The sequence below is a fragment of the Paroedura picta genome, chromosome 1, assembly GCF_049243985.1.
Source record: "Paroedura picta isolate Pp20150507F chromosome 1, Ppicta_v3.0, whole genome shotgun sequence".
NCBI classification, from domain to species: domain Eukaryota; kingdom Metazoa; phylum Chordata; class Lepidosauria; order Squamata; family Gekkonidae; genus Paroedura; species Paroedura picta.
This window is the reverse complement of record NC_135369.1, coordinates 72,565,415-72,853,772: the sequence shown is the minus strand read 5'-3', so window position 1 is coordinate 72,853,772 and position 288,358 is coordinate 72,565,415. Positions and strand designations below refer to the sequence as shown.

At 44.7% G+C, this 288,358-nt stretch overlaps 3 protein-coding genes and 2 long non-coding RNA genes across 9 annotated transcripts; 3 read left to right on the top strand and 2 right to left on the bottom strand.

The window, feature by feature from the left end:
- Positions 1-63,980: 63,980 nt before the first annotated feature.
- On the bottom strand, positions 63,981-112,623 carry LOC143838583 (uncharacterized). Its single transcript, XR_013231430.1, has 3 exons — positions 112,546-112,623; positions 77,483-77,573; positions 63,981-64,086 (listed from the first exon to the last, which is right to left on the bottom strand). It is a non-coding gene; the product is annotated as an uncharacterized LOC143838583 (long non-coding RNA).
- A 2,032-nt stretch (positions 112,624-114,655) lies between these two features.
- On the top strand, positions 114,656-117,482 carry LOC143838609 (uncharacterized). Its single transcript, XR_013231433.1, has 3 exons — positions 114,656-114,801; positions 114,899-114,965; positions 117,228-117,482. It is a non-coding gene; the product is annotated as an uncharacterized LOC143838609 (long non-coding RNA).
- A 14,187-nt stretch (positions 117,483-131,669) lies between these two features.
- MRPL14 (mitochondrial ribosomal protein L14) lies at positions 131,670-145,591 on the bottom strand. Of its 2 annotated transcripts, XM_077342586.1 has the most exons (3): positions 144,342-144,550; positions 137,275-137,368; positions 131,670-132,186 (listed from the first exon to the last, which is right to left on the bottom strand). In XM_077342586.1, exons 1-3 carry the CDS (start codon positions 144,394-144,396, stop codon positions 131,823-131,825), a joined length of 513 nt encoding a protein of 170 aa, XP_077198701.1. In that variant the 5' UTR covers positions 144,397-144,550; the 3' UTR covers positions 131,670-131,822. The 2 variants fall into 2 exon arrangements, with proteins under 2 accessions (XP_077198701.1, XP_077198712.1); XM_077342597.1 differs by lacking the exons at positions 137,275-137,368; positions 144,342-144,550 and adding an exon at positions 145,459-145,591.
- A 105-nt stretch (positions 145,592-145,696) lies between these two features.
- TMEM63B (transmembrane protein 63B) lies at positions 145,697-245,023 on the top strand. Of its 2 annotated transcripts, XM_077342413.1 has the most exons (24): positions 145,697-145,867; positions 200,059-200,257; positions 202,107-202,190; positions 207,668-207,702; positions 216,829-216,919; positions 217,832-217,869; positions 220,779-220,921; positions 224,060-224,111; positions 224,288-224,396; positions 226,304-226,374; positions 226,808-226,888; positions 227,681-227,804; positions 228,895-229,028; positions 229,416-229,553; positions 229,894-230,047; positions 232,684-232,790; positions 233,359-233,445; positions 233,638-233,703; positions 234,568-234,730; positions 237,896-238,001; positions 238,375-238,542; positions 238,841-238,956; positions 239,858-239,938; positions 242,076-245,023. In XM_077342413.1, exons 2-24 carry the CDS (start codon positions 200,081-200,083, stop codon positions 242,238-242,240), a joined length of 2,490 nt encoding a protein of 829 aa, XP_077198528.1. In that variant the 5' UTR covers positions 145,697-145,867; positions 200,059-200,080; the 3' UTR covers positions 242,241-245,023. The 2 variants fall into 2 exon arrangements, with proteins under 2 accessions (XP_077198528.1, XP_077198536.1); XM_077342421.1 differs by lacking the exon at positions 207,668-207,702 and having other exon boundaries at positions 202,107-202,186.
- A 3,652-nt stretch (positions 245,024-248,675) lies between these two features.
- CAPN11 (calpain 11) lies at positions 248,676-287,644 on the top strand. 3 transcript variants are annotated; one of them, XM_077342438.1, is made up of 22 exons: positions 248,676-248,829; positions 265,096-265,386; positions 268,190-268,259; positions 271,552-271,670; positions 271,917-272,050; positions 272,270-272,438; positions 273,592-273,675; positions 273,767-273,852; positions 274,020-274,094; positions 277,652-277,812; positions 278,100-278,269; positions 278,364-278,375; positions 278,908-279,119; positions 279,464-279,503; positions 280,063-280,128; positions 280,676-280,733; positions 280,876-280,940; positions 282,397-282,465; positions 282,592-282,670; positions 283,243-283,359; positions 283,841-283,899; positions 284,924-287,644. In XM_077342438.1, the coding sequence occupies exons 2-22, from the start codon at positions 265,141-265,143 to the stop codon at positions 284,948-284,950; spliced, it is 2,118 nt and encodes a 705-aa protein (XP_077198553.1). In that variant the 5' UTR covers positions 248,676-248,829; positions 265,096-265,140; the 3' UTR covers positions 284,951-287,644. The 3 variants fall into 3 exon arrangements, with proteins under 3 accessions (XP_077198553.1, XP_077198543.1, XP_077198562.1); XM_077342428.1 differs by lacking the exon at positions 248,676-248,829 and adding an exon at positions 255,014-255,199; XM_077342447.1 differs by lacking the exon at positions 248,676-248,829 and adding an exon at positions 255,532-255,670.
- Positions 287,645-288,358: the final 714 nt, after the last annotated feature.

The window sequence follows — 288,358 nt, the reverse complement described above, 5'->3', positions numbered from 1 at the left end:
GCTTTAACAGATTGGAATCTACATACCTTCTCTCCTCAGGAACCAGTGTTGGCTTGGAACTATGGAACAGGTTCACAGTGGGTTCCATCTAAAATGGTGGGAGTTCTCTCTCATATAAATTGCAGACTGCAGTTGGACAGTTACGGAAACATCATGTGGACCAGTTTCATGATCACACTGACACTTAATTCTTCAGCTGAAACTTTTAACAAAAGCATCCCACAAACATTGGACTGAATCAACTGAAGGATGATGCTCTGATCATAACAATAGGGAGTCCTCTCCATCACTGGGTAGTGATGACATGCCTCTGAGGTACTGCAGAAGAGGGCTCCTCTACCGAGGCTACCATTGATGCAGGCACTAAGAGAGGACCACAGTGGCAGTAAAGATCTCCAATCTGGATGGCTGACTATTCTTTTTTTATATATAATTTTATTATTTATTATTATATGAAGCATTTACAGAAAAATTAAGAAAAAAGCGACCAGCTGATATGGTTTGCCATCCTCTTTTAACATACATATTCAGTTCCCATCACATATTATTCCTAATCTAGAAGTTTTTACCATTTTTCTTAGCAAAGTGATTGTTAATACATATGAGAATATGATCTATTATAAGAATATATTCTGTTATTATCTTAAATGATATAAGGTCAGTCCCCTTCATAAATTGGCCCTGACCTAAGAGTTACTGCTGCCGTCTTGTTAATACCTATGAGGTATAGTTTGTCATCCTCTTTTAGCATACATTTTGGCATACATATTCAGTTCCCATCACATATTGATCCTGATCTAGAAGTTATTACCATCTTTCTTAGCAGAGTAGTTGTTGATACATATGAGAGTATAATCTATTATAAGGATATATTCTATTATTGCCTTAGATGATATAAAGTCAGTTCCCTTCATATATTGGTCCTGTCCTAAAAGTTACTGCTGCTGTCTTCCCCACAGGAAATCAGGAGAATACTCCACTGTTGTACTCATCCTTCAGGTGGTCGCATAAAATGAAATTGTGTTTTTTTCCATAGTAGAGTGTTTCTGATTGTCCTTCTGTCAGGGCCAAAGAAGTCTCTTACTTGATTCTTGCTTGCAGTCGCCTTTGAGTAGGCTCTGTATACTTTATCTATCTGGATCTCTTCCTCTGGTCACTCAGAAATATCTCCTGATAGCTTCCTGGATGCTGTCGCTTTTGAATAGACTCTTTTTATTTTGCTGATCCAAATCACTTCCTGCTCTAAATAGACTTCCAGGTTTTCGGTGCTTTCCTTCCTTAAATCTGTTTTCCCAAGTTCTTCAAAGGTACTTTGAGTTTTTACATCTCTAGCTCTCTCCCCCTCCTGTTGATTAACTTCCAAACATTGAAGTTTCGTTTGATTTATTGTTGGCTGAGTTGCGTCATCAGCTGGTCTCTCCAGACCATGGGCTCCGTCCAAAAGCTCCCCCTTAATCCCACGGATTTCCTTTTCCAGCTTATTGACTGCTTTCAGTATCTTTGAGTTTCCTTCGCATAACAAATGGAAAAGCTGTGCCTTAGTTAATTCTTCCATAGTTCTAGGCAGTCACAAACTATAAACAGAAAGTCTTGTGAGGTCTCGCGGGAGCACGAGCGATCCCAAATTATCAGTTTGTCGATCTCCGTATCAAGTCAGTTTCCCCCACTGAACTTTCACCAACAAATCTTCAAAGCTCTCTCTTTGTTTGGTTAGTGGGTATAATTAGCTGGGAGTCTCTCACTCGACGAAAGAGGGAATTCACTTGTAAATTGGTTGAGGAGGGGGGGGAAGAGGTTGTGGGAAAAGGAAAGGAAAAGCCAGAAAGCTTTCAATCCTTACTGTTGTAAACTTCAGCTCCTGTCAGTCTGGTAAAAGATGGTCTGGGAAGAATGTAGGGTCAGCTGGTCGTTTCAAGCTTAGAGAGTTGTTTGCGACAAGGGCGCCATCGTGACCTTGAGCACACGCCGCTGTTGATCTGGAGAGTTCGGTCTCCCTACCTCCCCACGGATCTGTAGGACCCTCAGGATGCCGTTCCCGGTTCCTGGGGCGACCGGCGAGCAGATTTGCGTATCTGCTCAGGTCTGCCAGGTGCAGATGCTCCTAACCCTCGGCATGGCTTAAGAGCTGGATAGAAGTCCAGCAATTACGGCGCCATCTTCAGTTGACTCTGGATGGCTGACTATTCTATCTAGGTGGAGGATGCTATGTGTAGAGGCTAATTCAGAAAACCTCAGTGCAATCAACAGAGACACAGTTTAATGCCCTGCTAGTAAACCACAGACATACTATCCAGACTGTTCAAGAATCGGCCAGGATGATCCTCGATCTAATGGATAAGAAACCCTATAGCTGGGTGTTTGTTGTTATTCTACTATGCAATATTTGGCAACAAGGATGGGATACACACACTGCATTCCACTGTGGCACTTGTTAATGTCTTTAATTGAGTGTTGCTGTTGCTTTACTATACAATACTGTGGCAGAGCTGCCAGGCTCCCTCTGGGCATTGGTGGGGGATGGGAGGCAGGGTTGTCAGATCCAGAACAAGAAGCTCCTGGAGATTTGGAGAAGGAACCTGGTGAGTGGAGTCCAATGCCAGAGCCCATGTTCCAAAGCCTCCATGCTCTCCAGGGGAACTGATCTCTATATTCTGGAGATGAGCTGTTATGCAAAGGATTCCCAGGGATCTGTAGACTGGCCAGGGATTCTGGTTGGGGGGGGAGCATCATCTGGGCATGGAATTGAAGTCACTGTGGGTGGGAAGGTAGTTGTGAATTTCCTGCACTGTGGACTAGATTACCCTGGAGGTACCTTCCAGCTCTATGATTCTATGATCTCTACCCCCAAATACCTCCTGAAATGCTGCTCGCGGGGTCCCTTGTTCCCTTGCTTTGGGGACTGCAGTGTGGGGAGGAGGCATTCTGCAGATAGAAATCTTCCCATCTGTAGAAATGCCCTGTGCTATACAAGCCATTGTCGAGTGTGGGCCATTTCACTCAATATGGTTTGTCAGGGACCATCAAACCAGGATCAGAAATAATACTTTAAAGATAGTTTATTAACAGCCATTAGTCTTCACTATTGTTTTGTGAGCAGAACAAATGCAGACAACCAGAGGTAGCCTTGCAAATTCCCCAGCCTGACTGGACTGAAGGTGCTGACACTAGCGACTATCAAGCCAAACCAGGATTTCAACCATCATTGAAACCAACTTCAAGCCCTAGTTTCCAGCCCTGGCTTGATAAAGCCTAAGTAAACATAGCGTTCTAGGATTACCCTAACCAAAATTAGCTTACTTAAACCGTGGCTTTGCATTATGTCTGAATGGAGACCTGGGCAGAGTCTGCACTTACTTTGTTTATTCCATTGTCAATCCTGTTGAATTCAGATCGCTTTGAACTCGGGTCTTCCTCTCCCCCCCTCCTCCCCATTGAAACAGGAAAGTCTTCTGCACATGGTTAGGGAAGCTCAGAAGGTGGGGGGGCTCTTTCTTTCTTTTCTTGAAGGAGGGAGGAGAGGAGCCAGGCAGGGAGCCTCTTTCTTTTCTTGGAGGGGAGGGGGAGAGGATCGAAAAAGGACCGACAGAAGTTGAGAGAAGTTAGGGGCCTCTCCTTTAAGGCAAACGTGTCACATGACCAGGGGTAGCCTATCAGAGGTTCTCTACCACAGAGCTTTCTTTATTCAGGATTTTCAGCACTCTAAGATATTGCACAATAAAGGTAGGGTCACTCCGGATCAATCCTTCTTGCTGCAGAAGGAAAATTTAAATCGCCCAAAATCCAAACAGAAATTGCATTCTGTGTAGAGGGCAGGGACTGTGTAGAGGGCAGGGACTGAATCAATCTGGGGTTGGAATAAAAGCTCCGTGCAGTTTACACCCTGGTGTATATCACCCTGCCTATCCCAGAATCCTTTGTTTTGAAATTTTGGGTAAGAATCCTTTGTTTTGAAAATTTTGATACACGTGTGGGAACAGCAAAATAGGAGACATAGTTGTAATTAATTGGGAAGCATCAATTAGCTCCCACAACTTTCTCAAAGGGCTTTATAGTTCATGCTTTTAATTAGCAAGCACTTAGTTAAGGCTGCTAGGCTTAGCTGGCTGAATGACGGCAAAGTTTCTCTTGCGCTCAGACTATCTGGCAAATCTCCCATATCCAGCACTCTGTCCTCTACACCATGTTAGTTCTCAAGGTCAGGAGAAGGGATGTTTCTCAGACATCATGTCACTGTTCAGAAATACCTTGCCTGGAGTTCATATATTTCACCATAAAGCCAGTTCTCCTATAAAAGATAGTAAGACGCAAGAGAGACGTGCTTCTCTACAACTCTCTGTATTCTTACATAACATCCCACACACTAAGCCACTGGATGCCCTCAGGCCAAGGGCTGACCTCTCTCAAATCTGTTTTATTTCTCTGATTGCTGCATGGTCAATGTCACATGACATACATCCTCCTTATTATCAGACTTCAAAGGCATCAACCTTAGTAACTCAGAGTCACATGCTACCAACTGCATTCCACAGCAGCACCTTGCAAGAACGTCAAGGGACAAGGGGCCCTTGGCACTTATCCCAGCCAAGGCACTCTAGAAAAAACAGCCCAACAGCTCCTCCATTTGTCCTTGAACGTTACCAAATGCCACTGTCTTTTCCTTACACTTAAATCCATCCTTCCTTCTTAGGGATACCGGTGAAATAATTGTGTCATTCTGTGTTCTGCTTTTGTTCTCCATGTTCTTGGGGAATTTTTGACAGCCCATGAACTGTGACTATAATATATACATATTTAAAACCACAGATTAGGGCCATTTGCACCAAATTAATCAACATATTTAGAGGAACACCCTCCCAGGTTTCCAGAAAAATCTGGAATTTTAAAAGCCTGGGGGCAGGTGTTAAATCCCTCCCCAAAGAAAAGAGCTTTGTCTTCACAGCTGCACAGGAGGTGGTGAGCTCTGCCTCACTGGCAGTTTTCAAGCAACAGCTGAGAGAAACATATCTTGATGCTTAGGGTTGATCCTGCGTAGAGCAGAGGGTTGGACTAAATGGCCTGCATGGCCCTTTCCAACTCTATGATTCTATTATTCTGACTGCTGCAAGTGATCAGGAAAGGACTTGCTGTGTTGGCTTTTCAGTGGTAGAATGAGCAGAGGAAAAGGTTAGAGGTGCTCAGCTGATCCTGCTGATGGAAGAAGCCTGGAGGCCAGGCACGTCAAGTATTCGTAGTGGGGTTGTTTTCTGTTGCCCCAGAAGGTTGAACCAAGGCCAACAGGGTCAAATTAAACCAATAATCAGCTATACATTAGGAGGTATGTCCTAACATTTAAAGTAGCCCCTCAGTGGAACAGCATGATGTAGTGCAGTCATTTTCAACCAGGGTTAATCCAGAGCTCTGGAGGGATTACTCCAGTTGGGGAGGGATTTAATTTTTTTTTAATATATGTGTTTTTTTTAATTAACTAATCTTGGGAGTAGTCAGGAGGACACAGTGAATTTCTGCTCATTTGTCTGCAGTAGCCTTGTTGAATTTCCACACAATGGAAAAAGAGTGGGAGGGAGATCTTCCAAAGTTACAAATGATCTCCCTATCACATAGATCATTTCCCCGAGAAGAAATGCTGCTTTGTATAGTGGGCTTTATAACAGCTGAGATTAATGCTCCCTTGTTTTGATCAGGCAAGGTGTACTCACAAAAATGAAATGCACTTCTTATTTAACAAGTCTTTCGTTGGTGATGCCATGAACCCTGTAAACATGTGACTTTTGAGGGCATGGCAGGGAGGTGTACTCAGCTGACATCATTTTCAGGGTTACTCAAAGCCTGAAAAATATTGCAGGGGTTACTCCATGATCAAAAGGCTGAGAAAGACTGTAGTGGTTGTGAGTAGCCGCCTCTAATCTGGAGAACCTGGCTGAATCCCCCCACCCCTCCACAGCTGGGTGGCCTTGGGCCAGTCACAGTCCTCTCAGAGCACTCTCAGCCTCACCTACCTTACAAGGTATCTGTTGTGGAGAGAAGGATAGGTGATTGTAAACCACTTTGAGACTCCTTTGGGTAGTGAAAAAACCAACTCTTTTTCAGGAGGAAAGGAGGTTCTTAAGCAGAGGCTAGATGGCCATCTGACCACAATGCGGATTCTATGACACACTATGAATATAGGCAGATTGTGAGGGGCAGCGCAGGAGGGATGCGCCACTGCTCAGCTCTTGTGACCCTTTCTCGTATGCCCAGGGTACTGTTGATCACATTGAAAGTCAGGAAAGAATTTTGCACCAGACCAGATTGGCCCAGGGATCCTGGAGTTGTTTTGCCTTGTTCTGGGCATAGAACAAGGATGACTGGAGAAGTGGCAAAGGGACATAGTTGTGAATTTCCTGCAGTGCGCAGAGGGTTGGACTACATGAGCCTTTGGGGGTCAAACGACCCTTTCACAGGGGTCACAGCAAGGCAAGCAGCTTGACTGGGGGGGAGGGTGCCACCAATTTATATACAATTTATATACAATCATGATCTTCACGCCATTGGTCAGTTTCAGTTTAATTTCTGTGAAAGAACACTTGCATAACTTTATGATTGGGGGTCACCACAACATGAGGAACTGTATTAAAGGGTTGCAGCATTAGGAAGGCTGAGAATCACTAATATGTATACTAATAGAGAAGTTGGCCAAATCTGAGGATACTTAATTCCTGTGACTGGAGCTGTTAAAGGGCAAGTCAGATCTTTCTACAGACCTGAAAAGTTCCCCAAGTTTGCAGAAAACGTAAATTCTTTTAAAAAGTACATGGGAGTTTTCAAATACCTCAAAATTATAAAAGAAACCAGTGGTTGTTGCTAGTCAGGTTCCAGCTTAGTTCTGTCAGTCAAAGGCAGAAGGAGAGTGCAGGACCTTTTTAGGCCTATTTTTGGCCTTTGTGGAAAGACTCATTGGGGCCAGATCTAGGGTTGCCACCTTCAGGTTTGGAAATTCCTGGAAATTTTGTGGTGAAAAGGGGTGGGTTTTTGGAGGGAAGAGAGAGGCCTTAGCCAAATAGAACTCCATAGAGTCTACCCTCCAAAGCAGTCCTTTTCTCCAGGGAGACAGATCTCTGTCATCTGGAGTTCTATTAAAATTCTGGAAACCCTCCATGTCCCACCTGGAGGTTGGCAGCTTAGGCCTGGCAACAACCTCTAAGTGACTTGATACTATTTGACTTGTATGCCTCTACTAGGCCTGGGTGCTTGCTTCAGTAGAAGCTGTGAAAGCCTGTGTAGTGTGGCAGTTAGAGTTTTAGAATAGGGTCAGGGAGATACAAGTTCAAATCTCCATCTTGCTGTGGAAGCTCATAGGGGGTATTTGGGCTCAGTCACATATTTTCACCCTAAGCTACATCACAGAGGTTTTGTGTAAATTATAAATGGACGATTTGGCTTGGATAAGTAGAAAAATACCCAAATCAATGCTGATTTGGGTACTTTTTCAGCTCATCAGAGTCAAACTGTCTATTACCTGCATTCAGTCAGTCTGAATCAGGGTGACTGAATCACAATTTGATTCCAATTCAGTTGTTCAAATGCATCCCACCCTGCCCCCCCCCCTTAAGCAGCATCTGAGAAGGTGGCAGGAAGGAGAGTGTGTGCCAATCAGCTGATGTTGACAGGCTGATGACAGGTTCCCAAAGGGGAGGCATTTAAATGGAGTGGATGGACACCTGTCATCAACAGGTAATGGGCAAACTGGCCACAATTAAAAGGAACCAGCCATGCACTGATCAGCTAATGATGAAACCCTGAAAGTGTTTGAATTTGCCCAAACTGATTCAGCAGAATCTGAAAAGATAACTATATATTTGTGCCTTTTGTATTTGGCCAAATTGTTTTAAGTCAAATCCAAAACGGTACAATTTTTAAAAAAACTGCACATACCTGGATGAGTGATGTGACCTGCTTTGGTCTCCACTGTGGAGAAAGGTGGGGTCATAAGTAATAAATATAGCTGAAAGTGAGAGGTAGATAACAGGTTGGTGAATCGTTGAGAAGGAATGAACAAGGCATGGAAAGGAGAGAGAATGTGGGGGTTGCCAGGAGGAAAGAAAAACCTAAAGTGTGGCCAGTTCATGGTTCATGAAGCAATGTTTGTGAAATGAAGAACCATCATGAATTTCCACAATTTTTTGGCACAGTTTGTGTCAGTTTGTGAAGAGCATGCTCTTCATGAATATTAGTTGTGTGGTGGAGAGCTCCTATCACTCAGCTGTTCAGAAATCCCTTTTTTTTTCTCCCTGCGAAAAGCTGCAGGGAACAGAAAGCAGAGGTTTAAACTTTGAATAGCCTGAAAATTGATATGACCTGTTTTGGTTCATGAACCAGCATATCAGTTCATGGTTCAGTTTGTGGTTTGTGCCCATCCCTGTTTAGCAGCAGTCATACAGCCAGGGAGGAAGGAAGCGAATGATGGGTGGGGAGAAGCTACTTTGTAAAGGTCCTGAGAGGTATGGAGGCAGCTGTGCTGCAGATTGGGGAGGAAGATCTGGTGGTGTGGCAAGGAAGATGAATCACCAACAGCTATCTTGTCAGGAAAAAAAGAGTCATGGGTGAGGGGGAGAGCAGCAGTTTTGCCAGCAGGTGGGATCAAAGCAAGTAAGGGGGTGGGGACAGAGAAAGAGAGATGCTGGTGAAATGGAAAAAAGACAGACACATATAGGCCCATTATGCACGGCCGCTGAAACGGCGATTTCGGGTCACATGGAAAACGCGGAGGGGGAAGACGCGACGCACACCGGTTATGCACGGGGCGGGGCGCGGCGGGGCGGCGGCAAAACCCAGAGTAACCGATTATGCACGCGGCGATCCGGGCGCCACTTCTGGTTGCGCCCCCGGTCACCCGGAAGCTGCGCTTTCTTCCGCGTTTCACTGACGCGGCTTTTTCGGCGGCATGCACCAACGCTGCGTCCAGTTGCAGTCGGCTCCGTGCGTTATCGGTGATTTTAGTCACCGCCATTCCACCCCGAATGTGCGTTATTTCCCCCATGCATAATGGGTCATAGAAAGCAAGATAAAGGCTGCAGTAGGAGAAAGAGAGACTGAGAGAAGAGGTGTTGGAAGAAGTAAAGTAAAATAGGAGGGAACAAAATGGCTGCCCCTACATTTTCCTCATGAGTCCCTGAATGTTCCCATCCCTAAATTGTCCTCTGGCAAAATTGTATACAACATTTGCTGTTTTTCAAGCTAAATATTGTCATTTCATATGTGTGCAGTGTTCTATGGCCATGTTGGTATGATAAGGCCAAATCTTCAATATATATGCTGGCCAGCATGATGTCAGTAGATCATAGTATTTACTTCAAACATGGGGTACCCTGCAGGATCAAGTTAGTGGTCCATTTAGTTCAGCATCCTGGTTCATACAGTGGCTACTCATTTGCCCCAGAAGGCCAACAAACAAAATACAAAGGCAGAGGCATCCCCATGATGCTGTCTCCTGGGAAACAGGATAGATCTATTACCTAACAGTCAAAAGTTTGTGTTTGTTTGAATGTAAGCAGTAAAATGGATGCCTCAACAGTCTAATGGCAATACACATGCCTCTGAGAGATCATTTAACAGGGCTTTGTCCATCCAACATTGTTTGTCCTGTTACTCAAAAGAAGAATATTTCAGAAATGTGTCCTTTAATGGCCCTGTTGTCTATATGGCCACCTTATCCTTTTATAAATCCATTTCAGCATTTTGTCACAGAACACCTTATTGAGGTGTGTACCCTTGGTTGATCATATGTTTATGAAAAAGCTATGTGTGCTTTTTAAAAATTTCAGATGTGTCCTGTTTATCAGTTTTCAGATGACTGGGAGTTTTCACATTTTGTGAGGATACAAATATAGTCTCCTTTTTCTGTCTCTTTACAACACTCAGGGCCTTTTCGCACGGGGATCTTTGTTGCAAATTGTTTGCGGAATGAAAAATCGCCATTTAAAATAGTGGAATTCGTCGTTATGCATACCTGCCTTTGTAGTGGAATCAGTTGCGTTTTTTAGCGTTTCCCACAGGCTTCCGGTCTCGGCAGAAATCACTAGAAAGGAAGCGCTATTGCCGAGCTCATCCCGCCCCTGGCCGTCAAGCAGCCAATGGGCAGCCGTTAGCATGCTCCCAAACAGCCCCTTTCCCTTTAAGAAAGGTTTAAAAAAAAAAACAGACCCATAGCAACGAATCTAGGTAGATTCGTTGCTACGGAGAGACCCATCCAGCTGCCTAATGTGAGCTGTCGTTTGATTGTATGATCGTTGGCACGCTGCCTCGATTGATAAAAAAAAAATCCCCCCCCCCTCTCACGGGCCCGATTTTCGGCTGAATTTATGTGTAAAAAATAAAGGGACTTTATTTCAGCAAACAGGCTTTTATGTGGTTTGTGCTTAGTGACTAAAGGTGAAGGACTGAAGCCAGGGAAGCCTCTAAACAGAAAGAGGCTCGCTGGTGCGTTTATCCCCGCTCGCTCGGAGAAAAAAAAATGGCGATCGCTTCGCCGGAAGTTTGGAGGAGAGAGCCAGGGGGAGGGACTTTGAAGAACCAGCAACAATGGTAACGCACAGGTCTTTAGCGCTACTGTTGCAGATTGGTTGCAGGAGTGTATCGCTATCCGGAGGGTGAATCCACTTTTCTGGATTCCCCTGAAAGCGCTACAATGAAGCGCTTTTTGCGGGTCGGTTTCAGGATTGTTGCAGATTGTCTACGACGTCGTGGGTTATGGCAAATTAGTAGCGTTTCCAATTAGCAACCATTGTGCTATTTTGAAGCCGTGCGAAATGGCCCTCATAATTTGAGAAACATCTGCCATGTGTTGCTTCAATAATCATTTTTGTCTGAGATAAAAGCTCTAAAAGCTCTAAAAGCCTTTCTTCCTGAGGAAGATGATTCATCCCATGGATCTTGTCAATTGTATATCTTTTAATACACTCATGTGGAAAAGATGTCACTGAATAACATTATATAAAAACAATTCTCTAATCCAATCAGGAAAATATGTCTTCTGGTTGCAGAATCCAGAATTTTCTTAATGCATAAATTAAGACCCACCAACATCTGGGTGGCACAGAATCTGGTTATTGCTTCATTTCTAAGGAAACCTTAGAATCTAATCTAGCAGCTAAAGATTGAGAGTTAGCTCTGCCTGGTTGAGGATTATCATCTTGTCCTGCCTATTTGAGGATTGCGCTGTAAATACCAGCCAACATTTTGTAACAAGCCTTGCTTTGTCAGGGCATTCTTTTGGTTGCAATTACTTCCCAGCAAGACACCAGTTATGGAAAATGCCATCACACCAACAGGTAGGAAAAATACTCCCTGTTACTTAAGGAAGACACTGTGCATTTATGAATCTTTAACTAGTCTGCCATTATTTTAAGTGCAAACAGATGCAAATATGATCTTTTCTTCTCACTGGTTTTTCAGTACAGTGTATAATTTTCTTTTTCCAATCCAAACTTAGCTACATTCACTCACATATTTTTATGGTCCAGTAAGCCATTTCTAATGAGAAAGGGAGAATCTGAAGTAAGCAAGAGCAGAAACATACAGATTACAAACAGATTACAAGACTGAAAGCGAGCTGAATGATTTAAACTGTGCAGTAACTAGAAGAGCAGCACGGCATAGCCCATTCTTGTCAGATCTCAAAAGTTAAGCGGGGTTAGTACTTGGATGGGAGACCACCAAGGAGGATTCTGCAGAGGAAGGGCATGGAAAACTACCTCTCCTTCTTACTTGCCTCATATAGTGGCCATAAATCAGCTGCAATTGGATGGCACTTTACACACACCCACATATAGTAACTGGTGATTTTGATATATGCAATTTTCCTATGGAAGGACTTCTGCTCAACACAAATGCATCTTTAAATTCTTTTATCAATATGCATTTAAGTTGAGACAGTTTTCTACCAAGTTGAAAAGAAGACATTCTCTCATGGCAATTGCGGATATAGATGGTGGTATCACAGCAAAATTTTAGAAATTCTCCATTGGATATAATGGAGGAATTGGGGCACCCTCTCTGGGAGCATCTAGAAGTGGACCTATAGTACCAATAATTTTGAAATTTGAAGGGGAGCCAAAGAAGAGCCTCCTGGAGGTACCCTGAAAGTTTGAAGGCTGTACTTAAAAGAAAAAACCCAGGCCCCAGGAAAGGCGGGAATGCCAAAATTCCCATTATAGTCTATGGCACCCTTGACTTTCATGGGTCTCAAAGCCAAGGTGGCTGATTTCATAATATATCAGAACCTGAGACAATGTCCTGTTGGCACATTGATTGCAGCAGCAGCATAGCAGATACAAAATGAGTGATGATGGCCTTACAGGTACATAGTGGGAACTAAGGGTGTTTCCGCACAAGGACCAATGTTGCCAATTGGTTCCACAAAGCAGAAACACTATTTTTAAAAGTGCAATCTCGGCGTAACGCATACCTGCCTTTGTAGTGGAATCCAGTAGCGTTTCAATAGTTTCCCACAGGTTTCTGGTCTCGCAAAAATCGCTAGAAAGGAAGCGATTTTTTCTGTGCTTTGTCCCGCCCCTGGCTGTCAATCAAATGAATAGCCAACGGGCGGTTGTTATCATGCTCCCGAAAAGCCCTTTAAGAACAGGTTTAAAAAAAAAGAAAAACACACGTTGCAACGAATATGCCTTGATTCCTCCTAACGGAGAGACCCATCTAGCTGGCATGTGAGGTGGCGAGTCTTCATTAGCATGCTCCCCCGAGTGAAAAAAAAATCCCCCCCCTGCACAGGTGCGATTTTCAGCTGAAAATAAAGGGAACTTGCAAACGGGGCTGTGTTGTGCTTGGAGACTTAGGGGAGCTTTAAAGCACTTTTGTGGAGGGACTGTAGCCGGAGAAGCCTTGCTGGGTTAATGAAGGCTTGCTGGTTCGTTGCTTTCTGCTCGCTCCGAGAAAAAAAAATGGCAATCGCTTCGCCGGAAGTTCAGAGGAGAGAGCCAGGGGGAGGGACTTTGTTGGAACCGCAACAATGGGAACGCACAGGTCTTTTTCACTAGTGTTGCAGATTGTTTGCAAGAGTGTAGCGCTTTTCAGAGGGTGAATCCATTTTTCCCGATTTCCCTTTAAGCGCTACAACTAATCGCTTTTTTGCGGGACTGTTTCAGGAGTGTTGCAGATTGTGTGCAACGTCTTGCGGAACTGCAAATTAGTAGCGTTTACAATTTGCAAGCCTTCTACATTAAAGTCGTGTGGAATGGACCACAGTGTTTGGCAGGAAGAAAATGTATCAGAGCAAGAACAACAGCCAGAATAGGCCCATCTAGCACTGTGAGTTGCAGAATTGGACACAAGTCATCATGGAGTGGCCTGCTGAGTATGAGCCATACATTAACTTGTGCAGCCTCTGCTCCGTTCTCTCTGTGTGTTTAAAAATTAGCCTTGAGGTGGATGCTTTTTTAATTCAGGGGAACTCTGAACTTTCAGTACTATCAACTACCTATTTATCTATGGATTGTTTAAATAAGACCTACCTTTTTATTTACATCTGGTATGGATTAAAATTGCCTTCACTACGCACAGTGCAAATATGATTCAACAAGAGGAAAAAAGCCCTATTCTGGATTTCTATGCAGGACATTCTCTGCCCTGGTTAATATTGTTGCCGGCAATGACAGTCCGATTTACACCTGGAGGAAATTAAATCTTGCTGTTTTAAGCTCAAGAGAACAAAACATACCAGCTATAATTCAAAACTATCAATATGCCTTTATCCCCTAATCTAAAACATCCTTTAAGAAGCTTCTTCGGGAATTTCCTATGTTTTTAAAACTAAACTGTTATAATTAAAATCCTTAGATCAAGGATCCAGAACGAGAAGAGCAGGATTTGGCACATGGAAGGACACGCATTCAAATTGCAGTGGTGAAAATATACTCCCTAGTCAGACCCTGAGGCTACCCATGGCTCATCTACAGCCCCTTGCATCATTAATGAGTAGCATTGAAAGAAATATAGTCAATGGACCACTATAACAAATGAGTTTTATTCAGGTCACTTGAGAAAAGGACACGAAAAACCTCCACTTTTAAAATTAAGCCAAATTTCTGTACATGCAGAGATTCAACAATGTTTTATAGCAATTGGATGTGTGCATGAAAGAGAAAGAGTTCGAACTATGATGATTATATCCCACTTTCCCAAGACAAGGTGTCCAATCTCACCTAGTATGCAGATTAACTGATACTTATTTCAGTTAAGCACATTGATATGATTCTATGATTCTATGATATGCATGTTTTCTACGCCCATTGCTCTGCATCATCTTCTAGCAAGAACCTCAAGAAGTTGGGGATGAAGTCAGAATGATCCTGCCTTGTCACTTGCTTACATCAGGACGCAGTGGTCTTTTCCATTTGTTTTGTCCTTTTGAGAATATGGCCAAGAATTTCACTGCACCTATTACATCCTGCTCTTTCTGGCACACATGGCTTTTTGTATCTATCTATCTCTCTCTGGATGTGTGTGTATGTGTCTGTCTGTCTGTCTCTCTCTCTCTTTATGTTTGCAGGTATGTATGTAAAATAAGCAAAATGCCCAACATTGCAGAGGTCTCTCAGGCAATTGTTCTTGCTAGTCCACTGCAAAGAATCACAGAGGGACATAAATCCAACCTTGTGATCTCACCAAATCCCCACAATATCCATTGCACCTATAGACATACACCAGGGCAACCGATTTTCTATCCAGATCCAGTCACTGCCTAGTGTTTGGAACATAGAACTGGAAAAAGAATGCTTTTTTAATGAGCTTAAGAACTCATACTTAAGAACTACCCTAGAATAAGTGATCTTTCTTAAGAGTTAACTTCAGCACAAACCATACCAGCTCAAATAGATTGTGGTCCCATGGACTTCAAGGGCATTTAGCATGCATAATCCCTGGCTGGACAGCAGTCATCATCTGCATAGGGCATGTCCTTGGAGCACGGCTGATGTCTGGGACATGGGGGACCACAGCCTTTTTTCTAATGTCACATTTCGTATTAAAATGCCACCACTGAATGGTTGGTTACAAAAAGGAGTGACAGCAGGACTCAAATGCTCCTCCTTGGAAATGTGACCAACTATAAATAACATGCAGAATAAACAGACAACTGTCAATTACAGGCTGCAATCCCAGCCATAGCATGTAGACAACACCTGTTAGTAGGCAACATTTACCAACTTATTTATTTCCTTTCAAAACACACTGTGTTTACAAAGATTAACCCCAGAACGACAGATTAATTACTTTCAGTGAAAATGTTATCCCTTAATGATCACTTGTGTATATTTTCATAACCTACTACTCTGTACTTAGTGCTATTTCTTTCATTCCAGTGGTTCTCTTTAAGACACAGCAATGTAACAAAGATGCACAGTGACATTGCTTCATATTTGGGAAATAATAAATATCCATGACATCAGTACATTGTATTATTTTAACCAGCTCTTGTAGAAGGGATCCAGGGATGGGATGCTCAGGAATGTCATAAACAAACTTTTCAGGGATTTGGGTTTAACTGCAGCCAAAGGCTTATGCTCCAAAGAAAGTAATGCTTCTTCCAATGCCCCTAGCTTTATAAAGCAATTACTTCTTACTTTTGACCAGTCCCTTCTCTGCAGTGATCAATTAAAATTGTACTCAGCTCTTAATTTAATTTTTATTTATTTAAAAACTTTTTATCCTGCTTTTCTGCCCAATTTGGACCCTCAAGCCAGTGAACAGTTAAAGTACACTAAAAAAACAAATTTAAAATAATATGGTGAAAAGTCACAGCTAATTGATGGCAAACCCTCAGAGCTTTCAAGGCAAAAGGAGGTGATTTGCCAGTGCCTGAGTAGCAATCCAGGCTGTCTTGGTGGTCTCCTGCCCAAGCACTACCCAGGACCAACCTGCTTCGCTTCCAAGATCTGACAAGATTAGGCTAACTTGGGCTGCCTAAGTCAAGACTTTAAAATCATAATTTAAAGCAAAACATAGATTCAGTTAAAATAGGAAGGAGAATGGACAAGATAATGAAAACAAAAGAAAACGGTCATTGCCACCAGGAGAAAATGATATCAGCACTAAGAGGCTCCTTTCTTAGAGTGTTAGGGAGGGTGGGGTTTGAGGAGGGGATGGGCCTCTGCTGAGTATAATGCCCTCCAGTGCAATCATTTTCTGCAGAGAAACTGATTTCTGTCATCTGGATGTTATCTGTAATCCCAGGAGAACTCCAAGCCCCACCTGAAGACAGGCAACCCTTCCTGTTTTCAGGTTGCTACCAGTCTTGACTCAGTTGATCTCATTTGTAGGAACATGGGGGCAAAATGATAATTAAGCGTATCTACTTATAATCACCAGAGAACTCATTCTTCAGCATATTTACCTGCTGTTAACAAAACAAAGTCTGTCCTTTGAACTAAATTTTCCCACATGCATCCTTCTTCCTTGCCATGCATGCCAAGGAGTAAGTTATAGCCATTTCCATAGTTGACGTGATATAAAGATACCACCAGTGCAAAGTAGCCATGAGCATCCTGTTTTGTGGAAGGCATGAAGGCAAAGCCCATGAGAGGCAATTGTAATTGAATAATCTCCAGTGTACATCAAATATCTTTGTCAGCAGAAGGTACTCAACAGTTACACAGGGATACCATTTTGGTGGTGGGACAAGAACTTCCCTCCATGCAGCAAAAGTTCTTAGCCACCCCTTCTACGGTAACCCTCAATGGCCCTTGAAATCTTGTTCCTGTTGGTTCCTTCTCTGCCAAGATCAGGATGTTTGGGGCTGCTGTAGACATCTAGGAGCTGCAAAAGTAGTGGGTGGAAGTCACTGTATCTATGGAAACACAGCACTGGATCCTTCCCAAAGGTTGCTTCCACCAGACTACGGAGAACAGTTCCCCCTTGAGGAAATGGCAGCTTCAGGGATAGAAACTAGGGAATCACATCCTCCCTGAACCACCCCAAAACCTACCATGCCTCAGCACTGCCCCCAAAAGCTCCAGGAACTTTCCAAGCTGAGCTGGCAACTTTGACCATTCTGCATGCACTCTTTCTTGCAATCAGCTGCCGTCAGAATTAAAATTGGGGGCCCACATGGCACCTAACAGAATACTGCTTTCCTAAGAAGCTGCTCTTAAATGTAAGCTCTTATTATATGTTTACTAGGAAGAAAGTCCTGTTCAGCAATGGTATTGCTTCTCCCTTTGAGTTTTATTACTTCCCCTTCTGTTGCATAGCATGGCTGTGAGCACTGCTGTTTCTCTGTGTTTCACTGATTACTCTCCTTGGCTATAGCATCCTTGAGCTGACTTTCCCAGAGTGAAGTGGAGGAGGCTTTCATGTTGCTTTACTCTTTGCAGCCAAAGCGATTGCTCACTGATGGGCTTTCATTTTTCATAATGAGATTAATTTCTTAAATGCACAAAGAAAATGATTGAAAAGTCACTTTTACTGCCTCAGAGAATGAGTATCCATTTAAGAATACCATAGAGAGTGAGCAGGAAATAATTACTAGGTTGAGGGGGAAAGCAGCTTAGAAACAAGAGGAAATTAGAATAAACTAGTTCTGGAACTTCTCAATAGTGCCGAGTCCACAGGCACTAAAAGTTGCAAAACATCATATACTGAGTCATTTAAAAGATGAAGAATCAATGGAAAATGCAAGGGTGCAACATTGCCTAGATTCTCTGCAAAACCTGATGACCAAATTATGTCAAATGGGATTTGAGGCTATATCAAAAGGAGTACAGTGTCCAGATCACACAAGGTGATTGTACCGCTCTAGTTGGACCACACTTAGAGTACAATGTTCAGTTTTGGGCACCACAATTGAAGAATAATGTAGACAAACCGGAGCACATCCAGAGGAGGGCAACAAAAACAGTGAGGGGTTTGGAGACCAAGACATATGAGAAAAGGTTGAAGGAGCTTGGAGTATTTAGCCTGGAGAGAAGACGACTAAGAAGTGTTAAAGCCATCTTCAAGTATTTGAAGGGCTGTCATGTAGAGGATGGAGCAGAGTTGTTTTCTGTTGTCCCAGAGGGTTGGACTAGAACCAATAGGATTAAATTAATTTAAAAGAATTTTCAGCTAAACATCGGGAAGAAGTTCCTTACAGCTAGAGTGGTTCCTTAGTGGAATGGCTTCCTCGGGAGGTAGCGGGTTCTCCTTCTTGAGACGTTTTTAAGCAGAGGCTAGATATCCATCTGACAGAAATGCTAATTCTGTGAATTTAGGCAGATTGTAAGGAGGTGGGCAGAAGGGATTGTGTCTGAGCTTGGCTCTTGTGGTCATTGCCTGCATTCTGCAGTGGGGTGGAGTAGATGTCCCTGTAATCCCTTGCAACTCTATGGTTCTATGTCCATGGTATGCTAAATCGCTCATATGCAAGCCACCTCAAAAGGAAAGCTGGATCTCCTTCCAGTGTCCCTTTGCCAGAAGAGCTGTGGCTCTAGGCATGACACAGCTGCTCTAATCAAAGCAACGAATCAAGTCTATATACACAGACAGTTTGCATTCACTTTCAAAAGTTATGCTGAATGCCTGAAGGAAGAAGGATGGAACTAGCAGGTGAGATCAGGTTCTGTTCCTTGCTTAATTCTTCCTACTCACATATAATAAGTTTAATATTCTTCTGTAACTAGTTGAATAGTTTCTGCTGGCAAGAGCATTCAACGTGCATTGGGAACCAGTCATGACATTACATTTCCACCTCATTGGCAGATGTGCATTTCCTGCTGCCAGGGCGGCCCTTTTTTATTTGCATCCTATTTCACAGCATTTCCACACGGAGGGAAACTAGAACTGGTGCCATACGTTTGCGTGAAACTTTTAATTATTTTATTTACACTCTTTCTTCTTCCCCAGTGGGGACCCCAAAAAAGTTTGTATCGTTCTCAGCCCCTCCCGTTTCCCCTCACAACAGCCATGTGAGGTCAGCTAGGCTGAGAAAGTGTGACTGGCCTAAGGTCACCCAGCAATCTTGAGTGGGCATGAGTGGGGATTCAAATCTGGGTCTCCTGGATTCTAGTTCAACACTCTTCATCCTTACACAATCCTGGCCCATGGAAAACAATATACATATAGCCTGATTGCATTTTAACCAAACAGAAGTCTTCTGTATGTTAAAGTGACCTTATGGTGCCAGTTCTGGATAACGCAAGGCGTTTCCTTCTTTTAGTTTTACATTTCTTCCTTGCAATTCCTTGGGGCTTTTTGCACGCCTTCAAAATCGCACAATGGTTGCTAATTGAAAACGCTATTGATTTGCCATAACGCACGACGTCGTCGACAATCTGCCACACACCTGAAACCAATCTGCAAAAAGTGCTTCCTTGTAGCGCTTTCAGGGAAATCCCCAAAAGTGGATTCACCCTCCGGAAAGCGATACACTCCTGCAACCAATCTGCAACACTAGCGAAAAAGACCTGTGCGTTAACATTGTTGCGGTTTCTACAAAGTCCCTCCCCCTGGCTCTCTTCTCTGATCTTCCGGCGAAGCGATCGCCATTTTTTTTTCTCCGAGCGAGCGGGGATAAACGCACTAGCGAGCCTCTTTCTGTTTAGAGGCTTCCCTGGCTTCAGTCCTTCCCCTTTAGTCACTAAGCACAAATCACAGAAAAGCCCGTTTGCTGATATATTTTCCCATTAATTTTTACACATTTATTCAGCCGAAAATCGGGCCCGTGAGAGGGGGGGGGGATTTTTTTTTTCACTCGGAGGCAGCGTGGCAACGATCAAACGATCAAACGACAGCTCAAACACACCAGGCAGCTGGATGGGTCTCTCCGTTGCAACGAATCTACCCAGATTCGTTGCTATGGGTCTGTTTTTTTTTTTAACCTTTCTTAAAGGGAAAGGGGCTGTTTGGGAGCATGCTAACGGCTGCCCATTGGCTGCTTGACGGCCAGGGGCGGGACAGCTCGGCAATAGCGCTTCCTTTCTAGCGATTTCTGCCGAGACCGGAAGCCTGTGGGAAACGCTACAAAACGCAACTGGATTCCACCACAAAGGCAGGTATGCATAACGACGAATTCCACTACTTTAAATGGCGATTTTTCATTCAGTGACCAATTTGCAACAAAGATCCCGGTGCGTAAAGCCCCCTTATATTTGCATTGATAATCCAACAGCACATTTGTTGTGTGATTATGAATATTATTGTTTGGCCTAGGGATGCCAGCCTCCAGGCAAGAACTGGGGATCCCCCAGAATTACAGCTGATCTCCAGTCTACAGAGGAAATGGAGAAAATTTATGCTTTGGAGGTGAACTCAGTGTTGTTGTACCCCACTGAGATCCCTGTCCTCCCCAGCCTCCATCCCCATCCCCAAATTTCCAGGAGTTTCCCAACCTGGATCTATCAACCCTAGACAGCCTGACTGATAGAAGGATGCGGATATTAATTGATGTGTCAGGGTTGGCCGCACCAACAATGAATCCCCTACTTTTTGTGAGGTTCATTATTGCGAGCATTTCAAAATGCAGGCTGTTGATAATGCCAACCTAAGCACAGCTATCCCTTTCTAGTTCTAGTCTGACCTGGATAGTCAAGACATGCCCAATCCCATTAGATCTTGGTGGTTAAGCAGGGATGGGTTGACCTCCAAGGTTTTGGATGGGAGACCTCCAAGGATTTCAATGGAGTTCCTCCAAGGAACATTAGGGGTCATGATGTGGAGACAGGAAATGGTGAACTACTTCTGAACATCCCTTGTCTGGCTGCCAGGCAATCCTTGGATATCCTGGCTACACAAGACACGTGCCATACAATACATAAATATCCCTTTCTAAGTCCATTACATCAATGGGTTTAGCAGAGTGTGTCTCTGTAACTCTACTTAGCATTATGGGGGAGGGGTGTTTATGGAACTATTCTACACAGCAGTGTTGTTGCCCCTCATTCCTGATCAAAACTCTCTCCCAGTTCAGCCTTGTCTCCTGTTAGCCCAGCTCAACCCATCTCCTTGGATCATGCCCTGCGGTCTCTACATTGTTCTTCTCAGTTACTCTTGACTTTCATTGTGCTGCACCTCCTGCTAGTCTAGATCCTGTGCCCAGCCTTCCCCTCCATTTGTCCATCTTTACCAGTCCCTTTACATTCATCACATTAAAAAGAAAGTTTTCTTTTATGTCCTTCAGCCAAGCGCAATCAGCAAAAAATGCTTTCAAGTTGCTATATCAGGGCCAGTGGGCAAAGCTGGGCTGACAAGAGACATCTCTCTCTCTGTCATTAGTCTGGCCTAAATAGTATTAATTACATGGGCTGCCCTTTGATTGTTGGAGTGTGGAAAGCACTGGGGCTGGTGGCAAGACTACAGCTTCTCCTCCACCCCCACCTTCGCAAGCAACTTGCTCGCATCATATTCGGACTGTGGAATCCACCCACTTGTCCCCTATATCTTCTTGACTTGATGAGCACTTATTTGTTTGTTTGTTTATTGCCCCACACCCTCCCCTCACAGTGGACTCGGAGCAGCTGACAACATTTAAAAATTCAATAAAAATTCAACAAGACAAACACAAATAAGTGCCATAAATAAAGAACGATAAGACCAATAAAGCCATTAACAACAAACCAGTCTGAAGAATTAAAACAACTGCCCAGCTACCTGGCTCATATCAGTAACCAAAGGCTGTACAAAACAAAGAATATAAACAACTAGCCAGCCCCCCAGTTCATAATGGTAACCAAAGGCTGCATTAAAAAAAGCAGGCATCCTTGACCAACAGGATGCTGGGAGATCCCACTGGATAGGAGTTCCCCCAGGGAGCTGTTTCCAGAAAGACAAGTCCATCATTGGAAATGCTCTTGTCCTGTTGGTTGACAAGCAACCAGTCTGAGGGTAAAAGGGGAGTCATCACGGAAGAGGCAGGACAGTCAAAAACAGTACTTTGAATTGGCACCAGAAGCTAGTGCAGGTGGCAAAGTATTGATGTTCTGTAAGCAGACCAGAGAGACCAGTCAGCAATTGAGCACCTATGCATCTCACACGTTGCCTTAAAATTCTACTTGTATTACCCAGTGTTAGTGTGTGTTTTTCTTGTGTTCAGACAACTTGGTAAACATAGAATCATAGAACCATAGAATCATAGAGTTGGAAGGGGCCATGCAGGCCATCTAGTCCAACCCCCTGCTCAACCCAGGATCAGCCCTAAGCATCCTAAAGCATGCAAGAAAATTGTGTATCCAAGCTTTGCTTGAAGACTGCCAGTGAGGGGGAGCTCACCACTTCCTTAGGCAGCCTATTCCACTGCTGAACTACTCTGACTGTGAAAAAATTTTTCCTGATATCTAGCCTATATCGTTGTACTTGAAGTTTAAACCCATTACTGCGTGTCCTCTCCTCTGCAGCCAACAGAAACAGCATCCTGCCCTCCTCCAAGTGACAACCTTTCAAATACTTAAAGAGGGCTATCATGTCCCCTCTAAACCTCCTTTTCTCCAGGCTGAGCATTCCCAAGTCCCTCAACCTATTTTCATAGGGCTTGGTCCCTTGGCCCCAGATCATCCTTGTCACTTTCCTCTGTACCCTTTCAATTTTATCTACGTCCTTCTTGAAGTGAGGCCTCCAGAAGCTTATCCCCCATCCAGTAGGCATGCTTTTCATTTTTCTGACCCAGATGCAGAACTTTACATTTATCTTTATTAAATTGCATCTTGTTCTCATTTGCCCATTTTTCCATTGTGTTCAGATTTCGTTGAACTCTGTCTCTATCTTCTGGAATATTTGCCAGTCCTCCCAATTTGGTGTCATCTGCAAACTTGATGAGTAGTCCCTCCACCCCCTCATATAAATCATTAATAAATGTTAAAAAGTACCGGACCGAGCTCATGTTTAAGCTTACAATCCGCAAGTACCCCAAGGTCTCGTTCACACACAGTGTTACTTAGAAGTGTATAAATATGTTACCTAGAAGTGTATAAATATGCTAAAAAGTACCAGACTGAGCCCTGAGCCCTGAGGTACCCCGCTACTCACCTCCCTCCTGTCTGATGAAACACCATTGACAACAACTCTTTGAGTGCGGTTCTCTAACCAATTCCCTATCCACCTAACTATCTGAAAATCCAGATTGCAGTCCTTCAATTTATCCATCAGAACATCACGGGGAACCTTATCAAAAGCTTTACTAAAATCTAAGTAAATGACATCAACCTAATTTCCACGATCCAGCAAACCTGTTACTTGGTCAAAAAAGTAAGCCAGGTTGGTCTGACAGGACCTGTTGGAGACAAATCCATGCTGACTTCCTTGGATCACCAAATTGTCCTCCAGATGTTTGCAGATCACTCCCTTTAATATCTGCTCCATTATCTTCCCCACAACAGAGGTCAGACTCACTGGTCTGTAGTTTCCCGGGTCATCCTTCCTCCCTTTTTTGAAGAACATCCCACCTGCTGTCTCATAACCTCCCTGTTTAATTCCCATTCCCAAGAAAACCCTTCTCACACAATTTTCCCGGCCCCCAAAACAAAACGTATTCACAACAAAGCCTCTGCTTATAATCTGAACTAAATTTTTCACATCAGTTACTTCCAGCACAACCCAGCCACCAAAACTTGTCCAAAAAGGTCAGGCACGTTTGTATGTTTTTTTTTTCTCTTTTGCATCCCAGAGGAGAAACATTTCAGTGATCGAAGGTGCCTGCATTGAAACAAGCAGTCATTTTCATTCTGGGCACCTTCATCTTTGCTCTTGTGACTCTGTATATGTGTGTCTGGTCCTCTGTCTCTCTGTCTCTCTGTCACTCTGTCTCTGTCTCTCTGTCTCTGTCTCTACCTCTCTGTCTCTCTTTCTCTCTCCCCCCTCTTCCAACCTGTGAAAGCCAAGACCATGTCTCTGTCTTGCTTTACATGAGAGCAGACAGACCAAGTCCATTGTGAATTGCTCTAGCATTCTCTTTGCATCCCTCAGTTCTTCCATGTATACCATGGAGAAAGGGAGGTTTAACAATACATATAGTGTCGGGGAGTAATTTGGTCAGTGACTTCCTGCAGGCTTGAGTTCCAGGTCTTGGTTAGTTCATCAAGAGAACTGCTGAGACAGCAGGTCCAGACCAATCCCAATGTAAATGTCATAAAGGTGGCAAAACTATTATCTGCACTTCATACTACAAGTGGGGACTGAATGTTCCTCAGAGGGGGGACAGCAACTATTGTGGGAGGGGAGAGTTTGCCTGATGGACTGGCATAGCTTAAGGAGGGGCCTTTGATCTTACTGCCCTGGCCTCATCCAAAGACCTGGCAGGAGAGCTCCGAGTTGCAGGCCATGTGGAATTGTGATAGCTCCATCAGGGCCCTCAGCTCTCCCAGGAGCTCATTCCACCAGGTCAGGGCCAGGACTGAAAAGGCCCTAGCCTGGGTCGAGACCAAGCAAGCTTCTCTTGGGCCAGGGATCACCAGTAGACAAGTGGGGCCCAAGCCACAGATGTTGGTACCAAAACCTTGAACCTGATCTGGGCCACAACTGGTAACCAATGCAGCTGCCTCAGCACAGGATAGATTTGAGCCCTCCAGGGTATACCAATGAGGACACTAGCAGCTGCATTCTGCACTAACTGCAATTTCAGCATCAGGAACAAGGGTAGGCCCGCACAATGCAAGTTACAGAAATCTAATTTGGAGGTGACTGTTGCATGAATCACTGTAGCCAAGCAGTCCGTAGACAGGGCACTAGTAGCCTTGCTTGGCGAAAATGGAAGAATGCTGACCAAGCTACTCCCCTGACCTGAGCCTCCATTGACATGGAGGAATCCAGGGTCAGCCCCAAATGTTAAGTCAAACTCCAGCCAACGTGGGGAGGCGTGCTCCCCAATCTGCCTCCGGCCCACCCAGCCACAGGACCTCCATCTTGGAGGGGTTGAGTCTCAGGCAACTCTGCTCTAACCACCCAGCTATGGCTTCTAAACATCTGACAAACGTATTCAGAGGAGAGTCCAGAACAACACACATCAGGAGAAAGAGCTGGGTGTAATCCGTATATTGGTGACTACCCAACCCATAACTCCGAACCAGCTGGGCCAGAGGGCACATGAAGATGTTAAACAATGTAGGAGAAAGTATCGCCCCCTATGGCACCTTGGGAGTTGATAGGGGCACAACTGCTCTTCCCCCACTGCAGTCCTCTGCGTCCGGCTCCAGAGAAAGGAGTACAGCCATTGAAGGGCTGTTCCCCGAATTCAAGCCCTGGCAAGGCAATGGGCCAATGTCTCATGGTCAACCATGTATTATCTGAAATATCAGATACTTAGGGGATTCCTTTGACTGGTTCCAGAAAGCTAATGCTCCATGACTGCATGGGATGCTTTCATTTCTGTAGCTGTTCATAAGAAAGCTCTAGTTGCACATGAAGATTTGATCGTTTCAACTGAAGCCAATATTTTAAATTTTACAACTATCTACTCCTAAACAATTATATGGATTTCAAAGGAGTGATGCCAAAGTTTGAGGACTGCAGCCTTTCATTCTTCCAGCACTGAATGGTTCAGATAACATGTGTTTGGATGAAGAAAAAAGCTTCTTGTGCGGGTTTCTATTCCAGCAAGATCTGGAAGATGGCAGAAGAAAATAACTAAACTGGCTTGAACCTAGCAAAGGGAAATGAGAATAAACCAAATATGTAAATCATTTTTTGTCTGGATGAAGGACATCTGCCCATACAAAAAAAACTATGGCATTACTACTTAGCTTGTATTTCTGAAGCATGCCAGAATCTCCATTAAGGAGTTGCAAGCCTGAAATACAATAGGCAGCATGGACATCAAGCCATTCTATTCTCAACATGGTTGTCTTACACCGAGAAATGTGCTTTGCTTCTCAAAGGCCCATTATGCACGGCCGCCGAAACGGCGAATTTGGGTCACATCGAAAAAGCGGAGGGGGAAGACGCGACGCATACCGGTTATACACGGGGCGGGGCGCGACGGCGGCAAAACCCAGAGTAACCGATTATGCACGCGCCGATCCGGGCGCCGCTTCTGGTTGCGCCCCGCTCACCCGGAAGCTGCGCTTTCTTCCGCGTTTCACTGACGCGGCTTTTTCGGCGGCATGCACCGAAGCTGCAGCCGGTTGCAGCCGGCTCCGTGCGTTATCCGTGATTTTAGTTGCCGCCATTCCACCCCGAATGTGCGCTAAAACCCCCGTGCATAATGGGTCATACTGAGCTTTTCCTAACTGACCAGACTCCCTGGTGGAGATGCTGCCATCTGGTGTGAAGTCATATCCAGAGTAAATGTGGTCAAATGTAGCATTTACATACAGATAAGGAGATTAAAATATTCAATGAATGCAAAATCAGAACAGGAATAGTAATATTTAAGTGTGCAATATACCTTTACCTATATTGTGAAGATGCTTTCTCCTTATGAGTGACAACATGGAAGGACTTCCAGAGGCCAGATGAAATAGTCCTATATTGGATCAGGCCCCATGTCTACTGCTTGACCCTCCTTGGCTGTAACACTGAGATACTGCACTTGCTTTGAGGAAATAGTTTCCATTCCTGCGTCGGTCTCTGACCTTCCATTTAAGCTTGGGCATGTCTTTGCATTCAGTCCATTAAATACCAATGTAAAAGGCAGGATACAGAGAAGCAAATGCTTTCTCCAGTAAATTAGCAATAAACCTGCTGTTGGATCCAACTTGCAGTAAGTGGTCTGGAGAGAATAAACACCTAATCATTTCCTTTTTCTCATTCTGTCTCCCAGGGAGGAGACATGGGACAATAAATTCAGGATGCCCTGGCAATTGGCTGCTTAGAATAAGTGTAGAAATGACTGACCACATATTAACAAAACAATAACAAAGCCAGCCCTCAGATGAGTGAATCATCCCATGTGGGTGAAGGATGGACCCTGTTTAGACTTTGTGCGGCACATCAGGCTCCCGTGCACCTGCTGAGGCTGCCTTGAGGGTTTGTGAGGGAACCACAGCTCAAATGTCAACAACAGCCATTCTCCACTTCCCAGGCTACTCACTGAGGTCACAGCTGGGGATGGGATTGAAAGGTAGAAAAGAACTCTGAAGACCAGGCCAGACTAGAGGTGTGTGTAGTGTCCACAACAGCAGGGATCTCTCCAGCTAACTCCTCTAGTGATGACATGTCCATATAGACAGCTGGAACCTGGACTTCTTGAACAAGGAATTACATGAAGGTCAAAGCACTGGGCCATCTTGCCGAGTATTATATAGCTTGACCACCAGCAGCTGCCCAGGGTCTCAGGAACAGTAGGGTCTTTCCCAATACTGATTAGGTCAGATCCTGAAACTAGAGTTACCAGGAACTCTGGATAGTGCTGGATAGTTCTGGATAGTTCTGGATAAAATCTCGACACTCCGCCATGACCTCCCTCCAACCTTAGATACAGAAAGTGAACTAGAGGCCCCTTGGCCGTCTTTGGAGAATACCTTGAGTAACTTCAGACGACTCACGCTGACCGAAGTGGACAGGATACTAGCAACAGCGAGGCCAACCACATGCCCACTAGACCCTTGCCCATCCTGGCTCCTAAGAACAGCGGACATAAGGATAAAGGGCCCCCTCCGGGAGATAATCAATCTATCTCTCACAACGGGAGAATTCCCGGAGGGACTGAAAGAGGCTGTGGTACGCCCACTGCTGAAAAAAACATCCTTAGACCCGCGAGAGCCCAACAACTATCGACCCGTCTCGCATTTAGCGTTTCTGGGGAAGATGATTGAAAGGGCTGTCGCAAACCAACTAACAGAGTACCTGGAAGAAGCTTCGGTCCTAGACCCATCCCAGTCAGGCTTCCGGCCTGGCCATGGGGTAGAGACAGCGCTAGTCGCCCTGACGGATGACCTCCGTCGCCAGTTGGACCGAGGCGGGTCGGCACTGCTGATATTACTAGACCTCTCAGCAGCGTTCGACACAGTCGATCATGAGCTTCTAGCTCGCCGCCTCACCGATGCCGGAATACGAGAGACAGCCCTCCAATGGCTGATCTCCTTCCTCCGGGATCGTGGACAGAGGGTTGCAATTGGAGACAAAACATCAGACCGTCGTCAACTTACTTGTGGAGTCCCACAAGGAGCGGTCCTCTCTCCTATCCTATTCAATATCTTTATGCGCCCTCTCGCACAACTGGTACGGAGGTTTGGGCTGGGTTGTCATCAATATGCCGATGACACCCAGCTCTTCCTCCTGATGGATGGCCGCCCTGACTCCCCCCCAGAAGCATTAGCCAGCTGCCTGGAAGCAGTGACGAGATGGCTGAAGCAGAGTCATCTGAAGCTCAATCCTTCAAAGACGGAGGTCCTGTGGCTGGGTAGGAAGGGCCCATGCGAGGAAGCGTGCCTGCCTGCCCTGGATGGAGTACAGCTCTCTACGGCTCACTCCGCCAGGAACCTAGGCGTGATTCTGGATACTTCCCTTACAATGGAAGCCCAGATCACAAAGGTAGCGCGGCTGGCATTTTACCATCTCCGCCAAGCCAAACTACTAGCGCCCTACCTGGCCCCGGAACACCTAGCCACAGTGATCCATGCGACGGTCACCTCTAGACTGGACTTCTGTAACTCGCTCTACGCAGGCCTGCCCTTAGCCTTGACCCGGAAACTACAGCTGGTCCAAAACGCAGCGGCCAGGATCCTCACAGCAACACCGTGGAGGTCCCACATCCGGCCCATTCTCCACCAACTGCAGTGGTTGCCAGTTGAATTCCGGATCAGACTAAAGGTTCTGGTAATTACCTTCAAGGCCATTCACGGTCAGGGCCCAGTGTACCTGAGGGACCGCCTCCCTGCCTATGCCCCTAAAAGAGAAAAGAGCTCTGCGCTCCACCGCCACCAACCGGCTAATGGTCCCTGGCCCTAAAGAAGTCCGCCTGGTCTCGACCAGGGCCAGAGCATTCTCTGTACTGGCCCCCACCTGGTGGAATGAGCTCCCGGAGGAGATCAGGGCCCTGACGGAGCTTAAACAGTTCCGCAGGGCCTGCAAAAAGGAGCTCCTCCGCCAGGCATTTGGTTGAGACCAGGCACAACCAACAGCGAATGAAGGGCCCCCGCTCCCCCCCTCCCCCCATCTCCCCCCTTCCTCCCAGAACTCCACCAGAGCGCTCTGGACCTGTTGTGGTATTGCACCGTTCCATCGTTATATTATTTTATTATACTGTTATACTGTTACATTATTCTGTTATATGGTTACAACCACTGTTATTATTTACTGTATATTTTAACGAAGACTGTTTTATGTATTGTTGATTAGTTTTAATGTAAACCGCCCTGAGCCTTCGGGGAGGGCGGTATATAAATCTAAATAAATAAATAAATAAATAAATAAATAAATATTGGTTCTCCCATTATAGTTTCCCATAATCTTGTGAGGAAGAGTCAGCTGAATGAGAGTGATCTCCCAATGAGCTTTATGGATGAAGAGGAATTTAACCTGCATTTATCTGGCATACCAGGTCCTATACCACACTGGCTGTAACTGGCATGAGAAAGGCTACAGCTGATGCCACCACCATCCCTTGTGGCCATTGTTGTTTCAAATATCCCACATTAGCCTGATACTAATACTTCCTAGTTTTTTATACTCGTGCCTTCTCTTCACTCATTTCTCTGAAATAAATAATGCTGGATTTGCCCAACTGCTGTACTGCTCTACACAGAGAGTTATTTAAATGTGGAATTCACTGCCAGAGGATGTAGTGATAGCCAAAGGAATAAAGAGCTTTAAAAGGAGATTCAATAGATTCATGGAGGATAAATCTCTATGTCCTGTTGTTGGCCCTCCAGAACGGAATCAGTTGGTGTGAGATAGGATGCTGGATTATATGCACCATCGGTCTGATCCAGCAGGGTACTTTATATGCTATTACGTTTGATACCCACACACAAACTGACACCCTCGTCTTGGGGAATGCCAAAAAGAAAGGGAACCAGTGACTCTGGAACCAAGATCATGACACTTTTTGAGTTGTGCCAGTTCAGGAACAAGACCCATTTCCCCTAAAAAGGAATCGAGGGGAGGGAGTGGGCAGGGTCAAGAAATTATTTGTGCTAGAGGTAGGAAAGGACGATGGCCAGGAAGGTGGACATTTGTTGAGATTACACATGGAAATACCGTCTGAGTCTGAGATGCACTGGTACAGCTTACTGGACATGCACCAGTGTCTGTCTGCCTCTGTTTCTCTCAGTTACTCACTCATTCACACACAGTGCCAATCCTAATATTGACTCCCAATAGAATGTGTGGAAAACTGGAAAGCAGAAAGACCACAGCCAGTGTTATTTCAAAATTCGGCAATAGTTGATATTGGCGGAAGCAAACAGTCACTCAAACTGAATCTCACTTTCAGTTAATCCCAGATTAGGTACCCTTATATCTCTGTCCCTCCACCTTCATCTCTATTCATTCAATCTGCAAGCAGCTCTTTTTTAGTGCTAAATTATATGTGACATTGGGTGAAAGAAGATGGCAGGTAGGTTTTTATACCTGGCTTTTCTCCACCTTAAGGGGTCTCAAAGCAGCTTACAACTGTTTTGCCTTCCCCTTTGCACAACAAATACCTTGTGAGGCAGTTGGAACTGAGAGAGTTTTGAGAGAACTGTGACTGGCCCAAGGCCACCCAGCCACCTTCCTGTGGAGGGCCGGGAAATCAAACCTGGTTCTCCAGATGAGAATTTGGCATTCTCAATCACTAGAAGAAGAAGAGGAAGAAGAAGAAGAAGAAGAAGAAGAAGAAGAAGAAGAAGAAGAAGAAGAAGAAGAAGAAGAAGAAGAAGAAGAAGAAGAGACACACATGCACCCCTTCTCATTAAATCAGGCTTTCTCAACCCGGGGTTTCATGAAACCCTGAGGGTTCTTGATGGCCCTGGAAGGGTTTCCCAAATTGGTGGGAGTTAATTAATTTTGTATATATTTTTTACATTTGTTCAACATTTATTGGGCCAAAATGGCCAAAATGGCCAGTGAAAAGCCTGGAGGGGGTGAGAAGAGAAGGGGGCCCTAGGGGTGAGTGTACACAGCTGTGCTTCCCAACCATATTCTGCATGATCATGCCATTCCTGGGGTTCCTCAAAGCCTGAATGTTTCAGAGGTTTCTCAATAGTAAAAAAAAAAATGAGAAAGGCAGCATTAAATACTGCACCACTCAGTTGAACATCTACAGATCTGTACTACCTGTTGTATGAAGAAGCAATGCAGGAAGCAGAGGACTATTCAGCCACAATATGGGCTGCTTCAAGCTGGTTCCTTTCTCTGCATGAAGACTGCTGAAAAGCTCTCTCCTACAATGCACAAGTATAGAGATCTGGTGTTTGCTTACCACCATATAGATCCGTGATGCTGTCTACGGCATCTGCATACCAGCAGTAGACTTCTCTAGGGGCTGTTAGGACTGTTGTGCAGATGCTGCACATGTTTGGATGGACATACACAGGAATCATTTTTAGATGTTACCATAGCCACATGTCAAAGGGAACAACATTTTGGTGGTGATGGAACAGAAAGGGGAAAATTGTGCTTGAACAAACGTTTGGTGACAATTCCATATGGAGTGACAAGGACAACATTGGTTTCCAACTTATTTCCAAAATCAGATTTCACAAAAAGAAATGAGCATGGATACACATACAAGAACTTGGCAGAAAGCACCAATATGTCACGCTAGTGCCAGCACACATCTCACTTTTGCTGATAGTTTTCAGGGACTCAGGCTTTCTTATCTGAACCCCATCAGTGCTTCTTAGCTCTTCTATCTGTATTTTCCTGTACAGGGTGGTAACTCTTCTTTTTTCATTTGTAAAACATCTATCACCTGCCACAAAGAGTTAATAAAACTGCAAGAAGCCCTTTCCTGAGTAACACTCCAAGCATGACCCACTTCTGAGCTTCTAGGAGTCCTTCCAAGAGCATTTTCCGGTTTGGAGAAGCACAAAAGCTCCAAAAGATCATTGGCCAAATCTCAAAAACCTGTCATCAGGTAATTGAGGATCAGTGAATAAGTTTTGAAAATACAGGGCCTTTGCAAAATTTAATACACTGTATATTTCCATTAATTTCCTAAGAGTTTGAATGGATGGGGGAGGGGTATTTCATTTTTGAAAATGAGGAACATGTCAGAAATGGAGATGAAAGCATTGGGACAATGTTTCTTTAGTCCACATGACTAAAAGATATGCAACAACAAAGCAGACTGTATTGGAAAGATATATATATTGATGTTAATTATAATCTGGCATTCTCACTGAGACTCAAGGAAGAATTTACAGTCTAAGTCAATACAGTCAACAGAATGGGACATACAGTAAACAATGCAGGATGATATGGATTGCTGATATAGAAAAACATGCAGAAATCTGAAAACAGAGCTGAAAGAAAGCATAAGCTTTAATATGACATGCAAAACTATGCAGTACAACCCTATTACCTGTGCAAAAAAGCCCCCCTGTCTAATTCAGTTTTATATAGCTTGCAAAATGCTGGAATAGGAGGTGACTTCTGACCTCATCAGGCAGGCCGTTCCATAAAGTGGAGGCCACAATCACAGGTGCCAGGCCATACATGTGATGGGTCCCTGAGTCCAGGGGCAGGGATGTGGGAGTGCCATTGGTGACATCAAACCGCTCTAGGAATAGACTGAAATTATGTGGTAAAACTAGACATTTTGTGGAGATTCCTTGAGAGGACTTATGTTACTTCTGAGCCTTCTCCAGAAGTGAGGTCTTACTATCAGCCTGACAGGGGATTTTATGTTTCTCCTGTCACCATCACAGAAGAGACCTGGCGACTCTAGCCACATCAGAGAATGGACATGCATGTTAAGTCATTATAATAGACTGATTAAGTACTGCCTGCAGCCTGCTTAAGCATGTTACTGTTTTTCTTACCTATGCTCACATAATAGAGCATGTTTCACTTCCATTGTATGTTAAGCCTAGATTACTCTGCTATTTACATGCATTTGCCCACATGCATCTTCCATCAGATTTTGCCCATTTGCAGGACAGCACCTGCAGATGAGTGAACATAGGAGAAGAGGCTGTGTCAGAAACCCCCATCTCTTTCTGCCATGAATTATTATTGCCTTCATGATTTTAATGATGTATCTGGTTTGTGTTCCCAGGAGTGGGGCCATCCTCCCTGACCCTATATCTCTTGTCTTGTGTTCTTTGTCAGTTCTAAATATGTTACTGGTATAGCAGTTTTCTTTTCTAATAAAGAAACTTTTCTTCATGAAGGTTTACTTATTTAAAATAGATGAATCTCACAATGCCATCGAGACGGAGGGCCAGTCTGAGACACCACACTACTCCACTGCAATGAGAGAAATGGGTATCCTGGTATGGAGGGAGTTCCAGCTATCCTGGTATGTCATGGAACTGTGTGTGAGTCATCCCCCAATGGTGTACGATGTCAAACCTGGTGCCTGGTCAACCACAGGGGTGTGGAACCATTCAGATGTGGAGAACATCGTCAATCAAGATGTGATTGGGATGCAAGGGAAGCTAGAAGCAGTAACAGAGTTGTTGGCTGCAATGTACACTGGAGAGGACAAGGCTGTGGAAGAGGCTGGCTGCCATTTTTTTTGCTGGGATCAGTAGAGAGATCCCAAAACCAAGCCCTCCATCTTGGGATCCAGCCAGACAACATCCCAGCCCATGACCTCCAGGGCAGCACAGAGAGAGTCAACTGGTGGATCAGGTCTGACCACCCTGGGACATCGACAGCTGGATCAGGTCAAGCCATGGCCAGCAGTGGCAGAGAGGGAACAGGAAAGAGCAGCTGCACCCCCGAAACCCCTGATCACGGCCCAAGAACTGAGGAAACTTCGATCTCTGTTTGACAGCTCACTGGACAATCTGCCATATTTCCTGATTCAAGTACATGCCTACATGGAGGATTGTGGCCATCTCTTTGTTGATGGGGTATCAAAGGTTAGCCTGGTGGGTACTTTCCTGGAGAAAGCTGCCACCTACTGGTACGTGGGACTATTTGACATGGAAGCCCCTGAGCTACTGGATTACAACCTTTGCATGCAAGCCCTCCATGCTAAATTTGAAGACCCGCTGCAGGATGACGTCTCTCAGGAGCAGCTTCAAAGCCTACAACAAGGGATGAAAACGGTCTCCCAATACACAAACAAGTTCAGGTACCTGGCTGCAAAGGTGTACAAAAGGAATGAGGCCTCCAAAGTCCAATTCTTCCAGGTGGGCCTCTTCAAAGAGCTACTATGGCAATGCCTGGGCCAGGCAAACCCAACGACTCTGTTGAGGTTGATGTGCCTCATAAGGGAAGTCAAGTCGCAGATCCGCATCTTGTAAATGGTGGAAGCCTGGGATGCCAGTGAGAAGACAGCTAAATTCCCCAGCTTCCCAGGGAAAAGTGACCCTCAGAAGACCCCAGTGCCCGATGCTGCTGCCAGGACTCATCAGCAGGAGAAGGGCCTGTTGCTGGGGTGTGGCAGAGCTGGTCACTTCTGGGCAGAATGCCCATCCAAAAAGGAGAAGAAACAGCTCCAGGAGGAATTTGAACTCATCCAGTGCAGCTAAATGCCTCTCAACAACCTCTCTGTCCATGTCAACCTGCCACCCAGACACTATCTCTTGGCTACTGCCATCTCTAGATGTGCCTAAAACCTTTGACCTGTGGGAATAAACAGATGTAAAATAGGCACTGAGCCTTTCTGCTTTCTCTGCTTCCTCCGTTAGAGTTTGTCCATCCGCACCCAACAGTGGGCATATTGCGTCCTTTACTTTACGTTTGCTCCTCACATAATTGAAAAATCTTTTCTTGTTACAGTGGGCTTCCCTGGCCAATCTTAGCTCACTCTCAGCTTTGGCCTTTCTTATGATTGATCTACAGTGCCTAGTAACCTGTAGGTACTCTTCTCCAGAACTCTGTCCTTCCCTCCATTTCCTGAACATTTCCCTTTTCTTTCTTAGTTCCTCTTGAAGTTCTCTGTTCCTCCAAATAGGCTTCTTAGAGCTCCTGCAGTGTTTTCGTCTTTCTAGGATAGTCATTGATTGAGCATGCAATAGCTCTTGTTTGAGTAGTGCCCACCCTTCACATGCTCCCTTCCCTTCCAGCATTCTCGTCCATGGTATGACACTCATCATGTCTCTGAGTTTATTAAAGTTTGCCCTACAAAAATCCAACATCCGCATCTGGCTACAAGCTTCTTTGGCTCCCCATCTCAAAAGGAATTCTATGAGGACATGGTCACTTCCCCCTAGGGTCCCCACCTCCTTCACCTCATCCACCAACTCTTGCCTCTTGGTCAGTATTAAGTCCAGTATGGCTGAACCTCTTGTGGGTTCATCTACCATTTGATAAATGAAATTGTCAGCCAGGCAGGTCAGAAAGTTGCATGACTGAGGATGTCAGCCAGGCAGGTCAGAAAGTTGCATGACTGTCCAGGTAATCCTTCCCCTCACTGACTGATTAAAAACAAAGGGAGAGGGGGCAAGTTCCCAGTCACCAATGGGAACCCAATACAGTGAATACAAGATGTAATATACATACTCTGCCTAGCTCCTGCTAATAACTGAGCTGTGGTACTCTGCACTAACTGGAGTCTCCAAGCTGACATTGAGGGAAGACCAATCTAGAGTGCACTGCTGTAGTCTAGTCTCAGTGTAAGTGTGGTGTGAATATATATGGCCAGAGGGGCAGTGTCATGGTAGGTGGCCATCTTCCAGGCTAGACTGCAGCTGCATTAACTTGCTTTGTCAGTAATAATGAGCAGCATGGTGGAATGGGAACCTGAAGCCATTTCTCCCCAATTTGAGTCTAACCACTGTACTATGCTCGCTCAATTATTGTCAGTATTTTTCAACCCTGTAAGCTAAATGGAGCTTCCATATGCAGCAGCAGTGTCCTTCCAACTGCCAGCTGCTATAGACAAAACAGGAGAGGTTTACTCCCTTTATGGCCCTTATAAAAGACTTCGACTGGAACCTGACTGAATGCTGGACAAACTGAATCTTTGGTTAGATCTAGCAGGGTTCATCTTATGTTGTTCCAGCACAATGGGGAAACAGATTTTATCGTAATCATTTTATCAATACTGTGTGGGATTCTGCAGATGGCAGCATGGATGAGTTGACATTCTTGGGTATCTCAAGAAGAAGCCATGAGAGCCAGCACAGGAATAAGGTGACAGTGTTGAGAGCCGAGACTTAGGACTGCTTAGACTGGAATGTGTGAAAGAGGCCCCCTTGCTTTGCCAAGGGGACTGGGAGATCTTTTTCAGCTCCCAAATAAAGTGAAACAATCTACACTACAGGCTACTTTTGTCCTTCATAAAATCAAATTTAATTATAGCAGACAATAAATCTCACCCATCTTGGGGGTTGCCATGGAAAAAATTCAAACTATTGAAATAAAGAAAAGGAAAAAGCATAAACTTTTTTCATAAAGGATGAAATGTGTGTTTTCATTCCAATAAATATGGCGTATTTGAGATCATAAAAATTCATAAGGCATTTAGGCCTGATACCGACATTTTCATGGAACCCAACAAAAACCTCTTCTCTTGTGGTCATTGCTACTCCGATCCAAAGGGGAACAAACACTTATAAAGATTATAGTTCATCCAGACTAAGATGGTCCAGGCTAGCCCAATCTCATCCGATCTCAGAAGCTAAGCAAGGTTAGCTCTGTTTACTATTTTCAGTGGGAGACTACCAAGAAACTCCAGGGTTGCTACAAAGAGGCAGGCAATAACAACCACCACTGGTAATCTCTTGCCTGGAAAACTATATGACGCTCTTCACGCACATACAGATCCGATGACTGAGGGAAGAATCTGAGCAGCTGACCATCTAACTTTCTGTAGAATGTAGAACCCAAATTGACCCAGATTTTGCCACTATCTATAAGGGAAGGCAGGGACGATTTTGCAGCATTCTTGATTTCCTACCCCAAATTCTTATCCTACATATTGACCTTCCAGTATCAAGACAGTTTATAATAATTTAAATCTATATTTAAAAAAATTAAAAGCAAAATTAAAGAAGCAGCAAAGCAGAGTACAAAAAATATATCCTGCATCAAATAACAGAATGCATATAATGAAAATTTCCCCCTCCGGAATGTTGGTTGAAAGCTCAGAACATAATTTGAATTTAGCCTATGCTTGATATAATTTCATGATCAAAGCCTGGAACTAGAAGATATCTGACTGGAAATACATGAGCCTAGTGTTCGTTGAAACTTTTTTCACTACAGACCTCTTTGGATTAGTGTGAATGAATTAACACCTTCTTTGATCAACTGAGGATTGATTCACCAACATTAACCTGGATGATTTGATTTGATTTGATTTTTTTTAGAATTGGTGCTGGATACATTAATTAATTATTAATTTGATCTCTACCGGAGTTGGATCATATTTAGGAATTTGTTGAGTTAATGAATGCTTGGTTAACACTGCTACCTTCAACCGAGTTACACCTTTCTAAACCCTTTGAAGTCAGTGGACTCAGAAAGGCTTAACATTGTTTAGGATGGCATTGTAAATTGATCTGAATTGCATTCTAATAATGATATGTAAATGAGCCTCTTGTGGCGCAGAGTGGTAAGGCAGCTGTCTGACAGCTTTGCCCATGAGGCTGGGAGTTCAATCCCAGCAGCTGGCTCAAGGTTGACTCAGCCTTCCATCCTTCTGAGGTCGGTAAAATGAGTACCCAGCTTGCTGGGGGGTAAACGGTAATGACTGGGGAAGGCACTGGCAAACCCCACCCGGTATTGAGTCTGCCAAGAAAACGCTAGAGGGCGTCACCCCAAGGGTCAGACATGACTCGGTGCTTGCACAGGGGATACCTTTACCTTTACTTTTAATGATATGTAATTCTATTGTTTAGAATATTTCGTTTGTCTGAACTCTTGTATGAAGAAATTGAATTTAGTATATTTTCCTTCAGAGTATAGGTTGATGTCCCCACTGGTGACAACCACCAATTCAATTGCTGTGGTCTGAAATGAAAGGAACATTCTCTGTTAAAGGAAGAGAATAGAAGATAAGAGAGAAAACTTTAATGTTCAGATGTTTTAGGATGTTTTATGAGCTTTTCATTGAAAAGTGGTATAGAAACACTGTAAATAAATACATTAAAATTTTTGGTAAGAAAATCATGGAACTGTACAAATGATTGATCTATTTGTTTGTCTGTTTGTTTGTTTATGTTGGGGTTTAGAGTCTACCCTGTCTTCAGAAATTTGACATACAAATGGTATTACTATACTTAAGACTGAATAGCTGAGAGAAACAAGAATTCAAGATGGATCCATTGTCAGAGAAAAATCAGTTACTAGACTTAAAGCTGGGAAGAGATCTTCCAATTATCTCTTATTTTCCAGAGAAGAATGATAGTGATAATGTATTGCATTTGGGATGGTTCCACACTAGTAAAAAAAGCACAGTTTCCAACATTTGTATACACAGTTATAATTGAGGTTCAAGACACCAATACTGTTCTCCTGTTCCTTCCCTATTCCAATCCCATCTTATCTAAGAACTGCTTTGCTGTACTTTTATTGCTTTTCTACAAAATAAAAGTGAATCTCTGTAATGTGTAGCACTACTTTGCACTACTATTTTTACATGTTTACATCAAATCATAGAATCATAGTACTCTTGTGATTATTCTGTTCCAAGCATCCATTTGCAGAATAGATGGCTCCTTGATGTTGAGGATCAGCAATGCAAAGATGCTCATTATGTTTGTATGCCCTTGTAGGAAAGATCTACTCATCCTCTGGGGTCCACTGAGTCATATTTGATGAGCATTCAGTATAATATCCCACAGGCCCTAAGAACCACCTAAATATGAATGCATCATAGTTCCTAATATGCCCTGCAGTTGTGAACCTTGTAGATAAAACTCAGCTCCTTCTTGTATTACCAGCAGATACCAGGGAGGTTGTGGAAACATGAACTGGTGTATGGAGGCAACTTTGCAATATGTGAGAGTTAAGAAGCTGAAATTTAATCCTGACAAAACAAGGTGCTACTGGTAGGGAGAGGTTCTGACTCAGGAAGTGGATTATTATCTGTTTTGGATGGAAATACACTCCCCCAATGGAGAAGGTTAATAGTTTTGTAGTGTTTCTGGACCATCAACCCTTGTTAGATAAATAGCTGGTAGTTGTGGTCAGGGGTGCCATTCACAAGCTTTTCACCAAACTCATAGGGGATCACCAGCTGATTCTCCTCTACCTGCTCTCCAAGTTTGGTGAGGATTGGATTTATGGGCCCAAGTTACAGCCCCCCAAAGAATGTGCCTTATCCTCCATTGTTTCCAATGAAGGAGGAGAAGCAGGCAAAACAACTAAGGGCAATAGAAGCCCACTAGAAAAGAATCAAAGTCCCAGATAATCTCTGCAGTAGAAACTGAAGGTGGGGGACATATTTGTAAGCCCAGCAGTACCAATGCTACTGTGGTAGTGCAAACGCCACAGGACTAAGGTTGAACCAGGAGATCTCCACAGTCAAAACTGAAGGGGGGGGGGGGGTTGCAACCCCATCAGAACCTGTGAAATATACTGGTACTCAGCAAAACTCAGGTCAATAGTAGCAATGCCAGCTCAACAGGAATGACGTCTAAAACAGAATCACACTCCAAGCAAGGTGGAGGGTCACAAGCCCAGCAGAATCAGTGCAATGTACTAGTGCCCAGCAGAACCCAGTACCAAGGTGGCAATACCAGCTCAATCACAATGGGGGGCAGTTTTTCAAGGCCAGCAGAACCAGTACAATGTATAGATTGCTCAGCAATACCAGTGCAATCACAGAGTGCCCAGCAGCAGCAGAAGAGTTGGTTCTTATATGCCACTTATCTCTACCCAAAGGAGTCTCAAAGTGGCTTACATTTGCCTTCTCTTTCTTCTCCCCACAACAGACACCCTGTGAGGTAGGTGAGACTGAGGGGCTTTCCGCACCGGGATCCTTGTAGCAAATTGTTTGCTGAACGAAAAATCGCCATTTAAAATAGTGGAATTCGTCATTATGCATACCTGCCTTTGTAGTGGAATTCAGTTGCGTTTTGTATAGTTTCCCACAGGCTTCCGGTCTCGGCAAAAATCGCTAGAAAGGAAGCGCTATTGCCAAGCTCGTCCCGCCTCTGGCTGTCAAGCAGCCAATGGGCGGCCGTTAGCATGCTCCCAAACCAGCCCCTTTCCCTTTAAGAAAGTTTTTTAAAAAAAACACACACACGTTGCAACGAATTTGTGTTGATTCGTTGCAACGGAGAGACCCATCCAGCTTGCAGGTGTGTTTGAGCTGCCATTTCATCGTTGCCACGCTCCTCCCGAGTGAAAAAAAAAATCCCCCCCCCTCACGGGTGCAATTTTCGGCTGAAAACAGTGTGAAAAATAAAGGGAAAATACATCAGCAAATGGGCTTCTCTGTTGTTTGTGCTTAGTGACTAAACAGCTCTGGGGAGGGACTGAAGCCGGGGAAGCCTCTAAACGGAGGCTCGCTGGTGCGTTGATCCCCGCTCGCTCGGAGAAAAAAAAATGGTGATCGCTTCGCCGGAAGATCAGAGGAGAGAGCCAGGGGGAGGGACTTTGTAGAAGCCACAACAATGGTAACGCACAGAACTTTCCCACTAGTGTTGCAGATTGGTTGCAGGAGTGTATCGCTTTCCGGAGGGTGAATCCACTTTTGGGGATTTCCCTGAAAGCGCTACAACGAAGCGCTTTTTGCGGATCGGTTTCAGGTGTGTGGCAGATTGTCAACGACGTTGTGCATAATGGCAAATCAGTAGCGTTTTCAATTGGCAACCATTGCGCGATTTTGAAGGGGTGCGGAAAGCCCCTGAGAAAGCCCTGATATTACTGCTCGGTCAGAAGAGCTTTATTAGTGCTGTAGTGAGCCCAAGGTCACCCAGCTGGCTGCATGTGGGGAGCACAGAATCAAACCCGGCTCTCCAGAATAGAAGTCCGCACTCCTAACTACTATGCCAAGCTGGCTCTCAGTGCCACGACCACGGGCAATGAGAGCTTAAAAGGGCTGGTGTCAAAGCACAATGTCACAAATCCAAATGAGGGGGTGGAATTTTACATGAAAATGGGAAGTAAACACAAAAGAAGGCTGGCATAGTGGGGAAGGGAACCCTCTTGAAACTGACATGGCCAGCTTGAAACTGACAACAGTATTTTCAAAGTTGGGGAATTCTCCCCCCCCCCCCCTGTTTTGATGGTAAACATTTTGTTTGAGCAGTCTGTCTGGAAATGTATCCATTCAGTAACCAGAAGAAATTTCCAGGACCTGCTTAAGAGTTTGCATGAAGTTTGTGCCGGTTGACCCACCATGAACTTCAGCTTACGAGCTATGAACTGCCCAAAATACATTACAAACTTCCGTTTGTGAGCTGGTTCATGCCCATCCCTAATGATGCACTTTCAATAAGATAGCCCACACTACCAAATACAATAAAATGCAAAACACATTTCAGCACAGAGCCTTGATCTATGGCTTATAAATGTAATTAACACTGTCATATCTAACTCATACCATAAAAGATATAAGAAATCAAAAGAACTAATAAGAAAACCAAATTAATTACCTGGAGAAAAATAATAAAGAAATTTATAACCATGAATTAAAAACTATCAGAACGGTTTTTTAAAAACACGTACATAATTAGTGTGAATTATATACTCATAAAATCAGGCTTTAAATATTTGCACATCTCTAAAAAATGAATAAATCAAATCACAATTACAAATAAACATACTCATCTATATAATTACACCGATATACATAAATATATATATACCTCTCTCATCTGGTCCAATTAATACATGTATGAGTATCTCGCCATGCAAATATCCAATAGGTTAAGATGCCACAAGATAAACATTTCTCAAAATCCAAAATGATACAGAAACTGCTAAACAAATTCTCCCTCCATGATTTATTAACAAGCCCTTAAAGCAAATCACACAGTCAAAAACACCACATTTAAACATATAAATGCATGTAAAACAAAATTTCAAACTGCTGACAGCCAATCAATTTCCTCATTCAAGCACAAGAGTTTGTAAGGTAAAGATCCAAAATGTTGCCCTTTTACATAGACTCTGGAGCATGGGACAGCTGGAGCATGGGAATTGTTATTGTTGTTAGGTGCGAAGTCGTGTCCGACCCATCGCGACCCCATGGACAATGATCCTCCAGGCCTTCCTGTCCTCTACCATTCCCCGGAGTCCATTTAAGTTTGCAAGTATGGGAGTAGGCATCTTCTTTTTATCACCCATAATTGTTTGTCCAAATGCTTTAGGGCCAAGAAACATTTCAGTAGAGGAGCATGGATTCTTCCCAGTCAAATGTTGCTCTTATGTTTCAAGATTCTTGTTTTGACAGCCCAGTGCTGAGGTCCAATTAGATCATAGTCCCCTTCCTTTATTAGGACTTCTAGTTCTTCCTGCTTGTTTCTCATACTCTGCATATCAGTATAGGTTCCACATGATATTCTTGTTGACAAGTTGTTAAAATGCAGTATGGATCTTAATTCTGTCAGGTGGATCAATAACTGGTTGACAAATCATACCTAGAGGGTACTTGTTAATGGTTCGGCATCTTCTTGGAAGAGAGTGACAAGTGGAGTACCCCAAGGATCTGTCCTAGGGCCTGTGTTGTTCAACATATTTATAAATGATTTGGATGAGGGATTAGAGGGGATACTTATTAAATTGGCAGATGATACTAAACTGGGAAGGGTAGCAAACACAACTGAAGACAGCAACAGAATACAGGGTGATCTTGATAGGCTCAAGAAGTGAGCTAAACTGAATAAAATGAAATTCAATAGGGACAAATGTAAAGTTCTGCATTTAGGTAGGAAAAACCAAATACACCAATATAAGATGGGGGAGACTTGTCTTGGCAGTAGCATGTGCGAAAATGATCTAGGAGTCTTAGTAGACGATACATTGAATATGAGTCAGCAGTGTGACTCAGTGGCTAAAAAGGCAAATGGGATTTGGGGCTGTATCAAATGGAGTATCGTGTCCAGATCAAGGGAAATGATGGTACCACTTGACTCTGCTCTGGTTCGGCCTCACTTGGAGTACTGTGTTCAGTTTTGGACACCCCAATTGAAGAGGGATATAGACAAACTGGAGCATGTTCAGAGGAGGGCAACAAAGATGGTGAGGGGTTTGGAGACCAAGATTTATGAAGAAAGACTGGGGGAGCTTGGTCTGTTTAGTCGAGAGAGGAGACAAGAGGGGATCTGATAACCATCTTCAAGTATTTAAAAGGGTGCCATATGGAGGATGGAGCAGAATTGTTCTCTCTTGCCCTGGACAGGCAGACTAGAACCAATGGGATGAAATTAATTCAAAAGAAATTCCATCTAAACATCTGGAAGAAGTTCCTGGCAGAGCAGTTTCTCAGTGGAACAGGCTTCCTCAGGAGGTGGTGGGTTCTGCATCTTTGGAAATTTTTTAACAGAGGCTAGATAGCCATCTGACAAGAGAGGCTGATTTTGTGAAGGCAAAGGGGTGGCAGATTACAGCAGATGAGCGACTGGGATGTGAGTGTCCTACATAGTGCAGGGGGTTGGACTAGATGACCCAGGAGGTCCCTTCCAACTCTATGATTCTATGATTCTATGACATTGCAATCCTTCATATGAGTACCCCAGGCATTTAGTTTTTGAACTTTCCTGTAAATTAATAGTTCCCTGTATATGTGCTATCCCCTGTAAATCTGCAGGGTTCCCATCTACATTTATCTTCATCAAACTTGGCTTTGAATGTATGTCTCACTCCCCCATTGGATTTAGTTGCAGACCCTTACCAGGTCTGCAAGACTCTTTGCAAAGATGGTTTTCCCCACATTCATGAGATGAAAACCATCTCCCAGTAGAAGAATCACAGAATCACAAAATCACAGAATCATAGAGTTGGAAGGGGCCATACAGGCCATCTAGTCCAACCCACTGCTCAACGCAGGATCAGCCCTAAGCATCCTAAAGCATCCAAGAATAGTGTGTATCCAACCTTTGCTTGAAGACTGCCAGTGAGGGGGAGCTCACCACCTCCTTAGGCAGCCTATTCCACTGCTGAACTACTCTGACTGTGAAAAACTTTTTCCTGATATCTAGCCTATATCGTTGTACTTGAAGTTTAAACCCATTACTGCGTGTCCTCTCCTCTGCAGCCAACGGAAACAGCATCCTGCCCTCCTCCAAGTGACAACCTTTCAAATACTTAAAAAGGTAAATGAATGATTAATGGATAATGTTGGATTTAAAACTAGTCAGATAATCAAATCAGTATTTATTTTCATTGGTTTAAATGGGAAATTAAGGAAATGAAATCAAAACATTATTAGTCAAGCTGCAACCTGAACTACACCCATTCATTATTGTAAAACAATATGGGAGGGAGTTGCAAGATATTGGAGGGAAGTTCTATGCATCTCAGGGCTTCAGCAGAAATTCCTCAGACCTCCCCCCCCCCCTTCCTCTTTCAACTGATGCAAAGCTCCTCTCAATATTCTGCTCTTTCCATGGCTTTTTCGGGCCAATTTTTCAGCATCTCCCCCACTTTGGTTGATTTAGGAGGCTATCTTTTTCTGCATATCTGGGGAATCCCACAAGGAAGTAGTCACATGTCTTGTCTGTAAATGACTTGGTAAGTGGCTTAGGTCAATGGTAAATGGCCAGCCACTTCCCTATAAGACATAGCCATGCTCCGGATGCCTGACAGGGATATTGTTAAGCCAATCTTTGCCACGAAACAGAGTCATCTTGACTGGCATCACTTCAAGCAGCGATTTCACTGTCTACCAAGCATTGCCAAGCATTGCTTGTAAAGCCAGGTGTCTAACTGTTAATTCTGGAGCATATAGGCAAGGACATTAAAACTACTGGTTTTCTTACAACAAATAGGATCCAATTTTACCTAGGATCTCCTAATGTCTCAGTTAGTAAAAAGACGAGTGGAAAACGTGTTGTGCCCATATAGGCAAATAGTGACAATCCTGTTTGGCAGGAAGATGTTCTGGTTGGACAGTGTTCCTGTCAAGCACATTTCTCTTGAGGAATTCTCTCACTTTGCTGCCTCTCCTGTTGCCTGGGAAAAAGAAAGCAGACAGTGAGGCGCCAGAATAATGATCAGATTGGAAGGTCTCCAACTGCTAATGAATATTGGAAATTTTGTTTGGGATTTGAAGCATTTACAGTACTGAAGAGTAAGTATGGCTCCAGCTGGATCTACATTAGTAAAGTTCAGATTGCAGAGCTCTACTTTTCATCCAACTTCCAAGCCAAGGAAAGTAACCAAGTCCACCTACGGGCTGTGTCTACCAGGCATGGTATTGAAACACGGACTAATCTGATGCTCCGTGCTTGGAGCCCACACCAGTTCCCTGATCTTTTTCCTCCTTTTGTCTCGCTTCACTTCTTGTATTCAATTTTATATCAGATAAGAGCCTATTTTATACTTGTGCAGCCTTCGTTTAGGGTCTCATTAGGGTCTCAATGACACTTGTCATTTGGGTTTTGGATTAATTAACAGGAGCATGAGGCACTAGTGATGTGCAAAGCATTAATATATCTTCAGCAGTGGAAACTTTTTACAACCAAGATCAAAGGGTTCCTCCTGTGCTCTGCACAGATGGCTTTAAAGAATCCATTCCAAGGACAATACAAAGAAGAACTCTAATAACCTTTCTCCTGTGGAGACTCGCCAGCTCCTAAGAGCAGTCAGTCTGGTGACCATTAAAGGGGATGTCTCCTTTGTTTGGTTTCCTTTTCCATCTAATTACCTTTAACTGGCTGCCACACCTGGAAGCAGAACATCAAGTGCTCTCCAAGGATCACTGTGTCAGAGCGGCTTGCACTGAAAGAAGGACTGCTGCTTCAGCCTTTTCCCATTTCCCAGCACTGAAATACAATAGCCTTGTTGATCAAGAGATAATGTGCAGAAACCATGCACTGCTGGTCCTGAGATTTCTTGGCACACGTGCACATCTCACCCTCTAGAATCTCCTGCCAATTCCCTGTGCAGCATTAACGTCCCTCTCTTCCAGCTCCTCATAGAACTTTTTCTCCATCCTCCCATCAGCTGTCACCAGCAGGGATAGCTTTGCTCTAATTTAATTCTCGACTTAGAGCAATCATTTCAAGCACAAATTCCAAAAGAGGTGTCATTTTCCAGCTTCTACCTTTGTGTGCCATTTAAGAAAATGTGCAAAAGAGGAGTGTCATTTTTTTACTATTCAAGTTAGCACTGATCTTCAAACCTGTGAACACATGAAGCTGCATTATACTGCAATTCTCCAAGGTCTTTGGTAGAGGTTTTTCACATCACCTACTACCTGGTCCTTTTCACTGGAGATGCTAGTGATTGAAACACCTGGGACCTTCTGCATGTCAGTCAGGGGCTCTACAATGAGATACAGCTTCTCCCCTACCATAATTCAAATTCACCATCTCTGGTTACCAACATCAAGGTGGGACATCACGTTCTTCCAGAATTACAACTGATTGATGGACTATAGAAGTCAGTTTCCCTGGAGTCCATGAGAAACAGAAGTCCTGGACTGATTATACACGATGGATGGTCCAGGACTTTCATTTCTCCTGTGGTATATCATAGAGGCTTGAAGAAACTGATTGTCACCTGTAAAAATACCAGAGGCTGTTTGGAGACTGAGACTAGGGTGAGACAGTTGATGGCTGGTGCCCTTCTATTGGACTTCACAGTCCATTTTTTTTTAAGCTGAGAGAAATTTGAAGATAATTTTAGGCATTTCCACACATTGTTTTTGCTCCAGCTTGGCTCTTAACTACAACTTCTCTTCCCCCCTCCCCACCACGCACTTTCTAACCTTACACACAGTATCGTTTGCCCTTTGTTGCCTTGCCAATTTCCTCCCAACTTTTCCTTGTGCATTTTCAGATCACCTTCGCACTGATGTTTCTGGTTTGAACACACCTGCAATATTTTTTTGCAGTGTCGCTACAGTTTGCTGCACATTTAAAAGTCCTGTCTGTATCCAACCACCTCCATGCCCCACTTCCTAGCTACCTCCTGTTTCCCCGTGGCGGTACCGACCATCTGCAAAATACCCTCCAAGAAGTGTTGATACAGTTCTGTAGTAGATTACCATAAACTGACTTTCTTGTGGGGAGCGGGTCTTGTCTTAAAGTAGAATGATATGCCTAGTTATCAAAGTTTCCTTATACATGCTGACTGCTAAGAGGCAGCTCTGAGCTAAGAGGATCTGACCGAGATGGACAAGGGAGTTATCAAGCATAGGCCAGGAGGGCAAGGAACCAAGTTCCATACTTTCTGTCCCTGTCGCTCTCCCACAAACACAGTTTCCAATTCTCTGGCTGGAAAAGCTGGGAAGGGGGTAAAACCTGGACAGGGGGGCATGTGGTGGTGGCAGCTACTGGAACACTGAGTTTCAGGGAAAGGGGCTGGTGGGAAAGGGGTGCTCCACAGGTCCCACATTTAGGGATTCAGAAGGTGAAATAGGAGGGAAGGTACATGACGTGGTGTTTGGGTGTGCGTGACAGAGAGACAGAAGTATGAATCTGGGCCCTCCTTCTTTTAATAGTGAGCCTGCAGGAGTTTGATTGTTTGGGGGGGGAGCTGGGCTGTTTATAAATACTGCCTCTGAGCTAGAAGAGATGGAACTCACAATGTCCCGCTGTGTCAGGACAGCACATCTGCAAAGGAAAAAGGAAAGAAAAAGAGGGCGGCACATTGCCACTTGTGCCGAGACAAAAACACCAGCAGAACTAAAATGCAAAACTAAAATGCAGAACTAAATTCACCAATTCACATACAAAGGGAAAGCCTGGCTGGCCAACTTGGGAAAAGTGGAGAAACAGCAGGGGATATCAGCCCATATGTGAGAGGGCTTCGTCTGCAGCAACAGAGACTATGCAGAGCAAACATTTCATGCCTTGGAATGGTTTTTGAGGTTGAGTGAAACTTAACTGGAGAGTGCTGCCCTTACATCAGATAAGAGACGTGTGAGTAAAAAAATAATAATAATTCTGAGCCCAAACATGTTTTCTAGTTTACTGCAGGATGAGCATGTGCAGCAGCCATTATTTTTATTTATTGGTTATGTTTTAAGACATCATCCTGTGTGTGAGAAAAGGGGAAATACTTCTGACATTGCCATAGGCATACATGTTGTAACTCAGGAGACAAAGCCAGGGAGAAGTGATACATAATGGAAAATGGAAATGTCAGATTTGGAACTATAGTGGGAGGCAGTTGCGACAGAAATCCCAAAACATGCGAAGGCTCAAGAGTGCCACCTAGAGTGTCTGGGATCTTGGACCCCTTGAGATTCCATCTCTATGACCCCATTCACTTCCATTCTCCATTGGGCTGTCCTGGCAAACTTCATCCCTTGTGGACAAAGGACAATTTGGTTTGGATGAGGCCATCTACTTGTCAGGGAATTTCAGAGACAATATCAGGCCCTTGATGGAGGTGGTACTCTATTGCATGTGGCTATGATTGGAGAAAGTGGCCTCTGACATCAGAGATGGGGATTTGCATGGGATTGGATAATTCACTTGTCGTTCTTAGACAGAAGGCAGGCTTAGGTTCAACTCCACTTAGCATAAATATCTGGACACTTGGGATTTTCCTTTGTCTTCAGTTGTCAGGCTTCGGTAGAAGCTGGGTGCACAGGAAACGGGGTAGGGGTTAAAGACTCCTTTGACTTCTTGTAACCACAAGGACCTCTGTACATGTTCGGAGGAATCTACTACAGTGTAGGTAAGGTGTGCTTGGCTTAGTTAGTTCAACTGCATTGCTTTTCATTTGAATAACTCTGTGCTATTGTTGCTGTGTGCTTTCTCCTGTATTTAGTTTCGCCTTTTCCAGCGCTTTATGAAACCAACCACCTTTCTTTTCCTTCTCTCATTTTACAATAAAATTTTTTGTAAAGTCTTTTTTTTTGTTTAAATTACCACAATATATTTCTCTGTTTCTTATAATTGCTTCCCCACATACTAGACTGCACAGATGCTACCAGGTTGACTAAAAGTTATTTTGTTATTGCTCTAGTACTGTGCAGGAAGGCTATCTTCTCAGCAGGTCACTCTGCTGAGTGGCAGCTGGAGATCAGTATACTTTCCAGAGAAAGCCTTGGTCTATGGGAGTTTGCCAGCAAGGAAAGACACCATTTCCCATTCCTGTCCTAGCAGAAGTAACCTCACCAGAAGCGGGCACTGGAGGAGCTGGTTTTTTAATCAAACCATGTCATCACAGGAACCCTACTGAGTTCCCTCCCTGCCCAAACTCTCCCCTTCACAGGCACTTTCCTAAATCTCTATTTATTTTATTTTTAGGAGTTTCCCAGGCTGGACTGGCTACTTCTGGTATATAAAGCTGCAAATAACCATGATAAAATTATTGCGGGTGAATTGTCAAACTCTTACCAAAACAGTTGTTTGAACATATGAAAACATGAAGCTGCTTTATACCGGATAAAACCATTGGTCCATGAAGGTCAGTACTGCCTATGCAGACTGGCAGCAGCTCTCCAGGGGCTCAGGTGGCAATCTTTCTTATCACTGACCACCTGATCCTTTAACTGAGATGCCAGGAAGAGAACTTGAGACTTTCTGCATGCCAAGCAGATGCTCTGTCACTGAGCCGGAGTTTCTCCTCTGCTTATTATATTTATTACCTGACTTTTTCCCCATTGTAAATCTCAAAGCACTATGCACGGAGGTCTTCCCTCCAGACAATGAACAAACGCAGACCTAATTAGTTACATCAGTATTTGAGTACTTCAAGGCAGGTACTAACCATGGTATCACTGAATGAGAACCAAATATTGTAGGTAACACTAAGCCACAAAAAAAAATGAATATGCATGTCTTACACAATCTGTAAACTGCATTCCGCAGTATAAATAAAAGACTAAGGGATGTGGGCTCAGTCCATGATGGGGAGGCACCAATTGGCCCCTTGGCCCCAGACTGACAAGCGGAGGGGCCAATCAGAAGGTGCTTTGCCTCACAGGTTGTCTATTGTGGGGAGACAAAGGGAAAAGGTGTTTGTATTCAGAGTACCTTTATTGGCATTAAAAAAGGTGTTTGTGAACCACTTTGAGACTCCTTTGGGTAGTAAACAGCAGGGTACAAAAAGCTCTTCCTCTTCTAAGGAGCGGCTGTGAAAGAAGCACTTGGCCACATAACATTTTATCAACAGTAAAAAAATGGAGACAGAAGAAGCAGGGTAGACACCTGTGTACTGTGACTACCCCATGTGTATTAGGGCAGGGGGACAAAAAGGGAAATGATATTGAATGCAGAACTGGGAGGAAATGGTTGCCATGTAATTTCCCCCTAAGAAGAGTCTCCAGTCTGATTTCCCTTTCACATATCTGAGGACATGGCTCTGGAAAGCTCATCTGTAACTACTATGCCACAATTCCCAAAGGTCAGTCCTCTCCCATACTCAATGAACATTCCACAACACAGGTTCTTGACACCCACATCTCCACACCATGCCCTTATTTGTCACCATGCCACCACAACCTCCCACACAACACACATTCAACCCTATGCCCTTAAAGACTGGACAACTCCTCCCCTTCCTCTTCCCACTGCCAAGCTCTAGCGCCCATTGTATTCCTGGATACAACGGACTTTGCCTCTAGTATATTTATAATAACAATATGAAGTTAAATGTTGATGCATCTTCTAAAATATTATTAGTCCACCAGGTAGTATAAGGTATTCAAGAATCCAGCATGAAAATAATGTGAAAGTCCTTGAGATGTGCTAATTATTGTGTTGTCAGATGTGATTCTCCAACGGGCACCAGTTATACTGTTTCAAATAGCCTTTTTCAGGGAATATTTTATAATCTATAAATATTGTCCCATAATTTCAATATACTATGAGAGAGAGAGAGAGAGAGAGAGACCGACCGTATCATGCTTAAGAAACAGATGATGCTGAAGAAGCACGTTTTTTTCAGCAAGTCATCAGAAATTCAGCAGCTGCTTATGTACTAGTTTCCAAAGTGACTTAAGGGCACCCTCATGCATTACGTGCTGCATTTCTCTAGTGTTAATGTACATATGCAGCAGTGGCCAGGTCAACTTTTTCCAGGAACAGGCACAGTTGCCAAACCAGTCTAACCTAGTAGAAGGTGCTTAACAATATCCAGAATCTGCATCTCCAAAGACAGGTACATTCACAATCTTCACACCTAATCCATCAGGGGAGTGCAGAGAGTAACCCCACACAGGACAAGTTGTCCATCTATTCCCAATCATTGCTACTTTCAAACCACAGCACTTACCACTCACTCTTATCTAGTCCTTTGCTACCTCCAGGCCCTGCTTAAGTATTTCTACCACCTCCTTGGCTTTAGAGGAAAAGGAGGCCAAATCTCATCAGAACCCAAAGGCAAAGTCGCAAATTCAGCAGTACCAACAGGCTTGCTTCACTGGTGTTCTTGTTCCATCCAACTGCTGTAAAGAAAAAAATAGAACAGCAATGTAGTATGCATTAACTTCATTTTAACTGCTTTTGTGAGATTTTGGTGCTTGTTTTAAATCTTGTCCATTCTCCTAACATCTCTTATTTTAATATTTATTCATGAGAGTGGCAAGAACAATATTTTTTGCTATAAGACATTTGCTGCACATAAGTGCTCCTCCCAAAATCTGATCTCATTGCCCAGGAGAGCTGCTTCTTTCCCATTGCCTTGAAAATTTGTAAAATTGTGAGGGAGAAACAGGCCTAGGAACCTTAAAATCCCAGCCCAACTATTTTTCAATATTCTCAAATATTTCTGGAATTCTTCAGGAATCACCCATGTACCCAAATATACTGATAAAGTATTTTTCAGATACATATTTAGTCTGTAAATATCTGAATGCACATCCGTGCATGGTAGTTGTATCATGTAGACCAGGATGAAGAAACACTGGAATTTGAGGCTATATTGTTCGCTTTCACATACCCTAGCAATTAAACAGTCTGTGCCCCTTCACCTTCCCATGACTGATGGATAACATTTGCTTGTGTCAACAGGAGTACGAATGGCTAAATGCATCCTATGTGCATCCACTTGATGTGTTCCAGCTTGGCATACTCCCCAGACCTATTCTTACCCATGCCAAAATCGTGCTTTGCACAGCAGCAGCAAAATAACCTGGTATCTCATCCCCCCACCCTCAGAATTCTGACTTCTGGAAATGGCAGTGAGAATCACATGAGTGATAGCCTAGCTGGAAAGCTGGCAGGGGCACTGGAAGACAAACACTGCCTCCAGCAACAAAAACAAGATCATCAAGGAGGCAGAAGTGACATCTTTCACTCTGGGGTTATTTTTAAACTGTTTATCAAAGACAGTTGGTATTTGAGGCCAGAGGCTATTTGGGGCAGATGTTTTAGCAACTGTCTCTAGAGGTGAGCTGGCATTGGTCCACCCCCTTTGCTCTTCCTGACCACTGACCAATCAAGTATTGTGAGAGATTGGGATGTTACTTTCCTGCTGCTGTATTTATTTTTGTATATTTACACACGGAGACAGTGGGAAAGCAATGTCTGCATCCCAGGGCATTTTGCTGATGGGTAAACTCCCTTGGCCTTCGGTTAAACCTGAGGAAGTGGGGGCAGCACTGGAAGATGACTTGCTATTTACAAGAATGGATTTGGACATGTCAAAGAGAGACAGGCTGCCATCCTTGGCATCCTTGTCTAGGAATGAACCTCAGATTTGGGTTTACTTCTGATAAAGCAATCCTAAAATCAAGTGTAATCCATGCAAGAAAATCTTTCCAGGTAACCTTTACAAATTAAAGTCAATAGCCGAACTGGACCCATTTATGGAGAGCCATGGTATCATTCTATCATCAAATAATTTTAATTTTGAATCCCACTAAGGAGCTTAGAGCATTGTCCCATTTTAATCTTTAGTGAACAGGTACAGGAACACTGTCTTAGTAGGTAAGGCTGGTTGTGGAATGTCCAAGATGTTACCTGATAGCTTCACAGGAATATGAACTCAAGTCCCCCTCATCCACCATTCTTTCTATTCTCCCATACTGGCTGTATCAGCTGTAGGTGACATGGCTCATATGCCAGTCCTGTGGCTCAGTTAACCAGCCACAGAGCCAATGGTGAGGCATGCAGCTGTAGTTGAAATGCCACTCTCTATGGGGCAATCAAAGCAAAATTTGCAGCTCACAACCCAGAAGGATAAACTTATTCCATTCTTTTCTACTGCTTTTGGTGGCTGAACAGCTTTGTTTCTGCTGGACAGTCTCTGTAAGCTAAGCAGGTGAGATAGGAACATCTTCCTATCCCTAAACAACTGATTTCCACAATGACCTTTGCTCACTTTTCACTATGAATTGTATGACACAAAAAGTGCAGCTGTAAGGTTAACTGCGGTAATGTTAAAGGCAGCTTCTGAATTAGTGCAGGAACCTTCCTAAATTCTGTGAATGGGCAATAGGGTCCATCGTTTGAAGACATATTCCTATTTTGACTAGGCACAGAAGTTGGGACAAAATAAATATGATTTAAAAGTTCCTTGATCTGGTTTAAGACTGCCATGTGGAACACCAACGGATCACAGCAAAAGTACATGTGTGGAGAGAGATCTATATAACTATTTCCCATCACCATTTTCCCCAAAGAACTGCTATTCCCCCCACAGAGGAAACAGTTGTGGGGTAGTAGTAGATAAGGCAACTAAGATAAGGAAAGAAAGCAGGCAAAGGGAAACATCCCCGTCCCCAACACCACGGATCCAATCAAAACTGGAGATTCCTGCAACTGCTTTAAAGGTTATTTTTGAAAGTTGGCAGACCTAATCACTGACTTCCCGCTTCACATCTCTTTTGGTCCTGAAACAAACCATTGATTAGGTCTAACACAAGGTCCTCACTCAGACACATCTCCCTTTTTCTCTCTCAGCCATCCTGAAAAAGAGCCTTGCTAATTTAAAAGTCTACATTTTGAGCAATGATTTGCCACACAAATATTTCAATTTAAATAAGATGTTATAAAGTTATTGAATCCTGTGCTCATAGGACTGGTCGAAAATGTAGTCTGATACCTCCAGGGGCAAAGGGGTGTGGGTGGTTTTGTGGCCATGCAACACACTTGGCCATGGTAAGCATCACTGCCTCCCACTGAAGAATCTCTCATTCAAGGGGAAAAGCTGCCCCTGTTCTCATCCTCTCTGCCGTATCAGGCAGACCAAGGCATTTGGAGCTCCTATACTTGGCAGAGATTCCAGAGTCGTGATGGCCAGAACATCTCTCTCCAGACAGACAGCTGACTCCCTTCACTGCACTTTCTTTATGTTTCAGCCTTGGCAGCCGTGAGATCTCTGGGGGTAAAGCGGGGGAGGGGTGCAGGGAAGCTGTGCAGTGGCTTTTACTCAGATAAGAAGAGGAAGAGCGACGTGGTTGGCAGGGCTGGGATGCCAACCATCGCCAAGGCCTTCGTGGGGTAGGGGGCATGTACGTGCAGTCAGTAGCGTGTGCCGCTGTTGAATGACACACATCTCTTTCTCAGAATGAGTTCCTCTGGCAGGGCGAGGGAAAGTCAGCTGAACCGCCTGTGTGCTAGCCAGATCAGCTGGCGGGGAGTGAAGCAGACGGTGGTGACTGCTTATCCCCTGCCCTCCCTCCATCAGGACTGCACCTGGCCTTGATGCCTTTGTGCTTGGAAACCAACGAGAGGGGTGCGTGCCTCCCAGCACACTGGCCTTGGCCAGTCCCTCAATGCTCTCTTCCGCCTGCGTCTGTGCTGATGCCACATGCTTTGAATCGGCAAGTATCACTTCCAGTGGGAATCAGGGCTGTTGCCTCTCCCAGATATGTTTTTGGTTACTTGAACAAAGCTGTTCTCAAGTGATACTGGATCTTATTCACCAGTGTGGATGGGCCTCTGGGCTGCTCTTGGGAGGAAACCTTTGGAGTGACAAGTAGGGCGAGTTCTATTTGAAGAGCCCCTGAATTAAATAGGCCTGTGGCACTTCTATCCCCAACTGACCTTTCTCTATTCATTTATTTTTAACATTTCTGTGTCATTTTCCCACCCAATTCTGGCTCCCCAAGATGATGAACTTTAAAACATGAACACATTAAAATATTAAACTATTTCAGACGTTAAAAGGCATTTAAAACACAAAGTATTTAAAACAAAACATGGTATAAACATAAATACATACACAAAGGGAGAGGGGCTAATAAGAGTTAGTGAGGAAATGCCAAATAAAAAAAAAGTCTTCCTTTCTTGCCATAAGACAACAATAAAAGGAGATTGATTAATCTCCCCGGGGAGAAATTCTAAAGTTTTGGCATTACCACTGACTCTTTTGGGGCGTTGCCACCCATGTAGCCTCCTGCCCAGAACAGGTGATTCTGTCCTCAATGAATCATGCTATTACTGCTGAATTCAGTCTGGTTCCATATTGTCTGAAGGTCCTGAATTAAGGAATGGAAGAATATCTGATGAAAAGAGTTGGGTGGATGCAGCTGTGCTAAATCATATCCATGGACAACAGTGCTGCATATTACTATTCAAACCATGTGTAGAGGGGCTTCTGGTAGTAAGAACAACTAGCCAACAGACTGCCACAAAAAGGAAGGCATCACAGTCAGGGATAAAAATTGGGCACAAATTCTCCTTTCCACCCACCAGCCAGTCTACTCTTATCTGCTCCTGGTCTTCAGCGTTCCCTCCTTCCCTCTCCCTATTTCTTCTTTTCCCCATCGTGCCAGCCCCCAGTTCAAGATTTAAGTATCCCCAAATTTGGCCTGGTTAAGAATTAGATATATTGATGTCTGCATCGCAACCACCAGACTAACTGTGACACAAGCAAACTTCTAACAGTCAGAATGTAGGGTTCCACTACTCATGCTAAACGAAAGTTTAACTGCTCAACATCAGCACAGGAACCTGGCACCAGAGTACCTAGGGTGTGGCAGTCCAGGAACATGCCCTGGGTGCCACTTAAGGGGGGTACAGGAGGGAGTCACAGAGGTTGTGGCCTGTGCCTGCCACTGTCTGGGAACTGCCCCATGTGCTTAAGGCTCACTAGAGCTCTTGGGTGCCCCTGCCCATGCCCCCATGCCCATCCCTGATGCTTGCCACTGCTCAGAGGAGTTCATGAGGGTCACCCCCACTCACCCCCACAGCAACAGCAGCAGCCTCACAGTGGCTCACAATACCCAGCACTCCATGGCAACAACAGGGAAGGTTTAGGCAGGTGTTACCCTGTGGCAGCTATGCTGTGGGCATCAAATAAGCTAGATATGCCACTGTCGATCATTAAGCTTTGGTGGGTATATGGATATCTGCCTTCACCATCTGCCTGCACCATATCTGCCTGCACGATAGCCTAACTGAAATGCAAAATATCAGGAAAACTAGTTGTGCAACACAGTTTTGCCACTGTGCAGTGTTATTTTCAAAGCAGGGCAGGAATAGATGGGGACTCATATGGTAGAGTACATGTTTTGAATGCGAGGGCCCATGTCAACACTTAGTGTCTCCAGCTGAAGGAACTCAAGTAGCACTAAGAAAAGATCAGATGTCCAGATCCTTGAGATGTAAGCTCTGAAGGTTGAAGAAAACCTTTCTGCTGGTGAAAAAAAGAGGAGGAGGTTACCTATTCCCACCCAAAATAGCTATGGTGAGGATTGTGGGATTTGCAAGGACTAATGCCATGTGAGTCAGGACAAAAAAAAATGTAATCTGAGTAAGATTGAGCAACAAGGTGCCTGGATCCAACTCTATATATCCTTATGGGAAAGGAAGTCAAATTGGGAAAGATCAGAAGGACCAGATCCCTATGGCATTGCAGAGCTGCAGTGGGAATTTATGAGAGGAAAGAAAAGTAAGTGTGCTTAATAGTTTTTAATAGCGAACAGAGCAGAACTGGATTGCTCAGCTAAATTTGCTCCACTTGCTCCTTTCTTCAGATACTGTATTAACTGCAGGGATGCTCCACAAGCCTGAATTTGTCAGACATAAACTTCTCAGTGAATGCTTATTTCAGTTTGATTCAACACACATTAGTCCTGAATTAGAACTCTCCAGTTATTTATTTCAGACCTGGATTTCCTTCAGCCCTGGGTTTCCTACAGACTATTCAGCCAGTGCCTTGCTAGTGACCTAAAACAACCTCTGCTACTCCAGATCTCCCCTGTGCCATGAATGAATTGCACTTTGTATACAACATGATCCATGGCATTTGTTCTCTTTCAGGATGCCAGATTTTAATCCATATGATGCCAGGAGGAATGAATTTTGGTCATTTGGGAGGTTTGCAAAAAAATTAAGATACTCCCAAAATCATATGAGACACATGAGTGTTTATTTGGGTGTCAGACCACTTATTCATTCTGTAGACTTTAAAGAATAAGCATTTACCCTTTCTTTGGTTTATTCTGATTAAGAAAAGATTAGATGTCCAGATCCAGAGACTTTGGTTTATTCAGGAGAGGAGACGACTGAGCGGGGAATCTGATAACCATCTTCAAGTATTTAAAAGGGTGCCATATAGAGGATGGAGCAGAGTTGTTCTCTCTTGCCCCAAAGGGACAGACCAGAACCAATGGGATGAAATTAATTCAAAAGAAATTCCATCTAAACATCTGGAAGAAATTCCTGACAGAGCGGTTTCTCGGTGGAACAGGCTTCATCGGGAAGTGGTGGGTTCTGCATCTTTGGGAATTTTTAAACAGAGGCTAGATAGCCATCTGACGGAGAGGCTGATTCTGTGAAGGCTCAAGGGGGTGGCAGGTTACAGTGGATGAGCGATAGGGTTGGAAATGTCCTGCATAGTGTGGGGGTTTGGACTAGATGACTCAGGAGGTCCCTTCCAACTCTATGATTCTATGATTCTATGAAATGCAGCCTAAGACCCAGGCCTTTCAAGGTCTGCTAGAAACATTCACTACAGATTACCTAGGGCCATTCCGCACAATGACCAATGTTGCTAAATGTTTGCAGTATGTAGAAACACTATATTTAATTGTGGAATTTCATCATTCTGCACACCTTCAATTCTAGTGGAATATTGAAGTCCCAGTAGCGGTCTATTTATTCCCCACAGGTTTCCAGTCTCGCTGGAATCGCATCAAAGGAAGTGATATTTTTCTGCGCTTCTTCCCGCCCCTGGCCGTCAATCAAACAGAACAGCCAATGAACTGTTGTGTTCGTGCTCCTGAAAAGCCCCTTTCCCTTTAAAAACTTTTAAAACAAAACCCAAAAACACCAGTCACAATTAATATTTGTTCAATCATTGTCTCAGGGCCATTTCGCACGGGGATCTTTGTTGCAAATTGGTCACTGAATGAAAAATCGCCATTTAAAATAGTGGAATTCGTCGTTTTGCATACCTGGCTTTGTAGTGGAATCAGTTGCGTTTTTTAGCGTTTACCACAAGCTTCCGGTCTCGGCAGAAATCGCTAGAAAGGAAGCGCTATTGCCAAGCTCGTCCCGCCCCTGGCCGTCAAGCAGCCAATGGGCAGCCGTTAGCATGCTCCCAAACAGCCCCTTTCCCTTTAAGAAAGGTTTTTAAAAAAAAAAAACACACCCATTGTAACGAATCTGAGTAGATTCGTTGCAATGGAGAGACCCATCCAGCTGCCTGGGGTGTTTGAGCTGTCGTTTGTTTGATCGTTAACACGCTGGCTCCGTTTGATTGTTTGATCGTTAACACGCTGGCTCCGAGTGAAAAAAAAAAATCCCCCCCCTCTCACGGCCCGATTTTCGGCTGAATGGAATGTGTGAAACTGAAGGTCACTTAGTGACTGAAGGGGAGGGACTGAAGCCGGGGAAGCCTCTGTTTGAGCTGTCATTTGATCGTGGCCATGCTGCCTCCGAGTGGGAAAAAAAAATCCCCCCTCCCCCCCCCCCCCACGGGCGCGATTTTCAGCCGAAACAGTGTGAAAAATAAAGGGAAAATACATCAGCAAACGGGCTTCTGCGGGCTTCTTGTGCTTAGTGACTAAACTGCTCTGAGGAGGGACTGCAGCCTGGGAAGCCTCACTGGCTAAACGGAGGCTCGCCGGTGAGTTGATCTCCACTCGCTCGGGGGAAAAAAAATGGCGATCGCTTCGCCGGAAGTTTGGAGGACAGGCTCAGGAGGAGGGACTTTGAAGAACCCACAACAATGGTAACGCACAGGTCTTTATCACTATTGTTGCAGATTGGTTGCAGGAGTGTATCGCTATCCGGAGGGTGAATCCACTTTTCTGGATTCCCCTGAAAGCGCCACAACGAAGCGCTTTTTGCTGATTGGTTTCAGGATTGTTGCAGATTGTCTACGACGTCGTGGGTTATGGCAAATTAGTAGCGTTTCCAATTAGCAACCATTGTGCTATTTTGAAGCCGTGCGAAATGGCCCTCAGAATGACCATTTTTTGCTGGCGTAGGAGCTGGCGCTTAATCGTTTCCATGCTCTTCAAGTAAATCCCCCCCATGGGCGCGATTTGTGACCGAAATTACGGGCAGTGTTGAACAGGGGGCTGTATTGTGCTTGGAAACTTTAAAGACAATTGCAGAAGGGAGCTTTGTTTTACTGTTAAACACTTCTGTGGAGAGACTTCAGCCGGAGAAGCCTCACTTATTTGTTGCTTTCTCTGGTTTAAGGGGGGGAAATGGCGATTTTGTCTCTGGAAGCTCGGGGGTGAGAGCGAGGGAGGGACATTCTTTCTACTGCTATTTTGAGAATGCACATGTCTTTTGCTGATGTGTTTCAGCTTGTGCTCAGAAGTGTAGCAGTTTTTTCAGGCGGAATCCACTTTTCTGGATTTCCCCCTAAGCACTATAAAATTCCGATTGTTGCTGGAGTTCGTTGGGAGTTTTGTGGTTTGTTTACGATGTCATGCGGAACATTGAATTAATAGCGTTAACAACCGGTAAGACTTTGGCTACATTTAAGTCATGCGGAATGGCCCCTAGAATCACAGAGAATCACAGAGTTGCCTCCAGGGTCAACTAGTCCAACCCAATGTAGAATACAGGATGAGTCAACTCACCTACAGCAGCTAGATTACTTTGACATGATTCTCAAGACCAGCATAAAGCATCCCTCACAGCATTTCCCCACCCCACCCCAAAACTATTCTGGCAACATAAGGGGCTTAATTAGTGTCATGACAAGTCTTATCCCTATAATATATCAAGTAAGAATAGTCAAAAGTATTCCTGATCAGGTTCCAAGTGCCTTTCCTTAACTACTAAGTAACTAAACAAGAGTTTACATATGTTGATGTTTAGTGGGAAGAGCTTCTAAATTGGCTGTTTCCAGGGAGTCTGAGGTTCAGCATCTCCTTTGTTTTTCTAAAAATTAAACATGTCTGTGGCTCCTCCTCTCCAGAAGTATGTTGCTGTCATTTCTCATTGTCTTGAAACACCAAGGTTGCTTCCATAAAGGGGAGTGAGGTCCCATTGTGCTCTCATTGCAGAGGCATCCTCAATAGCAACAGAGACAGGATTCTCTGCGGTATCCTCTTGAACCCACCATTTCCCCCCACCATCAGCTATAGAGACACTACAGTGGTAGACTTACTACTATTTTTTTAAAGCCAGCCAAAAACCGATCAGGGGTGGGACGACGAATGACAGGTGCAGGGGGATCAGGAGATGCTGGATATGGACTGGGAGTTCCAAAATTCTGCACTTTCCCCTCCACATTGTGATGAAACCCACTTTCAGTACAAATTTTAGGAAACATTAAAGCAGATGAGAGGGAACAGGGATGCAGCAAACTCAAGGAAAACTTGGGAAGTAGACAATTGCACAATGTCATGTGGAAGCAAAAGGAGGTTGGGGCTCAGAGCAAAGGTTCCAGTGTGGAGCAACCCAAGACAATCATAACACTCCTCTCCCTTTTAGCATGAAGGCATTCATTGCACCTGTCTCTGTTGGGCTGAAAGGCCAAGCCCACTGTGGTGGTCAGAGATCTGGGAATAGATCTGTTCCCCCCCTCTTTTTAAATAGCAGCCATGTCAGAGCCATGGCATGAGGGGAGATCTCAATCCCTGGGGTTGTAGGGTTTTATGTGCTGTCTGTATAATCTCCTCCCTCCCAGAAAATGGTTGGTCTAAGGAGGAGGGTAACTCAGATTAGGAAAATAGCAGGGGACAGGAGGTTAATCCCTCCTCCCCTACACTGTGTCTTGGATCCAAATGAGATCACCAGCACAATTATCTGCTTTTTTAAAAACATGGAATATTTCAAATGGTGGAGCAGTGTTTCAGGAGACAGGAGCTGTCTGAGCTGAACTACACATTCTGTGGGAGAGCATGACTGGTTCTTCGAACATGGGAGTAATGTTTAAAATAGCAGTTCCAAGGTGTAAACTGCACGGAGCTTTTATTCCAACCCCAGATCGATTCAGTCCCTGCCCTCTACACAGAATGCGATTTCTGTTTGGATTTGGGGCGATTTTAAATTTCCTTCTGCAGCAAGAAGGATTGATCCAGAGTGACCCTACCTTTATTGTGCAATATCTCAGAGTGCTTTTAATCCTGAATATATTCAGAAAATCGCCTTGTTTTGAATCTGGGCTCTCCTCTGTGGTAGAGGACCCATGATTGGCTACAGGTGGTCATGTGACAAGGAGAAGCCTTAAAGGAGAAGCCCCTAATTTCTCTCAACTTCTGTCGGCCTTGGATTTTTTTTTGTGCCTTCTTCGTTCCCCACCCCACCTTCAAGAAAAGAAAGGATTTTTTCCTCCCTCCTCTGACTTCTTGGATCCTCTCCCCCCTTCAAGAAAACAAAGAAAGAGTCTCCATTTGCCTCCCCCCCCCTCTTCTGAGCCTCCCTAACCACGTGCAGAAGACTTTCCTCTTTCAATGGGGGGGGGGGGGGAGAGAGGAAGACTCGAGTTCAAAGCGATCTGAATTCAACAGGATTGACAATGGAATAAAGAAAGTAAGTGCAGACTCTGCCCTGGTTTGGACATGGGAATCTGAAACTATAAAGAAAAAGGACTCTAAATGGGGAAGTCTGAAAATATATCCTTTCAATTGTCCATTATATTATAATCCTCATAGACAATGCATGCAGGTTTCCTAGAAGACCTGCTCCTGTTTCTTTTCTATTTTTTTATTATAGAATTTATGTCATTGGGCAGTGCTATCTGCCCAGGGCCTGTGACTCTCGCTTAATAACGGCCCACAAATTACTCCCTAACAGAGCAGAAGTATTTCCTGGAGGAGGAGAAGGGAAGGAAGTCAGAGACATATTCTTCCAATGACTAAATATGTTGGTTTAAATGTCAGGAAAATACATTTTTGTCCTGCCATTGCAGAAGAAGCATCTACTTTGATAGACCAGTACTTTGATAGACCAGTATTTCTAACAGTAGAACTCATAACAATTGAATATTTAACATTTAATATTAAAACATTAAAATTTTACAGTTCACAATTGTATACTGTATACTGTATTGTGATTTGACACACACATCTGTGACACATACTTGGTGGTGTGAAGGGCCTCTGGACTCTGATTGGTGGTGGAATTGCTTCACTGGCCTCAACTGAAAGCGTGGTGAAAGAGCTCCATTTTGCAGGCCGTGTGGAATTGCTTTAGCTCTGGCAGGTCCCTGATCTCTTCTGAAAGCCAGAGACACAGAGAAAGCCCGGGCTCTGGTCAAGGCCAGGCAAGCCTTCCTGGGGCCAGGGATCACCAGCTTGTTGGTTCTTGCAGAGCACAATGCTCTTTGGGGGCATAGGTAGAGAGGCAGTCCCTCAGGCACTCAGGGCCCAGACCACATAGGACCTTGAAGGTGATTACCAGAATCTTAAGTATTCAACTGTTGGAGTGTGGGTCGGGTGTGGGTCCTCCAATGTGTTCCCTTAAGAACTCTGGCTGCCCCATTCTGGACCAGTTCAGATCAGGGCAGGCCTGCGTAGAGCAAGTTGCAGAAATCCAGCCTAGAGGTGACCATCGCCTGGATCACTGTGGCTAGGTGTTCTGCATCCAGGTAGGAAGCTAGTAGCTTAGCTTGGTGCAGGTGGAAGAACGCTAGTCTTGCTACTCTTGTGATCTTTTCCTCCATGGATAGGGAGATGTTGAAGATCATGCCCAGGTTCCTGGCTGAGTGTGCAACTGATAGCTGCACCCCATCCAGGTAGGGAAGTCATGCTTCCTCGCCTGGACCTTTCCTACCAAACCACACGACCTCCATCTTTGAAGTATTAAGCTTCAGATGGGCCTGCATGAGTCAGCCCGTCTCTGCTTCCAAACACCTGGCTAATGAGTTTGGGGGTGAGTCAGGATGGCCATCCACCATGAGGGAAAGCTGTGTGTCTTTGGTGTATTGATGACCTCCCAGTCCAAACCTCTGTACCAGCTGGGTGAGAGGGCACATAAAGATATTGACTAGGATCAGGGAGATAACTGCTTCTTATTGCACCTCATATGAGAGTTGCCAGCAATGTGATTGGTTCTCTCCAATTGTCCGTGACTAAGGAGCATGTGGTTGGCCTCATCAAGCTATTGTCCACTTCGGACAGCAAGAGTTGTCTAAACCTGTCTAGTCTATCCTTCAAAGGCAGCCAAGGGGCCTCTAGTTCCTTTTGTATGTCTAAAGTTGGTGGAAGGTCATGGTGGAGTGTCAAGAATTCATCCGATATGCATTGGACTGTGAAGTTCATACCACTATGCTTGTAAACTTTTTCTCCAGGAAACAATCCAGGTGGCACATCCTTATCCAGGTGTAACAGAGGAGAAAAAACATCCTGCAGGGTGCAAAGGTACAGGTCATTGTGACTCATGCTCTGGGAATCTCTGTGCAGTTGGCATGGCAGCCTACACTTCTCAACGTGTTTCTGTGACCTTTCCACTCATGACAGCAATGACATAATTGTCAACAGGAATAGCAGCATTTATTGAGTTGATGAAATGCATCTTACTATTGGTCTGGTTTGTTTGCTAGCTGGGATTTCCCCCTGCCTTTTGCACATGCTGCCAAATCATGCCAGGAAGGGCTATCTCTCCAGCAGCAACCAGTCACTGTATCACTATGACCCATTTGTACTGAAGAAGTGCTTCACAGCAGGTGAAATCAAGTCGAGTTCCACATATAGGGGATGAGGGAAAGTCTTTCACAAAGACCCTGTAAGTTGAAAAAGACAATAAGCAACATATAAAGGAGGGGGTCATCTTCTGTTGCAGGAGCAATCCTCATAAAACACGGTCCAAATACTGAAAGCATTCCCTTTTTTACCATCCCGTTTAAATAATAATCTCAATGCATTGCTTGATAGCTATTCTCCAAGTGGGAGAATACTAAGAATGGAGTTGATTTATTTTATTTATTAGTTTTACTGCTCCCTTGACGGCGGGCCAGCACTTGGAGAGACCAATCGGCAGGCGCGATGGTCTGTCCGGAGGAAGGGGCTAATCGGCACCCTTCCTCATCCCGGATAGAGCCCACCCTAACTCCTCCCCCCAAGCCCTTACGGCTTTATTTAGTCCACGGCGCCCATGGCGCCGCGGGCGGGGTTAAGATAGACTCCCTCTCCCTGCAAGCAGGTTCAGGATGGTTTACATCATAATTCATACATATATAATACATTGTACTAATAAAATTACAGTTAAACCAATGAATAAAACCTTGTAGTGCTCTGTTTTTCTGCCAATCACTCCAGTCATAATATGATTTTCTCCATTGTGATCATCTTTGAGTTTAGTGGTAGATTTTATTAGATATAGTAGTTTGTTCTGGCCTCAAACATAAGCCTGGTGGAAGAGCACCATTTTGCAGGCCCTGCAGAACTTGGTAGTTCCAGCAGGGACCAGATCTCAATTGGCAGCTCATTCTACCAGGTTGATGAACTTCTTTCAGATGAACTTCTTTCAGGCCAGATACCACCAACATGTTGGTATTTGAAGATTTTAAGACTCTTCTGGGGTCATACTGGGGAAGGTGGTCGCTGCTTAGATACACAGGGCCCAGACCACATATGGCCTTGAAGGTTAAAACCAGGTCCTCTTACTAGATCTGAAATTCAACTAGCAACCAACACAGCTGCTATAGGGCAGGTCATATGTCCACAGTGTTCTGCTAGAGACCCAAGCAGCTGCATTCTGTGCCAGCTGCAGTTTCCATGTCAAAGCTACAGGTAGATCGGTATAGATCAAGTTTCAGTTACAGTAATCTATCTTGGAGGTGACCATTGCATGAATGTGGTTAGGTTTTACAGAGTCAGGTAGAGGGCTAGTAGCTTCATCTGCCAAAGATGGAAAAATGTCTTGTATGCTATTTTCATGATTGGAGCCTCCATTGTAAGGGAGATATCAAAGATCACCCCCAAATTCCTGACAGAGTAGATGTCCAATTACAGCAGCTCAGTCTGATCCCCCTTCTATTATTTAGAGAAGTAGACAATGGTGGGCAGGGTAGACATTTAAAATCATTGCAAAAAGTGCAAACATCTCATGCCATGGCAGTTGTCAGCAGCTGAGCATACTGTAGACATCATTCTTCTGCTGATAATCCACTTGCTGAGAAACAATATTCTCCCAATTTCCAGGCCAGTTTCTGGAGCACCAGACCCAACAGTTGCTACCACAATGAGCAGGCCCCTACGACCTTTCCTACCTTCCCACTGGTTAGTGACAACCTGCCTGCTGTCTGGCCATGTCTGGGCTATCAGCTAGCTGACTGGCAATAGCCAGTGCAAAGAGCAAGCCCCACCCACAGATTGAATGGCCAGTGGCACCTCAGTCACTGCCCAGGTGATTTAAAGCAGTTTGCTCGCCATTCAGATGATGGGTAGCAGTCAGCTCAAGGCAGGGGAGTGACACCCAGGCAGGCCAATGCACTGGGCTGGCCCCTTCTGGGAGCTGGGGAATTCCAGCAGGAACAGTGCCAAATGCAATACAGACTTTACAAGAAAAGAGGGAGGTGGCCAAGGATGACATGCTAGCTTCTGTTTCAGGCAGTGGAGGAACAGAAACAAAAAAGAGAAGGGGTGACCCAGAACCCCCTCCCTTCCATACCCTGAATCCAGGAGGTGGGCAAGAAACCTGAGGTAAGGAGACCATAGTAGGGCCTATAACATGCAGTCCTCATTCCAAATTAATTACTGCATGATTGATAAAATACCAGGCCTACTACTGGATGTGTGTATGGCCTTACTAGAATACGTAACACGAGCCCCTCAAAATCCCAGTAGGATAGCTGTGCTTGTCTGTTCCACCTAAAACAAAAAGCAGTCAGAATTATCTGATAACATGGCCTAGGACCTACTTTATTTGAAGCATGAAGTATCTGATAAACTTGGCCTTAGCCCATAAGGGCCAGGGCTTTTTCAGTCTTGGGAGAGCTGAGGGCCCTGTCAGAGCTTTCATAGTTCCACAGGGCCTGCACAACAGAGGCCTTTACCAGGCATTCAGTTGAGGCTGGGTGGTAGAACATCAAATGCCCCCCCCTCTGAACACCCCCCCCCCGAGGCATGAGGTGGCATATGTAGTCCATTGCACTACACGAGGGCGTTGGTGAAGGTGGGTTGGGTGGGCTGTTTTTCTGTTGTTTTAAATTTTATTTTTCTTTTGGTGTACACCACCTCAAGCCAGCTGGCCAGGAGTGGTAGTTTTTAAGCCAGAGAGACAGATGGACGGACAGACAGACAGATCATAATCGAAATTAGTCAATTTGGACTAAATGTGACAACCAGCTGCAAATTAAAGAACAAATCCAAAAGTGCAGACCGCAATGGTTTGGCCATGTCTGCAGAATGACCACCAGCAGACTGCCTCTTAACCTCCTCTGGCAAGAACAACCAACTGAATGGAAGATCCAACGACTGGCGCCAAAGAAAACATGGCTTAAATAAATGGAGGAAGACCTTAGAAACCAGTGATTGACTAACCACATGGCCAAAACTACTGCCACCAATTGCCAAGAGTGGAAACATATTTTTTAAAAGGCAAAAAATCCAGCAGCACCTACTGCAGCATATTGGCTGAGAGGACAACCTGTGTCACCAATCGCCAGCTAAAGGATAAAAAGAAGTCTGGACGTGACATGAAGTTGCCTTACTCTGAATCAGACTCTTGGCCCATCCAAGTCAGTACTGTCTACTCAGACCATCAATCTCTCTCCAGGGCAGGCATTCCCAACCAGGGGTCCATGGACCCCTGGGAGTCTATGGGAGCTCCAGAGGGGGTACGCGACCTTTCCCCTCCTACCTTAATGGACTTGTCCACAAGCTAAGGAACTGGCTGCCTCTGCCCAGAGGGCTCAGTGGGTAGGCTGTGGGTATAAAAATCAAAAGGAGGGGGAGTCAGTTGTAGCATGGTATGGGGGATCCAGGCTGTCTTCTCAGCTTCATGAGGCAGAGCTTCTGTAGAAGTAGTAAAGGTGGGGGAAGAGAGTGAGAGAAGGCCAAAGGGTGCGGGTGGTGATACCACTTCCAGTGAAATGGCACTTATAGGGATGTGACCATCTGACATCACTTCCAGGGGTCCTCAAAGCCTAGAAATTTATTTCAGGGTCTCCTTCACAGTCAAAATGTTGAAAAAGGCTGCTCCAGGGTCTCAGACAGAAGTCTTTCACATTACCTGCTGCCTGGTCCTTCCTAACATGAGATGGAGGGAAATAAACATGGAACCTTCCACTCTTCCACTGAACTACAGCACCTCCCTGAATTTATGACACAATAAATCTTTAAGGAGCCAAGCTTCCTCCAAAAGTGGCCACAAATCTGTGTGACAGGATGTGAAACTGAGGCAAATCTCTAGAAATAGTGAGTAGTGCTTCATCTCACCACACCCTCAGCACCTTCACACTGTACAGTCAGTTGCCTCCCAGCATTATTCCATAGGGAGCAGGCCCAGTTCAAGAAGAAGTCGCAGCCCTTGAGCACAGCATGCACTTCATGCATTTATGAGGTGCATCCAATCCCTGAGATAAGCACTTTCTGTACTCCAAAACTTATTTGTTTATCCTGAGTAGCTACTATTATCATTCGGACTGTGTCCTAAGGCCACACAGTGCTTAATGCATTGTGAAATATACTCACCCTGAAGCTCTTCTGACACGGAAAAAAACTCTTTAGAGATGAAGGGTGTGCCTGTTATTGCCAGAAAGCATAGTCCATCGGGTGATTTTTCTGGTTGCTAAACCATGTGGGAGAGTGAAGTGTCTTTTCAGCTCATGAAATCAGGAGTGGGGAGAAACTAAGGCAAAGAGCACAGCCGCCTCAAGTGAAACTTTGGAGGAACAAAGTCTAGAGGTGATGGAGGCATCAAAGCTCAACTCAGAAGGGAAGGCTGTTCTGAAAACCGTCTGCTGGACTTTATGCCCTTGCAAATGGCCCATCATTTTCAGCCCAAGGGAGAAACAGAAAATATGAGCATTCTTCAGCCAACCAGAATAAACAACCTGTTCCCTTTTTTATGCCTTTAATAGCAGTAGAGGAAGTTTATTCCATAACATGGAAACAAACCAGAGCCTGGTCTAGACATGCAGCAGAAGGAGGAGGCAGAAAGAGTTGACACGGGAGAACGGCATGAACCACTTCTGTCTGCAGGTGGGGGGTGGAGGTGGGGGGACACACACACAATCATGAATGCTCCTTTATGTTCTTATAGAGAGAAAAGCAGCACACCAAGCAAAGGGTGGGGCCATGACCTTTCTCCCCAGAACAGTATTTTTAAAAATTTCCAGAGTTATTTACATGACTGAATATTCATCTGCAGAATGGAGGGGTGCAATCCAGATGGCCACATTCTGGCCATGCTACTAACCTTTTCCACACAAGTTATTGGCACTGAGCTGAAAAGCAAGTGCCCCCCCCCCCCGCTGCTTCCCATAGAACTGTAGTGCATTTGTGCACTTCGGGCTTCCCTGACTTTTCTCTGGTCTTTCCATCCTGCATCGCCACAAAGGTTTTTGAATGATGACAGCAAAGCCTAGCTGGCTACTGTTATGTAGTGCGTCCAGTCTCCAGGGGCCTCCTACACATCTCCTGCTATTACAAGTGATCTCCAGACTCTGGAGCCTTTGGATTTATTATTACTACTAGCAAGAAAGCCCTTTGCAAGCAGGAATGCAATGAGCGCTAGGACCCAGGGAACACCAGGAGGTCCAGATCTCTGTGTGTGTGTCTCTCTCTCCCTCTCGCTGTGTCTCGGTGTGCCTCGCAGCAGGAGGCATAGCAGGTAATTAGGGCTCGTTTGTAGGAGGGAAGGAGGGCTGGTGTGCAGTTTGGGGCAGCTCTCTCTGTCTGTCTCTCTCTGCCTCTGTCACAGCAGGGGCAGCTCTCTTTGTATCTCTGTCAGCAGCTTGGGGCAGCTCTCTCTGTGTCTCTCTCTGCCTCCCTTGCAGCAGGAGCGATAGGAGGGAATGAGAGCTCGTGTTCAGTTTGGCAGGGCTCTGTGTGTTTCTGTCTGTCTCTGGCGCGTCTGAGAGGAACGTGGCTAGTGCCCAGGGAGGGAAGGTGGGAGCTGTAGGGGCAGGGCTGATCAGAGTGCAGCCAGCATTGTTGGCTGCACCCTGATTGGCCCTATTCCAACTCGGACAGCCGGACATGTTCCACCTCCCAGGCTGTTTCACAAATATATAGAGGAACCATGGATTACTATTACTACTACTACTGTTTAAAATTGACATACTGTATATAAATTGCTAGTTTTTTTAATCCTAAAAAATCTTCTCCCCCCCCCCCCTCACCACCACACCATGGAAGGAAAATTCAGATAAACTGGTCTTCTGGAAACTCAGACCATTTCTGCACGGAGAGGTAAAATATGACTGGCCTCCTGGCAGATGCAGGATGGTAAATCTCATGTTTGCAGCCCTCCTCATAGGAGACCCCTCCCACATCTTCCCTCTACCCTGTCTTGGCTTTTTGCCTCCTAACAAGACTGCAAGGAAAAACAAGCCAAACTTCTCCACACACACACACACACACACACACTCACTCACTCACTCACTCACTCACTCACTCACTCACTCCTTGGATTGTCAATCACAGTAAGCCACCAGTCACAACAAATTATTGCATGTTTCCCCCTCCGTACAGTCTTATCCCTAGACACGTGATTTAGGGTGGTAAATCCAGTTCTGCTGTTCCCTGAAATCACTTGTTAAAAATGGCCAAATTTCAATTCGGCTACTGGACTGCCTCGAGATGCAGGCAACATCACGTGGAGGGGGCTCTATATGCAGCCAACATTCTAAGGCTGTCCAGGAATATATTCCTCATGTGAAAATGGTCTCAGTTTCTACTCAGTACCCTGCCTTGGCGGGCTGCAGCAACAATGAGGCTCCCAAAGGGAAGTGTTACTATGTGGAATAGTACTATGACTTAAAGGCCCAGGTGAAGCAGGGCCAACTTCAAATAGTCTCTGGCTCTCCATTCAACGCTCTACCTTTTTTCATTCAAGGAATGCAGAAGACAGCTGGGACTAATAGAACATTTCTGGATTTTAATTTTCTGCAGATTAATAATAATCCCTACTAAATTGTCTCCATTGCTCCCCAAATACCTGCAAGATCTGTAGTATGTGTGATTCAAAATTATTTTATTATTTTAAGCAGCTAGGTGTCTTGCCCCTCTTTGCATATTTAAACTCTGCCAATAATCAGATCCCTTTGTCCTCAGTATAGTTTATTTTTTTTAAACTTCCTTCTTTTTATTATAGAGTGGTTTCTTTCATCTTTGTTTACCATTTCCTCTTTTCTCCACCCTTTTGCCATTGGATTGTTTCAGAAACAGTTTTGCAAAAATGTAAAAACGTATCATAAATTGACAGTTGCCAGTTGTTTATATTGGCACTGCTTCTGTACTTTTAACAAAAGCCTTGCATAAAGAAATACAGTAGGCGAAGGTTTCTTTCCTGGTACTGATGGGAAACCTTGGGCTTTTCCACATGGGGGTGGGGGTTCCCCACTGGTTTGGGCCCCATACAGTTTCAGTTTATTCTCTGATTTGCACATATACTTTTGTGCCTTTAGTTTTTGCTTCATCCCTTCCATCCCCCCCCCCCCCAAATTCTGGAAGCTGATTTTGAGCCACCCCTTTCTTGTGTGTAATATTTCTGTCTGTTTTCTTTGTCCTCCATGCTCCCCCACCTCAGCAGCTTGGGGCAACTCCCCCAGACTACTTTTTGATAAGTGGATTATCATCATTATCATCAAACAACTCCTTTTCCCTGCCCCTGCCTGAAGACAAGTGATTTTGTTTTCAGTTTTTTAAAAGGCACTGAATATTGATATAGCATTGTAATAATAGGTTTAGCGGGGTCTCTGAATTCCTGGTCTTCATTTTTTTAAGTCTCTAGCTCTTTGTGATGCCACCAATGATAACAACTCCCACCTTTGAAAATCCTGATTAAGGAAAGTGCAGAAGAAAATAAACTGATACCACAACTGTGAAAATGTACAGATAGGGCAAAGGTGCAGTAGAATCATGGCCAAACTGCTCCCAGTGCTTGTCGATGGACTGCCAAGAGTAAGTCAAATACAGGGAAAATACCAGAAAGATATCAAAAGAAAAACCTTTGTTGCTTGATTTCTGCATGTAAGGCTGCTGGCAAAGGGGCAGCAACAGCCTTACAGCTTTGAACAACTGCCAATATAGGTTTCCTCTTGAAGGAACCTTCTATTAAAAACAGAGAAAGATCAAGCAGAAAACAATACTATGTAGGTTACCTTTCAGAAGCATTCCCAGAAAGCGGGCACTATCATTATTGCAAATTCTCATTGTAATGGGATCAAGTTCAATGTTTAAAAATAATACAGTGGGGAGAAGGGGGTGGACAGGAGGAGAAGTGAATAGTAGATACGTATCTATAACAACACCACTGGAGGCAGTAAGGGAGAAGGAATCTGACTTGAATCCCAAGCTTCCTCATTGGACAACCGCAAATGGCCTTCCAAGGGGATCTGCTCCTTAAGAGGCAGATTCTTATGTAAAAGCTTCGTTATTCCACAGAACTTTAGGAGGGCTGGAGCAGCATTTTTCTCAACTGCAAGGAGCTTGGGATGCAAGTTTGAAGAGAGTTAAAAGCACTGGGATGCTGTGATTTGGCAAACTAAATAACAGGATGAGATGAGTAGTAGCAGTATTTTAGAAAAAGAGAACATTTTGCATAAATGTAGGCTTGACCCTCCATTTATTTTCAATCAAGGCTGCACTTACCTGGAGAGTAAACCCGAGTAATCACAAGGCAACTTGCTTCTAAGTAGGACTGCCAACTCCAGGTTCAGAAATACCTGAAGATTTAAGTGTGAAGCCTGGGACAGTGGGCTTTAGGGAAGGGGAGGACCTGGGTAGGGCATAATGCCGTGCAGACCATTTTCCATAGCAGCCATTTTCTCCAGGAGAAGTGGAATACAAGTCTAAAATCAATCAATCAATCAAACATGTAGAGTGGAGATAAATGATCATTCCAGGAGATTTTCAGCCCCCACTTCGAGTTTGGCAGCTGTATTTCTGAGTAAGCATGCACAGTAATATGTTGCAATAATCCCAACAAAACCTTCAATTTTCAATCATTTATCCTTGCAAAGTATACATAGAACAGGGATTTAGAAGACTGGAAATACTTTGCATGCTGGGAAGACAGATGATTTTTCCCTGGTAAGGCCCCTGCCAATACAAATTTCTATACACAGCTGAGGAAACCAGGAGCATTTCCGCTAGGTTCCCACAAGAGCCATGCTTGGAATCACGTCTGCCCACACACAACAGTGTTTGTATGAGGCTGGAATAATGGATATTCAGTGGTAACTGAAACTGCTAGTGTCTTGCTCTTCCTTCTGCAGATGTGTGCGGCTGTAGATGTTGGGTACACAGAGCTCTAGCAGCTGTAGGAAACATGCAAGCTAGAAGTGATGCATATTAGAAGAGCTATAGTTACACATATCCTATATTACTAATCATCTGCAAGGCAGTTAATCTGTTGTAAATTACAGTCCAGGTATTGCCCTGTGTGTGGATATTTCATTAGTAGGTCTGGGGGGGGGGTAATTTATTTTAAATGATGTACTGGAGTTCAAATCTACTGGAAATTACACCCCACTGCTTTGGAGACCTTTCCCGTGATCGTTTTCCCCCTCTCTCCAGTTGCTACTCCAGTCATTCATTAGTGAAAAGGATGAGTTTCTTCCCTGGAAGGACAATGGGCTTATGTCTAGAAGCTCTCTTCAGTTACAGCCTGTAGCTGATCCCAGAAAATAGTGCCAGTTTCAGCCTTGGCTTGCACCAGGCCCCACAGACTGATACTGGTAGAACAAAGTAGATTGCACCTGCATCTGGAAAGGTAAAGACATGGCTCATAACTCCTTGCTTGGAAAGAGGAAACATGGGAAGTGGGAGATTAATGGACAACACTGGGTCAATGCCACCTGAGCCTCTAAGTGGGTTCTTTGAAAAGTTGAGGCCACTGCTCTTGGCTGATTGAACCTGCAGTTCTCACTTTATCCTACTTGTGGCAACACAGGAAGAAGCCGATTGAAAGAAATGTATCAGGTTCAACCCATATTAAACCCTATTCCTTTCCCTACTTCAGACCAAAAGTCTTGTTAATTATGCAAAGAAAGAGAATGAGCAAGAGGCAGGATTTAGGCCAATGCACATCTTCCCTTCCAGACGTTATCCATTGCAAAGGTTTTGTACTTTTTTGTACTTATAACCTAAACAGCTGCTCCTCCATATACATTTCAATCTCATTCTTCCTTTTAGGAGCTTAAGGCATCCAAACAAGGCTGCTTCCATATGATGAGTATTCTCCACATTGCTTTCATGGTTGCTGTGAATGTAGAAGCATACGTGTTGGCATTAAAACTTCCGCAAAGGGAGCATTCTGTGTGCTTGACTCCCCCATTTCTACGCATTCTCCACCACAACTCTACATGGCTGCTCAGTAGACTAAGGGGCTTTACGCACCGGGATCTTTGTAGCAAATTGGTCACTGAAGGAAAAATCGCCATTTAAAATAGTGGAATTCGTCGTTATGCATACCTGCCTTTGTAGTGGAATCCAGTTGCGTTTTGTAGCGTTTCCCACAGGCTTCCGGTCTCGGCAGAAATCGCTAGAAAGGAAGCGCTATTGCCGAGCTCGTCCCGCCCCTGGCCGTCAAGCAGCCAATGGGCAGCCGTTAGCATGCTCCCAAACAGCCCCTTTCCCTTTAAGAAAGGGTTTTTTTAAAAAAAAACAGACCCATTGCAACGAATCTGTGTTAATTCGTTGCAACGGAGAGACCCATCCAGCTGCCTGGTGTGTTTGAGCTGTCGTTTGATCGTTGCCACGCTCCTTCCGAGTGAAAAAAAAAATCCCCCCCCCCTCTCACGGGCCCGATTTTCGGCTGAATGAATGTGTAAAAAATAAAGTGACTGCTTAGTAGTGTGCTTAGTGACTGAAGTGTGCTTAGTGACTGAAGGGGAGGGACTGAAGCCGGGGAAGCCTCTAAACTGAAAGAGGCTTGCTGGTGCGTTTATCCCCGCTTGCTCGGAGAAAAAAAAAATGGCGATCGCTTCGCCGGAAGATCAGAGAAGAGAGCCAGGGGGAGGGACTTTGTAGAAACCGCAACAATGTTAACGCACAGGTCTTTTTCGCTAGTGTTGCAGATTGGTTGCAGGAGTGTATCGCTTTCCGGAGGGTGAATCCACTTTTGGGGATTTCCCTGAAAGCGCTACAAGGAAGCGCTTTTTGCAGATTGGTTTCAGGTGTGTGGCAGATTGTCGACGACGTTGTGCAAAACAGCAAATCAGTAGCGTTTTCAATTGGCAACCATTGTGCTATTTTGAAGGCATGCAAAAAGCCCCTAATTTTCACAGCTGCTATGGTGACTCACCATTCCTTTGTTTTCCTTGTTTGCCAATGTGGTATAGCCACACTCCAGCCATCTTGCAGCTCTGCATCCTTGTTTCTTTCAAAGTGATTAGAACAAAACTACCTGCACCTCCTATCTCTACATGAAAAAGGACTGAAAAAAACAGTCTTGCAAACACTCTACTGTCACCTACGACTATAAGAGTATCTCCTGCGAAACAGAGAGCTTGTACTCTGGTATCCATCTACTGCTTGGTGCCTGTGCTGACATTTAGAGGCTCCACTTAGTTGTTGTGACTCCTGATTCTTTCCAAAGAAGAATAAAGCAGAATTTGGAAAGTGTCCAATGAAGATGGGGGAAATCTGAAATGAGGATTATTACAGTATGATGTCATGTAGAAGCTCTAAAAAAGGAAATCCTGTTTCAAAACTCAGGTGAACACCTGCATAGAAGCAGCCTGAGAGAAAATTACTAGGCCAAGGTCGCCAGGGAGTGGGGATTTGAGCCCAGCTTTCCCTGGTTTTGGTCTAACATCCAGACCACCATGCCAGCTGCTGGCTGGCTGCCTGTCTGCCTAACCAGGGTTTTCAACGCAAAAGATGTTCAGAGGTTGTTTGCCATTGCCTGCCTCTGTATCATGACTTGAGTATTCCTTGCAGCTCTCCCATGCCAATATTAGCCAGGGCCAGCTATTCTTAGCTTCCGAGATCTGATGAGATTGGGCTAGCCTGGACCATCCAGGTAAGGGAATAAAGTCTTATTGGAGTGTCACACTTTTGCAGAGATCAGCCCAGACTGCTCCTTAGAAGGCCAGATCCTGAAGATGAAACTCAAATACTTTGGCCACCTCATGAGAAGGAAGGACTCCCTGGAGAAGAGCCTAATGCTGGGAGCGATTGAGGGCAAAAGAAGAAGGGGACGACAGAGAATGAGGTGGCTGGATGGAGTCACTGAAGCAGTAGGTGCAAACTTAAATGGATTCCGGGAAATGGTAGAGGACAGGAAGGCCTGGAGGATCATTGTCCATGGGGTCGCGATAGGTCAGACACGACTTCGCACCTAACAACAACAACACATATGGTGAGTTTGTGCAAGAGGATGAGATCAATGATCAGACCTATGATCCAATCTACCCCATCACGAAAGCTTTAATTTACCAGACCCTGGAGGGCATGGTCTTCAGTTGGTTCTTATTATGAATACAGCTGACCCCAGAGGATGGCTAAACGTATTTTCCAGCGCTGATCTGAAGATTCACAACTTTGTGCCCTGAAGTTAGGGGACTAGGCTGAAATGTTTTGTTTATTCCCTTCTGTGAGAAAGGAAAGAGTTCACATGCACAGGGCTATTTTCTCTACCAAGGCAAAATGGGCCTGGTGAGCAGATCTTGGCAAAGAGGAGCTTGTTTGTTTATTTCTTTGAGGCAAGGAAACCATCTGATTACCTCCCTGAGTCTTTGGTTTGCGTAGTCTGATGAACACAAAGGGGGACCCTTAGTTTAGACTTTTCCCAATCCCTGGGGATCAGTGGGAATTATTGTTTTGTAAATCCTCAAGGGTGGAGGGAGGTTCATGTGAGTATTTTTCTTCAAGTTCTAGCACAATTTTTGTTTTCTGCCCACTGTAGGTGTTTGCTGCCAGACACACTAATCTGTAGCAATACAAGCTGATTATGTCCTTTCTTGGACAAACAAATATTCAGCAGCAAAATACATGGATTGATATTAGGTGGTTTCAAACAGCAGACAAGGGAGGGGATTTCTTTAATCCCACTAGTTTCTAGGCTTCTGTTTTATGTCCTTAAACCAGGAATACTACCTGTCTTCTGGACAGAGTCTGTGTGGCCTGAAAAATCTGTGCAGTTTTGCCTTCACTCTATGCTGGAGTAACTTTCAGCTGCTGATTTCTCCTTGCTGTGCAGCTGCTGAGGGCAGAGAACCTCTGTTTATGAAAAACGTAGTTGTGGCAATCCTACCTAAACACAAGGTCCAAATCTCTCTCAATCACTCTGAGTGCTTTATAATGTAAAAAAAAAATACATCTGGAAAATTGCTCACAGATCTTTCATGTTCATCTTCCATTTTCGATGGAGCCCTACAATGGGACTGTGCCGGTGCAAGCCAGCTGTGGACAAGATTATTTTCAGCTAATAGCTATCTGAGGGGGGCGCCTCTCCCCCTCCAGAGCTAATACACAACAGTTTTTCCTGCTCACACTGTCACATGGTCTGGAGGCAGGCATTCCCTTTTCCCTCCGTTCCTTTTTTGAAGATAGGGGCTTTCCAGCTTAGTTGTACTTTTTTTTTTTTGGGGGGGGGGTCTTCATTCTTACCCTACTGATGTTTTTTTCTGCCACTTATGGTGTCTCGCATGGCATTCAAGGCACTTTTCAAGAAATGCACAAAATGTGCAACCAAAATGACCCATAGTAATGAGTATGAGCTTTGCCTCATATGTTTGGGAAAAACATAATGTGATCACTTGCAAAATCTGCCTACGGTGCATTTGGACAGGGCATCCCAAATAAAGGCTGTGCTAAGGGGAAAGGCTCCAAGTCACTTCCTTGTCCAAGTCACTTCCAAGTCAATTCCCAGTTCGGAACCTGTGAAACCATCTTCCTTGAGACAGTCAGCCTCATTGGTCATAGAACCAGAGCCCTATTTCAGCCCATCCTCCATTCAATTGGTTCCCATGGCTCTGATATCCAAGAAGGCTTCACACCCACCTAGGAGAGCCACTTAGTTACTCCTGCCTCAGAAGCAAGTCATCCTCAGTCTCCATCCTTCTCTGTTCCAATCCATTCCTCCTGAGAACCCCTGTCCAAAAGACAAAAGAAAGTGAATTTTAAGGAGAAATCTGGCTCTGCTTCCAAACATCGCAAACATTCATTGTCCTCCTCAGCACATTTCTCCAAAGAGCAGAATATCATTCTCATGCCCTTGCACACCCCATCTCCTCACTTGGGGTCTCCCATCAGGTCACTGTCAGGATTTGAGGAAGGGCAATCCAGACTGCTTGAAGGGCAGCTGGCATGACCCGCACTGGCCATGCTTTCATCATGGCAATAATATTGTCATTCTCAATGATCCTCACAATATATGTCTCCACCACAATTTTGCTTGGAGTCTTCCTGCCAGATTCAATGGATTGGGGACATCCCTAGATTCTCTGCAGGAGAGAACCTTCCTGCCCCCGGATGGGGGCAAGCTTATTAAGATGCATGCCTTTTTTTGAAAGAGTTGGCAGTCAGCCTATACAAGTCGATTAAGCCTTGTGGCATCTATCATGACTGTCATTCCCTTGGCTAGATTGCACGTGCATAGTTTTCAGCTACTTGGAGGCTGTGTACAAAAGTATCAGAATCTCCTTGAGGGCTATTTGTATAGCAAGAGTCCTGAATACTACAGCCAGCAGCCTAAACAGAGCCTGTCTTACCAATCAAGGGTCACTGATTCAGCCCAAATATCTTTAGAGAGTGTTTGAGATGGGCGATGCCCCTCTTTGACATGTATGAGACAAGAAAGGCACCACAAATTTGTTCCCTGGCAGGTAGGGCGATGCATTCTAAATCTCTTAGTTAGGAAGCTGTGCTTCTTTCTTCCTTCCTTACCCTCTTGATCAGGATTATTAGGAAGCTGATAACAAAGGGTTTGGGTTGTATTCTGATAGCACCTTTTTGGCTATGCCAAATTTAGTTTTCCAAGCTCCTCCATCTTGTACGGTCAGAATAAATCACCCTTCCCCCTGCCCCAGATTTGTTGATGAGGGGCCATATTCTGTACCATGTGTCCCACTTACACCTCACAGCATGAGAATATGCCTATAAAACTGCAGTTTTCACCTGAGGTGCATGATATACTAGTCCAGGCTAGAAAGTCTTCTACCGTGTACTCATACTCCAGGAGACAGATTTGGTTTGAGTCCGGGACAATGGGTTGTCATTTTCATCTTGGCATACCTGCTTTCCCTACATTCTAAGGGATTGTCTGTATCTTCTATAAAGGTCCACCTAGCAACCATTTCAACATATCCTAAGAGTGTAAGGATTTTTCTCCATTTACCCATAAACTATCCCAGTGATTTCTCTGATGGAATATGCATGCTGGCAAACTCCTTGCATGTAGATAGCAGAGTACTCAAGGCTAAGCACAATGAGAGCAAAACCTGCTCTATTGTGATTGCAGGTAAGAAAATAACAAACACAATTAAGCAGGCTCCAGGGAGTACTGCTTAGTCTGATACAGCTATTTAATTATAAGAAATCCAGCACTGATAAGATAGGTAGAAATAGTGAACTATTCTAGACTAAGCAGTATAAGATGGACAGAGATACAAACCCCATGATTGCATTTCTTTCTCAACGATGTAGTCTTCTATGAGAAAGACAAAGAGTTGTAAAAGGAGGAGGAAGGGACCAGAATTCTCCGAGAGCTATCAGTCTACTTCAAAGGAGACACTAAGGGCCATTCCGCACCAAGATCTATGTTGCAAATTGGTTTCGGAACGAAAAAAAGGCATTTTAAATAGTGGAATTCGTCATTATGCATACCTGCCTTTGTAGTGGAATCCAGTTGCGTTTCTATCGTTTCCCACAGGTTTCTGGTCTCGGCAAAAATCGCTATCCAGGAAGCGATATTTGCCGAGCTTTGTCCCGCCCCTGGCCGTCAATCAAACGAGCAGCCAATGAGTGGCCGTTATCATGCTTCTGAAAAGCCCCTTTCCCTTTAAGGCAGGTTTAAAAAAAAAAACAACACACGTTGCAACGAATCTGCGTTGATTTGTTGCAACAAAGAGACCAATCTAGCTAGCAGGTGGCATGTGAGCTGCCGTTGCCACGCTCCCCCCGAGTGAAAAAAAATCCACCCAGCACGAGCGTGATTTTCGGCCGAAAATAAAGGGAAAAATAAAGGGAAAATAAACCAGCAAACGGGGCTGTGTGGTGCTTGGTGACTTAAAACAGCTCTGGGGAGGGACTGCAGCCAGGGAAGCCTCGCTGGGTGAATGAAGGCTCGCCAGTTCGTTGATCTCCACTCACTCCGAGAAAAAAAAATGGCGATCGCTTCGCAGGAAGATCAGAGGACAGAGCCAGGGGGAGGGACTTTGCAGAAACCGCAACAATGGTAATGCACAGAACTTTTCCGCTAGTGTTGCAGATTGGTTGCAAGAGTGTAGCGCTTTTCGGAGGGTGAATCCACTTTTTGGGATTTCCCTGAAAGCACTACAACGAAGCGCATAACTTGTGCATAACTGCATTTTTGTAGCGATTACAATTTGCCACACTCCTGCTACAAAGAATCTGTGCGGAATGGCCCTAATAAAAGATCAGTGAGTAAGCAGGAAGTTTAGGGGCCTGGCTTATATTACCCTAAACTAAGCATAGTCCTCACTGAAGGCTGAAACTCAGAGACGGTACAATTTGCTTCTCTTCTAACATTCTCAAGGGCTTGCTCAGTGTGTTTTCCCCACTCCTCACATTGTTCTGCAGTGGTCTCTCTTGTTGGCTGAGTTAATGAAGGCCCCTCTGAGCCTTTGCTTTGCACCCCATGGCATGCTCTCCTGAAAAGTGGCTTACTGGCAGTTACCTTGGCAAGAGAAATGAGCAGATTAGCAGCTCTGAGAATAGAACCCCCATTCCTGAAGGGTTTTAACTAAAAGGCTGTGCTTAACCCCAGTTCAGAGTTCCTTCCAAAAGTGGTTTCTAAGTTTCACTTGGCACAGGAGTTAGTGTTACTAGTGTTCTTTCTATCCCCAGATTCTAAGGCCAAGAAAGCCCTTTGTACTCTGGATATCCAGAAGGCTCTGTTGTACTATAGTGAGAACAAGACCATTTCAAGTAGATAAGGCCTTGTTCATTAGCTGTTGGGGCCCACAGAAGGGAAAGGCTCCTTCTTCTCAGTCTCTTTCTAGGTGGGTCTTAGCTGCCATCTGTTCCTGTTATTTAGCAGCTGGAAAAACCTAGTGGTTAAGGCACATTCTATGAGGGCACAAGGTTCCTTGGCTGCTTTCTATAAGAGCGCCCTACTTCTGGATATCTGCAAAGCTGCAATGTTATTGGCAGAAGACACATTTGTGAAACATTATATGTTAGAGCTGTAAGCAAGAGATGATGTGAGCAAAGAAATTCTCCAGTTGCTTTTCCAGTGAAACCTTCACATCACTTCCTTCAGTGAGTATCTTGCTAATGTCTCCATATGGAGCTGCATTATAAATGGAAGATGAAAACAGTTACGCTTACTGTAATTATTGTTCATCAGCATCTTCTGGGCAGGCGCACATTCCCTCCTTCCGGCCTAGGATTCCCAGATCAACCCATTCTGCCAGTGGATGATGGGAGGAGCTTTCCAGGAGCTCCCTGACATGCTGACATCAGCTGGAAGTGACATAGGAATATCAGAGGCATTGGGAGGCAATGCTCTCACTTTGGGGCAAAACTTTATGATAGAATTTATTTCAAATCATAGAATTTGCCCCAAACCCAAAGCATCACCCCACCCCCCGATCTCAGCATACCAATTTCATTTCTTGGTAATGTCAGTATGTCACAATGTTCTTCCAGGTTTGGGGGAGTTGGGGGGAGTTTGGGGTCAAGGTGCATCCAGAAAACAGAGAACTCCTGCTTGGACCATTAGGCCTGGCAATCCTAATCCTGCCCTGCTGTGAATTCTCACATGGTCATACCTTAGTAAGGTGATGTGTTTGTGGTGGTCTGGTAAGATTTGCCTACCTCCAGAGTATGTGACAATTTGGGCAAGAAAAGCCATTGCTCATTGGCTGTGGAGAGGGAGGGGTGCCCCCTCAGATAGCTTTTAGTTGAAAATGTTTTGTCCACAGTTGGCCTCTGCATGCATAGTCTCAATTTGTGTCTGCACAGAAGTCATCAAAGAACAAGTTACAGGTAAGCAAACTCAAATAGTACATCTCACACTTGAAAAACCTCCCCATTACCTTATTATCCCTTTCAATCTGGACTGATGGGGGCAGGATCATAGCATCAGGCCTCTTGTCCTATCTCTATGCATTGAGTCTATGGTCTGAGAGGCACACGTATTCTGCACACATGTAGGCTCTATACTTGTGGCTGAAAATCCTATATTATTTTCATTTCAAAATCAAAAACATTTCAAAATCAGAAATTTGCCCAACTTGCAGAATATATCCCCGTCACCCAAACTGGATTTTCTGGTTGTGTCAGATGAAAGGAATAAAGGATTAGTGTTGAATTCTAGATCACTGTTCTACTAGTGTCTGCTTATAGTGCTGGGCAGTCTAAATTATACCATGTATTTCCTGTCCAGTTTTGACTGGCAACTTGATGTCAGCCTTCCTGCTGAGTAGACCTCATCTTTAGTCACCATTTCTTATAATTCCATTACTCGGCATCTACTAGCTATTGAGCAAGAGTTCTGTAGCAGAAACAGTGCTTGAGGGGAAAAGTTGATGCACAGGTCATTGAGTTGTTTCCTGGTCTGCACAAATTTTACAAATTTTACAGAATGGAAAAATGGGCAAATGAGAACAAGATGCAATTTAATAAAGATAAGTGTAAAGTTCTGCATCTGGGTCAGAAAAATGAAAAGCATGCCTACTGGATGGGGGATACGCTTCTAGGTAGCACTGTGTGTGAACGAGACCTTGGGGTACTTGTGGATTGTAAACTAAACATGAGCAGGCAGTGTGATGCAGCGGTAAAAAAGGCAAATGCCATTTTGGGCTGTATCAACAGAGGCATCACATCAAAATCACAAGATGTCATAGTCCCATTGTATACGGCACTGGTCAGACCACACCTGGAGTACTGTGTGCAGTTCTGGAGGCCTCACTTCAAGAAGGACATCGATAAAATTGAAAGGGTACAGAGGAGAACGACGAAGATGATCTGGGGCCAAGGGACCAAGCCCTATGAAGATAGGTTGAGGGACTTGGGAATGTTCAGCCTGGAGAAAAGGAGGTTGAGAGGGGACATGATAGCCCTCTTTAAGTATTTGAAAGGTTGTCACTTGGAGGAGGGCAGGATGCTGTTTCTGCTGGCTGCAGAGGAAAGGACACGCAGTAATGGGTTTAAACTTCAAGTACAACGATATAGGCTAGATATCAGGAAAAAGTTTTTCACAGTCAGAGTAGTTCAGCAGTGGAATAGGCTGCCTAGGGAGGTGGTGAGCTCCCCCTCACTGGCAGTCTTCAAGCAAAGGTTGGATACACACTTTTCTTGGATGCTTTAGGATGCTTAGGGCTAATCCTGCGTTGAGCAGGGGGTTGGACTAGATGGCCTGTATGGCCCCTTCCAACTCTATGATTCTATGATTCTATGATTCTATGATTCTATGATTCACTTAGTCCCCCCCCCCCCATGTACTTTGTTAAAACTAGGAAATCTGAGAATGTGTTCAAAGAATGTTGTTGTTATGTGCGAAGTCGTGTCCGACCCATCGCGACCCCATGGACAATGATCCTCCAGGCCTTCCTGTCCTCTACCATTCCCTGGAGTCCATTTAAGTTTGCACCGACTGCTTCAGTGACTCCATCCAGCCACCTCATTCTCTGTCGTCCCCTTCTTCTTTTGCCTCGATCGCTCCCAGCATTAGGCTCTTCTCCAGGGAGTCCTTCCTTCTCATGAGGTGGCCAAAGTATTTGAGTTTCATCTTCAGGATCTGGCCTTCTAAAGAGCAGTCAGGGCTGATCTCCTCTAGGACTGACCGGTTTGTTCGCCTTGCAGTCCAAGGGACTCGCAAGAGTCTTCTCCAGCACCAGAGTTCAAAATCCTCAATTCTTTGTCGCTCGGCCTTCCTTATGGTCCAACTTTCGCAGCCATACATTGCAACTGGGAAGACCATAGCCTTGACTAAACGCACTTTTGTTGGCAGGGTGATGTCTCTGCTTTTTAGGATGCTGTCTAGATTTGCCATAGCTTTCCTCCCCAGGAGCAAGCGTCTTTTAATTTCTTTGCTGCAGTCCCCATCTGCAGTGATCTTGGAGCTCAGGAAAATAAAATCTGTCACTATCTCCATTTCTTCCCCATCTATTTGCCAGGAATTGAGAGGGCCGGCTGCCATGATCTTTGTTTTCTTGATGTTGAGTTTCAAGCCAACTTTTGCACTCTCCTCCTTCACCCGCATCAACAGGCTCTTTAGTTCCTCTTCACTTTCTGCCATTAGAGTGGTATCATCTGCATATCTGAGGTTGTTGATATTTCTCCCTGCAATCTTGATCCCAATTTGTGACTCCTCTAATCCCGCATTTCTCATGATGTGCTCTGCATACAAGTTAAATAGGCAAGGCGACAGTATACAGCCTTGCCGAACTCCTTTCTCAATTTTGAACCAGTCAGTGATTCCATGTTCAGTTCTCACTGTTGCTTCTTGACCTGCATATAAATTTCTCAAGAGACAAATAAGATGCTCTGGTATTCCCATCTCTTTAAGAACTTGCCACAATTTGTTGTGTTCCACACAATCAAAGGCTTTAGCATAGTCAATGAAGCAGAAGTAGACGTTCTTCTGGTACTCCCTAGCTTTCTCCATGATCCAGCGTATGTTGGCAATTTGATCTCTAGTTCCTCTGCCTCTTCGAAATCCTGCCTGTACTTCTGGAAGTTCTCGGTCCACATATTGCTGGAGCCTAGCTTGTAGGATTTTGAGCATAACTTTGCTAGCATGAGAAATTAGTGCAATGGTGCGGTAGTTTGAACATTCTTTGGCATTGCCCTTCTTTGGGATTGGAATGTAAACTGACCTTTTCCAATCCTGTGGCCATTGTTGAGTTTTCCAAATTTGCTGGCATATTGAGTGTAGCAAAGAGTGTTCAAAGAATATACCTTTTAAAACAGGAGTTCATTACAGAACAAAGGTGGTATACCTTTACATTATCATAACAAAACGAACATTGACTCTCAGAAGCTTACACCCTGGAAATCTTGTTGGTCATTAAGATGCTACGGTTCTCAAATCTAGCATTACCACAAATTGTACCTGTACTGTTAATTGAAAAAGGTTTTCTTGCAGGCCAGCTGTAATAAAGTCTCTCTTTGTGTTCCTGGCATTAAATGCATGACTCTAGACAGTGGCATACCTACCCTACTTGGCACCCAGGGCAGCTGGGTGGACAGGGCTTGGGGACACAGGGGCAGGCAGAGGGCTGTGGTCACTGGACAGAAGAAGGCAAGCAACAGTGGATACAATGAGTGAAAGGCCCTGACCAGGGAGGGTCAGCTCCAGTTGGGCACATCCTTGGAGCAGGTGGCATGCTTCCTTACCTTGGCTGTGGCATGCAGGTCATCAGGCTGGCTTTGCTCTGGGCAGAAAGTTTATCTGAGCAAGAGCTCCAAAGGGTAGGTGAGAAGGATAACCTCAGTTTTACATGTTATGATTTTTAATGAGAAAAATGTTCATAATTGTGGCTCAGGATGCTTGTTTGTGTGGATGGCCAATATATTAGAACAGGTAATACATCTCTATAAGTTTCAAAGATTTGTTTGTCCATGTGTATCATACAGGTGCATACATTGCACAGCCAGGATTGAGTAAGGCTGTCTGCCATGTCTAGTGCCTGCTACTGTGTAATGTTTAAAATAGCTGCACCACCACTGGTGATAGATTAACCATAGCTCTGGATGGCACCTGCTGGGAGTTTACTCTGGTGACTCATCACTCAGCCTTCTATATACAAACCTTTTTATCAGATTGACCTGTATCGTCTGTCAACAAGGAGCTGAGGGACTTGTAGGACAAAGAATCAATTTACAAAAAAACTCAAACCTACATGACTGAAGTAAATGAGCCATGCCACATATCTCAAGAGAAGGATAAAAATGGGGGGCTCACCACCACCCAAGGTCACAAGTCTTTTGACCTAGAAGAAAAATTGCCCCCAGCCTTAAACAGGCACAGAGGAAAGCATGTCTGCTGAGCTTTTTGTGAATCACAAATGCTCACAGATCTTAACAGGCCAGCTGTTAAAACAATAGCAGGGCTAGTGGTAGGGTTGATGCTGACTAGACAGCAACAAAAAATGATTGTGGTTATTATGATGGCCCCATCCACTTCCCTCCTTGAAAGGCAGGTTTTCCCTCCATTTTTCTTTCCCTTCTGCTACTGAGCCACCCTAATTATGTATTTCCTTCTTTCCTGAAGAATTTTAGCTGTCCCACTGTCACAGTATAATATTTGGGCTGTTAATTCAGCCCAAGAACCCACGGGAAAGAGTGGGAGTCCCCTTTGACTTATATCACTTAAATGGCACTCAAAAACTTTTCTATTCCAAACTACAATAGAACTATTCCAAAATATTTTATTCAACATAGAAGGGAAAGGTCAGGTGAAATCAGAGGTAAAGTTTTGAGGTAACTCAATATAGATAACTATGAGGTAAAATCAATACATGTATAGACTTCAGTTCTTATATTTCAGGCTAATGAGAGTTTAAGCTATTCATTTTACTTAAAATCTCTATGTTGAGAGGCTTTTGTTCCAGTGTTTCCCCAAACACTCTAGTAGACTGTCTTTGAATACTCTCTGGCCCTTTTGGTTTCCATGAGGCTGAAAGACTCTTTCCAGTATTCAAATCTCCTTCTCTTGAAACACCAATAATTGATTTGAGTTCTTAACTGATTTTTAAAGTCTCCGAAGGCAGTTTCTAACCACACCAAACCAGGGATCTCTACACTCTTCAGAACGCACTCACTGTTTGACAGGGTAGGCATTTTTCTTCTCTCTCTAGATCTTTCCCCTTTTCTTGGCCTAAATGGGAATCTCTGTCTAACTACCCGTTTGTCCTTGCCAAATTTCCCAGTTCTCCTATTTGTATTAGACAGCTCTCAGTCTGAATGAATTCTCCTCAGCATACAGTTCAGCAATCTTTTCTCTACTCGACTGATGCTAACCAATCCAATTGTTCGGAGCAGCCTGTCACTCAAAGCTATGTTTCTGTGAAGTAACCCTTTACAGTCCTTTATTTGTTTGTCTAGCACTTATTGTCTAGCTATTTTGATAAAAAGTATAGTTGGAAAAGGTGTGTGTATGTATGAGAGAGGGGGGGAGAGAGTCTATAGTAACATTCTGTTCTAATATATAATTCATCCAGAACATCTAAAAGAGGTGCAAACTGAATTGGTATACATATTTTAATAATAATGTATAGTAATTAAAAATAAAAATTATCTGATTTGATATGTTTATTTAAAACTCACCCAAATTGCTCAAAATGCTAGAATCACAACAATCAAAATGCTAATTAAAACATTAGTATACAACCCACATGAGTATTAAGTAATATCATGAACAAAATGTCACTTGTGAGAGGGGAAAACAAAGCTAGGAGGAGGGGAAAATGAGGAATTCAACTGCTAAAAACTTTTAAAAAGCAGAAAAAATATGCTGGCTGCTAAAAGAACAGACATAGTGCCAGGTGAATACCTTTCAGGTTATTGTTCCACGTGAAGCCACTGCTTCCCCAAAGGATCTGTCTGTAGTAGATTTAGAACACAGGAACCTACAGAAGGGCCTCTGACTGTGATCTCAATGGCTGAGCAGATTTGTATGGGTGGAAGCAGTACTTTAAGTACTCTTGTCTCAGACAGTTTGGCACTCAGAATTGTAACCAGAAGCAATCTGGAAGATGGAGATTAGTGCTCACTCAGGCCGATTCTGCAAGGGGAAGACACCCCAACATACTGCTCAACCAGTGTTGGGAGAAAATCCTGACTCCACATGACATCAACACTGTCCAGGGACTGGACCGGCACTGGCCTGACCCAGGCTCTGAGAAGCCGCAGGGCGAGGGAATGTGCATATCTTCAGAGTTCTGGTAGGCAGCCAGGGCACCAACTAGGCCTCTGCCAATGGATGGCCGAGTTCCGTGGCAGTAACTGTAACAGGCCCTCCTGACTTACTGCCGCCCGGCACCCTCATGCGACTATAGTGCTTCAGGCCACATCAGCGGGATGGTACAATGTGTGATGCCTTGCAGACTGGCACACTGTCTTCCACAACCAGTAGCACTATTCATAGTCTAGGCTTATGCCAAAGCCAGACACTGTTAAAAACCTGACAAGACACTGCTGAAAACCCCCCTCCTCAGCTTGTCCTTCACTACAAGTTAGGAATGACAGAAACCGCCTGAAACATGTATTGCTCTCCTCCTTCTCCTCCACTCCATTGTATTGCTGATTCAGTGGCCTGGCAGAAATCTGTTTGTCCAGGGACTCCTGGGAGAACTCCTTTGTCTCACACCCATGACTCATGCTTAGCCCCTCTGCCAAGGGAAATCTCTTCCCCAACCTCAGCAACTAGACCTATTGAGACATGATGGTTCCCTTTCTTAGACCCATTAACTCCTTTGTCTGAGCCCATCAACACCGATCTCTGGACCTGGCCAGGGCATTGCCCAACATCCTGTTCCATGGAAAATTCCATCATGTGCTTACCTGGGTTACATCACGTAGCCCCCTCCCCAAAATATATATATAAACAGTGGCTTCACAATGATTTGGATCCATTCAGAACACCCTGCATGCTGGTCATGTTGCTGCTTCCTCTGCCTTCCTGCTCATTAAGACCGGTAATTATACTGAAACCTCTTTTCCCACTCTATTTTTCCCTATCCAACTTATTGCTAGTGTGCTAGATATATTTTTGCCTATTTTGTTATTTTCCTTCTAATAAAGATTGTTACTACTTTTACTATAACTATTTGTGTCTCCCTTGAGTTCTTAAGGGTGTAATCACCTCGCTAAGCAAATTCCCCAAAGCTGAATATACACGTGTGTGTAAGTGCATTTCTGGTAACATCCCGGCAAAACACCAGGAGGTAGTCCGATGCTACACCTGCTGTGTGGAATCAGCTTCAAGGACTCCAGGAAAACAGCCTCAAGGAAGATGGCTTCAAGATCTTGCAGAAGTCTAGGTCAGGCATCCTTAGCCTGTTGGCAGACCTTCAATATGCAAGAGAACAGAGCACCAAGCTGCTTAAAGAATAATATAGTTTTATTTAGAAGAGAAATTGTATAGAAACAGTAGAGAAAAGAGTCCTTAGCAGTCTAACCTGCTTGTTCTGTTTTCAGCCACACAAGACTCACAGGTTCCTACAGATTGCTTACTGGAACCTCTTTTGGCTTATTCACTTCATCTGTGGCTGCCTGACTAAGATTCCCCCACCTCCAGATTGCTCTTTATGTAACAGTATTTCCCTCAAACAAGCATGGAAAATCTCTGGCCCTTGGGTGCTGTTCCAACATCTTTAATCTGTGGCTAGCAGTGACAATGAGATGAAGCTGCTGGTGGCTTTCATTTATTACCATATGGTTTGCACACATACCAGTGACCTTTTTTAACCTCAGAAGCTAGACTGTGAGGGAGAATTCACAACTGCTCCCCTCAGTTCAGCTAAATGGAAAAGGAAAGCGTCATGCCGTTAGTCAGTCACTCCTGCCACTCTCACAATGAGGCACTTTACTTGTAATGTTGCCTGGGATTTCCTAAAGTCTGAGCAGATGAATATGGATGACCTACCAGAGTGCAGAGGCACTACCTTAATAACAAGGCAATTGAAGATTGGAAAACAAATGACGGTTATAAAGGAACATAAAGATGTGCACCATTTCAGGCTGATCTCACTGTGGAAATGTATTCTAAAGTATGTTGAAATGTGAACAATTAACATGTGCTCAGTAGTTTGAGGATGTTTCTTTGAGGCCAGTTCACAGTGAGAGTTTAAGGTCATTACTGTGGTCTCACCCAGGAAACAACATTTGTTGAACTAATGCCTCTTCCAAGGTCATCGTGTTCCATTTTCCATTCCAGCACCATTTTCATCCTCACAGCATGTTAATAACTAGAAAGGGGAGGAATGCATGATCCAAAGTTGATTGGTCTGTCACTTCCTCATTAAATCTATGGAACAGCCATTTCTTCTTTTGCTTCTACCTGAGTAACTTCTTTTACTTAATGGACATCATTCTTGAATTACATGAGGCACCATTAAATGTCAAATAAAAGTGTTTATGCACCACTCTGTTTCTTATAGCCATGTTTCACTTCTCTTTTGACTTTATTATCTTCCTCATAAATGCCACACAACGTATTAAACGCCTGGAGCAACATGGCACTTTGCAACATGCCTTTAGTATCCTGTGTGTATCTCAGTGAAATGGAAAGTGTCATCCCTGCTGCATCCCAGTACAAAAACTGAGTAATATAAATGCTAGTACTTTGTGCCTAGAGCATGCAGTTGTTTTTGTTTATAAGATTGTGATTAGCCATTTCCTTACCAAATGCTGCAAGGATTGTGTATTCATTTCTATCAGGACTTAACAGTGGGTCCTGATCTCATGATGTTGGGGTTTTATACATGCTAGGGTTTTTTCTTCATAAAGCATCATGAAATCATTTTTCACTAACCTGGCCTTGAAGTGAAAGTAAGGGTCATCTTTTTTTTTTTTAATTCAGGTCTGGACAACACTAGAGTAGATTGACTTGGAGTCCCCCAGAAACAGTGTTCCATAGTAAGTTACTATGGGGTGATTAACATTATTGCCTAGGGCTGCCAGAATGCCTAGGGCTGCCACAGTAGTTTCATGATGATATGTGAGAATTCGTTTTGAAATTTGCCTCTTAACCCTTTGTGGCTTTGCTGGCCTTTAAGTCATCACTAGATTATTTAACTTGCCATTTCAGATTGTCATCAGACAATTTTAAACTAGGCAGGCCCACAGGGTACTTCCAGCTTGTGCTTGTGGGATGAGACTTCTGGATTAGAAGAGTCATGCCTCTACACCCGTGTTCCCCAAACCCTGGTGCGGCCTGGTACCGGGCCGTGGAGCCATCGGTACCGGGCCCCAGGGGGGGAGGCGTGGTGCACCAGTGGGCGGAGGCAGTGTGGCGCTCGCTGGCAGGCGTAAACGCGCAGGCACGGAGCTGCCATGTCTGCGTGTTTGCGCCTGCGCGTTTGCGCCTGCACCTCCCCACACACAGCATGGCTAGGCTTGAGTGCCACGCCACAGGGGGGAGGGAGGCACGCCCGCCGGCCTGCCGGTGCCATGTTTTATACCAGATGTAACTTCCAAATCAAAGACAAGGGCAGGCCCACGTAGAGCGAGTTACAGAGGTCTAGTCTGGAAGTAACCGTTGCATGGATCACTGTGGCCAAGTGATCCGAGGACAGGTAGAGCGCTAATAGCCTGGCTTGGTGAAGATGGAAAAATGATACAGGTAATCTCAATACACTAAATTCAGCAGGATTGCATTCTCTTCTTTGTGGTCCCTGACTTTCTGCCAGAGACTTTCCCTGTAAATGAGTAGCATGCAAGAAGCAGAGAAGGCCTATCGAGAATTCTCTCACATTGGCACCAGCCTTCTTGGGTGCCTCCTTGCAAAATGAAAATGGTAGCACTGCTTGCCAGTTTTAGGGCCCCTGTAGCTGCCTGCCCAGTATACAAGTAGTGACCATGTAAATCCCCAATACAGCATGCATTATTTAGTTATTTGGGCACTTAATCAAGTTTAGGGGTTTGGACTGTACATGGAGTGAGCCATCAGTATCAAGTCAGTTCTGGCCACAATTTCTAGATACTGAAGGGGATTACTTATGTTGAAGTTTCCTCTGTCTGAGATCGAAACAGTTTTGCCGGAAGCTATTAGAATCCTGACATGTCAGCTCATTCTCATGGTCACAAAGTTATTAAGGGGAAAGAGATTAGTAAAATGGGCCACTTATAGGATATTATGTAGCCAAGCTCTCTGCACATTCACAGCACCTCCCACAGCCTAACAGAGTGTGTGGGGCTGCCAGGATAGGGTCAGGGCTTTAGGGCACTCCTCCTTCTTCTCATGGCTTTGTCTGAGATCACTCCACATTTCTCTGGTACGTCATTGGCTACTGAGAGCTGATACCATTGCAGCGTCATTCAAATCTTTCCCATACAGGTTATTAGAGTATAATGTATAATTCTGTGCCTGACTGCTTGGGCTGGTCATAATTTATGCTGCTTTTTCCTTTCAATTGCTGTCCAAGCTTGCCAGAAGGTCTTGGATCACACGGCCAAACAAGCTGTTTCACAGAGGACTGTGCTATACTGTCTTCTACAAGAGCCTTTCCTGATGTTACAAAATATATGGATTTTTTAAATGCTACCTGTACATTATCTCATTCTTCTTCAGTGGATTGGCAGGGATTGCCAATCTGCAGAGAGAAATTCTCTTGTGGAATAACCTTCTATCACGATGTGTATGTACTCCATCATCTAAACAGGGAAACGAAACAACCGACAACTAAAGAAGTGTTGTTGTGGTTTTTTTGGGGGGGGTAGGAGGTCCACAAAACAACGTTTTGCTTCAAGAAAGGGGTAGTGAGACTAGTTCCTGTTTTTAAAGATAACATTCTGCCATCATCATTTAAAGCATCTCAGCAGGTGCTGAGAAAGATCTTTCTCTGCCTCAAGCAGCTGCTAGGCAGACAATACCAGCCTAGATGTATTAGTGGATGCATCTGATATAAGGGATTTTTACATGTCCATGGGCATTTGCTAATGCCAGTGAGACTCATAAACCTTTTTTCTGCACAGGTAACTACTGGGGTGGGTAGGTATTTTCTCAATGACAAAATATGCCTTCCTTGCAGAAAAGTGCCCAGATCCCTGCAGAAACTAAGCTGAAACTGACTGGTAGTAGGTGATGTGAAAACCCTGAGACCCTGGAGAGCTGCTAGTAGTCTGCATAGACTGGAGAGCTGCTAGTAGTCTGCATAGACTGGACCACTGCATAGACTGGACCACTGGTCTGAATCGAGATAAGGCGGTTTCATGTGCATTCACGTGTGTGTATACAGCTGTACATTTATAGTAGTGGCTAAGGGCCAAACTACAGGCACAATAGGGAGGTTAGGGAATGAGTCTCCTAAGAATATTTACCCCATAAATACACCAGAGAGGAATAAATACAGATCAGGGGTACAGCACAAGGGGATAGGTGGGAGTTATCATTTACTTCACCAAAATGTTTCCAGCTTCAAACAGAGCTGATTTGCTTCTCTGGAAGAAACAAGTAGGCTATTCCATGAACCAGGAAGTTCTTGATCCAAAGTTCAAATTAGCCAGACTCTCTAGTTCAGGGAGGCAACTCCCCTCCACAGCACATTGGCCATACAGTGGCATGTCAGACCATGTTGCTCAGCACATGGGCAGCACTGTTTGCTACTGTTATGTCTGATCAAGTACAACCCTTGCCTAACCCCTTGGTTTGCCTCACATCCAAATCTACACAGACGCTGAGAGTTTTATGGAGCAGGGGCAAAGAAAGTTGCCTAACCCTTCTATGGTCTTAGGATGGTCATTCTTCCCCCTGCCACATTTCTCTATCTACACTCTGGAATTCAATTAACACACCTGGCAGGACTATTATAAGAAGAACAAAAGGGCTAAAGGGCTAGTCATGCTCTAAGCCTAACCTACCTTACAGGATTGTTGAGAGGATAAAATGGAGGAGTTAATGCTGTAAACCAGTGGTCCCCAACCGTTTTATCACCAGGGACCACTCAACGCTTGACAATTTTACTGAGGCCCGTGGGGGGGGGGTAGTTTACTCCTCTACTCTCAACCACTGCCCTAACGCTCTCTGGTCACTATGGTAATGTTTAAACATCCCTTCCAAATAAGATACAGACACGCCACAACAATGAACATAAGGGACATTTTATTTTCATGGAAATTTTAACTCATGACAATGACAAATCAATGGGAACCCTGAGCTTGTTTCTCTGCAATGAGATGGTACCATCTGGGAGTGATGGGAGACAATGACACCCGAAGTGTGTTGTAAAGGGCCGGAGGGGGTGGAGAAGGCGTCCTTTGTGGCCCACCTCCAATTAGTCGACAGACCACATGTGGTCCGCGGCCCACAGGTTGGAGATCGCTACTGTAAACCACTCTGAATCCACATTGGGGAACAAGGTAGAGCACAAATTAAGTAAATGAAAGAGATGGTTATGTTTTCTAACTTTATTGCTATGTGTTAACTTTTTTTTTCTTGGTCAAATTTTTGTCTTGTGTGTGTTTTTTTTTAATCTGCTCTTTCAAAACGATGATAAATAGTAACTGGTAGTGAGATATTAGGATGGAAGTCACAAATCAATTTGTGAGCTATGTAAACAAAAGGATCATTTTGCTGAAAGCCACAGCAGTACATTTTTCGAGATGCAACATTGTTTTTACTAGTGTGGTATGATAGTTAGGATCCCCTCTACACAACTACATCAAGCATACTGAAAAGGCAGCCTTCCTTATAAGCAGTATAATCACATACAGCTGCTCTGCTATCTCATCACCCCCAAAGATACACTCACTATATCAGTGTATAAACTGTGCCTTGCCCTAGATGGAACATTTGACCACAATGATCTACCAGTGGGTCTCCTAAATTGCATGTTTCTGATTAACAGTAGACAATATACATTTTATAACCATGCAAATGCAAACAAAGATGAAAAAGAACTGGCAGGATCATGGGATACGTTCTATAGCCTTATTGAGTTGTGTGGCTGAGATTTACCCTTTAATCCAGTGTGGTTCTCTGTGCCTTGCATTTCCTAGCTATTGCATAAACTGCCTTGCTAGAGAGAACAAATCCGTGAGGTCATAAAGATTTTTCAGAGCGGAAATATTTTTTTTGGCACAGATCGGATCACACCAGGTATCAAGTGTTTCAAAGACAGAAGTCCAAAAATTCCCCAGGGAAGTCTCCATTCCCATCTCAAATAGCAATGGATTACACCATCTCACTCCAGTTCAGTAACAAACTCAAATGCCCTTTAAAACAATTTATTAATATGCAGCGTAGCTCTTCAACTTTAGAGAAAGCCCTCCCCATGAGTGGAAAAATATTTTAAATTCACTTCCATAAAGGTTTCTCAGTTACTCTATAACACTATAACTCTGTTTGTCTGGAACACATAACAAAGACTCAAACAGAAAATCATAGTTGGACTATTTTACTAATGTGCAGTTCCCCTCATAAAAATTTAGTTTATAAATTTATTCAAATGAAAGATTTAAAAAAATGACTCCACTTGTCATCTGTACCAAAAGTGCCCAATTAGTGTAGTTTCAGGGGAATAATATTAATCTAGCATAGACTGGAGAGGCACCATTAATTTAGGTTCATATATACTGAATGCAATTTTCATGTCACATTGAAACACGGATGGACATCTTAACTATTCTTGTGTAATGGACTGATATGAAACATGACTCGGAAAAAAATCAATAATCATGTGTTACACTCAGAACCACCAAAGCCAGAGAGTCTTAAAACTGATTTAATTGGAGTATATGAGTCAGCAGTACACAGGGTTGGGGCCAAAATGTCACCTGGTCCCCCAGTTTCCAGCCAAGGGATGAATGAGAAGTAAAGAAGGAATCCGCTTGAAAGATGACAAATCCTACTCCCCTCTTCTCAGAATGTCTAGCCGAAGGTCTGAACTGGGGACTCCTACTGCCAAAATCAGCATTCTAACCATTGCACCATACAATGGCAGTACGTCCTCAAATATCCCAGTACTTATCAGGTATGAAAAAATAAAAAGTTGCAATTACCAGAATTCTTAACCGAAATGTCCTATCCATTCAAAAATATTGCCAAGCTGTAAATTGCACCCTTCCCATTTGCCTCACATAGATTTGGTTGCTAAGCAGCTTTCCACAAACATTTCCAAACTCAAAAAAACTGCTACTGAATACATTATTAAGCTACCCCCTCTTTTTTTGTTCTTTGAATTAGACCTAATATTGTCTTCCAGAATTATTTAAAGAGCCCCTCCTAACATTCCCAAAGCAAAAATCTCAAAAATATGTTTTATTGTGGAGCACAGTATATATGTGTTGTCTGAACAGTGGTACTTTACATACACTGGGATAACATTGGCTGGCCAAGCACATTTTCAGATAGAAGCCATCTAGTAACTCTGGTCCCCAGGAGACTTCCAGGTCCCCCAACCTGAATGCCACAGAACCATTTTGCAAAATCATCTGATTTGCATCTTTGTTAAAACAATTGTAGAAGAAGAGTTGGTTCTTTTATGCACTTTTCTCTACCTGAAGGAGTCTCAAAGCAGCTTACAATCACCTTCCCTCTCCCCACAATAGACACCCTATGAGGGAGGGGGGCTGAGAGAACCCTGATATTACTGCTCAGTCAGAACAGCTTTATCAGTGAGAACCCAAGGTCACCCAGCTGGTTACATGTGGAGGAGCGCATAATCAAACCCGGCTTGCCAGATTAGAAGTCAGCATTCCTAACCACTACACCAAACTGGCAGAACTGTCCATGTCCCACTCATACACTGACCAGCAGTATAAAAATCATTATTCTTAATAGAAGCACTTCCTGTAATAACAAATTCCAGTTAGTTTCATTTGCAATGGGCATGGTACAATCCTGTACAGGAGTCCAAACAGCACATTTCTATGGGGTTCTCATATTTCAAGGACTGTTTGTGTGTTGTTGGAAAGAAATGTTATTTGGATAGCATCTGAAAATTTGTTTAGGTGGAACACAATCTTGCTGACAGGCAAGTGAATTCCCTTTCATGTGATAGGCAAAGGTTAATGTGGGCCAGTGCAAAGTCCCAACTAGGTTTGCCAGCATCCAGGCAGGGACTGAAAATTTGGGATTAAGATTGATCTCCAGATGACAGAGTTCAGCTCTGCTGAAGAAAATAGTTGATCTGGAAAGTGGACTCTGTGGCAATTAGACCTTCCTCTGATCCTTCCTCTCCTTTGGGGTTCAGCACCAAATCCTGGCAACCCTAGTCCCAACAATTATTTTAACACCGGAAAATACAGGTCTAAATATATTCATAATAAAGAAGCAAGCACATCGGAACATGTGCAGATTTTCGTCCACTACTAACTCAAACCAGTGGTGCCCGGAGGCTCCCTAACCTACCAATGCCTGCGCACAGATTTCACAGGCACTTTTGACCGGCAAGGAGCCATTACACCCAGGCATGTATACACGTGTAAAGGGTAGGCGTCGTCTCCAGACGGGGACGTTAACGAAACCGCATTCAAGGAAAGGTTTTGACTTTGAGCGACTCCCCGGAAGCCCGTTTCGTTTTGTCCTTTCTTCACCGCAGGGCCGGTTTCTCTTCTGCCTCGTTACAAGACCGATTAAGAGACTGCAGCGAGACACCTCCCCCCCCCCCGACCAAGCCCTGCCTGTGGTCATACCCCGCCCCCCCCCCCCAGTCGAGCGCCGCCAGACTGCAAAACCACTCAGGCAACACGCTGCCCAGAAGTGAGCAAAAATGTATTTGCGGCGGGAGGAGGAGAAGGCTCCGCGCTTGGGGAGCCGCTCCATGCCGCGCCCGGAAAGTGAATTAAAGGGGGGAGGGGGAGGCGAGGCACCGCACGAGGCGTCGCAGTTTCCATGCGCGGTAAGAGGGGAGGGGGAGCGGCCACCGCCTCCATTCGCTACGTGCGGAGCTGAGAGTCTGCACGGGCAGCCGGCGGAGGCGAGCGGCAGAGTGAATCGTTGTCAGGGCGGGCGGGCGGGCGGGCAAGGGGAGGGGCGGCCTGTGCGCGCGCGGGAAGCAGCTGCTCGGGCGAAGGTGCCGCTCGCGCAGTGAAGCCGAGTCGATGAGGGCGAAAAGCAGGTGGCGAACGCCTCAGCCCGCGCCAGGAAGATAACGCAGCTTTTCGGCTGCTGCCAGACCGCCTGCGTGTTCATAGACGTCCTGTTATGATCGTCTCATAAACACGCCGTTTCCGCAGGATCGGGGGGGGGGGGGGGAGGAGAGAGAGAGAAGCCCTTCCTTGGTGATTCTTTGCAGTGGCATGCAACGCCGTCCGCAGACGAGAGAAGGGCTCTCGCCTGCCAGACAGCATTTCGGGTCTAGACACAGACAGGTAGCGCACTCTCTTGTATACGGGAAGGTAGAAAATACCGGCTTTGTCCTTGGAAATCACTGTTACTGATTTACGCCTACCGTCTCCAGGGCCATCCCCACTGTGTAGATATCCGCTTTCCCCTAAAGTTGTTTTGAGAGTGCAAATTAACTACCAGTAGCTACACCTTTTTCACAGTTTTTCTTTTGTGAAAAGCAACTATTGAGTATATATGGCCATTCCACATTAACATGACACGTACCGTTTTCTTCCCAAATGGTCATACATTTCATTAGCTCAGGGGCGTGGGGGGAGGGGGTTCAATGAAATCAAGCTGCCAATGGAAGCAGAAAAAAATTATGTATACACATTTCCTCCCCTTAAAGGGTGGCAGAGTTTCTTGACTTCAAAGAGAGGAATAAATGGGATCTCAGTTTGCAGAGCATATTTGCTGTTCATACATTTCCCAAATATTTGTAGCTGTAATATATAAAGGGTCTAATTCCCCCCTCAAAAAATCGTAAATGCTTCTCCAGCAGTGAACTGGCACAGAAAATGTCTTGGAAGCACATCACTTTCGTCTGACTTGTAAAAGCTATGTAGGAAGAGAAATTTTTGGTGCTATTAGAGAGCAAAACATTGTGATTACTCCCCCCCCCCCCCATAAGTGGCCACCATTTGGATATTTTGCCTTGTTCTGGTCTGCTGAAATATAGCATTGTGCCCATATAGCCTTTTGTCTTTGCAGCTCACAGCTGTTGAGATACTGATCTGTATACAGCCACTTCCTGGGAATGTGTGGAATTGTCCTGATATAACCTTGGCCTTTGGAGGAAAATGCTGATTGTGCTTGCACTTTAGATTTTTTTTCATGATATCATTGGACACAGACTGTTGTCATTCAAAGCAAACCTAGTCTTGGATTATAATGTTTGCTATAAAAAACTTAAGTTCATATATGTCCGTACAATCTGCATTCATAATGGTTCCTTAAATAGGTAGAAAAACAGTATTAGGGACTAGTTTATGGGTTTTGAAATATGTTGGAAAGAAAAGGTCAAATATAAGAATAGAATCAGTCAGACAACCCACTATTATGTCTCCTAACAGTAGCCAAATTCAGGGACTTCAATAAATTTTAAGAATGACTCAGTTCCTTGTTGCTCACTCTCACAGTCTGAATTACTAAAGTAATAGATATAATTGTTTAAGTATTAGGAACAATGTCCTAAACATCCTGCAAAATAGTTGTTGATAAATATTTTAAAATCTTCCTACCTCTCTAGAGCCATTGCAGAGACATGTTCAAATTCTTAAAAGGTGACTAAAGTCTTGTGGTTGAGCAAAATACTTTAGTCCGACTTTCTAAACCGGTGTTTTGTGATCCCTGGGGCTCTGCAACGGCCCCAGAAAGGTGTTGCCAATTGGATGGGAATTAATTAATTTTAAAATATATATTTTAATTTAAAGGTGTATCAAGTGATATGCTCATATATATGTTGACCTACTTCCCCTCCCCCAGATCTACAGACCTTGCCTTGACTCTACATACCAGATCTACAGGCCTTACCTTGACTCTTTAGTGAGATGGCAGAGGCTGACTCACTAATGTACTCCTCTTCTTACTCAAAACAGGCATGCATATCTTGGACCGTTTATGCACTGGGAACTTCACTGCCCCAGCTCCCATGCAGGAGCACAAATTGGGGGCGGATGAGGTGCACCAGTCCAAATGCTCCCCCATGTGGTTTCAGGAAGAGGTGGGGCAACCTGCCACGACTAAAACTCCAGCCTGCAGCCCGGTATGAAACCTCCAGTGCATAAATGGTCTTGGGGAGAACAGGACCTCCAGTAAGGTGCTATTAATTTCATCAACTCCTTTTCCTTCACATGCACAGAACTGTTAGGCATTACTAACAGCCCCCCCCCCCCAGCCATCTACAGTCCTGAAATATAGGGTCTTCAAGACACATTAATATCCCCGACTCTACCCTGTTAGAGCAATCCCAGTTATTTTTTGGTTCCTAGGAAATTTTTGAGGTTCCATCCTAGGTATTGCTTTCACTCTGGACAGACCCATCACATGCATCTTAATTTCCTAATCATATAAAACACATTGCTTTAGGGGCTATCATGTCAGCCATAGCACAAGGATACAATTATTCTATAAATCAGAACACTTAGTATTGCTCCCTTTCTCTGCCGCAATAGTACCTCTGTCTTCCTAATACTTCCCCTAACTGTCCAAGAAAGGCTCTTGGTACATCCTGCAGTACCTGTTTTATAAGGATTTGATTATGCATTGGTACTGAATGCCTTCTTTAAGATTTCATGTCTCTGAAGGAGTGACCAGTAATTAACCGGGAATATGCTGATACTTTTATCATATTAGTGACCTAATATTTTTATGAGAAAATCTATTAAGAAACTTTTAAAAGGCTGCAAAGTTCTGGACAATCGCCTAGAGCAAGCTTTCTCAACCAGGGTTTTGTGAAATATGACCATATACGGTCATGTTGACCCACCCACCCCTTCCAAACTGGCCAATGATGGGCATGGAGGGGTGGGAAGGGGAGGGGCTCTGGGTGGGTGTGTACACATATTCTGCACGATTGTGCCACTTCTGGGGTTTCTTGAATCCTGAAGAATGTTTCAGGGGTTTCTCAATGGTGAAAAAGTTGAGAAAGGCTGATTTAGAGTCTAGATAAGCCAATATTCATTGATGGTGCAAAGAAGAAGAAGAAGAAGAGTTGGTTCTTATATGCCGCTTTTCTCTACCCGAAGGAGGCTCAAAGCGGCTTACAGTCGCCTTCCCGTTCCTCTCCCCACAACAGACACCCTGTGGGGTGGGTGAGGCTGAGAGAGCCCTGATATCACTGCCCGGTCAGAACAGTTTTATCAGTGCCGTGGCGAGCCCAAGGTCACCCAGCTGGCTGCATGTGGGGGAGCGCAGAATTGAACCCGGCATGCCAGATTAGAAGACCGCACTCCTAACCACTATACCAAACTGGCTCTAGGAAAGGTTTCCTAGAGCAGTGGTCCCCAACCTTTTTATCACCGGGGACCACTCAACGCTTGACAATTTTACTGAGGCCCGGGGGGGGGGGGGGTAGTTTACTCCTCTACTCTCAACCACTGTCCTAACACTCTCTGATCGCTATGGTAATGTTTAAACATCCCTTCCAAATAAGATACAGACACGCCACAACAATGAACATAAGGAACATTTTATTTTCATGGAAATTTTAACTCATGACAATGACAAATCAATGGGAACCCTGAGCTTGTTTCTCTGCAACGATATAGTCCATCTGGGAGTGATGGGAGACAATGACACCCGAAGTGTGTTGTAAAGGGCCAGGGGGGGGGATGAAGTAAAGGGCCGGGGGGGGAGAAGGCGTCCTTCACAGCCCACCTCCAATTAGTCGATGGACCTCATGTGGTCCGCGGCCCACAGGTTGGGGATCGCTATCCTAGAGAATCCTTTTGTCTTCAGCTACATTTTGCCAAATACCAGTTGAGAAAAATTGTGCAAAAATGCAGAAGAGGAAAATAATAACCCTTAGGCTAGAATGCTCTTATCATTCTGCAAAAACAATACTAAGCAAGCCTACTCAGAAGTAATTCATGTCTATTCAGGGGGTCTTAATCTTTGGAAAATGTTCTTAGGTTAACGTTGCACAAAAATCGGAGCTTATTCTTGACTTCAACAGTCAGGCAGAGACTCCAACCAAACAATTCCTCTTTTCAACTATTTAAAGACACTGGTATGCCTTTAAATAGTTGAATATTAAATGTATTATTTAATAAATAAATAATAAATGTAAGTGGACTCAGATATAAGCTGTTCCTCTATTTCAGTATCATTGTGTGGCCATCAGGAACATTACTACTGTTGCAGAAGTATGTTTCCCATGTAGCTTCTCCAGTTAATCAATCATGGAAGTATTAGAAGTTTTACATTCCTGGTTCGCTGTGAGTTCCCTAACATGACCAGATAAAAATCTCATTCAATGATGAGGGAAAAACCAAGAGAAACATGCATCCTTTTTGTTATGGAGGAAAATGTAAAATATGGAATAAAACTCCTTGTCTCCACTTGCTTGAGTTCAAGTACCCAAATGAGGGAAGATATCACAAATAATTTTTCTTCTTCCTGCATCCTTAACCCTTGCAAAAAGGAAATCATCCATTTGGCAGCATTTTGAACAATGAACTTTTCTTCATATCAGAACCTCAGATCCATTGACTTTCCACACAATCTTAAGTTAATTTGATGCTTTGGGAAATTTTTTATCCTAGATGGCTAGAGATTAGGGGCCAGATCCTTAGACAGTGCAAATCAGTGCAGCTCCACTAACTTCAAAGACATCAACATTCCAAGTTCTGAATTCCATACAAATCTTCTATTAAGAGATCAAACTGTAACTGAAAATGTTACCACCAATGAGGATCCAACTATTCTGATGTGGTAAAAAACAAAAATCTTTGGAAATCTGATAGGCCTTGGCCTATTGTATGAGAGAGGGGTTGCTTATGTTCTGTATGGGATTGGGGGGGGGGGGCGGTCTTCTGAATAAAAATAACACTGGCTATGTCTGCATTTTAATATGCAGACCAAGAAGCTATAGGAGATTAGAATTTCCTAAAAATCATCATCTCATGACCCTCTCTACTTACAGACCAAAAATTCTATTTTGTTGTGATGCTTAATTATACTTCAGCACATATTATTTTGGCTAAGGAGAATAGTTAATCATTCTTAGTACTCATGTTCTCTAAAGATGTATAAAGAAATAATCACTAGTCTCTATATGCTGTTTTCTTATATGATTTTTTTGCACTGATTCCAGTCTACATAGTATAAAACAGCCAAATTTCTATCCCACCCAAATGTGTGAGAAACCATGCAAAAATGTAAGCAAGCTATACGAAACAGGTGTTACAGTCTGTCTTTCACCTAATGCACCAGAGCATGGCTCCATTGAAGGGGAATGTAGAGAAGAATGAAAACTGTAAATACATGTTCATTTTTAATACATTAGTCAGCTTGAATGTACTGCTGCTATGTGTCATTTATGCTATCAGCAGCCAGGGAGATGGAAGTCAAGTTGTAAAGAAATCAAGTTTGTGGGACTTTCATAAAGTCACAAGAGGGAGAGTAAATATTTGTTGTTCCTACAAGGTCATGAAGGTTTCCTTGCTACAGTTCTCTATTAGAAGTCATGAAATAGTTCTGGAGATAATAACCATTAAAGTAATTTATATAACTAACAGGTTGTATGTAGTGATACTCTGAAGGGTAAGATAATTGGTAGACATGGTTCTTCAAAGAGCATGTGTATGTTCCTCTGTTTGCTTTGCTTACTGAATCATTCAAGAATAATCAAAGATGGTGAGAACACTACCAATAAAAGTTATACGGCAATCTAGCAATTAACTCTTCAAGATACAGTTCAAAGAGTGACACTAGTGAACACTAGTTGCAGGAGGTTCAGCTCTTCAGTACAGATTGGCTTGAGCAAGGACAAAGCATTTCATTCTCAATTATCTCCATTCTCTTTGCGTATTTAAACTCTACCAACATGTTGTTCGGTCTTTTTCATTTTTTATTGCAATTCATTGTCATTTCGTTCCTACCATAGGCTTAAGCTGCTTTCATGTGATTTGAAAGAATTCATCCAAGTTATGCCACATATGCATCCATGTTATGGTACTGATTTATGTTAATTGCTTTGTATCAGCAATTACAATGTGTCTACAATGAGATAATTGAGATGAAATATAGTACACATCTCCTTTGATGCCCCATGTATGATATTTTTCATATGCTTTTGCGTCATGCAGACTAAAGATCTTGCATATTACAACAGGTGAAATGATAATTCCTATGATTTTAAAGCATGTCAGGTTCTATACCAGCAATCCAAAAGAGACTATTCCCCTGCAATGGAATGTTCAAAACTAAACAGACTCAGAGCTTCTGTCTAATTCTTGCCAACCACTTCCTTATCAGTATGAAGTCATGCTTCATGGTCAGTCCAATGTGTAGACACATTGTAATTACTGATACAAAGCAATTAAGATAAACAGTGCCATAACGTGGATGCATAAGTGGCATCACTGGGATGAATTTTTTCATATCACAGGAAGGCAGACAAGGGATTGCCACTTGACTGGAGGCGAAGCTTCCTTAATTCTCCTTGGCCACATGTCTCTATCAATTTTACTTATACCCCACCAGGTCAAGCTCTCAGTAAACACCTTGGACCTCTCAGCCTTCTCTCTCCGGGATGACATTCACCCAGCTCCCACTCCTGTCTTGCTCCTGTTGCTAGTCTTTGAGTCCTCTTGCAGTCACATGGCTGTGCAGGACTCCTGTCCTTTGGGTCCTCAGTCCTCCCTGCCACAGCTTCCTTTGAGTCCCAAGGACGTATGTCTCCTTGCCCCGAGTCCCTCGATCCCTACTGTGGCTGCAACGGACAGCAATAAGCTTCCTACTTTCCTGGACCCTCACAGCTCTATATTCCAGCTGTTTCTGCCACCACTCCCTTGGGTGCTACCTCCCCTCCACCCCAGCAGTCCCTTTGTCCTCTCTCAGGTCTACATTTTCTGGAGCTGTTGTGGCAGCCATAAGGTCCTCTAAGGTTGCTGCAACGCTCCTCCACTGCAGGGTGCCCTTGTGGGCTCAAGGCTGCTTCCATGGAGGGTCTGATGCTGGCTTTTGCCCCCACTTCTCTGACCCCTCACTTTCCCAGCTGTCACCCCTTCCTCCTTGCTACCTTTAATTCTCCCTTGGCTGACCTCCCTGATACCATGCTGGGCTAGATTACGTACTCTATCATCATCAGTGTTCTGCTTCAACCCCAGTCATTTGAACTCTCAAATTGGATCATAAAAGGCCTCTGGCTACCAACTAGGTGCCATGGGGCCATGTGGTTGGCCAGGCCAACTTTTCTTTCAGCTCAAGGTGGATCACAATAATTAAAACATCCCCTTTCTTGGGTTGCTAATATTCAGCCTGAGATGGCACATTACCCAAAGTAGGGCATATGGGAATAGGCACTCCTTCAAGTATGGTAGCCCCATACTTTAAAGGCCAACCCCATCAACGTGAATTGGCCCGAAAGTAAACTCAGAGCCAGTGTAGGGAGAACAAGACTGGAATTAGATGGTTCCTATAGCCAACTCTAATGAAAAATATTGTTTATTTTGTTTGTTGGATTTTTTTATAGTCTGCCTATCTTTAAACGTCCTGCGGCGTAAGGCCTTGTGGGGAGGAGTTAGGGCGGGACCCGTCCGGGATAAAAACTCGGAGAGGGCCACTCGGGAGCCAAGTGGCCAATTGGGAAGCGCGCGTAGCGTGCCTCCCTATAGGCCACTTCGCCCACTCCGGATTCCCTGCCCGCGCTCCGTCCCCATATGGTTCGCTGCCGGCAAAGCCCTGCTCCTTTGCCGGCAGCGAACCATCGCCTTGCCCAGACGTGCCCCCACCGCCCTGCTGCCTCCACGGATGACAGGCACTCCACCTGCTTGCCACGCCGCTTCCCCCCATCTCCGCTACCTCCACCGCTACAGCTGATGCCACGCCGGTCGCTCCCGCCACCTGCCAAACCGTTGCCACCAGCTGCCACGCCTGCCCAGAGCCACCACCGCCCTCAGCCGACGGCCGACTGCTGCCGTCCGCCCTGCTGCCGCCCTACAACAGGTCTGCCGCGACCCGACACGCCATCGCTGCCCCGCAAACGCTCCAACACGCGCCCGCGACTCCCCACACTCACAAAGCCCCGCGCCTCCACGGACCCACAACGCCCTGCCGGTCTTCTCTCCAGCACTCGCCCTCCTCCGCCTGCTGCCTCGCCCCAGTGCAGTCGCCGGTGGGAGGGGGGCAGAAGGCCCCGCTATCAGCCCACCGGAGCCCTTCAGCCTCCGAAGCCTTCCCGCCCAGACTTGCTTCTCTAGCGCCCATTTTATTTCAAGATAAAATGGGGTTTCTTTCTAGTACATAGATAAAAGTGGGACATTCAACAACATTCATTACAATTTTGAAGTCTAGAACCACCAGAAGAAACTGAAGCATATTAACATGAGACGTTAAAGAGTACCCAAAAAATAATTGGATCTTACCTACAATAAACTATACAAAGCAGTATGGACCACAATCCCTAATCATTTATCTAAGTTGAATTGATGTTCTCACCATTGTTCTACTGTTCTATTATACTGTTCTGTTATCACTGTATTGTTACTGTTTAGAACTACTGAGTTTTCTGTATTTTTTCCCGTTTTATGTAAGCTGCCCTGAGCCTCAGGGGAGGGTGGTATATAAATATAATTAAAAATAAGTAAGTTTGTGAACCAGTTTGTATAATACCATCCCATTACCTGTGCAGAAAAGCCCTATTGAACTAAGCCCAAATTTTGTATCGTTTACAGAATGTCTGGAGAATATGTGCTTTCCCGGTCTCCTAGAGAAGGGCATGTGGTAAAGTGGGAGCCACCACAGAGAAAGCATGTATGGACAGTTTTTGATTTTATTCATTTTCTGGTTGGCATCTACAGAAGGTCCTACTAACATGAACTGTTGTCATGGCAGAGCATAGAGGGAGAAAACTGGCATTTTTTAAAAAAATCTTCTGAATTTTCTATATAAACACAGCCAAAACTTACCTGAAAGGGCGGAATTGCCTCATTCAGCGGTGGTTTTGCACTCCTGGGGGATCTTTTGAGGGAGATGGGCCTATGTGTTCACCATCCCCCCTTTGGGGAGTCTAGGGGGGTTGAACCACAGCATCATATGGGCTGTCCCCAGCCCCTGCCCAGGTGTCAAATGGCACCACTGAGATCAGCCGCCTTGTGATACCACTAATATTGCCACTCCTGGGTTTTCCTCAGGAGCTGGGCTGTAGGACTTCTATCAAGCGATAGGCAGGCCTCTCCATAAGACCCCTTTTTACTGAGCCCTGGGTCTGCAATCCCTAACATGGGAAAAAATCCCTCTGACAGTTATCGTCAAGAAGAGCCCAATCTCTTTAAATGGATGATGTGCTTTCTATAGGAATAAACATCAGAAATGCAAGAAGTGAATGCCTAACTTTCCTCGCTCAGTTAAAACAGGGGGTTGTACACTGAATGGAGCCATGCAGAGGTTCATATGCAGTGTAAAAAGACTTCTTGTCCTGTGCACACACTCTTTGTTCAATCTAACTCTGCTTAAAAGGCCATTCTTTTGCATTGGCATCACCTCCTCTCTTTTTTTTCCTCTGAATGAAAAGGGGGATGAAATAATGATATAATTATTTATTTATTTTAAAACTCAGAACCAGCTGCGGCATGGAAAAGCCTGAAGGGAAACGTGAGAGCACACAGTTCTTTGTTAATGTTGCCTTGGCTCTAGAATATGGTAAATGAAACATTTAGCTTTGAGTGCCTCACATCTGGTCATATGGACTGCCGAAAGCTTTTTTAAGGTGGCTCCCTACATATGTCTGGCTCGTGCATGGAGCAAAGATTCCACCTGATGGAACCTCCTCCTATGCCTTCTTTGCTAATACTAATTCATAAATGCAGACTTAGAACCCTGTTTAGCTTTGGTGTTCACAGTCTGTCAAACTAAACCAGTTCACAGGAAGACTGCAAGGATAAATGCAATAACTTTCATAAAGCACATCATAGGATCCTGTCCCATCAGGATTAGATGGGAGTTTCTACACGTTTACCACTCTAGGCTCATGAGTCAGCAGAACTATTTCCACTGGGCAGGATGTGGTCCAAGATGACTTATACCCCATATCCAATTCAGGTGTGTTGAACACAGTCACGTGCTTTAGAAAGATTCTCTTCTTGTTAGAATATAGGCAGTTATTAAGCAGGTGAGGCTATTACAGCTAGGAGCAGCTTTGGTTCTCAAGTGCTGTCACGCAAAGGGCAAAACCTGCTATCTTTTTAAAAAGTAGTGACACCCAAGCTCTTACAGGTATGTGGAACTATGGAGCTCTTTGATCCATCCCCCCTCCCCCTTTTCCAAACACACACATGCAGACCCCTTCCCTCCTTACTTCCCTGCCCCCTCTCACTTCCCCAACCTACTCCCCAGTTGCTCCCCCCCCCTGACACACGCACAAACAGGAACACAGAGCCCACCACCCTCTCTCCTTACCTGTACTCCCAGGAGGCCCCAGCCTCCTCCAACCTGGAGGTCAGCACCTGTGTTGTGGCCTGTGTCCCAGCCCCTGGAGGCCTGGCCCCTGGGAGCTGTGCAGCCTCTGCCCCGTCCCCCAGAGGTCTCCAGGGCAGCACCTTGACTTTGGGCTGCTGCATGGCCTCTGCCTGTACTGGCCATCTCATTCCCTCCCTCATGGCTGGTATCCCAGCCTCCACCTCAAGCGGCTTCCTCCCTGCCTCCCTCCCTCCCAGTGCCCCAGCTTTTGCCTTCACCAGCTGCCTCTCTTTCTCCCTCCCTGTCTCTTCTGGCATGCTCCCTGGGGCAGGACTATGGATATCATGTCCGTACCCATTTCCGTCCCAGGAGGCACACCAGGAGATGCATTCCACATCAAAAACTGGGCTCATTCAAGGCCAAAATGCAGATTTAGTTTCCTACCTGAACAGCTTTACCTTTACCTTCTCCCCTTTAGGTGTCACTCACTGTTAAGAGGGAAGATGCTGCATTTGGGTAACAGAACTGTGGTGTCAGCAGTACTATTTGTCAGAAATGAGAGATTCCTAATAATTATATTTGCCCCATTTCTGCCCCAAATTGTTTCCAAAGGGTCTACAACAGTAACTCTGGAGCTATCTTTTTATTTTCTATCACAGCTATCATGCAAGATAGATTAGGCTAAGAGACAAAGTAATTGGCCCAAGAATACCTGATGGGCAATGACCAAAACACAGTGCTCTATCCACTGATGCCTGTCTCTTACGGATGTAATGCCAATTTGCAGACTCCCTGGATTCGTACATGAAATCACATAGAACTACTAAACGAAACAGAAACCACTGCCCAGAAAACAGTGTGCTTAAGGGACCGAAGAAGAAACAAAGTAGATGATGAGTTGTTCTGATGCTCCTATATTGATAACTGCAGGTTCTAATTCAGTAGTCAACATAGGTGATTTTCCCTCTTAGACTTGGCCATCAATGCCCACTTTCACCACAGTTTGAGAAAAGTAAATTTTGGATTTTGGGACAAATCAAAGTGGAACTTTACCTTTTTCTTCTGTGGAAGCATCATCTTTGGGCCTTGAAAGATATTTTTGAAACAAATGGGTACCTGATTTTTCTCTGGTGGGGCTTACTGCAGTTTCATGGCAGTTTGTAGCAAAAACACCCCCCTGCCTTAGCACCATTGCTCTAATCTACATTAGTCTCCCCCCCCCCACACACACACACACTGGTTTAAAGTACAAAACAAACAGGGAATCCAGCCACAGATTTCAGCAGCCCTGCAATTTTAGCCTGAGCATCACAGGATGATGTTGGGTTGTCTTGCAGAAGTTCCTTTTGTGATTTGGGGACATCACTGTTGAAACTTGATCTGTTATCTGAGGTCAAAGAAGGGAGAGCTGCTGATCTCAGTCCAAGAGCTGCCCCTTAGAATACCATGAGGGAGAACAAACAGATCTGCCAGGTGTGGTAGAAGTGGTTTGCATATACCTTCCCTGTACTTGAAGAAAACACTTCCCACTGTAATTAATGCCCTCTAAAACGATTTGCACCACACTCCTAATCGCCTCCAGGAAGATTCCTATCTATGACACCGAGCCAGCTCAGAAGTATCGTACTTAGCTACTGCTGTATTCTGCTACCCCTGCAGCACAAGTCATATAGCTGGACCACTGTGTATAGATTAGAAGCTGTTCCACCCTGAAACAAACTGCTAGTGCTGGGTGTAAACTGCACGGAGCTTTTATTCCAATCCCAGGTCGATTCAGTCCCTGCCCTCTACACAGAATGCGATTTCCGTTTGGATTTGGGGTGATTTAAATTTTCCTTCTGCAGCAAGGATTGATCCGGAGTGACCCTATATTGTGCGATATCTCAGAGTGCTTTTAACGCTCAATATTTTTCAAATCCGGATTGGGAATGCAAGCTCCGTGGTAGAGAACCTCTGATAGGTCACACCTGGTCATGTGACAAGCTTGCCTTAAAGGAGAAGCCCCTAATTTCTCTCAACTTCTGTCAGTCCTGGATTTTTTCTCCCTTTTCGATCCTCTCCCCCCCTCCAAGAAAAGAAAGTGGCTCCCTGCTTGGCTTCTCTCCCCCCCTTCAAGAAACGAAAGAGGCTTGGCTCCCCCCCCCCTTCTGAACTACCCTAACCACGTGCAGAAGACTTTCCTGTTTCAATGGGGGGGGGGAAGACCTGAGTTCAAAGCGATCTGGATTCAACAGGATTGACAATGGAATAAACAGTGCAGACTCTGCCCTGGTTCAAGAACAGTCTTCCTGGCCATGGGACCACCCACTAGATAAAGCTCAGTTTGAAACTGCCACGCCAGCCGGACATCTTCCATGCAAGTTTGATTGCTCCATCATGATACGATTTGAATTTGAGGGGAAAACCAGTGACTGAAAATGTGCAGTTTGTTTGGGAAAAGCAACAACTGATCTGTTTAGTATTGAAAGGCCAGGATAGTTGTGTGCAAAGCCTGACAATCACTTTTCTAGAGCAAATAGAGTAACTCTGGAGAAGTTTGGCTCAAATTTCACCTCTGCCATGAAGTCTTCACCCTCAGCCACCCATCTACAAAGGGCAACACTACTAACCTATTCCCCAGAGTCCATACAAGCATGAAAACAATAAAGTCTGTTGAGCATTTATGTTGCAAAGCACCCCTGATTCCTCCCAATGGTTAATGTGTATAGTAATGGTGTCCTTCCATCTTGTAGGTGTACTAATTGGGCCTCTCAGCCCACATGGCTCTTATCATCCAAGGTAAGGGATGGGAGAATTGGCTCATCATCAGAACCTGTGAGCCACAGAGTGGGAAGGGGAGTCAGCAGTGGTGAGGTAATCTTTTAACAAGAGCACATCCTGTTGGTTGGCCACCATCACCTGATCTCACTTAACCAAAAACTGGAATAGGGACTGGGAAAGAGAGACTAAGAGAGGAAGATGCACTAAAGGGCCTCTGCTTATTTGCACATGGGCAGCACTGCAGAAAGTGCTTGAACTGTGGCCATTGATTTGATGACTGTACGATTGTGCCAACTGATACAGATCTTGATTTGTGTTAAGATAAGCTAGTTTTTCTTCTTTCTGTGTTGCATGACTTTAGAGATACATTGTTGCTAACAGAAACATAACCTGAGAATTCTTTCAATAAACTTTATGTGCACACCTGCTCTGGGAACCCATGGAGTCAGTCCCAGACTCCTTGTCAGCATTCTATACATTTTAAAAGGATCAGATACACATTTTAGTATAATAACAACATAATCCCTTCTAAAAGAGCTGACAATGGCAGCATGAACAGGCCTGTGCACCACTTAGGGAGTCAGACCCAACTCCAGGATGAGGCACATCCGGTCCAATTATGTGGTGTGTGTAAAATGCATCAAGTCACAGCCAACGTATGAGGAATCAAGGAAGGAGCTTCCAAGGCAAGTGAGAACCAAAGGTGGCTTGCCATTGCCTTCCTCTGCAGAGTGCTGGCGGTCTCCCCTCCAAGTACCGACCCTGTTTAGATTCTGAGACTGGGCTATACCATGTCACCTTCCCTCCGATGATTTGATTATAGGAGAAAGGAAACAATACATTTGCCCCAGAATACTGAACTCTCCTCTGCCCTTTAACAGATGTCACATTCCCCTAGTTTTAAACTCAGCAGAGCAACCTTCCAGTCTTTTATGATGGAAGATTCCCAAAAGGACATGAAGGCTTCTAAAGATTTAAAGGAAATGTATACATATAGGATGAAATGACCCTACAGTTGTCACCATAAGTGGGAAATAGTAGTAGCCTCACAACATAGCAGAAGATGGGCCAGTGATTGAGGGAAATTGTGATAGTTCTCCAGGATCTCTAGGGTAAGACACAACCAATTGAAGTTGCACAGCACAGAACCAGGTAAGTGATGGCTGGTGTCTAAAGCAGGAAATCCAAATGGTACCCACATCTGCAGTATAGAAAGTAAATGAAACGGAAGGGGGGTAGCAACAGTCCAGTGGTGAAACACAAGCTCCGCACCGAGGAGGCCTCAAGTTCAATCCCAGGTCTCTCTAAAAAAGGCTCTCAGGAGCAGGAAGAATGTGCCTGCCTAAGACCCAGAACTGCAGACCACAGTGAGCTAGGTGGATCAGTTGTGTGATTGTCCACTGAACAATATTTGGATGGCACTTTGAATCTTTTGTCGAAGGAGGCCATTTCACTGCATAAGTCCCGGGTCCATCATACATTGTTGTTTCAGGGGAAGGGTTGGGTGCTGACCCTACGTTTTCTTCTGCTCATGCTGCTATACTTCCCCCTGGGAAGTCATGCAGAGAAAGGAAAACTTAGGGCCATTCCTGTAACTACCAGACACACCTGCTGCTCTTTTGCCCAGAACAAGCTACCTATCAACTGTTACGTGCTGGAAGGAGGAATCATTGATTCCAAGCCCCTAGCCTCTCAGTGGGGGAGCTGGAGATGCGGCCAGGTCCAGGTCCAGCAACTCCGAGCCGAGCCATTATTAACTCCCAGCCATTTCTTGGGCTCCTCTAAAGAACATTTCGCTTCCTGCCCCCTCCCCCAGTTCACTAAAGAATAATCACGATCCTGAAAAAACCTCCCTAAATTAGAGGGAATTGTGCGGGGGAGGACGGCACCAGCCGACATTTGTTTCAGCTAGATTTTCCTGTCTTAACAAGACGCTTTCAATGGAAGCTGTCGTGTCACAGGACTTAAGTCTTTTCTTTTAAAAAAGAATAATAATTCTTACGTGGAACAAATCCGTGCTCCTGGTGGGGCATTTGCAAGCACCGTGGCTACGACGCTTAAGGAAGCACACGCGCTCCCGTCACTGCAGGAAGGCGCAGATCCGGGAAAGGGAAAGGGCAAGGGGGGCCGGGTCTGCAAAGTACCGGGGCAGGGGGGTTCCAACGCAACCCTCTGCTCCCGGGCTCCCTGTGCAGGCGTCCTCCTCGCGCACGGTCCCCTCCCCGCCAGGGCGCCGTCCGAGCCGCTGGGGAAAGGCAACTCGGAGGGGACACCTTAAAACCGGCGGCTGCGGCTCCGCTCGGCCCGCGCCCGGCCTCCTTCGACGCTCCGGAGCAGCTGACTCGCTGGGCGGCTGCCAAGGCCGGTAACTGCCTGGATCACTGAGAGGCAACGTGCAGAATGACATGTAAACCTCCGCCGCCCTATGCTAATAGCCGTGGGAGGGGCCGCCTTTCCCCTCGCAGACCGGGAGGGGGGGGGAGGACGCGCGCTCCGGCGCCGCCGCCGGACGCTTCATTCATAAAAAAACGAGACGCCACTGCCCCCTAGTGGACGCGAGCCGCACTTGCCCGCCTCTCGCGGCGCCAGAGCTCGGCTGGGGCCTGATGGCCGGGCCGGAGGGAAGGCTCGCTCAGGAGGCAGGAAGCGGGGAGGCCGAGGAGGAAGAAGGGACCGCGCACTGCATTTAGTTATGGTTCAGTTGCAGACCGCCCCTCCCCGGTGACGGGGAGTTGGGTACATTTAAAACTATAAAAAACCTCATCATAATCATAAAATAACAATAAATTCCATGGCCCCCACAGTTTAGCTGGCGAGTCCAGTGCTTATGATGGTAAAATGTGCCCTAAACTAGTAGACATGGAGAAGAGGTATTAAACATATACTCGGGTTTGTGCACCCCCACGTTTCAGTCCCAGAAGGAGGCCAAGATCCCACATTTAAGCACTGTGGATTCACATGCTGCATGCTGGAATATGTGCGCTTGCCCCTATGTAAACACATGATGGAGAGCTAGCATCTGGCATAGATCCCTGGCATATATGTGATACATGTAACTTATAGGGGGAAAAGTTGCACTTGAAAGTTGTGAGTTCCTGCATGGTGCAGGGGGTTGGACGAGAGGACCATGGAGGTTCCTTCCAACTCTGTTCTATAATCCTATGAACGGTGTGTTTTTTAATCTCCTTTAAAGCTTAAGGCAGCGAAGCAAGCCTTGAGAAGCAGAGCTTTCCAATGATCCAGCGTCCAGACGACCAGTATTTAAAGATGTTGCATGTTTAAAGACTTTCAAAACTTCTCTGCTTTTCTGTATACTTTGTTCAATTCTTTTTTTTAAAAGAAAAGAAAAACTATCATGCTTTTGCCTCAGTTTTGCTGTTCACATCCCCTGGCAAGTGGTGGACTTGACAGATGTTTCCTGGGCAAGGCTCTGTCTGAGCACCTGTGCATTCTGGAACAGGGGCACGCATATGCGCATACACCGACAGCTACAATGTGGCATCAGGCAACCGCAGCTGAAGGTGATAATAACAACCCAAAGTCAGGGGGAAATCTGACTCCCCAGCTCCCTCTCCCAATTTCCTTTCCTCTCCTGCATTCTCTTTTCTTCCATGTCCTTCCCTTCTCTGTTCCCTTTCAACATGCCCCTTTCTGGCACACAGTCAAATATTTTTTGCATTTTTACAGATATTCTAACCCCCTCCTTCCCCCCCCCCCCCCCACACACACACTATTCCTGTGCAGGCTTCTCAGACTTCCACCTCCTCCTTTTCAGTCGTCTTTTTCATAGCTCTTGTATTTCTTCCACTGAAGAATCTTTGGCTTCCCCCAAATATACATACTCTGTCCCAGTCCCATAGGGAATTAAATGCCCTTGACATGAGAATAGGCTGAAGCAAGATGTGTATGGCCACATTGGTTTCAAATGCACATTAATTGAGACATTCTCCATTTTGGATGGTAGTAATGATCCCTTGGAATGGCACGTTTCTTCTTAGATTATATACCTTTATTCTCCCCCTGAAACTCGAGGTGAATAATCCCTTTTCACATTTGTACAACTTCGACATTTTTTTTCTCCCCTCCTCTCACAGAGGAAGGGAAAGGACTGGTGCCTGGGCATATGGACATTCAGCAGGCTGAGCTGAAATCTGCACCTGAGGATCTCAGAGAAGGATCTAAAGGCAGCAAAGCAGATCGTAGCCTTCTCTCTATGTAGATGGGACCTTTGACATGTCACGTAGCTCAACAAGGGCTGGTCAGTAAAGAATGACAAATATGGGTCTGGAACTTGATTTCCTTCTAAGCAGCCTGGAAAGTAACAAATGGGCAGTTTTTGCTTTCTTGTTCTCTAGAATCCGGGTTACACTGAGATGTGAAGAAAGAGATATAAATTCAGGAGCCATACGTTTCTGTTGACAGGTGAGTAATCCCCCAAGGCCGGAGGTGTCACTGCCCTAATCCTCTCAGGATTCACTCTAAACACTTCAAGATCCCCAAGCTTTCTCTTTCTTCAGAGCTCCTCCTGCAAAGACATACACACCTGAGGCAGGTGGCATAAAGGGTGACATGGGCAGGGTCCCTGGTCTCACCTGTTCAGAGTACAGGCAGGACTGTGCTCATGAGTCCCCTGGAGCCAGTGGGTGGCTTCCTCTGGGCCTCAGTTCCCCCTCCTGCCCCCCCTTCCCAGCCCAGCCTGCGTGGAAACTGCTGGCAGGCACACAAACGCAAGCGAGCGGCCTCCAGTGCAGGTGCAGGCTCTGCCGGTTTGTTACTCTGAATGGAACACACTGTCTCCCTTAGCATCTCCGCCGGGAAAGAGAAACAAACCCTTCTGTGAGTGCAGCGTGTGCGAAATGAGCTGGCAGGAAACAGAATAGCTGGAGGATAGACAGCATCTCTGTACGTGAGGCCGAGCACGCAGGGCTGCACCTGACCGAGAGACAGTTCCCTTCGGCATCACAACCGGCAGCGTGATTGGCTGAGGCATCTTCCTTTGCCAGCCAGCCAACACATCATGGCAGGAGAGCCCCCCCCCCCCAAGATGGAGTTTCCCACACCTAGAGCCAGAGACAAAGAGACAGTGGGGAAGGAGGCTGCTCAAATCCACCAGCTTCTCTATTTAAGAGAGCTGTATGCGACAAATACAGAAGGAACCCCCCACACACACACACACACCCCATTTGCCAAGCGAGGAGGCTTTCCTCAGAGTTCGTCTAACCCTGAGCTGAATATGCCTTTCATTCAGGTTCCACCTGATGGCACAGTGTGGCATAATGGTTGGGAGTGGCAGACCCTAATCTGGAGAACCTCATTTGATTCCTCTACATGCAGCCAGCTGGATAACCTTGGGCCAGTCACAGTGCTCTCAGAGCTCTTAGCTTCACCTCCATCACAGGGTGTCTCTTGTGGGGAGAGGAAGGGAAGGGGGTTGTAAGCTGCTTTGAGGCTCCTTCTGGTAGTGAAAAATCAGCATACAAAAACTAGCTCTCCTCCTTCTCTGCCCAACTTGGACACATGAGAAGGGGCCAGAATAGACACATGATGAAGCTGCCTTAGCCTGACTCAGACCATTAGTGTATCAAGATCAGTATTGGCAGACTGGCAGCAGGTTCCCAGGGTCTCAGCTGAAACTCCAGGTGAACCTCAGGCCCCTTATTAAAGCAGGGAATCTTGCATGCCAATGCCCACCAACCAGCTCTCTTGTACTGCCCAGGAGAGCCCTTCTTGAAGGAATAGCCCGACACAGCTGGTTTTGTGCCTCTCACTCAGCTGTGCTAATCATTTGCATTGTACTTTTGGACAGCCATACTGTCACTTGATGTAGAGGGCTTGAAGGCTAGCACAACTCCTTCAACTGGTAGCCAGCCAAAGATCCAGAAAAATCAGTGTGTGCGTCACAAGTCTGAAAGCTGACACTCTTGCATAATAGCTATCCTTTACACTTTACATTTTCCCCTAACGATCCCCACATCCTAAGCTTCCCACCACTTGCTACAAGCCCAGTCCTATGGAGAATTAGTTGGCACCCAACTGTATCACGCAGCTTCTGTTTTGGGAAATCCAGACCAAGAAAGTGTGGATGAAGCTACTGTTAGGTTTTAATATAAAGGACATAAAAAATTATGTCCTTAATAAAGGACATAAAAATCTTTTATTACCCCCCCCCCTCCCTTTCATAGTCCATGAGTTTTGGGATATAGTGTGCTGCCATTCCAGGCAACTTCACTTCTGGCTTTGGGCCACAAACCAGTTCACAAATAGCTTGTGCCAAGGAACTACTGCATGCTGGGAATACTAGAGAACCCTTGATTAATATGTAGGGTTGCCCAACAGCAATTGCTTGGTTTAAAAGGGAAGGGAAGGGGGGAGAGGCACTACAGGTGCGAGCACAGAACAGTCTCAGGGAGCTCCTAACGTTGTGCTACTCCTATTCTACAGGTACAGTATATATTGGTATTGGGAAAGTGTGCTAACCACTTACTGGTAGCAACACATTTAAACAAAATCAGGGCCCTGGAAAGGAAATTAGAAAGAAGGCTGCCCCAGGTTGATCCTATGGAGGAAATGGCTGTGTAACTTATTCAAATCCTCTGTTGACCTCTGCCCCTTCTTCTGAGATGATGCCCCTTTTCCATCACCTTCCCTTCATTCATCTCTAACTACTCTTTCTCCTTCCCTCAGCCATATGGCTTAGCCCACACAGAGGACAAACTCATGCAGAAAGTCTTCACCACAGCGACACCTCGTGGCTCTTCTAGGTTCTGCAGTTGCCGCCAACAATGACATTGGGCATGATAACCTGATGAAGATTTCTTTATTATATTCACAGCCTGCCTCTCTCATGGAGACTCCAGGTGGAGTACATAGTGTAAATCAGGGCAGTCAGTAGGATGACACATCTCGTAAGACAAATGCTATAAATTTACAGGAACCCGAAACCAAATACAGAAGACTGATTCCCTTTGTAGTTGGAGCCAATAGAACTGGATTGCCAAAGATGTAGGGTGGGTTGCAAGCACATTTACCATGTGTCATGTGGTGAGAGGGTGTGTGTTTTTGTTTGTTTGTTTTAGCTCTGAAAGAATTATATTTTAATTTATGCTTTGTTGTTAACCACTGAGATGGCTGGTCGAGGAGCAGCAGTCTATGAATGCAATTAATAAATAATAATGCTTGGTCTTACTGCTGAGATTGAACCTAGAATTTTTTGCATATCTGCAGCTCTCCACCCCCCTTCCCCAATTTCTCCAGCAAGTTATTTATTTCTCTTTTTGCAGGGAAATCATAGATCTCAAGCACATGGACTTTTACATCAAGCTGCTGGGAATAATGGTTCTTCTTCCAGTGGACCAAAGAACTACAGTTCCAAAGTAGTGTGTGGAAAGCACTGGCAGCTAGGCACTGTACCCAGTGCAGAAGGCTGCACCTCTGTTTTAGGTGGAAGAACAATCAGGAGCAAAGGCATGTATAGTGTAAACATGACAGGTCTTCTTGCCTCTTTGTGCCAGCAATGTCTTGTCCCGGTGAGCACAGAGGGACAATGTCTTGTCCCGGTGAGCACAGCATGTGCTCACACTGAAGTTCTAGTTCTGTGAAAGCCAGCATCTTCATTAGGTGAGGCAGACACTGAAGGCCAGAGGAGAGCTCTTGAAGACCTGGGCACCAATAACTGGTATGGAAAGCGGTCTGGTCTCCCTTTTCAGGGGCCTGTGGTGTATACTCTCATCTGTGTGCACAGTAGACATCAGTTGGCCTACCATCCTTTTCCTCACAAAAATCATGCTAAGTTAGGAATGCTTGTGTATTCTCTGTTCCAGTGGACAGATGATGGGACCCAAGTTAGACTGAACCTCTCCTCTGGCACTCATCCATCCAGTTGCTTCACTGCTGGAACAAGAGACAGATATTAAGCCAACAGTAATCCTGAGCACTGCCTTGTACCCAGTGGCACATTTACAGTGCTGGGATGGCACCTACCAGGGTGCTTGTTCTGGAGGATTTCTGTCATTGGCACAACAGACTCAGAGGAACAGGAGTTAGCAGCCACTCATAGAAGTTGCAGAAAAAGTTGGGTTTTGTACCTTGTTTTTCTCTACCTCATGGAGTCTCAAAGTGGCTTACCATTACCTTCTCTTCCGCTCTCCACAACAAACACCTTGTGAGGCAGGTGGGGCTGAGAGAGTTCTGTGACTGACCCAGATCTTCTCACAAGGCCCAGTTCCTTGTAGATCTTACTCCCCCCCACACACACACTTGTCAATCTTATGGCTCTAGAGAGAAGAGGGAAGAGATCAAATCCTTACAGCTATTAGCACTTTAGCACATCAAAGCTACCATGAGGGGGATGGGCCCAATTCAAGGTGTCTGGCTGCCTGCCTTGCCACTCATGTGCCACAGGCAGAAAATAAATGATTTAATAAAGCAACATGAATGTGTCCAGGCCATTACTGCAGGAGATTTTGGGGTGTGGCTCAGCAAGTCTGGAAAAGACAGAATTCCATGTTCATGTTAACTGTTGCCACATTCACTTCTACACGCACACCACAGCAAGTGTGGCACATGCAAGGACTGCCATGAGTGAATAAGGAACATGTGAGGCCACCTCATAAGGGTAAGCCCATGATGGAGCTAATCCGGGTGGGGAGGAAGGAGAGTCATCTCGCCTGGGCCACAAGCTCAAAGGAGGGATGGACCTCCCATTTAGAAACTTGGTAATTGTTTTGGCATTTCATATGTTTCCCAATTTGTTTTTCCACACACCCTGTGCCCTCATTTTATTATGCCTAGGGCCCTCAAAAAGCTGGACCTTCAGGCCTTTTTGGACTTCCAAGAGGCCCTGGCCCAGGGCATAGAATAAGCTAAATAAATAAAATAAATACAGGGCATATAAGTGAAAGCAGTCTCACCATGAGTGCAGACACAGCCCAAAGGAGAGCTAGGCAAATAAGAAGGGCAATATTTAGATTTAAAGGGAGATTAGACAGATTCAAGGAGGATAGGTCTATCCACGCCTAGCAGACAAGGTGGCTAAAGGGAAACGCCATATGCAGAAGCAGTACTCTCCTTCTGAAATACTAGCACGCAGCATCATGAGAAGGCCTTGGCTGCTATGGCTTGTTTCTCATAGGAACTGGTTGCCCACTGAGTGGAACAGGATGCTGGACTAGATGACTATTTGTCTGACCCATCAGGGCTCTTGTTCTTGTGTTCTGCCTCAGATGCTCAGAGCTGCTACCTGTCCAAGTGGACCACACTGAGCTAGAGGGACCAATGGCCTGATCCCATATAAAGCTGCTTCATAGGAGGTCCTCCTGCAGCCGGTCTAAAGATGTAAAAATCTGATCTGCGTGGCCTCCTCAAGCACTCATGTCCCTCCACCCCCGGGCTAGCTGGACTCAAACTATCATTGTGGAGGAGAGTCTGGTTTGCTCGGCATTCCTTTGCCAGGTCCCTGCGAATGTTCAATCAGCACTATTTCTCCAGCAATGCGGCCAGCAGCCTCTCAAGCTGCCTCTGGAATGCCAGCAGCCGGGGATTATTGGCTGGAGCAGCCAATCACAGGCAGAAAGGGCCATTCTTTGCAGAGAAGGAAAAGTAAGCTTTCGTGTGCTTTGATGACTCTGGGTTTTAGTGGCTGGTTTCGAACAGTTGATCATTTCAATGGCTTTAGGTTTTGTTTTGTTTTTATGCTGTAGCCAAATCAAGGTAGCCCTCTAAGATGGCAGCATAGACACGTCTTACATAAGACTGCATCTGCTTGTGAGAAGCTGAAGAGCTGAGAAAGGGACCTGGCTTCAGAAGGACTGGGGAAGGAGGAAGCCTCGCTAATGACCTTAAGAAAGAGAGTGGTGGGTTAGTGGCCCATGAGCCAGGCTTTCTACTTGTTTCCTGTACTAGATACTCATTACCTTGACCAGATGAATGAAATGTAGGAAGACATGGAGGAGAGCAACACCTGTCAAATTCCTGCCTGTTTCACAGGCACCAGAGATAAGGAGCTTTTGCCCATATCATGTGGAGGTGACAAACCACACTTGACCCCAGACAGCACCGAGGATTTTAAAAGGCTGCTAAAACAGGATAAGGAAGGAAGCCCAAAGACAGCAGTAGGGCCATCTGTAAGCTAGCAGGGAACAGATTGCAGTCTCAGGAATGGCAAAGCATCAGTACTGAGCAGGGAACAGTGGCAGGCAAAAAGTTTGGAAGAGCCCAAGTAGGAACTGAATAAGGTTCTGCTGCTGCCTCTCAAAACCACCTGGAGAGCGAAAGGCTGACCATATGCAGCCTAAGAGGATAATTTATAGTACCATCCAAAACAGGGTGACCCCCTTCTAAGCCCATTGACTTCAGTGGATTTAAAATGGTGTCCCTCTTCTTAGGACTGCTCCACTAACTTGCTTTGTATCTTCGATGCATTATTGAAAAGATATGAGAAGACAACTCTAGATGTCCTCAAGCTTCCTGCAACCAGACTTCCTTGATGTATAAGAAAGTAAGACAGAAATCATGTCAAGGAACTGATGGGAAGAGCCTCAAGCTCTCTTTGGGGAATCAGTCAAAGGTTAAGCACAATTCATATTTTCCCTAGACTAAGTTTGGAAACTGAAGGACTTGCTGTCCATGAGTGCTCTCCTTCCCAGGCCAAGTTGGATGGGAAACAGAGCAGGTTTCCCCCTCCAGTTTAGAGGGTTCGATTGCTTTTCTCACAGCAATAAGGGACCTGAAGCTGGTTGTATTGAAATCCTGATCTTCCAGAATACTGAAAGGATTTGTTCGCTTTCCAAGCTGTTTTGGCTTTGGCAAGTTTATATAGTAGAGAACCTTCAATGTTTTGAAAGTGATGAAAAAGAAAATATTAAACTTGGCCTTTCTTTCCAAGCAGAAGCTGCACATTACCTCAGATGTAAAAGAAATGATACAATTCCTTCCATGGCCTCAAAAAAAGGCCCTACATTCTAGATCTGTCTGTATGCAAACATTTCTGCTGAGTACAATTAAAGAGACCGCTGCCGCTAGGCAGAGAAAGTTAGGCATCTTCTGGGGCCTTCAAAACTCTGTAGTAGCCAGCAGGTGAAACTGCCCAATGTACGGACGAAACACCCCCTGAGCAGAACTGCTTTTTGAACCCTGCGTTTTACTACCCAAAGGAGTCTCAAAGTGGCTTACAACCACCTTCCCTTCCTCAACCCACAACAGACAGGCACCCTGTGAGAGCTCTGACAGGACTGTGACTAGCCCAAGGCCACCCAGCTGGCTGCATGTGGAAGAGGAGTAGGGAACCAAAACTGGCTCTCCAAATTAGGGGCCACCCCTCTTAACCACTATACCAAGCCAGCTCTCAAGTCTGTGTGTTATACCTTTGCTACAGGAGGAAGCACTGCAGCCAACAGAACAGTTAAGATAGCCTGCTTAAAAACCAGATTATCAAGCATGAAAAATATTTAATCAATTGAAAGCTCAGGAAAAGGTACAGATGTTTGCAACTGAGAAGCCTGGCTTGAGGATATTCACTGATTTCCTTGATACCCTGAGTAACTTGTCACTTCCTCAGTACCCAAAGTAACTATTCATTTGCAGCCAGCCAAGCAAATCTGAGGTGTGACTGACTCATCCTCACTGCTAGCCAGCAGCTGGGCCCGAGAGAAGGAAGTGGAGCAGCTAAGGCACTAAAGTTTCAAGACCAAGCCTGTGTTCTGACACTGCAAGCACACACGCATACACACAGGAGAGTATGCCCCCAAAACAGAGAAAGGCAGCCAGGAAAGGGTGCAAAGGAGCTACGTGATCTTTCTCAGGGAGACCCAATCTTATTAATAAAAGCTGCTTCTTCCCAAGGCCTTGATAATCTCTCCTGCTGCAGATTATTTACAGCTGTGGAATTTAATACCCCTATGAACAAAGCTTCCCAAGGCAAGCCAGGGGGGCCTGCAAGTTAACCCTTCCGGGCTCCTGGTGCTACCATTGAGCTCAGGCCACATTTGGCTGGGCAGCCGCAGCTCAGAGCCTGGGAAATTTTCAGCACCACTGACTTGGTAAGAGAAAGAAGCACTTCCCCACATTCTTCCTCCTAGGCACATAAAAAGAGGCATGGAATCTCCATCCCATACAGAGTATGACAAGGTTAGGTCATGTTACAATTTCACGGGTCTTGGGGGCTAGAAACAAGAGTGGGAAGCACTCTGCATGCTCCTAAGTGGAGTGCAAAAACATGTGCTTGGAAACCTTTCTTGCAAAGAATGAAGAAACAGACTCTGGAGGGCCACTGCCAGTCTGAATAGACAATCCCGGCCTTGGTGGAGTCAGAGGGTCTTGCTCAGGGCAAGGCAGCATCTTAGGCACATGTGTCCAAACCAGCTGATGATCTTTTTGTAGGTTTTCAGCAACTCAGTTACACTTCACAATGATTCACCTTGTCTTTCATTTGTCCACAGGATCCATCCCCATTCAATACTGCTGGTCAAGAAAGTACTGGTAGGAGAAACATTTGTACAGGGTCATGTGAAGGCAAAATGCAGACCGTAACACACATCCTCTTTGTGTAATCCTTAGCAGCAGCCCTGTAGAGTAGGCCATTATTAGTATTATTATTATTAACCCCAGGTGGGCAGCTAATTCTGCTTCCCTAAGGCCAAGGAGTGCGTTCATGGCAGATCTGAGACCTAAACCTGGGAACCCCAAAGTCACAGGTGCTTCTCTTAGCCACAAGGCTACAGCAACTGCAGCTGAGTACAGCACAAGATTGGCTCAGACCTGAGAAGCCTTTGTGTAGAATACAGTTCTGCTCAACATAATGGGATGGCTCTAAGCACAATATGAGAACCAGGTGTCCAATGATCACTTTCCCAGACTAGAAGTCAGCCAGGATTTCCACGCCGTGGGTATTTGAGAGAGAATGCCACAATGCCTGCTTAACCCATGGGCTCTCATGTGGCCGTCCTCCCCCCCCCCCAACACACACACACACACACAAACGCACACACACAGAGGACCTCCTTTAAGACCCAGTACAATAGGGAGGAAAAGAGAAGATTAGAAAATAGCCAGTAGGAAATTTCAGCTGGTGCAATTTTTCATAACTGCACCAGTTGCTGTTTCTGCTTTTATACAACTATTGAAGCCCAAAAAGCATTCTTTCTTTTTTCATCTCCAATCCTGGAACAAGAGGACTCTGGCACCTTGGCACCAAGTCAAAAGGCACCTTTCTCAACAAGACACCAGTCTTCAGTCTCTAAAGGAATACGGAAGTGGTGCTTCACAGACACATTTGTGCACATTGACATCATTTTGTTCAAAATGGGGTTGGCCTATAGCCACTACTCCAAAAACAAACGGAAGGGCTGTAGGTCAGAGGTAGAGCATCTGCTTTGCATGCAGAAGGTCCCAGGTTCAATCCCCAGCAACTCCAATTAAAAGAATCAGGTGAGCAGATTATAGTCTTTGACCAGAAACACCTAAAGAGTCACTGCCTGTCAAAGGAGACAATACTGACCATGACAGCCCAACAAACTGATCCAAGGTAAGGCAACTCCTGTGTTCATTCCTAATACTACTTTGTAATACAGAGGACCACTAAGTGGCACTGGGAACATATGCATGAAGAAGAAAAAGAGTTGGTTCTTATATGCCACTTTTCTCTACCCAAAGGAGGCTCAAAGCAGCTTACAGTTGCCTTCCCTTCCTCTCCCCACAACAGACACCCTGTGAGGTGGGTGAGGCTGAGAGAGCCCTGATATCGCTGCTCAGTCAGAACAGTTTTATCAGTGCAGTGGCAAGCCCGAGGTCACCCAGCTGGCTGCATGTGGGGGAGTGCAGAATCAAACCCAGCTTGCCAGATTAGAAGTCCACACTCCTAACCACTGGACTAAACTGGCTGCTGAGTGAGAGCAGAACCTTGGCCATGGACACCACTGAGCTACCCAGAGCACAGGTCAGGCTTCTTCAAACATGATACACCCCCCACCCCCCATCTTAGTAAAATTCCAATTGGCTTGACTTGCCTGGGAAGAAAAATTTCACCTTGATTATCAACCAGGTGTATGTGAAGGACAGTCTCCCACCCCCACACCCCATGTGTAAATTTTGTTGAAGGTCCATGAAACAACTCTGGTTTCTATAGAACTGTGGAATAGTTTCCATATCGTCTATAGTTCCCATAAACCTCTGGAGTGTCTTGAGCACTGCCTCCTAGATAGCCCTAGAAAACAACTCCTGATCATTTTAATCCCTCAGCATAGAGACACAAGCACACATAACAACCAAGGAGGAGTGTCAGTAACAAAGCAAAAGAACAATAGGGTGAAATCTCCCTAGAGAAACCCCTCTCTAGCCCCGGATGGTGAGGGCACTCGGGCCTCCCAGAAATGGCGAGAGTGGATATGTAGGTTCATATGGAAGAAGGCATTCCTTCAGGTATGCTGGTCCCCAGCCACAAAGGACTTTAAAAGTCAATGTCAAGCACCTTGAATTGAGGCCAGAAGTGAATAGAACCCCTGTACCTGGGAAAAGTCTGGAGTGATGTGATCACTCTTATGAACTGAATTGACAGTACTGAACCTATTTAAATTACCCTGTCTTCAAAAATCTTCCTTCTCCCCAACATATCTGAAGCTTGAGCAGTAGTATGGGAAAATGAACTTCATGTATACACAGAGATATTGTTTCCTTATTTCATATTTCAAGATTTGTTTCTAAGATGACTTTTCAGCCTACTTGTAATGTGCATCCAGTTGGATCTCAAATCTGAAAATGGTTTGGATGCACGTTTTAAGTACCAGGCAAGTAATGTTTGGGAGTTTTCAAAACTGAAGACATCAAAAAATGGGCTTATTCATTAACAAATCATTCACAAATCTTCAATTCATGGGAGAAGATACCATTTATAGCTGACCTATGGGGGGGGAGCAGAACCATTGAGTGCAGTTCCCATCATACCTCTTTTGGATATTTGACAGTGAACAGATGAAGCTTCCTTCTGTAGTTAGACCATTGTTCCTTCTGTCTCAAGTACTGCCTTGTCAGACTGGTAGCAGCTCTCCAGGGTCTCAGGCAGAAAGTGGCTTTCCCAACATCTGCTACCCAAGAGGCTTTGACTGGAGATGCCGGTGATCAAACTTGGATCTTCTGCATCCAAAACATGTGTTCTCTCACTGAGCCACAGTCTTTGCCCTGGTAGAAATATGTATTATACCAGGGAAGTTAGCCAAGAATCCTTCCTTATATTCTAGTTTTCTATGCATGCATCCTTAATCCCTGGGAAGCAAATATGCAATCATTCAACTGCAGCAAGAGTCCATACTGCAGCAAGATTTGCATCATGCAGAAAATGGAATAAATTGGATCTAAGCTGCATTCTAATTCTCTTTGAGAAGAACAAAGAATGGAATCAGATGATTAATTTTCCCATCAGCAAGGTGACTTCTTACAATCACCTAGAGCTTTTTATGACATCTAAAAGTGGCATCCCCCTGGAGAGCCTTCCTCTGCACACACATGAACGCACATACACATGCACACGTCATGGATTCAATATCAATCAATATGCTGTTTTCCCAGTCCAGCGAAACTCGCAATAAGAGGATCCTGGTCTGTTCCTTGAATTCCAAGGCATGACAAGTAGATTGAGAAAATTTACAAAGCTACTGCCAAGAGACTAGGTTAGATTGCCCCTTAGCCTGCTTACCACAGTCTTCCACTTAAACAATCAACCTCCCTATGTTGCATCCCTTGCCCCTATCTGGAATAAGAATGCACAAAAACTAGCTCACAAACCAAATCTGACATGAACTTAGCCCGGTTCCTAGCCCCTGCACCAATGTTCAGGGAAGGTGCCTTCTCCAGGCATTCACTGAACTTTTGTCTGCTTTGGTTTGGCTGTTCAAGCCATTTAAACCTAACTGCTGAGCTGTGCAGGTCTGGGGCTGCAGGTTTAAATAGCTGCCAGCCATTTTACTGGTTGTTTTTGTTTTTCCCCAAGTCCAAGTGATGGGAAGCAAAACAAATTGAGGAAATGGCTGCCAGCCATTTCAGTCTAACAGCTGATAGGTGCTCCCCCCCTGATGTTAGGTGGAAAGGCTACAAGCTATTTTACTGGTCAGTTTCACTTCTCCCCAGTTTGAAATGCAGCCAGGGAAAGTGGATCCACACTGGCTGGTTTGGGACATTTTTGTTCAGTCCAGTGCAGGGGTCAGTTTGTGCCCATCCCTACTCAGGAGTCCTCCCAGCCAGAGCCTGAGATTTACCCCTGTAGACTTCCACTGCTTTGTACTGCTGGATTGCCTGTGGCTTGGGAACGTGCTGACAGAGGAAGATTGTAATGATTTAGTGTCAATCAGGCTTAAATAACAATCCCTAGGAGCTGCTATGCCACTCATGCGGAGCTCTATTCCCATTCCTAAACTGCCCTCCAGTGGTAATAAAAGGTTTTGACTACACTTCCTTATACACAGAAGCTATTGCTCAGAACAGGAACATTTTCAGAGGGGATACTGAAACTGGGAAGTGATTATCACCCCCTCTCCCCCAAAGCAGCAGAAATAATTATTGCTTTTCTGCAGCACTAGTCCCAGTCAAGCATTATACAAACCTATTTGAAGAAAGATGCCACACACACATCTCACCAAACACAAACCATATGTGGAGCCTGTATGAGAAATTCATTACTGCCCATGTGTTCCACTGGTGTGGGGCAAGATGGAAATGTGCTTAGAGATAGAGAAAAAGGGGAACTGGCCATGGGCCTTTAAATAAATGAAGAATTGCTCCTTCTTACTGGGGAAGGGGATCTTGGAAGGCTGAAAGCAGAAACCTCTCCTGTTCCCCATCACCTTCACAGCACTCTGAGCACTTCCCCAGGGACTTCTGTGACATATGGAGGCTTAAATACTTGCTGAAGGGAGGAAACAACCATTAGCAGAGTGAAAGCCCTCATTAGAAAGCAAACAGTATGGCACCATTAAAAGGCAGCAAACTGCCAGTTTATTGAATTTTGATCTCCAGGAGCAGAGCAGCCAAGGATTTTCTGCCTTGGGTGTGAACACATCTGAAGCTCCTCTCCGCGGGAACAACAGAGTGTGGAACCCATCTGAACTGAAAACACACCCTAGAACTACATTTTTCAGACTGCAATCCAAGGATCCTGACAGCCTGTGAAGATATACCAAGGAACCCCCAATTCGTAGTGGAGACAGGTGGCAAGCTCTTCTCATGCCCCTCTAACAGTAAATTGGCACCTGCTTAGCTTTCTTGGAATGGAGAGGGATTCTCCTCCGCGGGGAAGAAAACAGAATTAGCTTCTCCCTGTACAGAAGATATAGCAGCAACTGCCTGCAGTCACCTAATTTCCAGATCACCTGAGAGAACGATTCAGGTAATGTGTTGATTAGTCACTTGGATTGGTGCAATTAGAATTGTTTCCAATAAGAAAATGAATTGGTTTTAACTGTCTAAACCCATGTAAAGCATGTCACTATAGCAATGCCAGTCTGCCTTCACAGATAGCTTTTTAATGGAATACCAGAAGTTGAAGTTTTGTGAGACACAAGTCTTTTTCTATTAGTGGCTCAGAAAGTGTTTTTTCCCCTTATCCCCTTTTAATCTCTGTTCAAGTAGGGCCTCCAGCTAAGGTCTATTAACCCGTAAGAAAGTTTCTTGCTGTCTACAGCACAAAGTCCCTTCCAATCAAGGGGTGAGATGGAGTCAGGGCCTTCCAAGCTTGGGGCTACAAAATCTTAATCCACAGGAATTAGTAACATTTTATTTAAACTTACCTGTCATAAGCTTTTATCAATGGTTCTTAAGAAATCACAATCATCTCATGGATAAGAATTTGCAATTTTCTCTTCTTCTTAGGGGGCACATTTATTTATTTTCAAACATTCTCCTGCACTGTGCCCCTTGGTGAACCAACCCTGATGAAAGCTACAGGTGGCCCCCCCAATAAAAAGAAAATATTTGCTGAGCTGTTTTGGCATGTCTACTTAAACTAAGCTCCTGAGGTGTAGATCTTTATTCAAAATTTTCCAAATAAAATATCTGCCTATGCCAAGAATAAAGAATATCCCTCTTGTCTTGTCTGATTCTCTTTCTCATCGGCTCTATAGGAGAGATATAAGATTTCAGTTCAACATTTAATATGGCAACAGCAGGAGCTATTTAACTCCGAAGAAATGCATGACCCCAATGCTTACGAATCACATGGCAAAGTGAACAGCTTCTTCCTTCCTCAAAGTACAGGTTAGTTCTGTGTTTCCTGTACTAGCAACATTTTGAATGATTTCTTGCAGTTCAAAATTAAGCAGTTCTTGAAAAGACCATTCCATTGCGTAATTAGCTTTTTTAAAAATACAAAGGACACAAAAGTAACAGCAGGAAAAAATATGGAGTTTTACAAGACCAGATACCCATTCGTATGTTGAACAGATATTCTAATTTTGTCCTGCCACAATATAAAAACTGGGCTCAAAGTGACTTACAGATGATGGGATTGCATGTAGTCCATCATCATAAAATAAGCTGAATTTAAGAATAAAAGTCACTGGAAATGTTTTACATTGCAGTGATTTGTAAAGAGATGCTGCTGTAGTCATCAAGCCTAAGAATAAGCCTATCAGCCAACCATTTAGAGAAACAAGACCAGCATATTACCAGATTTGTAAGCCAAAATGAGGTGGGAGGGTTTTAAATATATATTATTGGTTTTATGGACAAAATGTTGTGAGCTGCTGTGGGACAGCTGGTCTGGGAGCAGCAGCATATAAGTCCATGCATTAATGAATATTGCATTCTAATGTATCTGGAATAAGTATTTCTACATATCTGGAAATGTAACCACCTTCAAAGAGTAATGAAATATATAAAGCTTTCCTGCCTAACATGTCCCACTCCTATTGTATTTGTTTACCTCTAACATTTGCTTGTGTGGGATATATTGGGTTATGTATTCAAGGGTTTCCCCACAGATTCTAAGGTCATTTCGAGCCCAAATAAAGTGAAGGGGTGAGTATCCAAGGTCGTGGAAATCTAAATGACCCAGCATGCTGGAAATTCACATTTAGTGCAACACCTACAATTTAGCAAGTTTTTCTTAGAAACACAGAGGAGTAAAACATATTTCTGTACAACCAAAAAACTTGCTACCCTGACCCCCAAGCATAGCTGGTCCACATGATGGATCTTAAGCTTCTGTGAAAAAAAGGTAGAACAACTCATTGCCAGAATGCAAACACTAGGAACTCTTCAGCCACAATATAGTGCAGTGACCTGATACGTGGCTTGATGTAGAGACCCTTCTTGTCCTATTAATATGCCTGAACAAGAGCAGAACCCCTCTTATCACTGGCCTTGGTGGGCCATCTTTTCTTAAAACTATTGTTTGGGGAAGTTTTATTTTATTTTTTAGCTTCTAGAATTTTTAGAAAAATCTTGCCTATTTCTCCCATTTTGCAGATCTACTGATCCACCCTCTAAGGCCTGGTTAAGAATTAGCTATACAAGGCAAGGAAAGCCCCTACCAACAGTCCAAATGGACAATGAGCAGTTTACTCAGGCTGCTGGAGATGGAGCCTCAGACACAAAATACTAACAAGCATAATCCTATGCATATTTATGCAGAGGTAATCCCTACTGTTTTTAGTAACGCTTACTGCCAGGTAAGCCAGCATGCAGTGCTGCAGCCAAAGGACATTCCAATGGATCAACTGTACAGTCATGATTCCCCTCTAAAAAAAATCACCTATAAGAATGAAAAATGGGATCCTTCAGCAGAAACAACTTGGTTCTTCATCTGCACCCTCCCATGCTTACATGACACAACATTTCAGTGACAGACACTATTTTTTTTTTTAAAAAAGGAACACAGACCTTGTGGTAAAGTGTGTGGTGTAACAAGATGGCCAATTTCACTCAGCCTTATTCACAGGTCTTGACATTTACTATTGAAAATATGTCTTAGCATTCTTCTTTAATTCCCAAGACCTGTGCCAGCCCTTGCAACTATCTTGAAATGGGAAAATTAATCTTAGTCAAAGGAACAGGCACAGGATCTTTGAATGACAACGTGATGCCATTTTTTTGCACAAAAAGGAGCAATTCAAAAACTTTCCCACATATAATACAGAGGTTTCATTGCTGACAGTGACAAAACTTACTATTACATAGGCAGCAACGAAGCCAAGCAACTTAGGCAGTGGTATTTATAGGCCACCACTAGATGGCACAATGAGAGGGGGAAAATCCTCTTCAAAGCATAAAACACCTGAAATGTGGATGGTTCTTCCAGAGTTTTCACACTTTATTCTATCTGGACACTCTTATTAGCATTTTGGTAACAAGAAAACATATTTTAATTTTCACATCTGCAAAAAATATTGTGACTTTGTTGAACACAATTATTTGAATTATTCATATTTCAAACATTATCTCCTCCAAACTGGGTGCCTTAAAAACACCTGTTACTATCACTGGCCATAGAGCTTCAATTCAGAGCAAACTTTCATGCCCATTAAATCAATAGGTCTCATATATTCAATTTCCTCTGGGCTATACTCCAATTAAATGAGAAAGGAATGATAAGGCTTTACACATCTGTGCGTTGTTGTTGGTTTTTTTTTGGGGGGGGGGGTGCTGCTTTATGGTGATGCCAAAGAGAATTGATGAGATGAGGCTAGCCTACACTATCCAGGTCAGGGCCCAATGCTGTACTAATGCACAAATCAGCATGTAACTATTGTTACTAAGTCATGCTAGTGACAGTATTTCATAGACTTTAGAATGCTGTGCCAAGGACTGAGGTTGGGGAAACACATAAGAAGTGGGAGCAGAAGTAACAGCCAAGAATAATGCTGCCTTCTTGTGATCTACAGCACCTATGTTCTTGAACTCTTTTCCAAATTCATGGAATGTTTTCCAAATTCATAAAAATGCCACAGTATCTATTAGGCTATCAGATTCAGTACTTCTATAGCAAACTCATGCCTGGTACTACACAGCCCTGCATGTATATTACTGAAACAGTAAGAAAACTGTCACTTGGAAGTGAGGGGCAGTTATTCTTTGCCAAGTTGCCCCCACCTCCATCCAGCATCAATAGATTAACATTCCGAGCATTAATGATACCACATCAGAACAGACAGGGGGGAAAAAAACTTTAATATAATTTTTTTGAGTAATGGTCTTTACTTCATAAGTAGAATGAAAGACAGCAATTCGTTTTTAATCCTTCTTCCTCAGATCTGGGAGCGGAAAGGATGTTGTGCTGTGCTAGGATGTTTTAAGAACTTCTCATACAAAGGTCTGGGCAATGGCCAATACTTTGGAGACTTCCTTACGCTTCCTCAGGAAAGACGGAATGGGGGTTTTAATTCTTGTCCCTACCGGGTTCCCATTATCTTCAATGAGTACCACATTGTTGGAATCAAACCTGGGAGTCATGCGAGGGCCAGGCATCCGGTGGCCAACAATTAAGGCCTTCTTCTTCTCTCCTTTGATAGCCAGAAGGATTTTATCTCCCACTTTGCCCACTCCGCTTTTGTTGTAAACGTGAATGCACCTCGGTGGCCGGTGATATGGCGTGTTCCCCAAGGTGCTGTTATCTACCACTCGTACCCGGGTCATCTTCTGTATCGCACTGCACGTGCCACTGATGCTGGTAAAAGAGAGCAGTGAGAATGGTTAGACAGACTTCTGTGCTTAGAAATGTGGCCATGTACAAGTCTCTTTGATTCACTGTTTCTTTAAAATGATAACTGAGAAGTGAAATGGATACAGTTTCTGGTACCTGATACTTTCACTACAGTCCTAAACATTGTACTCTTCTAGGGCTTAGAAGGGCGTGATTGCACTTAAGATTGAAACTCCAATAAGAACTGGCTTCTTTGCCATATTTATATCCAAACAGGAGGCTACTGTTGAGTAGAAACTAGTAGGATGAAATATGTTGTTATGGTATATATGGGCGGGATGGGGGGGTCTCTTACCCACAAAGAATAATGGGAATCTTGCAACTAAGAGAAGCAATCCTCAGTATTCAGAAGTATGTCTCAAGGGATTCAATCAGACTTAACTCTCAAGAAAGTTTGGACTGAGGCCACTGAGTGACTTGAGTGGTCAGCAAATCCCCTGCACTGCTTTTTTCCCCTTTCCACAAGACCAAGTTAATGTAAGTAAAATTATTTTTAATGAGATTAAAAAGGCAAAGGGACAGAAAAAAGGACTTAGTGATAGTGAAAAATGTTAAAACTATACTGTGTCCCAATTACTAAATTGTTTTCAAGGAATTTTATAACCCAGAATTCAAGAAATAAAATGCCCTAAAATTCAGCACAAACAGCATAAAACCTATTAAATGTGAGCAAATATTCATAGACCCATCAAAATCACATGACACTAAATTTCATAATTTAATGTATTTAATTTAATTTAATGTATCCATTCATTGTTTTGTCTCTTAGAAACCTATCGTTATTGTATGCTATGGTCCCGTGCATATTTTGTCAGATTATTATTTTATGATTTTTAGAATGTTTGTCAATGGCTGTATATATTAGTTTAGCTAAATTTTACATGAATGATGAATTCCTTATTTACTGATACATTTCAAAACACATTTTGCTTGTGGAAACCTATGCGGGGAAGCATAACAAGAATTCTGTATAGAAGTAATACTGTACAGTTTCTAATCTGATGAGCCAGGTTTGATTCCTTACTCCTCCACATGCAGCCAGCTGGGTGACCTTGGGCTAGTCATAATTTTCAGAACTGTCAGTCTCACCTGCCTCCCCTCCCTTGTGGGGAGAGGAAGGGAAGGTGATTGTCAGCTGCTTTGAGACTCCATTGGGTAGTGAAATGCAGGGTATAAAAAGCAACTCTTCTTCTATATTTTTACAAACATGTTTGACTCCCCATGCTTTACCTTTGACTTCTGAAGCTGCTCATCTGACAAACATTTTGTGCACTGCTGTTAGAATGAATGGTTTTGTATCTTTATGGGCTTCAACAACGACTCTTCAGAGCACTCATGGACAGCAATCCTGATCATGTCTACTCGGAATCCTACAAAAGTCTACTTATTTGGGCTTACTTCTAGGAATGTGTTCTTGGGAGATAAAGACTTTGTCCTTGCCTAACACCTACTGAGCAAAACTACAGCCCTGCATGAATTGATTGTGGACTCAACCATACTGCATTTCTGTAGTGGAATGCAACTTGTCTTTCAGGGAAACTTCACTTCCATTAGTGAAACTACAAGCCCCAGAATTCCCTGGAACGCAGTATGAGTGTGACTGTCACCAGGGAGGGGGGGGGGAGAGAAGAATAGAGCACCTGTGTTTTATCTGCTGCAGAAGAAATTTCTGCCTTGTAGATTACTCATGGCAGGTTGAAAAGATTCTTCATATCACCAACTCACACGGGCTTCATCTGGCAGCATGCTGGTAACGAACTCCTTAATTTACACCCAGGAAATCATGCCTTTTTGTGAGCCAGGAATTGATACATCACCCTTTCATTGATTGGGTCAGCCTTCTGATTCCAGACCCTTGCAAGTCAAGATTGTGGGATGTGCGCTCAGAGGAGCCCAAAAGGCCAGACTTGGCAGCAAAAAAAAAAAAAAAAAGAGCAAATGGATCGCAAGATGTCTGACTAGCCAATGTGACTGAGGGCTGCTGAAGTTGCTAGCCTCTGCTGTTATCCCTTCTGGCTTCATTAGATAAAGCCAAATATAGAATTAAAGCTATAATAACATAATGGATTCTTTTTTTAAAAAAGAGAGAATATACTGTGGCAAGACAAGCAGCAAAACAATTTTAAGCCACACAAAGGAGAGCGGCAGGTTTAAGAGGTGTTTTGCTGATTGATTTTTACTTATTAGTGAAAAGTAAGACTACAGACAAGGTATTAGTCCTCAAAGAGCACTTACCATACCTATGCAAACTAAGATCTGCAAAAGCAGCCTACCTGCCTGCCTGCCAGACATACACAGGTTCCAGTTGCCAGACTGGGCTTAAAGGCAGCTTCTCCATTTGTTTGCACTGGCCTTTCAAGTAGAGCACAATAAACAGTCAGAGAGGGCTCTCCCCATGCAGGAGTGCTCTCATTCCACAAAGCATCTATTGCTGAGGAATCATAAATGTCAAGAATCTGTTTTCCCTCTTGAATGTGAAGTTATTTGACACTGTGCATTACTCTTACCAAGAGCTGCACAACAAAGGAGGAAGGGCACATACTGATCTGCCCTTATTTAAACTTCTATAAGGAACATTTCATGAACAGATGATGGTGACGTGCCAGACTTTCATCCTGTCCTTCCTCCAAGGAACTCAACACACATATTTAACCCTTACTCCATTTTGTTCTCACAATAACGCCTTTAACACATGTGTGGCTTAGTGAAAAAAGAACCGATCCATGGTCACCAAGTGTAGTTTATGGCGGAATTGGGACTTCGGCCTGAGTCTCCCAGATCTTGATCCAACATTCTAGCTAGATACCACACTGACACTATGTCAGGTTACTGAAGACATCTGAAGTCCTACTGCACTTTTTTTTAACTTTCTGTATTTTTTCAACATTCAGATCACCTGATGAACTTAATTGTGTGTAGAATAAATTTAAAATATATATGTCTTGATTCTGAAATATTATTTTCCCTCATGAAAAAGCATTCTCCAGCAGCCAAGGGAGCAAAGAAGGGAGGTGTGATCCTTTTCCCTATACCTCACATGTGTACACGGGCTACATTTGCACAATAGTTATTGGGAGAACAGTATTGGCATAGTTAAATCTCTAGGTGATGGCAGAAACCACTGAAGAAAAGCTGGACTGCCCACATAATACCTCATATGTGCACACACACCATATCCACAAAATGGATAACTATAACATGATCTGGAGTGAGATCACTGATCCTTGCACCCTAGCATGATTTACTTAAGAGTGGCAGAAGTTCTCCAGGGTCTCAGACAGAAGTCTAACCCAGCACTGCTACCTAAGATACTTATAAAGCTTCCTCTGCTACATTTTTATGTATCTAATTGCTTTCACGGGATCAGGGCAACTCAAAACCTTTATATACATGACTGATAACAATTTTAGAAATCTCATTAGTTGGAGAGCAGTAAAATGCAATTAGCCACAGGCCTATTTATTTGGCTGACAGGCAGGTTCTGGGCAGTTCACAAAAATCATCAATTAAAACACTCACCGTATAGTTTAATTAAAACTTCCACAGTCAATTAACCATTTTTACAGCCCATAAGACTAACAGCAGAATTTGCTTGGTTCAAGTATTGGCTCCTGTGATCAAGTGGCAGGCATAGCCCAGTTTCACATGGCTGCAGTAATGTACCTTCTTTGGACCAGGAACAGCAATGTGGCTCTATGCAGCTGCCTCTCTTGGCCTGAAAGGACTAGCAGTGCTATTTAGAGTTACTCTAGTCAAAGCTCATTGGATTCAAAGAGGCTTAGGTTAGAGCAAATGAGGTGAGGCTAGCCATCCTCTTCTTCCAATTTAAGTGGCTCTTTTTCTAACAGAAGAGCCACTTAAGTTGGAGGAAGGCTCCTTAGACTGAAGGAATGCTTCAAACATGAAGCAAAAAGGATGGTGGTGTATAAATATTTTAATAAATAAAAGCTTTGATCAGTGGAGTGGTAGAACAGAGGTCGGATCGACCCCAGTCTACACGGGTGCAACAGTAGAAGACACGGCTCAGACAGTGCAGCAGAGTTCTTCCCTGTTCTGGGGAGAAGTGATACAGAGATGTTCTACAAAGCTATAGCGATTTTAAACTTGTATTCGTGTTTACACAGCAGTCTATAAAATGCTGTCATATTTTATATGATCTGAGCAACATGGAACCCAATACCAAATGAACTCTTAAACTAATACATGATTTGTAAAGCATCACAAATCCGGCCAGGTGATTTGAATCTCCTGGCTTTAATAACTGTATGTTCATTACATGGAGAAACCTGCAGACTGGAATGTGCCAAAGGAACTTGTGCCAATGCCAATTTCCCCCTCCCTCAGCAGACCTCCAATGAGCCCCTTGTGCAGTTTCTTAGAGTTCCTTCTCCCCTGGGAACAACATATTGGGGATCATGTTTAGCTTCAGATGAAATCCCTTCCCTCAGTAGGTTAATGCTGGGCCAAACTCAACAGAAGTAGCAAAGTTAGAATGAGTTGCGGTTTTGTTACTTACAGCTATAGTAAAACTGGACCAAGTTCCTTTAGTGAATATCTGAAGTATCACAGAATGGAATGGCATGGAAATGGTTAACATGTTAGGATCCAAGTAAGCAGATGGAGGTATTATGTTTTCAATTTAAATGAACCTTTATATTGCTTTTGAATAATTATTTTTGGCAATAGAAGAAACCCAGTTGTCTTATAAATTCTATATAGTCATGAAATATGACCTTATACATGACTAGTTAGTGAAATATTTTTACATCATTTTAATTGGTATTTATTGGTTTATCCACCTGGAGAGGTGGCATAAAATGTCCTAAAACCAAACTTTTAATATGTGATGTAGCAATTATGGCTGCCCTAAAGAAGAAGGAAAAATCGTGCATAGGAGAGGCGAATATTATAAGCTGCTCTGTGTTCCTGCTGGAGAGAAAGGCAAGGTACAAATGAATTCAATAATAAATAAATAAATTTGGTTGGTTGATTCTCTTAGTAAAGAGAAAGATTCTCTGATGAAAGGCAGCTTCCCTACCCAGGAATAAATACCTGAAATTGCGCTGATTGGTTGCTCTGCTTATTTGGGTTAGGAATACCCCTGTACACTTTTTCAAAAGAGCCATCAGGATTCTCTTAACAAGCCCTAGGCAAAAAATAAAGAATGATTATTGACCAATTGCATTTTTTATAGAGTTTGAACCGAGTTTGCACTGCGGACATATAAGGGATGGGATGCTGGATGGTCTCCTGAAGGGCCTCTCAAAGCACACAATGTATTGTGAACAAAGCCTAGAAACATTCCCTTTCCCAAATAACATTACCAAATATGCTATTCCAATCTTAGCTGTATTTGTTGCTGTTAATCCCCCTACCTGTAGGCAACATTTAAGACAATCTGTTTCAATGTAACTGAAGGAGTATGCATCTGCCCATGCTAAACCTCTCCATTCCTATTTGTACCCAGAGTTGAACTTTGTTGGTCTTGGGAGTTGCCGCTGGACTTAAACGTCGTTCTCCTGTCTATTTAACTTTTATATTTGTCTATTGATTGCCAGCAAATTTGGAAAACTCAACAATGACCACAGGATTGGAAAAGGTCAGTTTACATTCCAATCCCAAAGAAGGGCAATGTCAAAGAATGTTCATACTACCGCACCATTGCACTCATATCTCATGCTAACAAAGTTATGCTCAAAATCCTACAAGCTAGGCTCCAGCAATATGTGGACCGAGAACTTCCAGAAGTACAGACAGGATTTCGAAGAGGCAGAGGAACTAGAGATCAAATTGCCAACATACGCTGGATCATGGAGAAAGCTAGGGAGTTCCAGAAGAACATCTACTTCTGCTTCATTGACTATGCTAAAGCCTTTGATTGTGTGGAGCACAACAAATTGTGGCAAGTTCTTAAAGAGATGGGAATACCAGAGCATCTTATTTGTCTCTTGAGAAATTTATATGCAGGTCAAGAAGCAACAGTGAGAACCGAGCATGGAATCACTGATTGGTTCAAAATTGAGAAAGGAGTTCGGCAAGGCTGTATACTGTCGCCTTGCCCATTTAACTTGTACGCGAAGCACATCATGAGAAAGGCGGGGTTAGATGAGTCACAAATTGGGATCAAGATTGCAGGGAGAAATATCAACAACCTCAGATATGCAGATGATACCACTCTAATGGCAGAAAGTGAAGAGGAACTAAAGAGCCTGTTGATGCGGGTGAAGGAGGAGAGTGCAAAGGTTGGCTTGAAACTCAACATCAAGAAAACGAAGATCATGGCATCCGGCCCTCTCAATTCCTGGCAAATAGATGGGGAAGAAATGGAGATAGTGACAGATTTTATTTTCCTGGGCTCCAAGATCACTGCAGATGGGGACTGCAGCAAAGAAATTAAAAGATGCTTTCTCCTGGGGAGAGAAATCTCTGGGGAATGGTAGAGGGCAGGAAGGCCTGAAGGATCATTGTCCATGGGGTCGCGATAGGTCGAACATGACTTTGCACCTAACAACAACAAAATTGATTGATATTGATGATTTACTACCAGTCGTGGATCTTGACAACTGCCTTAAAACCAATCTCAGCTATAATCTCCTAGTTACTTAGTAACTTGACTGTAACCAGCCCTTCCAGGAAATTATCACCCACCACCACCACCACCACCTATATGTACTGATTGAGGAAATTCTGTTTCACAGCATCTGACCAAGTGTGCATGCACATGAAAACTACAGGCATATCGATTAAAACTCTGTTGGTCTTAATGGTGCCATTCCTTGCTCAGGACAAGGTCAATGTAGTTCAGTTATATGTAACATAATAGCACTGTATTTAAAAAAAACTGCACACAACCTATTTAGCAGACTACTTTGGACTGGTTAACAGCTACAGAAACCATATATATTTTAAAATTTCAGTGGCTAGAAGAAATACTTACTTGCTACAATAATTCAAAGGTGGTTAGGAGCAAATATTTAACCATTTATCATCTACGTATTTTTAAGCTATTAGTATCAAAATGATGCATTATTTTTTGTACTTTGTAAGTTATTTTCAATCGGAAAGCACACTGGAAGTGTAATGATTATTTTTTTAATATGCTTAAAACTGCCCATGATGATCCCAGAAACAGAATCGCTGACATCCCTAAAATGATCCATGAACATGTATGTAATTATATTTTCTGCAATTCCCCCCGTTATCACATTCTACTTTGACAAGCATACAATTATTTTTAACCTTTGTTTTAACCATGTCAAGACCAGTCTATCTTTGGACCTGTGCATCCCTGTTTAACTCTTCACTCCCCTAAATTTCTATTTCTTAGAAACAGAAAAAAGTTACAAGCATGTAATGCAACAAAGTCGCTCTAAGCAAAAACCTGTCACTTTCCTGAATTGTTCTTATACCAGGAACAGAAAATTCAGATTGTCAATAGGAATAAATTATTTTAGATGTTTTTTTTTAATGATATATCAGTGTTTCTTCATATATCATATTTTGGCTATACAATTTGTGTTTCAGCTATCAAAGGTCTAAGTCAGGGGGAGTCAAACTGCGGCCCTCCAGATATCCATGGACTACAATTCCCATGAGCCCCTGCCAGTGAATGCAGGCAGGGGCTTATGGGAATTGTAGTCCATGGACATCTGGAGGGCTGCACTTTGACTACCCCTGGTCTAAGGATACCACAAAATTCCAGGTACCTCTTAAGTTTCATGCAATCCACAAGAGAGTGCTTTTGGCATACATATCAATAACTACAATGTTAGAGCACTGACCATAAAAGTTCATAAATGAATTAAATGTTATTTTTTCGATAATCTGCAATCCAAAGACATGTGTGCTGTACTTGAAAACGGTCTCCTCCTTCCTTGCCAAACTCTCTCCAGTGATCATCTGAAAACTATTTCCTCCTCCAACTGGTGCACAGAAGGAGATGGGGAATGACCAAGAGAGCAGATAGGAAGGAATCCTTTCCTTGCCTATTTATACTCTTCTCATAGTTCAGTCATTTATGACATGCTAGTTTTCAGGCCGATTATGGCTTTTCAATCCTTTTCATCAAGCCCACTCAATCAAAATAACTGTTCAGGCAAAAATCTAATCCATATTCAGCATAAAACAGTGGTTCTGTGACATATTTGTAACACACTTTCCATAACTGTGTATCTGTAGTTCTGGTAAATGGCAATTATACAGACCGTTCTTTTTCCAATTTATGTTAGGATTGCTGCATTTAACCTCTAGTAATAAATTTGGTTTTGTTTTATTTTAATGTGAACTAAAATCAACTACTCTAAAGCAAGAACTTATCAGTCTATCCCATTCCCTTCAATGTACCAGGAACTATTTGGGCTCAATACAAATTTGGCATAAATGGCATGAGGCAGTGGTCCCCGACCTTTTTATCACCGGGGACCACTCAACGCCTTTTACTGAGGCCCGTGGGGGGGGGGGTAGTGTACTCCTCTACTCTCAACCACTGCCCTAACGCTCTCTGGTCGCTATGGTAATGTTTAAACATCCCTTCAAAATAAGATACAGACACGCCACAACAATGAAGTGTGTTGTAAAGGGCTGGGGGGGGATGAAGTAAAGGGCCGGTGGGGGGGGGGGGAGAAGGCGTCCTTCGGGGCCCACCTCCAATTAGTCGAAGGACCACATGTAGTCCGCAGCCCACAGGTTGGGGATCACTAGCATAAGGGACAGAGACAAAAATCTGTTTGCTTCAGGTCAGGATTAGATGCTGGAGAGAAACGCAGAAGCAAAACTAATGAACTGGAAGGGGTGGGTCCCAGTGAAGAAACAAATATAGAAAAATATAGATGCACTGGGAAACCAATATGGCAATAAAATATCCAAATTGGACTTATATAGAGTCTTTTCTCTTCAGTAATTCTTTTATTCTTATTATTTCACAGCTTTTGTCCCACAGCTTTTTCAAGGGACAAAAGTTTTTATATTTAAGAACCAACTTCAACTTATTAAGGAATCTCTTGATAGAGTATAAGGTCATGCTAACAATAGCTAAACTTAGCTTGTTGAGCTTCAGACGCTAGAGAGAAATGCAGGACTCCTTCATAATGTAAATGGGGGGGGGGGGAGAAGTAGCAGATAAGAAGCTGCTTAATCCTTCCTTCACCAGCCATTTTTCTCCTTCAAATGAACCTCCCCCATGGACATATTCCATATCCCTTCCCCAACTTTAGCAGTAAAATCCAGCATTGCTAAGTGGAAAAATGTTTTTTTGGGGGTGGAGCTGAGGGAGACCCCCCCCCTGGAAGTTAACCACTACTCCTGCAAGGTCCCCACAAACTTGTATACATATTATTTTGTTATATGTGGAATATGCATAGAGATTCCTTTTCTCTCTTTTTTTCAGCAATTGAACGGCAACAGAAATCCTTCCAAGGATACAGACCACTTCTGTCCAGATTGAAAAGAACTCAGCATAGTGCACAATTCAAGGGTGCTACTGGTTAAACACCATTCTCTCCAGCCTCCTCCTCCTGACAGTAAGACCAATGCTATCAAAATTGCTGTGTATAAATGGCTCAGCAACTGCCACACTTAAAATATTACTGAGAGCAACAGAGATATCAAGCTATCATAGATACAAAAGCGTGTGTGTGTGTGTGTTGTCAGCACGTGACAGGGGGTCATTTCTCCCCCCCCCTTTTTTTCCATGGTGTTTACTTTCCAGAAGAGCAGCATGAATATTGACATGGTTAAATATTCATGTAAATAATTTAACAGGCAAAAAAGGACAACTCCTTTTCTAACAGAACAGCTTCCCAGCACAACTGCACAACATTGTTCAACTTATGGTGCCATTTAGCTTTTTGGGGGGAGGGGACTGATTCCTACCCTAGAGAATGTTCTTTCACCACTCATCTAAATAATATGGAAGTAGATCTGCAGTTGAGCAAGCTGCTGAAGTGCAAAGGAAGGGAAATGCTCCCAATTACTCCAAAAGGTCATTATAATCTGCCTGCCACTCACCCTCCAGCCAGCTCTCACTTTGATTTCATTCCTGACTACTAAATGGGCAACCATCTGGTGCACGTTCTACACTAAACCCAATAATACAGCTAGATGAATGCTTACTACCCTACAGAGGTCCCATTTTTTAGCAATTGCTAGATGTGATCTAAGATGCTAGAATCAAGATGCCTTTTGTTTGGTTCACTATACTAACTGTGCCATCTTAAATAAGTCTGTTCAGAATGTTGCTTCTAGGGAAGTCTTTTTAGGATTGCATTATAAGCATGATTTCCTCTCCACTCACGCAAACAAATGTTTGAAAGTGGCATTCCAAGAGGAGGGTACTCAAATTCTTTTAGCTTAACACGCTTGTGCAAGCATCCAGTGCTTATCGACTGACTCTGCTTTTGAGAGCTGCCTGGAAATATTTGGACCAAGTAAGAAAAATTACAAGTGAGCTATTGCCTAACATTTTTATTTACAGATCAAAATGGGGGTGGGAATCAAGATGGGTAGCCATGTAAGTCTGTGTAGAACAAAAGAAAAGTCCGGTGGCACCTTAAAGGCGAAGAAAAATTGTGGCGGTGTATGAGTTTTCATGAGTCATTGTTCAGTTCTTCAGATACATGGGGGGAAATCAGAATTAGCAGAAGAAACAAAAATTTAAAGGGTCCAAATGTCCTGCTGTTACTGGCAGGAGATACTGGAGAGAAATGTGATAAGCAATTAAGGGTGATTTTCAGGGTCAAAGGGCAGGACAAAGAATACACTGCCAAGTGCTTGATACATATTAGTCAACTCTGAATTAAGAAGCCTAATCCAGGCTATGAACGGCTCTAAACCAATCAACTTCCTCAAGCTGCAGTCTCAATTACTAACTGGTACAGACAGTACCTGAGATTGGATTCAAACTTGGCCAGTGCTATGGAAGCACTGTGCATCTCAGTCAGATCCCTGAGTTTAGTCCCCCATCTAACAAGAAGGAATATTATTTCTCACATAGATGAGAGAGAATAACTATAAAAACTGAAAAACATCTTGCAAATTAAAGGTGTTGCACTAGTATCTATTATATTTTTATCTTGCTGTTCTTTCAAAGCTCAAGGTGACCTATGTTTCTCACAACAGCTCTGTGAGGTAGGTTAGATGAAGTAACTGGCTCAAGGTCATACAGCAAAATCCTAAACTAAGACTCCTAATTCAACCTTCACCACACTGTAAATGCTCATGTGCAAGATCCTTCGAGCCCAAAGGGATGTAGAACCCAATCTTATACTTCCTGAAAAGCAACTTCTACTGAGCACAACAGGGCAGTCTCCCACATAAAGTAAGCATGTTGTTGTTGCTAGTTGCAATGTCATGTCCATCCCATCGTGACCCTATGGACAATGATCCTCCAGGTCTTCCTGTCCTCTACCATTCCCCGGAGTCCATTTAAGTTTGCACCTACTGCTTCAGTGACTCCATCCAGCCACCTCATTCTCTGTCGGCCCCTTCTTCTTTTGCCCTCAATCACTCCCAGCATTAGGCTCTTCTCCAGGGAGTCCTTCCTTCTCATGAGGTGGCCAAAGTAAGCATAGGACACAACATTTCTCATAAGCAGGGCTGTACTGAAGCAGATATTATCCGTTTTTTGAATGGTTCCAAGTAAAGCAATATAGAGGCTTTTATACAGTGATTTTCATTCCATTAATGAGCCATCTCTGAAGCAATTTGGTCATTCCAAATGACATTTTTGGTGGTATAAGGGTGATCCGGCCCTTCCTTTCAGTTCCTGGGATGAGCCAAGAGTAAAATATTACACTGGCACAGGATGGGGCAGCCAGAATATTTCAGGAAAGGAGAAAACAGAAAACTAGGGCTGCTCAGGCAGAATAGGAAAGAAGAACAGAGAGTAAATCTTGCCTCTGAGGGGACTGGTACATCATAACTTGTAACTCTGGTAAGAAGCCCACCCCTTATTTGTTTGTTTATTCGATTTAATCCCCACTACTCTTGGCCAGGTCAGTTTGTGGAATGTTACAAATTAATACCATCAGGTCTCCAATAAAATATGATACAATAAAACAAAAGACCCTTAAAAATACAAACTACAACCAGTGCAAAGAACAGCAGTGAGGTAAGCCAATCACCATTTCTTTCTTTACACCCTTTCTTTATCTTCCTGTTACCATGTTGGGCATACATGCCCCATCCTTGTCCTTTTAGCTTCTCATGTCACTGAAAGCCAGGCTGCAAAGATATAGATGTTGATGATTTCTACAGCCTGTCCCACACCAAGCTACCTCGCTCCTCCTCTCAAAAAATAGATATCAGCTTTGGAAAACTCAGTCATTACAGGTGTCTTTGCAATACTGTTCTGAAATAAAGAAATCCACACAGTGGCCTGTGGAACTGTACATTCCAGGAAACGTTTCATGTAAAAGCTGAGGCTATTGCACTTACACATAACATACACACTCACTTGAGATTAAGACCTGATTCAGATATGCAGGAGAATTAGCTGGGCCCAACGGGTGGAGTGGGAAACACACTGCTTCTGAGTGCAGACAGCAGATCACGGAATCCTCCCCTGCATTAAAAGCTCCCTCCAAACACAAAACCAACACAACAAGCAAAGACCTTTCTCCCTGTAGTGCTAGCTTTATACATGGGACAAAGGTACATTCAAAGCTGAAACCTGCAATTTAGCAGGAAGGATTTATTTACTATATGGCAGGTGTGTAACATAGCCAGGAGATTTTAGTATTGCCTGGCGGCCAGGTAAGGCTGGGGCCATGAAGGAAATAGTATAGACCGCTGGAAAGTTATAGGTTGCTGAAGGGAACTTGCTCCCTAACAAAAGCGCTGGTGCTGGCTGGCTGCGTAACTTATTTCGGACGGGAGGCCGCCTGTTCCCTTGCGAGAAAACCCTATGGAGTTGAACTGGTTGGGCACAGGCTTGCAGCCCGACTAGGAAGTCCCACCGGTCTCAGGGACACTGTCCCTGACTACTTCGGCCGCTCCCAGCGCAATCCCAGGCAGAGCTACTGCAGTCTCCACCCTCCGACTTCAGACCGGAGTGACTCTGCACATGACTCGTGGGGTCGAGCCCCACCGAGGTGGACGGGACTTCCCCCCTTGCCACGCTGCACGATGGAGCGGCGCGACCCGGAGGCCAAACTGCCGCTCGAGCTCAGCTGCCCCCACCGCCGCCAGACCCCACCCAGCACCTGCCCACGGAGCCGCCCCGAGGAGACCGGACCAAACCTCAGCAGACCGTTCTACCGCCTCTCCCGGTCACGCGCGGGCTTTCCGGGCCCAGGAGTTCTCCCCAGCACGCGTGCGCAGGAGCGAGCCTTTGCAGGGAAAGACAACCTCCTTCCTCCTCCGAGGGCGCGCACGCGTAGAAGACAGCGAAGCGCAGTTCCCCCGCCCCCCTTTCCCGGTCTCCTGCCTGTGCCGGGCGAAAGGCCACGCCTCCTTCTCCTCTCCCTGCCCCCGCCTCCTCCTCCTTCCTCCAACCTGGGCGCCGGAGTCAGGAGAGGCGAGCTCGAGAGGAGAAGGGGCTCCGGGGTCTCTCCCTGAGCCATCGGCGTCCCTTGGGAAAGGGGGCGTCCGCCGCCGCCCAGAACGGGGGCAGAAGGCTAGGAGGAGCCGCTCTGCGTCTGACACCGGGGTAAGGCGCCGGGCTGCTCGGAGTTGCAGTGCATTGCCCTCCCTCCGTCCTCCTGCGGCAGCAGCTCCCGAGACCTGTCTCTAAGGGAGCCAGAGGAGCAGGGTCCTCCCCCCCCCCCCCCAGCCCCCGCTTTCCCAGGCCGGTCTCTGTTTACTCACCGCTGGGATCTGCGCCGGGGGAGGGGGGCCGCTCCTACCGCCGCCTCCTCCTCCTCCGGCGAGAACAATGGCAGCGGCGGCGACGGCGGCAGCGCCCCGGATCCCTGGCTCGCCGGCGGGCAGCGGCGGACGCCTTGGCCGCTTCTGCCTGTGGGGTGCGCGCAGGGAGCCGTCGTGCCCTTCTGCGGAGCCCTGCGGCAGACTCGGGGGCTGGATCCAACCCGCCCAAGCAGGGCGGCCGCCGCCTCCGCTCCGGCTCGGAAGCGGCGTCTTTCTCCCCTGGCTCGCGGGACACAATGACAGTCATTCACGGGCCCCCTCGCCGCGCGCCCCGGCACATTGTCAAAGGGGCGGGGGGGGGGCAAGAAGAGGCTTTGTTCGCCACCAGGCAGGCATCGCACCGATCACGCTCGGCAGGGCTGGCTGGTGCGAGTGTCTCGGAGGGGAGGGGAGGCGGCGGCGGCGGCGGAGTGCTTCTTTGTTGCTGTGGCCCATCTTGCTCGTGTGATCGTCATGGTGGCGATGCGACTGCAGTCAAGCCCCCCGCGTCCTTTAGCAGAAGGCGCGGTAGGGGAGGAGAGAGCCTTTTCGCCGGGCAGCTTTCTCTGTTCCTCGGCTTGGGCTGGCCCCCATCCGAAAAGGCACCTCGCACTTCTGGGAGATGGGCCGAAAGAGGCACGCAGGGGCAGAGGACGCCCAATCCTTCCCCTCCCCGTTTGTTCTGAAGATCATCGGCAGCGGAGTTACTCACGGGAGCCCCGTGGGGTGTACCCGGGAGGCATGGCCCTTAGAAAGGGACGCAGACCTCCTCCTCCTCCTTGTGCTAATGCAGCCATTCGCATTTACCAGCTGGGCTACTTTTGGAACCAGCAAGCCATTCTAGGCGTCAGCCATTGTGGGAGAGTGTGTCAGAAGGAAAATCTAGGTTAGATCTGCTAAAGCCCATTTTAAACATTTGCTGCTTTCCTGCCCTCAGCTATTTAATCTTCTCCCTTGCTTCTTCTTTCTCCCATTTCTACACGCATGGTTTCACTGCAGTGTTATCTTCCACCTCCTTCTAGGGGTCCCCCCAGGTGCTTCACCTGCTGCCGTTGACTATAAATAAAAAGTTAGCTCAAATGCAAAGGAAGGCACATTTGGAAAGCACAAAGAGAGGAGGGGAGTGAACCCTCTGATGCTCTAGTTTATTACTACAGTGTTGTGCATTTTTAAAAGACCCATTTCCATTCATGTTAATGGCCATGCCAATGGCTTGCTCGGAGTGTTGGTCTGCTATTGTGGGTGTGACCGGATCTGTGTGTGTCACCGGCTAATGAGAACCACTGGAGGTGTCTTGGTTGCTGTTGGTGCAGCAGACTTTGGAATGCGGAATATTTTTTGTTGTTGTTAGATAGCATAAAGCTTGCCTCTGGCTTCAGTTGAATCTGAATCTCACATTGGTAGGTTCGGTTGTTTTGGGGTGTTGCGAAGGCTGGTAATCCGGTAACCAATACATATTGAGAAAGGAGGCCTACAACAATCTTCTAGCTGCATCCTAATTACATTTACTTTGGATGGTGGGTGGTAATCCACTGTGAGCCTCTGCAAGAGTGAGGTGAACTATAAATGAAGTAGATACATAATTTCTAAATCAGTAATGAGCTGTTAGGAATGCTACTGTTTTACAGATATTTTTGGAAACATAAAAATATGTACAAAAATTTTTAAAACTGATCACAGACTCTTGTACCTTAATTACTGGGCTATTTGTCATTTATGTAATACTTTTAATTTACAGGTTGCTTTACAGTGTGACTGTTTATCTTGAGAACAATCTGGGAGGGATGTCACTGTTATTCCCATGTTACACGTGAAGCGCTAAAGAATTCCTCGCTTGCCAACGATATTACAAGTCCAGGTTTGATGGCAGGACTTGAACACATAGTCTCCCAGATCTGACTAGTGATTATTGTGATTGGCTGATATGAAGACCTGTCCAGACAGCATTGTCTCCACTGTACTGTATTATATTAGAACTGGAGACCCGAAGGAAAGAAGTTAGAATAGACTTAAGGATTTCGTGTAGTGGGCGCTGGTTTCAGAATACGGCTAGTTGATTGCTCTAGAGGCAGTGATTGGTAGTGAATGCCTTTGTGGCACATGGTTCTTTGTTTAATAAAAGTTGTTTAAAAGAGGGTGTATCTGTCACTTTTTCAATTGACATTCTCATTGGCTGGCAGTAAATACCAAAGACAGAGGGCTGGACTGTTTTATTGAGTGTAGGCATTGCAGAAGTAATTAGCCCAGTTCTGCTTCAAAGGGCTGTTTGTCACCTAGCGATCTTTGGGTGAAGAAACATCATTTGAGTTAAACGGGTCATGAACTAACATGCTTTCATACAATTGACATGACAGCACTTACGTTTTTATAATGCCATTTTATTCCTTGTGTAAAATGAAAGGTGCTTGTTTCCAGGAAGACTTTTGAGTGTCAGGTATCTAAAAACAATTTGTTAGGATTTTCTTTCATTGCCTAAAAGGAAAACTAGTTTAGGATGAAGATGTACAGAATTTATTTCTTAAAAAACACTTCAGAAGTAAAGACACAAAAACTTGAACTGGTATATTCACCATAAAAATGCAAGAATAAAATTTATAAGACAATCCATTACAAAGAATTAAAAATGGTTTAAGATGAAATCATAATCAGCTAATGGGAAATGTGTCTGTCTGATATACTGTTGTCACTGAAATAGCTTGTGCCTAATCTTTGAAATGGCTAAGCTAAATACCATTATTGTTTTTATTACTAAAGTCTAAGCAAATAGGCATAGACTGAAAGATGAAGCCATTTCCAGTAGGGGATCTTGAGTCTATGTAACTAGTGGTGCCATTCTAAGAAAACTTTCCTGGGCATAAGCCTCATCGGATAGGTTTGAGTGGGATTCAGAGAAGACCTTCTTGAAGATAGGAAATGAAATCACACATAACATGTCACTACAGACATTTCTGGGTTAATCACATTTGGGGTACTTTGTGATGTCTCAAATATATATTTTAAGGCCAGAGAAGGTACAAAAAAGGCATAGCAGATCAAGGGGTTTCTTACAATGAAGAAGCCTTTGAGTTTAGAGAAAAGACAGGTAAGTGGAATATGTTAAAAGTGCCTAAATAATGAGAAGCAAAACTCAAAAGAAAGTCAAACTAAAAATTGGGACCTTTTGATGGAACTGATTAGTAATAGTTTTGAGAATGATAATAGATCATAGAATCATAGAGTTGGAAGGGGCCATACAGGCCATCTAGTCCAACCCCCTGGTACCATTCCACACATAGATTCAACTAATTGCTGTGGATCCTATCCTCTGCTACCAACAGGAATTGCTCCCTGCCCTCCTCTAAGTGACAGCCTTTCAAATACTTAAAGAAAACAATCCTGTCCTTTCTCAACTTCCTCTTCTCCAGGCTGAATCTTCCCAAGTCCCTCAGCCTTTCCTCATAAGACTTGGTCCCTTGTTGCTCTCCTGTGCACCCTCTCAATTTTGTCCATATCTTTTTTGAAGGGGAGGCCTCCAGAACTGCAGATAGTACTTCAGGTGAAATCTGACCAATGCGGTATACATCAGGACTATGACATCTTGTGATTTTGATGTGATGCCTCTCTTGAAACAGCCCAAGATCGCATTTGTCACTGCCTACTAATAAAAGAGCCTCTTGTGGCGCAGAGTGGTAAGGCAGCAGAAATGCTCTCTGAAGCTGTCTGCCCATGAGGCTGGGAGTTCGATCCCAGCAGCCGGCTCAAGGTTGACTCAGCCTTCCATCCTTCCGAGGTCGGTAAAATGAGTACCCAGCTTGTTTGCTGGGGGGTAAACTGTAATGACTGGGGAAGGCACTGGCAAATCACCCTGTATTGAGTCTGCCATGAAAACGCTGGAGGGCGTCACCCCAAGGGTCAGACATGACTCGGTGCTTGCACAGGGGATACCTTTTACTAATATTTAGTTTACAGTCTACAAGTACCCCAAGATTACATTCACACACACTGCTACCCAGAAGTGCATCTCCCATCTGGTATGCGTGCTTCTCAGTTTTGCGACCCAGATGTAGAATTCTGCCCTTCTCCTTATTGAATTGCATCTTGTTCTCATTTACCCACTTTTCCAGCATGTTCAGGTCTTCTTGAACTCTATCACTATTTTCTGCTATGTTTGCTACTCCTCCCAATTTGGTGTCATTTGCAAATTTAAGTGAAGTCCCTCTACCCCCCTCATCCAGATAATTGATGAAAAAAATGTTGCAGCCATACTGAGCCCTGTGGCACCCCATTGCTCACCTCCCTTCAATCCAATGAAAGACCATTGATAATGGAGGCTTTTCTTCCCTCTTGGTGTATGAAAATCTTTATCACAGGAAAAATTGATGACTTCTAGTTATATTGCTTTATTTAAAAGGGTTAGATAAATTAATGGCTATATATGTAAGCATTTATTAGCCATGAGAGCTGATTGCAGCTCTGTTTGCAGAGCATCTACCTCTGAAGGCCTGATGCTGAGGAAAAGCAAGCAGAAATACAGGGGAGTTATCTCTATCTTGCTCTGTGTGTGAGTTTCGGGGGGGGGGGGGTGTCAATTGTTCTGGTGGCCTGATCCAACATAAGCACTTCTTATGGTCTTTTGTGTCTTTGCTTTCACATTTCATTTTGTATGGCAAACTAGTGCTGGTATACATCACTATAGCAGAGATTATTATCTTAAGAGAAACTGTCTTTGTGTAATTGATCACGTTTATTATTTTTATTTTATTATATATTTTTAGGCCACCCCTCTAGAAGCTGTCTCGGGGCGGCTGAAAACAGGAAAAACTCCTTACAAAAATATAAACCATTTACATTTAAAACAGATCAGAAAAGCACTCTTTGTCACTAAAACCTGGGGACAAATGGATCAAAGAGGTTTATACTCCAGGCTTGGAGGGAGGGGGGTGGGGATTCATATGTCAGTAAGTCGTGGCCTTGGCCTCAAGCATGTGCCTCATGGAAAAGTGCCATTTTACAGGCCCTTTGACACTTCTGAAAGGTCCTGAATCTCTGCTGGAAACTCATTTGACCAGGCCAGGCATACTTCTCTGGGGCCAGGGACCACCAACAAGTTGGAACTGGCAGAGCACTCTTTGGGGGGTATACCCCAAAGCCACCTTGGTGTAGTGCAGGGGTAGACAAACTGTGGCCCTCCAGATGTCCGTGGACTACAATTTCCATGAGCCCCTGCCAGGATTCTCTGGCAGGGGCTCATGGGAATTGTATTCCACGGACATCTGGAGAGCCGCAGTTTGACTACCCCTGGTGTAGTGGTTAGGAATGCGGACTTCTAATCTGGTGAGCTGGATTTGATTCCGCACTCCCCCACATGCAACCAGCTAGGTGACCTTGGGCTCGCCACAGCACTGATAAAGCTGTTCTGACTGAGCAGTGATAACAGGGCCCTCTCAGCCTCACCGGGTGTCTGTTATGGGGAGAGGAAAGGGAAGGCGACTGTAAGCTGCTTTGAGCCTCCTTCAGGTAGAGGACAAATGACTCCTTCCCCACCACTACCAAAAAAATCCCCTGCAAATGCAAGTAGGAATAGACTTACTTGCTTTCACTTTGAATCATAGAACAGAGTTGGAAGGGACCTCCTGGGTCATCTAGTCCAACCCCCCACATAATGCAGGACACTCACAATCCTATCGCTCATCCACTGTAATCTGCCACCCCCTTGAACCCTGGACTAAAAATAATCTTGTTAATCAGGATCTTGTTTGCAGTTTTATTAATTTGGAGGAACGGGTTTTTGTTGGCATTTTAGAAACACCTAATTTAAAATTTGGACAGATGTTTGAAAACCTTTGTGCTTGAATTAAAAGTTAAATAGAATCTTTAAGCAATATTAAAATACTTTGAAAATATTTTGGTTCCTGAAAATGTCCCAATAATCTACCAACCCAAATCAGTAACATTTTTCTGACATATAAATAAGTAGATTGTGTTGCTTTAACCAGTGAGGTGAGGATGGCATGCCACAGCAAGCAGGTTTGTGCTTAATGCAAGAAGCTGACCTGGCATGTTACATGGCGGATGCTTGCAATTGCAGTCATGCATATTGAGTCAGATCCCAGGCTTACAAGGAGAAGACTCAAGTCTTAGGCAGTGAGTGTGATATGCTCACTGTGAAACATAAACAGCATATGATGTGCATCAGGTATCCCAAAATATTACTCTATCCATTTTGGATACTGTATTTTTGAGACAATACCATTATGGACAAAAGTCACCTATGACCCCGGTTTTAGGCAAAAAAAGGAAGTAACAATAGTATGACTTGCATATCAACTGAAATACAGGAAGATAAATTATTACAGCCAAGAAAACAATACTAATTAAAAACAAAACCAGATAAAGTTTTCTTTGAAATTACATCACCAACCAATATCTGCATTCCTCATTGATGTGTCCTTTTTCTGCCAAAACTGCCTTTCCCCCCACTCAATTCTTTGCTTAACAGGGGCAACTCCATGCACAAACATACAGATCTGCTGTCTTCACATCTAGTTTGATTCTGAAGTTTCCTGAAAAGTGTGGCAATGACCTTGCTCAGGTGCAGTCACTACCTTTAGTTAGAAGAGCTGCCACAGCTGAGATTCTTGGGACCCATTGATTATTGTGGCATATCTATGGACCCCACTTTGTCAGAGGCATTTATTTATTGTATTTATATACCGCCCTCCCCTGGAGTTCAGGGCGGATTACAAAAAACACAGAAAACAGTACATGGAACTCAGCTTTTCACAGTAACAATAACATTAACATTAAACTATAACAGAAGTAACAGAGTATAACAATGCAAAGAGGTCCAGAGCAGAAAGTATGTAGACCAGCGGTTCTCAACCGCTGTAAGGCCATGATCCCAACTGCGGTGGGGGCGGTGTGCACACAATGATCTGGAGGCAGCCAGTGCCATGGCCCTGCCGCCACCTGCTGGCCACCGCCACCACCGACCTGTCCTGGCAACTCCATTTGGGGTCGGGACCCCAAGGTTGACAACCACTGCTGTAGATGTTGCTGGTCACCTGATTTCAAACAAATGCCTGGTGGAAGAGCTCCCTTTTGCAGTCCCTGTGTTCTCTGCAGTTTGTTGAAAGGGTGCCAAGCAAAACATAACAGTTTGTCACCATTTAACTCATAGCTATCGATCCCCAACCTGTGGGCTTCAGACCACATGTGGTCCTTCGACTAATTGGAGTTGGGCCCCGAAGGACACCTTCTCCCCCCCCCACCCTTTACTTTCATCCCCCCCAGCCCTTTACAACACACTTCATTGTTGTGGCATGTCTGTATCTTATTTTGAAGGGATGTTTAAACATTACCATAGCGATCAGAGAGTGTTAGGGCAGTGGTTGAGAGTAGAGGAGTAAACTACCCCCCCACCGGGCCTCAGTAAAAGGTGTTGAGTGGTCCCCGGTGATAAAAAGGTTGGGAACCACTGCTCATAGCCACTCTGGATCTTTTGTTTTTATTTTGCAGAGCACAGGTAATGTCATGCACCTATGTCTTGAATTGCTGGGTCTTTTGCCCTCTTTTTGTTATAGTAGCCCCAAGAACAAATGCCAGTCTTCCATTTCTAATGTTACTTTCTGAGTATAACTCTGCATACATGCATCCATCAAAATTGGATATATGGCTAATGAAAACTTGTGCTGCAAGATTCTTTGTTATTTTCAGGAAAACACTGTAAATAGTAGACCCAGAATGCCATGAAATGTAGGATGTCTCTGATGTTTCGATGCAAAGCTGAAATAGACACAAGATAATGGGGCCTATTCACAAACAATCAGTGATACCTTAGAGGTTCACATAAGGAATCTGAAAGAAATTCCTGAGATCTAAATCAGTGTTGAAGTACAATCATATTGTAGGGGATAACTTGACTTTCATTTTGGTTTGTCTCTGAATATTAATTTTTGTTGCCATCAAGTTACAGCTATTTTATGGCAACCTCATAGGTGTAGGGTTTTCAAGGCAAGAGATTATCAGGGGTGGTTTGCCCTACCTGCCTCTACATGATATTTCTTGGAGTTCTCCCATCTGAATACCAACAGGACCTACTCTGCTTAGCTTCTGAGACCTGACAAGATCTCACTAGCCTGGGCTATCCAGGTCAGAGCTAATGAGTCATAACCCTCTGTTATGCTTTGTCTGCATGCTAGGAGGCTTAGAATTAAATCCAAGCTTTGGAAACAAAAACTGGTCTAAGAAGATCCTATTCTTTGCCATACCTTTTATCTGAAACTTGAGCGTTTAATGTCCTTTCTAAAAACATACGTAATGTTATAAAATAAAACTTAGTAACATCAGTTTCTCTATATTCACATGTAGCCACACAAGTGCTGGGACTTGTTTCCCCACCTACCCACCCATACTGGTAAGCAGGCCTTTATATCATAAATGGATTCTGAGAAACAATCCCCATTTTAGGATGCATTTGTCATCTTTTTAGTGCCTGTGATATAGAAGAAGAGTTGGTTCTTATATGCCGCTTTTCTCTCCCCGAAGGAGTCAAAGAGGTTTACATTCACCTTCCCTTTCCTCTCCCCGCAACAGACACCCTGTGAGGTAGGTGAAGCTGAGAGAGGCCTGATATTACTGCCCGGTCAGAACAGCTTTATCAGTGCCGTGGCAAGCCCAAGGTCACCCAGCTGGCTGCATGTCGGGGAGTGCAGAATTGAACCCAGCTTCCCAGATTAGAAGTCCACACTCATAACCACTACACCAATCATGACGTGGTATGTCTAGGGCCTATTTAGAAGATGTGTGGGAAGGAGAAGCAAAATCAGGATTATATTTCTAAGAGGAATTGGTAATCATGATGAGAATGGAATGGGAAAGATCTTAGCCAGTTTCCTATCTTGCATTCTACGAGTCTGGAAGCAGGAAATGGTTTGTGCAGATGGCTCCTGGAATCCCCTGGCAACTTATGAGATGGCAGGAAACTGATGTGGGTGCCCTGCAGACAGGGTAGCTCTGTGTGGCCCAGCTGCATTATTAGCAAGTGGAATAAGGTCTCAAGTTGAGTAGGTAACATTTCCCCCTTGATCTTCTTTATAGCTATTATATTATATTCCTTATTGTCTAACTTGTACAGTCTCAAATTCTGATGGTTCAGAGAAGATAATATTGCTTTGCAAACAAAATAACAGACCCCATTTCCAGGTCATTTAAAAATAAACTAGGCTTATCCCAGGAGTACACAGAGTTCCATCCACCCTCTTGCCAGTAGTATGGGGTCTCATGGCTTCAGGAGTAATGGAAGAGGATAAAGGACAGATGGAACAGGGTGGATGTAACAGGAGAGCCTCATGAGAGATTGGGTGTACCTTTGTTTGCCACATCTTTTTAAAAGGGAGGAATTGTGTGATTTAATAGAAGTCAGCTGCCTTGTTACCTAGACTTAGCTGATCTGGCCATGTTGATCCATATTTCTGTAAACTTATGGTTGGGCTACTACACTGCACTCTATGTGGGGCTGCCTTTGAAGACAATCTGGGAACTACAACTGGTCCAGATTGTGGCAACCTGACTATTAGCAGTTTGTCCTTATTAAAACAACTATATTAGCTGGTAGTCTGTTTCCAAGTTCAAGGTGCTGGCTATGACCTTCAAAGCCCTTTCATGACCTGGAACCCACATTATAAGCAGAATTTTCTCCTTCCTTATGCCCTTGGGCACCAACTGCTGCCTTCAAGTCAATCCTTGTTGGCTATCCTACCACTAAGATTGGTTCATCAGGCATCAACCAGAGTCTGGGCCTTGTCCATTGTGGCTCCTGCTCTGTGGAATGGGCTTATTGAAGCGGTGAGGGGAGCCATCTTCCTGAAGCTCTTCAGAAGGCACTGGAGGGTTACTTCTTTGCCAGGGCTTTTGAGCAGACCTGAATAATGGACATCTTTTAAGGGGGGAAGGAAGGGAGATATTTGGGACTTGTTATTTTATTGTGATTGTGATTTACCATGATTGGAGCTGAAGGAAGCTTAAATGGCGTTCTCCCATCCCATCCCCCAGTCCTTAAGTGGCACAGAAATGTACACAGCTCAATGTTTAAAACAAAGGCACAGAGCAGTGGTCCCAATGTTTTTGATACGGTAACCACAAGTCCAGATTTTCTTGGAATGGTGACCTGTTCAAGATTTTTTGGTGCCTTGGATAAGCTATGAACTTGGCAGCCACCTGGTATCCCATTATCTGCAGTGGCTAATGAGATGTTTTTGAGAAATCAGTAAATATCACACAAAAGGGTACAGCTACTTTTGCTGTGAAGCTGAAGCAAGTAGCATTCCAACATAAATAGCCTTTGCATATAAATATTATATTCCAGGCTTTGACTATCCTCCATTATCTAATCCCCCTAAGATTTTAAGAATCACACTCTAGTAACCAATAGGACACATTTTACTTGATCAACATGTATATGCACTGGAGAAGAAGGGAAAAACCAACTAATGTTTGGAAGATATTGCTACCAGGATCACATATTGGTTCCAATATTAGTTACAAAAGTGAGCCATAGAAAGGTCCAGGAGAAACCCCCTTTTTTGTCCCAACTGGTGCTGAGAACAGGTTCTGTGTCACTTTTTACTAAGCGTGTCTCAATGATAGATACTACTTATGACACCATGGGACAACTGAGACACTGGGAAGAATAATAGAATCATAGAGTTGGAAAGGACCACCAGGAAATTCTTAACTATTTGCCCACCCCAATTCAATGCCCCCCCAAAAACCAGAATCCCTGGCCAGTCTGATCTGGAAGAAATTAGCCTTTAGACTCTAATGTGGTGGTTGGCATTTCCCTGGGCATGCAAGAAAGGGCCATAAGAGCCAAGCGTGGACAAAATCCCTTCTGCCCAGCTACTTACAATTTGCTTAAGTTCACAGAATCAGCATTTCTCTGAGGTGGCTATCCAGCCTCTGCTTTAAACTTCCAAGGAAGAAGAACTCACCACCTCCAGGGAAGCATGTTCCACTCTGTCAGGAACTTCTTCCAGATGTTTAGCTGAAAATTCTTTCAAATTAATTCCATCCAATTGGTTCTGGTCCTACCCTCTGGAGCAACAGAAAACAACTCTGCTTCATCCTCTATGTTAGCGATCCCCAACCTGTGGGCCGCGGACCACATGTGGTCCTTCGACTAATTGGAGGTGGGCCCCGAAGGATGCCTTCCCCCCCCCCCGGCCCCTTACTTCATCCCCTACTGGCCCTTTACAACACACTTCGGGTGTCATTGTCTCCCATCACTCCCAGATGGGACTATCTCGTTGCAGAGAAACAAGCTCAGGGTTCCCATGGATTTGTCATTGTCATGAGTTAAAATTTCCATGAAAATAAAATGTTCCTTATGTTCATTGTTATGGCGTGTCTGTATCTTATTTTGAAGGGATGTTTAAACATTACCATAGCGATCAGAGGGCAGTGGTTGAGAGTAGAGAAGTAAACTACCCCCCCCCCCACCGGGCCTCAGTAAAAGGCACTGAGTGGTCCCCGGTGAGTGGTCCCCAGCGTTGAGTGGTCCCCGGTGATAAAAAGGTTGGGGACCACTGCTCTGTGTGACAGCCCTTCACATACTTAAATGTATCTGACGAAGAGTGCTTGCACTCAAAAGCTCACACCCTGAATTTGTTAGTCTTAAATTGGACTCTGATTTTATTATATCACTTCTTTGTCTTCTCTTCTCCAAGCTAAACAGGCCAAGGTGTCTCAACCTTTCCTCATACATCTTTCCTCATACGTCTCCAAACCCATCACCATTTTTGTTGCTCTCCTCTGGATGCACTCCAGTTTATGTACAACCTTCTTCAACTGTGGTGCCCAAAACTGAACACAGTATTGTAAGTGAGGTCTAACCAGAGGAGAGTAAAGTGGTACCATCACCTCCTGTGATCTGGACATTCTTTTGATCGTCCCAAATCCCATTTGCCTTTTTAGCCACCGAGTCACGCTGCTGACTCATGTTCAGTATATGGTCTACTAAGTCCCCTAGGTCCTTTTTACACATACTACTGTCAAGACAAGTCTCCCCAATCCTATAATAATGTATTTGATTTTCCCTACCTAAATGCATAACTTTAAATTTATCACTATTGAAATTCATTTAGCCCAGTTTTCCAGCCTGTCAAGATCATCGTGTATCCTGATTCTGTCTACTGCTATGTTTGCCACCCCTCCCAGTTTACTATCCTCTGCAAAAACTTGTGGAAAAGAAATTTCTTTAGTTTTTCCAGCAACCAGTTACCACAGAAAGAGTCTTGGGAACTGCCTTGTGATAGAAATACAGTTCCTAATGAAGATCTAATCCTTCTTCATATTTATTGCACACAAGCAAAATTATCCAGCAAGTACCTAAAACCCAAAGAATATACATATACATATACTAAATATAAAATTAGCACATGAAAACAGCATTCTCAAGGTAAAGGACCTAAGTTGGAAGAAAGCCGCCTTTGCAACTGCATTAACCTGCTTCTCTTGTAGTAATGTTGGATCACGTATAACCTGTTTTTTACTTGACAAGAACCACACAGAAAATGGAAAGCATCATGTCCTTCAAGACCTCCACCTCCCCAAACTGCATTACATCTGTCTTTCCATTATTTGGTTTCTGTTCATTCGTTCTTAGGCATTAATATACCTATTTTACCAAAAGATTTTTGTACTGCCCACCTACAGCTCATCAATATGACAATGCAATGTAGTACTAATAAAACTGTAACTTCAGTAAAATCCAATTCAAAACTCTCAACACAGCAAATTAATGCTTTTGGCATTAAAATCCACACATGTGGCAGAATGAAGACACCTTGGAGGGGGCGTGATGGGAGAAGTGGTCTTTTAAACAGAAGCCAGGTAATGATTTAGGATCTCCTTTGCATCATCAGGAGATTTGGATCTGGCTATATATAGCTGTGTACCATCTGGATATTGATGACAGCCTACTGCTAAACCTGGAATGATGTGTCTGAAGGACTTTACAAAACCTCATGTTCAGCTATATATACATTGAATTCAGCATGAAAATTATACAACACATAAAAAGAAAAATCAGGTATAGTTTGTACATAGGAGCCCTGTTCCCAAGTTAGTGCCTGTATGCATCATGGATGCATCTTGTACACTTCATTGCACTTTGTGTGTCAAGTGATCCTCATGCATGATCAGCTGTACATGTGATACAAACCCCACACTTATCCAGACACTGGTTCCTATCTGTATTCATAAAGTAAACACTAGTTAGCTATTTTGCAAATAGATGTACATGCATTCGCTGTAACATGTGAACAGGGCTAGGTCATACATGCCTTCATTCTAACTTGTGAACAAGGCTCATGTGTAGCTGTAGAAGTGGGCATTCAAGGAAAAAACATGTCTCCCTGAAGGCCTTCCTCACATAAGGGGAATTCTAGTTCCAAAATGAAAGCTCACAGAGGATGCTTAATCAAAGGATCTGGGACTGCTGTGTACAAATGTTGATTTCATGCCCTGAAATAAGCCTTGAGGCTGGAACTGATGTGGAACGGCATGGCAACATGAGATGGTTCCTGGAGTGAAGTTGTAAGCATTTTCACCTTGACCTCATCAATCTGTCCTACACCACCCCTCACCCCCACCCTGTGGCAAGGCTGGCATATTTTCAAGAGGAAGTGTCACTTGAGCTGCAGTTAGCCAAATAAAAGCAGCATGCTCCAGAAAGAGGGAAAGAGGTCAGGAGTTGCACAGAGACACCATGCTAATTTGGTATGGAGATCAGGGTATGAAATGAGGATTCTCTCTGCTTTGGGGCATTAAACAAGCCTCCTCTCGCATTTTTCTTTCCCCATATCAGGCTGGAGACATGAACATGATAGTTTCCTACAGAATTTGAAGTGATTTGAAATATAAAAGCTATATCTTATCTCATGACCAAATCAGAATTCCTTATTTCTTCTCATGTTGCAGATTCTCAGAGGAGAGCAACATCCTAACAGTATTTGCTACTTTGAGGCCCACAGCCACCCCTTTAATCTGATAGCAGAACTTCTCCTGGAAAGAAAAATCATATTTAATATGGCACAATTCATGCTGATGCTAGAACAAATATGTAATGTTTCCAGGATCCCACTGAAGAGTGTTAGTATAAATGTACAGAGGATCTACGAAGACACCAGAAAAACATTTCAGGTCTAGGATTATACATGATTGGCTTACTTTTAAAGTTATCATCCCCGAAAGAGAATGTATTGGAGGATTCTGATACTTTTGTCAAAAATCTTCATATCCTTTCAAGATGAAGTCCTGTGTTGCTTGTTTCTCTGCTCAAAGGGTGACGCTTCCATTTCCTTTTGAATTAGATGTGTGCTGTTTTTTAATTCTTCCGCTTGTTTGATGCTCAGCAACATTTCTGCAAATGTAAGGACTTCTGCACATAGAGCAAGACTTTTTCCCCCCGTCCCACATCAGCACTATATCCTCACCCCCCAATCCCGCCCTTAGGTGGGAAGGGAACCTCCAGGAACAGGATCTCAGAGGCATTTTGAGCCATCATGAGAAGGGGTATGCAAGAAAGTCTTCTTTGCATGGAAATGCTGTACCCAGTGTACTCAGCATAATGCAGAATCATATTTGTAGACTAGCAATTCAGTACAAAGATGATTGCATGTCTGTTTGCAAGTTATATTCCCATTTATGAGTGGCTTCATTTGGTGCCCTTAAGTGAAATGTTCAGGGAATAATTATTCTTTACCTCCCATCCTCCCCTGAACATTTGCACACAGCCTCCAGTGCCTTCTTTATCAAGGGTGTCTCCAGTTGTCCATGCTGTGTAGTCTACAGGGGTAAAACCTAGCTGCCAGCTGGGCTGAAGCATCATTTCTGTCTGCCCATGGCAAGCTCATTACAGCCCACTCCCCTGTCTGCAGTCTTTTGTGTCATGGGAAAAAAAACCCTGGCTTTATTTTTGAAATAATATCAATGGTGCTATGGTGATGGGCTTGCATGCTGGATCCATTCCTCACCCACAATGCCAGGAATCTGGGGAATACTCTCAAGATAAAGTCCCTGCAGAGGCCAGTTTGTTATAGAGATGTGTAGGAGGCCAAAACTGGCCTTTTCCAAGAGAGTAATATCTAGTTCTCAGTAAAGTGGTCAACCTGGGTCTGAGCTCTTCCACTTCAAACTGTAGGTGAGGGTTCATGTGGTTCACTGTTCCGCAGTACACCATTTCTGTCCATATTAACTCCTCCCCTGGCATTGTGGTGCTGGTGGTGGTTGTTTTTCCTTTATGCTTCACTTTTCTGGCCAGTGGGGTCCTAAAGTTCTTTACAACAATCTTCCCCAACCCCCTGGACCGCCGACTGGTACTGGGCGTATCAGCGGGCGCGCCTCCCTCCCCCCCCCACGGTGAGATGCTCGCAGCGCCAGGAGCAATCGGCCATTTTGGAGGCCGATTGCTCCCGGGCCCCGGCACAGCGAGGGCCGCATTGCAGGGGGGTGGTGCGGGCACCAGTGGGTGCAAACGCGGAGGTGTGAAGCTGCCATGCAGGCATGAAGCTGCCATGCCTGTACGTTTGCGCCCACTAGTGCAACGGTGCCCAGGCCTCCCTCTCCCCCCCCCGGTCCCCGGCCTGAAAAAGGTTGGGGACCACTGCCTTACAACGTTCCACTTCTTCCTTTTATCCCCACAATAGCTTTGTAAGGTGGGTTAAGAAGGGAGTGTTTGTCAAGGTCACTCTGCTTCCATGGCAGAGTAGTGATTCAGACCTGGGTTTTCAGGTTCTTAGTCCAGTGCTATAACCACTGGGCATGCTGGATTTCTGTGTGCCAGTCTCTTCTTGCGCAGTACTATCTTCTGTGTAATTCCCCCCTTGCGGGGCACTACCCAGACACAGGTGTGCTTTCCAAGTGGTTAAGCAATACAGTGATACTGAGCTTGCAGCTACTTCAGGAGAAAGTTTGTGTCTATACTTAAATTCTAAAGTAGCTGTTCCAAATCCCTTTTGTTCATTTAGATTAAAGCATTTTCTTCTGGTGGTATGTATACCTGGTATATATACTCTTTGTCTCTTCAAAATAGTTGTGTTCTGGGAAGGGTGTGGGTGTGTTTTGAAGGCTTCTTTGAGACTTGCAGATAAAGAGGGATAATTCTCTGCAGGCCAAGATCAGCCATCCTTCACATTACATGAGTGTTGTGAATTTTAATTAATTTACTTCTTCCTGTAAGCAGAATTTGCCAGTGATAGAAAATAGCCCCTAAAGGGTGCCTCAGATTAGAGCTAACAAGATTATTATAGTGTGAGATTTTTAAAGCAACAGTGTGTTTCAGCAGACGTAGTTATTGTTCATGCTTCAGTAAATCAGGGTGCTTTCATAAGTAACGGTAAAGATGCCTTCTAGTACACCATATGTCACGTGGGGATCCTCGTGCAAAACAGAACTTGGAAAGGGAATAATTTTAAATGGAATACATATTTCAGTTGGTGTTTTCAAATCTTATTTGCTCATGTTGTGAATGCAAAAGTCAAATTAAGCAACTCTTGAGGAAATGTCTTCAAAGCTGCCATAGCACTGCATGGAATTTGGAGTCTCCCTTCACAAAAGGGCTCCCTGCAACCGGTGCTACAGTGTGTCACCTCTGGGTTGTGTCATTCCTGCTCCCACACACCATTTGCAGGTCCAGGGCAGGCAGCCTTAGCAAACTAGGTCTTGACTAGCCCTTCATTCACAACAGGAGGAAGATGTGGACACACTCCGGGTTGCAGCAGCAAAACTCTTTATTCTGGTTTTAACAGCTTGCTGGGTGGTCCCCAGGGCAATTGACAGCACTCCTGTTCCAGGCTGCCTCGCATCCCTCTCCCCATCCAAGCACTCATCCTTGCCTATTACCTAAAATCAACTTGTTTCCTGAATTTTGGATGGGGGAATTAGCAATTTTTCAGGAGACTGAGTAAGATAACAAACAGGACCTCCACTAAACAAGGGTGTTTCCTTCAGACAGCTTGCACAAAGACCACATTTAAAATGAAACAAAATGTTCTTTATTTAAAAATTAATTTTAAAGTTAATACATTTGCATGCAATTTAAAACAATACACGCACACAGGATGAAAAGAAAGAGGCTAGATGGTGCAACAGGAGGAGTAAATTCAGGTCAAAGAAAGATTATAGCACTCTTCCATGATGTGGAGAAGTCCGGATAGGAGACACAGCAAGAGGAAAGGATCCGCAGTAATGGGTTTAAACTACAAGTACAACAATATAGGCTAGATATCAGGAAAACACTTTTCACAGTCAGAGTAGTTCAGCAGTGGAATAGGCTGCCTAAGGAGGTGGTGAGCTCCCCCTCACTGGAAGTCTTCAAGCAAAGGTTGGATACACACTTTTCCTGGATGCTTTAGGATGCTTTGGGCTAATCCTGCATTGAGCAGGGGGTTGGACTAGATGGCCTGTATGGCCCCTTCCAACTCTATGATTCTAAGATAGCATGCTGGGTGTGTGTTTGGATACAAGAACACACCCGACAACAAATGACCCAGTGTGTGTCCATGAAAGTACCCATATTTGTGTCTGTCAGCTAAGTCTGGGCTGCTAACCCCTAAACAAAGGATTTGATTGCTGGGCTGAGGCAAAGAAGTGGTAATAATTCTGCACGATTGAGACAAAAAGGCTCTAGATTGAATTACCAGTGAACTCCAGGGTCAGGGAGGTAATGGAGAGGTTCCTCAGATAAATGCAAAGTGCCAAAGTGTGATGGGCAATAATAAGGTGGGTTTAAGAATGGGAAACAGCTGAAGCTGGATAAACTAATTAATTAGAGAGACAAATGACCACAGGTATGGAAGGGGGGAGCTAGGTAATCAAGAGATTAGTAGAGCTCTGAGTGCCATTTGTTACTGATCTGGAGTGAGAGAAAGATCAGTGCGAAGGATGCTTGTGAGTTCAATAATGTCACCTTGCATACTTCAGGGATCTCCTGGATGAATGCAGCATCCAGCTTGAGAATGTACATTTTGTTTGCTGCAAGAGTGCAAAGAGTTTCCTGGGTGAAGCTGACATATTTGTACAGTTCTGGCCCTGCTAGCAACATGTAAATAGCATTGCCCAAAAAGTGGTTTGTAAGTAAACCCTCCCTTTGCCCAAGGACACACCTTCCTGCTTTCATGTGCTGCTTATGTCCTGTGCCACCCAACTCCTCTCCAAAGCCATCCTTAAATTTTCCCCTGGCTTTGGAAGAACCTGTATGAGATCAGAGTAGAGCTCCCACTGAGTTTGGTGATTTCTCCAACCCAGAGACACTCTCTCCAGAGCTAGCAGATGCGGACTCTGACAACCAGCCTCTTCCCAGCTGGTGCCTTTCCAGCCATACCTAGGATGCCTATAGCCCTCAGTTAGGGTTCCACAGGCTGCCCTTAATGACAGCCCGCCATCTTCCAGTCTTTCCATGCCACAAAGAGTCTTAGAGTAAGAAAGTCATGAGTGAGGAAGGCCTGGGATTCATAGAAGTAGTGTATCTGCTGCTAAATTCTGAATTCAGCCATTGTGAAATTGTCTGTTGCTGCATCAAAGGTGAGAGAAGGTTCCATGTGCCTAATTGTTGTGATGCTCTGGTTTTTGGTGCATTGCTAATGGACCAAGCTTTGGAGTTTCTGTGTAAACAGAAGGATGAGTCATGTGGCATACCATCCTAGAAGTCCTTGTAAATGACTGCTAACGATCTCCATTTATCTCTGAATCTCTCCAGTGACCTGTTTAAGTATGTGGTTTCTGAAGAGGCCCCTGTGTGTATGCGTTTACAGTATATTTAAACAGGCTTGAGAAACATATTTACCAGCTCAGATTTCATTCTGGAAAGTAAAACCTTCCATGATTTTTGCAAACAAAGCTGAAAATAATAGAAGTTCCTCTGCTTCTGGGGTGTTAGTTCCTCTTTCTTATTGGTACTCTCTTTAACCAAAGAGATCTGCTGATACAAGAGATCTGCTGATACAATAAAACAATAGCTGTCTGCTGACATCTGTTCTTTTGTATCATCTACCCCAAGATGTTGAGCATATCATACAGTTTTGGATTTCTTGGATTCTGAATTATTTCTACATTGAGTGTTTCTAGTATACAAAATGCCTGTGAAGGAATGGACTCACAAAAACCCTATTATTTTGGGTTCTCTGCAGGGGAGGGGGAATACCAAAATCCATGTTTAGTAGTAATCGCTACCATCAGCAATATCTCCCACTGGATGGATTTATACATCCAGCACTCTACACCTGCATTGCCCTTTAGTGGCTGTGCCTTACTTGGTGCGTCTCTCCCTTCACTTCTCCAAGATAGCCCAGGGAAGATCAATCACATGTTTTCTGTTCTGAGCTGCTACACTCAAGGGATTACAAGGTTACCTGCTCCCCTTCCCCATTATGGTACTTCAGACAGCAGGACTGAACAGGTGTGGTATGTTTACAGAGATCAGGCATTCAAATTACAAGACAGTTTAATAAACAAAAGTATACAAGTGTACACGTGATCTCTTCAAGCATTAGGCTCTGAGCTTGAGAGCCTATGTTTGTTATTTCCCCTAAATTATGTTTAACTAGGACAGGTTAGTATTTCTTGAAGTTGCAGTAGTTAGTTTGTAATTACCTTAGTGGTCAGAGCTGGAACTTCTCTTCCATTGTCCCAAGTGGGCAAGATGGAGTTAGACTTAGTCTTGACTTAGTAAAGACATAGTCTTTCATGTCTTGTACCTTTCCCCCAAAAAAGAGCAAGATGGAACAGAACTTTTTTCCTGTGTCCTGGGAATGTATAACCTTCCCTTTGCAGTCAGCCCCCCCAAGTCATTACACTAATTATTTCACTTATTACTTTAAAGTAGCTAATGCAGCCTGTTGAATTGCCCAGAATTGTCTGGTGCCTCAATGACTACTGAAGCTAGAGATTATCCATACTAAAATGTTGTGGTATACTTTTGCAAGAGCCTTTTGTGGCACAGAGTGGTAAGCAGCAGAAATGCTATCTGAAGCTGTCTGACCATGAGATTGGGAGTTTGATCCCAGCAGCTGGCTCAAGGTTGACTCAGCCTTCCATCCTTCCAAGGTCGGTAAAATGAGTACCCAGCTTGCTGCTGGGGCGTAAACGGTAATGACTGGGGAAGGCACTGGCAAACCACCCGGTATTGAGTCTGCCATGAAAACGCTGGAGGGCGTCACCCCAAAGGTCAGACATGACTCTGTGTTTGCACAGGGGATACCTTTACCTTTACTTTTGCAGTGCATTGTTGCTTATCTAGCACTTGTGTGCTGCTGGTCATTAGAAATGGACACAACTCATGTGAAAGGTAATTGATGCTTTATGGAGTCCTCTTCTAAAATGAAACTGTTTTAAGTCTCTCTTCCAGCTGCAGTTCCTGGTCTGTGTCTTGAATGGTTGCACGAGTCAAGGGGCAAGGGCCAGCAAAGCAGAAGGTTGCCCTTAAGTTTGATAACTCAGCACTACCCATGAATGAATTGGTCTTGCTCTTGCATCCATAATTCAAGTCTACAAGAGCTAATCCTTGGATATTTATATCTTCATGCCACTGGTATAAACCAGTTTCTTTGGATGGCGTAATTCCTGCAACACATTCAGCCTGAACTATAACTGGCAAACCAGTTGGGCCCTACCCAAGTAGCATGAGTGTATAAGCTCCAATAATACAATACAAGCTATGGCCAGAAGTCCACAGAGTCCTGCAATGGGTTTCCTTTCTGTTTGAAGAGGGACCACTTAGGTCCATATTTTTGTGCCTGTTTACTTTAAATCAGCAGACTTTTTCTGTTTTGTTCACCACCACTCATCTCATTTTGTCTTGTAGTCTCCAGACTGTGAGTCGTTCTATTTCCATCCCCTTTCACATACACATCAATAGCTGGAAGGATCAGGGAAATATTGTGTCCTTGCCTACAAACCAGAATCTAGGCTTGCTTCATCTCCACATCAGCAGCTATACACGCCTTGTGAGTTCATCTTCCATCGTAATCATAAACATACACATTCATCCCGTGGATGACTCAAAGGCTCACAGGATCCAGTGCTTCTGAACTGTGTTCCCTATGCAGCAAGGCTTAATTATACCAATAATATAAAAAGCTGTAAACCTACAGGGTATCTTTAGACACTGTGTTCAAGACTACCTCAGTTTTACTGATTTTAAAGGAGCAAATATGAATTAAGCTTGTTTTGTGAAATCGCAAAGCTTATGAACAGGAAAACTGACTTTTTCAAGTACAATAGTAAAGGAGTCTTATGATCTCTGGAAGTTAAAAAAATATTGTATCTAATATTGTTAATTGTAGATCCCAAAATTGCATCATTTGTTTTAAATGTAATGGGGGTGTTTTAAATGTGATGGGCTCAGTGGCTCCAGTGAGATTTGATCTCATGGTGGGAGTTGGGTTTTTCATGTGCTGGCAGAGGAAGTTGTCTATCTGTGCGCCTATGCTATAAGAGCTCCAGGAGGACTTGGAAACATCCTGCTGTCTTCTGTGCCAAGGCTTTCATAAAGCAGTAGTTTAATGTGTCATACGCAGGAGAGGTGATAGGCAGATGGATTTGAGGCACCCTGACAGCTGCTGGTTTGCAGTTTTTAGAATCTGCCCTTTTCTGGAAGTTGTAACATCTTCCACTAAAATACATAAGATCAATGTACAACTTTATAGTTGTACATAATAGTTACCTTTTTATTCTATCTGAGTAAGAGTGAAGGGCCATTTTTAATACTCTCCAATATAGGGTTAAAGATAACAATGAATCTAAAAACATAAATCGGAATCTAAAAACATAAATCTGATAAATCTTGCTACTTCCACCTTGGTATATACAAAGCCATGAGTGCACCAGTGAACCCTGGGGTTACACAAGAGCTCCCCAGGGGTTACACAGAAGCTCAGATAGCTGCTGACATCACTAGACTTCACTGGAGCCCACTTCCCTGTTGCTTTACATACCTAGTCTCTTTCTCCACAATGGAAATGGTAAATGACTGATGGTCAGTTGATTGCCTGGCTCCCGCATCTTAATTCTGAGCCCACTTCTGCCAAGTGGCATATCACCCCTTCTGGGGTTCCTCAAAGGGGAAGGGGGTTCATTCTACAGGGAAAGCTGAAAAAGTTGCCAGCGCCTGCCTTGACTAATGTAGGACCCCTTCCCCTACACAGTGCTTCCACTGGCTCTGCTGGCTTGCCTCAGTTCTTGGTCCCAGAGTCCAGCTGTTGTCTGAGAGTGCTTTGCAGGGCCTGAAGGAGTCTCAAAGCGGCTTACAGTCGCCTTCCCTTTCCTCGCCCCACAACAGACGCCCTGTGAGGTAGGTGAGGCTGAGAGAGCCCTGATATCACTGCTTGATCAGAACAGCTTTATCAGTACCCTGGCATGGCCAAGGTCACCCAGCTGGCTGCATATGGGGGAGCTGAAGATGCCTAAACCATCAAGGGGCTGGCAGTGGATCAACCCCACAGAGAGGTGAAAAGAATGGGAAGGAGCAAGGGTGGTTTCAAAGCCAGAGCTGGGTGGTGTTTGGGGAGAAGTAGGACAGTGATGTTTGGGGGTGGGGGGGTGAGCAGACAGAAAGTTGAACCTAAGAGTGGGGATGAAAGAAAGCCTTCACTGTCTCATTTATGTGTCACAATAGATCTTCCTCTCACATTTAAAGCTAGAATGTTTCCCTCTTCTCCTATACTTTCCTCCCTAACTGTGAGAACAGTCCTAAGTAGATCTACGCAGAAGTGAGCACCATGATTTTCCATGGGGCTTACTCCCAGGAAGGTGTCTTTAGGATGTAGAACCAATGTCATATCTCTTTTTGCATTGCAATCCAAGTGGGGGGGGAGCATATTCACTTGTCCTCAGAAAGGTCAGCTGTGATTGGTGGACAGCTATGCTGCTGAAGGGTGGGAATTGGGTGTTCTGGTGCTGGGCTTCAGGCTCTGCTGACTCCTTGCTTTAGTGTAAAATGCTGTGCTAGTAATTGTATGTAATATACTGCTCTTTTTGTAGTTTGGGGGTGCGTCCATCATAAAGGGGGGAAATTGCCACTTCTTTTTCAAGAGTTCTAGAACTAAATTCTAGAATTTCCAAATTCTAGATCTAGATCACACTCCATTCTCATAAAGGCTGCAGTGGATCCAAGCCAGAGATTTATAAATATGCCCCCCTCCCCCGCATAAAATAAATCAGATCCAGTACAGCCTAAAAGTATTGAGGCAACTTGGCTAGATATTTAACCCATGGTTGTTTTAAAAATAGCAACTGAATTTTGTTTTGTTGTTGTTGTTGTTGTTTGGTCAGCTGGTTCAGCACTGAAGACCACACCAAAAATATTTCCTAAGGCAGACTGCCACAGCTAATGTGCATTATTCATAGCCTCATAGGGTTGAAAGGGGTCTTATAGGGTATCTAGTGCAAGGCCCTGCTGATCCAGAGCTAGAACGTACTTGACAAGGGAGAGCCTATCTCCCACCACCACCTACCATCCCAGGTACTGGCTGCATGTAAATAACAAAACCTAAAAGCTCACCTGTTGCACATATTCTAGCAGCCTTCCTGGGAAAAGAACATGAAGCAGTAAACTCCTTGACCTCAGAAATCACAACTTTAGGAAATAATTAATTGCACTATTAAATTGCTTTTCTCTTACCCATCAAAGTGGTTTTGTAACGCATGTTTACAGCATTGATTTAGTCTCTTTTTCAGATAACAGTTGAAGTTTTCACCATTTTTTAAAAGCACCCCTGAATTGCACAAAAGCACCTCTGTTGATTCTATTGTATGTAAATAGAGCTTTTCAGGACTTCCAGATGCTGTATCTGATGGCATTCATAGATGTACAGAAAGGACGCATTTTGGCACATACAGTTTCTCCCACAACTGCAGCACACGGAGGTAAATTCTCCCTCCTGTACAGCTATTGGAGACATATCAGCCTGGTGACTTTCTAATTGTCTCTCTCCTAGGCTGAGGTCTGCAAACTTCTCTGTCCACATGCTTTTTAATGCGCCGTAGTTGTTCATTAGTGTGTCATGGGCAACAAGCAGTGCTACCAATGGCCTTTGCTGGTTCTCTGTTTTCAAAATGGCTATTTGGCTACAAGAGAAACTGCACTTTTCACTTGAGTTGTTCTTTGGGGAGCTCAGGTTATTATTATTATTTGGGGCCACATGACTGATCTGCCAGGTATTGGCCATTTGGTAGTGGTTAGGAGAATAAATCAGTTATCTGTTTTGTCTTGCTTTAAGTGAAGTGCTCTTTGGAGAAGCACTGCAGAGGATCAGTGAGTAGCTCTGGAAATCTTTATGACTCATCAAAAGGATGTGTCAGCTAAAGCAAGATGTTGCTGTGATACCTGAGCTATAGATCACATGCACAGTTACTATATAGGTAAAAAAAGGGGAATCCCCCAAGTTAAGCAATTTGTCCTATTGACTCAGTCCTTGTAGTTAAGAGGTTACAGTTAAAGCTACATCATTTCCATTATTATGGATCAAAGGTCTTGAGCATATGATCAAAGGTCACACATGATCAAAGGTCTTGAGCATAAAACCAACAAACCAGTACAGGATAAAATCATGTTAAAGAACATGGCAGAACACATAAAAGGAAAACAATAAAATACATATATCTCATAAAAGTTTAAAATTGGATAACATGAATGAGTGAACATATACAGACCTCATATGGTCAACAGGATAAAACCCATTTGGCAACATTTAAAAAGACCACAATAGATCACAACAGGATAAAAGTAAATTGGATTAAAGCTACAGCAAAATATATTGTTCCTTGGCTTAAATCTTCCTTCGTAGCAATGAATAACTATTGTACTCTGCCTGCTTTATATATGAAAGCAGAATTCCAACACTGAAAAACACTGGATATACTGTCTTACCCAGTACCATGTCTGAAGGCAACATATACATCATCCTGTTTTGCTGTTTCTTCTTTTAAAAATGCATCAAGAATAGTAGGATTCTGCAAGCTGCCTAAATACTTGATTATTTTTGACAACATTCTGTTTTCACCCATCATGTGAAGAGATAATGAAGCATGGGTGATGTACTTTCTGCAACTGGAAATGCTGTTCAGACTTCTTCATCATCCACCTTTACTTCTCAGATTATTGACTACATGAAGCTACTTTATACTGTCAGACCACTAGTCCCGCTGGCTCAGAAATGTCTACTTGGCTTGGCAGCAGCTGTCAAAAACATATCCAGGTTGAAGAGTTTGCTCAGTGCCTGCTGTTTGAGAGCCTTTTAACTGGAAATGCCCAGGGGTTGAATTTGGGATTTTCTTCATACAAATTAGAACCTACCATTGAGCTCAAAGCTTCCCCAAGGTTTCATCAATCATTACCCATATGATTCCTAAGCTCTTATAGCCTCAAATGCTAGAATCTCTCTATATAAAATGGTCCTCAGTATGCTCAGTTCCATGCACTAACCCAGTTTATGTTCTTTGCACAATATAATATTAACAGAGCTCTTTTGATAGATGACATGCTAATAATTTCTTGAAAACCTGAAAGGCAGACAATTCCATAACAAGGGGAAGGGCTATAGTTTAAAGGTAGAACATCTGCATGGCATGTAGAAGGCCTCGAGTTTAAAAGGGTCAGTGGTGTGAATTCCTTGACCTGAGACCCCAGAGAGCCATTGCCCTCCTAATTAGACAATATTAACCTTGATAGACCAAGGGTCTGATTCCATATAAGGCAGCTTCATGTGTTTGTTCTCTAGCTACCATTGCTAAAGCTGCTCTTTGAAGTTTTTCTTGCATAACTTCAGTTTACCAGCTTAAACCTGCTTAACTCTTATCCTCTGTGGATACATTGGTCTATGGTTTCTTCTTCAGTCTAAACTAATCTTCTCCATCCTACCCTTTGCCATAACTATTCATGACCAGTTTCTTTGATATTGTTGCTCAATAGCAATGGTGTTGGAACCCCAGCTTGAATGTACTCTGAGTTTGAAATGGTTTTGGCTCTGGTTCTGAGGGTCTGCTGAAGCATTGATAGATAATCCCCTGAGGAAAAGGACAGCTTGTTATATTGCTAATGCTGCATTGTGATTCTGTGGTGCAGTGCATAAGGCAGGCAACCCTGCCACAGCTTCTGCCAACACCATTCCTAGTTCCCACCAAGACTTTTTAGAAAGTGGGTGGGCCAATGTGGGACCATTTTGTAGTCAGCTGTGTCTTCTGCTGCATCCTATAACAGTCGTGTTGTAGTTTTGCCCACCACCCTTTGTCAGAATTCCAAAGGTACCCACAGGCTCCAAAATTTTAGCACTCTAGTTTAGAGAGTTAGGTCCCAGACTTCCTGTTGGATGAATAGGTAGCATTCACTGATAACTTCTAGATTAGATTACTGCAATGTGCTTTACATAGGACTGCCCTTGAAGGCTATCTAGAAGATTAAGTTGGTATAGAATGCTGTTGCTAGGACATTGACTGTAGTGAGTCATACCTTATTATGGTAGTCTTGTTCCACCTTCTATGGCTCCCAGTTTGCTTGCAGGTGCAGCTCAAGGTGCTGGTATAGATCTTTAAGCCCTAATATGGATTGGGGCCAGCATACCTGAAGACCATCTTCCCCCACATGAACCTACCCACCCCACTCCAGTCATTTTTAGCCTGCTATTTAAGGCTAGACAGGTTGTAACCTGAGAAAGGACCTTCTCAGTTGTGGCACCAAAACTCTGGAGACACCTCTCCAGAGGGGTTCATTTATCTCCTTATATCACTGTCTTTCATCAAGAAGACTACTTTTGTCCTGTTTTGCTTACCCTCATTTACTGTAATTGGCCTTCCATCCTGATTCTGCTATTTGTGTTGTGTGTTTTTGTTGAATTATTTAAATAGTTTATATATATCAGATATTAAATGCAGTTCTATCATCTCAAATGTGTTAATGCTTGGTGTTTGCCACCTTGGGGACCCTAATTGAGTGCAGTCTGGATTTTCAGATAGTCAGGTGGATAGGGAATTGGTTAGAGAACCGCACTCAAAGAGTTGTTGTCAATGGTGTTTCATCAGACTGGAGAGAGGTGAGTAGCGGGGTACCTCAGGGCTCGGTGCTCGGCCCGGTACTTTTTAACATATTTATTAATGATCTAGATAAGGGGGTGGAGGGACTACTCATCAAGTTTGCAGATGACACCAAATTGGGAGGACTGGCAAATACTCCGGAAGATAGAGACAGAGTTCAACGAGATCTGAACACAATGGAAAAATAGGCAAATGAGAACAAGATGCAATTTAATAAAGATAAGTGTAAAGTTCTGCATCTGGGTCAGAAAAATGAAAAGCATGCCTACTGGATGGGGGATACGCTTCTAGGTAGCACTGTGTGTGAACGAGACCTTGGGGTAGTGGACTGTAAACTAAACATGAGCAGGCAATGTGATGCAGCGGTAAAAAAAGCAAATGCCATTTTGGGCTGTATCAACAGAGGCATCACATCAAAATCACAAGATGTCATAGTCCCATTGTATACGGCACTGGTCAGACCACACCTGGAGTACTGTGTGCAGTTCTGGAGGCCTCACTTCAAGAAGGACGTAGATAAAATTGAAAGGGTACAGAGGAGAGCGACGAAGATGATCTGGGGCCAAGGGACCAAGCCCTATGAAGATAGGTTGAGGGACTTGGGAATGTTCAGCCTGGAGAAAAGGAGGTTGAGAGAGGACATGATAGCCCTCTTTAAGTATTTGAAAGGTTGTCACTTGGAGGAGGGCAGGATGCTGTTTCTGTTGGCTGCAGAGGAGAGGACACGCAGTAATGGGTTTAAACTTCAAGTACAACGATATAGGCTAGATATCAGGAAAACATTTTTCACAGTCAGAGTAGTTCAGCAGTGGAATAGGCTGCCTAAGGAGGTGGTGAGCTCCCCCTCACTGGAAGTCTTCAAGCAAAGGTTGGATGCACACTTTTCTTGGATGCTTTAGGATGCTTAGGGCTAATCCTGCATTGAGCAGGGGGTTGGACTAGATGGCCTGTATGGCCCCTTCCGATTCTATGATTCTATGAAAAGCAGCACAGAAATTTCGTGGGATATCTAATTATGCTGCTCAGCACAAATCAATGTGTCCTGTTCCCTTCTGTGCCTTAGACACATTATTTTCCCTAATCCTCAGTAGAAATAGTGATTGTTGTTACAACAGTATTCTACTGATGATTCATGGACGGACTGCTTATGGCATCTCTTCTCAGGCCAATCTTCTTGGAATTATTTTGAACTGTTAATAATCAGGGATTTTAAAAAAATCAAGTACATAACCCAACAGTAGCTCCTTCTGAAAGAATTACATAGAAAACAGTCAGTGCAGGTAATGGTTAGTAATTTTGCAACTTTTGCTAAATATTAAACAAGTATTCCCTAGAAACCAAACAGGAGAGAGGGGAAATGCAGTTCTAAGAAGCCTTGTTGAAGTAAAAATGACTTGTATTTTATGCAGTCCCAGTAGCAATTAGGCTGACAAAGGAATGAATTCATTTGGCACAATCTGCTTAAGCTACCCAAAAACAAGCTATCATGGAGAAGTGATGTGAACATCTTCCAAATTTATTACTATTATTATACTAGTGCTAAAATGATGCAAACGTTTGTAACATAATGGAGTTTTCTCTCCCCATGCCTTTCCTGATTTTTAAAGATAGAAGCAGTATCTGTGCTTTTCTGGAACCTAGCCTGTTTTAATTGAAGATAACATTTTTGAAAAACTCCTCAAGGTTACTTAAACTCATTCAGCACTGTAGAGTTTATTTAGCCAAATTCTGCTGAGAAGCCCAATCAGACTGGCTTGGTAATTTTTAACTGCGTGATTTGAAGAGCTTTATAAAAATGGCAGAATTAAACCACCTTTGCAGCCCTAAATATGTTTATTTGGATCTTTTCCTTATAAACAAGCCATGCAGGCCCCAGTGGCATTTTCGGTTTTATGGGAAATTCTTATGGTTGTAAACAAAAGTGCCAAACAGAATTGGAAATTTGAATGCATATGTGTGGAAGATATGCAGCATATGGCTGAACTTCTAGACAGGGTCTTTGGAGGTGCCATTGTTTTAAACACATAGCTTGCCCTACCCTGACATCTTGTTCCTTCATACATTCCGAGCAGCTATATTTTATTAGCTTTTGATTAATCAGCACTTTGCATTTTCCCACTATTTAGCTGTTCCTTCTTGATCAGTGAATGAATGCATTTAATTCCAAAATTGAATCCCTATGGAAATAGGGAGCACCTCCTGCCTTGCTTGACAACTGCTGCATTTTCAGTTAACAATCTGATTGGAGCCTGTACAGACAACTAGCCCTGGCCTGGCTATCTCATCACATCTCAAAAGCTAAGCAGAGTTGGTCCTGGTCAGTATTTGGGTGGGAGACCACCAAGGGATATCACAGAACCATAGAATAATAGAGTTGGAAGGGACCATCTAGTCCAACCCCCTGCACTATGCAGGACACTCACATCCCAATCGCTCATCTACTGTAACCTGCCACCCCTTTGCCTTCACAGAATCAGCCTCTCCATCAGATGGCTATCTAACCTCTGTTTAAAAATTTCCAAAGATGGAGAACCCACCACCTCCCGAGGAAACCTGTTCCACTGAGAAACCACTCTGTCAGGAACTTCTTCCAGATGTTTAGACGGAATTTCTTTTGAATTAATTTCATCCCATTCATTTTGGTCTGTCCCTCTGGGGCAAGAGAGAACAATTCTGCTCCATCCTCCATATGGCACCCTTTTAAATACTTGAAGATGGTTATCAGATCCCCTCTCAGTCGTCTCCTCTCTAGGCTAAACAGACCAAGCTCTCCAAGCATTCTTCATATCTCTTGGTCGCCAAACCCCTCACCATCTTTGTTGCCCTCCTCTGGACATGTTCCAGTTTGTCAACATCCCTCTTCAATCGGGCTGCCCAAAACTGAACACAGTACTCCAAGTGAGGCCGAACCAGAGCAGAGTCAAGTGGCACCATCACTCCTGTGATCTGGACACGATACTCCATTTGATACAGCCCCAAATCCCATTTGCCTTTTTAGCCACTGAGTCACACTGCTGACTCATGTTCAATGTATGGTCTACTAAGACTCCTAGATCCTTTTTGCACATGCTACTGCCAAGACAAGTCTCCCCCATCTTATATTGGTGTATTTGGTTTTTCCTACCTAAATGCAGAACTTTACATTTGTCCCTATTGAACTTGATTTTATTCAGTTTAGCCCACTTCTCGAGCCTATCAAGATCATCCTGTATTCTGATGCTGTCTTCAGTTGTGTTTGCTATCCCTCCCAGTTTAGTATCATCTGCAAATAAGTATCCCCTCTAATCCCTCATCCAAATCATTTTAAAATATATGTTGAATAACACAGGCCCCAGGACAGATCCTTGGGGTACTCCACATGTCACTCTTTTCCAAGAAGATGCTGAACCATTAACAAGTACCCTCTGGGTACGATTTGTCAACCAGTTATTGATCCACCTGACAGAATTAGGATCCATACTGCATTTTACCAACTTGTCAACAAGAATATCATGTGGAACCTTATCAAAAGCTTTACTGAAATCCAGATAAACTATGTCCACGGCATTCCCCTGATCCAGCAAGGTAGCCACTTTCTTGAAAAAAGAGATAAGGTTGGTCTGACATGACTTGTTCTTGCAAAACCCATGCTGAGTCTTAGAAATCACAGCTCTCAGTTCCAGCTGCTCAAGGAACGAGTGTTTGATCATTTGTTCCAAAATTTTGCCAGCTACAGATGTCAAGCTGACAGGTCGATAATTACCTGGATCCTCCTTTTTCCCTTTCTTGAAGATGGAGACAACATTTGCCTGCTTCGAATCATCTGGCACCTCACCTGTTCTCCAAGAAGTGTCAAAAATAATGGACAGAGGTTCAGAGACGACATCTGCAAGTTCTTTTAGTACCCTTGGATGCAGTTCATCTGGCCCAGAAGACTTTGTTTCATTTAAAGAAACTAGGTGTTTGTGGACTGCTCCAACAGTGATCCTAGGCCACCATTCCCATCCCCCGTGTTGTGTTATGTTTTTGCCACATTGATCACTATTTCCCTCACAAGAGAAGACCAAGGAGAAATAGGAGTTAAGCAGTTCAGCCCTCTCTTCATCATCTGTTATAATTTCACTTTCTTGTCCTCGCAGTGGTCCTGTGGTGTCCCTATTCTTTTTCTTGCTTGAAATATAAAGAAGCCTTTTTTTGTTATGTTTAGCATTTGTTGCTAGCCTAAGCTCATATTGAGATTTAGCTTTTCTAATACTCCCCCTACAATTATTGGTTATTTGTTTATACTCATATTTGGTAATAAGGCCTTCCTTCAGAGTTGCTATGTAGAAGCAGGCAATGGCACAGCACCTCTGAACTTCTCTGAACTTCTCTCCTTAAAAACCCCACAGGCTTGTTATAAGTCAGCCGCAACTTGACAGAATGACAAAAATAATAAAGCATAGCTGGCAGACTCTAACATTTGCAGAGAGCACCCATACGTGTGCATGCTTTCTAGAGATGAAGATTGGTTTGTGTCCTTGACTTTCAGATCGTCTCAATCCAAACAACTGTCTGTTCTTTTTGCTTCCTTCAGTCATGTAGGATAGCGATCCCCAACCTGTGGGCCGCAGACCACATGTGGTCCTTCGACTAATTGGAGGTGGGCCCCGAAGGACGCCTTCTCCCCCCACCCCCGGCCCTTTACTTCATCCCCCCCCAGCCCTTTACAACACACTTCATTGTTGTGGCGTGTCTGTATCTTATTTTGAAGGGATGTTTAAACATTACCATAGCGATCCGAGAGCCTTAGGGCAGTGGTTGAGAGTAGAGGAGTAAACTACCCCCCCCACCGGGCCTCAGTAAAAGGCGTTGAGTGGTCCCCGGTGATAAAAAGGTTGGGGACCACTGATGTAGGAAATGTTTGTCCTATTCCATTTTCATCATTCAATTTTTGAATTATGTCTGTCATCATTTTATATTGGACCACTTACAGTTGAGCCTGTAGTAAGAGGGCTAGTGTTGTGTCAGAGCTGTGAATCAGGAGGTCTGTGGTTCAGATCTTACTTCTGATATGAACTTGCTTGGTCTGAGTGATAAGCTACTGTCTCCAACTCAGCTTCCCATTTGCAATATGGAGATAAAGTTTTACATGGGTGTTGTAAGGGCTGATGATGCAAAATATGACATCCTTAGAACATTCTACACAATATATTAAGCATTGTTAGTGTTGTTCTTTGTATTTCTTAGCTCCATTTTTAGCACTGCAGCATTAAATCCAAAGAAACAATTCGCAGGCTACAGTTTTCCTGATTAGTAGCCAGTGTAAGTAGTCTAAAATTAATCTAGCTATTATTTTTATTTGAATTGATATTCATCTATGTTTGGACTATTCTTGGCTCATATTACCTAAAATACTCTCTTGGAATTGTGTCATAGTCTTGAAAAGTGCATCCTATATCACATGGTGTCCATGCATGCATTTCCTCTCCCAATTTGGTTTCTGGAGAATATTTATTTAATACATCGCGAAATTACCAACCTGTGCATAGCTATCTATTACCAGAGGTGACTGGCCATTGACATTTTGGGACCATAATTTTATCTTTCAGCAAAATAATTCAAACATAAAATGTTTTCCAATGAAGTTGCTTAGAAGTTGCCAGTGAAAGAAAGTAATGTTTTCATTACTCATTAAAAAATTCCCAAGGTTTCAGAGGGCTTTACTGAAAAGGAACCTTTGCTTTGCATCTGAGAAATTACATAAATTTCTTCTTACACAAAGTCTGTCACATGTGAAGGTATGCTAATTTATTACACTGTGCATGTGAACTAATTTTGATCTGTATTGAACATTTGCAAAGAAATGTCTCTTCTTTGATTCTTAAAACTAATTAATTAGCAGTCATATCTGTCATTTTCAATCTTCTTCTGGACACTGTGTGGAGGAGAACTGTTTGTACCAGCCGTGGCCTAGCTGGCATCTCAAATTTCAATCCAAATGTTACACAACATGTGTATACAAATCTCAAAAAGGTGTGACCCAAATCCAGTTCATTATTGGTTAGCTGACTCAATTGGCATCTTCATCTTTAGTTCCAATGTGTGGTCCATTGTATGTGTAGTGGGGGTATGTTGGGGGGGGGGGGAGGAGAACTGTTAATCTGATCATTTCTGTGCCAAATTGTGCCAACCTTGAGCAGCTTGATGGTGTCCAGGATGAGTGGATGAAGCCGTTGAACTCTTATCTTGTCATCTTTCTGAATATGGACGTACGCAGGCAGAGGACGTAAAACGGAATGATATCTAAGCACTCCCAGGAATGAAATAGGGGATTAAGTTTGTAGCCCTGGTTCATGTTTTACTTTCCTATCAAGAGCAATTCTTCAAGCCTTCTGGTTTGCTTTGCTATATGCTATTCACACATTTCTTGGTTGACCCTTTATACTGAATAAATTGTTTGCTTCTTTTTCTCTTGACTTTAATGTTCTAACCGCTGGAAAATTTCTGAAGAGTGATTCTAATTTGTGTCTTATATGAGCTATAGCCGAAACATTCCATGCATGCTGGATAAAGCATTTTCAATATGCTTTTGCAGTTAGATTTTCCTTTGTGAAATGGGAAAATCTACTTTTAAAGTGCATTGGAAGTGCATTATCCAATGCGTATGGAACAGTGTCTCCAAGTAGTTAGTTCCTGAAGCTGGAATAACATTCTTCTAATTCTGAATGGCCCAACCTGGTCTCTCTTAATTCAAAAGAGAGACTTTAAGGCTAATGTATAATTTAATCTCTGTCATTTTTTTCAGCAAGGTTGTTCTGTCATGAATGATGCATGCTTGCATGAATACGAGAAGGCTATTCGGAGCAGGAAAGTGATATCCTGTGTAGAGTATTGGTTTGTGAGCAAATTGTGTTTCCTGCCCTAGAATATAAATATCCATCCGGGCACTTTGAGGCCTTAGTAGAGCAGGGCTGGGAGCATGTGTGTGAGAGGCAGCAAGGGAATGAATCAGTGCCAAATGGGTAGGTGGAAGAATTAAAGGAAGCATCAGGGACTTCGAAGAGCAGTCAGTCAGGATTAGATGAAACATATTCTCTTGAGGTCTGCAATGTTGCTTTTTATCCTATCTTTTCCCAAAGCTGCAGCTGTGTTTATGAGATGTTCCAATTCTAGTACTAAAGAATGGCTGTGTATGTGTGCATCTCCATGTGTGTGTGGCAATGACCTTTCTGGAGTCTAGTTCAGGGGTTCCATCTACTCCTTTATTGGTGCCCACTGAGTATTTTCAGAAATATATAGTACTAGGTGGGGCTCTTGCCCTGCACAGCTTTTTATTGACCACTAAAGATCTGACTGGCAGTATAGGTTAAAATAATATAGTTGCAGTGGTAGCCACCGCCACAATGTTGGCTTTATTTATTCATTATATTTATATACCGCCCTCCTTAAAGGCTCAGGGTGGTTCACATTAAAACAGTAACAATACGGATAACTTAGTTTAACAATAACAAGCAACACAGAACAGTAGAAAACTATGGAAAACATTAATTTAACCCATACTGATACATCTGTCCCAGAATATTTTTAAAACTACCCCTCTTCTTCGCAGCCCTTGGGTTTCCTCTATATGTGTGGCTCCACCTCCTGCAGCAGCTATTTTGTGCTTGAGCTCCCCTGCCTGTGTCATAAGTCTAAATGTGCCCATAGGCTCAGAAATGTTGGGGACCCCTCGTCTGTTTGATATAGCAGCATCCTTCTCGCAATGCTTCCTTTCTCTGTTCCTCTAGACCAGGGGTGGCTAAACTGTGGCTCTCCAGATGTCCATGGACTGCAGTTAACATGTGCCCAGTGGCTCATGGTAATTGTCGTTCATGGACATCTGGAGAACCAGTTTGGTCATTCCAGCTGTGGACAGCGTGCCGTCTGCTCACATTGCTAGCAGAGAATGGAATCATGTCAGTTACTTTGGGTAGAAACCCAGCCTGATTTCTGTACTCCCTTGCTATCTCTTCCGCTGCTTAGGCACAGTCTTTGCAGTGGAAGTGGAACATCCAGATGGTAGCCCCCCTCCCACACACACAAACACACTTTTCTTCTTAGCAGCCTCCCCACAACAGCTGCCATTTCCCCTGTGTATCTCAGGTGGCTCTTACTTAGGTTTTAATGAAAAAGGTAGTTGACGTATTGATGTGCATATTACTGTAAGCCATGTGAAGATGCAGGGAAAAGTGCATGCCTCCTCAGTGAAAAGAACTAGAGCAGAGGTCCCCAACCTTTCCAACCCAGGGGGACTGGTGTAATCTCAAAATGACTGCCTTAGGAGGTAGAGCTGCATACACAGAGAAAGCCCAAGTTCCATAGCAGCGGGGGTCATCAACCCCTGGGCTGCAGCCTGCTGCTGGGCCGTGAAAGCCTTGGCAGTGGGCTGCGGGGGCCGTGCCTCCCTCTCTCCGCCCCCCCCCCCCCGCAGTGAGAAGAACTGCTGCGCATGCTTGTTTGTGCCCCCGCCGGGAGCGCAAATGCATGTGTACGGCAGCTCCGCAAATGCGCGAATCTCACGCGCGTGCGGCAACTCCACGCATGTGCATTTGCTCAGGGCTGCTGCGCATGCGCATGGGCTGCCCTCTCCCCCCCACCCCTCCTAGCGGTCCGCAATCAGGAAATGGTTGCGGGCGACTGCTGTAGAGAAAAGAGCTAATTAAAAATATATTGAGAAGGGCCAGTGAGAGAGAATAATGCAAGTACCATGGTTCCAGTTGCCACTGAAACAATGTATTTTAATCTCATAGCCGGTCAGCTCTTCAATAGCCCCACCTATTTTCTAAAAACACTTGAATACCAAAAAAGGTGACACTGGGTACTGTGTCAGCCACAGACACAACATGGGTGACCCCTGACCTAGAGGCTTAACCATGGTTCCTCTATATATTTGTGAAACATCCTGGGGGTGGAATATGTCCGGCTGTCCGAGTTGGAATACGGCCAATTGGCCCTGCCCCTACAGCTCCAACCCACCCTCCCTGGACACTAGCAACGTTACTCTCAGATGCGCCAGAGACAGAGACACACAGAGCCATGCCAGACCAAACATGAGTCCTCATTCCTTCCTATCACTCCTGCTGCAAGGGAGGCAGAGACAGACACAGAGAGAGCTGCCCCAAACTGCACACCAGCCCTGCTGGCCTCCTACAAACCAGCCCTAATTACCTGCTAGGCCTGCTGTGAGGCACACCGAGAGACAGACATAGAGAGAGTTTGCACCTCCCAATGTCCTCTAGGTCCTAGCGCCCATTGTATTCCTGGTTGTGATGGGCTTTCTTGCTCATTCTTTTATAAAACGAAATCTGTAGATTGTTACAAGATTTAGTGCCAGTTGCCATTTTTTTAAAAGAGGTATCTCCCCCACCATGGGAGGAAATGGGAAATGTGTATGGGATCTGCAAAAATATATACCTTCCTGTTCACACAGCATGCAAATATGCTTTGGCTGGGAACATTTTCCAAAGTATTGTACAAAGGAAGCAGACAATTAGAAGGTGGTGTTCTATCGTCTGCAGGGCCTGTGAAATAGAGCAGTTCCACCAGGCATTGGCTGTGGCCAATGAGCATCAAGACGACTCTGACAAACAACTATTGGGCTTTGTCTATCCCCCCATCCCGTAACTGAGAATTAAATACTCCTAATGAACCAATTGGCTAGACAGCTGATAGGATTGTTTTTAAGATTATATGGTTTTAAAGTTTTGATATTTATAGTTACATTTTGTATTTATTATCTATGTTTTATAAACTAGATGTTGGAAGCTGTCTGAAGCAAGCACCCTGGGAGGGGCAAATAAATAAATAAAACACCTGCACCTGTTCCAGTTTCAATGCCAAGCCTGAGCAAAACCTCTGTGTGGAAACAGCTTTTGCTATCTTTGGATATCACCTTGGACAAATGCAATTGTTTTCTTAGAAGAGTTTGAGGGATTAAAACAAATGATTGCATGTGTTTATCTCATGCCTTAGACAACTTTCTGCTGAGGTTCTTTCCTTGGCTTGTTTCCATGAACAACAAATACAACAAAACACATAAGATCTGATTCCTTGACACCTTGAAAATGTGAAAGGAGTAGGGCTCTCATATGGAAAAGGGCACATAGGATCCTAGATAGGAACTAATGTGGAAGAGAAAACTAACCTTAGAATGGGCAGGTAAGACTCAGTCCAAAAGCACTCAGCTCACCTTTGCATTTCTTGTTTAAAACAATAATAAAATGTATAAGTTTTAAAATGTAGGACAATACTACATGTCTACCCAGTCTTCTTTAGATTTTTAATACCACCATCTGTACCATTTACCACCACTGCTTGCTCTGGCAATGTCACCAAAGATCAGCTCAGCCTGTGAAAATTATTTGCTTTTAAGCATTCTGCATAGTTCTTTGAACATTCTCTGGTTACACAAAATAACAACTGAATGTTCCCTAGCCACTTTTTTAAACTTACACCTTGCTTACAACTCCCATCATTAACTTCAGTCCCTCCATTAATCCTTCTGTAGAGGACTCCTTGTGCCTCCAATCCTTTTGGTCTCATTTTGGAGCTTTGGTGACTGAAAACGTACAAAATTGTATTTGTATTTAATTCATTAATATCTCATCATCAGTGTGTATTGCGCCTTACAGGGTACAAGAATACAAGCCTCACCCTGTGGAGCTCACAATCTAAAAATTGATATGAGAGAAGCAGGGTGGGAGAGGGAAAAGGTAAACAAGGAAGAATGTGCAGTCATGCCTGTTACAAGCATTTAATAGCTACATTTTGAGACGGGATAGAGGATGCACAAGAGGTAATGTCACACAGTTGTTCTGGGAAGGCAGTTCCAGGTCTAAGGGATTAGCAAGGAAAAAGGATAAGAGTTGTATGAATGAGCAGAAGGTCATCCGATGATGTAGCTGAAGGATGAAATGCTGCAATCATGTATGGAGTACTGTGATGGGGCATTGAGGGTGAAGGACAAGGAGACTATATTAGATCAGAAAGGAGACAGGAAGCCAGTATGGGGGGGTGAGTTTTCATATGGTCAGCATGACAGGTGAATGGTTTTGGTGGCAGAGAGCTAGATATGTAGGAGCAAAAGTACAACAACAACAAACACAAAGGAAATTGCAGCAGTATGAAGATGAGAGGTGGCTAGAACATGGACAGAATTTTAACTTCAAGAGATGGAGAGGAAGAGCATTGTAATGAGAACATCTTTGCAGTGCTGCAAAGAGAGAAATGGCATGATGGTAACAGACTGATTGTGTGGAGCTGAAGGAGGAGAGGAATCCATAATAGAGCCAAGCTTTTCTGTCTGTGCTGTAGGGTGGGCAGTGATGTCAATAGGGAGAGTGTTGCGATATGGAGAGAGGAGGGGGAGGGTTTGGGAGGGAAGAATGGTCTTAGTTGCACTGTGGTTGAGATGCAGATGAGACTTCTAGTCTAGTCAGAAATACAAGGTCAGCATTTGGTGATACAAGATTAGCTGAAGAGGTAAAGCTCAGGTATAGAAAGCTAGAGTCAGGTGGTACCAGAGAAAACTTCAGGGTGCACAACTCAAGCAGTTATATTGAGTTATAATGGAATTTGACTGGAACAAAATGGCTTGCCTTGGAAATGCATCTCTTTGTAAGCCCAGGAGATACCGTGAAAAAAAATGCCATGGCAAGGGGTCAGAGAGTTGCTTCTCAGCTATTCTGTAGTCTTAGGTGGCATTCTGACCCTCCCCCACATGAGAAGTTTCTCCATTGCAATCCCTGGGATACAATGAAGACTTTTTTTGTATGCAAGTGGGTCCAGAAAATGCTGTCTCCCTGCTGTGAGAGGCCATGTTCTGAAAACCATGACCCTCCCCTGCTGAAGTATCAGAATGCCAGGAGATGGTATGTTCATCTCCTCCCACCCCAGGTACCTCCTTGTGACAGCAACTGGGCTCTGCAGAGAAGTATTGATTTCTCTGTGAAACTAGGGCCTCTTCAAAGAGCCAAGGCATCGTGGTTTCCACAACAGCTGCAAAGTCCTGGACAATTGCATTGGGAGATCTAAAGAAGCCTTCCTACAAGGCACCAGGTCTTCTTCCTTAGCTGGTTGGGACCCTGCAACAAACCAAGATACTATATTTGTTCCCATATAGGAGTTAGGATTAGGGTTAACAGGGCTTGCCAAAATCAGCCATGCCATATTTTGCTCATCCTTCAGTGTGATGGTTTCAGTGATATTCTCCTTGCTCTCTAAGTGGGACAAATGCCTGTGATTCCCTGATCCATTATTGGTGCTAACTAGCTTTCTGTTGTTTTTCATAGTTTGGTTTAGCATGTATATCTGGCATTTCATGGCTCCTTGACCCTATTGTTTGGTGGTGGATTTCCAGTCATTGTATCTGAAAATTGGGTTTTAGGATCTTATTTTGAAATAAAGTGTTGCTAATATTTAAGATGCCTCAGTATTCCTGTTTACAAAAAATGTCTACCCCTCTGAATTGGTTTGCAACAGATGTGAAGTACCATCTGGCCTATGCCATCCCCTGACAGGATTTTGTTCTTTATCAGATCTTCTCCACTGCACCTCCCCAACCGCCATAACTGCCATTGGCATGCTTCTCCCCTGTTCCATTTCTGCACTTGTACATGCCCTCTAGATCTAGAGTAAGACAAGAAGACTTCCCCCTTAGTGTGACAACATCCCACAAAACTCAGGAACTTGGAACACTACTCCTTACTTTCTGCTATCCCAAAGGAGTTGTGACACTGAGGAACCCCCTGGTTCTTGACTTTCTCTTGCAGAGTACCTAAAAGACTTGAATGCTGGCACACATGCAGCCTGTCACTGTACCAAGCTCAAAGACTGCCCCCTCAGAGCTGCCTGAGAACAAAACAACTCTTCAACTGCTGCTCTTCTCAGACATCCTGGGATGCAGACATCTTCAGCATCCCTGAGCAATTAGCTTCATCGCTCAGTCTTTCTTTTTAAGATAGGATGTTTGCTGCCCCTGAATCCAGAGCAGCCTTTCTTGCAATTTAAGCTGCTTTTCTGTTCTCCTTCGGCTCCCTGATAAGCCTTATTTGGAGAGGAGGCAGCCTTCTAAGTAATTAAAAGGAAGGATCTGATCCTCTGATCTCAAATAGCAAGAGTTGAGGTTCCATTCCTGGGCCAGCTCACTGGAGGAGCTGGGCTCCCTAGAAGTCTGGCAGAGCAGTTACCTCTTCTCCTAGACTTCATAAGCAAGGTACTGCTGTCAGAGAGGGCAGTCTGCCAGGTGTGAAATTCCACCCCTCCTGCTTGTTCATAACGCTGGGGCAAGATTAAAGTGACAGGAATAGACTGTAAACAAACTAGGCAGGGAAAGCAGGCTGCCAAGGGAAACATAGGGAAGTCTGGAGAAGGGACCTCCCTTTAGCTTGGATCTTTGTGGGTTTTTTCCATGTCCACAGGCAGTCAATCTTAATCTAGCCCAGGATCTACTTAACTGTAGGTCTGATTTTGCAGAGTGCCCCTGTTTAACCTGGTGTTTCTTGCCCAAGCTGGCCAGTTTTCCTGTTGCCTACGCCAGTTAGTTCTCACTGCTTCCTGTTTCCAGTGCTTAAGAAAACAGAGAAGCTGCAGTAAGAATGACTCTCCAATTATAGCAACGTGTCCTTCTTGAACTCTGCGTTTATCCTTTGCCTCGCTGTACCCTTTCTAGACACAACTCTGTACAGTGTGTAAGCCGTCTCCACTCCGTTACATTATGGTGAAAGCACCTCTGAACAGTTGAGTTTGTGCATGTTAATCGGGCACTACCTCCATTAGAGATTGCATATATCCTTTATCAATTAACAGAAAATGTCTGCATCTGTAATTAGAAATTGGAAATCTTGATCGTCCTTGGTTCATATTTCTCCACCAAGGAAGTCAGCCTGACAGACCAAAAGTTTATCTCATTTTATTACTGTTCTTCTCATTTAGGCTATGCTTAGATATTATAACTGGCCCTGAGAAAGGGGGTGAGCCAGCATGTAGTGGTTAAGGAGCAGTGGATTCTAATCCGGAGAACCAAGTTTGATTCCCCACTCTTCCACATGCAGCCAGCTGGATGACCTTGGGCTAGTCACAGTTCTCTTAGAACTTTTCTCACAGATCAGCTCTATCTGAGCTCTTTCAATCCCACCTGCCTCGCAGATGTCTGTTGTGGGGAGAAAAGGAGAAAGGTGTGTGTACGCCACTTTGAGACTCCTTCAGGTAGTGAAAAATGGGGTATAAAAAACTAGCTCTTCTTCTCTCAAGTGAGCTTCTTAAATAAGAGGGTTTTGAACTCAGGTCTCCAATCTGTGTACTGCACAATACTGTCTGCAAAGGATTGTGGGAAAGTGAGTAGTTTGGAATAAACCTCAATTCCCTTTTTACAATTATCTGTCCATTGGTCAGAGGCAAGTAATTGTTTCTGTTCTTCCTCCAACCTCTCCATCAGCAAAAGGGGGATATCTCCCGTGTCTGGCAAGCTTTATAGAAAGTTGACTCAACTCAGTTGGTAAAGGGTTGCTTCTTTTACCAAGGCTGCAAGTTAGTCACACTCTTTAAAAATAATTTACTTTATGTTTATAATTAAAAATAGAATGTGGTCTCCCCATCTGCAGATCATCCCATGATCCCATCCTATCCCAAAACACTGCTTAATTCAAGAGGTCATGGTTTCCTATAAGACTTTCACTAGCAATATTGCTTGAACTTGCATTTTTAAAGGGTTACGTTTTTCTGTTCATTTCCAAATTAAAATTCACCTGTCCAGGCACAGTCCATCAGCCATCTGTCTTACCACACATTTTGTGAATTCCTGGTTACAGTGATTTCATCAGTCAAGACAGAGTCTAATTTGGGGCTTTCCAATGCAGAAATGTGTGCATTTCCTCCACACCCGCCATTTTGAGTTGTTTGGGTACATCTCTTTCCTCGTCACTGTTCTCCCTCTCCCTCTGTTCTGAAAGATCTGGCTTCTTTTTTGTGATCATGTTGCAACTCTGTTTCAAAGTTTTCAAAAAAGCTGCCTTATAACATTATAACCCCTGGTGGTGGTGGTTTTCTTTTTAATTACATTGGAGGGGAAGGGGGGAGGCGATCAAGGGTGCAGAATGCTGAGATTAAGGAGCACAATGAAAACAAAGGTGCAAGCACCGTTCTGCAAAAAACACTTTTTTTGAAAAGGGGAAGGGAGCAAAGCATGATGGGAGGCTGCGTCTGACAGGTTCAGTGTGGAAAGCATATTGTGAATTTCAGCCTTGGAAATGAGGAGAGGAAAGCCCAAATATGGAAATGCTGGAGTCGACTTGCAGCATCCAAGGAAATCCAAAGTGAGACTAAAACAAGGTAAACTATTTTGAGGGAACTTTCAAAAGCCAATTGTCTTGGATCCCTCTTCTCCAAAGAAAGGGGGAAAATCAAAAACACCTCTTGGCATGCCCCAGCCACTGGACAATCTTACAAGTCACTTTTTGGATCCTTGCCACAGTCATTAGCTTATGTTGGAAGAGGCAGAATGCTAACCCAGGGTGATTAATGAGGCAACACCTCTGAGGTTCTCCTTTTGCAGGGAAAGTCCCTTGAGATCACACCTCAGGCCTTGCCAGGCTTCTTAGGCAAGAACAACAGAACTTGGTAGTTCCTCCACTCTCCTTGTCTGTGATTCCTCACAGCACTTCAGAACAAACTGAAATAACCTTCCTTATCTTCAGAGCATGTAATTTAAGCCAAAAACAAAGTCAGGCAAAAACAGGGCAACGACTTTGTTTGAATTTCTGCTGCAAAAGATTTAAAATAGCTTCAATCCTGAAGGGATCCCTCTCTTCCATAGGTCCTGTCAGATTATCTGCAGTTGACAAATAACCCTTTCCTGACCATTTTGTACATCCAGTTTTAATAGGGGGCAAAGAAGAGAGGCCTTCTGGTTTGCTGCTCCACAGCTGTGGAAGTCCCCTTTCTTGGACACTTGTCTACATCAGTATGTTTGGATGTGCAGGCGTTTTACTACATATACTGGAGGGAGGGAGGGTTTCTAGCTGCGAAGTAAATACTGTTGATGTTGAATTAATGATTGGAGGTGTAACTTATTTGGAGGCTGTATCTTATGGGCAAGGTAGGATAGAAACGGGAATATAAAAGGGCTAAAAGGTTTAGGAGAGGACAATAGTGGATAGCCATGTCAAAGCATTTTGCCAATGGATTCTAAGCTAAATGTCAGACACACCTTCTCTAAATAACAATCATGCTGCTGCCAAAGATGTCGAGAACGACTAGTTTGGGCAGCGCGGGGGGTCCGGAGAAGGAGCGGAAACCTAAGAAAGGAAGATACAGAGGACGAGATCCCGACAGACCCTCTTTGGATAAGAAACTTACATAAAGTGATGTGGGGAATCAGTTCACCAGGGGTGGGGGAAACGGTAGCACAGGGGCAGTCAGTACAAGCGGGGAGAGCAAGGGAGAAACCCAGGGCGGGGCAGTGGCGGAGAGACGCGGAGTCCCGGAAGGGCGAGGTCCACCTGAGAAGCCCGGAGGGTGGAGACAGGGGCTAGAGAGGCTACTTAAGGAAGCGTCAATGCGGAGACGGGTTTGGAGGTGTAGTGAAGGAACTACCCTGAACCCAGGAGCGGGAGAGAGAGTACCTACTCCGTTCTGAGACGCTGTTTCCTACAGATAAAGCCTTCTAATCCCGGGTCTCCCTCACCGAACAACGTGGCGGACCCGAAGCATGGCAAAGACCCTGCGGACCTTGACAAAAGAATATCTCATATGATCTAGATCCCTGGAAAACAGAGCTCAATGACATAGTAACCACTCATTACTGAAGACACCACATCTCTCCATTAGTGCCCTGCAGGTTCTGGGGTAGTATAACCATTATATTTTCAGAAGACAGTCCTGAAGGAATCAAGCTGGCAAAGATTATGAATGTCTCCCCTTTTAAAAGAACAAGTGGCACCATACAGACCAACAAGACTAACACGGTATAGGCTTTTGAGAGTCAAAGCTCCCTTCATCTCCCTGAAACGTCCTTTGTAAAGGCAGTGGTTATCAAGAGGAAATATGGAATCTGACAAATTCTTGTCTAATCTGGATATTTAAAGAATATCACAGCAGAAGACATTTTACTAATAGAATCATAGAGTTGGAAGGGACATCCAGGGTCATCCAGTCCAACACAATACACTCCCCAGCATAGACACACACACAAGCACATGCTCATCCTTTCATAGAGTGCTACACAATAACAAACTGATAATTCCAAGATTGTGTACAGCTTACAGTGATAGGCTAGGAGGACTCAGGAGATCTGAGTCTGGATCCTTACTGGTGACCATGTGCCAGTTATACTTTATCTCCCAGGCAAGCCTTATCCCATCAGATCTTGGAAGCTAAGCAAGACCAGTATTTGGATGGCTGACCTCCAAGGGTTTGGGTGGTAGATCCTCCAAAGAAGTCACGACATGGAGTCAGGCAATGGCAAACCACCTCCAAACATCCCTTGCCTGGCTGCCTGACAGTCCTCAGATCTCCTGGCTACATGATACTCACCATTCAAGGCATAAATAAATAATACATCCTTCTCAGTATGTCTCATATGGGTTTAATGTTGGCTAAGACAAAACAAGGTATAACACTCTGAGCTTGAAGGGAAGAAAGGGGAAAACGAGATAGTTCCTAGAAGAGACATCTGCACCATATCCTTAGAAAAGTATTCTTTTCCATTCTCCTCTTGAGTCCAGCTACTTTTGACCTCTCACTGATAAGTGTGGAAGTTTAGGGATCAGTTAGTATTGTGGTGTTTATCAGCAAAGTATCCTATGCAGGATAGATATTAAGAGACCTTAAAGATCATGATATGAGAGCTATTTTTAACTCCCCGTTTCTTCCCTTTTATGGGCCAGCCTGATTAAATTTCTGAAGAACTAAAGCTCTTACACTGTGTTGTGTAGCTTTTGGTTGGCCTAGATAGTATTTGGTTCTGGATTTTGCTATGGGTTTGTGTTCTTTGTCCTGAGGCATAGTGACCTCCCTGCAAAAGTTACAGCCATTGCTTCTTGTCTGCTCTCCAGTCCATAGCAAAGGTTCTTGGACTTCATAAAGTGGGGCCCTCTTTTCTGGACCAGCTTGCCATGTACCTCCATGCTGCTTTCACATTCCTGACCATAAAATGCAAGAATTTTGCCTCAGTTTACACTGAACAAAGTTGTATTTTACTTTTGATGTTTAGTATTTATCTAATCTAACATATTTATAAAATATAACATTACTGAGCAAGCAGCAGGTGGTAGGTATTTCATGGTCATTTTGTCCATGCTGTAGAGCAAGCCCAAATATGCTGTCAAGCTTCCCAGAGCCTCCTTTCTCAGCTCCTCCTGGTCCTCCCCTCCCTCCTGGCCTTGCAGTCCACCTGTGAAATTGGTGTCAATGGTTTTGGGGGTCACTGCTTCTGTGGGGAGGAGGGGGTCTGTTGAATATGCACTCTTCAGTATAGGATCAACAGGAAAATAAATGTGAATGGGCTGTGGGAGAGTCTGCTAGTTGCTCCCTTTTCCAGTGCCAAGATTTGGAAGAGAAGCCATTCAGAATAAGAAGGAGTAGATCAAGATGGGTAGTCCATCTAGAGCAGTAAAGAAGAACCAGGCTAATTACATTTGTGGCAGGGTTTGTGGCTCACAAAAGCTCATACCTCAATAACAAATTTCATTAGTTTTTAAGGTGCTAAGGGACAGATTTTCTTTTGACTAATGATAAAGTGAGAATGTCAGCTTGGAAACCTGTTTTCCATAGACCCTGGGGAGACATGAATGGGAATCCTTTAATAGATCAAAAGTATCGAATAGTGTAAAAACAAAAACTTATTTGAATCAATTCTGTAGTTGGCTACTTTGATATTTCCAGCTTTATAAGCTGGAACCTGATCTCAGAACCTGATCTCATATTCAGATTCTCTCAGAGCCTTTCTTTTTCAGTATAATATTCCATTTGCACATAGGTAGGAGAAGGAGTCTTGTGTGTATGTGTTGGTGGGAGGAATAATCCTACTTCATCTCTTTCTTTAAAACAGACACAATTAAATGCCTACTCTAGCACAAGGGGGGCATTTATAACCACCAAAAGAAATTTAAAGTAGTTGTATTTGGGGTCAAGAGGGGACAGACAATGAACTTTTCAAGATAGAATCACACAGTGAAGTAGTATGCATCATCCAGGGGGAAAATAAATTTAAAAAATACAATTGAAATACCAGTTTGTAAAATGATGCAAGCATGATGGCATATCTCATTTTCCTCACCACTGATTTAATCACAGGAAACAGTCAGTAGATGCCTAGTGCAACCACATTCCTTGCATTGCTCACCAGGGAAAGAATCCTGTTTTCCCAGGATTATAGTTGATATGGTTGGGGAAAAACGTTCTCAAAGACACATGGGCACAGTACAAGAAGTAGGAAATAAATGCATATGTATTGCCAAATAACCACTCTAGTGGGGAGGCGGTCCCAAGCCTGACCTATCTGTGCTTATTTCCTTAGCTGTTTTGCTGGTGAAATGGCTTTTGCTCATACTGTATTAAAGTGTGCAAAGGGACAACAGTGTGGCAATGCTACCGAGTTGTCCTGTTACCTGACCACTCCTGAATCGCAGGTCTTGGTTAGAACATGGTCAGAGAATGATCTAGCTGGGGATATGGGTGTTATCCTGTAGACACAAGTAGGATCTACTTGAACCTGCAGGGTAAATGTGTCTTAACTTTGGGGACAGATAGCCTGATCCTGCAGGGTTCACACACCCCACCTAACAGCAGTCTCAGCAGAGGCAGGGTTTCACCTCCTTCCCTTGTAGTTGCTGCCTCACTATCTCTTCTTGTAAATATTCCTGTTCAGTTTAGACATGTCTGTTATAAAGTGTAGCTGCCAGATTGGAAGCTACGGAGCCCCCATTTTGCCAATGCAGAGGGAAAGGCACTTCCTTCTGGAGTCCTGTTACTCACCCTCCTTCCATTTGTTCATGCAAGCAACTGCTTGGCCACTGTATGAGACAGGATGCTGGACTAGATAGACTGATCCAGCCAGACTCATAGAATCATAGAATCATAGAGTTGGAAGGGGCCATACAGGCCATCTAGTCCAACCCCCTGCTCTACACAGGATCAGCCCAAAGCATCCAAGAAAAGTATGTATCCAACCTTTGCTTGAAGACTTCCAGTGAGGGGGAGCTCACCACCTCCTTAGGCAGCCTATTCCACTGCTGAACTACTCTGACTGTGAACATTTTTGCCCTGATATCTAGCCTATATCGTTGTACTTGTAGTTTAAACCCATTACTGCATGTCCTTTCCTCTGCAGCGAACAGCAACAGCATCCTGCCCTCCTTTCAAATACTTAAAGAGGGCTATCATGTCCCCTCTCAACCTCCTTTTCTCCAGGCTGAACATTCTCAAGTCCCTCAACCTATCTTCATAGGGCTTGGTCCCTTGGCCCCAGATCATCCTCGTCACTCTCCTCTGTATCATTTCAATTTTATTTACGTCCTTCTTGAAGTGAGGCCTCCAGAACTGCACACAGTATTCCAGGTGTGGTCTGACCAGTGACGTATACAATGGGACTATGACATCTTGTGATTTTGATGTGATGCCCTTGTTGATACAGCCCAAAATGGCATTCACCTTTTTTACGGCTGCATCACACTGCCTGCTCATGTTTAGTTTACAATCCACAAGTACCCCAAGGTCTCGTTCACACAGAGTGTTACCTAGAAGCGTATCCCTCATCTAGTAGGCATACTTTTCATTTTTCTGACCCAGATGCAGAACTTTACACTTATCTTTATTAAATTGCGTCTTGTTCTCATTTGCCCGTTTTTCCATTGTGTTCAGATCTCGTTGAACTCTGTCTCTATCTTCCGGAGTATTTGCCAGTCCTCCTAATTTGGTGTCACCTGCAAACTTGATGAGTAGTCCCTCCACCCCATCATCTAGTCTAGATCATTAATAAATATGTTAAAAAGTACCAGGCCGAACACCAAGCCCTGAGGTACCCCACTACTCACCTCTCTCCAGTCTGATGAAACACCATTGACAATAACTCTTTGAGTGCGGTTCTCTAACCCAGCGGTCCGCAAGCTTTTGGCCGCTGCGGACCGCTGCTCCGGAGTGGGGGGAGAGGGCAGCCCGGGGGCCCGCACACGCGTGGCAGCCCCAGCGCAAACGCGCATGAGCGGACTGCCGCGCACGCACGTTTGCGCCGCCGCTATGCTGGCGGCTGCAGCTCCCCCTCCCGACCCCTCCGGGCCACCAGCCAATCGGTCGCTAAAGCGGCAAGCTTCTCTTCCCTCCCCTCCCACTTTGGTGGCCGATTTGCTCACAGCCTGGCGAGTGTCTCGCTTCAGGGGGGGAGGGAAGAAGGAGCCACGGCCCAGCGCCAAGGCCTTCGCGGCCCGGCACCGGGCTGCGGCCCGCGGGTTGGGGACCACTGCTCTAACCCATTCCCTATCCACCTGAGTATCTGAAAATCCAGATTGCAGTCCTTCAACTTATCCATCAGAACATCATGGGGAACCTTGTCAAAAGCTTTACTAAAATCCAAGTAAATGACATCAACCGAATTTCCACGATCCCGCAAACCTGTTACTTGGTCAAAAAAGGAAACCAGGTTGGTCTGGCAGGACCTGTTGGAGACTCTTCTGATGTTCTCAAGCAGAACTTTAATCCTTGACCGTAGCAACCAAGGACACATGGCAAGATCCAGAAAGAAGGGAAGGAGATGCAGCAATGGTAGTCTCTCCTTCCATGCACTGGCTGAATTTGTCTACTGATAGACATCATTAGAAATGAAATTTGAAAGTATTGGTAAATGACATGAATGTAGTAGATTCTGTGCAAAGTAATATTTTCCTCCTGTGAACATTGCAACCTCCATCAAGAAATGCCCAAGGTCACTCAAATGTTTTCTTCTTCTCTCCATCCCATTGCTCAGATGTTTTCCCCTGCTTGTAGTCCTTTTATGTTCCCTGGCTAGTTTCTGGAAGCTGGTGAGATCGGGCTAGTCAGGCCACAGTGTTGCCTATATAACCATTACAATGTACTTCCTGACCACAAGTAGCCTTTTCCAGACTTTACATTTGACTGTGTGTACAAGGAGCTATACAAAGTTCTCCCGATATGCACAGTGGCCATTTTGTCAGATTTGGAACATGCGGACCAGAACTTTGGTTTTCCAGTGTTCTGGTATGCTTGTACTGAGGCTGAAAGTATATGTATTGTCCCTTTCAGACCAATGGGGACATAACATATTGGGAAGGTTGTATTTAACGGTTTCTACCTGTACTTATGGTCAAGCGTAATACCTGGAAAAGGTTCTTATAAAATTGATCCAACAGAGCCTCACAACTGTATTTTATCTTTATAGGGTCGGATGAGACTTTGCCTGGCACAACATGTCTGCCTCTACACCAAAGCACATGCCACCAGATGCCTATATTCTGTACACTATCTTCTGTAACACTGTCATCTGCAGTGGTGCCAATGCATTGCACCAGGCAGGAGGCCAACTTTTCCCTTGCCTTGCAAGGTGCTATGCAAGAGTAAGACCCCCAACATTTACAGTATTTGCATGAAAAACTTTGTCAGCCCAGAACAGCTATTCTTCATGTGTGACCTTGTCCTTCAGCAATTATGCACAAAAGCCTTGTACCATTTAGGCCGGCAAGCTAGTCACCCTTTATGGGTCTGATTGCATCCACATGATAAATAAATAGGAATGCCAATATCCAGGTGGGACTTCAAGAGAGCCAGTTTGGTGTAGTGGTTAGGAGTACAGACTACTAATCTGGTGAGTCGGGTTTGATTCCGCACTCCTCCACATGCAACCAGCTAGGTGACCTTGGGCTCACCACAGCACTGATAAAGCTGTTCTAACCGAGTAGTAATCTCTGGGCTTTCTCAGCCTCACCTACCTCACAGAGTGTCTGTTGTGGGGAGAGGAAAGGGATAGGGAAAGGGATTGTAAACCACTTTGAGGCTCTTTCAGGTAGAGAAAAGCAGCATATAAGAACCAAATTTTCTTCTAATCTGGCAAACCAGATTTGATTCCCCACTCCTCCACATGCAGCCAGCTGGGTGACCTTGAGCCCATCATGGTGTTGTTCTCACAGAGCAGTTCTGTCAGAGCTCTTTCAGCTTCACCTACCTCACAGGGTGTTTTTGTGGGAAGAGGAAGGGAAGGTGATTGTAAGCCACTTTAAGACTTCTTTGGGCAGTGAGAAGTGGAATATAAAACCAACTCTTCTTTTTCTTCTTCCTACAACTACTAATTTCTCAAAGCACAGAGATCAGTTTCCCTGGATAAATCAGCTGATTTGGACTTGGACTCTATGGCATTATTCCTTGCCTTCCCCACATTCCATTCACCAAATCTCCAGGAATTTCCCAACTTGGATTTGGTAGCCTTATTAAAATGAAGAGAGTCTTGTGACATCCTAAAGATAAATAGGTTTATTGCAATGTAAGTTTTCTTAAACTAAATGCTCTTTATCAGATGCATGAATGTATCCTCATTTTTTCTTCAGTATGAAGGAAACAGTATGATCGGTGAGGTCAAAAGACCATGAAATGAAAGTAGTACAGGGTGTGCTATAATTATGCAAAATTCAAGTGTCGTGAAGATAAGCACAGTGGCCACTCACAGTTGGTCACGGCTGTATCAACAGAGGCATCACATCAAAATTGCAAAATGTTATATTCCTGCTGTATAACACATTAGTCAGACCACACTTGGAGTACTGTGTACAATTTAGGAGTACTGTGTACAAAAAAGATGTGAACAAAATTGAGAAGGGTACAAAGCAGAGTGATAAGAATGATTCCAGGCCTTATCCTGGATGCTTTAGGCCAGTGGTCCCCAACCTTTTTCAGGTCGGGGACCGGGGGGGGGGGGAGAGAGGAGGTGCGGGCGCAGGAGGCGGCCCACTGGTGGGCACAAACACACCAACAGAGAGCTGCCATGCCAGCACATTTGCGCCAGCTGGTATGCCGGCAACCGTACCTCCCTGCCCCCCGCAGTGTGGCACTCACTGCGCCAGGAGCAATCGGCTGCCGAAGTGGCCGATCACTCCCAGCACAACGAGTGCCATGGGGGGAGGGAGGTGCGCCGGTGCCTTCCTCCCCCCCCCCCCCGCTACCCGGTACCGAGGGCTTCACGGCCCGGTACTAGTCCGCTGCCTGGGCATTGGGGAACACTGTTTTAGGCTAATCCTGCATTGAGCAGGGGGTTAGTCTAGACGGCCTGTATGGCCTCTTGTTTTGGGAGAATTACAGTGGGGTAACGTGTACTTATACTTGGGGGGAGAGTCCGACGTTGGCACTCCTGCTCGCCCTCTCACATGGGCCATCCCCTTTCATGTGATCAAAGGCTGTGTATGAGAATGTGGAATGTGGGTCAGACTTGGCTAATGTTGGATACCAAAATCCCCATCCCATGGATGTATGCCTTGAAGTTTAGAACCACATCTAGGCTCCTGAGTAAGAGCTTCTGTGCATTCAGACTGGCTCCAATGGTATCCTTGTCTCTTCAGAGTCTCCTGCTTGCCATTGAGAAGCTCTGCCAGTTCCCATTTCTCCGTACTTGCTGTCCATACACTCTCCTTGCCACCCAGATTACTCACTGTTTCTCCATCCCTCTGGTTTATTATGGAATTTTGTGGTATTTGCTCCCACTCGCTGATCCAAAGCTCAGTTCTGCTATTCTGCTTTCTTTACTTCTCCCCCCCTTTTTTTTGTCTCATCATCCATCCATAGCTATGGCAGCATCTCCCTATCTTCTTGGTTCATCTCCTGAATTTAATTTAATGTGTTGCATGGCTCCCTTCCCAGATCCTTTGTGTCTCCTATTAAATAAGTCAAGTCCCGCCCTTGTGGTGATTCCCTGAAGGTGCCGCTTGCCAATCAATACTCTGCATGGCTTTTTGTTTACTATTCTCTACCTGGTTGAATCCACATGTGGATGCCTCACTCAGCTCCTTAGATATTAACCGAGGAAAGGTGGGGAGGAGGTCATGTGATCGGACAGATATAACAGTACAGGTTCTGCAGCAAAGCATAAATAATTACCCACTAGAAAATAGGTCTGTTGCGATGCTGATGTCTTCAGGCTGGGACTATGTAAAACTGGGATGGGTGGCTCTGTTTTTCTAAGCATTCGCCATTGTTCCATGCTAGATCTAAGGAGTCCATCATTCCTATTTGATCTGTAGTTAGATTTAGACGTTAAGTAGGCTTCAGAATTCTTCTTAAAAGTACAAATATTCACACATGTTCTCATTTCCTAGGTTTCAAAGAATTTACTATTCCTTTCGTTTTGTGTTTTAATTATTTGGTCTTCACTTAAAGAAAAGGAGAAGCTGTGACCAGATTGTATACTTGTCTAGTGTTGGATTTTCCTGCACTGCCATTGAATAACCTTAGCTAACAAATGTGTGTGTGGGGGGGGGGGGGTGCATACAAATGCCAGGATTAGGGCCCACCCTGAGTTTCTGAAGACAGGATGGAATATAAATCCCAAAATAAATTTCACATTATTGATTCAAAACTAAAACAGTTAAACATAGCCCAATACCCTTTGTAGATCTCCTGACTGTCTCCAAAGTAGTGTTCCAGAATGCATAAAACTGGCTTATGCACTCTGCACAGTTTCCCCACCACCACCACCACCACCAAAAAATGCAGTTACTTTTACAGAGTGACTGCTATCATGGGTGCACTGCAGTTTTACTTCCAGCCTTTAGCATTCTAACATGTTCCTTTTCATGTTTTACTCTGGCCATCTGTGAAAGTATGAATCCTGTAGAGGTGACTAACAAAAGGAAGGGCACTTGGGTTAATGCCACAGGAGAGGTAAGACTTGCTGGGGCAGGATGTCACATATTCCACTGTCAGACAACATGAGTGATCTTATTTGATAGAAAATTTGTATTTCAGGAATTTGCCACTTTCCACTGGGCATTAATATAATGAGGAAATACTTTTTCAAGTCAGTGTTCACCAGCTAGCTATTGCTTCCCCTGCTTGGGGGTTCCTCGGAGGCCTCTGGTTGACAGCTCTAAAAAAACAGGGTGCTAGAATGGATGTGCATCCTCCAATGAGACTCTCCTAGGGTGTTCATGAGCATGGAAATTAATTTCACCAGAAATCTTCATTTTTATCCCATGTGGTACAATGGGAGGGGATACAATACACATTTTATCCCGTGTGGTACAATTAAGTGGGAGCCCACTTAAATATAGTACCAAACGGTGTGTGTGTTCCCATGCCCCAAAAACTAGGTACTAACATAAGAGTAATCAGACCTTTGCCTGTACCTATAGAAGACTCTGGAGCAGGGGTAGTCAAACTGTGGCCCTCCAGATGTCCATGGACTCCATTTCCCATGAGCCCCTGCCAGCATTTGGAGGGGTATGAGGGGGAAGTTTTTAAAATAAATAAAATCCCCTCCCCCCTCTTTTAAGCTCCACCAGATTTCATGAACACCCTGTAACCAGCTGCACAGTTTTCTGATTACCTCAGCTTTGATAGTTTTCATCACTGACAGGGTACCCTCTTACCCTGGAGGTTGCCAGGATTCTCGTTTCAGTAACCTTTTTCAGCTTCAATTTTAAGCTAAACCAAGCTTGCAGAATCAAAAGTATATTATCAGTCTCTCATTTGAGCCTCTACACTCATGGGTAGTCAAACTGCAGCCCTCCAGATTGTCCATGGACAACAATTCCCATGAGCATGGGAATTGTAGTCCATGGGCATCTGGAGAACCGCAGTTTGACTACCACAGCATTGAAGAGGCCCGAGGAGCTGGGAGATGAACGCGGGGAAATTGGGCCCTTAAGATCTTCCATGGCTTTCTTCTTTTATGAGGTGCCAGATGGGCTTACTTCTGACTGGGCTTTTCTCTTCCTTTGGCAGGTAAGACGATGAAGTAACCAAGATGCTTCCCTTTGTGATAGCCACCCTGGGTACAGCAGGGGCTCCCTGCAAGTCCTCCAACTGCAACAACAGCACCAAGGATTACTGCTACAGCGCCCGCATTCGCAGCACGGTGCTGCAGGGGTTGCCCTTCGGTGGGGTGCCTACTGTCCTGGCCCTGGATTTTATGTGCTTTCTTGTAAGTATGCTGGAATGCTGGTTGCCTGAACTGACACAAGAACACACTCCTTAGCCAGAGACAGCCCAAAGGATATTTGGGGAACCTGTGGGAGAAAATCCAAATGACACCTTACAGAGTGGTAAAAAAATAGTAATAAACCAAATGAAGAAGAGTTGGGTTTTATACTCCACTTTTCATTACCCAAAGGAATCTCAAAGCAGCTTACAACTGCCTTCCTTTCCTCTCCCCTGTGAGGTAGGTAGGACTGAGAGAGCTCTGAGAGAACACCTCTAATGTCACTGTGACTGGCCCAAGGTCACCCAGCTGGCTGCATGTGGAGAAGCGGGGAATCAAACCTCCATTTTAGAAGTTGCCACTTTTAACCACTATGCCAAGCCCTTTAAAGGTTTGTTGACCTTTAATGGAACCCTCAAATGTGCTTTCTGAAGCAAGTTTCCTCAGCCTGCCTATCTTTGATTCCATGACTGCATCTTCAGTGCCATTATAACTGTTTTTGTAAGGGTGGCTAGCAACCATCCAGAGATGATGTTATGCTGGTACTTACTGGGGGGGGGGTGATTGTTGTCCCTGCACAATGACATCACATACGGTGCAACCTGGAAATACCAGTGGTGAACCAGAGCAGCACTCCTAACACTCATCTAAAAAGACCCTAGTGCCTTGCCAGCGCTTCCAAGACACAACAAAATTGATTGCTGCCCCCCCCCCTTTGGCCTGCCTGCTTCCACTTGCTGAGTGTGGGCAGGCAGGAGCTATAATTCCCAGGAAGTTTCCCACCTGACAAGTCCAGGGCCTGGCTGTAGGATAAAGTAAAGATGCAGCCATGGCATTTCTATGGCAGAAAATGTGTCCATTTCTATCATGGTGTCACTTTTGCACTGCTCAGATGTGGAAAAATTTACAAGGGTTTGCATGTTTGTGTGCAGGGGTCAGTATTAAAAAAAGATTGCCAGCCCAATTTGCTTCATTTTATTTTGAGTTCTGCTTTTAAAAGAAGTCATTTTTTTTGCAAGAGGCATTTTGAGCAAATGCTTAGAAGGAGGAGTCACATTCTCTAGCCCAAAGGTATCAAGCGTAAGTAGCTTGGAACACTACCTAGAGAACCCCAGGGGCCTTAACTGCTATTTTTCACTGAAAAAGCCCACTTAAATATAGTACCAAACGGTGTGTGTGTTCCCATGCCCCAAAAACTAGGTACTAACATAAGAGTAATCAGACCTTTGCCTGTACCTATAGAAGACTCTGGAGCAGGGGTAGTCAAACTGTGGCCCTCCAGATGTCCATGGACTCCATTTCCCATGAGCCCCTGCCAGCATTTGGAGGGGTATGAGGGAGAAATTTTTAAAATAAATAAATTCCCCTCCCCCCTCTTTTAAGCTCCACCGGATTTCTCCCAGTGGTGTTTTACCACAGGAATGTCAGATTGTCACATTTGGCTATGACCCTTTCTACCCACAGCTGTGGTAGGTGGACTGGGCTCAGTAAGTGAGGTGCTTTAAGAATATTTGCAGACAGATGCTGCATGTCTTCAAATCTGTTTCGACCACTGTGAAGGCTAGAATCTTTCGCAGTGAAAGTTGAGAGAACAAAAGAAACTAAATGCACAGAGTTTCCATCATGTATTCTACTAGTAGTAATCTGGTTAACTTTAATTATGGCAAAAAGTGTGTGTGTGTGTGTGTGTGTGTGTGTGTGTGTGTGTGTGTGTGTGTAAAAAGCTGAGCTTCCTTATTGCACAAAATTGGGAACTGATAAAGCATCCTTCCCCTATACCTTCACTTGGGCTGAGTGGAGGACAGGATCAAGGGGGACTGTGCCTCATTTTTCCTCCTTTGCCTTTCCACAGGCACTGCTGTTTGTCTTTTCCATTTTACGTAAAGTGGCTTGGGACTATGGGCGGCTGGCTCTGGTGACTGATGCTGACAGGCAAGTAGAGCTACTTCTTTTCACGAAATGGTGGAGAAACATTGTCTTGTGTGAAATGGCAGTTGAGGTGAGGTTAGAATTTCAGTGTTCCAGAAACAGATGCTCCAGCAGGCCTTACAGCTTAAGACTGATTCAGAATATCTCCTATTTACTGGCAACATAAAAATATGCCCCTCCTCCAGGTAGACTAGTGTAGGCCTAAATGAGGTTCATAAAGGGTTGTCTAAAAGGAGCCTCTGGTCATGATGCTTGACTTGCAGGATGCTCTGTGTAGGTAGCTTCTGGATCCTCCTGTTGGACATCTTCATTTTGGGCCATTCATGGACTCCGTGTGTTCCATTTAATAGTTCCTTGTGTTGTCAAAATTTCCATTTCTCATCCAACTAATTCATCAGATTATGGTATAAAACAACGCTATGGTCTACTTTCCACATATTTATCATTCTTGTGGTTGAAATGAGAGAGACAAAGATGCAAGGGAAGGAATGCAAATTCATTATAAAGAGCTTGAGGTCTCAGAACGGTGGGCCATCACCTTTGTTTGGTGGGAGGGCATACCACCCAGGTTCTTTTTGTTCAGAGAGTTAATGGTATCTTTACACATGAAATTCACAGAGACTGACTGGCCATGCAGATATGTCAGTGATCTGTGGTACTCTGATGCTATGGGCAGCTAGTAGGGGAAAGACAGCTAGAAAGAAACTGGTGACTGCAATCCAGATGGCAATCCAGAGAAAGGAATGCAAGGGAGAAGCAGCACAGCTATAGCTAATCAAACTGCCCGCCTTCTGCAACTCCCCCAAGCCCACACTGCATGTTGGTAGTGACATTGGACCACTTCCTTTTATTCCCCCCCACCCCCCCCACCCTGGTCCTCCTTTGGTGAGTTTTGAGAATGTGCCAAAGCAATTGTGGCATTGAGAACCAAAGAGATGAACAAGTGTTTATGCATAAAGGTAGATGGCATCACTTAAGTTATGTTGCTGATGTTGTGCTTTACTCCTTATTCAGCACAGCAGAGGGAAAGACAGAGCTGTAACTGCCCGTGATACTTGCTGCTGGAGTTTTTGAAGATGGCACAAGCAAGGAGACTGGGTGTTCAAGGAAAGGAAGTTTACTGAACAGTGCAGTTCTTGACAAGGAGAATATTAAATAACTGCAGACATATTAGTCTTTAATGTTCTTTCTATCCTGCTTTTCTTCCTGGAAGCACAAGGGCTTGAACGAGAGCCAGAGCTGCTTTTGGGACCTTTGCCACTAAAGAGAGATTAAAACCAAAAGTTGCATGCAGCCCACCCTTATTTCCATATTGCCCCCTTCCAAGCACTCACTTTCTCAGACTGTATATTGACTGTCTGAAGAGCAAGTGAAATCTAGCTTTGAATTTTGCTTGTTGCCAGGACTGAAGAAAGGCAAGAGCACTGAGTTCCCAAACCCCGTGTTCATTCTTCTTCTTCTTCTTCTTCTTCTTCTTCTTCTTCTTCTTCTTCTTCTTCTTCTTCTTCTTCTTCTTCTTCTTCTTCTTCTTCTTCTTCTTCTTCTTCTTCTTCTTCTTCTTCTTCTTCTTCTTCTTCTTCTTCTTCTTCTTCTTCTTCTTATTATTATTATTATTATTATTATTATTATTATTATTCATTATTTATTATTTATTATTTATTATTTATTATTTATTATTTATTATTTATTATTTATTATTTATTATTTATTATTTATTATTTATTATTTATTATTTATTATTTAATTTCTGTACTGCCATCCCAGTGAAGTGGCTCAGGGCAGTGGAAGAAGCAGTGCGGCATAGTGGCCCAGTCACACACTCAGCCTAGCCTGCCTGCCTCTCAGAGTTGTTGTGAGGGGGGGAAAGGAGGAGAGCAACATAAGCCACTTTGGATCCCCACTGGTAAGAAAGCAGAGTATAAATGGGGTAAATAAATTATTAAAAAGACAAAAAACATAAATTGGATGTGAGCTTTTGACTCCCTGCCTCCTTCCCACCCACCAACAGCCCAAGTAACTTCCTTTTAAATCCAGAGTTCTGTTTCAATATCTAGGGAGGGGCCAGCTCATCCTGTGAGCTACAGAAGTCTTTACAAAATCAAAGACTTGATTATTACAAACTGGTGTGGCAATAAGGAGCATCCAGACCTCACACAGGAGAGGATGAAGAAATACCAGGAAAAAAACTACTGTTGCCCTTAACCCTTCTTCACCTGTGGTGATTTGATCAACTGCACCCAAGAACTGAAACTCCCACTAGAAAATTCTTGTTATGACTTATTGTAAATTCCCTAACATCATGCCACCCTTCCAGCCTCAGCTCCAAGCAAAAAACCTGTGTCCTGTGCTGACAATTCAGACAAATGATCCAAAATGCCCAGTATTGTCCACTGCAATTGGCAGCAGCTCTCTGGCATCTAGGCCTTTCCCATTCCTGTTATTTGAGGGACTTTAAACTGAAAATGAGACCTGGGATCTTTTCTCTGTAAAGCATGCCGTGCCCTTCCTCCCTCACCCTGCCCCCACTCATATTGGGAGCAATTGAAAATACTTGGCAAAATGTATTTCCTCCACTTGGTTGACTAGTGATGTTCTTTAATGGAGATCCTAGAAGTATCCAAAAGAGTAGATGGCAGATCTCCAACAAGTCTTATCGCATGATGCTGCTACATAAGTAGACAATAAAAATATTGAGTGCTTCTTAGTGGCATCAAGGAAGAATCTTGCTTTGATGCTAATGTATTCCTCATCTAGTCTTTTAGAGGAATCATGGATTGACAAAAAGGCCAAGTTGTGGCAAAATCAGTTCCCCTTGGTTTCTCCTCAGCTCATGATATTAGAAAGTCTACATAAACAATAACACTCTAATGCTGTTGGTATTCGGAATTAATTTTCATTCCCAGGAATGTCTGTGATGATGTAAATGTCTTCCAGTGAAAGCCCATTATTTGTGGTGAGTTTTACCAGGTCTGCCCACCTGCCCCTGCCGCCAGCAGATGGGGAGAAATAGGGCGGCCAGATCCAGGTTGGGAAACTCCTGGAGATCTGGGTCTGGAGCCTTGGGAGGGCAGGGACTTCAGTGGGGTGCACTGCCATAGAGGTCACCCTCCAAAGCATCCATTTTCTCCTGGGGGGACTATTTTCTTTAGTCTGGAGATGAGCTGTAATTCCAGGGGATCCCTAGGTCCCACCTACCCTGTTTGTAGCAGCCTGCTGGCAACTCTTAACACATCAGTTCTTCCCAGGATCTGTTATTCCTGGCGAAAACGTATGGGGCACTTTTTTTTACTCTGATATATTACATTGACTGAGGTTTATAAAAGGTAAAGCACATTGGTAAAATCAATAGACTTCTGGTGTTGTTCTGTGTTCTAAGTCCTTTTTTGGTTTATAGAAAGATAATCATAATTATTATTATTTGGATTGGATTTCTATCCTGCCACTCCCAAAAAGGTTGGTGGCAGGTTACAACATAAGTAAGAACCCCAGTAAAATTCCCCTAAAACACTAACAGCCCCATACCCAAACAATATACAAGATGTCCAGAAGCAGCGGAAACTGTACAAAACTGACCTCACCCACTATCCACCATGGGGGCAAAAAGGGGTTGTTGACCATAACCCGCCATAAGAGTAACAGTCCGCAGACTAGAATTATTTGTCCCCGAGATTGGAGTGATGCTTCCCATATGGCCCCTAAGCTGGTCTGCTAAGATGCGAGCTTCCTTTTATTCAATCAGCTTACTTCCAGGAAGAAGGACTGCACCCTCATTCTACTTACAGAAACCATTTTAGACTAATTCCCATGTTTTCTTGGGAATGGTTCTCAAGTAAGCTCACAACTAAAAAAGTGGTGCAAGGTCAGAAGATGTAGTGGCAGTTGAGCTATAGGATCACCAAAAGTCAGTCTCAGCTGAATGGCTAATAACATCAAGCACACATAAAATTACTCTGCAGCTTTCATTACCAAAGTTTATTCTTATCCATGGAAAAGAAAAGTGCAAAATTGAGACAGAAGGCTAAGTGGGTGGTTTGACCTATTGTTTGGAGGGTTGCTGCCCTGTCTGCTTCTTCCAGCCCAAAAAGATGGGATTGTGGCTTGGGCTAGGATCTTTCTACGGGTGTTTTGGCATCCCAGTCCATCTCTGAACAGGTCTATCAGATGAAGGACCCAGCCTCATTCCACTTACAGAGACCATATTAAACCTATTCCCTTGTTTTGCAGAACCCATATTTAGCTTTATGGGTTACTGTCGTTGCTACACTGAGTTCCTCTGCAAAACAGGTCAGTTGTAAGCAGTAAAATGCTGCTATACTCAGACTTCATTAATGAGAACAATGAAAGGCAGGATCTACTTTAAAATTAATTCATTTGAGGAGATAGATTGAATCATAGTTGCAGAGAAAATAATTATGCCTGTGCAATGGTGGTACCAGGATGAAAGAGACTATAAGCGTGCCTTCAACCACTGATGCATGCATGAGCATGAGCAAGTGCTTGGATTGCATCTGCAGAAGATGAATTTGTTGGATGGGAGTTAACTGGCAGCAAGGCTGAAGCCAAGAACCCTGCCAGCCTCCTTCTCCTCATGGCAGCTAAAGCTGAAGTTCCCAAGTAAGGCCCTGCACAAAAAGGAACAAACAGTTCAGAGAATGGTGGAACAAAGCTTGCCTCACATCTGCAGCCTGCCATCTTGCTGTTTTGTGTGCTGTCAATATATGTGGCACCTTACACAGGAAGATAAAAAGGGAAGTTTGCGCCAAAGCAGTTGAATATACATTTCAAGAGTGGAAGGCATATGTAAAAGAAAACAGGAAAGGGCAGGAGGGGGAGGCCAAGGTAACAAGGAATAGAGGTGACCTTGTGCAATTAACCGAGCCTTCCTAAGCAGATGGGCTTGAAAGGGTATAATTCTGCTTAGAATGGGACTGTAAACAAGGCATTTCTCCAGGGGCTGTTCCCACCTATCAGCTGGTACATTTTGACAGGGATGACTTTCTTCTACAGCTGTGGTGACTTATACTGTATGAGAGTAGCTGCTGGGATGGCACAATCTCACTTTCTGGGGAGTGCAGCCGCACTTGGTTTATGTTTAGATTTTGTCTGGAGAAACACCATAATTCAACAAGGTGATAGATGTTCTGTCATGCTCCAGGTAAGAAGAATCCTGGGTGTGTAGGCACTTTCTCTTTTGTAGTCCGCCTCATTTCTACCTCTGAATATCTTCATGTGACACCCAACAGTAAGGGAAATCTGTTGGAGAACCAATTTCTTCCTTCACCAGAGCTAGCAGGATGAAGAGAAAAGATGGGTCCCAGTTCATCTGAACCATTTGCACCATTAAGCTGTCGATTCTTCCCTTCTAATCAGATTTCATCAAGGGATTCCTCCACAGGACCTCAGCAACAGAAGAGCTTCCTATTGACGTTTTGGTTTGTCTGCAACTCTCCTTTTTCATTTTTTTTCTTCTCTGTCCTCAGGCAGCGACGCTGGCAGTTGGAACGAGAGGAACGGGAATAGTATGTTGTGGTTTTTTTAGGATGTTCCCCCCCACACACCTTCTGCCTTCCATCTTTTTTCCTCTTCTTTTCTGCTGCTACTTTTGCAGTGCTCTCCTTTTTGCTACTGGACTAATCTTCACTGGGAAAGCAGGGCTTTAATTGTATGTCCACACTGATCACTGCACACTGCATACTGTTTTATAACCATGAAAGGTTAAGGCGCAAGAGGAGGAGGGGTTGGGAGCCCAGTTAGCTGTCTCCCAGCATCATGAAGCTGGCTGGAGATGTATGGATGGGGCCAGGTATGCAAAATGTTTGGAAACTTCAAAGCCATGGAGGGAGCTGAAATGAAATTCCAAGCTAAAGTGAAATATGTGCAAATTCATTTTCTTCTCAGAGTTAAACTTTCTGTGACACTTCAAGGACACTGTGCACTGAGCTATCTACATAAGGCATTGTAACTTTCTCTGCTGGGCGTATTTGTGAAATGTACATATAAAAATGCCTTGGTTTCATTCAGAGAATCATTACTAATACAACTATTGTTAGAGGTGAGGTACCAAGGTATGTCTTCATATCTTTTTTCCAGTGAGGAAAATAGAGAAATATAAGAGGTAACATATTCAAAAATGGGGGGATCATATTTTGAAAGAGGGCTGAGAGTGCAGGAATAATTAAGGCTTGAAATGTACAATGGAAGCACTTTGAAAATGCCCTCAGTTCCCATGGCATATCTGTTATTTTGCATTGCTGCCACCTGACCAAATTACAAAGTTACTAAAACATTTTTAAAAGGGGGTACAGAAAAGCTAAAATCTTTTTTTAAAGATCATATTCTGTAAGCAGAGATTCTGAGAGGGTGTGAGAGGAAGGTATTGTCCCATGCACCTCATTCCTCAGACAGCCTCCTAGAATATCCCAGGGCACCTCCTTTGCCATGAGGCTGTTCATTTCATTTGGTTGTCTGTGACTTCTAAAATAACTACCTAATGCCATACAATTAAACTCCCCCAGCTGCCCCACACATCCCCCTCTCTACCTCCCCTTAGCTACTGCAAGCCCCATAAGACAACTGTGTTTTGCTGTCCTGAGAACAGCCTTGCATTCCACATAGCTCACGTTGTCCTGGCTGTTTGAACAGTGGCATTGCACAGCAAACATAAGACATAGATGACATACATGGATGTGTCAAAGTTTCCTGGGCATGATGCCACCCACATTATGACTGACAATATATACCCATGAAACCAGTTCCTTTACAGGAAAGGGTGAAGAGGGTTTTTAACATTCAGGCCATGGCTTATTCCCTAAAATATTTCTGCCAACTGTTCCAGCTCTTTCCAAGTAAACAATGAAATGAGATAAAACATGAAAGAAAGTCAAGGTAAAAACATTTACTTCTATAAAATAATATAACCAAATATAAAGCCACAACGTGAACTATTTAAACCAAACACTTACTGAGTGAGGAGAGTCACACAATCTTGCTTTAGGAGGGGAATTCCATAACTCATAACCTTGATGCCACACCTGAAAAGGCCCTGTCATATGCTGCCACCCGTTCTAAGTCTGAAGGATGACCTAAATGTCTGGGAAAGTCCATACAGGACCAAGCAGTCCTTAGTAACTTCGAGGGGACAGTATCCCATAGTTGCCTGTCAGCCACTGAGAATTACTACTGTATTTGTTTACTTTATTGCTAGGCTGCTAGTGTTCATTTCCGAAGAGAGGAGTGTCAGTGCTCAACCCTGCATGTTCCAGGACTGAGCTTTGGTTTGGAAAATAAGCTCATAGTCTTTTTTAATGGCCCAGCCCTAATAATGATTTGTTTAAAATATCAGAATCTAAGGTGAGTAACAACAATATTAAAAATATAAATTATTGAATGAATAACATTAAATCAAGTGTGTAGTTCATTTAAGACCATATTACAAACCAACCTTAAATCACTTATTCCCCAGTAGGAAGATATTCATTCACCCTGGCTCAGGCCACCCCTAAAGTTTTATGGGATGGTTATATCTTGCAGTCTAGTTGGAAAACCAGAAGGGTTGAAGACCCTCTGACCTCGTTCATGGGGCTGTTCCACAGATATGGGGCAGCCACTGAAGAACTCTGGGTGTGGACCACTGCAGAATGTCTCTCCAACAAAGGAAAGTACTGAGGATGGACCTTGATGGGAAGAACAAAGCTATTATATTGGACTGTTCACCTTAAACAGTTACGGCCAGGTCATGCCAGTAGTGCTTTCAGCCCAGGGAGTGCTTCTCTCTATAGCACTTCCAGGCTCCTTGTTGTCCCAGTCAGGATGGTTCATTGCAGAAAAGCCTTTTCTCTGTGCAGGCTCTTCTTCAGCCTACATGCAGAGGAACACCTGTCTATGAATCAGCTGTTTGTTCTTTAACAAGAGGAGGAGGGCACCTGTATATCAGAGATCCCACTCTCACCATCTCTTAGAGGTCTGGGGATCTTGCAGCCCCAAAGGATCCACGCCCACATTGCCACAATCTTACATCAGGTAGCTGTGAACCCACTATTGGAATCTGCCTGGCAACACATTACCCTCTTGCTCCCTCTTGTGGACCATCGCACTCTGCTCACTTTTGCAAATACATAAATGCAAGTTGCATTTGCACAAAATCAACATTCTCAATATTCAGAACAAGGGAAGATTGTTTGGTTTTCATGCTGGAGCATGAAACCAGTCACACCCTTTTTTCTGGTGAAAGTGTGGTCAAGTCACAACTGACTTAAAGTGACCCCATAAGTTTTCAAGGCGAAGGGACCAGTAATGGTAGTTTGCCATTGCCTGTCCCTGCATAGTAACCCCCGGGACTTCCTTGATGGTCTCCCATCCAAGTACTAATCAGGGCCAGCCTTGCTTGGCTTCTGAGCTCTAACAAGATCGGGCTATCCAGGTCAGGGTTTGTTTTTCTACCTCAGTCTTTTTTGCCACGGGGCTATTCCAGTGTATGTGCAACCCCATTAAGGGCTTGGAATTATTCTGCCACTGATCTCTTGAACTGGGGACCAGGTAATGGCACAGGAGTGGCTCTGGCGTCAGGTCAACAGGGCCTCCCAGTGTCAGGTCAACAGGGCCTCCCGTTCCTTTCAGTGCAAAGGCCACTACCCTTGGCCCTGTGCTTCTTGTTGGCCACACCTCTAATAATTCCTTGCACAATCATGCTTTAAGGAGCCCAGATTTTAAGGCTGCTATCACCCTTGTCCTGAGATACATGTCTGCAACTTTACAGACTAATTTCCCAACTTGTACAATGAGTCCTCAGAGTTATACATAAATGGGGAGCCTCCCTTACCCCAACTTGTCATTCCTCTCTACTTCCTGAGAAGAAGTGGGCTTGGATTAAGAAATTAAAGCCAATCTAAACATAATGAATCAGAAAATATCTGGGGAGTTAGGCCCAGCCCAGTCCAGCAGAGACCAGTGTAACTAGATATGAACCCATTCATGAATAAGGAGCATTTCGATGTTTCCCAGTTTGATTTTTAAAAGAATGGGTAGCATTTTAAAATTTAAATTAAGTTTGTATTGTCAAGACACCTTGTCAAGGTGACTTATGGCAACCCCACAAGATCTTCAGGACAAGAGACATTCAAAGGTGACTTGCCATAGCTTGCCTTCAAATCACAACCCTATTTTTCCTTGGAGGTTTCCCATCCCAAAACTATCCAGGGTGATCCCTGCTTAGCTTCTGAGATTTATCAAGAACAGACTAGCTTAGCCTGCCCATTCAGGACATGGGTAGCATACCAACCCTAGAAATTAATGTTTGAGAAATACGCATGAACACACATGAAATTGCCTTATATGGAATCAGACTACCATTCTGTCAAGGTAAATGTTGTCTACTCAGATATTCAGCAGTTCTCAAGAGTCTCAGGAAGAAGCCATTCACATCTCTTCCTACCCAATCCATATTTTAAATCAAAGGTGCCATTGATTGAACCTGGTACTTTCTGCATGGCCGCCACTGAGCCACAGCCATTCCCCAAGGGATAGAACCAGAGGCGTATTTACGGTGTGGCAGCTAGGGCACATGTCCTAAGTGATACATGGGGGGGGGGTGCAGGAAGGAACAACCCATGCTCTATCTGCTGCCAGTGGGGGCCTACTGAACATGGTCCTGAGTGCCCCCACCTGCACCACTGTTGCTTGTCCCTGTGGGCAAAGGATGGTGGTGTCCTCCTATGGGTGGAGGATGGCAGTGCACTGTGCTTGTGCTTCCAAGGCACATCCATCCTTCAGGGCTCTCTTCACGTTACGCGCCAGCCCACCAGCCCCTAGAGCCTCCCATGAGGAATCACTCACTAGGGCCATCATGCCCAGCATGGGGTGCTTGATGCTGAAGGTTCTATCTGGCTGCCTTCTGAGGGCATCCCTTGGCCTGTGCTGCTCTGCCCCAGACATTATGGCCCTGAGGCATGGGTGGGGGACTCACAGCTTGACGCGACTGGTCCCTCTGCCACTGCCCATGGGCAAGGGAACAGAATGTTGGGTGATGGGGTGAGCCAGGTTAGGGGCAGGCTCTCTGAGTGGCTATTATGTTTGGGGTCCTGCCTCCATATCACCAAGTTCCGCTTCTTGCCGCAGGCACCAAAATAGCAAGGTTCATGCCTGGCTGGAAACTGAAAACACAATACTGGAGTAGTGGGGTTAATTAGCATGGAGAACAAGCACCTAACATTGCCTAAATTTAAGATAACCTCTACTGGGGGGGGGGGTACTTTAAATTTTATACTGCTGTTTGTAAATGTTTGCAGATCTATTTTGTATATGTTTTATTGTTGTTAGCCACTGGAGCCTGCTGTCAGGGAGGAGTAGCCAGTAAATCTAAATAATAATTTAAAAACTTGTTGTTAGCAACTATCTAATATCAAATCTGCAGTGATGCCCAGGTATATGGAGACTCAACCAACTCATCTGGATCTTCAAGGACAAGGCTGGAAATGTCTTCTTGACCATTTCCAGCCTTCTCCTTGAAGATCCAGATGAGTTGGTTGAGAAACATTGCCTCACTCAGAAAGTAAGGCAAAGCAGCCTTCTTCCCCTGTCTGAATGACTGAGGCTAAAATAAGTCAGGTTGACTGGTCATTTTGTAACTTGGGGACCTTGCAGTAATTTCCTTGCAGAAAGTGTCAAAGATAGATCAGCATGGGCTGAAGCTGATTGCTGGTGCTCTTGATGCCCAAAATGAGTACCATGTGAACAAGCCCATAAAAAGTACTTCCCTAAATCTACCATTCCTGGCTAGCTAATGCAGCTCATCTTCTGGAAGCTCATAGTGTGTAATCTAGGACCAACTTGGCACAGAACTGTGATAGGATTTTTTTTTTAAATCCTCATATTAGACTAAAATATTCAAGCAGCATCTTCCAATGGCACTGATATTTGCTGGTTGATCTTATCTGCTTGTCCTTGACTATGACCTCTGTTTACTTCATGATAGGATTCTAGTGCCCCATATCTGCTTCTCTTCCTCCCACCACATGATCCCTTATGGAAGAAATAAAATGTAACAAAAACTCAGATGCCTTTTAAGTAAAATTATGCCATGTAAACAAATTTGCCTTTATTTTATAGGTTTGCTTGTTTATCTTGAGGGAGGGAGAGGTGCCTTGAATGAGTGCAGAATAGGTTCAGGTCAGACAAAGGACGCAGCATGATAAAAAGCCCAAAGGTAAGCCTGGGAGAAAAAACCAGGTGAAATTGAGGAGAATGAACAGTAAATCCAGAAATTCATCCCTATTTACCCATGGAGTTTGATTGCAAATCATATTTGTGGTAAACCTGGTATTCTCCATGGAAAAACCCCTGGTTCCCCCAATTGCTTTATTTATTTATTTATTCATTCATTCATTCATTCATTCATTCATTCATTCATTTATTTATTTATTTATATTGCTTTTTATTTATTAGCTGCCACTCCCTGCACAGCTGGCTCATGGCGGCTTACAATAAAAACGATAAAACCCCTTAAAACAACAGCAACAGCAACATTCATGGAGGATAAAACTAATTATTTCCCTCTTCACCAACCCCGTCCACAGCCGATTACATCAGGCCGCCCTAGTCCTCAATGGTCACCATTGTCCTCAGGAGAGGCTCCCCTACCCAGGGAGAATGTCTCTACAGGGGCCTAAGTGGGGTGGGGGCTGAAACACCAACGTCATCCTCCTGTTCACAAGCTCCACTTGACTCCCAAGGATGTATTCTCCTTAAGTAGGCCCCAGTTAGGGTTAGGTCTGTGAGGGAGGGTTAACTATTTATTTCCGCATCATGTTTGTGATATGAAATAGCCCTCCAGATCCTCTGTTTGCTACCCTGGGCAAGCCAGTGGGCAATATAAGAGTGAGTAGAGATCCTGATCTTGGCAATAAATTCAAAAAGTTGCTTATATAAAATATCACATTATTAATGTATGCACAGTACAATCCTAAACAAAACTACACTGCTCTGTCCATTGAAATCCATATAAGGGCATGTGACAGGGACCCCCATAGCCTTCTATGACTTTTGAGGAACAAGTTGATATAAAACTTCCCCTCAGTTATCAGGTGTTCTTTGAGTTAACTGAGGTAAGTTTTATGGTGAGCAAGGAGAATATGAAGATCACTGAATTGTATATAAGGCAGAAATTGTATATAAACAACAGAGAATATTTGTTTGTTTATTTACAGAATGATTTTAAAAAACAGAACACCAGCACAGGTCACCAGAGATAATCAGAGCAGAAATCTGGAGGATGCATCTAAGATGCTTATGGCTTCAGATTGTGGCTTGAATTTTCTTTAATGCTTTCAGGAACAAACTGGCTTTTACTGACATCATTAGATCTGGACCCTCACTCATATACAGGATTCCACCCACACCACCCTACCCTTTCCCTTGAGTCAAACTAAATGGCAGAAGATCTGCCCATTACCAGAGACCAACCTAACAATAGAATGATCTGTTCTCTGCCTGAAGGAGGCTCAAAGCGGCTTACAGTCGCCTTCCCTTTCCTCTCCCCACAACAGACACCCTGTGAGGTGGGTGAGGCTGAGAAAGCTCTGATGTCACTGCTTAGTCAGAACAGTTTAATCAGTGCCGTGGCGAGCCCAAGGTCACCCAACTGGCTGCATGTGGGGGAGTGCAGAATCGAACCCGGCTCGCCAGATTAGAAGTCCGCACTCCTAACCACCACCAAACTGGCTCTCTCTTCTGAGGCAGACCCAAGCCAAACCCGCTGTCTCCCCAAGGGAGAGCTCAACTCCTGCTGTGCTCCCCTCCAATACTCCATTCCCCCTTTCAAAGGCAATTAGATACTAGATCAGCCCTCCTGTAGGCTCAGCTGAGGGCCTGTCTTTTCCCATCAGGGACAGGACAGCTGCCTGTCATGGAGTATAGCTTTGTTAATGATTGCACTGTAATTCATTTTGAAGCAATTTCTGGAAGGCAAACTAGTCAAATCTCTAGCAGTTAAAACCCACCAACCAACTCAAATGTCCCTCTTTATGATCTCCCCTCTTTCCCAGGAGACTGGGCAATTAGTTTGATTCTTGTTTTAATATTTATGATTTAATGTATTTATTTTAAAAATCTTTGTATACAGTTTTATGTGTTTTTATCCTATTGTGATCCTTCCTGAGTCTTACAAGATAGGGTGGAAAATAAAAGTCGTAATAATAATAATAAATCCTTCTGGTGATCATTAGTTTAACCCCCCTCTAGTCAAATGGAAGGTTTTCCAAGTCAAAAGTAAAGTCAGCTTTAATATGTGTTGTCATTCCTGGCATTATTACTTTCCAGTTATCCAGGCTAATAATGGAATGCTAGTTAGTGGCATGAATGTCCACTGGTTAAATATCTGGTTAAATATCTTATGCTTGTGGGAAGTAGTTTGTATAGCTGTTTCTTTAGTAGTGATATGCTTTTCTGTTTCAATAATTTCATTAAGTCACTCTTCCATTAAGTCTTATCACAAAAAGGGAAGCACGGGCCCTCAGAGCTCACCTCTTGTTTATTCCTATTCCTCTTCTTTATTCATCTCCTTCTGATGCAGACTTAACTCTTGCATATTTCTTTATGTGTCTCCTCACCTTCTGTTGGTAGTTTGGCTGTGGAGTAGTTGAAGGTGTTGCTTGCTTTAGTTCAACACATAGGCATGTTGGTGGCTTCTGGATCCTGGCATCACCGCTGGGGCCATGTGGTAAGTCTGTAGGCTAGAGAACGGAAGCCCCTGTCTTTCTCATAGACACAAATGACTTGTTTAAATACTAATATTTCTTTCAATAGCACTCTTGAGGCTAGGAAATGTACAAGTGGTATTGTTTTAGCCTCAAAATGGACTATGAAGGAGATAAAAGCTGGGAAACAATAATTTCTAGAGCCATTGAGCCACTGAAGCTTCATATATTGCCTTTTCCCATGGAGCAATGATCTCGCTCATCTACACAATTAATTTTTACATGGGAAACCATATAATTTATAAACAGGGATGTGTGTGCACTACAACTTGGGGGTGGGGAGGCAGACACAGAACTTGCTGAGAATCTCTACATTTTGTTGTTTTTGAAATAAAAATTATGGCCCTTATAATTCCAAGGGTATACACTTACTTTTGATCTGAAATATCAGAAATGTAGGCTGGATTTTTTTTTCTAGTCCTCCTTATCTCTTTGCCCCACTCCATGACTGGCAAAACTCAAATTACAGAAAAATAGCAAACCCTGGAGTAACTTAAAACATTTTGGGGAGGGGGGAAATGTAGTTTCTCAATGGCTGCAGAGTTTAAAAAAATATTTTGTAATAATTCATAGTATGTACAACCCTGCTAATGAAATATCCTGCAGTAATAATCATGAGTGTGCCACACCCAGTGCATCCACTAGCCTGATACTGAGACAGATCGACCTGTAATGGACCAGAGTGGCTCTTCTAGCTCAAAGCTTGCAGGGAAAGAAAGGGGCAGCTGCTGCTAATAGCTTTTCTCATTTCTTTCTGGTGTCTATGGAAATTTTCTCCTCATCTGTCCTGGGGCAATAACTGACCTGACTTAACCCCTCTGGCTTTCAGGGGTCTCAGCTTCTGTGTCCTTTCAAGGATCTGCCTCCATTTCACTGTTTTCTCCATTATAATTCCAGTGTGGCATCTGCCCTGCATTCTGATAGCCATGATCGTTATGAACGCCTCACCTCTGTCTCCAGCTCTGTTGACTTCGACCAAAGAGACAATGTGAGTGGCAGTGGAGGAAAAAGAGTTCAGGGGGGCTTGCTTGTGTTAATTACTGGCACTGCTTGCAGCTCTGTGATTATAGACCAGGAAGTGACAAAATGGTGATGCCAATGACTTGCAGAAGAAGGAGCATGAACTGTGGTTCAGAGTTGATAAGTAGTGTAGTGAAAGCTACCTAAATATATGAACCTAGCTAAGGAAGCATTTCCCAGAATGAAGATACTATAAATGCTGCCTGTCCAGCCAGTACATTCTCTACTCATCTTTTCTGGGCTTTGCATGCCAAAAGCTCCAGCAAGGGGAGGAAAGTATTGAAATTCAAAAAGTAGACACTGGCCAGTCAGCAGCCCACCCACCAGGGCTACAGTGATTCAGTCAGCACCCATCCCTCATCCTGCTTTCATGATATGTGCTGATTTGTACAATGCTCAAATAATATTTGATTTAAAGGGGCAGGCAGAAAATGGGGCCTGTATAACCCCAACTGCCTATTAGAGCCTCACATTGTCCAAATTGTGTAAGTATTTCATGCATATGGAATTGTCTTTTAGAAAAATGTGTAAAAAAAGATTATCTAAAAAGGCTGCTTGGAATCATGAGACCTGCACATATAAAAGCTATGTGGAATGAGGCTTGTAGTGTAGAAAGAAATAAGAGAGTGAAAAGTGACTTGATCCAACCCAGTGTGTTGTTCTGGATTGAGAGTCAATTCAGGATTGGGGACTCTGTCTCCCAGCCTAACCTACCTCACAAAATAGTTCTGAAGATAATATGGCAGCAAGTTGTTGAGCTTCCAAGTGGAAGGGCAGAAAAAAAAATCCTAAGCATAGTAGAGTCAGCTAAGCAAGTAAGCAAAAAGATGAGCAGTGACAGAAATCCACTTAACCCGGCCTCTTCTTTGTCTCTGCACAGGGCTTCTGCTCCTGGTTAACAGCAATCTTCAGGATAAAGTAAGTGACCTCACGTCTGTGCATTTAGTCCTCCATTCCAGCACTTAGGTGCCACCAGCAGCCAGAAAAGATCATGGTGCTGCACAAAAAGAGTGGACGATTCCAAAATTGTAACAAAGGAGAGACAGAATCTGTCCAGTGGCTTAATTAAGTATAAGAAGATAAAAAGTCTCTTATCTCATTTATTTAGACTTTGACTCTACCAAAACGGTCTCTAGATTCATTTGTTTTCTATTTTCAGTCTGGCTTTCGTCAGTGGCAATGAGTCCTACATAAACAAATGTCCTTATTAGTATAACATATAATAATTGGAAATGTACAAAAATATCCATACCCCCACATAGTAGAATTAAATATATTCACTGAGAGTGCTATCTATAACATGAAAGTAACTGTTAGAGCAAGTCGTATAATGCCAAAAGCCTACACATTCATATCTTACCGTCCTTGTTAATGTTTGAAAATATAATGAGGCAAATGCTCTTGTATAATGGAGAGTCAAGGCTTTGAGCTCTTGGTCTCAAATTGTCTACTTCAGCTGTGTTCATTTATTTTGCTGAGCATCTGAGTCAGCAACAACTTGCTATGCAACTTAAAGAGACATGAGTCATGTTATAATCTGAATACATATAGGTTCCAATGTTACAAATTTAACAGATTTTAGAACGTGTCTTTACAAAAAACAGGATAAATCAAAGTGAATTTTCTTGTTTAAATTAACTCTTGGGAATTGTAGTCCATGGACATCTGGAGGGCCGCAGTTTGACTACCCCCTGCTTTAGCTTAAAAAGCTGACAACATTGTGACCTGCACCAGCACCAGATCAGGTTCTCATAGCATTAATTGGAAAAGGCTAGAAAGAGTTATTGATCTTCGAAGTCTGCAGGTGCAAGACTCCCAAGGACAATTCAAGCTTGGTTTAATTGGAGACACCTACTTTTGCAAAAACATCAGTTTGAGGATTGTCTACAGACAGAGCCTGAACCAAAGTTTTAGAAAGCAAGAGAATTAAACAGGTTAGCCATTTTTCCTCCAGTGATCTGCTCCCTTAAGGATCACGGATCTTCCTTACTTTTTACTCCCACCAACAGCTGTTTCTGACCCCTGAAAAGTTGATTCCTCAGAACTGAAAATGGCTTACTAGGGGGCAAGTGATCTCTAGCATTTTCTGCCTGAAGGATCAAGGCTCCAACCCAAGTGTTTGAAACAGCATTGTATAAATGGACAAAAAGCCTTTCCCAAAGTCTGATTGGGAGTATATTGGAAGTAGAAATATTCTGTATCTTCTAACTGTCATTTGGTTTCTTCTGTGCTTTGGTAATGTGCCCTATCTTCAGTCATGGCCCATGATGCGAAAGGTCCAGACGGTCAGTTAGGGCCCTGACGAATAATGCTTTAAAATGCTGACATTTAAAGTATTTCAAAGCATGTATGGCCAGGGCTGAAACTTTCCTCTTCACCCATAAGGTGCTTCCAGCCTACAGAGCTGGGATTAGGAAGCACTGAAGACACTGGAGCAGAGGCTCTGCTGCCCAATGGGAAGGGCTGCAAGGGCAGTGTTGGAGCCTGCAGCCAGGGCAGTGGAGCCACCAGTGGAAAGAAGCCGTTTGAGGGCCCTCACCTCATCATCAGGCATGTGAAAACTGAAAAGCTAGGCCAAGGTTCTAATATTTATATTCACTTGCACATAAAATGGAATAAAAAAGGAAATGTGTAAAACTGGTACCGTTTGCTGTTCTAGGTAGTCTTGAGGTGCCAACTGATGAAACAGACAGCTGGATGGCGTGTTAGAACAAAACTGTCACCATTGTAGGATAAAGGGGTTGGCATTCAAATGGCTCAATCCAACATCTTAGAAAATGTTCTGGAGACCAAAGGCCATGTTATGTCAGAGAGTCATTATGGAAGGGGTCCCCAGACACCTTTGGACTTCTGGCATAGGGGAGTGGAATAGGGTGGTCACAACCACAAAATGGCTGCCGTGGGAAGTGGAGCCAACCACACACACACACAGGAAGCCCAAAGGCAGGGCATAAGAGGAGCAGTTTTTAAAAATAAACTGGGAATGAGGCGTGAGAGACAATAAACCAACACTGTGGTGGTAGCCACTATGCAAACAATGTTATTTTATTCTATTGGCAAGTGGGGTTTCCTTCTACTGTCCCACAGCTTTGTGGTGTTTCTGTGTACCTCCCAGGTTTCCTCTGTCTTTCCCAAACTTGCTTTGCCGTGATTTGGCAAAGATTGTAGCAAAGTCAGAGCAGCACCCATGTGAAAGGAAAATTCTGGATTGTACCAAAGTCATTTTCCATGCCCCAGTCCCTCACAGCCGCAACTTCCTCCCCACAATTTGTGGGAGGGGATATATTTTTTAAATCAGCAATTGGTTTTCATAGTGTTATATTGGTTGTCATCATGTTATAACAGTGTGTCTGTCAGGTTCTCTGAATTCCCATCATGCAGTATCTGCAAAGTCTTCTAAGGGGCAATCAGTAGGATAGGTGCTGTAGCCATCCCATTTGGAGAGAAGAGGCAATCTGTCTTTCTCCAGCCATTCCCCAAAATATGTTGCTTTCCTGAATATTATTATTATTATTAGTAGTAGTGGTGGTGGTGGTGGTGGTAGTGGTAGTGGTAGTGGTAGTGGTAGTGGTATTAGTATTTATCACATTATTAGTATTTATTACATTTCTTACTTGCCTCTCCCCAAAGGCTTGAGGCGAATTACAATATTAAACCCCTCAATAAAAACCCTATACATATTACAAACACAATACAAATTACAAAATACAAATGATGCGGGGGTAAAACAATACATTCCCATGCCAGTCCCATGATGTTATGGTCACAGCTTGTCTTGTCATGTCTTTGGGTAGCTGGTGCTTCAAATACCTGTTGTTCTTTTCCAGAGACGACGAGATCCGGGATAAGTGTGGGGGTGATGCCGTCCATTACCTCTCCTTTCAGCGGCACATCATAGGACTGCTAGTTGCTGTAGGTGTCCTCTCTGTGGGCATTGTGCTGCCAGTGAACTTCTCAGGGGATCTGCTAGGTGAGTGGGTAGCTATTGCTTTCCAGCTCTGCTGGAATTAGAGAAGCTCATTCAGTGCTGAGACCTAATTATTCTGGTGCTAGTTGAGGGGACCAAGGATAATGTAGGTTGCCTGGACACAAGACCAACCCTTCAGGCCTCAAATAGCCTGTCATTACCCAGGAAGGCAATTTGGGATTATAGAAGCATAGGGAAAGAGAGAGCAAGGAGAGACATAATTAACTGCAACTCTTGTTGCATTTAATCTCACATGGGTCATTCAACAGCTCCCCTCCCAGCCAGTAGGCAGTGTTATGATAAAGGAATGTGGGATACCTTGAGGTCAGAGAAAAATTCTTTTCTGGGACCAAGCAGTAAATGCCTCAGATTTCAGGATGAAATGTGAAGAAATGAAAATGAAGATGACCATTTGCCCATCTGCCAGGAGGGGACAAGAGAGATGGCTATTTAGCTATCCTCAGCTGGACCATAAAGTTGTGGGATGTGTGGAAGGAACAGTGTAAAACCCTACATGTAAGGGCTATAAACCCCATTTCATGACAGGTCCCCCCCCCCAGCTAGGTCAGGAAGGGTTGAAAGGTCTGGACACCATGCAAGAGGCATGCAAGCCAGGGAACAGGCAGCAGTGGAGTGACATCTGTCCTGACTAGCCTCTGCTTTTTCAAAGTTCCAGGACCTTCTTGTCCATTCCATGGAAAGGAATGCAAAGGTAACACCACTGACTGTACACCTTAGTTAGCCTCACATGCTTATTTCGTTTTTTAGTCCTATAACGCCCTATAGCTTTCTTGTAGTTTCCCAGTGTCCCTGTGCTCTAGTAAGCTGAGATTGTAGTTTGCTAAATAAAGATCTTTTAAAGATCTCAGACTGTGGTTAAAGATCTCACCCAGGCTGCCTGGCTGCCCATTCCACACATAGACCAGAGAGTCCTGACTGGGCTACAGACTGTTAGCTGGCTAGTGGAGCGGTGTGGCCACCTAGCTTTTGTATGTGCCTCAAGGGATGGGTATAGAAGGGAGGGGCAGAACTTGGGTGGTGGCAGCTATCAAAGATGGGAAAGAGAGGGCAGGGGCCAGTGTGACAAACCACCTCATGATCGCACACAGATTTCCTACCACCTCTTGAGCAAAGATAGAGGCAAGGAAGGGGGAGGGAATCTTGCACAAGCAGAACTTCATCCTTATTGCCAGAGTCCAGTGGCTAGAACAGGAGTCTTGGGTTGGCATTGCTCATTTCGGCTTTTACCATTGACTTGACTCTGCCCATCCTAATTCCAGAGGGATAACCATGTTAGTTAGCCTGTTGCAAAATATAACAGAAGTCCAGTGGCACCTTGAAAGCGAACACAATTTTTCCCAGCCATGAGTTTTCATGAATCAGAGCTCACTTCTTAGGAAGCTGTGAGGAAGAAATAATTTATAAAGTAAAGAACATTACATAAGGAAGAAAAACAAGGAGAGGCTTGATGTGAATCCCATCATAAATCTTTCAGGTGTGATTAGTGATGTCAGGATGGATAAGGATGTTACACATAGTGGATGATGAGCGATGACAAAGGTTCCAGACTATCATGAGACTGATAAATAAAACTGAGAAAATTACAGCTGATTGAGGAAGAAGCAGCCTGAAGCATAAGACAAGTAGCATCAGGATTGGATTATAGTATGATAAGACGTGTTAAGAACAGCTAATTAATTTCTACAAACTCTGGGCCCTGTAGAGCTAGTACAAATTACAGTGCGTAAGGAAATCCAAGTCTCTTTTTAAGCCAGGATGATAGGTAGTGCTTAATTTATTGGTGAGTTCCAATTCAGCACTTTCACATTGTAGCCTTTGATTTTTAAAAATAGAACAGTGACTTTCAAATGCAACATGATACCTAGGAAGATTAAAATGTGCCCTTATTGGATTCCAAATGTTGCAATTTTTTAATGAATGATTTTTGTTCACTGATTTCCTTTTGTAGGGGCCTTTGTGTTTGTCCAATATAAATACTAGAAGAGTACAGCTGCAACATGATGTCATTTATTAAACTGGATGATGTGCAAGTGAATGAGCCCAGAATGTTGTAGATCAGTGGTCCCCAACCTTTTTATCACCGGGGACTGGTCAACGCTTGACAATTTTACTGAGGCCCGGGGGGAGGAGTCTTTTGCTGAGGGACATCCTGGCTGCCGCCTGAGCCCCTGCTCCACTTGCTTTCCCACCAGCACCCCTGACTTTGCGCCACCTGCTGGGGTTGCTGTCAGCAACAGCTGTGCAGTGCCACGCCAAGGGGGAGCCCCAGCCAAGGCAGCCGCTGGAGAGCACCAAAGGTGAGCCAGTGGCAGAGCAGGAGGGCAGCCCCTGAGGCAGCAGCTGGGGAGGAGGACAAGGAGGAGCCGCGGCCCGATACCGTCTGATCCACGGCCCAGGACCGGTCCCCGGACCGGGGGTTAGGGACCACTGTTGTAGATGATGTTATTAGGCCCCATAATACTGCTTCCTGAGTGTTTGGTGACAAAGTTCACATCTGAGTCTGTTGCAGGAGTTGGTTCCTGGATTTGTCTTTCTACTTGGTGGTGAAACAGTGTTTTTAGGGGGTGCAGGGGCTGTTTGTAATAAGAAAAGACCTGTCACCAGAGCCCTGAGAAAGAGAAATATTCTTTATATATAGGTGAGGATATAGATCAGTGATGATACAGATGATACTTTGAAGTGGTTTCTGTTGTGAGCTGTATGGGTCAATCATTGGGGTTCTTTTGTTACCTTCCTTGGCTCTGGATACCATTCTGGCTTTGTTGATCTGTTCTTTACTAGGAGGTATAGCCAGCTAGCAGGTGCCCTGTAGCCCGCTACCTCCAGGTGTATTTCATGTGTCTTCTGTAGCATTAGTCATTTTAACTTGACCCTGAGATACGTTTATGTAACTGTCAAAACTGGAACTGTAATTACTAGAAAAACACAACAGTATATAGTTGGATACCTTGAGCACGTGGAACAAATTATATATTATTCTATTATAGGAAATCCATCTGTGTTGTTTTTTACAAGATGCAGATCACTTTGAGTCTCAGAGTAAAAATGTTCCCCAAATACATCATCTGCTTTCTCGTTTGGTTGCATCTAATGCATGTTTCTTTATCTGTTTCTTACCAGAGAACAACCCCTACAGCTTTGGGAGAACAACGATTGCTAACTTGAATTCAGGGTAAGTTTGATACTGGACGCCATCAAGAGATAATGTTTGTTTAAAAGGACTGTTAGAAGAAAAATTTCTCGTGGGGTTCTCATTTGGCTCTGTCATTGGCTGAATGAGCTGGGCCAAGTGCAAAAGATATTCAAGCAGTGGTCAGGATAGGATCTCTCTCCTTCTTCTTGCACTAGGGATGACCTCTTATGGCTGCACACCTCCTTTGCCTTCTTGTACCTGTTGCTGACTGTGTACAGCATGCGCCGCCACACTTCCAAGATGCGCTACAAGGAGGATGACTTGGTGAGTCCACACTAGCATCCCGTTAGGCTTGTCTTCTGCCTCAGTTTCCTTAGACCCAGCCCACCAGCAGTTGTTGGGCCCTCTTTCTGCTCAAGGTATGATGTTAGTAACATAAAGCTTTCTCAGACCCATGGTGACATCTGTCCCTCTCCATACAATCTGTGAAGTACCCCACATGTTTCTCCTGTATTCTCCTTTTGGGATTTGTTTCTGTTTAAAAATCTAAGCCATTTTACAGCTGCAGTTGTTCTCAGTGAAACTTACAGGAGAACCTTACTAAACCACTGACAAAGTAAAATACCAGTGAACAATACGTTTGCAGCAGTGCATTACATAGTAAAACAAGAGATTATCCTAGTTTACTTTGGTGGAGAAAAATGTCTTTGTAAGATTTCCTAACCATCTTTTTGGAGTGCTGCTGAATTTCACTGGAAATAGTGGGTTTTTGGGTGGTGCGTGCAACCACCAAAAGATCACTGTTTGGAATTAGCAATTAAATACAGAGAGAAGTAGTTAAGAAATCAAATAAACTTCTCTCACCCAAAGCAGAATCTGTCCCAAAGTCCTTAAATCAATGTGTTGCTGGCATTATTCAGAGAAAATATGTCATGGATGTCTGTGGTTAGCTCCTGTGAGTCGTTGATGTTTCTGGGGTGACTTCAAGAACAGGCTCATGCAGAATATGTTGTAATGGCCAAGACACAAGGCTACCAGAGGATGTGCAACAATGTTGCATGTTCTTTTATTTATTGCTCAGACTTTCTGGATGCAATTTCGCATAAATCCCATTGCTCTCCATCTTACTGCTAATGATATCTGACAGGATGAAAATTGGCACATCATGGAGTTCCTTAATTGGATGCTGCCATGCAGTTGACCAAGATCACTGCCAAACAGTGCTGTTCAAAGTAATAATATAATAATATATATATTATTGTAGCCTGTACTTCTAAACACTCAAGGCGGGTAACATCAGCCCTGGCCCCAACCCGGTGGAATGAGCTCCCGGAAGAGCTAAGGGCCCTGTCAGAATTGTCAGCCTTCCATAGGGCCTGCAAGATGGAGCTCTTCAGCCAGGCATACAGTTGAGGCCAGGGTGGGGCCCGCTATTCAACCTGAGATCCCCCATGTCCTTCAGTCCATCTGTTAATAAACAGATCTGTCTCCCCACTCTCACCGGTAAGACAGTCAGAAGGCTGGCCCTGGCTGGTCAAGTGGGTGACTGTAGTTAGTTTTTTCGCTTGCCGCCTTGTCACCTTTAGTAATTGTAATTACGGGGTTTTATGGGTTTTATTGTACTTTTATTCTTTTATTGTGTGAACAGCCGTAAGCCCAATCAGGAACGGCGGTATATAAATTTAAATAATAAATAAATAAACAAACAGTTTAAAACGTTAAAACAATCAGCAGACGGGCATCTTCTAGAATGGAGCCGATCTTCTAATTTCTCCTCCTCCTCCTGCTTAATGTGCTACTTTTTCTGTATATCAAATTGGCATCCCTTAGGAACAGGACTCTATCCCATTCATGTGCCTCCTTTCAGAAGCAGACATATTCCTGATCTCCCAGACCTCTGAGGAAATTAGCTCTTTGTTGGTGTTTATTTTGCTACATAAATGTAATCCTGTCCTGTTTTAATGTATTTCATTGGGGGTTTCTTAATTTGTTTCAATCGTTTATGTTGTAACCACCTTGGGAGGCATTGCTGAAAGCTGGTGTTACCAGAAAATAAATAGATGTATTTTCAAAATTACTAGGACATAAACTTGCCCCCCATCCCCACATACTTTCCCTTCTTTGCCAGCATGGAGAAAAATATTGTCTCTGTAGCCTGTTGCAGCTGTGGATGAGCAAAAGATTGCCCCTGGAGCCCCTCTTATATATTCCTCACCTCTTCTCTGTTCCAGGTGAAGCGAACTCTCTTCATAAATGGCATCTCAAAGTATGCTGAGCCTGAGAAGATCAAAAAACATTTTGAGTGAGTCTTACTGGCTAATTACATTTCCTTGTGCTCAGCCCTGTCCTCTGATACTCAGCCTGTCCTTCCTCACAGGTAACCCTGCCATCCAGTGCAGCCAAAAGATGGCTTAGCTGAAGGCAACGGCTATCCAAGAGTAGCAGGAAGGAGAGACATCCATCTACCCTTCCCTGTCTTTAGTTGGCCTCGCCTCTTCCTTCTGCCCCCCCCCACCCAATTCCCTTCAGAGCCTCAACAAGTGAGCCTCTTTCCCAAGGCCAGAGTTGGACAGGTTTCCTCCCAGAGCCTAAAGTACAGTTTCCGTAGGGAGGGGCTTAGAGTACACTTTCACTCATGTTCCCTGAAAGGTGGGGTTACTTTTCTGGGGGCGTTGTTCATCCTGCAAGTTTCTCGTGGGCCTCTGTTAGTGGTGGTTCTTTGTTTTATATTGCAGAGAGGCCTATGACAACTGCACGGTGCTGGAGGCTCGCCCCTGCTATGATGTGGCCAGGCTGATGTTCCTCGATGCTGAGAGGTATAGTCCAGGAGCTCTTAGGCATGGAAGCCAGGAGGACTGAAAACTGCATGGGCTAGGCTGCTCATGCAGTACAAAACCCACTTCTACAGTTCGAATGCACTTTTTTCTTGCATAGTAGCTTTCTCATTCCTGGGTTTAGCAATGGATAAGGTTGAGGATGGGATGGTAACATGGGGAGTGCAGGGGAGAGCTAATTGATTTGTTTCACGACCTATGACTGAGGCCCATACAAGGAAGGGCATCAAGGGCTCCTGGTCCACACTGAGTAGCAGAGCTCTGTCAGGATGGACCCTTGACTCAGGAGCTCTTCCTATGTTGGCCATAAGGGAAGATGGGGCAGGAATGAGTTGTGTGGCTACTGCATATTCTTTCTCCCAGCTTGCTCAGTAAAGTAGGAAATTTGCTTTATACCTGAGAAGGTTAATTTGTTGCTCAGACATCACAGATATGCTGTGGCAGAGCAGGGGCCAGAGGATACATCTCCTGAATTCTGTCCAGTGGCCCAAGCACCCTGTCCCATAATCCAACTTCACAGTTCTCCCTCAGATCATGTGTTTCAGAAGCAGCCATCTTGAGTGATGAAATGGGTACAAAGTAAGAAGGGAGGATCCCTAAGATAGCATGTTGTATTGACTCAATGGAAAGGGTCAGGATTGTTTTCCTGAATACAGCATGTATGAACATACAGGTGACCTGACCCTGTGCTTGCTCCTGTCCTTCGATGCCCCTTGCAATTGTCAGGGTAAGTTTTTCTAAGATTTGTCTTCTCCTGTGTATTTTCTGTTACAGGAAAAAGGCAGAGCGAGGGAAGATCTACTTCACCAACTTGCAGGCCAAGGAGAACACCCCATCTATGATCAACCCTAAGCCCTGCGGTCATCTTTGCTGTTGTACTATCAAAGGCTGTGAAGAGGTGCAGAGGGGGGGAGGATATCCAAAAGAACACAAAGAGGCTCCTAGGAAGCATAAATGTGGGATTCTGGGAAGGCGGAGGCCCATTACCAGAGATGCTGCTGCTGCTGTTCTCACTGTACTTGTAATATGCCCATGGACCCCAGATTACTTAGCACAGGCCTTTGTTTTGGCTGCTGGCACTTCTTCTCTTTTCTAGACATTTTTTGAAAACCCTCTAAGGGAAATAAATGCTTTATAACAGTGGTCCCCAACCCGCGGGCCGTGGCCCAGTGCCGGGCCGCGAAGGCCTTGGTGCCGGGCCGCGGCTCCCTCTTCCCTCCCCCCCTAAAGCGAGAAGCTCACCAGGCTGCGAGCAAATCGCCAAAGCGGCCGATTAGCTCCCGGCCCGGAAAGCTTCTTGTTTCGGGAGGGGGGGGAAGAGAAGCTTGCCGAGCCGCAAGCTAATCAGCTGCTTTGGCGGACGATTTGCTGGCGGCCCAGAGGGACCGGGAGGGGGAGCCGCGGCTGCCGGCATGGCAGCGGCGCAAACGCGCAAACGCGCATGCGTGGACTGCCGCGCACGCACGTTTGCGCCCCTGTCCGCACACGCGCGTTTGCGCTGGGGATGCCACGCGTGCGCGGGCCCCCGGGCCGCCCTCTCCCCCCACTCCGGAGCAGCGATCCGCGGCAGCCAAAAGGTTGCGGACCGCTGCTTTATAATCAATAACCTTGTTTCCTACTTATTGCACCATTTTTGTCAATGTGCCTTAATACTGAAGATGGTTATTTGTTTGTTTGTCGGTAACAGTATCTAAAGTATAAGGATCTCATGGTCTCTCAACAATCCTGTGAGGCGGATTTGGCAGAGGCAGTGACTTATCCTAAACTGTACAAATGAAGGTCCTGGCTTCAGCCCAGATCTAGTCCAAGACTGCAGCACCCTGAGCCTTTACAGAGAGGGGTAGAAAACCTCCCTGAGCAGCTGAAGGTGCTGAGGAATGGTGATGCTGCCCCTCATTGAGCTAAGATCATACAGCACCAGAATTTAGTAGTTTGGAGGGCTGATGGGGTTGTGTGACTCTTTCTGTCTTGTTCATTGACATATCTAGGTGGAAGCCATTGAGTACTACACCAAACTGGAGGAAAAGCTCAAGGAGGACTACAAGAAGGAAAAGGAGAAGGTGAATGAAAAGCCATTGGGGATGGCGTTTGTCACCTTCCACAATGAGGCCATTACAGCCATGTGAGTACAGGGAGCTCAGAGTGGAGCAGAATTGGGTAGTGGAAAGGGAATATAAAACCATATCACTTTTTTATGTTTTTAAAAAGTCATTTAAGCTACCACTTCTCCTGGCAGGGAACTCCATATGTTAAATATGCATTCAGGCTGTCTCCCCTGAACCTGAGGTCATATTGACAATGAGGATCCCACTGTTCTAATCTCATATATGTGAGAGAAGTATCTTTCTGTTTCCCATTTCCAAACTAGTCATGATGTCATCTTTGAGAAGTGGGTGGGGAAAGCAAAGAATGTTTGTTTTTTTGGGGATGAGTGGACCATTCCATTGTGAATGCTTCAGACCTAATCCCAGGCAACCCTCATCTCTCACTTCTTTCTGCTTCCTCTCAGAATCCTTAAAGATTTCAATGTGTGCAAATGCCAAGGTTGCAAGTGCCGAGGAGAACCAAGGACGTCTTCCTGCAGTGAGCCCCTCCATGTCTCAAACTGGACAGTCTCATATGCGCCTGACCCTCAGAACATTTACTGGTAAATGAAACATGGCCTGGTGCTTTCTAGAAGCAAAATATGCCATCAAAGCACCAACCCTTTTATGGAATAGTCTCTGGTATGCAGATGCTGAGAAGCCAGAACACCCCTGATGGCCCTTCGATTTGGCTTGGTCAGGCCATGGGCTTGTTGGTGGAAAAAGGAACAGGATGGCTTGAAAGGGAGTTGAGGCCCATGAGGACCGGAATGCCCAGAGTTTGCCAAGTGCTGCCTCAAGCACCTTTGGTGGAAAGAGCAAGGGAGAAATGATTACCTTAGATGAACACAGCATCGGGCTCTCCCACATTTCAGTCAGGTTTTCTGCCTTGTCTTCCTTCAGGGAGCATCTATCCATTCGTGGCTTCATCTGGTGGTTCCGCTGCCTCATCATCAACGTGGTGCTCTTCATCCTGCTCTTCTTCCTCACCACTCCTGCCATCATCATCACCACTATGGACAAGTTCAATGTCACCAAGCCTGTGGAGTATCTGAATGTAAGAGACTGGACTGAGGGATTTGTAGTGAGGATTTCCCTTTTGCCCAAAACAGAAACAGCCCCAAGACATGGCTCCTCTCCACTATGTCCCATCGGCCTGGCCTCTATTGGGTTTAACGTAGAGAAATGATTTGCTTTAGAAGCACACATGTTTTATGCAGCACCCCCGGTCATCCACGTTTCTCAGTTAAGGGGAAAATGCTGTTCAAACAAATCGCAAACACTATTTTTTTTTTTTAATTTATTTATTTATTTATTTATTTATTTATTTATTTATTTTTCGACTTATTTCCCGCCACTCCCTAAGTGGCTCGTGGTGGATCAAAACGTCTTTAAAAACCCATTAAAACTCGCATTAAAAGACTTAAAATCCATCACAACATGGCGGCAGCAAAAAAGATCCCCTTCCTACCCCCATTGCTAAGGGGGGGGGTGGAGAAGAAGGAGGTCAATGATGTACAAGAATCCCGGGGGGGAGCCATCAGTGTAGCTCGCCGACCCCAGCCTCAACCATGGACCTGGCGGAAGAGCTCCGTTTTGCAGGCCCTGCGGAATGCCAAAAGATCCCGCAGGGCCCAAAGCTCACCCGGGAGCTTATTCCAGATGGGGGGCAGGACCGAAAATGCCCTGGTCCTGGTAGAGGCTAGGCGGGAACAAGACAAAGAAATGTGTTTTAGGACAGCGATTTTAATTAATTTTGGAAACTTCAGCTGTACAATTTAGCATACTACAACTAGATTTCTTAATGCTGTGATTTCCATGCATGTTATACATGGTAGTACTTGGTGGAGAGCCAGTGTGGTGTAGTGGTCAAGAGCAGCGGGCTCTAATCTAGAGAACCGGGTTTGATTTCCCACTCCTCCTCATGCAGCCAGCTGGGTGACCTCGGGCTAGTCACAGTTCCCTTAGGGCTGTTCTCACAGAGCAGTTCTTCCAGAGCTCTCTCAGCCCCACCTACCACACAGGATATCTTTTGTGGGGGGGGAGGAGAAAGGTGTTTGTAAGCCACTTTGGGACTCCTTTAGGTAAAGAAAAGCAGGGTATAAAAAGCCCAGCTCTTCTTCTTCTATGGACTGTTTTGTATGCACCGTTCTTTACTCATGGAATTCAAGAGGCCATACATGGGATATCCAAGGAGGCCAGGAACTTACAAAGCCCAGCTCTGATTAGCTTCAGCAAGAAGGCCCCATCTGAGTACCTTGTGGTGGGCACTGGCCTCCATTATTTAGGACTCTGTAAAGTTCACTACTTTAAAATTCAGTTTGTTTCAAAGACTCAAAGCATTTTAACAAGGATGCCAGTTCTTAAAATGCATTGTTTGCATTCAAGCTTCCAAACAAGTGATACATTACCAAACCATTGCCCACTAACTGGTTTTATACTGCATGAAACAAATTCAACAGTTTGTGTTGAATTTGATACCTCAGCTTGTCATCTAGGGCATGATCTGAGGGTGACTGGGCAACAACTTCGCTGAAGTCTAAATGCTCTAAATCTGGCCGCAGCCAGAAATCCACGTGTGTGCGTGCATGCAAACACACTGGCCTGAGTTCAGTAGAAGAGAGGAGGGATAAAAGTGAATGAATGTATGAATGAATGAATACATGCTGCCAGTAATTTGTTGAATTTTGTACTTTTTAATTGGCATCAGGAATTTTGCCAGCCTGATCCCCCAATGAATACAGCCTTGCATTTATAATATCTGTTTAAATCTCCAGGACTTTTCAATGGTTTGCAGGAAAGCTGAAGCGAGGGAGTGTGCAAAAGTTTCAAATGTGTGAATTTTTATGTAAGATTCTTGAGAGTGCACAGGTTTGTCCCGCTTTTAGATCTTAAGGGCTTGGTGCAAGCCCTGTTATCAAAATGGTTCACCACATTTATCAGCTCCCCCCCCCCTCCGGGGAGGGGCACAATTCGAAGGCAGTGTAGGTTTGGGAATCATCAATATATTCCTCTTCATCCTGCCAAGACCTGGATGATTTGATTGCCCACTGTCAGAAGACCCCTGCTGATCCATACTGCATCCCTTTGCTCTCACTGCCCTGTCATTCTGATGAAATTTGGAAGGAAGGGAGCTCAGAAAGAACTGCTACTGTGTTCTGTCGATGCTTCCTTATGCACTGGGGAGGGTCACTGTTGTATTGCCAGTATTGAGAGTGGTACTCCAGGTGGTGGATCCTTGCATGGAACAGCCAACAGTGTGTAAGAATCTCTGCATGCTCACTAGTGGCATAGGTGCATGGTGCATGGTTGGGGCATCCAGAATATTTTTGGAAGGAAGGCCATAGTTTGAAAAGTTGCACTAGCAGCTCCTATTAAGTATGTACCTGCAGGTTAAATGGCCAGAAATCCTAGCTTTCTCTAAATTAACAGAGACCAGTAATGACCATTATGAAGAGCACACCATATTTCAGTATAAAATGTGGGCATATATGTTCCACTCTATAAAAGTGTTAAAATTTTGATTCATTTGCAGTTTTGTAGGACTGTGGCTTTGTGGATTGAACCTTGTTGTGGGGAAGCATGGCCATGATATTCTTTTGGGCTCTGTATTTGTATTCTACACATTTCACCTTGAGTTATCTAGCATTACTCGAAACAAGTGATCTATTCTTAATTGTCTTCTCCTTCCAGAACCCCATCATCACCCAGTTCTTCCCTACCCTGTTGCTGTGGTGCTTCTCTGCTCTGCTCCCTACAATTGTGTATTATTCAGCATTCTTTGAAGCCCACTGGACCAGGTGAGGAGTGAGTAGCACCATGTGCCCAAGAGGCAGCTTGGCTCAGGACAGTTTCTCCACCCACCCCCCTATCCACTTAGTCACTATTCATTTCAAACAGATTTTATGGACTTCTAACTTCTTGTGGCAGATTCTGCCATTTAAATGTGAATGTTAAAGTTTTTATTGTTGGACTTGGTTTTAGCACTGTGTTGATTTCATGATTGTATTGTGGACTATACCTTAGTCTGCATCTCCTAGCAGGATCTGGAGAGGATTTGAGCAGCACTTGCCTCAGAGAGCTGGAAGCCCAATATTCTTTCTTTGTACCTGAAGTCCAAATAATACAGCTGTAAATAATAGAAACTAAAATCAGTCTCATGTGTTGAGCAGATTGCAGCCTTTGTCTGTGGCCCAGTGTTGTGTTCTGTAAAATGAAAACGCTGTGAGGAAATATCGGTGTGAATTCCTGAGATATGAATTTCTGCAGTCCCCTCCCACTTGCCAGCCTGTTTCCCCCAAAGTGTTTGGAAGTGCCCCCTCCCCCCGCTGCTCTCTGCATGTGTGCTAACTTGCTGTGTGCTGGCAGGTCTGGAGAGAATCGGACAACTATGCACAAATGCTACACCTTCCTTATCTTCATGGTCTTGCTGCTGCCATCTCTGGGATTGAGCAGGTAAGTTCAGAGGCACTGAGTGGGAGCAAATGTGTTGACTCAGACTAGTCAGCCCTGCCCAAAGACATGGTGGGTCAACATAGCCTGGCCTTGACCAGGCTTCTGCAGAGATGCCCAATAACAAACCATCTAAATCACAGACTCCACATAGTAATCATGCTGCATGTCTTGTTTTTATGTTTCTCTTTCTAGTCTGGATGTGTTTTTCCGTTGGCTGTTTGACAAAAAATTCCTTGCTGAAGCTACAGTGAGATTTGAGTAAGTGATGTCTGAAAATAAGGGGGGGGGAGAGGATGCATTGTCATAGCCCTTCACGTGCAGAGCAAGTCCATCGTCCTTGCAATCCCTGCTCACCTCACATCCAACCTTCCTCAGCAGGCAGCCTGCAGATGACCTCTGGCCAGCCAGTCCTCCCAAATGTGCTGTATAAGCATTTTTCACTCTCCTCTGGTGCATCTCTGTTCCCCCCACAATGGTGATGAATTCCAGTTGCCACATTCTTTACTGTGAATGCAGACAATAAAGCCAATAAGCTGATGCAGGAGAAAAGATAATCCATGCTAACAAGCTGCATAAAGCAGAGGTGAAGCTACCAGGACTTGTAAATGAAACTAGGCCATCATATATGAATAAGCATGCAGCATATGTTGATCCATGAGCTATGGATTTTGGGACATGACTAACAGTTCCTTAAAGAATGGGAACAGCCTGCAAAACCAGTTAGTTGAGTAAAACTAACTAAAATCTCATTTTAGCGTGAGCTATGATAATCAGACTTAAGAGGAGTGACATACATAAGTTCATTCAAGTGGGTAGCCGTGTTGGTCTGATGTAACAACAAAATTTGAATCCAGTAGCACCTTTAAGATCAACACAGATTTATTCAAGGCATGAACTTTCATGTGCTTGTCAGGTCTGAGGAAGTGGACATGCACATGAAAGCTCATGCCTTGAATAAATCTTTGTTGGTCTTAAGGTGCTATTTGACTAAAATTTTGTTATAGATAAGTTCAGCTACAGAAAAATATGAGTTAGATATCTTCCTTTCTGTGGATCATCTTGCTACTCCTCGTGTGCATGCAGATAGGCAACCTATCTTTTGGTTATCTTTGTCTCTTCCAGGTGTGTATTCTTGCCAGACAATGGGGCCTTTTTTGTGAACTATGTAATTGCCTCTGCATTTATTGGGAATGCCATGGACTTGCTTCGCATCCCTGGCCTGCTGATGTACATGATCCGGCTATGCCTGGCCCGCTCAGCTGCTGAACGCAGGAATGTCAAACGGGTATGTGGATCAGACCAGAGTAGAGTACAACTAAGGGAACAACTAGACCTTATCAGAAATGTATGATTGCTACTAGAAACAGATACCGTTTATAGATTGTCAGTATAACAAGACAGAAGAAGCAGATGGAATCCACTTACAACTCTTTTCTTGAGAATTGGTTCTGGAATGCAACAAATCTTGCCTAACTGGATTTTGGTAAGAGTCCAGTTAAATTTTTACCAGTGTCCTGTCGGAGATAAAAGCATGAGATAAGTGTTTTAGAAGGCAGAGACTATAAAACCTGGAAGTTACATCCCTTGAAGAGTTTCATGCCAAGAAAGAAGGGCAGTAACTATAGTAAGCATTAGAACTGAGTAGGTTTTGTGGCATTCAAAAGTTTAATGATTAATGATAACGTGTAAATTTGGGGTGGCCAAACAGCAGCTCTCCAGATGTCCATGAACTACAATTACCAGCATGGCCGGCAGGGGCTCATGGTATGGTGACATACATCCTGTCTGCTTAATCCCCCCATAGTTGTGTCATACCCTGAAGTAGTCAGAATTCTTGCTTCAAGGTATCAGTATAACAGTGGTCAGTGGAGACTGAATGGTTTGACTTGTGCTTAACATTTGACGTATCTCAGTAGATCATTCACAGCTAACTTGAACTGTTTGATTTGCACAGTAGTAATCTTGAGGCTTTTGTCATTGTATCAGAGAATGTTTGCAGTAAAAGAGACTGTTTATGTGCCCTTTGTTTGGATATGTGCCAACGACTATTACAAACAAATACTGTATGAAAAGGGAAGAACTAGTCTTAGTTTGTACGCAACATTAGATTAATCATCTTGGTGTTTACTATATACAGTTGTTGCCAAAGTGTTACCATCTTGCCTGTTTCTATAGTGGTGAGTATTCCCCTTGTGTCATTCAGCCAGGAAGGGCTCCTCAGCAATGCAAGACAATTGCTAGTGGAATATGTGGGGGAAGCTGACCTGTGAGCCAGATGTATTTGTTTTTGTCCTCTTGGGTATCTCAAGTATTTATGTTGATACAAACAAAATGAGGCCAAATTGACACTTATTCTAGAAAAAGCTGCCATGGGTTCACCGGAGGTTTGAAGTTCATGCCTCTGATAAAAAAGGGTTCTCTCTCTTGAAAGCCTGGACCTGAATAAAAATTCTAGCTTTCTAGTTCATAAAAGCTTATGCTAGATTTAAAATTTCTGGATTTGTTGAAGCCACAGAAAATACAAGGGTTTCAGGTGGTTGTTTTTCATTCCTCCCCCACCTCATGCCGCAACAAAACATACATTGTGGGGGAAATTGAAATATACTGCTGCCCCCCCCCCCCCCGCACGGCGCGGCCGACCCGTTCCCATCGTCGGTGGCTGCTGCTCTTCCGGTGGCGGCTCTGTCGGCCCTGCTTGCACTGCCATCTATGCCGGCGGCTGTGCCGCCTCCCGATTCGTCAGTCCGGCGGCAATTGGTCCCTTGCCCCTGGATTGACAATCGAAGGACCCAATCGGCAGCCACTTTGCGCCTGCCAATTGGCCCCTTCGATTGTCAGTCCGGGGGAAGGGGCCTATCACCATCCTTCCTCATCCCGGACAGGGCCTGCCCTCGGGGCCTTTACTGCTTTATTTAATCTGCTCCGCTCGGAGCAGTTAAAGATACTTACATTCTTTCAACCTAGTTTTGTTAACAACTTAGAAATACCATTTAAAACTTTGCATATAATATTTATAAAATATATACTCCCACTTTTCTGTCCTCACAAGGGCCGACTGATTGGATAGCAAATTAAAACATACATAATAATATTAATTAACAAGCTGAGATAAAATATGTACAAAGACATAAAAACAATGAATAAAGCGTTTTGTGAGAAAAAGTGTATTGGGATTTAAAATGTCTTCATTTTTCTATAAGAAGTTGCCTGTATATGGACACTGCTGCAACCTATCCTGCCATAGAACATGTATGTTTAAATTTTTTATCCTCTGGGAGGCAGGAGAAAATAGAAGTTGAAGACAATACAAATTTTGCAGTAAGCAAAGAAAACATAATATTTAGACGTAAACTCTCTCAGCCAGTCACAGTAGGTATCCTGCCACTCCCAGCATATTGGGCTTTGAAGCTAAACTTTATGGCACTGAAAACCCTAAACTCTTCAGTGACATATTGTTGATAAACACATTATGAATATATTGTTGCCAAAATTATTTACATTTTTAAAAATATTCTCGAATATGATGCATATGCCTACAATATACATCAGGATCATGTTCTCTAATGCTGTAGATTCTCATAGAAGCATATTCATGCTGCATAGTTTGACTAAAAGTATGAAAGAAAGAAAGTAAAACTAAGAAAATAAAATGTTGGTGAGATTGAAGGAAGCAGAAGAGTTGGGGGGAAAGATGGATGGATAGAATCAAAGACATAAGTGGATTGACCTTACAAAAACATGAAGAAATGACTGCAGGCAGTTGGATCAGCAGGCCTTTGTTCATAACGTCTCCATGAGTCGGAAATGACTTGACAAACCCTAACAATAACAACAACAGATTGTCCAGTTTGAGGACTTATTTCATGGAATACATTCAGAAAGAATGACTTCTTAGGACAAGTTTTTCTCACTCAACATATTTCAAGGGAAGGTTTTTTCCCAGTGCTGCCCAAAAATTTCCCAATTATTCCACTAGAAAATTAAGAACATACACAGAGGCTGCTGAGCATCTATTCCAGCATATTATTGCACACAGTGGCTTTCCAGTGGCTCCAGGGGGCATACAGGGCATAGAGGCCAAGACCCTTCTCATATGCAACCTCCCAACATGGTATTCCAAGCTTCAACATTTCTTAATTTTTTTCATATTATACAATTTGATTGTGAAAAACCTTGCTGTTGTGTGAATTTCACCTTTCTTAAAGAAATTTTTTCATAGTTCTTTCTTACAGTGCCCCCCCCCAATTGTTCCATTCTTTCTGAACCAAAAATTGAGGGGAGGGGGCAGAAAAAGGAGGGGCTCTTAAGTTTTCTCATTTTTTCCCAGGACTTCTCCTTTCTGTGCCAGATTTAAAATGTGTTGGTCTTGAAGGCGATTGTTTTATCGCAGTTATCCCTCCAAGTATTTTTGTGCATGCTTTACTAATGGGATCTTGCTTTCTTTCTTCAGCATCAGGCCTATGAATTCCAGTTTGGGGCTGCTTATGCCTGGATGATGTGCGTCTTCACTGTTGTTATGACCTACAGTATCACCTGTCCCATCATTGTTCCATTTGGTAAGCACGGTCATCCCTCCTTGGCCTCACTTTACCAGGATTTGGTTACAAAATAATGAATCAGATATATACATCCACAATGTTTTATATTGGTCCATTGTTTTTTTTTTAAACTACATCTGGGTTATCCTGAAAATTCTCAATTCAATATGGTTTTGAGGAACAAATGAAATGACTGTAACATGGATCATTGCATTCAGGAGGCTGGGAAACTCAGTTTTGCAGTGAAGAAGGCTGGCTCTTCACAACTAATCCATTCTCCTTGCCCTCAAGAGAAAGGGCCCTCACTAAAACTTAAGCTATTATCTCTTACCTGCTCTTCAGCCAAGATTTCAGCTCTTCTTTCCTTCTCTTTCCTCTTTTTTTCTGATAGGTCTGATGTACATGCTACTGAAGCACCTGGTGGACAGGTACAACCTGTACTATGCTTACCTGCCAGCCAAGCTGGACAAGAAGATCCATTCAGGGGCTGTGAACCAGGTGGTGGCAGCCCCTATCCTATGCCTCTTTTGGCTTCTTTTCTTCTCCACTGTGCGCACAGGTGAGTGGTGGAGGTAATGGAAGGGGAGTGTTACTGGCTTCATTGGTGGATTTTATCCTCTTAGTCTCACCTGCTGACAGCTGCATACAATCTACTATTGCTCAATGCAGAGGTAGAAGGGTGATTAATTGAGTGAAATGGAATATTTGGCTAAAAAAACTTTGTACTTCCAATGGCGATGAGATGGGGTGGATATTTCAGACTAGCCATTGTAAGGTCACAGGACTGGGGGCCAAATTAGGAGCAAAGAGATGAATTATAAGGTTGTGCTTTGACAGTTAATCTTTGCCTCCTTTAGGGTTTTTGGCTTTCACGTCCATGTTCACCTTTGTGGTTCTCGTCATCACCATAGTGATCTGCTTGTGTCACGTCTGCTTTGGACACTTCAAATACCTCAGTGCTCACAATTACAAGGTAATGAGCTGACATTTATTTGAGAAACAGGTGTTGCAAGGTCTGAAGTGGGATTAGGCTGGTGATAGCTATACCAAAGTCTGTTTTTTTCTTATAGAGATGGGGGGGGGGACCTCTGAGCACTGTAATGGGAAGCTCATGTACCTGTCCATTTTATGTGATGTGCAGTGGTCTTTTTGGGCCTGCTGCATGACATCGCCACCGAAGAGAGAAAGCTGCCACACTTCCATGGGCCTCCCTGAGAGGCTGCCTCCTGCAGTATCTCTCTAAGCTACTAAGTAGTGCACAGATGAAGGAACTATGCAGGCGGGGCAATTAATGTTGTCTAGGGAAGGCAATGGGGGAGGCACAACGTATGGTCCTTACATTGATTCTCATCAGGAGTGATGTGGGAAAGAGCCATGAATAAAAGTAAAACATATATAACATTACATTACATAGCTTCCACAATGAGGCAGTAGAGTTTGGCCTCAGATAGGTCTTTTTGGGGAGGTCAAGATCCTCCCTCTTCCACATGTGGAATATCTGAACCCCATCACCTGGGAGATCTGGCAGAAATAATTTCCAGGTGGTTAGCTGTTTAGTTTGCTGCAGCCAAAGTAACACAGCAACATGCTAAAAGACTAATCAGTGTCTTGTGTCATAAGCGCTCCTTAAAATGGATGATAAAGGAAAGCCAGAAAAGCCAGTAAGCTGCTTTGCATCCCCTGTGGGGAGAAAAGCATGTTCTAAATGTCTGTGTACTGAATAAATAGCCATAGCTCACTTTGTCTTATACAAGATATTGTTATCCTTGGCATTCACCTAGCTGAATTATACTGGAACACTCCTGTACTTGCGGCAGGAACAGGATGGTAGGCTGCTGCTTTTGCCACTTAGTTTCACACCCCTCTTTTGCCAGATTGACCACACAGAGGCGGATGCTGTGGAACCAAGGGAAAACGGACGACCAGCCGCCACCCCACCGGCTCCAAAATCAGCCGTGAGTCTCCAGCTCCTCCATTTGCCTCCAGAATCACCAGATGTTCTGTGTCCTCTTATGGCTGAGTTTGGGGAGGAGGGAGAGGCCTGGACAAATTCCTTGTCAGACTACCAACTTTTGGGCTATGCACAGGCAGCATTCAAGAAGCATGGGCAGAAAACAGACTTCTCTGTTACTGGCCCTATCTGAGATGATGGACCTGCAACCTCTTTATTCCCCTCCCCATGCTGTCTGTTCACTTTCTGCCTCTGTCTCTCAGCTGGACAATGAAGCCAGACTGGTCAGTGCCCCTTTCTGTTCTGCTTTCTGGCTCTAATATGTTGGCATGTGCTGTGTGTGCTGCAGAAAGAGCTGGGGCCATCATCTCCCAATGCAAACAGTACATTGGAATGGGAACACTAAATAATGAGAGGCTTTATATGGTGCACGCCTTCCCTGCACCCCAAGTTCCCTGAGGTCTGAACAGGCCATCGTGGAAATTTTAATGGCTGCAGTCACACCACAAAAAGCAAAATATCAGGCTTCTAGCCGCTTGGCAAAATCCTGTTTCAGTTGTTGTTTTTTAAGGTACTAGCCTTCCTTATAGTAGAGAAGAATTTAGAAACAGAATAGTTGCTAAGTGTACAAAAGATAAAGCAAAACATTCCATAATTATAATAGTAGCAGTAAGATTTATTTATATATCATTTCTAACATGCAGAATTCTTTACAATCTTTTACCTGAATGAGGCCTTATGCCCTCATTAATTGCACAATGGAGCAAGAGAATCCACATGCCCTCCATTTTGTACGCACGGAGTTGCCTGGAGCAGAGAGAAAATTATTTGCTCATGCAGCTCCAGCTTGACCCTTTCTTAAACAGACCTGACTACTGAAGATGGGCCAGGATTTGAATAGCTGTCACAATATTGCTGAGGGGAGCGACTTTATGTTGAATGGCCTCTTTCCTTGATTTCTCAATAGGCAAGTTTCTGTTGCACCCAAGAGGATAATCAACAAGGAGAAAAAATGTAGGACTTTCTACACTTCTATAATTAGTTGGCCCAGCAGATAGATGGTGGCATTGAACCTTTTCTTTAGACCAGGGGTAGTCAAACTGCGGCCCTTCAGATGTCCATGGACTACAATTCCCAGGAGCCCCTGCCAGCATTCGCTGGCGAATGCTGGCAAGGGCTCCTGGGAATTGTAGTCCATGAACATCTGGAGGGCCACAGTTTGACTACCCCTGCTTTAGACGAATTCTCCCTACCATCCCCAAAAGGAACTGCAGTTGTTAGAGGCTCTCAGAGTTATGGGTCTGTTGGCTTAGAGAGCTACAACAAGAGCGTGCTGCCTTTAAGATCTGTGTATCCACAGTGAGCAAGCAACCTTTTTGGTCTCATTTGAAAACGATGTAGATTTAAATCAGTTCCTTGAGTCCTGTTGAAGTAAAAAATCAAGCCTCCTTGATTTTCCACAGAGCTGGGAAACGTCAGAAATAAGTTGCAGAGTGGAGGATTTTTTTTAAGGATCTTGAAATTCAATGTAAAGTACCATCAATATGATTTTAAAGAGGGGTTCATGGAGCATAGGACTATCGGTAGCTATCAGCCACAGTGAAGTGCAGTGTTGCCAGCTGCAGTAAGTTCCTGAAATGCAGGACAAGGAGAAAACATCAGGGGAAGGCCCTGACATCTATGCCTAGTTGTTGGCCCTCAGTCTAGGGCAACACATTGGCAGCAGTGTGAAACAGCCTGATGGACTAGATGAATCACTGGTTTGATCCCACAGGGTTCTCCTTCATATTGCTATGTTGTTACTGAATCCAGAAGGGCAACTGCTGTACCACTAGCAACATTGCAAACCTGATCCATCGTTTGAAATAAGGACTCTTAGTCATGTGAGACTCCTGTTCCTTCAGGATAAGTCAAACTTTATTGCACTTGGCCATAGGCCATTGCAAGATCAGATACAATAAAACAGGTGATAAAACAGCTATTCCATACAATGTAGGGTTCCTTTCTGTGCCAGCATGACTTCTCTCAGCCTCTCAGTTGCATGGCACTTACCCATCATGCTCTGCTGCCAGGGGCTCCATTACAGGGACAGGCTAGTCTAACTGGCCCCGCATGGTTATCTTTTTATGTCTTCTCTGCAGAAGTACATTGCCCAAGTGCTGCAGGATTCTTCACCTGAGGGTGACGTGGCCGAGGCTGAGGAACAGGGGTCCCAAGACGAGGAGCTCATCAACCCCAATGGCATGAACGACACAGATTTCCAGTCCTGTGAAGACAGCCTGATAGAAAACGAGATCCACCATTAGGGACGTAGAAGTGTGCAAAGGGGCTGGGGAGTCCCATGAGCTGAAGAGGTTGCTGCACACTGTGTGTATGTGTGTGTGTGTGTGTGTGTGCGTGAGAGAGAGTGAGTGACAGAGAGAGAAGCAATGGAACTGGAGGGAAGAGCAGCTCAAGAGAGGCACCAACCACTGCTCCTTCCCACCGAACTGGCTGCTGCATTTCTGTTCGTTCCAAGATGGGGAAGGGACCCTTGCATCAGACCACCATTTCCTCCTGCCTTTCCTGTTGCAGTTCTCTCTCTGTGTCCCTATCCCCTCAGGATGGAAGGGGGATTTATCTGACATGCTACCTACTTTTAACAACTGCTGCAAACTCTACCAAGCCTTGCTCCCTGTTGCTCCCACTGTGACAGGGAAGAGAGCGGAGGCCAGCCAGGACAACCGGAGTTTGGATGCTTCCTAGCAGCAAGGTTCTCCTCCTCCTCCTCCTACTCCAGGGAGTTCACCCTTGACAGCCCACCCTGATCCTGGTCTAGAATCATGAACACTAATCACTTACTAAGTTTAACTGAGAACTTTCATCAAGGTTCTAGATTTCCAAGCCAAGTGTGGGTGGCTTTGATCCTCGCAGGGATCAATGATTCCAGCCACACACAGCCATTTTTAACTTGCGCAGAAATCTCCTACGTGGCTCTGCTTCAGCAAGCATTCCCATTCCGGTGCCCAGGGAGCAGCCTTGTGATAACCTGGTATCTCAACCAGTCCTTCCCACTGTGTCTCTCCCAGGGAATGGTTGCCAGCATGCAGTCTAGAGGCCAGAGGTGTTGTGCAAAAAGGGGCTGTCGCTGTGTGCTCTACACAATGAGAGCCACAACTGGATTGTGCTGCCCAGGGTCAGAGACTTGCCAATGAGCAACCACAAACGGCAAAAACATTTCTGGTGTCAAAAGAGACCCTTGCAGGGCAAGGGGGTGAACAGAGAAAAGGCAAGAATGATTGCCCCATCCAGACTTAAAGTACTTCTTGTCAGCCCCCTCCCTCAAATTCCTGAACAAACTACGGTGGCCCATGTTGAGTAACACCCTGGGTCTTGATCCTGGGAAACAATGATTTGGGCTACTCAGCATTTTTGCACATTTTTGTTTTACCTTAGATTGACTAAAACCCAAATGTTCTCTTGCCTCGTCTGATGTGTCGGGAAGAGAAGGGTTGGTTTGCTGTGGAGGGAGAGATTGCTGGGTCCCAGGTGCAGTCCAGCCTTCCGGCTCCCTCGCATTCACCTCAGGGTCTTTCCCAAGGCCTCCTAGGTAGGGGCTCACATATTAGCAGCTCAGCTCTGTTCTGCCAGCCCCTTTGCCTTGCATGCGACTCCAAGGAATTGCCTTCCAGCTCTGGGCATCGCTGCCTCGTGAGCTTTGATCTTTAAGGGTTGCTCCAGCTCCATCCAAACATTGTTCTCATTGCTTGCTCAGAAGGCTGGGATTGCCCAGAGTTCAACCAGTAGGGCTCTTAGCTTCTTTAAGATTGGTGTGAACCAAAGGCTGTCATAGAATCAACTTCTATAGACATGTTAATATACTAGTCTGATACTTCCAACCTCACAGGAAAAAAGGCAAAGGGATTGGCCAGAGATTGGCCTTGGATGTGCGTGACCCACCCTGTGGGGTGGCTTGTGGAGGGAAGTGGTAGGAAAGCACCAGATTCCTTTTTCACTCCTGGTGAGATGTGTCTTTTTCTGGGGTGTGCCAGGTCTAGTGACTGAGTTGAGCTGGTTCTCTGTTGCGAGATGAATCCCTTTTCTGATCCACCGTTGCTACCTCCCACGAGAAATGTAAAGGAGGACGTAAATCCTGCTGTTCAGCTGCTCTTAATGTTTGCATTCCCTTCCTTTCCTGTCTTCCCTCCTTCCACAAGCAGCCTTTGAGAGATCATGCTGGTGGTAGGAGGAAGCAGAGAGAATGATGCCTCCCGCCGAACCACACGCCCATACCTCCAAAAGGGGGAGACCAGTGCTCCGAAGGGGTATTGTAGAGGTTAACAAACTGAGATCTCTACCACTGGACTTGGCAGTACAGGGAGGAACAGCTTCACTCCCCCCCCCCCCGCCCCCGATCAAAGAAGGAGGCCGAAGTGCTGGGAGAGAAGGAGACTCAGTTAAGGTTGCTGAAGCTGGAAGCTTCTTGGCCAGGATTCCCAGCAAACTGGGAGGAGGAGCTGGACTTCTTCCTCCCTTCCAGGGAGGGAGGCATGGGAGGTTAGAGGAACCCACTTCACCCTTGGGAGATGGGCCACATTTTAAGGTGAATTTTCTTTTATGGGATTTTCTGGGAGACAAGGTGGAAGAGCAAAGTCCGTGTTTAGAGTATCCCTCATCCTCCCCCCACTATTAACCCACACGACAGATGAAATGCACGAGGGTTTTATTTTGTTTGTTTGTTCCAGGATGTCTCTCTGCTACTGTCTAGAAATAGTCTGTGTCCCATGCCAGGGTTTCCTGTCTGTGCCCGTCCTGGTCCCTTGGCACCATATTCCTGAGCTCAGCCGTCACTGCCCCATCTGCAGCAGCAGCCCCACCGCCTCCACCTGTCCTCGGTGCAGCACGAGCTGACTGGGATGGCTCTGATCTCTCTGTACATACAGCTGCAGCGCAGGGCGGGCCTATGCTGGCGGTTCATGGATGTGTTGGGTGTGGACCATTGGTGCTCCCTTGCAGGGAGCTGTGTTCTAACTGGCACTGTGTCTGTGTAGAGATGTGTATAATACCCTGTATATATTTGTGTAAAAAAGCAAAAAATGAACTTATCATACTTCTGGTCTCTGTGTGCCTTGTGTGGGGATGGTGGTGGAATGGAGAGGAGAAGGCAGGACTGGACCACCACTTGAAGAACAGTGTCTCCCTGCTTCTCTGGACACCTGAACACAATCAGGCGAGGGTACACTGACACTGCATAACAGCTGTTTTGGTAGATTCTAGAGAGCTGCCTCTCTGTTTGTAGGCAGAACAACAGAACTGGTTGCTTTTTAACCAGCCACTGTCAGGGTGTGGGTGCTTTGTTTTTCTAGTCACAAACATTTTCCCCCTTCCTGGTTCCATTCAGATAAACAGAGGGGTTGAAATGGTTTGTGGGAGTCTGCAATTCAGTCACAGTTTTACTTCTAAGAGGAAGTTGGTGCCTGTTTTTTTTTTTAAAGGGCTGAATGAGTATCCTTTCTTTCTTACTCCAGAGTGTTCAGGGCAGTGTACATGGCTCTCTTTTCACCATTTCATTCTCACAGCAACCCTAAGAGGTAGATTAGGTGGCAAGAGAGAGAGGCTGGCCCAAAGATATCCAGCAGGCTTCCACAGCAGAGCAGGGATTTGAAATCCATTCTCCCAAATGCTAGTCCAGCATTCTAACCACTGCATCACAGTGGCACCGTATGTAGACCAGTTTAAGTCGAGAGCTTAACTAAACAGAATCGTAGAGTTGGAAGAGGCCATACAGGCCATCTTGTCCAAGCCACTGCTTGAAGACCACCAGTGAGGGGGAGCTCACCACCTCCCTAGGCAGTTGCTTCCACTGTGGATTCCCCCCCCTGATCTCTAGCCGGTGCCGTTATGCAAGTCCTGTCTTCTGCTACCAACAGGAACTTCTCCCTGCCCTCTTTCAAGTGACAACCCCTCCAATACTTAAAGAGAGCAATCATGTCCCCTCTCAACCTCCTCTTCTCCAGGCTGAACATTCCCAAGACCCTCAGCCTTTCCTCATAGGGTTTGGCCCCCAGGCCAAACAATCATCCTCATCACTCTCTGAACCCTCTCAATTTTGTCCATGTCCATTTTGAAGGGGAGGTCTCCAGAATTGCACACCATACTCCAGGTGGGGTCTGACCAATCCAGTATACAGCAGGACTATGACATGATGTGATGCCTCTGTTGATACATCCCAATACTGCATTTGCCTTCTTTACCACTGGATCATACTGTCTGCTCATATTTAGCTTACAATCCACAAGTACCCCCAAGATCTCATTCACACTCACTGCCACCCAAAAGTGTACCATCTAGTATGTGAGCATCTCATTTTTGTGACCCAGATGTAGAACTCTGCACTTCCCTCTATTGAATTGCATCTTGTTCTCATTTGCCCATGTTGACATGTAAGATGTAAGAGTCATCCCCCTCTTCTGGACAGCTTTGTCTGATTCTGTCCACTGCACCTAAAATGGTAGACTCGAGCCCAGTAGCACCAACAAGACTTTCAAGGTCGAAGCTTTCAAGAGTCAAAGTTCCATCATCAGACGCAGGTAGGAATGGAGATCCCTGTGACTTTATAGCCCAGTCAAGAAGGTGGGAGGGGTGTGGCAAAGAAGGGGCTAAGGTGCAAAGGTACGCTGCAAATGTAATAGGCTTGATACAGTAAAGGGAGGCATGCTTAGGGACACTAAATTAGCATGTGTAGTGAGATAAGAATGATTTGTCCTTATGCAGCCGTGGGGTGCCCTTTGTTCTGAAATTGTGAATGAATTCAGATTCCTCAATCTTGTGATGTAAACTCCCCTTGAAGCTTCTCTGAGGACTGCTACTGTTAGGTCAGCAGTGGAATGTCTTGGAAGATTAAAATATTCTCTCGGTGATTTTTGAGTGTTGTGATTTTTAATATCTGATTTATGTCTGTTTATGGCCTGTTTGTCCAATGCAGACAGTGGAAGGGCATCACTGACATTTGATGGCATGTATGATACTGGAAGATGAACAAGTGACTGAACAGGGGGTGTTGTTCGGTCCTGTGGATGTGTTGTCAGAATGAACATGGTTGGCATCTTGGTTTGTTGCAGGCACTGGTCCCAGTCTGTACCCATGTTAGGGGAGGGCACTGTTATGGATGAGAAGTTGTTTAAGGCTAGGACACTGTGTGTGTACAAGAACAGGTTTGCCTGTGAGAGAGGAGCAGCATTGTCCAGCATAGGGTGTAGGTTGTGGATGATGTGTTGAACCGGTTTGAGGTGAGAAGTATGTGCCTGTCAGCAATGTTTTATTGTTTCATTTGGGCAAGTCGTATAGCCTGGAATCTCCAGGTATCATTCTGGCTTCGTTGATCTGTTTTGTTACAACATCCAGTGAGTGTTGCCATTCCGAAAATGTCTTCTATATTACACAGGAGAGGATCTGTCTGAGGGGTCAGGATGGATGTGGCTTTAGTGAGGAGCTTGAGTGGAGTCAGTGGGTTGTTTGGTGCATTTGGGATGGTCACTGGAAATGTGTAGATGGGTTTGGTGATCAGTAGGCTTCCTGCATAAGGCGGTCTTTATGCTTACATTATGTATTTGTATATTGGTCTCTAGAAAACGTGCCACGTGTGGAAAGGTTCATGTCAGGTTGATGGTAACGGGAAATTACTGAAGGCCTGGTGAAATTTTCAAGCTGTAGTGTGCACTGTTAGTGACAGGAAGAGCAACTAGGGAGAATATTATAACAGGATGTTATGTTCTAGATGGTGACCTGCAAGAGCTAACCCATTTAAAATGTGTGCCATAAAATAAAACGCAATCGACCAACACATCCCTGCAGAATGATATGAAAACAAATCCAGCTGCCAGCTCAGCAGCATTCCCTTAGTCAGCAGCCATCACAACACAACAGCCCGTTGAAACAGAACAGGCTTCAAGGGATGGGTCAGAGAAGAGATTTCCCTAACCTTGGTGCCCCTACTCTTTTAGGAGTAGCTACCCACCAAACTTCCGGAGGTGGTAGGGCCAAGAACAGGACCTCTCCTTGCGCACTGAGGGCACAGATACGTTCATATTGGATCCGGCAGCCCCTGACAATACCCTTTCAGGCCTTTCGAGGCTAATGCTGGCGCTTGGAACTTGAACCAGAAACAAACTGGGAACAGTGAAGCTGGGCAGTGTTGGGGTGATACAATCAAAGGGGCAGCTTGTCTCCGTTAGCTGCTGAATTGTCAGACTAGGAAGCATAATATCCAATTTTACATTTTGATGATGATCCAAGAATGACCAGGCAAGCGGTCAAAAAGGCATTATTAATGACTATTATTTAATAACTAGCATGGTGCCTATCATGCTGGCGGGTGTGAGCATACATGCTTCTGTACTGAAAAGGCATGCAATGGGTCGTCAGGCAGTTTGCATACACAGGGGCCTCTCATCCCCTTCCATGACCTCTGTCAGTGGGAGAGCCACTGGAAGCCAGAGGCAGAGGGCAGGTTTCTCCTACTGCAGTCTCCTACTTACTTACGCACTCACTGGGGGAATGAACAGCAGCTATGGAGCGGCATTCATTGGAACTGGCAGCCCAAACCTGCTCTTTGTGACTTCCAGCCATTGAGAATGAACACTAATCCTGCTAAAAATTAAACCAAGCGAGTGAGTAAGGGTTAAATTTAAAGCTGAAGTGTCCTGGGAACCTTTGCTCCTCCCCCCTTTCATTGCCACCCAGTGTTCCATCACTACAGTGGGTGAGTGAGTCACACACCCTTTTATAAGAACTAGGCACCATCCACTACAAGAGGAAACTGGGGAGAGCAAGCCAGAGGTATTTAGCAGGACTTGACATGGAATTGTAGCTCAGCAAAGAGAAGAAAACATCCAGTAACAAAACATCTTGGGAAAGGTAAGGTGAACAAGCACATTTAGCAACAGTATGAATTAGAGTGCACTGTTGTTTTCTACATAGTTTCTACATAGTTTAGAAACCTTTAGAATAAATTTTAAACAAATGCACCTCTATGTAACTGTACATGGTGAAGGCTCCAGGCCATTTAAGCTTTCTTAGCAGCAGGCAATGATCTCTGTTGAGGCTCCTTTTCTACTTCAGATTCCCTTCCCTTGCTCCCACACCTTCGGGGCCCAGTAGCCCTCAGGGCCATATTCTGGAAAGAGGCTCAGTGAACTGCTGGGGGAGGGTGGAATTGGTCAAAATCACTCCCCCCACCCAAGAGAATGCAAGCCTCTAGAACGGTGTGGCTAGATATGGCCCTCACATATTACAGATCTAAGGGAGCTCAGGAAGGGGAATAGGTGTGTTACAGTGTAGGCTGAAAAGAGTGGCCATGTACTTTGTGCAATGAGCTCCTTGCTCTCCTTGGTGAGAGAAACTGAGGCTGCATCCATGCACCACTGAATGCTGTACTACAATAATGTGTAACTGTATAGACAAGTCAGTCCAGTTGTTAATGACTGCATACTGCAATAGAACAAAGATTTGGTTTTATTCAAGGTACTAGCTTCAAAGGCCGCTGCAGGCAATATGTAACGGGCGCTAGTGTCTGGAAGGATGTGGGGGGGAAGGAGGCCGCTAGAGCAGCAGAGGGGTGTTTGTGGGCACATGCGGGCTAGAGGCGGGTAGAGGCGTACCTGCGAGGTGGCGGTGGGCCCACCGCAGTGGTGGTGGTTTTGGCGGCTCCCGGTAGGTCTTGACGAGGTCACAGGCAGGAGATTGGAGGCAGTGGGGCATCGTGTGGCAGCGGGCAGGTATGCGGGTGGGGATGGCTCCTGGTGTTGGCACATGGCAACGGGGCTGGCACGGGGCCGACTGGGCATCCTCTGTCTCCTTGCTTGTGTTGGGCGTGGCATCCGGTGGTGGCAGCAGCTGCTCCTTGCACTTTCAGCTGCGGGGTCGTAGATGGCAGCATGGGTGGCTCCTGAGGTGACCCGTGGTTGCTGTCGCATACAGCAGCCATGCTGCGCTGCTGCAAGGCGGCATGCGGAACAGCCGAGGGGCGGTGAGGCACTGGCGAATAGGTGACCATGGAGGGCATGAGTTGTTGGGTCAGAGCCAATTAGTGCAGGCAGTGATTGGTCCTGGCCCTGCCCCAACTTGGACACCCTGACATGCTCCACCTCCAGGGCAGTTTCACAGATATTAAGAAGAATCATGGAGGATAAGTTTTCACTTGCAAGCACAGTATCTGAAAAAAAGTGCTTGCACTTGAAAGCCTCTACTAGCAGCGCTGGCTGCTACGGGCAGGAACAGCCGCTTCGGCAGCCGAATCGCACAACCCAAGGGTGGCTAAACCAATATGGTGTAGTGGTTTCTCTCGTTTGATTCCTCACTCTCCACATGCAGCCAGCTGGGTAGCCGTGGGTCACTGGCTGTCCTGTCAAAACTCTCTCAGCGTCACCTGCCTCACAAGGTGTTTGTTGTAGAAAGAGGAAGGGAAAGTGATTGTAAGCCGTTTTGAGATGCCTTCCGGTAGTAAAAAGCAGGGTACAAAACCCAGCTCTTCTTCCTTAGAAGGTGACTCTGGACTCAGACCTTATTCTGCTGTTTCAGACCGGCGTGGCTCGCCCCGCAAGGCTGGCCATTAAACCAGCGGCGTAGTCTCAGAAGAGCCACTCCCCCCCTCCCCGGGGCGCCCTCGTGCTACTTCGGCTTTAAGAACCGGGTCGCTCCCGGCAAACAGGAGGAGGAGCATGCGCGCTGCGCGCCAGAAAAAGGCTTTAGCTCCCGGTGACGTGCAGGCTCTTCTGCGCGAGGCAGAGCGGCTCTTTTATGTCGGCCCAGTCCGAAACTGGTCACTCCCCAATCGGTTCAGTGCCTCCGCAGGGAGGGGCCTGTTGGGGCAGCAGACGGGGTTTAAGGCCCTGGGAGCCTGCGGGTCTGAATCTGCAACTCTTTCCGGCAAGAGGCCAGCGCGGTTACTCAGGAGAAAGCGCTTTGCGCATGCTTTCCTCAGGCGGTGCCATCCTTTGGTTTGTTCCTGGGAGCGGCAAATCGCCCCGGGTGCCAGACTGAGTCCCAGAACAAAGTTGGAGTCCAGTCAGGCGCCTTGAAGCCCAGCAGAGCTTGCGCGCGCGCCCTTCTTCAGACCCGGCCCCAAGGCAGCCCCGGAGCGCCGCTGCTACTCTCCCCCCCCCCCCCCCCGCTAGGCACCCCGTGGGTCAGGGCGTGGCACCTGCCTGGCCGGCATAGCCGAGCCCTGACTCAAGGGACACATTCCAGAGAAACGCCGTGGGGCCCGCCATTCAGGGGGGAGGAGGCACGGAAAAATTTTTCTTAAAGGCACAGGGAGATTTTTCTTAATTTCATCCCCTTCACCCCCATTTCCGCCAGGGTTGGGTTGTCCGATCCTACGGCCACGGCCACCAGCAGGGGATTTGGGGTGGGGGGAGGCGGGTTTAAGGATGCCAGATTTGGGGATGGAGCCTCTGCAGGACAGTGGGGAGTGGCGGGGAATAAATCAAATAAATAAATGCTATAGAGTCCACCTTCCAGAGCATCCATTTTCTCCAGGGGAACTAATGCCCACTGGTTGAAGACGAGCTGTAATTCTGCAGGAACCCCAGCCCATCCACCCCAGAGGCGGAACACAATATGCCTTGATTTTTTCCTCTCCTTTCTCCATGGAAATAATGTATGTTTTTTCAGTTTTAAAGATGTGTGAGCAACTTCTTCATGTGATACTGTTTTTTTTTTCCTTTTACCCTTTGGTGACTGGTAAATCAGGTGAGTGGATGGCACTTTCAGGGACCCAAACTACTATTTACCAAAGTAGCACATACATTTGTTGCACAGTTATGTTGAACAGGCACTAATGGATAGTGGTAGGCCTAATGGAAAGTTTTGTCAAGAGACACTGGAGGTGTTTTGCCATTGTCTGCCTCTGCAAACCAGCTCTGGCCTTCCTTTGTGGTCTTCCATCCAAATATTGACCAGGCCCAGCCCTGGTTAAATTTCCCAGGCTGGAAAGGATTGAGATAGCCTGGATTATGCAGGCAAAGGATGGTGTAGCATAATTAATTACATGAGCCATTAAAAAGTGTGTGGGAGGAACACAAATGTCTTTTGGTTTTGAATCCTGTAAGTAAAGATCCAAGAGCCTCTTGTGGTGCAGAGTGGTGAGGCAGCGACATGCTGTCTGACTCTGCCCATGAGGCTGGGAGTTCAATCCCAGCAGCCAGCTCAAGGTTGACTCAGCCTTCCATCCATCCGAGGTTGGTAAAATGAGTACCCAGCTTGCTGGGGGGTAAATGGTAATAACTGGGGAAGGCACTGGCAACCACCCTGTATTGAGTCTGCCTTGAAAATGCTAGAGGGCGTCACCCCAAGGGTCAGACATGACTCGGTACTTGCACAGGGGATACCTTTACCTTTTTAAGTAAAGATCCAGCTTGGTGAAGTGGTTAAGAGCGGTGGGTTCTAGTCTGGTGAGCCCAGTTTGATACAGCCAGCTAGGTGACCTTGAGTTAGTCACAGTCCTGTTAAAGCTCTTCTTACAGAGCAGTCCTCTCAGAGTGCTCTAACAGGAGAGGGAGGGAAGGCGATTGTAAGCTGCTTTGAGATTACTTTGGGTAGTGAAAAAGTAAAAACCAACTTCTTTCTAGCAGCCCTCTTATGGCACATATATCCCTTTTTTGCAAGTATGATCCTTCATACAGCTTAAATCTAAAGGTTTGACTGCTCGTGCAAATGACTGTCCAGTTGGAGCTCACACATTCTTGCAGAGGCTGGTGTTGTGATCAACTGGCCACCAGTATGAGCCTGTGTGAGGCAGCTTCTTTCCATCCACCAACTGTTTTAAAACTGTAGATACCATAGTTCATGATGTGGTATTGGCACCATCAAATTAAGTCACCTTTCCTCTCACCCTTCCCTTCATCCTCCGTGGCAGAGTCAATACACACATACCTGGCATGGGGGAAGGTAGGGAGGCAGGATGTTTCCATAGCCCTGCTCTGGATAGAGTCCCATCTTCTCTTTTTCTTGTCAGTATCCACTGTGCTAGTATGACTGTGTATGAGACTCCTCATAGGCAGACTTCTGCTCTCTTCATCCTGCAGGGTCAGCCCCCCCCCCCCTTTTACTTTCTCCACGGCAAGCTGATGCTAGTCTTTCAAAGAGCTCTTTTGTACATTGTGTTTGCTGTGGAGATCACCTTGATAAAAAGAAGCTTCATTGCTTATATACAGCATTCACATATCGCCATCCATAGTTGTAAGAGAAAGCACTGGATTTTGTCATGGGAGAATGACCTGCCAATTGTTTGATATTCTGTGGCATACACCAAATCTTCACTAGCCAGAACCTGAAGTGCATAAACAAAATGGGAGGGGGAATGTGCATCTGGGGAAACCTGATGCCTTTCTCCTTCCATTTCTACCCCTGACCTCTTTCCTTCCCACTCATGTTTGTTGTACCTGTAGCCAGGCATTATGTACTGAGTTACTCAAATACAGCAAATAAAATAAATGTAATTGGAGCTCCCCTGAGTGTAAACAAATAGTGTGGAGGGACAGTTCCCAAGCTGGCCTTAACCAAGCTCATTCCTAAATGTTAATTTCCCAAGGTACCTGTTCCCCATGTCAGACAAGCCCAGCCCTGCCTTTCAGTCTCAAAGGGACATCATCCCAATTATTTTTACAACCTCATAATGCCAGCCACGTCTGTATCCCAATTGTGTAATAAGACTTTTTTTGTACACATAATTCCAATAAAACATACGCTGCAAGCCCAGCTGTGCTGTGGAGACAGAAGCAAGCTAGCAGTGTAATCCTAAACAGGTATACTCAGAAGTAAGAAGTGAGACTATGTAGTAAATGTGATTAGGAGGATTTCAGCCTAACAATAATTAAGCCACAATGTGGTGTTGTGACTAGGATCTGGGAGACTTAGGTTTGAATTCCAGTCTGGTGCAGAGGCTTGCTGCATGATCTTGGGCCACACTCACTCAGACTAACCCTGGTAAGTGACAACAAAATGGAGGATAATGGTGTGAGCCACTGGGGAGAAAGTAATATTCAAATGTTACCATTTCAGTCTACACCAAATATTATTTAGCAGAATATGGCAACACCCCATGCGCACACCACAGTTTAATGGTTCAACTCACAAGCCAGCCCTCACAGGGCAGCCATTGTTTAGATCAGTGGCTCATAGACCTTTTGAAGAGGGGCCCATTTCTAAACTTACAGTACTTTCTGGAACCCACTTGCAAAGTGACTCCATGCTACTTTGTCCTCCCCAACACAAACTGCAGGACACTCACAATACTAAGCAACATGCAAATTTGCTACTGAGCTTCCTCTCTCATTTCATCTTTCCCCCTCTCTGGTCTTACAAATAAGGGTTGCCAGCTGTGGGTTGGGAAATACCTGGAGATCTTTGGAGGTGGAGCCAGGATTGGGTGGGATTTGGGGTGGGGAGGGACTTCTAATGTTATGGAGTCCACCCTCCAAGGCAACCATTTTCTCCAGGGAAACTGATCTCTGTTGCCTGGAGATGAGCAGTAAAACCAGGAGACCCCCAGATCCCACCTGGAAACTGGCTTCCCGACTGCTCATAATAACCCAGGAAGTCACACCTCACTTAAAAAAATACTGGCTAGCATGAAATGGAGGGGCTGGATTCTCAATGTGCAATAAGGAACACAAGGAAGATTAAGGGGTATATTTCTACCTTCCTCTTGTGTAGGTTCACTGCCTTGATCAGGAGTTTATGTCTGATCTTGTGTGAGAGGGCCATAGTTAAACTGGAAATCATTGCTAGGTGAATTCCACAAACGAAGTCGCGTTAGGCTGTTACCACCACAACCAAAGAGGAGTCTGCTGGCACCTGAAGATTTGCTGCAGCAAACAGTGCCAGTGGCATCGATGCTTTTAGACGTGTGACTTGGGGAGGGGGCGAGGCCCAAGTGCCCAGAAACTAACTTTTGTTTTTGCCCTCTGTGCGTGACGAGCCCCGCGCACTGTGCGCGCGCCTGGAGACAGGTGGGCTGCTCAGGGAGCGGGGCGCTGGGAGCAGGGAGCGCGGCCGGACGCCACTCCGGCGCCTTTAACGCGACCGCCCATCCGCCCATCCCCCCGGGCTCAATCTGAGCCGCATGCCTCGCCTGCCTAGCCAAGCCCCACCCCGCCTTCTTTGCGCGGAGCCGGGAAGGGCAGCTGCTCAGCTCAAGCGGTGCGGCGATGAGCGGCGCTGGGCCGTAGGGATTCTCCTCGCCTCTGCCGCCACCCCGCCACCAGGGAAGCGCCCCGCCGGACAAGTAAGTAGACCTGCCAATCTGCCTGGGGATGGCCCAGCAGACGCCCTGAAATCCCACGCAGGACTCCTCGCGGGGCGCGGGGAGCTTGCCGGCCTTCTGCCGCAGGACTCTGCAGACACGCCCTGCGCCATCAGCCGGCTCTCCCGGGGCCAAGCTGTTGCGGGGGCCCCCGATTCCTTCTGGATAGCGGGAGACGTTTGGGAAGGGCAGGGCGGGGCCGGAGGGCTGCCGCAGAGTCTGCAGGGTTGTCCTCCTCGGTGGGCGAGGCGCTCGGGGCTCGAGTTACAGGAGGAGGAGAGCAGCCCCTCGGCGAGGCTGGCCGCAGAGGGCGGCCTACGAAAAGGGAGAGGGGGCGCTCGGGACAGCTGGGGCCGAAAGAGTTTCTACTTCCAGCCCCGCCCGGGCGCTTTGCTGTATCGCAGTCACTCCTAGGCTGTGTGGTCGGGAGCAACCCTGGGCGGATGCCAGTTGGTGCGTAAGCCTGGGAAGGCCCTAGGCTGGGCCAAAATCTTCTTGTGCCGCCTTGGGCTCTAGTCTAGAAGACGAAGCTGCCGTCCTGGGGCTTGTAAAAAAAAAGTAATGGGGTTGGGGGGCGATGTTTCCCTCGTAACGTCAACCCCACTACTATGTCTGGGCGTGTCTGGGTCTGCTTCCCAGAACGAGACCATGCAGTGAAGTACTACACTAAGGAAGTCTGGAAGTTATTCCACTTCTTCATGTCATGCTAATGCACTTTCTCCAGGAGTGAGGTCAAGCTACAAGTGGTAGTAAACGGGGAAAGAATACTGAGCGGTTGGGAGAATCTCATAGCAAGCTGCCGGGGGCAAGAGCTGGATGCCACAGTCATACTGGGCTTAGGGGCTGAGATGCCCCTAGGCTTCTGCTCTTTGTTATTTACAGGCCTGCTGCTCCTGATCCCCAGGGGCTTCCGAAGGGAGGCCAAGCTCTGGAAAGGGCCATCTGTGTTTCCCTCGTCTATCAGTCAGTTCTTGGGTTGATAACATTTCCTTGGCCCGGTGCATCCAAACTGGCCACATTCTGCAGAGTTTACGGTGCTTGATGAATGACTAATAACGTCTCTGTACTTGGCAGATCATGAGATATAGGCTAAGAATTGTTCTGAGAGTGCACACAGCATGACCACATTAAATTGTGATCCTGGTTTACTTTTAATCATTACAGGTATCCAGTTTCCATGGAGTTGTACTACTTCAGCCTGGCCAGTTTAAACTGGTTGTCTCCCTACCATTTCTGTTAAAACTTGTACACTGCAGTCCCCTGTGAACCAACTGCTGTATTGTTCTTGACCCATAGGTCTGTGTTCAAACTTCTAGTTGTGTTTTTTCTCTCTTGGGTGAGGTGCCCTAGGATGGCAAAGTACAAGGCATGGGTATTAAGCTTTGCTGGGTGTGACAATTCATAGTCTTTCACAAACCCCGGAAGATGATGCATAAATACATACAGATGAAAACAGGAATTGTAGTAGGTTTCTTCCTTGGGTGTGCCCTGCTTTCTCTTGCCTTATCAAGAGAATAACTCAATAATTAATAACCTCAGTTATTAGTCATACTCTTCACATTCTGTTGCCTTGTAATATATTAAAGTGCTACACATAAGACCTTATATTTTAATATTACGTAGCTTGTCTATTTAAAAGAAAAAAGGGTAGAAAAAGTTTTGGGATTAGAAAATGGAATTATGATCCACAGACACCAACCAATCTGTGCGGTGCATACAGCAGACCTGTGGGACTGGATTTTGTTGAGCTGATTCAGTACCCCCCCCCCACACACACACACAAATTGTTTGAACAGAATACAGTAAATATACTTTCAGAGTGCCTCCATTGTTCAAATAATATGTATCTGTAAACGGGCCTTGACAAATTTTCTTTGGCTCTAGAAGCCATGGCCAGAATTTAGATGCTGTCCTTATTTCTCAGCCTTCAAGGTTTTACCTTTAATGATCATCCTTTCTAATTATTGCCAACACAAAACCTAATCCTAAACTTTTAACAATATTTATTTTTGTTCAGGAAAGAAATATATTACATCAGCCTTTCTCAAATTTTCTGTCATATAGAAACCCCTGAAACATTCTTCAGGCTTCAAGAAATCCCAGAGGTGGTGCAAAAGTACAGGGTATGGTTGGGAAGCATAGCTGTGGACACACCCACCCAGGACCCCTTCCCTCCAGGCCCATCACAATTGGCTCCTGGTCTTATTTTTACTGACTATATAGAACTTCTCCATCTTTGGCTGCAGAGCACATAGTCAATCTGATTTCTGTGTTGACCGTCTGGTGATGTCCATGTGTAGAGTCGTCTCTTGGGTTGTTGGAAAAGAGTGTTTGCAATGACCATTGTATTCTCTTGACAATATTCTAGCAGCCTGTGCCCTGCTTCATTTTGTACTCCAAGGCCTAACTTGCCTGTTATCTCAGTAATCCTTTGGCTTCCTACTTTAGCATTCCAATCCCCCATGATGATAAGCACATCATTTTTTGGCATTGCTTCTAGAAGGTATTGTAGGGCTTCATAGAACTGGTCAACTTCATCCTCTTCAGCAGCAGTGGTTGGGGCATAGACCTGGATTACTGTGATGTTGAATGGTTTGCCTTGGATTCGAACTGAGATCATTCTGTCATTTTGGGGATTGTATCCCAAGACTGCTTTTCCTACTCTCTTATTGATTATGAAGGCTACTCCATTTCTTCTGCGAGATTCTTGTCCACAGTAGTATACCTGATGGTCATCTGAATTAAATTCACACATTTCTGTCCATTTGAGTTCACTAATTCCTAAAATGTCGATGTTCAGTCTTGTCATCTCTTGTTTGACCACGTCCAGCTTGCCTTGATTCATGGATCTGACATTCCAGCTTCCTATGGAATAAAAATCTTTACAGCATCAGACTGTCTTTTCGCCACCAGTTACTTCCACAACTGAGTGTCCTTTCGGCTTTGGCCCAGTCACTTCATTCATTCTGGTGCTACTCGTACTAGCCGTCTGCTCATCCCCAGTAGCATATTGGACACCTTAAATATTATGCTGAATTTATTCTGCATCTACTTTTCAAAGGTTTCTTTTTAGTGAGGATTAGGTTAACAAAGGGTATGAAGAGAAGTGTGGAGAAAGGAAATTCAGGTAGACAGTAGATTTTCAGGCGCAGGAAATGTAGCCTTGCTTTCTGGAACCAAGTTTACTGAAATTGTTTTCCTTTGCAGTGATGAGGGCCAAGCAGAGACTTGTTTAAACACTGCTCTATATGATCTCTAGTTAGTGTCTACCATTTGAGGTCATCTGCAATTTCCATCATCCCACCCCCATCATATAGGATGTAACTAGCTAAGACTCGGCTGCTTTGGTCTGCCTTCTTACCTCCCTTTCCGACCAGTACGATGCTATGGCACTTCACATTTGTTTTCTTCAAGCACATTTGTGCAGACCTAGGTGGGAGTATGCTTGCTGCAAATGGAGATGATAAGCAAAAGATTTGTTGTATTGCAGCAGGAGCCTAAAAGGGGCTGGGACTTCCCTAAATACAGTGTTATGTGGCTGAAAGAAAAGGAATGGGAAGAAAATACTTAACACCTGGCCTTCTTGCAGAGTATGTTTTTAGCAGGCAATCCCAGTTACTTCAGTGCACTCTATAACATTCATGCAGGAGATTCTGGGAGTTGAAATCTTAGCAGACCAGTAGATGTAGCTTAACACTACATTTGTTTCTATTTGGTGTAGTGGTTAGGAGTGCGGACTTCTAATCTGGCATGCCGGGTTCGATTCTGCACTCTCCCACATGCAGCCAGCTGGGTGACCTTGGGCTCGCCACGGCACTGATAAAACTGTTCTGACCGAGCAGTGATTTAAGGGCGCTCTCAGCCTCACCCACCCCACAGGGTGTCTGTTGTGGGGAGAGGAATGGGAAGGCGACTGTAAGCCGCTTTGAGCCTCCTTCGGGTAGGGAAAAGCGGCATATAAGAACCAACTCTTCTTCTTCTTCTTCTTCTTTAAATTTATGCGAAGCTCTTGGTGTGGTTGAGGATGGATAAAGGTTGCTGCAGTGGGCTAGGTTCCTGATGCTTGAGTAGACATGTGCTTGGGCTTACACCACTGTCATAGTACATGAGAGGTTCTACTTCATGTTACTTAACCTGTAGCAAGTACCATATTCTCTGTAAATTTTGTACTTGTCATCATCAACATTGATACCATCAACAGATTCAAAATTTCAGAAAACAATCTGGACTATATACCTTCAGGCTGTAACTCAGAATCCCTAGAATTTTGCAGTCCAGTGCAAAAGCTCTGATAAGGCCATTGTTCTGTCTAGTAGCTGCTGCTTTTAGTTTGGTACAAGGGAAAAGGGGGAGTTGTGGGAAGTAAAGAAAGCCAGCTTGGTATAGTGGTTAAGAGCAGTGGCTTCTAATCTGGAAAGCTAGATTTGGTTCCCTGCTCCTCCACATGTAGCCAGCTGGGTGACCTTGCACTAGTCAGAGTTCGGCTAGAGCTGTTTTCACAGCAGTTTCTCTTAGAACTCTCTCACCCCCACCTACCTCACAGGGTGTTTGTTGTGGGGAGAGGAAGGGAAGGTGATTGTAAGCTGCTTGGAGATTCCTTAGGGTAGTGAAAAGTGGGGTATTAAAGCCAGCTCTTCTTCTAAACTTATACAGGGCGCAGCCTTGGTTCTGATGGTGCAGAGGAAAGGCACTTTTTGGTGCAGTCCTAAGCACAATTATCCCTTTCTAAACCAGTGTATTTAAATGGTATTTAGAAGTGGGAAACCCTGTACAAGGTTTGAGTGCACCATTTGAATAGAAAACTGTGTATAGAGGTTTTGCTCTGGCAATCTGAAAGCACCATTTTTAGTTTACTTTGACAGGAAATGTAAGTTGCAGGAAGTGCTTCTGCAAAATCAAACAATTGTGCCAGCTCTGCCTAGCTCTTCTCCATGTTGCATGGGTTTCATCGAGCGTGCTGGAATGGATGAGCTCACCAGTTTCGAGGGGTGGCAGAGAGTTCTCTTCTGTTCACAGATGTTTCAAAGCTGAATAATTGCTGACCGTACTGTTTGGTGGAGTGCCGGGTTTGAAGGGTGCTATGTGGAAGGACAATTACAATGAAAAGCCACCAGGAAGGAATGGGTTAGCCAGGGTAGCTGCAGTTCAGAATCTCGGAAACAGCGAGGTCCTCTACCTGTAGCCTGCAGACTGTATGCACTTGGTTTCAGGAGAACCACTGATTGTGAGACACTGCCCACATGTCCATTCTATCACTGGCAGTTTTTGGATTTCCTTCCCAGTAATCATAGGACTGGATGCTGCAACTGGAGAGAAACCTGTACAGCTAACAGTTGGACCTGGGAATTTTTAAATGCCTTCCCGTTGATGCAGAGAGATTCTGGAGCATCCCACAACAGCTAATATTAGCTTTGAGGTTCCTTTCTTAGGGTAACCAGCATCATGGCTGACCCTGATAGGCTTCAGCGATAGTAGGGTTTTTTCCTTTTTATATTTCACATTTTTTTCTTGCAAACCTGGGGCGTTTTTCAGGTTCTAGAAAGAGCGGTCTTGTCCATTTATTGCTCCAGTCACCAGATTTAAGTATCCAAAGTTTTGGCTGAAGATCATGCGGTGAAAAAGGGTAGGGCAGTGGTACTGCTTGAAATGACCCTAGCACTTCAGAGATAGCTCATTAACAGAAGGAAACTCTGTATAAAGTCTGACGTTTCTTTATTCCAAGTAATTTCTACATCTTGTCACAGATATCTTCCTGAAGCTTTCCAAAGCAAAGAAACATCAGTTCTGGCAATTAGGAGAGAGTAGCTATGTCCATGTATACCATTCAGTTTGTATGTTTGCATATTGCGAAATTTGGGGTATCTGGCTAAAGAATGCTTTCTTTTATCAAGTGTAGACAGATGAGGATCTTCTTAATCCATCATTGTTTTTGGACACAGGGCCTGATCCAGGTTAGAGGTACACAAGGCCTCCACCCTTGAGAGGAGACAGGGTCTCAGTTAATTACTCTCAGCATCCCACAATTAAGGATACATCTGTCTATTTTTGACATTTTTATTTCCTTCGATATGCTTAACCCAGAATTAAATGCAAACATCAAGTGCCTGGTAATTCCCATTTCATGGTATGTGAAGAAATGTGCATGCACACGAAAGATGATATCTTGAATAACATTTTGTTGGTCTTAAAGGCCCCTCTGGACTCAAACTCTGATCTACCAGGGATAAGACTGAGTTTCTCACACACAGACCCCACACAGACCTGGATGGCCCGGGCTAGCCTGGTCTTGTCAGATCTTGGAAGCTAAATCAGTTTGGTCCTGGTCAGTATTTGAACAAGAGACCATGAAGGAATAACAGAATTGCGACACGTTTCTGCACTTATGGCTCACCCTGTTTTACCTGCGCATAGGATTCCCTTTCGTTTTTGTGAGTTTGATCCTAGATGTTCCGCACTGAGGTATCATTTTCTGCATTTCCCCTTATTTTGTCTAAAATTAAACATGCTGTATATTTTCTGCACTCGACTGCAAAATAGGAAACATCCTGGTATGATTTCCCCCACTTTTTTGTGTGCATGCATTCTACATTTTCACGTAAATTTTAGGATCCATTTAAATGCCTTCCTCCGTGTTGCCTCCCTAATACCTTGATTCACCATTTTCTGTTCTCCCTCTAAATTTACTTCCTAAAGTGCCTCCTCCCGTAGAACCAGATTTTTAAAAAATTCCCCTTGATCCTGATACAACGCTCTTGCATAGACCTGGAGTGGGTGTAGACCGACAAACAACCCCATTTCATTTTGAGGTCAATCATGTTCAATTTTAAATGGAATAATTCACTACCATGATGACATGAACAGTATTTTGGGGACCAATAATTATGTAAATGCATTATAACATAACTGCACCATAAAAAGGTGTAATTCATCCACAGTCTTATCTTTAGAAAGCAAACAGTCATCTTAAAGTGAAGAATATTTTTATGAGTGTCATTTAGAAATAAGTGATAAGCACCCCTTTGAAATAGTAACAGTAGTGAATTCCTATCAATACAAGCATCTTATGTTTCGTTTGGTGTGTTTTTCTGGTGGTTGAAGTACCTATTTATGTTGTTTAGTATGCCAATAAAGGTACTGTTGTTGTTGAATTCCTGTCCTTTCCAGGCAAGGTGCATCACAAGCCAGTGTGGGGAATTTGTTAACTTTTAGAAGGTGGTAAGGCCAGGGGAAGTAGAGTGGACACAAACATGGCAGGGGGAGGTGCATGCATGAAAGGAGTCAGCTAATCCCTAGCCTCAGGGGACTATGGAAAACAAAACAAAAAAAAGCTGATTTTGATGCTTTTGAAAATGGATGTCACAGGATGGACAAAGGGAGGGAGGGAGATGGATATTACATGGAAAGGGGGCATGCACAGACAAATCAAAATGGTGGTTGAAGGGGGGAAACTTGAATGCAAGAGATTCTCTACTGGGCAGCCCCAAATTAAAACCCATCTCAAAAATGAAATCACCATAAACAGGGTGTCATTAATTTTGGGAAGCACACAATTCTGGTCTGCAGGTAGAAAGGCCAAATTAAGTGTGGAAAGGAACAAAGTTTAGCACTTAAAAAAAATCACTAGTGCAGAAACAGTCTGAGGCAGGCAATGGTGAACCACCTAGGAAAGTCTCTTGCCTTAAAAGCTTTGTGGGGTTGTCCAGACGTTGGCTGTGACTTGACAGCATTTCCCACTGTCCATTGGTATCAATTGAAACCAGCTTCCCTACACTGTGAACCCTCAAAGTTAAAAGAGTGCTGGATTCCATGCATGAAACCAGGCTGGTATTTCTTTCCTGCTTCCCATGTGGCCCCGTCTGGATATGGTCCTCATGCAGCTTCTGTTTGCATTTTATAAATGTTGGGAGGATCTAATGACAGACTTTTCTGTATCTCACCTAGTTCAAGTTTTCTCTGATTTATCTGTCTGACTGTACTTTCCCAGGAGCTTTTATCCTGCTAAATGAGCTGTGTTGCTGCCAGGTTTGAGGCTTCTCAGACTTCCCTTCAGTGAACCTGCAGCTGTGCAGACTGCAGAGTGGGAAGCCATTTTGTGGAATAGCCAGAATATTTTGATTTGGCCTTCATTCAGCTGAAGATGAACTCAGGCAATGAAGGCTATTTACAGTACTGTTCAAGCAGACAGTCAGTATGATTGACTGTCCGAGTTGGTTGCAAAACCCAAGCACTGATCCCTGCTCAGGGAAAACTCTGTCTGTTGAATTTCTGCCTACATTATGCAGCAGTTGGATGCAGGTGAATGTAAAATTCAAATCCAGTCCAGAGACTCTCGGGTTGAAATCTTGAGTTAGCCAGGCTTATTCACCTAGGCTGCTGGATTTTCAGTAGGTTCCTTAACAAGAAAAGACCTTGTCATGAAGAAGACCCCCAAACAAACTGTTTCATGTTAGTGATTTGTGTGCGTAACTTGGTTCCTTATTCCTGTTCAGCTGTTTTCCTTGCCCTTAGTGTTGAGTAGTAGGGACTCTCAGTTGTGGAATTCATGTAATTGGATATAATGTTACATATCATACCAGTAGGTACACATACTCCTTAAATAACATTCAGCAAGGCCACAAGAAGTAGATAAAATTGCTTTTGAAACCAGGTCTAGCCAACCCCTACTAAGTTGGTGCCCTGTGCCTTTTAGGCAGGATATGGAGACAAGCTGCTCAGCACACTTCTGCAGAGGCAGCAATCCTGTTTTCTAATTGTTCTGATCATCCTTGAAAGGCTTTTACTAGCCTTCCCTTTATTCTTCCCTGAGTCAGAGGAGGTACGTTTTTTCTGCCGTGGTTTGTATTCTGGCTCATGCTGTCTGGGTCAAAACCTGAATTCTAGTGGGGTGCTTTGGGTAGCAATGAGGCTAGCCAGGGCCTGGGGCTACAAATTAATGCCTGAATAAACAGTTCTAGAATGCTCTAGCCACTGCTGTGGATCATTTAGAAGTTGGTGCACTCCTCAGTTAAGTGAAGCTATGCAGAAAGAGCTGCCTGATAATGGACTAATACATTGTTTTTGTTTGTTAGATTTATATGCCACTGCTCCCAGCAAGCTGGCCCACGGTGGTTCACAATAAAACATCATACAAAACATCAATTTAAAACACCCCATAATACAATCATTAATACCCCAGAGATACAATTAAGATGATGATAATACAGTATAAAACCCCCTCCCCAATGACTCATAACTCTGGTTTCTAGCATGGTCATAACAATGCTCTTGATTAAAATCAGGGTCAGATTGTTATCATGTGGGTCTAGTCTAACACCAGCCCAGGAAACCAGGGGGAGGGAAGACCCGATTGAAGCTGAAAGTAAGGTAAATCAAGAAGTCTTCATGGCTGTCCTTCCAAGAACTACTATATTGTCCCTTTCCCCTTCAGCTTGATTCAGCCTCTGATTCCTTGTCTGATGTGGCAAGAAAGAGTACAGCATAACTGATGGTACTAACAGGCTTTCAGCCCAAGTGAAGCCACCCTTCTGCCTTTGGGTGCTTCTTCATGCAAATCTCTTCCTCAGCACCTCCGTTTAGGGCTGCTGTTGGGCAGATGCTCTCATGGAGGGCCACTTGTGAGAGTCAGTGCAGGGCAAGATTAGAGTGGGGGAGGAATAGCCACAGTTCTCCATGCTGCACTGAAGCTCAGGCCATTCTCTCTCCCATCATAATCGACCTCCTCATGGAGTGGTGGTAAGGATAAAAAGAATCATGGAGTCTGCCCTCCACTCTGGAGAAAGGGGAGGATAAATATATGTTAGGTATTTTATTATTTCCTTTCTCTGTTCTAGGCAATCTGTGGGCCACTTTTTCACCCTCTTTCCATTTTTTGATTCCAGGAGAACTGCTGAGGCTTCTGTTGCCAGTGCCCAGCTGGCCATACCATGATTACTTTTGGAGGAATTGCTGCCAAACTGGAGAGGAACCGTTTGCGGGCAGAAGGAGTGGGTGCCCACCACAATGCTATTAAGTACCTTGGTCAGGATTATGAGGTTCTGAAGCAGGAGTGCTTGGAAAATGGCTCTTTATTTGAGGACCCCCAATTCCCTGCCGTTCCCTCAGTTCTTGGCTTCAAGGAACTGGGACCTAGTTCTGGCAAAACCCATGGAGTTCGCTGGAAGCGGCCATCGGTGAGTACTTGGTCTTCTGCTTGCAGGAGGCCTTAAAAGGCCGTTCTGGTTGGTTATTCTTTCTTGTAATAGCTCCTATTAGCAGCTTTCATTGAAAGCCTCTTACCAGACGTTAGCATATCGCTCCCATGGCCTCTTTCCATCTTCTACTTAATGCCTCTTTCCTACAGGAGTCCCTGGGTGCTCTCTACGGGAATTCTGGCAGACAGTTGAATCTAGCTGAATTCCCACCTGAGAATTTGAAAGGATGCTATGCCCAAAGTACAGGAGAATGATGTCAGCCATTTTCTGCATTCATGACTATAGAACCCTTGAGAGTCCTAGATACATCCTGTACAACTAAGCCAAGTTCATGACCCTTCCCAAATACCTTGAAATAATTAAGACAGGTGTTGCATGGCAAAGTGATGCTTGCATTTGAGCTTGTTCCTGTCTCAGAATATTGCTCAACTTGCCCATTTGTAGCCAAACTACATATAACTGCTCTGGACACCTCCTCACCTTCCAGGGCTTCCCCAAATTCCGTCCCATTCAGAGAATGGAACACATGCAACAAAAACTGTCTAGTTGTTGCCATGGTTATTTAGGCGATTGTTCATGCCTTGCTAATTTCCTAATGGAGATGTGTCTCTAGACAGGCCTGCTGAGTCACAGGCATGCCATGCTGGCCTCTTCCAAGCTGCCTCTCTTCTGGGGCAGCCCACAACTGCACTCAGCCTTGCACAAAACACCTTGTGTATCTTTGCTTTGGGCCCCTTCTCTCCCATTGGTCCTTCTAATGCATTCAGTTGTGGCAAGGCCTTTGTGGGGATGGAGAGTATCCCTCCTTTGTCCCCACTGCTTCATTCTTCTCTCTCAAAAGTTGGGTTGGGATATGGAAAAGACACAGGAATGTCAGTAGGTTAATAGTTTCTGCCCTCTGCTGGATGCTAGTAGCGGTGCAAGCATCACTGCTTACTGAGTTTAATGTGGAAACGGAGGGCTGCTTCTTGCAATAGACCTTCCCCGTCGGTTCATCTCCAGACTTGAGCTCCCTGCACCTGGGAGCATGTTGTCATCAGCTTAGGCTACTTTACCAGCATTTCCTAGAGAAGAATTACCTGAAGTAATTCATGCCTTGATAACAGCTGTTTGTGGAGCTACATTTGCAACGTATCTAGAGCTGTTCTGTATCATGCTGTCTGGTTTTGTTGCATGGATTTAGTTTGGGGATTTTTCTTTGCCACCGACATGGCTCACTGGGACTGCTGTAAAGAAGAACTAGTTGAGAACATTTGCATTGTCCAGGTGGATTTATTATGCCAATCCTTGGTGGCTAATTTCTGTTCAGGCTCTATCTGAGTCCTGGCCAAAGCCCTTAGATAGGCTGGGTCCACGGTGCTCAAGGGACCTCTGCTGCCTTCTGAACCTATCCACAGATCTCCCTCACTGGTCCTTAAGTGGCCCACACCAGTTCAGTGGGTGGCCACAAAAGGAAAGGTATTCTAAATGGTAGTGCCAAGACTATGAAAAACTCCCTTCATGGGATGATTTGTCTTGCTTCGTTCTTAATGAACATTTCCCATCAGATTAAAGCTGAGCTTTTAAAAGAGCCCTTAGTGAACTTTAGTATTTAGCAATGTATTCAGTTTGGTGCCAGTTTGGTGTAGGGGTTAAGAGTGCGGATTTCTAATCTGGCCAGCCGGGTTCAATTCTGCACTCCCCGACATGCAGCCAGCTGGGTGACCTTGGGCTCACCACGGCACTGATAAAACTCTTCTGACTGAGCAGTGATATCAGGGCTCTCTCAGCCTCACCCTTCACACAGGTTGTGGGAAGAGGAAAGGGAAGGCAAATGTAAGCCGCTTTGTGCCTCCTTTGGGTAGAGAAAAGCGGCATATAAGAACCAACTCTTCTTCTTCTTCTTCTTCTTCCTCTTCCTCCTCCTCCGTATTTATCTATTCAGTATGATGATTATTATTTGTGCCAGGTTTCTGTTGATGTTACTTTTGTAATTTTATTATTGTGGCTTTTAACTGTTATAAGGGATCCTGTGAATTGCTTCTATTAAAAAAGCACTGCTTAAATAACTTAATAAATAAACTTTTGTGTGCAACCTAAGAGAATGACCTATTGCATCCCTGAGCCCATTATGGCTTTTCAAGCAGTTCTTGGATATGTTTGGTATGAGGCTTGCCAAGTGATTTGCAGTAAGTGCTGATCTGGAGCACAATGCTCATCATTCAATTTGGCAGTGAAGCATTAAAAATAAAGAGCAGGAGATGCTCCAGTGTACACATGCCCTGTCTTGACCACTTATACCATGAATTTTCACAGGGGCTATTTTGTAAACTGTGCTGAATTTTGATCCTTAACTTTGGGATAAGATGTGAATCATGTATTTTAAGTCTATTCATCCCTTTCACATTTGAGCGCATTATGTGCATATTGTATCCAGGCCTCCCATAGTCAGTAACATAACACAAAGAAAATTGTAACAATTCAGAGTTCTTAAAAAAAAAAAACGGAAGCAACAGAAAAATGATCTCTGAAATACCTAGGCCATTCCCTCAGCAAAGGAAAGGTAACAATCACTGGAGAAGACTCAATACATAGAGATATATAGCAGAGAGATATAGCAGAGAATAGTCACAAGTCTGAGCAAGAAAAAAATAGATCTGACAAATTTACTACTCTGGCAACCAGGGTATGTGTTCCTGATACACCTATGTGAAGATACTGAGCATCAGCATCAATAATTTAATGAATCTTGTATCCACTTGTATCCAATGAATCTTGTATCCAATGAATCCTGTATCTGCAGGAAATTGTGGATGACCCTCAGTTTATTGTTGGAGGTGCCACAAGGACAGATATCTGCCAAGGAGCATTAGGTGAGTCATGTCTGTTTATCCGGGGGGGTGGGGGAGTAAACTGGATAGAAGGACCATGTAGGCCATGCAAAGGATCCTGCTGGCCCAAATGCTCCAAACAGGGGGGCTCACTTTAGTCGTTATAGCTAGCAATCATTGACCTATCCTCAATGGATTGAAAGCCTTTTAAAGCCATCAGTGCTTGCAGTCATCATTTGCATCCTCTGGCAGTGAATTCCACTGTTTAATTATAACTGAGTTTAAAAAATATTTTTTCTGTCCTTGAATAGAGAGCCCCTGAGTACCAGAACAGTACCAGGAGAGGGGTAGACAGGCAGTGTGGGGCATGAGGAATAAGGTGCTTGCCAGGGTGGGGAAGCAAAGAACAGGGCGCTGTTGGCTGCTTCCTCACCTCCTCAGTTTTTAGAGCCTTTACCAAACCTCTTTTGGTTCTGGGGTTTCATCCCACTCTCCTTGGGGATTCCTTGGTGCTCTGCAGCTGTGTTTGCAACAGGGTTGCTGTGCCACATAAGCCTGATGATGAGCCATTCTGTACATATGGCCAAGTGTCAGCATGCCCATTGACAGAGGCCCCTTGTGAATGGCAGGAGACCAGAAACTTACAAAAGTCTCACCTTGGAAGCAGTCAAGTGGAGCCCTTGTAAGTGTAGGCTCATTCCCTAGAACTTGAGCCGGGCGACTAGACTGGTGATTTGGATGAGGGAGGCAAGAGGAAATGTCCAGGTTTCCTCCATTCTGCTTGTGTGAGCTGAGAGCCTTGAATTTGCAGTTGAAATCAGAGTTTCTTTTCTCCTTGGATTCCTTGTGCTCTAGGAGTTCAAAGAGTTCTTCCCATACTCTAAATCAGAATGGCTGTTTCCTCATTACAAAGCAGATGAAGATGAGGCTGAAAATTTGCCACCTAATGAGCCACCTAACTGTAGTTTAAACAGATTTCCCTGCTACAGTCTCAAGCACAAACTAGACATGAGAAATCAATGATTTTATTGTTAGCATAATGGGTGGGTCTGCTGATCTAATTAGGAAAACAGTACATATTTAACCCTCCAACAAGGATTACTTAATCTAAATCATGGCTTGGATTATGGAAAATAGTACTAGAAGCGGGTTTTTTTGTATCCTGCTTTTCACTAACCTAAGGAGTCTCAAAGCAGCTTACAATTGCCTTCCCTTCCTCTCACAACAGGCACCCCCGGGAGGTAGGTGGGGCTGAGAGAACTGTGACTGACCCAAGGACACCCAGCTGGCTGTATGTGAAAGAGTGGGGCATCAAATCCAGTTCTGACCAATACACCAAGTAGTGTTAAGTATCCCTTCCTACAGTCTTTTCAGTCAAGCAGCACAGAACCCTGAGGAGGCCTGATACGTAACACTCACCCGGTCATCTTTAGTAAGCCTACTGCCATATCTACGCTGACATTCACCGTTTTCCATGATGACATTACGTCCTTTACAGCTCTGTGAATATGAGGCTCTTCAGGGCAGTGCCCTGGTAGAAGCAGCATTAAAGGTTGGGTTAAGTGACTGCTATGGGGACTCCCTATCCCCCAAGTCCTTTTTCTTCTAGTACCATCAGGTTTTATTATGATATCCCTGTTCCTTGATCTTCCAATTTTTAAATTTCTTCTTCCTGATGACCCAGGGCCTGGTCTGGGCTTTTGGGATCATTTGCCTAGTGTGCAGTATCCAAATAGAATGACCACTAGACTGGAAAAGCTTTTATGATTTTATTCAACTGCAGAAAAACAAAACGTCACAGGTGGGTTGGTCCCTGAAGAGCCTGTGTATAGAACAGGAGAGTATCATAAAATTATATAACCTCATTGGAGGCGGGAGAAGGTGATGCCCTTACAGGTCAAACCAACAACCTAAGGTCTCCACCTTTGCACATGACCCTGGGACAACCCTTAAGTCATTTTGCTAAGTCACTGGAAAGGTACCTAAAAGGCGATATCCGTTCCTCCCAGCCCTCCGCCCGACTCCAGTGATTTAGTATCAACAATTCTAGTGGCCTTGGAAATAGGCCAGGCCGGTACATCAACATTGGCACTATTTGGCAGCATTTCAAGAGATGGTTAAATACACCCTCCTCACAAGGCCTACTGATTAAGGCATTGTTCTAGAAGCTAAGTTACAGAGACAAAATATTACAGAACTTTGCATTGTCACATACAGTGTTTAAGCATTGAATGGGCACTTTAGGTACCTTAGCATTTCATAGCATAACAAAAGTGAAAAGTCCAACCCCTATTCCATCATTCCACTGAGCACATCAGATAGCAAGACCAAACATGTGTGATGCATTTCAGAGATCAGGTTTAGCACATTCAAAATACAAGAAAGTTTAATAAATGATAAAAAGAATGCACATGGCCTGTTAAAGCATCCAAGTTGAGCAAGGTTACAAAGAAAAGGTGAAATCACACAGTCCTTTTGCCATCATTCAGAACATATGCTACACGGTATCTAATTAGATTCAAGTTGCTAGGTGTGGAGTTAACAACTAGTCTCTTTTAATTATTTCCTTTCACAACTGGGAAAGTGCCTGCCATTAATTACTAACCTTGACATTGGTGTAGTTGATAGGAATGCAGACTTCTAATCCGGTGAGCCGAGTTCGATTCTGCACTCCCCCACGTGCAGCCAGCTGGGTGACCTTGGGCTCACCCAAGCATTGATAAAGCTGTTCTGACCGAGCAGTGATATTAGCGCTTTCTCAGCCTCACCCACCCCACAGGGTGTCTGTTGTGGGGAAAGGGAAGGCAATTGTGAGCCACTTTGAGACTCCTTCTGGTAGAGAAAAGCGGCATATAAGAACTAACTCTTCTTTTATTTCTCCAATGTTTTTATGAACTACAACTGAACTCAAAAGGACTGATTAGCTGCTTTAGTAAAGAATTATCATTATCATACTTCATAATTTGGATATTATGACAGTTTATTATTTTGCCGCTAATTTACTTTTTCTTTATATCTGGACTCTTATGATCCTTGTTCCATTTTATCTGAGGAAGAGTGCTTGCACTTGAAAGCTCACACCTTTAGATCAAATCTTTGTTAGTCTTAAAGGTGCTATTGGAATTGAATTTTGTAATGTCTACTTAGGACGGGCTAGCTTTACTTGAAGCCAGGCACTGGTTTCCATCTGGGTTCCTGCTCGAGTGTAGTCACAATTGAAATATTGGAGGGGGGGGTAATTCTGAGATAGAGAATGTATTTCTATAGAAGCCTAGCCTGGAAATGGGTATATAAAAACCTAAATCTAAGGGGGAATAACTTCCTTGTGCCTCAGGTGACTGTTGGTTGCTGGCTGCTATTGGCTCCCTGACTCTCAATGAGGAACTCTTGCATCGTGTTGTACCTCATGGACAGAGCTTTCAGGATGACTATGCCGGTATCTTCCACTTCCAGGTAAGGCGGGGGGGGGGTTGACTTATCATTCATATTCTTCACAATGTTTTGAAATCAACCTATTTTCTCTCAGCAGGTGGGACACTAAGCTATGCCTATTCTAAAACCAAACTAAAGCTAATCTTGGGTCCAAGGGATGCATGATCTATTCAGATGTTTACCCCCGTCTCTCATTCTCTTCTGTTTTAATCTGCCCCATCATCACAGCCTAGCCACACTTCATTATTTCTCCATTATTTTAATCAGATCTGGCAATTTGGCGAATGGGTGGATGTGGTGGTAGATGATCGGCTGCCAACCAAGGATGGAGAGCTGCTATTTGTGCACTCTGCAGAATGTCAAGAATTCTGGAGTGCTCTGCTGGAAAAGGCCTATGCCAAGTGAGTGCTGTCTTGGTGGGGTTGATGTAGGGGACTAAGATGTGACCCTCCCCCCCCCCCCATCCTTCACACATTTCCTCTAGCAAGCAGGCCCTCTTATGCCTTTGTTCCTGCTCTCCTTTAACTCCTTACCTTCCTCTCCATGAGATTGCCCTGCTTCAGATCAGCAGGTAGGGCTTAAAGATACCTTCCTAACCTTCAGCTTTATCTTATGCACAGGTTGAATGGCTCTTATGAGGCCCTGTCTGGGGGCAGTACCACTGAGGGCTTTGAGGACTTCACAGGTGGTGTGGCTGAAATGTATGACCTGAAGCGACCCCCTAGCAACCTATCCAAGATCATTTGCAAGGCTCTTGACAGGGGATCCTTGCTTGGCTGCTCCATTGATGTAAGGAGGGTACCAAAGGAGGGATAACGCTTGACATGCTTCAGATCTAGAGTGGTTCCCCTTGTTTGGCTCTGATTTTGCTGGTTATGAGATAAAGGTGTAATCCCAGCTGGAAAGGCCACAAGGCGTAGCAACAGGACACACTCAGGGATTAACTGAAGACACAGGGCAAAAGCATTAGGTGATGGCTTTCTGCTTTTCATGTTAAACAACATTTTAGTTTTGGCGGGTATACCTTTGTGATTCAAGAAAATACAAGGCTGATTTAATTTCCTATTCGAGCAGAGCTTACAGAATTAAAAAGTGTTGGGGAAAATAGTTTAGCTATCTGCAAAAAATCTGGCACCATACTAAAAACTCAACTTTGACAGATCATGTGTTTAGCTTGGTGTAGTGGTTAGGAGCGTGGACTTCTCATCTGTCTGGCAAGCTGGGTTCTATTCCATGCTCCTCCACGTGCAGCCAGCTGGGTGACCTTGGGCTCGCCACGGGACTGATAAAGCTGTTCTGACCAAGCAGTGATATCGGGGCTCTCTCAGACTCACCCACCTCACAGGGTGTCTGTTGTGGGGAGAGGAAAGGGAAGGCGAATGTAAGCCACTTTGAGACTCCTTCGGGTAGAGAAAAGTGGCATTGTCTAACTGATTTTTGTGTTTCTGTATGGACACTTGCAAAATTTAAGTGGGGGACATATGATGCTGGAGATTGTTTCCAGTGTATGATGCAGTAAGCAGAGATGAGTTTATGCTTTCAAGTTGCTAGTTAGGCAAATGGCCCAAACCCAGTGCCCAAATATTGGGTTTCTCCTCCTTATCCCCCTTTTAATTTCTATAGAGGTATGCTGGGAAATGCGAGACACTGAGAGCTGGGTGTTATCGGAGCTGATGCTTACCTCCAAGCCTTTCTGTTCGGTCTCCAGATAACAGCAAACCCAAATGCAAAGTCTGCAGCCTTTCCCTGATTTCCGTATGGAAATACCCCATTTGTTTTGACCAAGCTGTGGGCTGCTGCTAGTTTGTTCTTGGCAGCCATTTTAATCATCCCCGACACTGTTTTTCCTTCCCTGAGAGCCAAGAAGTTTGTAACGGGAGGCTGATTATGAATAAAAGAGCTGTAAGGTGGTTGACCAATGCTGTGTATCCTCTGTCCTCAGATCACAAGCGCATTTGACATGGAAGCAGTTACCTTCAAGAAGCTGGTCAAGGGTCATGCTTATTCTGTCACAGGATTTAGGGATGTGAGTGTCTGCTGATGGGGTAACAAGGCAAGGGTGGGGTGTTTTTGTTTGTTTGAGGTCTGCAGGCTGTCTAACTGCTGCTCCCTGACAGGTGGAACATCGTGGCCGCCAGGAACAGCTCATTCGCATAAGGAATCCCTGGGGACAGGTGGAGTGGACCGGAGCGTGGAGTGACAGGTGAGTTTGTTATGGCATTGTAGCAGTATTGGAGTGGGCCACTCTGCCACATGTGGGTCACATGTGTGTGTTTATCTTTTGATAAAGCTGGTATTGGTATGTGTGGATTGAAATATAACTTGAGTCCAGCAGTGTCCCGCCTCACTGCGACTGTGCTTCCCCCTTAGCTCTTCTGAGTGGAATGAAGTGGACCCTGATCAGAGGGAAGACCTTCAGCTAAAAATGGAGGATGGTGAATTTTGGTGAGTGAATGAGTGGTGAGTTCAGGGAGTGTGTGCGTGAGAAGGGCCGTCAAGTTGCTTCCAACTTATGCAACCCAATGAATTAATATGCTCTAAAGCAGTGGTCCCCAACCTTTTTATCACCGGGGACCACTCAACGCCTTTTACTGAGGCCCGTGGGGGGGGGGGGTAGTTTACTCCTCTACTCTCAACCACTGCCCTAGCGCTCTCTGATCGCTATGGTAATGTTTAAACATCCCTTCAAAATAAGATACAGACACGCCACAACAATGAAATGTGTTGTAAAGGGCTTGGGGGGATGAAGTAAAGGGCCGGGGGGGGGGGAGAAGGCGTCCTTCGGGGCCCACTTCCAGTTAGTCGAAGGACCACATGTGGTCTGTGGCCCACAGGTTGGGGATCGCTACTCTAAATCATCTTATTGCTGATAGCCGTTCTCAGGTCTTGCAAACTGAGGGCCATGGTTTCTTTTATTGAGCCAAATCCATCTCATGTTGGAGCTTCCTCTTTTCCTGCTGCCTTTTCCTGTAGCATGGTGATTTTACCAGTGACTCTGTGCTTATCATCATGGGGGATTGGAATGCTAAAGTAGGAAGCCAAAAGATAACCGGGATAACAGGCAAGTTGGTCTTGGAGTACAAAATGAAGCAGGGCACAGGCTGGTAGAATTTTGTCAAGAGAATACAATGGTCATAGCAAACACTCTTTTCCAACAACCCAAGAGACGACTCTACACATGGACATCACCAGACGGTCAACACAGAAATCAGATTGACTATGTGCTCTGCAGCCAAAGATGGAGAAGTTCTATACAGTCAGTAAAAACAAGACGAGGAGCTGATTGTGGTTCAGATCATGAGCTTCTTGTTGCAAAATTTAGGCTTAAATTGAAGAAAGTAGGGAAAAGCACTAGGCCACTCAGGTATGAACTAAATCATATCCCCGACGAATATGCAGTAGAGGTGACAAATAGATTTAAGGAATTAGATCTGATAGACCGAGTGCCTGAAGAACTATGGACGGAGGTTCGCGACATTGTACAAGAGATAGCAACTAAAACCATCCCAAAGAAAAAGAAATGCAAGAAATCAAAATGGCTGTCTGAGGAAGCTTTACAAATAGCTAAGGAGAGAAGGGAAGTGAAAGGCAAGGGAGAAAGATACACCCAATTGAATGCAGAATTCCAGAGTAAAGCTAGAAGATATAAGGATGCCTTCTTAAATGAACAGTGCAAATAAAAAGAAGAAAATAATACAATGGGAAGGACCAGAGATCTTTTCAAGAAAATTGGAGATATGAAGAGAACGTTTCATGCGAAGATGGGTCTGATACGGGACCAAAATGGTAGGGACCTCACAGAAGCAAAACAGATTTTTAAAAGGTGGCAAAATTATACAGAGTGCTACACTCAATATGCCAGCAAATTTGGAAAACTCAACAATGGCCACAGGATTGGAAAAGGTCAGTTTACATTCCAATCCCAAAGAAGGGCAATGCCAAAGAATGTTCAAACTACCGCACCATTGCACTCATTTCTCATGCTAGCAAAGTTATGCTCAAAATCCTACAAGCTAGGCTCCAGCAATATATGGGAGAACTTCCAGAAGTACAGACAGGATTTCGAAGAGGCAGAGGAACTAGAGATCAAATTGCCAACATACGCTGGATCATGGAGAAAGCTAGGGAGTTTCAGAAGAACGTCTACTTCTGCTTCGTTGACTATGCTAAAGCCTGTGATTGTGTGGAGCACAACAAATTGTGGCAAGTTCTTAAAGAGATGGGAATACCAGAGCATCTTATTTGTCTCTTGAGAAACCTAGATGCAGGTCAAGAAGCAACAGTGAGAACCGAGCATGGAATCACTGATTGGTTCAAAATCGAGAAAGGAGTTCGGCAAGGCTGCATACTGTCGCCTTGCTTATTTAACTTGTATGCGGAGCACATCATGAGAAATGCGGGGTTAGAGGAATCACAAATTGGGATCAAGATTGCAGGGAGAAATATCAACATCCTTAGATATGCAGATGATACCACTCTAATGGCAGAAAGTGAAGAGGAACTAAAGAGCCTGTTGATGCGGGTGAAGGAGGAGAGTGCAGAAGTTGGCTTGAAACTCAACATCAGGAAAACAAAGATCATGGCATCCGGCTCTCTCAATTCCTGGCAAATAGATGGGGAAGAAATGGAGGTAGTAACAGATTTCATTTTCCTGGGCTCCAAGATCACTACAGATGGGGACTGCAGCAAAGAAATCAAAAGACGCTTGCTCCTGGGCAGGATAGCTATGGCAAATCTAGACAGCATCCTAAAAAGCAGAGACAACACCCTGCCAACAAAAGTGCGTTTAGTCAAGGCTATGGTATTCTCAGTTGCAATGTATGGCTTTGAAAGTTGGACCATAAGGAAGGCCGAGCATCAAAGAATTGAGTTTTTTGAACTCTGGTGCTGGAGAAGACTCTTGCGAGTCCCTTGGACTGCAAGGCAAACAAACTGGTCAGTCCTAGAGGAGATCAGCCCTGCCTGCTCCTTAGAAGGCCAGATCCTGAAGGTGAAACTCAAATACTTTGGCCGCCTCATGAGAAGGAAGGACTCCTTGGAGAAGAGCCTAATGCTGGGAGCGATTGAAGGCAAAAGAAGAAGGGGACGACAGAGAATGAGGTGGCTGGATGGAGTCACTGAAGTAGTTGGTGCAAACTTAAAAGGACTCCGGGGAATGGTAGAGGACAGGAAGGCCTGGAGGATCATTGTCCATGGGGTCGCGATGGGTCGGACACGACTTTGCACCTAACAACAACACCTGGGGTACATGGCAGCAGCCATTCTCCATTGTACATCCTCATATCCTGAACTGCATGATGTTAGTACTGTAGAGCAGGGGTCCTCAACTCCCGGTCCCCGGCCAGGTACCAGGCCATGGTACCGGGCTGCCAGCGGCCGCGCCAGCCTCCCCCCCCCTGCAGTAAGGGGGGGGAAGAGGCAGGCGCAGCTGCTGGCACGCCAGCGCCGCAAACACGCATGCGTGGAGCTGCCGTGCATGCGTGTTTGCGCCCCTGCTGGTGAAAACACGCACGCGCAGCAGCTCTGCATGTGCGTGTTAGCACCACTACAAGAAGGTTGGGGACCACTACTGTAGAGGGGCAGACTTGGAAGCCAAAATGGCCTTGGGAAAAGTGCTGCCCCTATATGGAGGGTGGTAAGGAGAAAGAGCAGACCGAAAGCAAAAGCCTCTAGCACATGCCTAGCCATCTTGCCCTGGCAGTAGCTCAAACCCATCTCACAGACACCTGCATTAGCAGGGCTTCTCCATGCCTGGAGCAGTGTTGGGTGCCCCCCCTACCCCCACGACTTTTCCTGGTGGTTTTAATGGGGAATGACTCTACAGGAATCCAGTCAGAAGGACTTAAAGCCAATGAGTTGCCACTGGAGTTTCCGTCTCGTGGGTGGATGAATAACAGCCATGCGGGAAGTTCTCTGAGCAGCTGCACCGTGACATTTATTTATTTATTACATTCAGCTAACCACGTCTCTCTCCAGCCTCACTGCTGCTTCTGTCCCTGCAGGATGTCCTTCCGAGACTTCATGCGTGAATTCTCTAGGCTGGAGATCTGTAACCTCTCTCCGGATGCTCTGACCAAGGACGATTTGAGCAAATGGCACACCACTCTGTTTGAAGGCAGCTGGCGCCGGGGCAGTACAGCTGGGGGCTGCAGGAACCATCCAGGTAATTCTAGTCTTCTGTGCTGCCTCCAGTCTCTGGTCTATCTCGGTGATGAATTGCTAGCACAGAATTCAGTGCTGCATCTTTCTCTCTGTGTGGCTATAATACCCAATTGTATCTGTAGCCTGCTGAGGTTCCATCTCAGATACCTTGGATAGCTCAGGCAGGCCCACTCCCACCAGAACTCAGAAGCTAAGCAGGGTTGACAGTGGTAGAAAGCAAGCATTGGCTTGTGTGACCTGAAGCCGAGGAGCATCATGCATCACCTCGGTCTTCTTTTTTCCCTGCAGCCACATTCTGGGTTAATCCACAGTTCAAAATCAAGCTCTTGGAAGAGGACGATGACCCGGATGATGATGAGCTCGCTTGCAGCTTCTTAGTGGCTCTGATGCAAAAACACCGGCGAAAAGAGCGCCAGGTCGGAGGAGACATGCATACCATTGGCTTTGCAGTCTACGAGGTAATCCCACAAGTTCTCCTGGTGGCCTTCTGACCAATATAGTTTAATCAAGAATTAATTCCTAATATTTTCTTTCTTTTCTCCCTCTTCTTAGGTTCCTGAGGAGGTATGTCCTGAGTCACAAAAAATTATTACTGACATGTGTATGAAAATGGAAAACTCAAAGCTAACTTGAAGGGGTTGAGCCAGAAACATTTATCTCAGCTAATAGTTTTGGAAGGAGTTCTGGGACAGTTCTTTTCACTTGTTTTGATGTAAATACCCAGATCCCCTGGGTGCAGAGGAAGTCAGAGAAAAGCCCAATTTCTTCACCAAAGATACCTGCCCTGTTTGATACAAATAATTTGTACAAAATGAGAAAATGTACGCATTTCCTTACTTCTCAAAATTCTGTTTTCAGGGTTCAGGTTTGTCATATTGGTGCAAGATATGCTTGTTTGTGTGTGTGTTTTTGTAAGGTGCCTGTCTGCAACCGTGCCACAGTCAAAGAAGCATTTTTTTTAAACATTCCAGAGGCCTGCCTTCTTGCTTGAGTTTTACTTCTCTGGGTGTGTGTTTTTGTCCGCTTCAGGCCTCATCAAGTGGGGTCAGACCTGTCTGCACCATTGTGTAGGAGGCTTGGTCTGTTTGTCTCCTAGTCCCAGGGCTGCCAGAGTGTCCACTTGAAGAAGGATTTCTTCCTGAGGAACCAGTCTCGGGCACGTTCAGAGACCTTTATCAACCTGCGGGAGGTGAGCAACCACATCCGCCTGCCCCCTGGCGAGTACATCATAGTCCCCTCGACATTTGAGCCCAACAAAGAAGCGGATTTCGTTCTGCGTGTCTTCACGGAAAAGCAGTCAGACACACAGTAAGTCCGTGCACTGGACCAGTCTTATGGGAAACAGCAAAGGGATCCATGAGTTTACCCAGGACGTTGGATTCCTCCTGCATCTATTGGGGTGGCTGGGATAATTCCAGAAGGCAGCCGTGCTAGGAGGTGGGGAAACTAATTCAAGCTTTTGATGCTGGGGGCCTCTGACTTAGTGGAGCCACCCGGTGCTGTCATCCCTGTAATGACTTGACATGTTTGGCTGATACTTTGGCAAACTTCTGCAAGTGATAGCAAAGCATATCTCTGCCAAACCCTCTTCTCTTTTCTAAAAGTCTCCCCTGTGTTTGAGCCTTTGCTTACAGTGTGTTTTGCCTCCTTAGGGAGTTGGATGAGGAGATTTCGGCAGATTTGCCAGATGAGGTAAGGGCCCCAGACAAAACCCAGGGGGAACGTTGCTAATGAGTTGCACTTTTCTGCTCTGCTACCTTTAGTATGACATTTCACAGGGACTAGTGTCTGGATGGTCTCCGTCCTCAGGGAATGGAAATGGCCATGACTGGAGACACATTTTGCCAGGTTCAGCCCGTGAAAGGATCTAAAGTAGCAGGTTCTGGGAAAGATTGTTTTCTGCTTGGAAACCTGGAGGAGTGTTGCCACTCAGTACAGAGCTAGATTGATAGTGGTCTTACAATGGCTCCTGGCTTCCTAGGCTATGATAATCTGCATCCTGTCCCCTTAATTCAAAAGAGTAATGGTCCAGAAAAGCCTTGCTGGTTAAAATGGACTGGGAGGGAAGTTACAGGTGTGGACAGAATTGAGGGGAGGAGGAAACCAGCTGCTTGAATACAAGGATGAACTAACTCAGTGATTGTTAATGATAGGAGTGTCATGAACTGTTCTTGGTGCAAGTTTTTGAAACTCAGTTCTAGAGTCTGAAATGGATCGTTTAATCTGCTGCTCCTGGTTTGTGCCTCCTCAGGAGGAAATCTCTGAGGATGATGTGGATGAGAACTTCCGGAACATGTTCCAACAACTTGCAGGAGAGGTAAGTGCCATGATGACACATTTCTGTGAATCCCCCCCCCCCCACATCCCGGTGGTAGCAATAGTTGAAGAGCAGCGGATGGCCCTGATACAGTGGAAGTGAGCAAGTCAATGACAGCCAGGTTATGTTGTGAACAAAGCACTACATTGAGCAGGAAGCTCATATGAAGATGTCTCCAAGACAACCCTCTTTCAGCTTCACTTGTGTCCTCCCAGGATTAACATGAAGAGAAAAGACCACACACCAATGATGAATGGGGCACGTCAGAGCTGTCCAGAATCATTCCTTACTATTAGCAGTGCCTAAAGGATTCTGAACAGACTGCTTCAGAAGATGATGATATCCTTAGACATTCCATGCAATAAGAAGTTACTGTTCAGGGAAAGCTGCATCCCACAGGATGGAAGTCTTTTAACAAACATTTGGGTTTCTGTGTCATAAATACTCAGCAGCTCTTTATTTATCCTGAATTGCACGCAGAGCAGGAACTGGGGCCTTCTGCAGTGAACAGAGAAGTGATTCATGCTCTCCTCTCCCTTCCCTCCAGGACATGGAAATCAGTGTGTTTGAGCTCCGGACTATCCTGAACAGAGTTGTCAGCAGGCGTAAGAGCTGCTTCTTCAACCGTTCACCCTGCAGGGGGGAGGGAGAGCAGTGGCTGCATTTTTCACCCCACCTGCCTCATGCAAGTGCTAGCTGGGATGTGCTTTCTGAACTGAGTGTTCCTCTCTTTCCTCCTTCCCTCAGACAAAGACCTGAAGACAGACGGGTTCAGTATGGATTCCTGCCGCAGCATGGTTAACTTGATGGACGTATCCTCTTTTCAGGGGAGGAGTGGAAGCAGAGAAATGAGCAGTTCCCGAGTTAAAGAACGGGAGGGGCATAGATATGCTCAAAGGGCACAATTTCTGGCACAGGGTGCTACACGTTGCCTTTCGGCAGCCTGAGTGCATTGTGGCTCGTGATGACAGAACTGTTGGAGATGGTTGCACAGTGTCCTCCGCCTCAGTTGTAGGGCTGCCTTTGGCTGTTGTATAGAAAAGCTACTTGCGCAAAGCATGCAACTTTAAACTAGGCTGGAATACCCATCCTGTTGTCAAACATCTCCTATGCTTTGAGTCAGTAGCTTTGCGGTGAAGCTGTTCACAGGAGTTTGTGACTCTTTATTATTTATTTCATTGATTGTTATGCGCCCCTCTTGGACTAGACAATGCTGAGCACAACAGGGTGGTGCCAGTCCAAAAGGTCCACAAATTATGGACACAGCAGTTTAGACCCAAGGAACAAGAGGGGGGACAACAGAACCAGTCACCCAGGTTCAAGTTTTCTGTTTCCAGAGAATCGTTGATGCTGTAGGAAAGGGGCATCCTGATACTTTGGTAGCAGGAAGCTGTTTAACAGGGCAAGGCATCAGATCCTGAGCCGAAGTATTGATTGTCCTGGCACCAGGAACTGATCTTGACAGCACTGAGTCATGGCCTTGTTAACAGGGTCTGGAAAGTACATAATCGCTTTCTGATGCCCCACCCCCAGAAGGAGAAGAGTTGGTTCTTATATGCCACTTTTCTTTACCCGAAGGAGGCTCAAAGCGGCTTACAGTCGCCTTCCCTTTCCTCTCCCCACAACAGACACCCTGTGGGGTGGGTGAGGCTGAGAGAGCCCTAATATCGCTGCCCGGTCTGAACAGTTTTATCAGTGCCGTGGCAAGCCCAAGGTCACCCAGCTGGCTGCATGTGGGGGAGCGCAGAATCGAACCCGGCATGCCAGATTAGAAGTCCGCACTCCTTACCACTACAGAGATGCTGCTGAATCAGTTCTTAAGCTAACGTAACCCCAGAGTGCTTTGCTCAGTTGTACAGGGCAGCACTAAAGTGTGGTCACCTCCAAGGTGACAGATGGCAGACCTTTAAATAAGAGCCGGATCTAAACTGAATTAGCAGTTTCCACCCATTCCCCCTTCGTGCAGTGGACCCTTCCCTCTCTCATGTGTGCCTTAGGATCCCTCAAGAACAGCCTTTCTTAGCAATCCGTTAACTACTTTTCAGTGATGGAAAAGTAGGTCTGGGTGCAATCCTGATTAGCCGCCTCATCAGAGTCTCCTGGGTCCGAGGGGATGGGGGCTTGCCCAGTAAATCAAAGTCCTTTCTGGGTTACAGTCTGTGGGCTCTGAGCCAGAGCATCGGCATTCCTCCTCTATTTGCCACCTCCTCCCCAAGTCTTGCTTTTTGCGGGTGGGGGAAGGCTCTCCTTGACTCTTCTGCTCTCCAGAAAGATGGCAGTGCTCGCCTGGGAATTGTGGAGTTTCAGATACTGTGGAACAAGATCAGGGCCTGGCTGGTAAGAGGTTCATTCCTGGCTCATCAGATTCATGGGGAGGAGGAAGACTGGAATGATGGCTAAGGAGTGTGGGGAAAGGACATGGCCCCTCACCTCCTCCTCCTCCTCCTTCCTCTGTCCACACAGAACATCTTTCGCCAGCACGACATAGACAAGTCAGGCACTATGAGTGCTTACGAGATGCGGCTGGCTCTGGAATCGGCTGGTAAGCCTGGGAAGGGAAGGTGACCAAACAGTAAGCTTTGGTGATGCTGGGAGGCCTCACTGCGGAAATGACTGGAACGTTCGTGGTTAGCTTCTGTGAACTGACAGCTAGACTCTCATCAGGGGAGCTGGCTGCGATCAGGATGAGGTCCTGTTGTCAGAAACCGAGGGCACAGCCTGTCAGCAATTCTGTCTCTCAGATCGGCTGTATGAAAGCGGAATCATAGAGTTGGGAGGGACCTCCAGGGTCATCTAGTCCAACCCCCTGCACAACACAGAAAATTCAGAACTTCACACCCCCCCCCAGTGACCCCAATTTGAGGGCCTTTAAATACTTGATATTGGTTCCTCTCTTTTCTTGGGACCTGTAGTCATGTGGTTGGTAGAAAGTGCATCAAGAGTCTCGAGACGTTAACCCTTTTGAAATCCCAATGAGACGGTCAGTGGCTGGATCTCATCCGATTGTTCTGAACCTGAGTTCTCGGGGACACTCAAGCTCAGTTTCTGACTCCCAGTGGGCTTCTGTGGTTTAGCTTTCAGGGTAGACCAGTGACCCATTTCTTTCTCTCTCAGGCTTCAAATTGGACAACAAGCTGCACCAGGTGTTGGTGGCCCGTTACGCTGATGAGTCGCTGGGTGTGGACTTCGATAACTTTGTCTGCTGTTTAGTCAAGCTGGAGACGATGTTCAGTAAGTGCTGCAGAGGCAGCCCTCTCCAGGGGCCGTTTGTGGATCCAGAAGAGTGTAGCAAAGTGCCTCCAGGCAGGCTTGCCCATCTCCCTCACAGGGATTGCAGCAGTCATGGGATGGCCATGTTACACACCCCCAAGATGTTCCAGGTAGACTACTGCACTGAGGTAGAGAAGATGGACAGGGTAGCTCGTGGGGTGAACTGGCCCAAAGAGCTGTTTCCCATTAGAGACCTTCCAGGTCTCCTCTGCCATCCTCTGGGACTGAGATATAGGCCTTACCCGGTTTATAACCGACTGTCCACCTACTTCTTGTGTCAAGAAAGAATGCACCATGGCTAGTAGACTGCAAACTGAGTACTATGCCTCAAAGAAGCATGGTGTGAAGGGAACTGACTTTGAGGCACTTTCACTGGGAGTACTGGTCTTAGTTATGCGTGCCATTACAATTTTTGTGCTTGTTTTCCCTTCAAACTTTGCAGGATTCTTTCAGAGTATGGATCCTGAAAGTACTGGCGTTGCTGAGATGAATCTTGGTGAGGTAAGAAAGTGACAGAACGTTTGGGTTTGCATTATGAGTATGCTGGTATGAGGGCAGGGATGGAGCTACCTTTTGTCAGGAGAAACTCAGACTGTCCAGGGGGCAGATCTCCTGGAAAGGTTTCAGGACACACAGATCCAAATGCAATGGAGCCCAAAGGGGCAGGGAGGGGGGGCATCTCCAGCTTCCTGATAACTCACCACTCCTATCCACTTCTTGGCTGCTGACAACTTAATTTTTTAACTGGCATTTGTTAATTAGTTTAAAAGGATGATGGGCCTAGGAGCTCTGATGAAAAATCTGCTGTTGCAGATGTAAGATGGGTGTGTTTTCAGCAAGGAAATTTCAGCCCTTGGCAGTGACCATGATAACTTCACAAGGGTCTGCCACAGTGGTTAGCCGTTCAGTCATACAGCAGCCGCATTGCTGCTCAGACTCTGTTCTGTTCCCAAGAGACCTTGTGCTCTGTTTGAAGTTTTTGGCTGCATGCAGTTATTATTGCAGAACTGAAGCAAAACTAGACATTACCTAGGAATCTAATCTTGTTCTGCATATATTAAAGATTCTTAAGGCAAGAACTTCTCTTCATGTTTAATGTTAAAGTCTAGTAGGAACATAGGAATTCCTCTGTTGTCTGCAAGATTTATTGAGTCACACAGTTATTTTCCCTGCCTTTGGGAGATGAGTGGGAGTGATCTGGAAGTAGGGAAGAGCAACATTCTGACATCACCCAGAAGTGATGTTAGAGCCATCAGGGGGTGACACTCTGGCTTTGGCCAAAACAGTATAGTGGAATTTGCTTCATAGAGTTTTGCCCCCAACCAGGGTGCTCTCCCCACCCCACCCCTGAGAACCCTGATGTGCCAAGGTCACTTCCAGATGACGACAGCTTGTTGTGGCAGTTTTCTGGGTTCAGATGAGTTTGGGGGGGGGGGGGCAAGGTCCACCCAGAAAGCAGGGGTGCCCTGCCTGGGCCAGTAGACCTGGCAACCTTATTTACAGTCCCACCTTGTTTTGTCCACAGTGGCTGATGTTCACAATGTGCGGCTAAAGCACAGATGGAGCAAGCTGAGAAGACCCCATTGGACTGGGCTGCCCCAAGTGCCTCCTTCACGTCAGACTGTCCGACACAGAATGACCCCTCATTCTGCCCCCACCCCCACCTATGCTGAGCCCAGAGACTGCTTCTTTTCCTCTTGACTGCAAGCCTATTGGCACCCCAGGATTAAGCTCCCCCACAATCCCCTGTCCAGGAACTAGAGTTATTTCTGGGAGCAGGGCAGAGAGAGGCAGCTGTTTCCTGCTGGGAGTGTGGTTTGTGAGCTGGGCAAAGATGTGAGAAGGACACAGATGCACGCTGGGGGGTTGGGGGCACAGACGCATGCAGGTCTTAGTGTAGTTGCACTTGCCAGGGGGAGGGGCCCTACCTCAAAGCAGAGGGGCTGGGCCTGTTGTTTTCTCTTCCTCCTCCCTGGTTGCTGCTTCTGAGCTGGATCCTGCAAGAAAACCTCACTTTCCCTTCTCTGATGGGCTTTGCAGCCAGCAGTGCTTTGCTGTTTTTCTAGTAAGTAAACTCTGTAGCAGATTAAATAGTGAGATGCATCCCTAATATAACTCTAGGCGTGCATTCTGAAATGAGAGAGAACAGCCAGGAGAGGGGTAGCATGGCCATATATCTGCCAGGCCCCCAATACTGTTCCCATCCTCTCTTTGCATGGAAGCATTTAAGGTGGTCCCTCCTCTTCCAGGTCGCCTACTTAAGGCCACCAAAATCTACCATGTGGTGCTAGCTGTGATTCAGAGTGTCTGCTTGCTTCTCCTTGAGAGCCAGCGTGGTGTGGTGGCCAAGCGTAGTGGCCTCTAATCTGGTTTGGTTCCCCACTCTGTCCCATGAAGCCAGGTGGGTGACCTTGGGTCAGTTCCAGCCCCGCCTGCCTCACAGGGTGCCTGTTGTGAGGAGAGGAAAGGAAGGCGATTATAAGCTGCTTTGAGATGCCTTTGGGTATTAAAAAGTGGGGTACAAAACACCAGGGCTGCTGCTGCTGCTTCTTAAGTCAAGGCCCGTTGTGGGAGTTGCTGGGGACAGGTGACCCAAAGCAATCCTGGAGACAGGTAGGGGGAACATCTCAGCACCAGTGGCCAGGATAGGAGGAGGAAAACGGGCAGCTGTGGTAGCTTCCTCCTTCCCAGGCACTCAGGAGTCCTCAAATTGTTTGCACCAGGACAGGAATTGCAGCTTTTTCAAACTGGAGAGGAATCAAAGCAGTTGGGGCAGCCTCTTCCCAGTCTCCATTTCATGTCCTCCTCCGCCATCACTTGGAGGCGCTAAAAGGAAACAGAGCTGTGAAAGCCTCCAACCTCGAGCCTGCAGTCTGCCCAAGAGTGCCCCAGTGGCCACATGCAGGACACATCAGGAGCCATCCTAAGCAGGTCTACTCAGGGGCCCATTCCTTTCTATTCAGCGGAACTTTACCCCTGGAAATATACACAGTGTATTTAAATAAATGGTGGAGTGTGTTCCACTCAGGTGCCCTCCTCATACTTAGTCAGTGCAGAGTATTTCATGCTGCACTTCTCCTTCTCCCATAGGTCTGACAGGGTCTTTGCTAGAATTCACCGTTCAGTAGGTGTTCTGGTGAATTTCCAAGTCCTCCCACTATAGTCAGGTGCCACTGGAGTGGAATCTTCTTTCAGGCTTAACCTCAAAGCAGTCTCTGGTGTTGCTTTTATGTGGAATAGAATCTCTGCCCTTAAAGGCCACTGGGAGGGGAGTGAGGAGCCCACCAGTCAGCAGAGACACAAATTGCAGGGGTTCCTTTGCTCTGAAAGGGGAAGCCTGTGCTGTTGGTTGTCTATCTGTTCTGAGAGCTAGAGTCACTGCTCTCTAATTTTGCTGCAAAGGAAGGTTCAAAATAAACCCTACACAAAAAAGAGAATGTAAATTTGCCTGGTGTATCCCTCGGCTGCCGAGTTTTAGACAGGCTTCTGTGCCAGCATTAGCCCATGATTGTGAGAGAGATGGATGTAAGATTTATGTAACATCTTAGGGTTCTTGGCTAGCTGAGAACGGTCACTCTGGTGGCAGGATACAGAGGTGTGTACTACTCAAAACACCCCCCACCACCACCACAGCTGCAAGGTCCATTTGTCCACCTTGCTGCTGTCTTTTGTTCCCAAACTGCTCCTGTACTCAGAATAGGATGAGGCAAGTTTTGAAGGGAAAAGAATTGCCAAAATAATACCTGTTCCCATTTCAAGAGCCAAACTGTGGAACTGGAAGATGTCCACAAGCCTTGCCGAGGTTGCTTTTTTCAGCATCTCCTTGGGATGGAAAAGGTTTTTCTGAGCACCGCATGTTAGAAGTCACCATACAGATCAGCATGCTGGCAAGCTTTTAACAAGGTAGAATTTGTAACGGCAAAAGTGCTATTGGCTCAGGCTCTGCTTGGCTCTCTTATCTGCCGGCCATTTTATTTTCTGTTATGAGGGCATTCCAGCTCTTAGCCAACTTATCATCTTCTGGAGGGGGCTGCCTTCCTGCCCAGTTTCATGCGCCAAATCTTTTTAATTCCTCTATCCACACTGTCAGTGGCCTGGGTGCTTTGCTTCAGGGACCTGCCTCTCCATTGCCTTGGGACTCCTGCGGAATGAGTCTGTATTGATAACCACTTCAACTCAGATAGCAGAGCTGCCTCTTCAGCTCAACTTGCAATGTTGGTAGAGTTAATAAATAGAGATACACCTACCTCTGGAGTGAGTGTGTTTGCTTCTACAGCTAATGACACTGTGGTGGTGACTCCTTTACCAGGCCTTTTTGTTCTGCTTTCAGGTATATTGAGCATTTCTCAAAAAAATTAAACAAATGAATGCCTCATAGCATGTTAGCAGTATTCTGTGCACCTGCAGGCGGAAAGAGTTTTGACTGCTTCCAGAAAACTTGCAGCCCTGCCTCAGGTCTTTGAGCCTAAGTCAGCTTAGGGTCTGCTACTGAACTAAACACTCAGCACAACGGTAGTAAAATAAGCAGATTTAATTTTTGTTGTCTGAGGACACAAATGTTTCCCACTGAGGAGCAAACATATGCTTTTAACTCTAGTTTCCCATGATCTCAGGTTACTGCTTTGCAAATATATTAATATAAGAATAGTTTTATTTTTATTGCCCTTCTTGGTTGGTTAGTGACCTGCTTTGAATGTGGCTTCCTGAAGACAAGCTTTAATCTTTAAGCAGACTGAAAGCAGGATTATGGAAATAGAACAAGGCAAAATGAAAAATAGAGCTGCTGTTCACTGTTTTAATTCTAGAAAGTTATTTCTCTGGGCCCTTTAAGCTACTTTTAGCTAGTGAACGCCAGGTGGCAGCATTGCTCTTTGCTCATAAAGCTTTGAACTCTACCAGGTTTCTTGCTGGCTGGCAGAGCTGCTGTGAGCCTCAAGTGCCAGTGGACTGAATTCCAGCA

What these genes read in the sequence shown, in the direction of transcription:
- MRPL14 (XM_077342586.1), bottom strand. Translation starts at nt 144,396, where the DNA reads ATGTATGCCCAACATGGTAACAGGAAGATAAAGAAAGGGTGTAAAGAA. An exon ending in AGGGTGTAAAGAAAGAAATG is followed by an intron (nt 137,369 to 144,341) that starts GTGATTGGCTTA and finishes TTTTTTGCCTAG; the next exon opens with GGCTTGTTAAGAGAATCCTG. An exon ending in ACCAATCAGCGCAATTTCAG is followed by an intron (nt 132,187 to 137,274) that starts GTATTTATTCCT and finishes CTCTTTTACCAG; the next exon opens with CATCAGTGGCACGTGCAGTG.
- TMEM63B (XM_077342413.1), top strand. Translation starts at nt 200,081, where the DNA reads ATGCTTCCCTTTGTGATAGCCACCCTGGGTACAGCAGGGGCTCCCTGC. An exon ending in GCTACAAGGAGGATGACTTG is followed by an intron (nt 224,397 to 226,303) that starts GTGAGTCCACAC and finishes TCTCTGTTCCAG; the next exon opens with GTGAAGCGAACTCTCTTCAT. An exon ending in GAAGCTACAGTGAGATTTGA is followed by an intron (nt 233,704 to 234,567) that starts GTAAGTGATGTC and finishes TGTCTCTTCCAG; the next exon opens with GTGTGTATTCTTGCCAGACA.
- CAPN11 (XM_077342438.1), top strand. Translation starts at nt 265,141, where the DNA reads ATGATTACTTTTGGAGGAATTGCTGCCAAACTGGAGAGGAACCGTTTG. An exon ending in CCGGTATCTTCCACTTCCAG is followed by an intron (nt 271,671 to 271,916) that starts GTAAGGCGGGGG and finishes TATTTTAATCAG; the next exon opens with ATCTGGCAATTTGGCGAATG. An exon ending in CTGGAAAAGGCCTATGCCAA is followed by an intron (nt 272,051 to 272,269) that starts GTGAGTGCTGTC and finishes TCTTATGCACAG; the next exon opens with GTTGAATGGCTCTTATGAGG.